The sequence below is a fragment of the Grampus griseus genome, assembly GCF_964374135.1.
Source record: "Grampus griseus genome assembly, chromosome: 3".
Classification (NCBI taxonomy): Eukaryota; Metazoa; Chordata; class Mammalia; order Artiodactyla; family Delphinidae; genus Grampus; species Grampus griseus.
The window spans coordinates 152,805,328-153,065,717 of record NC_139019.1 but is presented as its reverse complement, the minus strand read 5'-3'; the positions used below and the strand labels follow the sequence as shown (position 1 = coordinate 153,065,717).

At 44.6% G+C, this 260,390-nt stretch overlaps 6 protein-coding genes across 15 annotated transcripts; 3 read left to right on the top strand and 3 right to left on the bottom strand.

Moving 5' to 3' along the window:
- Window positions 1–5,194: 5,194 nt before the first annotated feature.
- On the bottom strand, window positions 5,195–18,770 carry RGS14 (regulator of G protein signaling 14; the record flags this gene model as incomplete). Of its 2 annotated transcripts, none has more annotated exons than XM_082650575.1 (15): window positions 5,195–5,819; window positions 6,101–6,215; window positions 6,294–6,340; window positions 6,443–6,524; window positions 6,602–6,728; window positions 6,976–7,052; window positions 8,983–9,186; window positions 9,647–9,759; window positions 10,087–10,198; window positions 10,315–10,458; window positions 10,818–10,961; window positions 11,047–11,139; window positions 11,500–11,678; window positions 11,867–11,888; window positions 18,726–18,770. In XM_082650575.1, the coding sequence occupies 15 exons, from the start codon at window positions 18,768–18,770 to the stop codon at window positions 5,617–5,619; spliced, it is 1,707 nt and encodes a 568-aa protein (XP_082506701.1). In that variant the 3' UTR covers window positions 5,195–5,616. The 2 variants fall into 2 exon arrangements, with proteins under 2 accessions (XP_082506701.1, XP_082506702.1); XM_082650576.1 differs by having other exon boundaries at window positions 6,976–7,049.
- Window positions 18,771–21,866: 3,096 nt separating this feature from the next.
- LMAN2 (lectin, mannose binding 2) lies at window positions 21,867–59,104 on the top strand. 2 transcript variants are annotated; one of them, XM_082652172.1, is made up of 8 exons: window positions 21,867–22,264; window positions 22,435–22,553; window positions 35,299–35,416; window positions 36,256–36,335; window positions 36,484–36,645; window positions 36,735–36,849; window positions 39,571–39,690; window positions 58,943–59,104. In XM_082652172.1, exons 1-8 carry the CDS (start codon window positions 22,054–22,056, stop codon window positions 58,948–58,950), a joined length of 933 nt encoding a protein of 310 aa, XP_082508298.1. In that variant the 5' UTR covers window positions 21,867–22,053; the 3' UTR covers window positions 58,951–59,104. The 2 variants fall into 2 exon arrangements, with proteins under 2 accessions (XP_082508298.1, XP_082508297.1); XM_082652171.1 differs by lacking the exon at window positions 58,943–59,104 and adding an exon at window positions 40,901–41,587 and having other exon boundaries at window positions 21,870–22,264.
- Window positions 59,105–86,880: 27,776 nt separating this feature from the next.
- On the top strand, window positions 86,881–91,005 carry MXD3 (MAX dimerization protein 3). 2 transcript variants are annotated; one of them, XM_082650966.1, is made up of 6 exons: window positions 86,881–87,002; window positions 87,267–87,372; window positions 88,018–88,047; window positions 88,179–88,293; window positions 90,619–90,802; window positions 90,877–91,005. In XM_082650966.1, exons 1-6 carry the CDS (start codon window positions 86,933–86,935, stop codon window positions 90,990–90,992), a joined length of 621 nt encoding a protein of 206 aa, XP_082507092.1. In that variant the 5' UTR covers window positions 86,881–86,932; the 3' UTR covers window positions 90,993–91,005. The 2 variants fall into 2 exon arrangements, with proteins under 2 accessions (XP_082507092.1, XP_082507093.1); XM_082650967.1 differs by lacking the exon at window positions 88,018–88,047.
- A 618-nt stretch (window positions 91,006–91,623) lies between these two features.
- Window positions 91,624–95,007, bottom strand: PRELID1 (PRELI domain containing 1). Its single transcript, XM_082652072.1, has 5 exons — window positions 94,739–95,007; window positions 93,941–94,166; window positions 92,562–92,675; window positions 92,370–92,448; window positions 91,624–92,159 (listed from the first exon to the last, which is right to left on the bottom strand). The coding sequence occupies exons 1-5, from the start codon at window positions 94,828–94,830 to the stop codon at window positions 92,011–92,013; spliced, it is 660 nt and encodes a 219-aa protein (XP_082508198.1). The 5' UTR covers window positions 94,831–95,007; the 3' UTR covers window positions 91,624–92,010.
- Window positions 95,008–95,085: 78 nt separating this feature from the next.
- RAB24 (RAB24, member RAS oncogene family) lies at window positions 95,086–97,334 on the top strand. The gene is made up of 8 exons (XM_082651931.1): window positions 95,086–95,607; window positions 95,691–95,759; window positions 95,967–96,045; window positions 96,155–96,222; window positions 96,311–96,410; window positions 96,638–96,688; window positions 96,827–96,889; window positions 97,009–97,334. Exons 1-8 carry the CDS (start codon window positions 95,491–95,493, stop codon window positions 97,071–97,073), a joined length of 612 nt encoding a protein of 203 aa, XP_082508057.1. The 5' UTR covers window positions 95,086–95,490; the 3' UTR covers window positions 97,074–97,334.
- A 1,256-nt stretch (window positions 97,335–98,590) lies between these two features.
- Window positions 98,591–235,443, bottom strand: NSD1 (nuclear receptor binding SET domain protein 1; the record flags this gene model as incomplete). Of its 7 annotated transcripts, none has more annotated exons than XM_082650803.1 (24): window positions 234,818–234,864; window positions 233,297–233,410; window positions 232,467–232,556; window positions 185,521–185,656; window positions 175,705–175,877; window positions 170,895–173,466; window positions 156,756–156,880; window positions 154,495–154,765; window positions 152,829–152,938; window positions 147,984–148,059; window positions 145,404–145,522; window positions 144,321–144,464; window positions 141,551–141,674; window positions 134,988–135,188; window positions 132,685–132,864; window positions 124,983–125,139; window positions 123,433–123,638; window positions 120,383–120,495; window positions 115,742–116,011; window positions 113,783–113,899; window positions 112,330–112,471; window positions 107,876–107,982; window positions 106,109–106,313; window positions 98,591–104,991 (listed from the first exon to the last, which is right to left on the bottom strand). In XM_082650803.1, the coding sequence occupies exons 2-24, from the start codon at window positions 233,324–233,326 to the stop codon at window positions 103,361–103,363; spliced, it is 7,299 nt and encodes a 2,432-aa protein (XP_082506929.1). In that variant the 5' UTR covers window positions 233,327–233,410; window positions 234,818–234,864. The 7 variants fall into 7 exon arrangements, with proteins under 7 accessions (XP_082506929.1, XP_082506927.1, XP_082506928.1 ...); XM_082650801.1 differs by lacking the exon at window positions 234,818–234,864 and adding an exon at window positions 234,537–234,579 and having other exon boundaries at window positions 98,591–104,778; window positions 104,908–104,991; window positions 232,467–233,410; XM_082650802.1 differs by lacking the exon at window positions 234,818–234,864 and adding an exon at window positions 234,537–234,579.
- Between the last annotated feature and the right edge of the window lie 24,947 nt (window positions 235,444–260,390).

Below are 260,390 nucleotides of genomic sequence, written 5' to 3'. Positions count from 1 at the left end.
CACTGAATTTCGTCACACCGACGACAAGGATTTCTCCAGGAGCGGCATGATTGCTGAACGGAGTAGAGAATGGTCCCAAGAGCAAGTGTGTGGTCCAGAAAGGGAGCAATCTGGACCACAATCTGGACCAGCAATCTGGGAGAACAACCAGCTCCAGTTATTCTCCTTTTCTACAATTCTCTGTTAAGATCCATTTGCTCCTTAAATACACACAATTTGCTGCACGTAAGTTTTCTGTGGGACCTAAAGTTTAACGACAATCAAAGGAGGAAAAATTGACATTCCAGACCATCTGTTCATGACCTGGATTTTTTGAGGGGATCTGGTTAATGACAACAGGGTTTCCCATCAGCACAGTTTGAGAAACTTGTGCCTCTTCTCATCAATATGTTTATTTAATATTCAACCAACATATAAGCCCCACGGAGGCGGCACGGTGCTGTACACCGGAAATATGGGCATCAACATTCCTGCCCGGCATGCAGCCAGCACAACTGCACACCAACACAGCATGAGTGTGCATTGCACACATGGGTGCATCCTCTCTGTGTCTGTGGTCAAAGCATCCACTCTCACCAGCAGGTTGAGTGACACAGTAGGGGTCACCTGTCACCTCCCTCTGGGAACAGAGCAGTCCCTCCCCTGGCCCTCTTGACTGTCCTCTCTTAGAGAGCCTGGATTTTGATCTGAGCTGCCTGGCACAGATCAGGCAGGGCCCTGAGACATTGTCCCATCTGAGCCCCACTTTCCAGAGGGGTAGCCCAAGGCTACATTAGATCCTCTGGGTCCAGGGCAGGGGCGGCTGACCTGAGGATGCCCTGTCCTTGTTTGGGGGATAAGTGCCCCATGTAATGATTAATCCTGGTGGCCCAAGTGCCGGTCACTCATTGACTGACAAGGCCAAAGTCTGTGGCCAAAAGAGCTGAGGCTGCTTTGGGCTTTTCTCAGAAATCACCTCTTCCCCCGCAGTTCCCTTCCTTACATGGTCCCAGCCCTATGCCCTTCCTGCTGGCCTCAGGGACCAGGCCTGAACGGGAGACTGTGGACTCCCAGTTGGTTGTCCCAGGCTCTGGCTTCTGAGTTCCAGACCTGAAGCTCGGAGGTTGGCTTCAGACTTCAGGTCCTGGCCTTCATGCTCTGGGCCTGGAGCTTGTCTCCAATTTCTGGGGTCCCCACTCTGGTTCTGGCCTCAAGTGGGCTCCAGTATCTGAGTTCCAGTCTCGGGCTTCAGTTTTAGACATCAGATGTCAAGCTCGGGGCTCTGGTTCTTGGCACTGGGCTCTGGGTTCTGAGCCCTAATCTTCAATTTCAGATTCCAGACACCAGGTTGGGCTTCTGACTCTTGCCTCCAGGTTCTGGGTCTGTGCTTCAGGCCCCAGATCCAGGCTTTGTGCTCCAGATTCCAAGCTCCAGTTCCACACTCCAAGCTTCAGGTTTTTGGTCTGGGTTCTGGGTTCCTTCAGTGCTTTGGCAATGGGGCAGGAAGATGGGGGCCTCCTCGGCTTGTATGGTTACCCCGGTCCACCAATCTTAGCTGGCCACTTCGTCCTAGCAGCTGGCACTCTGGGCTGGCCTGCAGGTAGGACGCTCATTCACCTCCTTGGCTTTCTGTCTCCGCTTTACCCCCAAGCCAGTTCTCTGGAGACAGGAGTTGAGATGGTCACAGAGCACCACTCACTCAGTCCCTCCCTGCAGGAGTCAGGACACATGCACATGTTCATGTCCCTAGCTCTTCTTGGACACCCCCAGGACCATGGTGGACATGAATGGCGACCCCTGTGGTTGTACAGTGGTACGGGCCTGTGCCCAGCTCTGGCTACATTTGACTCACTGTAACCAACCATATGTGTTCCTCCCCATCTGGGCCTTCATTTCCCTGTGGAAGCTGAATTCCAGCCTCTAATCCCCCAGAAGTCTGAGTCACCTGATCACCAGACCAGGCCCCCTACCGGGTGCACTCTGTGCTCGCCCTTGGGGGTGGGGTGGCTGTCCCCAGAGAACAGTGCATCAGCACTTGCAGCCCAGCTCCAGGTGAGCAGCCAATGCCCGTAACTGCCCCCACGCTGGCCCAGAGCCAAGGTCACTGTGTGCCCTGTTCTCGCCCTGTGCCCATCCCGTACCCCAAGGCTATTAAGGTGGGTGGGGGGACAAGAGACAGATTCTTAGAGGCTTGGAGCCACATGGGGTTGGGCCCCACGGGTGTCCTTGAGGAAGTCACGCCTCCTCTCTCAGCCTGTGAACTCTGTAGGATGGGGGTGTTGGAGGCTGCAGAGTGGTCAGCAGATGTGTGTTCGCTCCCTTCCTTCACACTGGGTGCTGGGTGAACAGGCCGACTCCTCTCCGGGCTTCCCACCTGGTGGGATGAGGGGAAGCAGCTCTGCTACCTTTCCCGACCACCCAGGAGTCCACCTCTGTGCAGTGACTTTGAAACATGGCCTCAGGGGTTAACCAGCTGGTGCTCCTGGCCCCCTTCCTTGTAGCTGGGGCCTGGCCAGGCTGGGACAGTGAGGGCTCAGGGCTGCTTCAGGGGGCATGATGGGGAGGAGATCACAAGGGGATTGTGGCAGAGGGACACACCCAGCCAGTCAAAATGGGCTGAGGGGGCAGTGGGCTGAAGCCCCTAATGGAAGAGTTGGGTACCACTTCTGGAGAAAGGGATGGCAGGCCAGCAGTGACAAAGAAGTGGCTTTGGGGAGTTCTTTGTGATATTATAATTATTTTTAATTGCATCCTTTAAAAAAAATTAAAGCAAAGGTGAAAGTCTCCTTTGGCCACTACCCCTTCTGCTTCCCACCTCCCTGTCAGTTTGGTATGTATCCTTGTAGAACATTCTCTCTCTTTTCTGTACATTTATAAGTGCCTGTGTGTTTGTGGTTTATATAAAGGTATCATGCCATGTTCATTGCTCTGCATTCTCTTACCAAACTGTCTTGGAGAACATTCCATGGCAGGACATGCTGTACCCAATTCTTTATCTGCTGTGTGGTATCGCAGAGCGTGTGTGTGTTACCCTACCCCCCGCCCCTATCCACTTTTGCCAGTTTTCAGGCAATAGACAACCCTGCAGCGATGGGCCTCCACGTGCCCAGAAGTGAGTGATTCTCTAGTGGCACTGCTGGAGTCACATGCCGTGTGTTTTTAATTTTTAGCAGAAATTCCCAAACTCCCCCCAACCCAGAGTAGCCACATCAATGTGCCCTCCTCTGAGAGGGCCCTGGCTCCCCAGTGGGGGTTTCTACAGCATCCAGGCCCTCCTTGGTGTGTGCCCCTGCGTCAGACAGCCTGAGTGCTGGTGACACCCCAGCGGCAATCCCCTGCATGATCCTGGACTAGTCACTTACCCCCCTGCAGCCTTGATTTCATCCCCACCAGGCTGTTTTGTTGTGAGGACAAAATGAGATAAAGGATGGAGGATGCCTAACTTCGGGACCTCGGGAGATGTGAATTCCTCCTCCTGTAGGGGCTGACCTCTACGGAGGCTCTTCTACCTAGGCTTCAGCCCTCTGCCCCCTTAGCCCATTTTGTTTGGCTGGCTTGGCCCAGCCCTCTGGCTGTTGAGGTCATCTCATGAGCCAGGCTTGGCTACTCAGTGTGGTTCAGGAATGACCCTCTGACCCCAGTCAGAATCCCAATCCTGGTCATTTTCTACCGTCCTTTGGGGATTTGCAGAAAGGACATGCAGGGAGAGAACACACGTGCAAATGAAGCCAACACAAGAAAGCAGGACTGAGATGGACAGAGATTCCTGACTAAAATGATCTAAACTCCTAAATTTACCCAGCCACTCCTAGACTTCTTCATTAGATAAGTCAATGCATTCTTTCAGTGTGTGTGTGCTTGTGACTCTGAGTGGGATTTCTAAGACTTACAAACACAGAAGTCCCGCTTCATTGAAGGTCTCAGCTTACACAGCTCAGGAGAGCTTTCCTGGTCACCTTGTGCTATGGTCTAAATATTTGTGTCCCTCTGAATTCATATGTTGAAATCCCAATGCCCAAGGTGATGGTATGTGGAGGTGGGCCTTTGGGAGGTGATTAGGTAATGAGGATGTAGTGAGATTAGTGCCCTTACAAAGAGACCCCAGAGAGCTCCCTGACCCCTTCCACCATGTGAGGACACAGAAGTTGGCTGTTACAACCTGGAACAAGGTCCTCACCAGAACCCCACCATGTTTGCACCTGATCTTGGAGTTCTGACCTCTAGAACTGTGAGAAATAAATTTTTCTTGTTTACAAGCCATGAAGGCCCCCTGAGGAAGGCTTGCGCTTGACTTCTAGAGAAAGGCCAGCAAACCGCACTGATCTCTCCCAGGAACTTCAAGGGTGAGGAGCCAGTTACAAGATAGGGGGCAGGTATGGGGAGCCCCTGGCAGAGGGGACAGAAAGTACAAAGAGCTAGAGTGGAGAAGAGAGCTCAACCTGTTGGAGGTGGTCAAGAGGGCCCCTCACTCCCCCAGTGCCTTCTCAAGGCTCCTGCGTCCCCTTGTTTCCTCTGTCACAGCAGCACCGGGACTGAGTCTAGCTTCTCTGCCCCCAGGCTGGGGCTCTCCTTCTGGGGTTCTCCCTGTTCCTCCTCCCTGTGTGGGCTGTGGGCTTCTCTGGCCACTGGGGGACAGAGAAGACCACCCAGCCAAAGCAGGCAGGGGGCAGAACCTGCCCCCACCACAAAAACCAGTGTCCTCCTCGAGGCCTTCGATGAATCCAAAGTAGCCCACTGCCATGTCTACAGAAACACTTTCAGTCCCCAGTAGAAACAGGACAGTGACCAGACACTGTACTCAGATTCAGAGAATAGCACAATGACACCAGCAGAGGCACAGCTGCCCAGAGGGGTCTACCCCTCCCTCCTCTTCCTCCCTCCCTCCCCTGCTTCCTCCTTCCCTCCCTCCTTCTCTCTGGCTGTCTCTGTCTGTCTCTCACACTCACACCCCATACTCTGTGCAGTCAGGAAGACAGGTTCTGACAACAGGAAGTCAGGGGGTACATCCTGAGGTCCCCAAGGGCTTCCTGGCGTTGACTCTGGTGACAGAGGCAACACAGTTTGGGGGTGGGGGCGGCACACAGGGTAGACTGGCACACAAGGAACACGCCCTATGGCAGAATAATAATTATTATTATAACAATATCATACATCCAGGACAAACCCAGCTGCCCCAAGCCAACTGTAAAATCCAAAAGTTCAGTAGCATCTCTGTGGGTAGAGGGAGGGGCTGCCTGCCTGCCTGCACCCCCAGGCCTTACTCATACCAGCTCCCCGAGGAAGAGCCGGCCCCTCTTCCTACTCATTGCTGAGGCCTGGCACATGGTGGGGAGGCTGGCACTGCCAACGCCGCCCCTCCGTGTTGGGCACACCTGCACTGGGGGCTAGGCCCACTTCCCCCTGGTGGCCTGGCAGCAAGGGATGGATGAGCAAGCCTGTAAGGGACCAAGTGGTGGCAGCTGTGGAGTGTCACTCCTCTGATTCGCCTCTCCATCCCCTCCCAGCTCTTCCTGCGGGCCTGCCCGTGGCAGGAAGGGGCCAGGGACACTCATGGCACAGACAGGGCATGCAGAGCGGGCCCATGGCATGCTTGGCCCGCCAGGTGCCATGCAGCCGGCCTGGACGGTTGGGCAGCTGTCAGAGGGCCGAGTGCGCAGTGGAGTCTGAGGGGCTCCCCTTGGGCTGGGCCGCTGATTCAGTCTGTGGTGGGGCTTCCTGGGAGTTGGCTCCTTGGGCAGGCAGCTGCAGAAATTCTGGAAGCACCAGGTCCTCTTTGCGCAGAAGGCCCCTCTGGTCATGGGCTCCACTGCTCTGCACCCGGTTCAGCAGCTCCACCAGGCCTGGGGATGGCCACAGAGTCAAGGGGACCATGGGTGCAGACCCACCTATGCTAGCCTACCACAGTCCTGCTGCCCTTACTATGGCCACAGCCTCCCTGACCCCAGCACCAATGCCCCCATCCCGCCCCCTGTCCCAGCCTTTCTGGTCCCTCAACCCCAGTGGACCCTGTTCCAGCCCCAGTGACATACAGGCCCCTGCCTCAGCTCAAGGCTCTCTAAGGCCATCCACCCTCAACGGTCCCCAACCTTCTGGTCCCTAGCCACCATCATCCCCAATATACCTTCAATGTCACAGGTCTGCCGCTTCCCAGTGATACTACTGGGTGCCTGGGCCAGCGAGTTCAGGGACAGTGGAGGGAGGTGGGCGGCCTTGTCCTGGATTGTAGGCGGGCCACCCTGTGAGAATGTGGGGTTAGAGCCACAACCGGAAGGGGAGGCTGGCGGGCAAAAGAGGGTGCCCAGTCCCTCGCTCACCTGGCTGAGGCAGGGCGATATGTCGCCAGCTTCAGTGATCTTCACACCTGTGGCAGAGAGGGCCACCGTTCCTGTCTGCCTCTCGCCTGGACCCCCTTCCTCTTGGGCCAGAGCTGTCCCTTACGAGCCCCTGGGCCAACGTCCCTTACCTGGGAGAGCGTCCAAAACCAATCTCTCGGCCGCCACCGAACTCACTAGCTTCCTCAGATCTAGTGGCTGCTTCTCGCCTGGCTGAGGGGACAGGTCAGCAGCCCGCGGGACAGGCAGTCCGCCCCGCTCCGCCCCTGCCCCTCGGCTACACGGCTCACCCGACGAAGCGACACCTGTTGCGGGCTCAGGCCGTGCTTCGCCAGGATGGGCTGCAGCGCCTCCTGCAGCCGCTTGGTGGGCTTGGCGGAGATCCGCACCACGCGCTCCAGCGGCGCCAACTCGAGCCTGCGCGGGACCCTGGCGCTGCGGAAGGTCGGAGAGCCCGCCGCGCCTCTCCCCCAACCCACCTGGGACCGGCCGGAGAGAGGGTGGAGCCTGAACTGGGGAGGTGGGACCTCTTGGGGGTGGGGCCTTAGCCTAAGGGGCGGGGTTAGCACCAGGGGCAGGACTTGGAGGGAGAACAGCAGCCAGAACTGGGACCCAAACGAGTGCTGGGACCCCCGGACCCTAGACTGGAGCGACAGACACTTACTCGAAAGTGATTCTGTTCTCCAGCCGCACTTCCTGGTCCGCCAGCACGGTGCAGTCCTGATCCAGGACCAGGGCCTTCTGCAGGAGCCAGGCAGGGTCTCAAAATTCCTTCTCCTTCCCTCGTCCCCCATCCCCGGGGTCTGAGGGAATAATCATCACTTCCTCCCAGGGCCTCCACTGAGGCTCCCTAAGGGCCAGAGGGAAGGGCCGGTGGTCGGGTAAGCCATAGAGATGCCGACAGAATACAAGACCGGGCTGGATCAGAGCCTAGTGGCAAGAACGCTGGACATGGGGCTTCCCTGGTGGCGCAGTGGTTGAGAGTCCGCCTGCCGATGCAGGGGACACGGGTTCGTGCCCTCGCCCGGGAAGATCCCACATGCCGCAGAGTGGCTAGGCCCGTGAGCCATGGCCGCTGAGCCTGCGCGTCCGGAGCCGGTGCTCCGTAACGGGAGAGGCCAGTGAGAGGCCCGCGTACCGCAAAAAAAAAAAGAATGCTGGACAGACTTGGAAAAGGAACAGAGTTATGAGAAACATGGAGGTGGGGTGGGCACGAAATGGTAATGGGGCTGCTTGGTTAAGGGGTAGGCTTAAGTCCTGGAACATGGGGGCCACCTCTTCCTGAGCCAGGTCAGGATCTGCCTCCTGGACAGCTGCCCCTTGTCCCTCAGGCATGGGAAAACCAACTGGACCAGCTGGACGCATTTCCTCCCTCACCACCTACCTTTGGTCAGCCACCCAGGCCTTGTCCCTTTTTTTTACACTTGTCCACTTCTCTCCATTCCCACCTACTAAGGACACTTCTTGTCTCCTCACTGCAAAAAGGGCTTTTCCCCGCAAGACAGCTGTGAGGCCAGAAGGATGCGAAGTATCTGGCACAGTGCCTGGCACACAGTAGGTACATAAAAGTAGCTGTAGTAATTACCACCCCTGGAGGCCCTGCTGCCTGCACCAGCCCGGGGCTGGGAGGCAGCCTCTTCCAGGCAATAGGCCTGTGCTGTGCTGCAGGGACAGGTGGAGTGTGGGTGGTGAAGTTATATTTAGCAGACATGAAAACCCATCAGGGCTGCAGAGGCTGCCTGGGTGGCCCAAGAAAGTGGGCAGAGCTTCTCTTACTGTGGCCCTCATACTCCCATGCTCCAGGCCCCTGAACCTGTACTGCACTTCTTCCCACCTGTGCCTGGAATGTCCTCTCCCCACAGCTCTGCCAGGCAAATTTGTCCTCATCCTCATCAACGGCCACCTCTCCCATGAAGCCTCCTGGGACCAACCAGAAATGCCTTCCTTGACCCAGAAACTCTCTGGAACTTCAACTCCTCCTCCTGATCACATCCTGCCTAGCTCACCTCCAGCCTTTGGACCTGGAGGACAGAACTCAGCCTGGCTCCCTCTGCCCCCACCTGGCAGGGGCTTAGGACTGTTACTGGGTGAATGAAATCCTGACGCGTCTCCCTGGGATACAGCATCCTTCCTTTAGATTTCCCCTTATTGGATGGTTTAGTTTAAGTGAATTTTGCCCTAGCCTCCTCTTTAAAGCTATGCTAGTTTGTACCTAAAGGAAAGTTTTTCATAGGTTGGGTGCAGTTGGGTGCCCCTGGTGGCAGAGGAAGTAAGGGATCCCCAAATGGCCATTTCAGGGATGGGCAGTCTGAACTCTGGGAGTGACAGGGAAAAACTCAGCTCCAGCAGTGGTTTTCCCCTACTCTTCCTCCCAGAGACTATCACAGTGAGGATGATGGCTGAAGCTAGAAACCAGGATGGGAATGGGGTGGGGACAGGATTTTCATGGGATGAGAGTGGATATCTGAGTTTGAGTGAGGAGTTGGTGCTGGGTTGATTTGGAGTTGGGCATGGGGCAGGGGGCTGGAGTTAGGAAGGGGGTGGGGATAGGGGATGGGGTTGGAATTAGAAGTGGAATTGGTGTTGGAGTCATGGCTGAGCAGAGACAGGAATGGGGGTGGGTTCAGGATCAGAAAGGGAGTTAGAGTTGGGGAACAGGCCAGGTTCGCACCTGCTCATTGCCCACCAGGTAGACCTTGATGTCAGGTAGAGAGAGGCCTCGTTTCTCACAGATGCCTTCCAGCATGTCACGGATGGTGAGGCCAGGTCGGGCTAGGGCCAAGGAGGCTGTGCCATCAGGCAGGTACACGCAGCAATACTTCCCTGGTCGGCTTTCACTCTCGCCTTCTGAGCTCCCAAGGCTCTTCCGGTGGCTCTGATTCAGAGCAGGTGTCAAGGGAGGTGATGTGTACACACGCAAGGACACAAAGACAGGTACACAGACAACGTAAGCTCACTGGGGCACACACAGGCATACACATGCCCAAGGGCACACTTGTAGGCAGGCAGGATACATCCTCCTACAGGAATACATGTATGCTCACCCAAACGTATGGGCACCCAGAGACAGGTCCACCCATTGACTGCTATACACGTGTTGTACACACCTGGGCACCCACATGTGCACACACATCAGCTGAAGAGGATGTGCACCCATAACATGCATGGGGCCCAATGTGGTGAGGACAGGAAGAAAGTGAGGAGGCTGAGTGGTTGGCCATGTGGATCAAGTGGAGGATGAAGTGGGGCCGGTGACTTGGAATGAGGGTGGTCACACAAAGGGGCCTGAGTAGTGGCCCGAGCCCACACCACGTCTCCCCCAGCAGTGGGCTCACCTCAGATTTGCTGCTGACAAAGGCAAGAAAGCCGAGGTCCAGACTGGCAGAGGAGTTGAGGGACCCCTGGGACTCTCGGCGCAAGGCTGAGTTTGACGCGCCGCCCCCTAGTTCTAGGGGAGAGGGAGAATGAGCAGGACAGCCCCTCCCCCAACCCCTCTGCCGGGGCCTCTCCCCAGCCAGGCGGACCCTGTTGGAGCCCTTTACAGGGGTCTAACGTGGTTTGGGTTCCTGGAAGCTTCGCTGCTGAGGGGGGCTTCCCAAACTTCTGGGGTCTAGCGTGGGAACCGAACCACCAGGGGAACATGGGGGGCACACGGACCTGCATTTCGATTTTCACAGTCTTAGAGACTGCGGGACCAGTAGGAGGAAGGGGGTGTTCTCCAGGCTTGCCCAGACTCCCGACCCCGCTCATCTCTGCGGCCCGCTCCTGCCCTCACCTCTGCGGAAGGACGAGCGGAGTGGGCGGCCCCCAGGGCCCTCAGCAGGAGGCAGCTGCCCCAACTCCTCCACGCCCAGCGGCAGCGACTTTCCGGGCTTCAGCTTCGGCTTCTGCAAGATACAAGGAAGCCACTGGCACTGGGCCGGGCCCCACCCGCAGGCAGACCGTGGGCACACCCTCGCAGATCTGCACCCGGTCGCCTGCCCCCACAGGCCGTCGTCCGCACCTTTCTCGTGGCGTCAGGGCTGCCAAGGCGCGAAGAGCCAGGTTCCCGCAGGGGGCGACCCTCGGCCTCCGCAAGGAGGCACTCGCGGTACAGCGGGGATTTGACGAAGCGTGCATAGCTGTCAAACTTCATCAAGTTGAAGATCTGCGGAACCGGCGCCGGGGCGGTGAGCTGGAGTGGGCGCTCTGCGAGCCGCCAGAGTCCCAGACCCGGCCCTGGGGCTTGGCGGCGTCCGCAACCTAGGGAGCGAGCCCCTAGCCCTTCCTTGCTCCAGGTCCCGCCCCTAGTCCCTCCTTCACTGTCTCCTCTAGTCTTACCTCTGACCCGCGCCCTGCCCAACGTTTAGCTGGGTCCCAGCATCCAGATTTGCACTCTTCCCCACCCCATCCCCACCATCTCTGCCGCTCAAGGTCCGCCGCTGGATCTGGCCCTGCCTCTGCTCCACCGAGCTCCCTTCCAAGGCGCTGCCCCTTATCTCAGGCCGCGCCTCCGGGACCGCTCACCTGAAGCTGCTGTGCCCGGAACATGTCTGGTCGGGGCTCTGCCAGCACCTCCTCGCTGAGCCAGGCCTGCCTGTCGATGTTCACAGGGCTCAGTGCCTGGCTGGACAGAAACTCCTGGTAGATGTTCCGGGCCTCCTGAGCTAACTGGGGCAGGACGGACAGGAGAAGGTCAGGGGCATGGCTCAGGCCCTGGTCTCATCTCGCCACCTCAGTTCCCCCTTCTCCCCACCTGCTGGGTGTCGCTGGCGGGGATCTGCTGGAAGCGCTCGCAGGCCTTCCAGAATGTCACGTTCTCAGCACTGAACTCCTTCTTCAGGAACTCCTGGGGGTGGGGAGAAGGGGGCACAGACACAGAGGCGAGACACAGAGACCCAGTCAGGGGATGTGGTCCAAGAGATTGGTATAGAGAGAGGGCCAAGAGGCCAAGCCAGACAGATAGGGTCAGACAGACAGATGGGATGAGATCTGGAGGCACAGAGAGAAAATAAGAGGCAGAGAGAAGGAAACATCCCAGCTGGGAGAAGAGTAAGAGAGTGCCAAAGAAAGGCCAGATGAGGCAGCTGACAGAGGAGTCCCACTCTGGCCAGCCTGAAACTCCATCCATGCCCTCTCCCATGCCCCCCACCCTTCCCCCCATGGTGGCCACTGCCATCTGCCCTCCCTATCCCACCCCAGGGCTTACAGTGAAGTAAGCCAGGCCCAGCGGGTCCTGCAGCAGCCGCTCGAAGGACAGGCCCCAGCTGGCCACAGGCTGCTCCTCGGTGGGGAAGGGGCTGCTGGGGCCACTGGGAAGGCTGTGGATGCTGAGGGAGCTGCCTCGGCCCTCTCCCTGGCCCTGGGGCCCCGCCGTGCTGCTCAGCTCTGCAGGGGGATGGACAAGTGCAGCTGAGCCTTGCAGCCTTCCCCAGCCCCTGGCCCAATCCCATCTCAGGTACTTTTCCTGGAAAGACAGCAAATGGCAGGGGTATCCCCACGCTGTTTCCACATACACCCCCCTCAGCCCCCACCCCCACCCCAGCCAGGCTTCCTCCACATACTCTGTCACTTACCTCCATCTGAGACAGCCACAACCTACAAGAAACCCGAGGTAGAAAGTCAGAGTAGAGCCCAGGGTGGATTCTCAAGGGATAGTTCTAGGCCCAGCCCCCAGGACTGGAGCTGTGTTCTCTGCCTGCAGGGCCACACTGGGCATTCTCAGCCAGGTCACTGCTTGCTCAGGGTTTTGCTCAGGCTGCCCCTGGCTCCCCTTCCATCATGTGCCAACCACTGTGTGCACTGGGACTTATACCAGGTACATCCCAGTCACCCCTGTTGACCCCCAGCACCCACTGGGTGAGCCTGGGTGTAGAGCATGGTGGGTAGGAACACAAACTTTTAATCTTGTCTCTGCCACTAACTAGTTGTATGACTTTGGGCAAGTAACTTGTTTGTCTCCATCTGTAAGTGAGGGATGATGATAATAATAGTTAACTTACTTCCTGGGCCTGCTGTGAGGATCAAATCAGTTTAATATATTTCCAGCGTCTAGAATAGTGGCCAGCATGTGGCAGGTGTTATAGCAATGTTTGCTGTTGTCTTTGAGGAAGGAGAGGTGTCTCTGTAACTGATGATCTCCTTATTGCAACTGCCTCCTCTTGGAAACACCCCACCATGGGCAGGGCATAGGATGCTATTTTATAGTAGAGAGCAGTGGTTCTCAAACTTTAGTGTGCATTAGAATGATGGCGGGGGGGAACCTCCAGAGATTCAGTTTCAGGAGAGCCTAAGACTCTCTGTTTCTGACAAGATTCCAAGCACTGATGCTGCTGGTTATGGACTACCCTGTGAGTAGCTGTAGAGGCCAATCCCTTCCTCTGCGCATCCCCCCTTCCCCCACATGCACAACTCTGGCTTCTCTGGGAATCCCAACCATTAGTGAAACAGAAAAACCCTCCTTTCAAAATGACTCTTGCAGTGGTTTCCCTCGGTCTTCCTACCTTCCTAGCAAATCCTCCAGCTTCCTCATACACACAAGGTGGTCTCTACCCCTCTCTGACTCTGTTCTGGGCCCTTTCTCCCTCCCACATCTCCCCAGCTTCAAACACACATAGCCAACTTCCTGCTGACATCTCCACCCAAATGCCCCACAAGCCCTTCCAACTCAGCCAGTCCCAATTGGAAACCACGTCTGCCACCACCAAAGCAGGGCACGGAACCAACTTCCCTGAATCTGGTTTTCCTCCCATCACCTGGGCTCCTAACACCAGGGCTTGACTGATCCCCAGTTCCTTCCTCCCTCTCACCTCCTACATTTTCACTAGGTCCTGTCACAGGAGCTTCTGCCACCTGTCCCTTCGTTCCATCCCTACTGGAAACAAGTCTGCAAACATCTCCTCCCCAGGAAGCTTCTCCCTGCCCTCCCAGCTGGAATCTCCCTCTCTGTTCCCCAACCTGGGAGCACCCGGGTCACACATCTGTGGGCCAGAGCTGGCCTGCAAATAAGTAGGACATTATTAATATCAGAATGTTTTTGGTTTTTTTAAACTTTAAAGGGGTTTCCCACATATGAAAGTCAGGAGTTTTACATGAAACCCCAGCTACCTTGAGCTTCTTCCCAGCATGGCAACCTTGGCTGGCCCTGAGTAGCAATCGCTTTCCCTAGAAGGGTTTCACACTCTCCTCAGAGGTCTCTGGGGCCAGTTTGATGCATTTATGTTATTTATGGAGGCAGACCCCACACTACCTGAGTTCACATTTGTGCTGTGTGACCTTGGGCAGAGTACTTTACCTCTCTGTGCCTTAGTTTCTCCCTCTATACAGATGGGGCAAATAATGGTCAGGACTTCAAAGGCTTGCTGTGATTAAATAAGTTAAATATACATAGAAAGAGAACTCATAACACTGTCTGGCATGTGGTAAATATTTAAGGAACATTACTATTATTGTTGTCGCATTAGTATTGGTGTCTGGCCCTGCTTCAGCGTTCAATTTTGCCAAGCCCTGTGGTAGAGGGAAGAACACAGGGATCGGGTCTGTCAGACACGGATTCAAATCCTAGCCCTGTCCTTTTCTAGTTTTATAACCTTGGGCCCCTCCCTGAGCCTGCCTCCAAGCTGGAGCACAGGGCTAAGACATTATGGAGGAGGAGGGAAAGCTTGTGCAGAGGGAGGCTGGACGTGGAACTACCCTGCACGTCCTCCCCTGGCTGCCCCAGCCTTCGCCTTCCTGCCTTTGCACTTGCCCATCTCACAGCTTCATAGGAATTCTCTCCCGGGGCTGCAGGACAAAGTCTCAACTCCTGGGGTGTGTGAAGGGGACAAGTTGAAGCCCAAGGTCCCTTCCAGCTGTTCTTTCCCTTTCCTGGCCGCTGCCCTCATGCCTGCACCTGCCTGTCCCACGTTCTTCCTCCCCAGGCTGCTCTGTGGCTGTTCCCAGCCTTGGTTACTGCCCTCCGTCCAGGTCTCCGGGAACCATCCTGACTTTCCCCTCCCACTCTGCGGTGGCCACCTGGCCCTCCCTCTTCCCCGCACCCAGCACACACCGGGCCTCTCGCTGGCCCACCCTCCAACCCAGGACTCAGCTTCTCCCTTGCTCAGGGCTCTCCACGGCACTTTTCGTGTGTCAGGGGGTGGGGCACGGGATGCTCTTGGGCAGCCCAGGACCCCAGGGAAGGCAGAGGGCTCTGGGCTTGGCTTCACTCCTATTTCGTTTTGTTCTTTACATCCTGTTGAATGGATTGTGTCTTTATGTGGGGCTGGCTCCCAGGCCCTCTTCCGGCCCCACTCCTCACTCTGGGAGGCAGAGCAGTTGCTGGGTTACCGCTGAAGCTCTGCCTGAGCCTGACTAATAAACCCCTTCAGCCTCCCCCATTGCCCTCCCCCTCACCTCCACCCTACACTTCATCAAACTTCTATTTTCCCCACACCCCTTCACACTCCTGCTTCCTGCTTTACTATTTCCTCTGCCTGGTATCTGCTCCTGCTTCCCCCACCTTACAGCTCTCCAGTCTCTGCCTGTTGACATCAGTCTTCCCTAAACTCCAGTTGCCCCGAATCCCCCTGCCCACCACACTGCTGCCCACCTATTTGTAGGCCTCTCCCCTACCAGCCTGTAGCTCCTGGAGGGCAGGCCTATACCGTAGGAGAGAATCAGCCTGAACTCCCTCCTCAAAGAGCACCCTCTTTGCCCAGGTGCTCCCAAGCAGCCACAAGGGCCCAAGTTGCCCTCCCCTGCCCTCACAGGAGGCGCTGGCACCCCCTTTGCCAGGGATGCTTTGACTCCGAATGCCCCATGCAGTTCTTCCTGGGCCCCTCTAGATATTAATAACCTGGTCTGAGACAGGACGGAGATCCAGAAGTGGCAGGGAGCGGGGATGGGGTCCAATTCCAGATTGACCATTCTGAGGCAAGTAACTTCCCTTCTCTGGGGCTCAATTTCCCCCTGGGTAGCATAGGGCTCAGCATTCCCAACCTCCTGGAGCTGCCAGGAAGGGTGAGTCAGCGAGGCCCCATTTGTGAATGTGGCAGGTGTGCAGCAGGGAGAGTGGCATGCTGCTGCTGCCGCTGCCTGGGGCTCTGATCTGCCCAGGCTCCTGGGTCTGGGGAAGTTGTGCTGAGCAGGGCTGGCCTTGCCCCACCCTGGCTTGCCTGAGGAGAAGTGGTGAGTGAATGGGAGAAAAGGGGAAGAAAGGAGGAGGAAGGGTGTGGTGGCCAAGTGGCAACCCCAACCCATGGTCTGGACTCAGTTTGCCAAACATTTTTCCTTGGAAATGGGCCCTGGGGGAGCCACTGGTATCTGAGAATACAAAGATGAGGGTGACCCGACATTTCCTGAGCTCTCCGACAGAGAGAGAACATGGACGGCACACATCCATGTCACACATCCAACCTCACATCCTTATCCTATGTGGCAGGTATTATTACGCCCATTTTACAGATATGGAAACCTTGGCCCAAAGAAATCACACAGCTGGGAAGTGCCTGAGCTGAAATTAGGGCCAAAGTGTGCCTGACTCTGGAAACCTAAGGTCTCCCCTCCACTGAGCTGCCTTCCTGGGTGAACAGCAGACGTACCGGGGACCTGGGAGCCCCAGGGCCTCAGCCCTTGTGGCATAGATGGGCAAGGTCGATTGGGGTAAAGGGCTCAGGGGCTCCTGGATGAATTCTGCCCCCTGGAGGGGTGACTTCAAAGGGAGGGCTGATTTACTGAGCGTCTTCTGGGCTTGGCCCTCTATATCATCATCTTATTTCATCCTGGCTTGGGGTGACTGAGGCCCAGAGATCCTCTCTGGGTAGACCCACTGAGAACCCTGGCTGCCTGGCTCTTCAGCCTGAGTCAGCTTTGTGGAGCTGGCCTATGGCCCTGAGCTAGACTCCAGGAATGTAGGCCAAGGTACAGTGGGCTCTGCTTTCCAGGTCTTCCTGTGCAGGGAGACTAACTGGGCACCCTGAGAGTGACAGGATGCAATAACTGCTCCTCTCCAGGCTTTAGGCTCGCCAGCCCTTGGGCCTTGTCCCTGTACACACATCATGTTTCCCTGCGTGTAGGCCTTTCCCCATGCTGTTCCCTCCTCCAGCTGGCACATCCTTTCAGGACATCTTCCACACCAACAATGCATGAAGTGAGTGGAGAAGTTTGTTCTCCCTCCCGGTCTTCCTCAAGCTTTCTCTATTCCTGACTTACTGCTCTTATCCAAACCTTAATTTTATTCTGGTATTTGCGCTCGTGCCTTTTGTGCCTTGCCAGACCAGGAGCTGTTTGAGGGCAGGGCCTAGGGCGATGGGCCTTGGTCTTGATGCCTGGGACAGGGCCAGCACTGAGCAGGCCCTAAGGAGGGATTGTTGAATGAATGCATGAGTGAACAAATGAAGTGGGAGTTGGGACTCTGTGAAGGCATCTCTGGGAGGGAGGCTGGGAGCCATCTGTAAGTGACAGGTTTCATTGCAACCCCCTGACAAGCTGAGTGGCAGAAAGACGAGGCTGACAAATGAAGTTGCCTCAGCAGGGAATGACGGTGGTGGTGGGTGGGGTTGGTGGCAGGAGGAGATGGGGGAGGACGAAGCCAGGCAGTTCTGGGAGGTGGAGGAGACCTGGCGTCGAGTCAGATTGGCCTGGTTCAAAAGCGGGTCCCTCTCTTGCCAGCTGCCCTTAGCATGTCATGTACTCCTTTGAACCTCCCTTAGGAGGTGACTCATGGAAGGAGGCTGACAGCTGGCCTACATCTATGCACATCTGATGCTGGTCTGTCCCTCCCTGTCTCAGCTGAGTGTGGCCTCAGAAGGCTGCCCGATGGCCAGCAAGTGGCCAATCTGTGACCCTCGGGATTCCAAGAGGTGGCACAGAGTTCAGAATGGGCCCGGAAAGGGCAAAGATAAACCTGTGTGTGAACGTCGCTGAGAAAAGCAAGTCCATGGGCTTGCAGGGCTGGGGGTAGAGCTTGGGGGCCTTCCCTGCTCTGAATGACTCTTGAGTAGAGAAGCTATAGGTTGATGTGGGATGGGCAGAGGCTGGGTCTGTCTCTGGGCCCCCTCAGCTGCCCTGCAGTTCTGGGCACTGCCCAGAAGCAGCAACCCAGTTGCCCTCTGGGGTGGGCGTGGGAGTGGGTGTGTTCCTCCTTGGCCTGGATGCTTTGGGAGGGGTGAGCCAAGCATCATGCCTCCAGGGAGTGCGAGGCCCATGGATGCTCGAACTTCCAAAGTCATTTTGATGGTAGAGATAGTGAGGTGGGGGACATGGCCAGCTTGGAGGGATTTGCCTCTCTCCTGCCCAATAAAGAGATGCTGGAGGAAGAGGTATGGAGACAGGTCTTGGGAATTAGGAGGAGGAGTAAGGGTGGGGAGTGGCTCAGCTTCTTGGTGAGGCAGGGGATCCTTGAAAAGGGGCTGAGAATGAAGGGGGGCATTGGGCTGACATTTATGGAACCCCCATGGTGGGTCAGGGGGCTCATATTCATTATTCCACTTAATCGTCTCAGCAAGCCTTTGAAATCCCTTTCAAACTCCTCCTTTTATAGATGAAGAAACTGAGGGTCAGAGAGGACCCTCTAGTAAAGGACAGCAGAGCTGAGATTAGAACCCAGGTCTCTCTGGACCCATTGGCTTTGTCCCACAGTACTAGGCTGGGGCTGGGTAGGCGACTAGGACACTGGACTTTCTGGAGTTTTTAGGAGGGGCTGGGACTCTGCCAAGTGGCCTGGTGTCCTAGGGAGAGAAGAGAAGACCGACACAGCCAGTTCCATCTGCTGAAGCAGGTCTCTTCAAGGGCAGCTCTCACCTGGATGCCAAGCAGCCAGGGAGAGGATTTAGCAGCAGCCAGGGGCACCCTAGTGCTCAGCTCCCCCCACCCGTCCTAGTAGCCCAGGAATAGAACAGACAGAAGCTGTGCCAACCGGGCCTGACCCTGCTGACCCATCCCAGGCTGCCCAAGGACGGCTAGTTCTGGCAGGAAGCCTCTGGAGTAGGTCTAGGTGGAGGTCAGTGACCCATTAAAGGCTGCCCCTTACCTGACCTTGGGCATCAGGACACTGGGTGAGGGAGGGGGCTGAGGTTAAGTGAGGTATGGGGGCTTGGGTCCCCGTAGGGGTATACAGGGGGCAAAGGGCATGCCGGGACTCCCTGCTACCCTAGGATGCAGTCAGCCCCAGATGGTGCCAAAGTAGTAGGTAAGAGAGCAGTGGGGACTGGGCCAGAAGCCTATGCCTGCTCTCCTCTGGCCTCATCACTGGAGTGGCCCCAGGTCCCCATCAGAACCATCTGGAAGGTCCTGGGATGAGGGTGCCAGGTTCTACCACCTGCTGCTGCCTCTCCCCAACTTCTCCCGCCCGATGGCAGCATGCAGGCTCTAGCCCAGCCCTGCCGGGTGTGCCTGTTGGGCTCCACCCTGGGTGTGCCCACCCCCTCCCTGTGGGCCTGGCCTGGAGCCCGCACTCACCATGCGTCCGTTGGGGACGCCCAGGTGCTTGGGCTTCCCTGGCATGCCGCTGCTGTTCACGGGTCCCCACTGCGGGGGGCGCCCACCATGGGGACTGTAGGCAGCTCTGGCCAGAGCCTGCACGGCGAAGGGCAGGTAGCAGAGAGAGAGCCCAGCTCCGCTCCTGCGGGCCCTCACATCCTGAAACACCAGCTCACTACCTCTTTTCTCTTCCACAGGAAGTGTCTCTATAGAAACCGAACCACAGAAAGAAGCAAGGTCTAAGAGAGCGAATGTTTCTTCCTACACACACACACACACACACACACGCGCGCGCGCGCGCGCGCGTGCGCACGCGCACACACACATTCACACGCACATACACATGCTGCCAATGCACCCTTGGCAGTGCCCCATGCAGGCACCAACACACAGCAGAGGCCTCTGTGTGCCCAACAAGGAGCCCAGCCTGGTCTGGCCCAGCCTGGGGAGTTCCAAGGGCACATCTGGGCACACAGAAGTACACATTCACACACCTAGGCAACTTCATACACCCTGCAGGGGCTACCATAGACACAGGGACATGTGTACTGTGATGTAAGTGTCCACTTACGTACTTTACTTAGCACATACCTATCCCACACCGGCTGTGTGCTTGGCATGTGCACACTCAGCACCCCTCCCCCGGCAGTTGTGCACGTGCAGTTACTACCTCTGTCCTGAGACATCTCCAGGCTGTCCTTTGCAGGCCTGTTCCTGGGTGTGGACAGATACATTGCATGCATGGTCATGCACACACAGACCCTTCAGGTGTACAGGTTAGAAACACACAGGTTCTCCCTCGTCAGGAACACCTGAGCGTTCGGTCATATGTATGCACAGCCCTTCGGACATGTGCATGTGACAGGCACATCTGCCTGTCACATATGAACACAGGCACATATGAACTCAGACACCCCAGTGACATGTGCAACCAAGTATGCACACGCTCGCCCACCTGGGCAGGGAACAAATAAGGTGCATCTGTGCCCAAAGACACGTGTGCGTTTATAGTCATTCACATAAAAGTCCTACCTTGGTGTAGTACTGTCGACTGAAGAGGGACACCCTGCTTCCTCAGCCTGGCCCAGTCCTCAGTTGGCCTCTTTCTTACATGTGCACGTACCCACTATGGGACTTGTATTTTACCTAAGTATGGGCTTACTTAGAGCCCTCAAGTCACCCACCACTCCAGTTTGGACCCCTCTTTCTACAAGGATAAGGTGACATCCCTCTTTCATATTCTACCCTCTACTCCACTGCCCCCTTCTAGGGCCATGACCCAAAACCTTCAGAGGTGGAAACTGAGTGATTCTTCACCACAAATTCATGTCCTAGTCCTCCTGGGCACACAGCTAAACTTTAATTTCCCAGGCTCTCTCACAGTCAGGTGTGGCCATGTGCTAACTAGTTCCCGCCAACTGAATGTGAGTGGAGTGATGTGTGCCAAGGCTTTTCAGCCCTTTGTGTCCTCCACATTCTCTCCTTCCCCTTTAGCTGACTGGATACAGAAGATGATGAAGCCCTAAGGGCTTGTGGAGCCACAAAAAGGAAGGAGCCTAGGTCTCCACATTAGTGTAAGAAGACAAGCCATCCATCAACCAGGAACACCAGCCTTGGACTGTTAAGGGAGAGAGAAATCAACTTCTTCTAGCTGTTTTACACATTAGAGTCTATTTGTTATAGCAGTTAGCATTATCCTAGTTAATATAGCTCCTCACCCAGTCCTAACTCACTTCTTTCCAGACACCTTGTTCCAGGTCAGACAGACAGAGAGATTCAATAAAGTCAGACTTGGTGTGTGTATTGGGAGTTGCATTTGGGCCTGGAGCATTGCCAATGGTGGTCTTAATAAGGTGCATGACGGTGTCAGTATACCTGTGATGGGGGGTGGCTGTGTCATGGATCCGGGCCTAGCCTCATAGGGGGTTTTAAAGTTTACAAGCTCTCCCCCCTAACATGACCTCTAGACCAAACATTCATTCTTTCACCAATTACTTATTAATCAACTTCTATGTGCCAAGCACTTTTCTAGATGCTGGGGATTAAGTAGTGACTATAGCTGATAAAAATCTAAGCCCTCATGGAGGTCTAGTGAAATGCACATGTCCTTGTTTGCATAGATACAGATAAATCTCTGAAATATACATACATATATATATATCGCTAATTTTAAAAAGATGTCTCAGCACTTAATCCTGAAGAAATTCATTCATTCAACAGGACAACTTCTTAAAGGAGCAGGAAACCAACTGTCCCACCCTGTGATCTATAACAGGGGTCATTAATTCAAGCGTCTAGAAGGGCCAGGCAGGTGCTGTAAATTAGTGGCCAGAGTGGAGACTAGCTTAGAAAAGTAAGGCATTTTTAGCAGGGCAGCCCCATGAGCCTAGTGTGGTTGGGTCTTCCAATTTTTCCTGAGAAGCTGGAAACTTGGATTTTTAATTTGAATTTGTCTCCTGATTTAAAATATCGGTAGTTAAGTCATTTACTGAAATAGCATCAGCAAGAGCTCTATTTGGCTGTGGGCCACCAGTTTTCCACCTTTGCTCCACGGCCAGCTTTCCCGGACCTTTCCTGGACGCTTCCTGCTGCGCCAGGCAGGCACTACAATCGTTTGGATACGAATGGGCCCCAGCTATCACTGGGACGGGATTCGGGTCTGCTCCTCCTGCTGAAACCCAACTGGGCCTGAGGAACTGGGAATGCTGGACGCCATCAAGTAAAGGAATTCTGTTTCCAAAGGCGTGGAGCCAGAAATGGCTAAAAAGTCTCGCCCTAGTGAGTTCTATGCGGCGCGGGAGTTGGAATTCTAGTCTCCGCCTTCAATTTAGAACTCACTTCTGCTTGGACTGGGAAAGGTTACTCCAGGGACGCCACCAGTGGCCAGAGGCCAAGAGAGTTCTAGGCTTCGTCTTCCCAGCCCGCGCGAGCGGCCCATGAAAACGACAAGTTCCAGCATGCCCCACTTCACAGACGACCCTCGCGCTGCCCGCCGACACAAATCATCCCTCTGCTCCCCGTTGGCCCACAAGCCGAAAGTGCTGTTCCATGATTGGTTGCTGCTCTTGTCGCTCATAAGAACCCACTGCTGAGGCTGGCTGACAGGTGCCTCGCAGCCGCCAAGGCACTCGACCAGGATGGGAGGCTGCTCAGCAAATACAGCCGCCGTCTCCACGGCAGCGAGGCTTTACTTTTGCTGGCAGTTCCCAGGTGACACTAGGGTTGGAGGGCTTCCGGCCGGAGGCTATTAGATGGAACACCCGGAAGGCGGAAGTCCTAAGACGGAAGTGGTCGAGAGGAACGGAGAATGGCGGCGGCGGCGGTGGCGGCGGCAGGCTGGGTTTGGCGCTGGGGCTGGGGCCGGCGATGCCCGGGGAGGCCTGGGCTTCCCGGCCCCGGCCCTGGCCCCACTATACTTCTACTTTTTCTCCTGTTTCTGGGGCCGGTGGCTGCCGATATAACTGACGGCAACAGTGAACACCTCAAACGGGAGCATTCGCTTATCAAGCCCTACCACGGTGAGGCCTGGGGCGGGAATGAGTTCAGGGTGAGGGCGAGGCTGGATGGGGTTGGGGAAGGGGTGCCCTTTATCCTGGTCAGAGCAGTTATGTGGGTTCTCTGCCTCTGGCAAAGCGAGTCCTGGCCTGGCCTTTTACGCACCTGTCTGTGCCCGTGTCTCTGCCCACAGGGGTCGGTTCCAGCTCCACGCTCCTCTGGGACTTCCAAGGCAGCACAATGCTCACGAGCCAGTACGTGCGTCTGACCCCTGACGAGCGCAGCAAAGAGGGCTCTATCTGGAACCACCTGGTGAGTGGTTCCCAAGAGGCTAGGCAGAGCATTAAGTAAGCCACTGCAGTCAGCAGCCTAGACCTGAGCTTAGTTTGAATGCCGCCCTTCCCTCCTCCGTCCCCTTTCCCATCTTGGTCACACCCGCCAGTAATAACAGGTAATGACAATTGAAGTAACTATGTGTAAGGAGCTGTGCTTGACATTTCGTACACTCTTCTTACTTCGTTCCTTCAAAAGCCATGTGAAGTAACTGATGTTATCTCTGTTTCACTGACTAAGAAGCTAAGACTCAGAGTTGAAAGTGCCTTCCCCAAAATCACATAGCCAGTAAGTAGTGGGGCTGTCATCTGCCTGAACTGAACCCTCTCATTAGTGGGATAAGTGGAACGAGTGGGGTCTTCATTGGGTATTTTTTGTGTGTTAGGCACTGACTTCAACGTGCCTTATCGCACTTAATTCTCAAACAGACTGATGTAGATGGCTATCCTGAGTTTTTGCAGAGCTAACAGACAGCGAATGGCATAAACAACGTTTAAACTCTGATCTGTCTCATTTCCAAGCCCAGCAATTCATTTGCTACACTTGACCCAGCCTGGACAGTGGAGGAACCCCTTAGAAATACTTGCAGACTCAGTCCCCTTCCTTAGTGCTTGATTGAGGGTCTAGTCATCAGTGGACTCATGGGCAGTTTAGTTTCTGTGACCTTTGCTGTAGAGGTTAGGGAGCCTCAGGTGTCACTGGTGTGTCATATATAAGCAGTGGCCAAGATCAGCTGCTGCACAGACTCCACACCAAGGAAGGTCAGGAAAGGGGTGAAAGGGGAATAATTGGGGGCAGAATGTACTCCTTCCTCAGCCTGCCTGATCCCAACCGTTCCCATGGCCTAAGCTGTTGGCGAGTGTCCTAGTTTTCTTTGTTACTCTGCTCTTTGGTCCCTTCTGGATGACGTCCCCATTTAGTTCTGAGAGCCCACACTGTCCTTGTGTTGCCTCATCTGCCTGTTACCTCAGCTCCACCTCTCCTTCCAGCTAGGGGCATCTGGGGATACTTTGTTTAGCTTTCACTCTGATCCTCAGAGCCTGGGGTCTCCTGTGAAGGGACAAACATGCATTATGTCTGCACAGTCCGGCCTCTAGTGCCTGACATTTCCAGTCATTCGCTCTGTTAATTTTGTTCCAGCCTCTCTGGCTGCCTTCTTGCCTCAGGACCTTTGCACTTGTTACCTCTGTCTGGGACACTGTCTCCAGTCTCTTCATGCTTGCTTGGTTTCTTCTTATCTGTTAAGTCTCAGCTGGAGTGCCACCCACTCAGAGAGTACTTCATTAACTATTTCCCCCGGAGTCACATTCTGTCACATTTTTCTGTCATATAAATTTTTAAAAAAATTTTATTTTATATTAGAATATAGTTGATTTACAATGTTGTGTTAGTTTTAGGTGTACAGCAAAGTGATTCATTTATACATATACATATATACATTCTTTTTTCAGATTCTTTTCCCATAGAGGTTATTACAGAATATTAAGTAGAGTCCCCTGTGCTATACAGTAGGTCCTTGTTGTTTATTTTATATACAGTAGTGTGTATTTGTTAATCCCAAACTCCTAATTTATCCCTCCCCCACGTTTCCCCTTTGGTAACCATAAGCTTGTTTTCAAAGTCTGTGAGTCTGTTTCTGTTTTGTAAATAAGTTCATTTGTATCTTTTTTTTTTTTTTTTTTTACATTTCACATAGAAGTGATATCATATGATGTTTGTCTTTCTCTGTCTGACTTACTTCACTTAGTGTGGTAATCTCTAGGTCTATCCATGTTGCTGCAAATGGCATTATTTCATTCTTTTTTATGGCTGAGTAATATTCCATTGTATATATGTACCACATTTTCTTTATCCATGTCAGTGGACATCTAGGTTGCTACCATGTCTTCACTATTTTAAATAGTGCTTCAGTGAACATTGGGGTGCATGTATCTTTTCAAATTAGAGTTTTGTCTGGGTATATGCCCAGTAGTGGGATTGCTGGATCATATGGTAGTTCTATTTTTAGTTTTTTAAGGAACCTGCATACTGTTCTCCATAGTGGTTGTACCAGTTTACATTCCCACCAACAGTGTAGGAGAGTTTCCTTTTCTCCACACCCTCTCCAGCATTTATTGTTTATAGACTTTTTTTTTTAATAGTTATTTATTTGGTTGCGCTGGGTCTTTTAGTTGTGGCATGAGAACTGTTAGTTGCGGCATGCATGTGGGATCTAGTTCCCCTGACCAGTGATTGAATCTGGGCCCCCTGCATTGGGATCATGGAGTCTTAACCACTGCGCCACCAGGGAAGTCCCTGTAGACTTTCTGATGATGGCCATTCTGACTGGTGTGAGGTGATACCTCATTGTAGTTTTTTTTGTTTTTTTTTTATCCTTAGGTAGCTTTTTATTATATCATCATTCAAAGGAGCATATGATAAGAGAGCAGTGGTATAAAGTGCCAAAGAAGATCAGGAGAGAGTTGACTTGTTGACTTCAGGCTGGGGTGAACATGGCTTCACAAAAGAGGTAGCCCATGAGCAGAAGTAGGTTTCTTCTTTCTCGAGAAACCAGAACCCCTTTTGCTTTCTCCAACAAAACATCCATTCAGAATACTATTCTTTGCCAAAAGATAAAATTTTGAAGTCATCTGAGGCCATCAAGGAATTACATAACAAAAATCATGATAGGTTTCCAACTTTCTTCAACATGCAGGGTTATCTGCTCCTTCATGGAAGCTAGAATAGTGGTGGCTGTGGTCTCGGGTTCCATGCCTGGGCCAGTGGAGGCAGCTTCCTGATGGGTCTGTGGTTGCCTCTCCTCCACCAATGAGGCCTGCTCAGGAGCTGGCATTCCTCTTTCCAGGTTAGGCAGCGGCCGTTGTCACCCTGGGGATCAGGAACATCAGCTCCAGGGGTCGCCTCTGCGGCACCCCAAAAAATTTAAAGAGTGCCGCAGCCGAGCGGCTGCCTGCCTTTCCTTCTCCCACCTGCTCCCTACCCGGAAGTGGCTCTCCTCCCCAACCCCCCCCCCCGGCAGCGGTGGTGGCCAACTTGCCCCTCTACCCTTGGCCGTGGTGCCACCCCAGAGCCCCCTCTACTGCCCAGAGGCTGCTGCCACCCACCTAGCCGCCTGCCTGCCTGCTCAGCCACCCCCTCATTCTAGTGTTGATGTGCACTTCTCTAATAATCAGTGATGTTGAGCAGCTTTTCATGTGCATCTTGGCCATCTGTATGTCTTCTTTGGAGAATCGTCTATTTAGATCTTCTGCCCATTTTTTGATTGTATTGTTTGTTTTTGATATTGAGCTGCGTGATCTATTTGTATACTTTGGAGATTAATCCCTTGTCCATTGCTTTGTTTGCAAATGTTTTCTCCCATTCTGTGGATTGTCTTTTTGTTTTGTTTATGGTTTCCTTTGCTGTGCAAAAGCTTTTAAGTTTAATTAGGTCCCATGTATTTTCAGATAACTTTTTCTTTTGGCCTCACTGTGCGGCATGCAGGATGTTAGTTCCCCAACCAGGGATCGAACCCGGGCCTCCTGCAGTGGAAGCGTGGTGTCCCAGCCACTAGACCGCCAGGGAAGTCCCCATGTTTTCTGGTAACTTTTAAAAATTATAATGTAGCCTTATATTTTTCAAGGAAGTGAGTTCAGCATAACATTACAAAAATTTTTTTTTTTAAATGAGGTACAAATAGTGCTGGAACTGCTAGAAATTGGTTCAGTCCCAAGTAACTTAATTATGGTTGGAGGTAGTTGGTGGTTGGCAGTGTCACAGGCTGAGAGAATTCTGTACTTGCCTTCATCAAGTTTTTCAGTCTGGAATATAATTGTGCTGTCTTTCTTCCCCCGCCTCCTGTTCAGTGGAATCTAAATATTGCAATTTGAGATCCACTCTTTTATTTATTTATTTATTTTTGGTATCTTTATTGGAGTATAATTGCTTTACAATGTTGTTAGTTGCTGCTGTATAAGAAAGTGAATCAGCTATATGTATACATATATCCCCATATCCCCTCCCTCTTGAGCCTCCCTCCCACCCTCCCTATCCCACCCCCTAGGTTGTCACAAAGCACCGAGCTGGTCTCCCTGTGCTGGGCAGCAGCTTTCCACTAGCCGTCCATTTTACATGGTAGTGTATATATGTCAAAGCTACTCTCTCACTTCCTCCCAGCTTCCCCTTCCCGCCCTGTGTCCTCAAGTCCATTCTCTACATCTGTGTCTTTATTCCTGCCCTGCCACTAGGTTCATCAGTACTGTTTTTTTAGATTCCGTATATATGTGTTAGCATACGGTATTTGTTTTTCTCTTTCTGACTTATTTCACTCTGTATGACAGACTCTAGGTCCATCCACCTCATTACAAATAACTCGATTTCGTTCCTTTTTATGGCTGAATAATATTCCATTGTATATATGTGCCACATCTTTATCCATTCATCTGTCAATGGACACTTAGATTGCTTCCGTGTCCTGACTATTGTAAATAGTGCTGCAATGAACATTGGGGTGCATATGTCTTTTTGAATTATGGTTTTCTCTGGGTATATGCCCAGTAGTGGGATTGCTGGGTCATATGGTAATTCTATTTTTAGTTTGTTAAAGAACCTCCATACTGTTCTCCATAGTGGCTGTATAATTTACATTCCCACCAACAGTGCAGGAGGGTTCCCTTTTGAGATCCACTTGAATAAGCCCAAATTGTACATCATTTTTAAAAGTTGAACTTGTATTTTCATTTCATTTCCCACACAGAATTTTAACTTAATGCAGTATATTTAATGCTTGAAAATTTTACTGATTAGCCTATCATGTACCTCTGCAAATAAAATAAGTGTAATAATTTAAGCTTTTAACCTTGTTGGGACCTTGAAATTAAGTTTTAATATTTTCTTTGGGATTATTATAATTATCATTGGTATACAATTGATCAAAAGAAATGCCTTACCCAATTACACAATTTTTGAATAATTATTACACAAAGTAAACATTTATTGAAATGCATCTCATCCAGCTGTCATCTCCCCACCCCTGTTTGGATGGATGTCATTGTCAGAATGAGAAGCTTTAGCGTGACTTCTGCTTTTTGTTCTTACCTGTGTGAATGCTGAGAACTTGTGTTTGCTTAAATAGTAGATGGAGATGCAAGGAGTTTTGTTATAGCAGGGTCACTCAGTGTTTTGAACTTCTTTGGTTTATAAACCCTAAATCATGTAGTGATCTTTCATCAAAAATTTTAACAATGTATCAGCTGACTGTTAGGTTAGCTCTGCCTTGATGTGGATAGACCTAGAGACTGTCATACAGAGTGAAGTAAGTCAGAAAGAGAAAAACAAATATCGTATAATATTGCTTATATGTGGAATCTAGAAAAATGGTACAGATGAACTTATTTGCAAAGCAGAAATAGAGTCACAGATGTAGAGAACAAACTTATGGGAGATTGGGATTGACATATGCACTACTATAGGTAATATAAAATAGATAACTAATGAGAACCTACTGTATAGCACAGGGAACTCTACTCCGTGGTCTATGGTGACCTAAATGGGAAGGAAATCCAAAAAAGAGTGGATATGTGTATACGTATAATTGATTCACTTTGCTATACAGCAGAAACTAACACAACATTGTAAAGCAACTATACTCCAATTAAAAAAAAAAGGATTAGGTCTGCCTTTCACTTTATTGCAAGCCAAGACACAGAAACTACCTAACTGTAAAATGGTCTGTGACCGCCAATGATTGATTCTGATTTAGTTGGCCTGGGGGAGGGCCAGGGCATTAAGATTTCTGAGCTCCCCATGTGGCTCAGCTGTGCGGCCAGGATGGAAAACCATGGCCATGTCATGTTCTGCCCTCAAAAGCAACTTCTACATCAGTTCTAGCCCGTACCTCATCTGCTTAAAATCCTTCTTTTTATTGTCTGTATCACAGTATTCTGTCTGATGTTCTGCAGTCTTACCTGCAGTACACAGAGACTTTTTAAGGCCGGGATAGTCTTGGAGGTCTAGGTCTAGGTCTAGGTCTTCTAGGTCCTCAACTTCCATGTGTACTCTTTCCTGAAACTGATCTCCCTGCAAACATGCCAGGGACAGGAGGGGAGGTTTTCCTTTCCCACCTTCCAGTGCATCGTTGCCCTTCTCAGAGGCACACCTCCCACCAGCTTGGAGTCTTATTCTCAGTGCATTGTTCCCAGGCATAGAAAACTCCTGGGCACCAAAGAGCCCATTTGAAATCTTAGTTTCTAGGCTGACTTTTGTGTATGTGAGATATGTTTTTAAGTTTTTTCAAATACATGAGGGCTTTTCTAGTTATCTTTATTTTTTAAGTTATTGATACCTAGTTTAATTTCATCGTGGTCAAGGAACAGGTTCTGTGATTTCAATCCTTGGAGGTCTGTTGAGACTTGCAAATGGTCCTTCGAATGATCAGGATTTTGGGGAAACATTCCATGTGTGTTTCTGAAGGATGTGGATTCTTTACTGCTTGAGTGAAATGTGCCATTTAGATCCTTAGGTCATGTTTGCTGATTGGGTTCAAATCTCTATATCTTTCTGACATTTTTGCTTGTTTTTATCAGTTATTAGGAGAGGTGTATTAAAATGCCTGTGTATGGATTTGTCTTTATCTTTGTAGTCTGTCAGTTTCTGCTTTATATATTTTGAGACCAAAATTTTCCTGAAAAATGGAGTCTTTTGTTCTTAAGAGTCCCCTTCTAAACTTTGTTATTGGCATAGCTGCACAAGCTTGCTTTTGCTTAGTTTTTGCATGCAATATCTTTTTCTATCCTTTTCTTTTTCCCACTTCTTTATGTTTTAGAGTTGTCTCCTGTAAACAGCATAAAATTAGGCTTTTGGACAGTTATTCATTTATTTTTATTGTGGTAAAATACAATAACATAAAATTTACCATTTAACCTTTTATTGTTTTTTACTTTTAAATACTTTAATATTTTAAACCATTGTCTTCAGTACGATACTCAATGGCATTGGGACAGTTTTTTTAAATGTAATGGTCACCACAAAGGATGCAAGAATATACAATGGGGAAAAGACAGTCTCTTCAGCAAGTGGTGTTGGGAAAGTTAGACAGCTGCAATACAGCTGCAATCAATGAAGTTAGAACACACCCTCACACCATGTACAAAAATAAACTCAAAATGGCTTAAAGACTTAAATATAAGACATGACACCATAAAATTCCTAGAAGAGAACATAGGCAAAACATTCTCTGACATAAATCCTACCAATATTTCCTTAGGTCAGTCTCCCAAGGCAATAGAAATAAAAGCAAAAATAAACAAATGGGACCTGGTCAAACTTACAAGCTTTTGCACAGCAAAGGAAACCATAAACAAAATGAAAAGAAACCTATGGACTGGGAGAAAGTATTTGCAAATGATGCGACCGACAAGGGCTTAATTTCCAAAATATACAAACAGCTCATACAATTCCATAACAAAAAAAAACCCCAACCCAATCAAAAAATGAGCAGAGGGCTTCCCTGGTGGCGCAGTGGTTGAGAGTCCACCTGCCAATGTAGGGGACGTGGGTTTGTGCCCCGGTCTGGGAAGATCCCACATGCCACGGAGTGGCTAGGCCCGTGAGCCGTGGCCGCTGAGCCTGCGCGTCCAGAGCCTGTGCTCCGCAACGGGAGAGGCCACAACAGTGAGAGGCCTGCGTACCGCGAAAAAAAAAAGAGCAGAAAACCTAAATAGACATTTCTCCAAAGAAGACATACAGATGGCCAATAGGCACATGAAAAGATGCTCATCATCTCTGATTATTAGAGAAATGCAAATCAAAACTGCAGTGAGGTACCACCTCACACCGGTCAGAATGGCCATCATTAAAAAGTCTACAAATAATAAATGCTGGAGAGGGTGTGGAGAAAAGGGAACCCTCTTACACTGTTGGTGGGAATGTAAATTGGTGCAGCCAGTATAGAGATTCCTCAAAAAACTAAAAATAGATTTTCCATATGATCTGGCAATCCCATTCCTGGGCATATATCCAGATAAAACTCTAATTTGAAAAGATACATGCACTCCAGTGTTCATTGCAGTACTATTTACAATAGCCAAGAGACGGAAACAACCTAAATGTCCATCGACAGATGAATGGATAAGGATGTGGATATAGAATGGAATATTACTCAGCTACAAAAAAGAAGGAAGTAATGCCATTTGCAGCAACATGGATGGACCTAGAGATGATCATACTAAGTGAAGCAAGTCAGACAGAGAAAAACAAATACATCAATTATATGTAGAATCTAAAATATGACACAAATGAACATATTTATGAAACAGAAAGAGACTCACCGATATAGAGAACAGACTTGTGGTTGCCAAGGGGGAAGAGGGTGGGGGAGGGAAGGATTGGGAGTTTGGGATTAGCAGATGCAAACTATTATATATAGGATGGATAAATGACAAAGTCCTACTGTACAGCACAGGGAACTATATTCAATATCCTATGATAACCCATAATGGAAAATAATATGAAAAAGAATATATATATCTGTATAACTGAGTCACTTTGCTGGACAGCAGAAATTAACATTGTAAATCAATCTTCAATATTTAAAAAAATGTAAATACTGTAAAAAATGTAAATACTTTGATTACTGTAAATATGTATCTGCATGAAAAAGAAAATAAAATTTCTCAAAATATTTTTATTGTAACATAGAATGACATAAAAGTTACCATCTTAACCACTTTTCTTTTTATAATTAAAAAAAATTTATTTATTTATTTTTGGCGGCATTGGGTCGTTGTTGCTGCGCAGGGCTTTCTCGGCGAGCAGGGGCTACTCTTCATTGTGGTGCGCAGGTTTCTCATTGCCGTGGCTTCTCTTGTTGCGGTGCACAGGCTCTAGGCATGTGGGCTTCAGTAGTTGTAGCGTGCAGACTTCAGTAGTTACAGCTCGCGGGCTTCAGTATTTGTGGCACGCAGCCTCAGTAGTTGTGGCTCACGGGCTCTAGAGCTCAGGCTCAGTAGTTGTGGTGCACGGGCTTAGTTGCTCCGCAGTATGTGGGATCTTCCCGGACCAGGGCTTGAACCTGTGTCCCCTGCATTGGCAGGCGGATTCTTAACCACTGCGCCACCAGGGAAGTCCCTTAACCGCTTTCAAGTGTACAGTTTAGTGGCATTAAGTACATTGACCTTGTTGTGCAACCATCACCACCATCTATCTCCAGAACTTTTTCATCATCCCAAACTGAAACTGTACTCATTAAACACTAACTCCCCGTTCCCTGCCTCCCCACAGCCCCTGGTAACCACTATTCTACTTTCTGTTTCTGAATTTGACTCTTCTAGGTATCTCACATAAATGGAATCATAATATATTTGTCTATATCTGGCTTATTTCACTTAGCATAATATCTGCAAGGTTCATCCATGTTGTAGCATGTGTTAGTACTTCATTCCTTTTTATGGCTAAATAACATTGTGTGTGTGTGTGTGTGTGTGTGTGTGCGCGTGTGCGCGCGCACACCACATTTTGTCTATCCATTCATCTGTTGGTGGACACTGGGTGGTTTCCACCTTTTGGCTATTGTGAACAGTGTTGCTACGTACATGGGTGGATGTAGATGGTTGTTTTCACTTTTTTTTTGGTAAATAACTAGGAAATGGAATTGCTGGGTCGTATGGTAACTCTTTGTTTAACTTTTTGAGGACCACCAAACTGTTTTCCATAGCAACCACACCATTTTACATTCTCACCAGCAGTGCATCAGGGTTCCAATTTCTCCACATCTTTACAATACTTACTTTCCTTTTTTAAAAAAAATTTATTTATTTATTTATTTTTGGCTGTGTTGGGTCTTCGTTTTTGTGCGAGGGCTTTCTCTAGTTGCGGCAAGCAGAGGCCACTCTTCATCGCGGTGCGCGGGCCTCTCACTGTCGCGGCCTCTCTTTTTGTGGAGCACAGGCTCCAGACGCACAGGCTCAGCAGTTGTGGCTCACGGGCCCATTTGCCCTGTGGCATGTGGGATCCTCCCAGACCAGGTCTCGAACCTGCGTCCCCTCCATTGGCAGGCAGACTCTCAACCACTGCGCCACCCCCTGATTTAGTGAATGGTCAGACTGAAGTCTCAGTCTGACCCTTTCCAGTTTTTTGATGATAGCCATCCGAATGGGTGTAGAGTGGTATCTTGTGGTTTTGATTTGCATTTCTCTAATGACTAATGATGTTGAGCGTCTTTTCATGTGCTTATTAGCCATTTGTATATATTCTTCTATGAAAAAATGTGTATCCAAGTCCTTTGCCCATTTTTGAATTGGGTTTTTTGTTGAGTTTCAGGAGTTTTCTATATATTCTGGACATTATATATGATTTGGAAATATATTCTCTCAGTCTGTGGATTGTCTTTTCATTCTCTTCATGTTCTTTGATGTGTAAAAGGTTTTAATTTTGATGAAGTCCAATTTGATTTTTTTGTTGTCTGTGCTTTGGTGTAATATCTAGAAAATTATTGCTAAATCTGGTGTTGTGAAGATTTTCCCCCATTGTTTTTTCTAAAGAGTTTTGTAGTTTTAGCTCTTAAGTTTAAGTCTTTGATCTGTTATTTATTTTTAAAATTAAACTTTTTATTTTGAGATAATTGTAGATTCACATGCAGTTGTAAGAAAAAATACAGAGATTAAGATAAGTCATGGGGATGTAATGTACAGCATAGGGAATGTGGTCAGTAATATTACAGTAACTTTCTATGGTGACAGATAGTTACTAGACTTATTGTGGTGGTCAATTCGTAATGTATATAAATATCAATCCCTGTGTGGTGCACCTGAAACTAATATTGTATATGAACTGTACTTCATTAAAAAAAAGAAGAAGGAAAAATAATACAGGAAGATCATGTGTACCCTTACCAGCATTTAGTCTATCTACATTTAGTAAGATTACTGATACGTTTATTTGGGTTTAATCTGCCATCTTACTATTCACTTTCTGTTTGTACTGACTGTTCTCTGTTCATTCTTCTCTCGGGTCTTGGCTTCTTTTGGGTTGGCTAATTTTTATTACACTTTTCCTCTTCTATTAGGTTGAAAGTTCTGTGCTTATTTCCCAATATTTTAATGGTTTCTCTGGAGTTTAAAGCACACATGTTTTACCAAAGTCTAATGATAACGCGTACTTCTAACTCCTTCCAGGACAATGCAAGGCTTTTAGAGCACTTTAACTCTTTTTACCCCGTTGTTATTAATCTTTCTGTTTTAAATCACACAAAGCATTATTGTTTTATGCAGTCAAATATTTATTTAGATTTTTAGTCTCATATCTGCTTTAGTCATTGTTCTTCATTCCTTCGTGAATCTCTGACTTTACGTCTGGATCCGGATCACTTTTCTTCTCCCTGAAGAATGAAAGATAACTTTTTTCTTTTTTTTAATGAATTTATTTATTTATTTTTGGCTGCATTGGGTCTTTGTTGCTGTGTGCGGGCTTTCTTTAGTTACGGGCGAGCGGGGGCTACTCTTTGTTGCAGTGCGCAGGCTTCTCATTGCGGTGGCTTCTCTTGTTGCGGAGCACGGGCTAGGTGCGTGGGCTTCAGTAGTTGTGGCTCACGGGCTCAGTGGTTGTGGCTTGTGGGCTCTAGAGCACAGGCTCAGTAGTTGTGGCGCACAGGCTTAGTTGCTCCGTGACACGTGGGATCTTCCCGGACCAGGGCTTGAACCCGTGTCCCCTGCATTGGCAGGCGGATTCTTAACCACTGCGCCACCAGGGAAGCCCCTGTGTTTGCAAGATTTTTTTTGCTGAAATGTGAGGCTTGGGTGCATCTGTTTAGTCTAATTTCAGGGATTGTGAGGACTCATAGCTGAGCTACAATCCCTGGGAGGCCTTTCTCATTCATTCTTACTTTTCAGTTGCAGCTTTTGTCGTCTCAGTCCAAAGCAAGACTGGTTCACCAGGCCTTCCATCCCCTCAGCAGGTCTTGGACTTAGATTCCGTGCCCATATGTCCTTGAGACCTGGTTCTTATCACCTCACAGTTGCCCCCTCCAGAATCTTCAGGGTCTCCCAGAGCCAATGAACTGTCAAGAACTGGGAGGGCTGACTTCACACTGTGTCAGGCTGTAGTGCAGGTGCCTGCAAACCCTTTGTTCTCAGGGGCCAGGTCTCCTCACCTGGGCTCCTGGTGCCCAGGCCCAGAACAGTGAATCTGGTAAATCAGTGATGTACAAGCCAGATCACCCACAATGGGACATAGGGTTTTTATTTTTCATTTGAGTTTTTTCTAATTACAGAAGTAATATGTTCAATACAGAAGATTCAGACATAGAAAGTAGACATTCCCCTCCCAGAGTTAGCTTTCATTAATGTTGGTTCATATTTCTTTCAGTTCCTTCTTTCTCTACACATATGCTAATTTCTTTTTCAAAAATGAGCACATAGTGCTGATACTGTTTTGCAACTTATCTTTCCTCTTTTAGTATCTTTAATATCTTGATCTTGAACTGTAAGTGCTTATGGAACTCCCTCATTCTGTTAAAAAGCTGCCTCAGCAGCCTTGGGATACTCTGTGGCCTCCCACTCCCGACCTGGGAGGCCCAGCAGCCCCTTTCTCCCTGCTGAGAATGCTGGGGGGTCTGTTGGTCAGTGACACTCATGACCCTGCTGCCTGGCCCTGTTCTGAGTGTCATCTCGGTGCAGGGTCTGTGCCCGGTCACCTCCATCTGGCAGACAAGCTGGGGAGCTCTGAACAGCCCTCTCTGCTCTCCCTCTAGCCTTGCTTCCTCAAGGACTGGGAGATGCACGTTCACTTCAAAGTCCATGGCGCAGGGAAGAAGAATCTCCATGGTGATGGCATTGCCTTGTGGTATACCCGGGACCGCCTGGTGCCAGGTAGGGTGGCGCTCGCACAGGTGGGACCTGTGCATCTGTGGCCAAGGATCCTCCACTCTGCACCCCTTGTTAGGGCGCTGCTGCTCCTCTTTGAGGAAACCTGGGACCTGGGGGCAACTGAAGGGAGCGTCCTTTTAGAAGATGACCCTGTGGCTCAACTCTGTGCCCCATTGTGGCCTGGTGTTCTACACCAGCTAATAATGGTTTTACCATTCTACCATTTTATTTTATTTTATTTTATTTTATTTTATTTATTTATTTAGGCTGTGCCAGGTCTTAGTTGCAGCACGGGGGATCTTTAGTTGCAGCATGTGGACTTCTTAGTTGTGGCATGCATGCAGGTTCTAGTTCCCCAACCAGGGATCGAACCTGGGCCCCCTGCATTGAGAGCACGGAGTCTTACCCACTGGACCACCAGGGAAGTCCCTCTACCATTTTAAAAAGGATAAAACAAGGAAGACTGTGTGACAGAGACCATCTGTGGCCCACAAAGCCTAAAATGTTTGCTGTCTGGCCTTGGACAGAAGGGTTAAGGGATGGTTCTTACTGTAATGGCCACCTGTTTTTCACAGGTTGGGTATCCCCTTGTCACCTGACACCTCAGAGCACATAGGCAGGTGCTGTTCCTTCACAGTTCAGGCTTCAAACTTGAGTCCTCTCTGCCACACCCCTGAGACCACCCTCCAGTCCCCCACCCCACCCCCACTTAAAGATCCCTTCTCTTTCCTGGGAGAATGACCACAGATTAACCCACCCATGCTGGCATTACTTTGTCCTTCAGGTATCCATGGGACAACTCCAGTTTCTCCCGTTACAGGAGCATCTCCTTCTAATTCCAGGGCCTGTGTTTGGAAGCAAAGACAACTTCCATGGCTTAGCCATCTTCCTGGACACGTATCCCAATGATGAGACCACAGAGGTAGGCCCCTGCTCTCCTGCAGAGCAGAACGGGACTTCTCCCTGGTCCCTGCATGAGAGGAGCCTCCAGGGATCAGGGTGGTGGGTGCCCTGCGGCCTCCCACGGGCTGGGCTGGGCTGGCCTCAGAGTAACCCGTGTCTTGTTTCAGCGTGTGTTTCCGTACATCTCCGTGATGGTGAACAATGGCTCCCTGTCCTACGACCACAGCAAGGATGGCCGCTGGACCGAGCTGGCAGGCTGCACGGCTGACTTCCGCAACCGCGATCACGACACCTTCCTGGCCGTGCGCTACTCCCGGGGTCGCCTGACGGTGAGCGGGCGGGAGGGGCGGCTCTGGGGGGGCTCGGGAAGGTGGGCAGGCCGGCCCCAGGCTGCCCTTGACCTGCTGGTCGGCCGCAGGTGATGACTGACCTGGAGGACAAGAACGAGTGGAAGAACTGCATTGACATCACGGGCGTGCGCCTGCCCACTGGCTACTACTTTGGAGCCTCAGCCGGCACCGGCGACCTGTCTGGTGAGTGTGTGGGCTGAGCGAGGTGTGAAGTCTCAGTCTGACCTTCCCTGGTACTTTGGGAGCTTGTGACACAGCCAGTCCCTTTCCTTCTGACCTTCCTTCATTTGATTCCACACTTGCCTGGTTTTCTTCCTCCTTTTCCCATATCCATGAGCAGTCCCTCACCGCCATCTCTCTCTGTCCTCTAGGGGCTGGGGTGCTTTGAATCTGGATGCAGTGGACCCCCAGATTTCCATCTCCAGACCTGTGTCACCAGCATCCTGCTCAGCATCTCCACCTGGTGCCAAGCAGGCCTCTCAGCCTTCACACACCCACAGCCAGAGATAGAAACGAACCTCTGTCCTTGTAGTTGCTCAGGTCAAAACACCTTGGTATCATTCTGGTCTCTGCATTTTCTCTCACACGTCACCTCTCATCCGTTGGCTGGTCCTGCTGGCTTTGTCTTCTCCCTGCCTCAGACCACTTTTCTCCCTTCCTCTACTGCTGGCACGTCCGGGCCACCATCCTCCCTCACTCGGACAACCACAGGAGCTTCCCGGGGGTCCCTCTTCCCACGCCAGCCCCAACAGTTTCTCCCAGCACAGCAGCAGAGCTGCTCCTCCCACCTCCCTCCCAGCGGCACACTGCCAAGCCTGTGTGCCGCCTTCCCACCCCCTTCCCTCTGGCTCATCCTCCCTGCTCCCTGGTGACACTGCCCCTAGCCGCTCTTCAGACCCACCCCTGCCCTCCTGCCTTGGGCCTTTGTGCTTGCATCTCTCCCTTGGCTTCTCCAGGTCTTGCCCAGATGTCACTTCCTCAGTGGGACTGTCCCTGATTCCCTCCTTTAAAGTCGCATACACACATCCCAGTCCCCTGCACACTTCCCATCACCTTTCCTAGCTTTATTTTTCTTCATAGCACTTAACCATCCTGGAATCTGCCATGTAATTTATTTCATTATCTGTGTCCCCCTCACTGAATTGTAAGCTCCACAGAGTCAGGGCTCTGTCTTGTTTGGCCCATGGTGCATGCTGTAAGCATTGGGATGCTGCCTGCCTACACAGGCCTCTTGGGGCCACCAGGCCTGGGTGGCACTTGATGGTGGCCTTTGGCCTTGGTCCTTAGTTCCTTCTCAAGGCCCTTGGGAGGCACCAAGCCTGGGGCTGGCTCCTGCCTACCAGAGCTAGGAAGCAGTGTGGAGAACTAGTCAGAGGCTTGTTTATTGTCAGGACAGATGTTTCCAGGGCCTGTGAGCCAGCACCGTTCAGGAGCCTGCCCTTCACCATGCAAATACCTGGGTCCACCCTGTCCCAGTGTCTATTTTGCGGGGCGGAGGGGGGGGTTTGTTTTAAAGTTTTTAATGTGGAAATTCCACTAAATACCCATAAGAGGGGAGGTGGTCTAATAAGCCCCTTGTTGCTGTTAACCAGCTTCAGTAATTACCAGCTCATGGCCCGTCTTGTTCCATCTGTGGATTCGCTACAGCCCTCCTCTGGGTTACTTGGAATTCCATCTGACAGTGTTTCAGCAGGTGTCATGAGAAGGTTCTGGGAACAGAGCCAGATCTGTGGCAGGTGGATATTCTCTAAGGTTGTTTAGAGAGGCCCCGGGAAGGGCAATGGAGGGAGCCATGCACACAGTAGTGTCCGACCATTAGTTGGAGGGTTGTGCACGCCAGCCTCCCGTCAGGCATCGCATGCATAAAGGCACGTGGTGTGTTCTTAGATAGGTAGCCGTCTCTTTCCCATTTTATACACCTGGGACCATTGGGCATTTGGGAGTTGAAGGGATCTTGTCAAGTTCATGCACCCAGGGAACGGCAGAGCTCAGATGGGACCTACCTGATGCCTGACTCCAGAGTCCATGCTTGTCCCTGGGCTTCCAGGGGCTGTGTCAGGTATGGCTGGTGTCAGGTATGGCTGGTGTCAGGTATGGCTGGGCTCTGCCCAATCCGGCCACGGGGGTCCTTGCTCTTTAGGCTCTCCCTTTTCTGGACCTTTCCTCAAATTCTAGTCAGTTAGCTGAGCTGATAGCTGGAGTCAGGTCCTTGACCGGGACCCTTGTCTTGGTTCGGAGCCTCAACCTCCCCATCTCAAAAATGGGTTGATCAGTTATTGTCAGTGTCATTTAGAGGTTCTCTCCTGCCCATACTAGTTGGACCCAGGCCTTTCTCAAGTCTCCTCAGGTACAGTCGCTTGACTGTGTGTCTGGCTGAGCTTTCAGCTGGCTGCCAAGTCGTTTGTCCGCATTCTGTATTTGGGTCTCTGTGACAGGAATGTCTGGGGGCTGCCTGCCCTTGGGAGGATCAGGCTTCTCAACCAGTCATAGAACAATGTGTGGGTCCTTATCTGGTTCTGTTTTCAAAGACGTACTATCTGCAAGCAATACGCCTGTGCCTTGTCTGTACTTTCTCATTTATATGCCTTGATAACCATGCAAGATGGAGATTACCACCTGCATTTACAAATGCAGGAAACTGAGCCTCAAAGAGGACAGCAGAGCCAGGATTAGACCCAATGATTTTGATTGTAAAACTCCTACTTTTTCCTGTCTGCTCTGCCTCCTTCCAGGTTTCTTGTTGCTGAGTTCTGGAGGTGTTCCAGCCCCTGGAATGCTGCCTGCTGGGGGCTACTGGGTTCTCCCCAGGGAACCTGGCCACTTTATGTGGTGGTGGGGGTGGTCGTTGGGCCACGTGCGCCGAAGCGTCTTCAGGCCCCTTAGAAGCTAACTCTCATCCTGCAGACAATCATGACATCATCTCCATGAAGCTGTTCCAGCTGATGGTGGAGCACACGCCTGACGAGGAGAACATTGACTGGACCAAGATCGAGCCCAGCGTCAACTTGCTCAAGTCGCCCAAAGGTATGCACTTGCAGCCCCTCCCGGTGGGGCCTGGGCCGGCTCGGGCAAGTGCCCGGGGTCCATCTGCCCTTCCCTGGTCCAGCCAGGCCCTTGGATCAGCAAATAGTGCTCATGAGCAGGTGTGTGGGCACCTGGTGTCTGCATCCTCCTGCACTCAGTGCTGGGATAACGGCCAGTGAAGCCAGAGGGGCTGTTTGTTGGTGTGGGTGATGCGTGGGGCACTCTGATACCTCAGTGCGCGGCCTCAGTGAACGGCGTGGAAGTAGGTCCTGTGACTGCTGGGAGAGCTGATCCTCAGGTTTCCTCAGCTAGAAAGAGGTAAAAAGGCAAGATGTGAACTTGAGTTTTGGCAAAACCCCAAGCCTGAGTTCTTGCCAGAGTACTAGTCAGCCACCACTTCGTCCTCATGGAGCAAGGGTTCTCGTGCGGGAAGTGAGGCCCCTGTGTGTGTGTGTGGCGAAATCTATCCCAGGGGCTCCAAAGTTGTGCATGTGGGCCCAGCGGGTGATAGAGCACCAGTGGAACCCAACATTTTATGTGACATCTCACTTTTCTAAGATTCAAGTTGCTTTTAAATGTTGTGGGGGCCAAACAAATCCTGCCATAGACCAGTTTTGCGACCTTTGGTTGAAGGCTTTCTGCTGCCGAGGGTTTTCGGACACATCATCTGCTCTAGCCCACCCAGCAACCCCATGCAGCTGGCCAAGCAGGGGTTAACTCGTTTTCAGTTGGGTGGACCCATTGGGGTAGAGGGTCAAAGCAGAAGGATGGGGGTTGGGGGTCGGGGCCCTGGGAGAAACCGAACGCATCCAGATGTGATTGAGGGCAGCCTGTGGCCAGGGCTGTGTTTCTTCAGATGGGGACCTCAGACCACTGCATTGGGCTGGGAGTGGGCTTGTGAAAGCAGGTCCTGGGCCCGTCTCAGGCAGACTCAGGCTGTCAAGGAGACCCCAGGAGTCCAGTGTTCACCAGTTTCTTGTAGCAGAAAGCACCTCAGCCTGGATCCCTGGGAGCCTTGATCCCTGGGAACCTTGGTCCCAGTGAGGTTGGACAATCTCTGTGCATGCCCCTGCCCCTCACTGGTGCGGTGTGAGCAGGCCACAGCTGACGCCTCTAGGGTGGGTGTGGGGGCCTAAACGGGCTGTCGCCCTGCTCCCCCATCTCCTGGGAGCCTGTCCGGCCTCTCATTCCCCGCTCTCTCCTCCCTCAGACAACGTGGACGACCCGACGGGGAACTTCCGCAGCGGGCCCCTGACGGGGTGGCGGGTGTTCCTGCTGCTGCTCTGCGCCCTCCTGGGCATCATCGTGTGTGCTGTGGTGGGGGCCGTGGTGTTTCAGAAGAGGCAGGAGCGGAACAAGCGTTTCTACTGAGCAGCGGGCGCTCGATTTGGGGAAGGGCCCTGGCGCTAATGTGAACTTTTTTTTTTAACTAGGATTATAAAAGAAAAATAAGATGACCTTATTTCTTAACCATTTCAAAGAAATAATTAAAGAAGTATTTTCGTACATTTTGCTTCTTGCCCAGTGGGGACAGGCTTCAGGGCTGGGGAAAAGGGTTTGACATCCCCACAGCTGGGTGCAGAGGCCCTTGCCCTATGCCAGCCTCTCAGGAGCAGGAGGTCTGTGCCTGGTGCTGGGTCGAGACACCCGCAGGTGGCTGTTGAACACTGGAGGCCCCCAGACCACACTGGGGTGGGCATCTGAGGACATGAGCAGTGATCTTGTTCTGTGCTGTGTGGTGTGTGTGACAGAAGAGGAGGCCAGCTGGGGAGCCTGGGCCTTCCTGTTCACCCTCTGAGCTTCTTTCCAAGGCAGACCCTTGTGGGAGGCTGGAGGAGCAGTTTGGTGGGGCCCATAGTGTGACGGTTTGCTAAATAAAGTGAAATAACCAACCTCAGCTGTGTGGCTGTCCTAAGAGACTTGCTTTTCTTTTCTTCAAATGACATCCAGCTGGCCACGCTTTACAGCTCCTAGCCTCGTCCCCTCAGGCCTGCGGCACAGCCCCAGGAGGCAGGTGCTGTGGTCCCCATTTCCCAGGTAGGGAATCACAGCTCTTGCAGGTCAAGCAAAACGTGCCCAGTGTCACACAGCTGGTGGCGTCATGGGCGTGGGACCTGCGCCATCTCCATGTTCCCTGGGCCTCTGTGTGAAAGGATCCGGTGAGGTGAAGATGTGGTTCCCATGTGGTGGGTGCGACCTCCACCCAAGGGAACTCTAGGGGCTCCGGATGATCTGGAAGGGATTGTGGGTGCAGGAGGGCAGGTTGGGGTCAGCAGTGGTGTTCCCACTGGTGCCATGAAGGGTCAAAGGCGGTTCAGGGAGTGAAGAAAGCCCACAGCGGAAAGTGCCATGTGTGGCAGCTTCTGAGGCTCTCCCCGCGGTGCAGCTGGCTGCTGCGTCCACTCCTCCCCTGACCCCCTGCCCACCATGGGACAGGGCCTCCATCCAGTCCAGCATCTTCCCACTCACAGTTAAGCAACATTTCAGCCATCACTAACTTCTTGATCACGTTCCTTCTCCACAAAAAGAGTCATGGGATGGCCAATAAATTGAGAGTTTCTTTTTTTTTTGGCTGTGCCCTGAGACATGTAGGCATGTAGGATCTTAGTTCCCTGACCAGGGATCGAACCTGTGCCCCCTACAGTGGACGTGTGAAGTCTTAACCACTGGACCACCAGGGAAGTCCCTGAGAGTGTTTCTTCATGATCTCCTTTATTCTTCTTTCCTCCAAGGACTTGGTTTGGTCTTCTTTCAGATACAGAATAATCTTTCTTCTACAGCCCATAGGTTTGCCTGTGTCAGTTCTAACCAGATGGTCCTTCTACAGAAGGCTCTAGGCATACTGCTCAATGTGTTTGGTGATAAAGACCACTTTCAGCAACCAAATAGGCAGAATAAAACTCGACACCAAACTGGTCAGTCACAGGGAGGCTTCGCACCAGCCTAAAAAGCCTCCATGAATGCTTTGGTCCCAGACTTGGTGATAGCACCAAGGGTATTGATCAAATCATCCTTGGTCATTCCTATTTTGGTACCCACAATAGTGAGGGTTTGATCTTACTTGTCTGGAGTGAGATTAATGTGCAGCTGTTTCCCAGAGTCTAGTTTACTGGGATCTGTCAAGCTTTCATATCATGATTTTGTCCAGAGCATCTGATGAATTTGAAATAAGCTCCCTCAGAAAGAGCTCTATTCGAGTAGAAAGTATTGATGCTCAGTAACATCAACTGGGCAATTTCTGCCTGAAAGGCAAACGTCTCAACCTCCTCCTCCGTCTTGGATCTGGGTTTTCTTAAGCGTCTTGGCTGAAGAACCACACGGGCTCTGCATCGACACAATGCCAGGACACAGAAGCAACTGAGCCTCTATCTTAAAGCAAGTGCAAACCCTTGCTCCCCGTTGCGGCCAGGCTTTTTGTAATTGACGTTATCAGTTAGATTTTCGTTGTGAAATAGATCGTGTGGAAGTAGATGAGGTGAAGGGTAAGAACTTATTTTCTCCTCGATCTTTCAGGCTCACTCCCAGAGCTCTTCTCTGATCTACACTTAACTGTCTCCTGTCCCTCTCGATGTTTCCTGCGCATACACAGGTTAGGTGTTGAGAGATTGTTCACAAGTTTGACCAGGAGGTCTGAGCTGCCTTTCCTTTCCCTCACATGGGTCTGGGAGCTTGCTAATGAAGCCATAAGAGTAAACATGATCCTCATTAAAATATTTTATTGAGCACTTTCCTCAAAACAGTTTACTTACTTGAAAAGTAGCTAACGTGGAGTGCTTACTATGTGCCAAGTGTGGTTCTAAGCGGTTGTTGTGGATTAACTCACTTCACTCCATGCCATTTACTCACGTGGAGGCAGAGAATCCTCTAGGGAGGGTGGCTCCGCCTCACCGAGCATCTCCCTCCTGGAGGGGAGCGCTGTGTCCACACTGATACACATGGCCGAGACCTGGAGCTTGGAACCCTCCGTGGCCTCAGCAGCCATGTCATCAGGACCACACTTGCCATACTTGATCTCCCCTGAATTTCTGAAATAGGCAAGTTGGCATCTGGTACTATATGGTTCTCACCCTTGACTGTGTGTTAAAGTCACCTGCAGAATGAAAGCGAGCCTGCCTCATTCTCCAGCTCTGGTTTAAGAAGTTGGTGGCCCGGGCAAAGGCAGTTTTACAGTTTTAAAAGCACCCCCACTCCCGCCCGAGGGTTCTCATGAGTATCCAGGCTTGAGAACCAGCAGGTGTTAAGGTACTGATTTGAAGGCAGAGGTTAAAGTGATGGTGCTGGTCTGTGCTTGGCTCAGGGGCTTGTTTGCATCCCTTTCAAAGTTCACACCCAGAGGTGCTTCCTCAGAAGATTAGTTGGTTAGATGTGTGTTCTTAATCTGTCTTTTCACACATATGGGATCATGATGCTGTAACCTACATTTTTCCCAAGTGTGTTTAAAAATTGAATTATTTGATCGTTTGAAAGTTACATATAAATTTATATCCCTGGAGCTGCTGTGCAGTATGGGAAAAAACATTGCCGACATGCTTGCATACCTCTTTGTCCCCTGCCTTAAACCTGTGTCCTTCCCCCCAGAGGTGACTGCCCCTGGTTCTGACTTTTTATGTGCTTCTGAAAAATTCTACCATGGAAGTATGTATACCTAAGTACATAGTATTATTTTGCATTTTTAAAAATTATAAATGGCACACAGATGTATTCCTCAAAGTTTATTTATTTATTTATTTTTGGCCACACAGCACGGTTTGTGGGATCTTAGTTCCCCAACTAGAGACTGAACCCTCGCCCTCAACAGTGAAAGCACAGGCTCCTAACCACTGGACCGCCAGGGAATTCCCTTCCTCAGCATTTAAAATTCAGCATTGTTTGTGAGCCTTTGGACCTCATGTAGCTCAAGATGTGGCCTGAGCAGACTCTAGTTCTCCATTCTGCACTGTTGGACATTTAGGCAGTTTCCAGGTTTTTCCCTTAGAGCGCTGCTCTAAACATTTGTGAGCAGTCTTTACGCACAAGTGTGCAGGAGCTACTGTTGTAACCCATGTGCGTTTCAGTTTTACTACAGGTCAGGGTGCTCTCCAAAGGGGGTTGCATCCATTCTGCACCCATCTTGGCTGCCAGCTACCTGCCACTTCTTAGCACTTGATGTCATCAGAGTGCTTAATTTTTGATAGTCTGCTGGGTGCAAAAGTTTTTTTGTTTTTTAACATCTTTATTGGAGTATAATTGCTTTACAGGGTGCAGAAGTTTTAATTTGGGTTTCTCTTCTAGTCAGTGGAGGATCTTTGTATCCTCAAAGAGGCATCAAGAGCTTGGAATGCCCTATGGTTGGTGCTCAGGCCTGTGAGAAGGTGGGAACTAGCAGATACTTGGACTCCAAAGGAGACACAGCCTGGGCGGGGAGGAAGTGCAGTACAGACACTGATGGACAGGGCAAGGTCTGTGCCGCTGAAGAGGCTGGAGCCAGCTGGCTACTGCTGCCGGCCTTGGAGAAAAGGAAATCAGCCCCTTCTGCCTTCTGCTTCCAATCTGCATCTAGTACTTTCCAACAGCAGAACCCAGCAGGAGGCTGGCTGGCTAAGGAGGCTGTGAAACGTAATTTACATAGTTCCAGACCCAGAATCACAAAACAGTATAGAAAAGTGGGCTTGTGGCTTAGAGGCGATGATGAATAACCCGCAGGCAGCAGGCTGCTGGCCGCGAGGCTGCCTGGAGGGTGGCACACCAGGGTCCCTGGACCTGCCACTGCTGAAGCGGGCATTCACAAGGAGAGAAATCAACTTCCATGCATGTGTTGTTTCCTTTTATTCATGGTTGAACCTAATTCTAACTCGTGCAAGTGTAATCAGAGGGAGAATCTAATATGTGGAAGGAGGAAATACATTAAATGGCTAAGTTGGTAAATTTAGGAGAGATTTCACCAGTCATTGAGAATGTGGGAGGGAGTGGATCTCATGGAGAGGGAAGGTTAGGAGGGAAAGGGGCAAACCCTGCACTGCCTTGCCGGAAGCCTTGCAGGGGAGATGATGATTCATAATAAACTGGGTGGCTTGGGGCAGACCCTCCCAGTCTCAGCTTTACCTGAACCGGGGTCCTCTAGGGATCCTGTGGTAATAATCTTGCCCTCACCGCCATCCTGGGAGGGGTGGAACAGAAAACCAACAGAAATTATTTGGGATTTTGGTTTTAAACTGCTACTTTAAAAATATGCACTGACTTGCCTTCCTTGTCTCTTTGCTCTCCAATTCTTGTGTCCCAGGTCCTCCTTTTGTGTTTTTGGGTTTTGTTTTGTGGCACATGCCCTTTAGAAACTCTCTTAGAGATGGTTCAGGGGAGGTTATCATTCTGAACTCCCCTCTGCCTGAAAATAGGTTTATTTTGATCTTATACTTGTGTTTAGTGTTGCCAACTAGAAGTCTGACGTCATCTTCTGATTCTTGTTCCTCTTGAGTAGGTTCTTCTTTCTGGAAGTTTTTAGGAGTAGTTATCTTTGGTGATTGGAAACATTGCCAGGATATGTCCAGATTTGAGTCTTTTTTTTTTTCTCCTACTTGGCACTGGGGAATCCTCTTTCGATTTGAAACTTGTGTCTTTTTTCAGCTCTGGGAAATTTTCTCCTGTTATCGTTTATTATTTACTCTTCTGATGACCTACTATGTTGGTTCTACAACACTGCCCCAAGTTCTTTGATGTTTCTCCCCTCAAGAGGTAGGGTCCATGTTCTCTTTCCCCCTCCTTGAGTCTGGCGGGTTTGTGATTGCTTCCATTAGTGGAGTATGGCAGAGGTGACACGCTGTGACTTCCAATGCCGGGCCATAAAGGCCAGGCAGCTTCACCTGCTTATCTGGGACACTGGCCCTTGGAGGCACCTTGGAAGCAGGCCTACCTTCTGAAGCCCCAGACCGGGGAGCCCTGGGCAGGCCTCCAGGTGACAGTCCCAGCTGGTCCCCTTCCTTAGCCATCGGAGCCCAGATGTGTGAGGGAAGAAGACATCTGGGCTCCCACATCAGCTGTTGAGGTCATCCCAGCAGAAGCCCCAGACGTTGTGGAGCAGATGAGGAGCAATCTGTGCTCTTTTCATATCCCTGACCCACAGAATCCATGAGCATAAAAAAGGATTGCTGGGAATTCCCTGGTGGTCCAGTGGTTAGGGCTCCGCGCTTTCACTGCATGGGGCACAGGTCTGATCACTGGTCAGGAAACTAAAATCCCATGTGCCATGCGACACAGCCAAAAAAAAAAAAAAAAAAAATTCCAAATGCCCATCAATAGGTGAATGAATTGAAAAATTGTTAGAAAAAAAGGGGGGGAGATTGCTGTCTTACACCACCAAGCTTTGGGTGGGCTTTTATGCAGTAGTAGATAATTGGAGCATACACACACCCCCACCCCTCCTCACCATCTCCTGATTCTCTCCTTCTAAGCTCCATTCGAGGGGAAAAAGTGTTGAAGTGGCCTTGGCCTTAATCATCCTGTGGTCTTGTGCTCTCGGTCATCTGATCGTTGGAAAACAGACATTTCCTACAGCAGATGTGAGCCTTTTGCCAATGCCTTATGTTGACTCTGCCGTTCAGATTGGTGATGTTTGGACTAATGTTGTACTGACCCTTGGAGACATGGCACCACCACTCTGGCCTCCTCCCACTTCTGGCAGGAAAGGGCAGTCCCTGCACATACAGGGCCACAGGGATGCATTATCAGGATAAGTGGCTGCTGACCTATCCCACCTACTTTAACATACCACAAGCATGCTGTGCAACTAGTAACCAGAGACGTTCTTCAGAGCATTGGGTGCCGAAGCCCAGGTCTTTGAGGACCGTGAGCGTTCCCCTTTCCAGTCTTGGGAAGGTTGGGTACAAAAATCCAAGCGATCAGCATAAGGTAGACTATGGCTCTCAGAGTGGGGTCCCAGAGGCACCAGGCCTACTGACCCAAACTGTTGGGGGCGGTGCCTGGGAATCTGCATTTTTAATAAGCATGTGAGGGGAGGCCTGTGCACACCACAGGTTGAGTCATGCTGTCCGAGTTAGCATTCTCTGGTGGCTTACACAAACCCACTACAAAACATTCTGAAAACCTATGATAATAGTAAAACAATCCAATAAAAGTAATGCTTTATCTGGTCTAGAATGAAACTGGGGAAATTTCAATATTCATCATCTTGGACACAAAATCCATTTGGTAATGGTATTCCCTACTCTCCCCCAGAAGGCAGACAAGCACAATATTGAAACTCTAAACCCCATCCATCTCCTTAGCCAATCTCCACTTAAGGGTGGGTGCAAGGAACAGGGTTGGGATAAGCCCCAGAAAGCGCCCCCTGGTGGCTCATTCCTGCTAACACTCCAGAGTCAAATATGGAATCACTTACTAAGAAAATTTGCAAACTGAGGACGGAATCCAGTTGGAATTTTAATCTCATATTTTCTATCTCAGAGACCCAATGTCAGAGTTCTCTCAGTTTCCGAGAGCACAGCCTCCCTTGAAGGGAACTTCATTCGAGGGAGAGACCCCAATTTTTCCTGGGCTGGTTTTTGAAGCCCCAGAGTTGTGGGTTGGAGCTACACTTTAAGCCAGCTCTGCAGCCTTGAGCGATCTGATTCAGGATTTTGATAAGGAGACTCTATAAAATCTACTTATAGAAATTTCAACCTGGAATGCAAAAATAAACGTTTTTAGGATGCAGTCTAATTCTTAACATCATTACTTGAATTGCTTATGTTTCTGTTCATCCCTGCACATGATTTGGAAACAAATTTAATATCACCCAGAGTGTGCACAGCAATACAATTTCCCTTAAATAAGCCAGCTCGCCATTTAAGTAAGAGGGTATCATCCCCCTGATGCGAGAGAGTCATGCCCCAGAAATGTTTATGACTGAAAAAGGATGAGACCCTCTCAAAGTAGAAACTTATCATATCATCAGGAACTGAAGTTTTCACCAAGGAAAGAAAAGACTGTGCTAAAAACAATCATGTGTGTTAATTGAAATAATTTATACGTAGTATCAATTCTGTTCTGTGTTTAAAAACAGAAATAATACATGCAGTTATTTAAAAATCAAATATACCGGGCTTCCCTGGTGGCACAGTGGTTGAGAGTCCGCCTGCCGATGCAGGGGACGTGGGTTCATGCCCCGGTCCGGGAAGATCCCACATGCCGTGGAGTGGCTGCGCCCGTGAGCCATGGCCGCTGAGCCTGCGCCTCCAGAGCCTGTGCTCCGCAACGGGAGAGGCCACAACAGTGAGAGGCCCGCGTACCGCAAAAAAAACCCCCAAAAAACCCAAAATCAAATATACCACGCACCGCAATGAAGAGTAGCCCCTGCTGGCCACAACTAGAGAAAGCCCGTGCGCAGCCAAAAATAAATAAATAAATAAATAATAAAATAAAAATCAAATATACCAAAGGCCATAGCAGCAGCAACAAAAATGACCACTCTCCCATGATCCCAGTTCCCTCCAGGGACAGTGATTTTCAACTCTTTTAGCTCTTTCTCCTGGCAGTTACTTTTGTATTTCTAAATGATATCCCTGTTTTGTCTTAATTTGTAAGTGTTCAGCATTATATATTCACTTCCTTGTGTGATGCTTGAGGTTTAGCTCTTTTACATCCGCCTTCTCTCCAACCTCCAAGTGTGATTATGTCCCTATTTTTAGCTAAATACATGATAATTATCAAGATGCAAATGTATTCTACTCTCAAGCCAGGTAGAGCGCCCCAGATACAGCACCCCGATTGTGCAGCTTTGAATTTTTTCTTGAGTTGACACTTGCCTCATTTTTAACTTGGAATATTTCCCATGTACAAATTCTCAGTTCTTCCTAAAGCTCCTTCACGTCATCTCCGCCTCCTTTCCCAGTCGTTCCCTCTCCGGCCCAGGGTGGCTGCCCGATGCCCAGGTCTTGGTTCTTTGCCCTCCTGAGTTGGAGCCACTTCTCCAGGGCCTCATTCTCTCTCTTCCCAGGCACAGCTTCCTAGTTTTGCTAGAATCCAAACTCTGACTCCTGGTGTGACCTTGGGTTCTCTTTCTACTCCCAACTCTAGAATAACCATAGACAGAACTCTAATCAAGCATCTACCTCAGGCTGTTACATGCACCCAACAGCTCCAGGCCCCTCCTTCCCAAACACACTGTAAAGAAAGTACTTTAACCTATACAACGTTATGTCAATTGTACCTCTGCAAAGCTGGGGGGAATTACATGAAATTTTAGATTGAAATAGTGACAAATGCGGTGGTTATAGACATATGGCTGTGCTTGAATCCTTCCTTCATCCTTTTCCAGATGTAGGAAAGGAGCAAGTCCAAATCCTGTGTGTCTCAGCGTAATCTTAAATAGGGGGTCATGTTACTGTCTGCCTCAGGACTGCTGGGAGTAATGCATGCATGAACCCATTACACGGAGTAATGTCTGTCTGCTACAGACGGAGCCCCCAGTAACTGTTGCCATTATTAAAAATTATTCTCATGCTAATTCTTTCTATTTTGTAACATAGACTCTCCGGTTGTGCAGATTAGTTTTGTGTCCCTCAGAAAAGTTGGTAGTTTTCTGTTTAAAAATTTCTATTTCTCATTACTTTCTTTTTCTTTTTTTGGCTGCGTTGGGTCTCCACCGCTGCGTGCGGACTTTCTCTAGTCGTGGCGAGCGAGGGCCACTCTTCGTTGCGGTGCCCAGGCTTCTCATTGCAGTGGCCTCTCTCATTGCAGAGCACAGGCTCTACGTGCGCGGGCCTCAGTAGCTGTGGCACGCGGGCTTCGGTAGCCGTAGCTCACGGACTCTAGAGCACAGGCTCAGCAATTGTGGCGCACGGGCTTAGCTGCTCTGCGGCACGTGGGATCTTCCTGGACCAGGGCTTGAACCCGTGTCCCCTGCATTGGCAGGCGGATTCCCAACCACTGCGCCACCAGGGAAGCCCTCTCATGACTTTTATTCTAATTATTTTATTGTATGTTGAACTCAATCTAGTTTATTAAATCTTTTCTGTTATATTTTCTCATCTCTCTTTTAAAAATAGGCGATTTTTGTTTTGAATTAATTGAAATCCAGTATCTTTTTTACTTTCTAGTCATATCACCCTCAAACAATAAAAGATTTTCTATCTAAAAAGTAAAAGAAAGAAAGGCTTCATACATTGCAGTTGGGAGACTGCTAGCTGTCTCCTGGATACGTACTGTCTCCTTCTTCCCTCCTGTCAAAACCTAGATTTAATCTGGGGTGACCTTTTCTATCTCTCTTCCTGATGGTGGTTAGAAGTTAGTGGGAGTCATCAGGTGGTGCTTCTAGAATGTTCTTTGAAGGGGCTGGCTCAGCTGGAAGATCAACCTTCTGCCCCTGCCCCTGCTCCTTCTTGGGATGCCCACCTAATGTTTGGAAGTGCAGTGGCCATCTAAGACCATGAGGTGAACTTCAGAATGGCATCCCATGCTAGGGATGGCCTAGCAGAAAGGCAGAAGGAGCTGCTGGCTGCAGCCGTTCAGCTCCGCACACCTGATGCTGAACACTTCCTCTACCTGAGAGAAAAACAATATATAACAAAACAGAAACAGACTGGGACTTCCCTGGTGGTCCGGTGGTGAAGACTTTGCACTTCCACTGCAGGGGGATGCGGGTTCCAGTCCCTGGTCAGGGATCTAAGATCCCGCATGCCACGCGGCAGCTCAAAAAAACAAAAAGAAAAACAAAAAAAGAAACAGACTCACAGATACAGAGAACAAACGTGGTTACCGCAGGGGAGGGGGAGGGGAGGGGCAAAATCGGTGAAGGGGATTACGAGATACAAATTACTATGTATAAAATAAATAAGATACAAGGATGTAATGTACAGCACAGGGGATATAATCACTATGTTATAATAACTTTGTATGGTATGCAATCTATAAAAATATCGAATCACTGTTGTACACCTGAAACTAATATAATTTTGTAAGTCAACCATACTTCAATTAAAAAAATTAAAAGCCCTATGTGATTAAACCACAGATTGGCCTCTGTCACCAGCAGCCTGACTCAGTTTCTAACGGATGCGTGAGAGACTTCAATTATTTAATGAAAAGACTGCTTTCCCTAAAGGATGATTCTGAAGAGTCCCAGTTAACTATGAAGTGATGTACATTTACCCAAAACTGTGTCTGGGAGCTAATTCTTAACTCAGAAAGGTTCAAGCCCTATTTGTTTTTTATTTATTTATTTTTATTGAAGTATAGTTGATTTACAATGTGGTGTTAATTTCTGCTGTACAACTAAGTGATTCAGTTATACATATATATGCATTCTTCTTTTAATGTTTATTTTCTTATTAGTCATCCATTTTATACACATCAGTGTATACATGTCAATCCCTATATGCATTCTTTTTTAAAATATTCTTTTCCATTATGGTTTATCATAGGATATTAAATATAGTTTTCTCGTGCTCTACAGTGGGATCAAGCTGTATTTGAAAGTAGAAAAGGAATCGCCGCATTTTCATGAAAAATGTTTACGATTCTGCAGTTATCTCTTGTATGCTCTGAGTCTCACCTAAGGGCTCGCGCATTTTACTCAGCTGTGATACCCCTCATCCTGTGTGCAGGGCGGTGTGGGGAGATGGCTCACCTGGCTCTCCCGCAAGCCCTTCCAGGTGTGCAGGGGCAGAACCCTGCTGGCATTTCTGCTTCTGTTTCCCATGCCTTTCCCATTTTCCTGAAGTTTTTCAGTGCTCTCCCCTCTACTCCCCCGAATGTTTGCGGCCCAACTTACTCTGGTCTGCCCCTGGATCTGTTCACTATTTGTAGAGCAAATTACACGCCCACCTCCCTAGACCACACAGATGGAAACCAGTGTCTTATTTTAGTTCTCTTTCCTTGAGTGCTATCTACTTCTGAACAGTCTTATCCTGTGGGTTTGGGGGTTTTGTTTTTTTCTGCTTTAGTTTTTCTGTTAGTCTGTACTCAACTTCCCGAAATTTCTCTCAACATTATGGGGTGTGTGTGTGTGTGTGTGTGTGTTTTCTAATTAATGGGGTTTTTGGAGAGAGGAGAATTAGACACACGTGCCTTCTGTTGGAATCTGGTCTGTATTATTCTTCTGGCAATCAGTTGAGCTTTTCTTTGTGATGTAAAATGTAGATAAGCTCTTGCATTGTGATTGTACAGTTGGTCTTCAGAGGTGGAGCTCGATCTGTTTGCGTTAGATCAACCTTACTCTATTGCTCAGATACTCTATATTTTTCCTTTTTGTGGTTTGTGTGATGAACAATGAGAAAAAACAAATGAGGTTGTTTGTTTTAGAGTACTGTTGGTATTTCTGATAACTTTTTTTTTTTTTTTTTGCGGTATGCGGGCCTCTCACTGCTGTGGCCTCTCCTGTTGCGGAGCACAGGCTCCGGACGCGCAGGCCCAGCGGCCACGGCTCACAGGCCCAGCCGCTCCGCGGTATGTGGGATCTTCCCGGACCGGGGCATGAAGCCGCGCCCCCTGCATCGGCAGGCGGACCCTCAACCACTGCGCCACCAGGAAGCCCTCTGATAACTTTTTATTCATGCATAACCATAGGTGGTATTTTTTTAATGTTTTTTTTTCTAAGAGGCGTATGAAGAAGCGCTTGACTTTCTTCTTGTCTGTCTCTAGTCTTTAGTTTACCAGGCTGTCCTTATACTAACTAGAATGAAGCAGTCTTTGAGTGATTATATTGTTCCAACTGAATGAAAACGATCAGTACTAAGGAAAAATATCCATTGGGAGATCATGTAGATTACAGGCTAATAATTAGGGGAGATCTTAATAAGATATTGATTCTTTGAAAATAGGACATATTGACTTGCCTTTATCTACAAAACCACCCAGATTTGTGGTCAAATGTTAAACAAACTGCCTGCGCTAAGTCACTTTACTTAAAAAAAAATGTTTAATAAAATGTATATAAACATTAAATTGACCATTTTAACCATTTTTCAGCATACAGCTCAGTGGCATTAAGTTTTGCATTCACAGTTTTGTGCAACCATCACCACCATCTGTCTCTAGAATTTTTTCTTCATCCCAAACTGAAACTCTGTACCCATTAAACAGTAACTCTTCTTTCCCCGCTGCCCCAGCCCCTGTGAACCTCTATTCTACTTACTTTCTCTTAATTTGCCTATTCTAGATTCCGCATTTAGTGGAATCATGTAATATTTATCCTTTCGGGTCTGGCTTATTTCATTTCACATGTTTTCAAGGTTAGGATTAGGGCTTCAATGTCACCAAGGTTAAAAAGTATCAGAATATGATGACCAAATAATATTCCATTATATGGATAGACCACATTTTGTTTATCTATTCATCTGCTGTTAGACACTTGGGTTGCTTCCACCTTTTGGCTATGGTGAATAAGGCTGCTGTGAATGTGGGTGGACAAGTGTCTGAGTCCCTACTTTCACATCTTTTAGGGATAAACCTAAGGGTAGAATTGCTGGGTCATATAGTAATTCTGTGTTTAACTTTTTGAGGAACCTTCAAACAGGTGACCTGACTTCGCATGGTGCTGTAACCACTGGCATAGGCCCAGTCAGTCGGCCCTCCTTCCTGCAGGGTATTGCTGGATAGACCGGACTTGTGACCATGCCGCGCCCAAGCCGTGTCCCACTCACTCAGGGCTGGCTGCCCTCCCTGGGAGCACACGTGGAAAAGATACCTGTAAAGTGTTTCAGGAAGCAGGCCTGCTGTTGGTTTGATGGTCCATGAATTCCCAGCCTATGGGCAGTAAGGAGGTCACTTCCTGGCAAGTCAGGCATGTTGGTGAACTTGGGATCTCAAGAAAGACGAGGAACTGATGAGGATCTTAGATAATACTTCCTGCTTGACGGAAGTTGTGAAAACTATGACCATGGGGGCTTTACCAAGCCCCAGCCTCAGTGCCAAGGTCAAGTTTTGTCAACTGCCTAGAGAGACTCTAAGTATTAAAGAACAACTTTTGTTCCACCTCTGTAGGGAAAACATGCCAAATAGTACTGCACAGCAAGGTAATTATACACATTGAAAAACATGGTGAAGGTTCTTACCTCACTGGTGGAATTATTGGTTCCCTGACATGGTCTCAGGATGAACGGGTTGGCTTTTCCAAGGAGCAGTGTTGTTGGTGATGGAGCTGTAATTGTCCGAGGTACTTGCATGTGCTTTTGGATCATAGTATCTCATTGAGCAAATTCTGTTCAGTCCAAGCCTCTACCTTGACAGGCACACGGTCCTAGGACAGACGGAAACCAAGCAACTCTTTGTACCGGATGCCCTAGGGCACCTCCTCCATCCTCTTGGCTATTTTGAACCTCAGTGGCCTACAGAGGTGACCAAGTCCATGACACCCCCTTGTATTTATTGACTTCCCTGCCTCTCACTCTCATTTCCTTGGCCTCCATTTCTGTTTCGTTGGATTGTTTCTCAAAATAACCCACTTGCACACAAGCCCTGGCTGCAGCCACCACTTTCAAGGGTGGGGAGGACCTGGCCTAGAAGCCCATCTAGTCCAGCCTAAACCCTGATACCTAATACTTGTTCCCATCCCTGCCAAATGCAGAATATGACCAAAAGGGGAAACTGAGGAAGGCCCTGACCACAGTAAGTGTTGGACTCCATCTTTGCTTGGTTTCCTGCTCTGGGTTGGTTTTGTCAACATCAGCAGAGAACAGACAGCCCAGCTTTCAGAAAAAACAAAGTGTAATAGACTGGATCAACCAACACAGTCCTTTGGAAAACCACAAGTTCACAGATCAGTAACCAGCCCAAGCTGTGCACTGCTGCACCCAACCAGTTCTGAATGGACCACCCACGGGCTTCACTAATGGACCATTCAATTTTGTGTGTGGATTTTGGTTTTTGATCTTTTGGCTTTTGTAAGCCTTGCCTTTGTGCTTTGTTCAGGAGAAAGTCTTAAGAGAGGCTGTTCTCTCTGGCATGAAAAACATCAGTCCTATGGTCCCCATGCTCCAGCCTCAGGGAACCACTTTTTAAACTCCTCTAGTTGTTTCTTCCAACCCAGGATAATAGTGGTGGGAGGACACAGGCCCACAGAGAGGCAGAGACCTAAGGAGCACCTGGCCCAGATGAGAGCAAAATGACACAGGACTCGGGTTTGGGGCTTGGGGTGGGTGTAGATCTTAGGCGCAGCATCATATCCTGGGGACAGAACATTTGAGAAGAGAAATGTGTTAGGTTAAGAAAAATGCACACAGAATATATTTGGCTTTAGGGTTTATTAAGGTGTATGTACGTCATGAGATGAGCTTAGAAATAGTCTATGATATATCTGGAGAAACAGAATTAATAGATTTGTGAGGACATAGCTTGGTCCATGTACTAGTTTTCTTTTCTTTTTTTCATGTACTTGTTTTCTGTTGCTGCTGTAACAAATGTCTGCAGACGTGGTGGCTTAAACAACACAAGTTTAGTTCTTGCAGTTGTGTTGGTCAGAAGCCCAACCAACTGAAATCAAGGTGTCACCGGGGCCACAATCCTTTCTGGAGGCTCTAGGGGAGAACGGTGTGCTTGCTTATCCAGGTTGTGCCAGGATTCACTTCCTTGCGGACATAGGGCTGAGTCCCTGCTTCCTTGCTGGCTGTCAGCTTAGGGCCATCTCCCGCTTCCAGAGGCCACCCGCATTCCTTGGGTCGTGACCTGCTTTCTCCATCTTCAAAGCCCGCAATAGTGGACAAGTCCTTCTTACACTTTGAACCTCTTCCATCGTCACATCTCTCCGACTTCTGCTGCTGCTTTTGAGAGCCCATGTCATTACATTGGGCCAACATGGATAATCCAGGATAATCACCCTATTTTAAGGTCAGGTGATTAGCCATCCTAATTCCCCTTTTGCGATGTAACATTAACATATTCACGTGTGTGATGCCAGGGATTAGGATGTGGGTATCTCTGGGGACCATCATTCTTATTACCATGGTCCATAAGCTGAGACCTGGGTAAAGGTCTCGCCTGGACTGCTGAGTATTTATATTCAACAACTGCTGGGAGGGCAGAAGCCAGGATCACAGAGTAGCTGCCCTGAGCAGAGGCTCCCCTGGGTCTGAACTGCACAGATATCAGGGCCTTTCCTACTGTTTGGATTTTTTTCCACCATAGTCTAGTCTTGCCCCCTTTAGAACTTCTTCTCAATGGAATCATACAGTATAATTTTTTGTGTAAGGCCATTTTCACTCAGAATAATGTTTTTGAGATCCATCTCTGCTGTTGTGTGTCTTAGCAACAACATGTAAAGACCAGCCACAGATTGGGAGATGGTTTTCACAGATACGTGTCAAAGAACTTGATCTAGAGCATATAAAGAGCTCTTAACACTCAATAATAATAGTGGTTTTTTTATATAAGTGGGGTGAATCTACATGCATTGTTCTATTGCTAGTTTTTATACTTAATAAATAGATTGTGGGTGTTGTAGGCTAAATAATGGCTTCCCCAAAGATGTCCACATCCTAATCCCCCAAAACCTGTGACTATGTTACTTTAGATGGCAAAGGAACTTTGCAGTTGTGATTAAGGATCTTGGGGATGGGAAAACTGTCCCAGGTTACCTGGTTGGGCCCAATGTAATCACAGTGACCTTAGAAAAGGGAGGCAGGAGGGTGAGAGTCAGAGGAAAACAGATTTGAAGACGTTACATTTTTGGCTTTGAAGATGGAGGAATGGGTTACAAGCCAAGGAACGCAGGTGGCTTTAGAAGATGGAAAAGGCAAGGAAATGAATGACCCTCTAGAGTGTGTAGAGGGAACCCAGCCCTGCTGTCTCCTTGATTTTAGCCTAGTGAGATTTCTGATCTACAGAACTATAAGATAATAAATTTGTGTTGTTTTAAGCCAATAAAATTCCACACAAAAGGCAGTAATAAGACAGTTGATCCAATGATACAAGTGCAAAAGATTTGAACATATGCTTAACAAAAGAAGACATACAGATGGCCAATAAGTACATGAAAAATACTCAACATCGTTGGCCCTGCCTGCTTCTCTGGGCCTTTCTCTCCAAGAAAAAATACTGAATCTTCTCAGTTTCCTTTCACTTTATTTATGATGTCCTTTGAAGAACAAAAGTGTTACATTTTTTAAAAATAAAATTTTAATTTCAGAACAGTTTTACAGAAAATTTGCAAAGATAGTACAAAGAATTCCCATATACGCTACACCCAGTTTCCTGTGTTATTAACATCTTACATTGGTATGGTACATTTGTTACAATTAATTAACCAATATTGATGCTTTATTCAGATTTCTTTAGTTTTTACCTAGTGTCCTGCTTCCGTGCCAGGATCCCATCCAGGGCACCACGTTACATTTAGTGATTGTGTCTCCTTAGGCTCCTCTGGGCTGTGACGATTTCTCAGACTTTCCTTGTTCTTGATGACCTTGACAATTTTGAGGAATACTGGTCAGGTATTTTTTAAAATGTCCCTTAGTTTGGGTTTATCTGATGTATTTCTCTTAATTAGACTGGAGTTAAGTGTTTTTCTGGAGCAAGACCATAGAGGCAAAGTGCCATTTTCGTTACATCGCATTAAGGGTACATACTCTCAACATGATTTATCAGTGTTGATGTTGAACTTGACCACTGGGCTGAGGTAGTGTTTGTCAGGTAAAGTTGCTCTCTCCCCCACCCCCTTTCCATACTGTCCTCTTTGGAAAAAAATCACTATGTGCAGCCAACATTTAAGGACTGTGGAGTTATGCCAACTCCTTGAGGGCAGAATAGCTACATAAATTATTTAGAATGCTTCTGCATGGGTGACTTGTCTCTTCTTCTCATTTATTTATTTATTCAATCATTTATTTATATCAGTATAGACACATCAATATTTATTTTTATACACCAATACAACTTTATTTATTTTGTTGCTCAGATTGTTCCAGCTCTGCTTTGAGTTGGTCCTGGGTTCCTTTGACATTATTCCCATCACTCTGTGTGTGTGTGTGTGTGTGTGTGTGTGTGTGTGTGTGTGTGTGTGTGTCACTTCTTTACTTTCTAGCACTATAAGATGTTTCAGTCTCATCTTGTATAAATTCTACCTGGTAGTACTAGAATCAGCCATTTCTCCAAGGAGCCCTGGTTCCTTTTACTGGAGAATGGTATTTGAAACCAAGATCTCAGTACTAGATGTACACTCAAAGTTTTAAATTTTTATGAAGTTCAATTTATTTGTTTTTTCTTTTGTGCTTTTGGTGTCATATCTAAAGAGGCTTCGCCTAACCTAACTTCATTCTAAGAATTTTATAGTGTTACTTTTTTCATCTAGGCCCATGATCCATTCTGAGTTCATTTTTATGCATGGTGTAAGGAAGAGCCTAGAGCCCGTGCTCCACAACAAGAGAAGCCACTGCAATGAGAGGCCCACATACCACAACAAAGAGTAGCCCTCGCTCGCCACAACTAGAGAAAGCCCGTGCGCAGCAATGAACACCCAATGCAGCCAAAAAATAAAATAAAATAAATAAATTTTTAAAAATCAATTGATATTTCTTCAATTCTTTTTTTTCTTCATAAATTTATTTATGTATTTATTTTTGGCTTAGAGCACGGGCTCTAAGCATGTGGGCTCAGTAGTTGTGGGTCATGGGCTCTAGAGCGCAGGCTCAGTAGTTGTGGCTTGTGGGCTCTAGAGCACAGGCTCAGTAGTTGTGACGCACGGGCGTAGTTGCTCCGTGGCATGTGGGATCTTCCCGGGCCAGGGCTCGAACCCCTTTCCCCGGCATTGGCAGGTGGATTCTTAACCACTGTGCCACCGGGGAAGCCCCTTCTTCAATTCTTGAATGTATAATTGGAAAAGACACAGCTGGCAACTGGAAGAATGTTGATGTTGGCTCCCTGACCCATGGAGTGAAAGCTGCCATGGTGGGGAACTAAGTGTAAGCACCAGAAACTTCCCCTCTGTACCAAAATAAGAACACAGAAACAATACTGCATCCCAGGGGTAATTGCAGAGGTTAATGCCACATCCCCATTTAACTCAACTGTTTGGATGGTGCAGAAGTCAGATGGAACTTGGAGAATGACTGGCCTGTCATAAACTTAATCCATTGGTGACTCGGATTGCATCTGCTGTCCCAGGTGTAGTATCTTCACTGGAGCAAGTCAGCACAGCTCCTGCCACTTGGTAGCTATTGATCTAGCTCATGCCTTTTTCTCTATACCAATTTGTAAGGACCTCCAGAGGCAGTTTTTTTCATCTGCTGCAACCAACAGCTCACCTTCAGTCTTGCCTCAGGGCTATGTCAGCTCTCCTGTTCTGCCATAATATGATCTATAGACCGCTTGACCACCTTGACATCCCATAAGACATCACAATGATCCTCTACGTTGGCATGCTGCTGATCGGTCTGATGAACAGGAAACAGCAAATACTTCAGATATCTTAATAAGATGTACACAAATCATATGCTGAGCAATAAACCTCATACAATTTCAGGGGTCCACCACTTCCTCACTTGGGGGCTTTGATGATCTGGAGCATGTCAAGATATCTCTTCTCAGATAAAAGACAAATGTACCTTACACAACCTACCACCAAAAAAAAAAAAAAGACACAATTCTTGGTGAGTCTTTTCAGACTGGGGAGACAACACACACCATGTTTGTGTGTGATCCTTTGCCCAACTGTGAGCCACCTGGAAAGCTCCCAGTTTTGAGAGGAGACCAGAGCAATGGCAGGCTGTGCAGCAGTAAAATCTGCTCCAACACTTGGGCCTCATGATCCAGCAGAACCAAATGACACTTTCAATGTCTGTGGCAAATAGGAATGCTGTGCGGAGCTTCTGGAAAGCACCAAGAGGACAATCATAGCACAGACCTCAGGATTTTAGAGCAAATTCACCCCCTCCTTTTCATATAACCATTCTCCTTTTGAGAAACAGCTTCTGGCTTTGGGTCAGAAAGGCCAAACCATGGGACATCAGGTGATGATGCAGCCTGAGTTTCCCATGACATACTTGGCATTGTTTTCCTTATGTGTAAAGTTGGGTGCACACAGCAGCAATAGAGCAGCAGTGGCAATGGCACATTAGAGAGTGAGCCTGGGCGTGTCCAAAGGTACATGTAGGGTACACAAGGAGGTGGCTTGGACTCCTCCACTGCCAACTCCTGCTGCGTTGCCTCCTGTCCCTCAGTCCAGGCCTGTGACTTTATGGGAATTCTTCATGGCCAGTTGACCAAGGGAGAAAGAACTTGGTTTACAGATGGTCTGCATGAGAAGCTTTTGGCATCCAGAAGTGGACAGCTCCAGTGCTACAGCCCTACTGTAGGTCAGAAATCTCACTGGCTAAATCAAGGGGACAGCAGGGCTGGGTTTCTCCTAGACACTCTAAGGGGTCATCCATTTCCTTGCCTTGTCCAGCTTCTAGAAGCCACCTGCATTACTTGGCTTATAACCTCTTCCTCCATCTTCAAAGCCAATAGTATAACATCTTCAAATCTGTTTTTCTCTTGACTCTGACCCTTCTGAATTGGGATCAGTGGTGAAGAGAAATCCTCTGGGCAGCACATCTGATTGTGCACTTTGTCTGGAGTGAGAAATGGCCAGAATAATGGGTGTAACCTGATGTACGGGCAGTGGCTAATGATTTGGCTGGATTCTCATGGTCTTAAGAGGATCAGAATGGGAAAATTAATAATGAGGATGTCTGGAGAAGAAGTACATGTATGGACATTTGGAAGGGAACAGACTGTGAAGGTTTTTGTGTTCTGTGTGGATGCCCACAAAAGGGCATCCATGCAGAGGAGGCCTTTCATAATCAGGTGGAAAAAATGAGACATTCTGTGGGTGTCCATCAACATTTTCCCAGCCACAGCAGGCTCAATGGACCCATGAGCAAAGTGGCTAGAGTGGCAGCAGTGGAGCCTGGGCAGGGTTCAGTACCATGGGCTTCCCCTGACCATACCTGACTGGGGTAATGCTGCCGCCGAGTGACCCATATGACAACTGCAGAGACCAGCCCTGAGTCCCTGATGAAGGAGGAGTAGCCATCCACCTGGTTTCTATTTGATTACAGTGTACGTCTTATCACAGAGGGGACAGAAATTCACCCTTACTGAAATAGACACAAACCCTCAATCTAGATCTGAGACTAGATGTGTCTTCCTTGCCCCTGATACTTCTTTCAGCTCCACTATTCTGGACTCACACAGTGATCTACCCACTGTCATGGTACTCTGCACAGCGTTGCTTCTGACCAAGGAATTAATTCCACAGCAAAGAAGCAGCATTGGGCCCACTACTGGTCTTGTTACCAAGTCCAAGCTCCTACAGCTCCAATAAGTCGAGAGATGAGGTGTTGGGGCAAGGAATAGCAACTTTATTCGGAAAGCCAGCAGACTGAGAAGATGACTAGTGTCCCAAAGGACCATTTTACCCGAGTTAGAATTCAGGCTTCTTTTATTCTAAAAGGGGAGGGGGTGTGTGACTGGTTGTTGTACACTTCTTGGTGCCATATTCCCTTAATCCTTTGTTCTTGCAGCTCTCAGCATAAGTCTGGTCACAATGTTCCTGTAAACCTCCAACAAGACAATTGTTATTTTCTGTTCTGCAACTTTTTATCTCTATATGAATGGAAAAGTGTTATACCTTTAAAGGTCAAGCCTGGAAGGCAGAGCATTGAGAAAGGCCTATTATGTATATTTCAGGCTCTAGGCAACACTCTTTCAACAGGCAACAGGGCACAAAGGTTAGAGCTAAAGGAATAGATCCAATATGCAGTCAGGTTTGTTCTTCTCTGTCACAGCCTTACCACATACTCTGTCACCCAGGAGTGGCTGACCCAGTGGAAATGTGGAATAGCTCTCTGAAGACTTAGCTATGGTACCTTCTGGGAGACAACACTGCAAAAGAATGGGGTTCTGTCATACAGAATTCTGAGGCCATTATATGGTGCTGTTACCCTCAGAGCTATGAGTCTGAAAATCAAGGTGTGGAAGGGGCATGATTGTACCAATAATTATGCCCAATAATGAGGACTATAGTGGCTTTGCAAGTCTTCTTTTTGATGTCTATATGTGAGTGTTTATTTGTATATGCTACTTTCTTTTTTTTTTTTAAGTTTTTTAGAAAGTTTTATTTATTTATTTATTTATTTATTTAGGCTGCGTTGGGTCTTCATTGCTGTGCGTGGGCTTTCTCTAGTTGTGGCAAGCAGGGGCTACTCTTCGTTGCGGTGCCCAGGCTTCTTACTGCAGTGGCTTCTCTTGTTGTGGAGCACGGGCTCTAAGCACGTGATCTTCAGTAGTTGTGGCTCGCAGGCTCCAGAGCGCAGGCTTAGTAGTTGTGACTCACGGGCTTAGCTGCTCCGCGGCATGTGGGATCTTCCCGGACCAGGGCTCGAGCCCGTGCCCCCTGCATTGGCAGACGGATTCTTAACCACTGCGCCACCAGGGAAGTCCCTCTTGTTTTTCTTTATTCCAATTATTATGTCCAAATGGTTGGAGATTAAGTTTACAATTTACTTTTTAGGTAACAATATTCAGTGGGGCTGTGACCTGAGTTTTAGGAGTAATTACTATAGCCAGTAATGGATATGGTGATTGTTGGGACAGTGCTTCTTCTTGTGCTGAGGAAAGAGTGATAATAACTTCTTCCCTTGTAGAAAGGACAGCTGTATGTTGGTGGAATGCAGAGTTGATTTGTTGTCATACAGAAGTTTAATCTATATAGAAGGCTGCCTGTGGAAGCTGAGTAGCCAGGAGGTAGACTGTGTCAGTTATCAATTTATTGCATCTTAGCTCCGAATCCAGCCTTCACTGCCTTGCTTGGAATATTGGAGCTGGACCCTGCAGACATTTTTCTTTGCCCTCTGCCATGATAATAAGCTCTGTCAGTAGAAGGAGCTGGACAGATACTATGGGAGGAAGGGGCTTCTCTTCATGGTCAAGATGTGTCTTTTTTCTTCTGCTCCAACAGTGCAGCAGTTTGTGTGCAAGACATTCAGGGGTGCTCATCTTCCAGAAAATTTTGTAGCAAGTTACAGCTCACAGTTCCCTGCCTACCGTCTGTGGCCCAACAGGACCTGAGCATGGGCTTCCAGCTTGCTAGTTCTGGCCAGTAGTTACCTGCCTACCACCCTCGGTCCAGCAGATGTGGACCAGCTGTGGCCTGAGACAGGTCAATAAAAATTCTTCACCATCGAGTGAGCTGCAGTCACACCCTCTCCAAGGATGTCTAAATCCCAGCCTTTGATAAAGGATCCCCCCAACTAAGTTTGTTCCATCCATAGGTATTCTCTCTCAGCCTAGGGTATTCTTTAGAATTCTCTTTTATTTTCTATTAGTAGTTAATTCCCTGTAAATAGCTAATAATTCTTTACATTAAACTTTCTCTGTTCACATTTCCCTGTTTGGTTTTGGTCTTCTGGCCAGACCCTGACTGATACAGGCAAGCAACTCTCTTGGGCTTATAATCCCAAGAGATAGCAGAGGTCTACTATCACTGGGGGAGGGGCAGGAAAATCCTCCAAATAACAACCACAATATTAAGCAGATTCTGAGTGCCACAGGGAGAAGGGCCAGGGATGCTTAGAAGGTGCATCCTTGGGCTTCCCTGGTGGTGCAGTGGTTAAGAAACCTCCTGCCAATGCACGGGTTTGATCCCTGGTCCAGGAAGATCCCACATGCTGCAGAGCAACTAAGCCCGTGTACCACAACTACTGAGCCTGCGCTCTAGGGCCCGCGAGCCACAACTACTGAGCCTGAGTGCCACAACTACTGAAGCCCGCACACCTAGAGCCCATGCTCCACAACAAGAGAAGCCACCACAATGAGAAGCCCGTGCACCGCAATGAAGAGTAGCCCCCACTCACCACAACTAGAGAAAGCCTGCACACAGCAATGAAGACCCAATGCAGACAAAAAAAAAAAAACTTAAAAAATAAAGAAGCTACATCCCCAAGGCCCAAGCAGATAGGACCTGCCTAAGTCTGCATGTGGACCAGGACAACAGTAGAGCTCCCTGCCCCACCACAAGCATAGCATCCAGTCAGAGAAATAGCAGCCTATCACTGAGGAAGGGGCAAGAGGATAAAGAGAGACCATCTCTGTGGCACAGGTGGGTAGGAAAAGATGAAAGCTCAGGGGGAATAAGGAATACTAAGAAAAACCTCTCTGGCATTTCAAACATTATCCTAAGCATTAGGCACCAGCAGCCCTCTGCTAGAAGAATTTGAAACCTGTGGTACACTTAAGGTAAAAAGAGCAACTGTAAAATGCAATCTCAGCCCAACTCCTGCCTAGCTGGACTTAAGTCACCATATTAACAGCCTGACTGAAGAAGAGGTGTGGCCATTTCCAGGTATAAAAACTATTTACTGCAGTTTCTTCTGTTTTACCCTTGATGTCTTATTATTCAATGAGAAAATTATTAGTAAACATAAAAAGTGAGAATAAAACGATCCATCGTTAAGAGATAAAGCTGTGAACAGACCAGACGTAGAGATGACAGGGACTCTAACTATGGTTAGTATGTTAAAGATATAGTGGAAATGTTATACAACGTGCAAGGACAGACGGGGAACTTCAGAAGAGACAGAACCAAAAGGATAAGTCAAATGGAAATACTAGAAGTAAAAACCATGAAATCAGAGATGAAGAATTCCTTCAGTGGATTCACTAGTCAGATTGACTCAGTGAACTTGAAAATCGGTCAATAGAAAGCATCCAAACAGAAATTCAAAGAGAAAAAAAGTAGGAAAAAAATCACAACAGAACAGAGTAACCATGAGTATGAGACAATATCAAGTGGTCTAACATTGTGTAACTGGAGTTCCAGAAGGAGAAGAGAGAAAAGTGGCAGAAGAAATATTTGAAGAGGTAATGACTGAGAATTTTCCAAAACTGATGAGGGCCATCAAGCCACATATCCATAAAATTCAGAGAACCCCAAGCAGGCTAAGGCTTCTCCTCTTCAGAATAAAAAACAAATACAGAGAAACAACATAGTAAATCTGCTGAAAACCAAAGATGGAGAAAATCTGGAAAGCAGTGGGTTGGGGAGAGACACATTACATACAGAGGAACAAAGATAAGAATTATAGCATATTTCTCATCAGAAACTATGTAGGCCAGAATAAATGGGCAACACGTTTGAAGTACTGAAAGATAAGCTGTCAACCCCAAATGCCGTACCCAGTATAAATATCTTTCAAAAGTGAAAGTAAAGAATTTTTCTGACAAGCAACAGCTGAGAGAATTCATTGCTAGCACATCTGCATTACAAGAAATATTAAAGGAAGTTCTTCAGGCAGAAGGAATATGATTATGATAACTGAAAGAAATATTGGTCAACCCAAAGAAATGAAGAGTACCAGAATGGTAAAAATAAATAAAGGTAGAAAATATATATTTCTCATTTTAATCATGTTAGAAAGTAAATAACTATCCAAAGCAAAAAGAGTAACACTATATTCTGGAGTTGATACCATATGTAAAAGTAAAATGTATGAAAACCATAGCACAAAGGATGGAAGGAAGGAACTGGAAGTATACTCTTGTAAGTTTCTTACACTGTATGTGAAGTGACACAATATTATCTGAAGGTAGACTGTGATAGGTCAAAATATATATATTGTAAACCCTAAGGCAACCAGTATTTTTTTAAGTATAATAGCAAGCCAATAATGAAACTAAATACAGTCATTTTAAAAACTCAGAAGTTAATTCAAAAAGTACAGATGGAACAAATAGAAAACAACTTTCACGATGTAGCTTTAAATCCAGCAATATTATTAATTACATTAAATGTGAATGGTCTAAACAACACAATTATTAGCCCCAAAACGTATCCAATTATTAGATTAGATAAAAAAGCAAACCCAACTAGTTGCTTTCTACAAGAAATGCACTTTTTTTTTCTTTTTCTTGGCCGCACCATGTGGCTTGCAGGATCTTAGTTCCCCTACCAGGGATCAAACCCTCACCCTGGCAGTGAAAGCACTGAGTCGTAACCAGTGGACCGCTAGGAAGTTCTCAAGAAATACACTTTAAATATATAGACACAGGTAGGTTAAAAGTAAGAGGATGGAAACATTAATCAAGGGAATATTGGGCTTATATGTGGAATCTAAAAATATGGTACAAATGAACTTATTTACAAAACAACAATAGAGTCACAGATGTAGAAAACAAACTTTTGGTTACCAGAGGGGAAAGGGTGGGGGGGGATAAATTGGGAGATTGGAATTGACATATACACACTACTATATATAAAATAGATAACTAATAATGACCTACTGCATAGCCCAGGGAACTGTACTCAATACTCTGTAATGACGTATATGGGGAAAGAATCTAAAAAAGAGTGGATATATGTATATGTATAACTGATTCATTTGGCTGTACACCTGAAACTAACACAACATTGTAAATCAACCATATTCCAGTTAAAAAAAATTGGATTGGATATATAAATATTAGACCAAGTAGATGTCATTCTAAGGATTATTACTGGGGATAATTAGGGTCAGTGATAAGATGATCAATTTATCAAGAAGTCATAACAATCCTATGTGTACATGAACCTTCAAAACACATGATGCAAAACTGATAGAATTCAAAGGAGAAATAGAGAAATTCATAATTATACTTGAAGACACTCTTTACAAATTAAACAGAAAAAAACCAGAGTAATAATAAAGAAGACCTGAACAACACTATCAACTTGGCCTAACATTTATAGGACACTTTCCTGAAAACAGCAGAATGCATATTCTGAAAACAGGTACATGTGGAACATTTACCAAGATAGACTGCTGGGCCGTGAAACAAAGAATTTAAATCATGAAAATATGGTCTATGGCCACAAAGGAACTGAATTAGAAATAATTCACAGAAAAATATCTGGAAAATTCCCCAATATTTGGAAATTTAAAAAAAACTTCTGAATAAACATGCAAGCTTCTAAATAACAAATACAGCAATGTATAAAAAGGATAATACATTATGACCAAAGGAAGGAGGCAGTTATCCCAAAAATGCAAGGTTGGTTCAACATTATAAAATCAGTTACTGTAATTTGCTATATCAACAGACCAAAGAATAAAAATCATAGGATCATGTCAAAAGCTGCAGAAAATGCATTTGACAAAATTCATTATCATTTATGATTAAAAAACTAAGCAAACTAGAAACAAGAGATTTTCTTCAACCTGATAAAGGAATCTATGAAATTTCTACAGCTACATCATTCTTAATGGTGAAAGACTGGATGCTTCTCTACTAAGTTCAGGGACAAAGCAAGGATGTCCAGTCTCATGACTTTTATTCAGCACTGTACTGGGAGTACTAGCTAATGTAATAAGGCAAGAAAAAATAAAGTCATATAGATCAGGGGTCCCCAACCCCCAGGCCGCGGACTGCTACCGGTCTGCAGGTTAGGAACCAGGCCGCACAGCAGGAGGTGAGCAGCTGGCCAACGAGTGAAGCTTCATCTGCCGCTCCCTATCACTCTCATTACCACCTGAACCAAACCATCCCCACCTTTCCCCCCTGCCCGCCCACCACATACATGGAAAAACTGTCTTCCGCGAAACTGGCCCCTGGCGCCTAAAAGGTTGGGGACCGCTGACATAGATTATAAAGATACAAAACACAGACTACATGATTGTAGTCCTACCTAGAAAACCCTAAAGACTACAAAAAATTACTAAAATCAATGTGAGTTTAGCAAAGTTACAGGTTACATGGTCAAAATACAAAAAAAATCAGTTGTATTTGTACACACTAGCAACAAACACTTGGAAATTGAATTTTAAAATAAAAACCAGTACTGTTTATAATAGTGCTGAAAATTGTAAGATATTTAGGAAAAAATCTATCAAAATATATGTAAGAATTGTATGCTGAAAACTACAAAATATCTGTGGGACTAATCAAAGAAATGCTCAATATATGAAGACATATATAGTATTCATGAATGAGAAAACTCAATATTGTTAAGATTTCAATTCTTTGTAAATTGATCTATAGATGCATACAATCTCACCAAAAAAATCAGCAATTTTATTTGTAGAAATTGAAAAGCTGCTTCTAAAATTGAAATGGAACAGTAAAGACCTAGAACAGCCCAAACAATTTTGAAAAAAGGAGAACAGGGCTTCCCTGGTGGCGCAGTGGTTGAGAGTCCACCTGCCGATGCAGGGGACACGGGTTCGTGCCCTGGTCCAGGAAGATCCCACATGCCGCAGAGCGGCTAGGCCCATAAGCCATGGCCGCTGAGCCAGCATGTCCGGAACCTGTGCTCCGCAACGAGAGAGGCCACGACAGTGAGAGGCCCACATAACGCAAAAAAAAAAAAAAAGAAAAGAAAAAGGAGAACAAATTTGGAGCACTCATTGCCCCTGATTTCAAGACTTATTCTAAAGCTATAGTAGTAGCCATAGTAGACACTGTGGTATCGGCTAAAGGATGGACACATAGTGGAAGACAATAGAATCTAGAAATAGATCCATACATATGTGATCAATTGATTTTTGACAAAGGTACAAGAGTAATTTAATGGAGAATGGATAGTCTTTTTAAAAATGGTGCTGGAACAACTGGACGTCCACACAGTTTTACATTTAGGTTGATGATCCATATATAAACATACTTTTGTATGTGGATTATCAACCTAAATGTAAAACCTAAAACTATAAAATGTCTAGAAGAAAATCTTTGTGATTTTGGGGTTAGACAAAGACTTCTTGGGAGTATCATACAAAGCAAGACAAATGGGAGCAACATTTTGTTTTGTTTTGTTTTGTTTTTTTGCGGTACGCGGGCCTCTCACTGTTGTGGCCTCTCCCGTCGCGGAGCACAGGCTCCAGACGCGCAGGCTCAGCGGCCATGGCTCACGGGCCCAGCCACTCCGCGGCATGTGGGATATTCCCGGATCGGGGCATGAACCCGTGTCCCCTGCATCGACAGGCGGACTCTCAACCACTGTGCCACCAGGGAAGCCTGAGCTGGAGACTTTTTAGTGCAGGGAGCAGGAGAAGGTGGGGAGAGCCTTCAGACCAAGTTGCAGGCCAGACACCTGTGCACAGAGAGAGGGAAGAATGAAGAGCCGGGTGGGAAAGTCTCAGACTGCAGCACGGTTCCAAGAAAGATTCAGTCAAGCATTAGAGGAGTTCTCAAGCCCAAAGGGAGACTCATCTTGCCTGAATGGGTCTGCCTTTCTACCCAAAGGTAGACTTGTGGTCAGGCTTTGGCTCGGGGACGTGGGGCTCTAGTGAAAGCTTGGCAGTGGGTCCAGAGAGCGAGAGGCAGGGACCATTTTCACACTCTCCAACCAGCATACACTCACAGCCACGACAGTCCACTTGTTGCACCACACAGATCTCCAGGCTCAGGAAGGACCTCCTCCATGGGTCCTGTTGGCCTCTTGTCTTGCAGGAGGATAACTTAGAAAAGGAAGGTTAGTGAGACAAACTACACTCACCGTTGCCTGCAGTTGGTGTCAGGGCTGCAGCTAGTTTCCATCCTCACCTTCTTCCAGTATCCACTGTAAGTTTTCCTCATCCTCAGCTATCACCTTAACAGGTCTTGGTGGCTTATCTGGTGATGTAACCCAAACCCTCATTTCTGAGAGATCTGGATTCCTGATAATCACACCTTTCTCAGGCCAGTCTTGCTGCCTGTGAACAGTAATTGGACTCCATTCTCAAGGGCTTGGGGAGAGCCAGACCCAGATGTTCCTGTTTCATTAAACGTTGAGCCACTGGTCTCCAGGGATGGCCCCTGACCTCCCACTGGGTCAGGGGACGAATGGTGACAGTAACAAGCAGACAACGGCAAAGAGGTTTGCCACCCGAAAAATGACGTTTGTAGGGTGCCATGGTCCCTTGAGGAGTATACTCTCACACTGACTCCACGAATGGCCCGTGACACACGAGAGAGCAGGTAGTGGAGTACTCTCCCACTACTCCACAGAACAGGCCAGAATTTTGACTCAGCAAAGCTCAAAGGGAAAAGGGGTGGTGGTTTATCAAGTGCCCCAGGAGCATATAACATCCCAGACACTAGGCACTTTCTATAAATGACTCAGTCAGCCCCACCAATGGTCTGCTGCCTGGTCAGTGGATCAGACTTATCTCATGGCACCAGGAGTGAAGTCACTCCTTGTCCTCTGTAGGGACTATTTGTAGGGACTATAGTTATACGTAACTATACAGTTACCTGTACACCCCCAGGCACTCTGTCCTGGACCCTGGGTGCTTTGCCTACATGGAGAAAGATGCCCCTCGGCACTCAGTCTCAGACACTTGACACTGTAGCCTATGCAGCAGCTCAGGGAGGACTCAGCTTTTCATGATCCACAATTTAGGTTGGAATTCCTTAGCAGCACCCCACAAAGACCAATATGGTGCAACAGCCAACAAGAGGCAGGCACAGCAACAACCAGCAGTGCCTTCCTGGCAATTGCTGCTGCCTGTTGGATCCAGTTAGTAAGCCAAGAGCAGTTTGTAACTATCCTGCTCCAATTGTTAGAGTTCCTGGGATTTGTTTTAATCAAGTATTGTAAGACACACAGACAGGAAATGACCGTCATGAAGGAATAAGTTAATACTCAGAGTCCCTAGAAACTGCAGGCATGCCAGGCCATGAAGGGCCACACGGGGTTAAACTTCAGGTGGTTTCAGTCTCCTAAAATGGATTGGGAAGCATTCCCTCCTTGGTCAGGAGGCAGAGGGGGAAATATGGGCAAAAGCCTGTATTGCGGTTTCTGCAGGAGGGAATGGGTGAGGTGGGGTAAGTAGGCTTAGAATTGGCTAATTTGAATAATTTCAGTGGGCTGTCCAGCGCTGTCTGTTAACTGGCTCTGGGGTGATCAGGGAAGGGGAGGGGGGTGATCAGGGAAGGGGGAGGGTGACCCAGAGTGTAAGGGGGGTGGTGTGGGCTCCAGATTGGTTGGTTTGAGTATGAAAGGTGTACTCGCAGATGAGTCGCTCACTGTCTCTAGGAATTGGGAGAGACGGTGGGGTATGATGAAGCTTTCATTCCTGGAGGGCCATGTGTTCACCATGGTACAGAACTGCAGCTATGCCGTGATCAGTTACTGGAGGCAAAAGTCAATAATGGGAGTTAGAAATGATAGAATCCACTCCCAAGGAGTTGGTTCACTGGATGCATAGGGAAATGCAAAGTAACAAGAAATAAGTGAAATACACTCTGCCTTGTGTTATCTGTAATAGCTACAATGAAAGCAAAAGAGAGTGTTGAGGCAGATCCTGAGACTGGACCAAGCTTGGATTACAGTTGGTCTGAGCTATAGACAGTAGTCTTAGGGCCACTATCGAAGGGAAAAATGATACTGAAACAACAAACAGTGAAGATGGTTGGAATGAGTCACGAGAGACTGGGGAAAAACAAAGGGAGGGTCATGGGACGCATCCTAGCAGCATGGAAATCTGTCAATGATTATTTAGTGATGGGATGAATAAGGCAGACCTTTATGGGGGTCAAAACAAAGGTCATAATCCAGCACTCTTGGAAGTTTTGTGGACTGATGAGAGCCCTGATATATATATATTTATTTATTTAAATATGGAATGCTTCACAAATTTGCATGTCATCCTTGTGCAGGGGCCATGCCAATCTTCTCTGTATCGTTCCAATTTTAGTATATGTGCTGCTGAAGCGAGCAGGAGCTCCAATAATGAAGGGCCGTAAATAAGTCTGCTTTATTTACCCTCGTATGGAGGAATTTTAAAAGCTGGAAGGCAAAGATGGCTAGAGACCTCCAATTACCTGGGGCAATGGTCCTGCAGTTTAATCAAGATAAAGACTGACCCCTGCTGGAGGCCCAAAGCCATATGAACTTGAGTGAGTAAAATTGTCAGAGGATGCTGAAGAGACTTTTCTGGGACTCCTTGTTATGGGACCCACCCCCATGCACTGTGATTCCAAAATCTGTATGTGAAGTCCTAACAGTGCTATAGCTAGATTGTGAGGATATAGGAATGCAGTGGTTGATGGGATAAAGGTGAAAGTTTGGATGAAAATTGAAGGTGTGAACAGACTATGTGAAGTGGTTGCATCTTCTTTACCTGAATGTATTATGGGGATGGATATTGTGTCTGACTGCGGAAAGCTTCCCCTACCAGCGTTGTAAATCAGAAGGCATGGAAATCTACCCTTCTTCCAGTATTGATTGAACACGCTAAGTGGGAACCAGTGAGATTGCCAGAGCCCAACAGGTTGTTAATTTGCTGTACCAAAGCCCGGTGTGGAGTGCAGACTGGAGTTTACAGCAAAAGCCTGTGAGTGCCACCTAGTGGCAACTTCTGGGATTTGGGACCAGAATATTTGCATTTGAGAGAAAATCAGTACTAACTAGCTTGCTTTTGGACTCTGAGATTTCCCCTGTGACTGAGGGACATAAAATAACCTTGAAACCTGAAACACCCACAATTCCTTGGGTGATGTTGGAGAGATGCTCTAATGGGGAGGGCAATGCCCAGGAGGGTCGCATCATACAATAGAAATGGTACAGGAACGTGCTACCAGAGAAGGGAAGGGTGTACTCACTCTTTTCCTCCAGTGCTGACTCTGGAACCACCTGAGGAACTGCTGGATCCTATGGTCACAGGGCTACTTGGCCAGTGCCCTATGAACAGCCCTCCACTGACCACCAAAGAGCTGCTTGGTTTGTGGATGGTAGTTCCATGGTGAGTGGACAGCTTCCTGTTTGGAAGGAAGATAGAAGAAAATCTTTGGTAGAAAATTTGACTTTCTTTGATAGAAGAAAATCAAAGCAAATCAACTCAGGGAGCCAGATTGCTTTTTCCCTAGCAGTGATGGAAGAATTGGATAATAGTAAAAAGCCCTTATATTTGGGTTTTTACTGACTCACAGACAGGGGCCAATGGCCTGACCATATGGTCAGGCAGAGGGCAATGCAAAACTGACCTATTAACAGGATGACCATATGGGGCACAGCCCTGTGGAAACCATTATGGGAATTTGAGGGGTGCATTAAAATAGTATGTGATGCCCATCAGAAGAACCCCTTCCAGGTTTGGAAGTTGATTTGAATTAACAAGTAGGTTTCCTGAGGTGCTCACTTGAGGTGGCCGCCTGGGTTCATGAAGTGGGTGGACAGAGATGTCATCCTCAGAGTAAGTTTTATGGAGAAGTGAACAGACAATTCAAACTTTTTTAAATTGAAGTATAGTTGATTTACAATGTTGTGTTAGTTTCAGGTGCACAGAAAAGTGATTCATTTATATATACATATATAAAACTAAAATAATCTGAAAAGGAATATATATATATATATATATTCCTTTTCAGGTTATTTTCCATTAGAGGTTATTACAAGATATTGCATACAATTCCCTGTGCTATACAGTAGGACCTTGTTGTTTACCTATTTTATATAAAGTAGTATGTATCTGTTAATCCCAAACTCTTAATTTATCCCTCCCCACCCCCTTTCTTCTTTGGTAACCATAAACTTGTTTTCTATGTCTGTGAGTCTGTGTTTCATAAATATGTTCATTTGTACCACTGTTTTAGATTCCACATGTAAGTGATATCATATGGTATTTGTCTTCCTCTGGCTTACTTCACTTAGTATGATAATCTCTAGGTCTAACCATGTTGCTGCAAATGGCGATATTTCATTCTTTTTATGGCTATATTCCACTGTATATATGTACCACATCTTCTTTATCCATTCATCTGTCAGTGGGCAGTTAGGTTGCTTCCATGTCTTGGCTATTGTACATAATGCTACTATGAACATTGGGGTGTGTGTATCTTTTCGAATTAGAGTTTTCTCTGGGTGTATGCCCAGGAGTGGGATTGCTGGATCATATGATAACTCTATTTTTAGTTTTTAAGGCCTCTATACTGTTCTCCATAGTGGCTGTATCAATTTATATTCCCACCAACAGTGTAGGAGGGCTCTCTTTTTTCCACACCCTCTCCAACATTTATTATTTGTGGACTTTTTGAGATGGACATTCTGACTGGTGTGAGGTGATACCTCACTGTAGTTTTGATTTCCATTTCTCTAATTAGCAATGTGAAACTTTTTTTTTTGGTCTAAAACGCGGAGAAATAAAGGCATGAAGGGCTGGTTTATACACCATTATGAGTGTGCACTCACAGTCAGCATGGGGGGGGCAAGGGATAGTCCCCACTAGATAGATCCTCTGCTTTTGGGGGAGTGGTACTTGGGGAAGAGGAGGTGGGAAGGGTGGTATAACTGGTATAACTATACTTTTTTTCTTTTTTCCTCACATCACCTCAACCTCTTTTGTCCTACCTGATGCAGTGGTCCCGGGGCAAGGGCTGCAACTGCAGGTGCTGGAAGCAGATATGATCCCTAAGAAACTGTCACTATACCTTTAAACCTTTATGTCAGATTCCTAAGGATCTGATGGTGTGGGTTGTGCCTTCACCCCATCTGGCAAAATTGGCACTGAGAGTGAATGCAGCTATATTGCTTAGTAATTGGGATGGCCCACCAGTTCTGTACCCTTTTAACCCTACCCCACAGGAGTGAGAGTGGCCTGTGGGAGGGCAAGTGCTAGACTAGACTTGTATTTTTTTTTAATTAATTAATTTATTTATTTTTGGCTGCATTGAGTCTTCGCTGCTGTGTGCGGGCTTTCTCCAATTGCAGCGAGTGGGGGCCACTATTCGTTACGGTGTGCGGGCTTCTCATTGCAATGGCTTCCCTTGCTGCAGAGCACGGGCTCCAGGTGCGTGGGCCCCAGTAGTTGCAGCGCGCAGGCTCAGTAGTTGTGGCATGCGGGCTCAGCAGTTGTGGCTCACGGGCTCCAGAACGCAGGCTCAGTAGTTGTGGCACACAGGCTTAGTTGCTCCACGGCATGTGGGGTCCTCACAGACCAGGGTTCGAACCCTTGTCCCCTGCATTGGCAGGCAGACTCCCAACCACTGTGCCACCAGGGAAGTCCCATAGACTTGTATTGCTGCTGACAATCTGGACCAGCACAGTGGCCACCCCTAACGTCCTCTCCCAAAGTGGGAAAGTTAGGGTATGAATGGAGAGGAGGAGGAGGAATGGTAGCTGAGCATAAAGTTTAATGGTTTTTGCAATGAGAGAAATCCAATATTACACTGGTGCCTTGGGAGAGGCTCAGAGTGAGACGTTATTGTCTCTTAGCTTGATTACACCAGAATGCCTGAAAGGATGATGACATGTTGCTGAGACCACTCCTGCGTTTGGAGCCTAAAATAATTGAATGGAAGTCTGCAAACCTGAATGACATCCATCACTCTGGGAGACATTTCTATAACTGGACTAATTGTTAATGGCCGAGTGGGACTCTGGTCATGTGCCAGAGCTTTTCAGGTCACGTCTGCTGCCACACTGAGGATAGGGTATAACACTGGCCTTGTTATGATACTGATATTCATAGTCAAATGTATTGGGAAATTGAGTTAAAGCCCCCTAAGGAAGTAAAACAGGTGGAAAATGACTGGCCTGAGGAAGGACTGGATTTACCTAATCATCAGCTAATTTCTATGCTAAATAGTTCTGCACACGTTTATCATAAGATACAAGGGGGAAATTAATAATTGAATTAGTACAAAAATATGAAAATGTATGTACTGGCTTTATAGGACGGATAGTTGTTTCCTTAAGTCTATCCCTATACCAACACTGGCCCCCCAACTCTTAGGCAATAGGATCATTTTGCTGTAAGAGTCTTGGCCAAAAGCAAGGGGTGGCCTGTGTCCTAAAGAATTTAACTTTGCCCCAGAAGAGGTCTGGATTTTGCCCTCAGGTTCTGGGTGATATCTTTGTTTCTCCTAAATTATGCCTTATTCTCTGGGGGCCTTGGGCTAGCCAGAGAACAAGGTATAATTTAGGGTGGGTGCTGACTACACCTTAGGGTGGGGACAGGTCACACCAGAAAGACCACACAGGTGATTTAGGGTTACATGGTATCAGTTGATCTGGAGACTGAGATTAACCAATCAATCAATCGCGCCTAAGTAATGGAGCCCCTAAAACTGAATACTGAGGCTCAGAATAGCCTCCCTAGTTCACAGTAGTCTGTGTATATTGTCACATGTTGATACTGGGAAAGTAATATGTCCTGACTACACAGAAAGCAGGAGCAGAAGTCCCACATTTCTTTTTTTTTTTATTTTTAACTTAAGTTAATTTTTATTTATTTATTTTTTGGTTGCATTGGGTCATCATTGATGCGTGCGGGCTCTCTCTAGTTATGGACAGTGGGGGCTACTCTTCATTGTGGTGCACAGGTTTCTCATTGCGGTGGCTTCTCTTGTTGCAGAGCATGGGCTCTAGGTGCACAGGCTTCAGTAGTTGTGGCACATGGGCTCAGTAGTTGTGGCTTATGGGCTCTAGAGCGCAGGCTCAGTAGTTGTGGTGCACTGGCTTAGTTGCTCCACGGCATGTGAGATCTTCCTGGACCAGGGCTCGAACCCGTGTCCCCTGCATTGGCAGGCGGATTCTTAACCACTGCGCCACCAGGGAAGTCCCAAGTCCCACATTTCATACTTCCCCAGACTCATGAGCTTCTTCCCTTGGCTAATCTTAATCTGTAACCCTTCCCTGTAAGAAACTGTATAATACAGTGTTTATAGTGAGTATAATAGCTTTGAGTGGGTTCTGTGAGTCCCAGAAAACTGTCATCCCCAACAGTGGTTTTGAGAAACCCCTGAACTTGCAGTTAGGGTCAGAAGTGATGGTGGTCTTGTGTGGAGTGTGTTCCTTCTAACTGTACAGTTTGCTAAACTTCTCACAAAGCTCAGCTCAAGAGGAATCTGAATGATGGGCCTCTCCCTCTGACTGCCAGATAGGTAAGGACTTGCACTCTTAAGAAAATAACCAAAACAAAGCAAAACAATATATACCTCAATATGGTTATACTCCATTACATTTTCCCTCACTTTTATATTCTAGAATCAGTAAAAAATTATAAGACATGAGAAGAAGCAAGAAAATGTGCTTTAATTTTAAAGAGAAAACAGAGTCAATAGAAGTCCCCTCCACATAAAAAAAAAAAAAAATGCCAAGTTATTGATATTAGCAGACAAGGACATACAACAACTATTATAAATATATAAAATACTTAATGGGAAAAGAACAATAATTGGGTTAGAGAAGGGGGAATAATGAGTTGAATAGTGTCCCTCAAAAATTCATGTTCACCCAGAACCTTTGAATGTGACCTAATTTGGAAATAGGGTCCTTACAGATATGGTTATAAAATGAGGTCAGCTTGGGCCCTAATCCAGTGACTGGTGTCCTTATAAGAAGAGGGAAGTTTGGGACTTCCCTGGTGGTCCAGTGGGTAAGAGTTCACGCTCCCACTGCAGGGGGCCTGGGTTTGATCCCTGCTCGGGGAACTAGATCCTGCATGCATGCCGCAACTGAGTTTGCATGCTGAAACTAAGAAGTCAGCATTGCCGCACTAAGAAGCCCACATGCCGCAACTAAAGATCCCATGTGCTGCAACTAAGACCCAGTGCAGCCAAAATAAATAAATAAATAAATATTAAAAAAAAAAAAAAAAGAAGAGGGAAGTTTGGACACAGAGAGACACAGGGGAGAATGCCTTGTGAAGATGGAGGCAGAGACTGAAGTGATGCATCTGCAAGCCAAGGAAAACCAAGAATTGCTGGCGGCCCCAGAGGTGAGGAGAGAGGCCTGAGACAGATGCTCCCTCAGGAGGGAACCAACCCTGCTGGCACCTGGAGTTTGGACTTCTCCAGAACTGTGAGAGAACAAATTGCTATTTTTGTAAGCCACTCAGTTATAATACTTTGTTATGGAAGCCCTAGGAAATTAACACGTGGGATAATGAGATATTCTGGGATATGGAGAGAAAAGTTTCAGAAAATGACTAAGTGGAAATTCTAGATCTGAAAAATATGATAGCTGAAATAAAAACCACAATGGATGGGCTAAACACCAAATTGGATGTTACAGAAGAAAGAATGAGCAAACTTGAAGACAAGTAAATAGAACTTATCCACATTGAAGCAGAGAGTAAAAAAACACATAAATACATTAACAGCATCAATTACCCTTGATATACTATGAAACTGGAAACATACATGAAATTGAGGTCAAAGAGATGAGAGACAGAATAGGGGAGGAAATAATATTTGACGAAATAAAGATTGAAAAACGTTCCAGAAGCTCAAAACACACCAAGCAAGACAAACACAAAGAAAACCACACGCAGGTGTATCATATCCAACAGCTGAAAATCAAAGATAAAGAGAAAATATTAAAACAAAATAGATCTTTACAGACTCGCTGGTCCCTGACAGCACATGACCCACAAGAGGCCCTAGTATGCAGATGAGGATGTGACAGTGAGTTTGGAGTGGCATTCAACTCTGGAGGTAACAGAAGCACCAAGCAGAAACTCTTAGAGAAGCTGAAAGAAGCTAAAGCATTTAAGAACATATTAAATGGTTATCACTTCTTATCTTGGGATGTTCTCAAATATCATAGTATGAGATGGTGGCAATGTGGATATAAGATCAAAGAAAGATGGCGGCAACAGGCCATGGTGCACCTCTGCAGTCTGCTGTCCATCTCCACAGGCACCTCCTGCCTCCACAGGTCCCACCCAAGGATTCTCAGAGCTGCAGGAATGATATTTTTTTCCAACTTCTTTCCTCATGTACCTTCTTTTTTTTTTTTTTTTTTTTTTTTTTGCGGTACGCGGTCCTCTCACTGCTGTGGCCTCTCCCGTTGCGGAGTACAGGCTCCGGAGACACAGGCTCAGTGGCCATGGCTCACGGGCTCAGCCGCCCCGCGGCATGTGGGATCCTCCCGGACCGGGGCACGAACCCATGTCCCCTGCATCGGCAGGCGGACTTTCAACAACTGCGCCACCAGGGAAGCCCCCATGTACCTTCTTGAGGGCTGTGGTAAACTATTTCTCTGTAGTAAAAAATATCCGTGATACTGCCTCTCTCTACTGCCTCTCTCACGTCTAAGATGGCAGTATTTAAATTGCTTATATTGGACTTTCCTGGTGGCGCAGTGGTTGAGAGTCCGCCTGCCGATGCAAGGGACACGGGTTCGTGCCCCAGTCCGGGAAGATCTCACATGCCTCGGAGCGGCTAGGCCCGTGAGCCATAGGTGCTGAGCCTGCGTGTCCGGAGCCTGTGCTCCACAATGAGAGAGGCCACAATAGTGAGAGGCCCGCGTACCGCAAAAAAAAAAAAAAAAAAAAAGCTTATATTTAATGTACTGTCATATTTCCAAAATTATTTACATGGTAAAATAAAAATATACTCTTTGAATCTGCAAAAAAAAAAAAGAAATAGAGGAAAAAGACACATTACATATGTGGGGGGAGAGCGATAAGAATTCCAGCTGACTTGGAAAAGAAATACTAGTCAGAAGGCAAATGAGTGACATAACTAAAGTGCTGAAAGGCAGTCAACCTAGAATCTTATATGTAGTGTAAATATGCTTCCAAAATGAAGATGAAATAATACATTTTCAGTCAACAAAAGCTGGTAGAATGTGTTGTTAAAAGTCCCACACTATAAGAAACGCCAAAGGCAGTTCCTTTGGTTGAAGGAAAATGGTACCAGGTTAAACCCAGCTCTACAGGACTGAATGAAGAATGCTGGAAATGGTAAAGTGTAATGAAATATAAAAGATTGCTTATTCTTAATTTTTAAAAAGTCAATTGACTGTTTAAAGCAGGATTATAGCAATGTTTTAGGAATTTTAACACATATAGAAATAAAATATATAACAACAGTAGTAAAAATGGTGGTAGAGAGTAAAAGGGAGCATAATGGTATGTTTCTTACATTATGTTTAAAATTGTATAATATTAATTCAAGGTAGACTGTGATAATTTAAAGACATATATTATTATAGTTCTTTTTTTAAAAATTAATTTATTTTGGCTGTGCCATGTCTTAGTTGCAGCACTCGGGATCTTCACTGTGGCGTGCAGGATCTTTAGTTGTGGCATGCATGTGGAATCTAGTTTCCTGACCAGGGATCGAACCCGGGTCCCCTGCATTGGGAGCACGGACTCTTACCCACTGGACCACCAGGGAAGTCCCAAGATATATATATATATATATATATATATATATATATATATATATATATATATATATATATATATATATATATATATATATATTTTTTTTTTTTTTTTTTTTTTTTTTTTTTTGCGGTATGCGGGCCTCTCTCACTGTTGTGGCCTCTCCCGTTGTGGAGCACAGGCTCCGGACGCGCAGGCTCAGCGGCCATGGCTCACGGGCCCAGCTGCTCCGCGGCATGTGGGATCTTCCCGGACCCGGGCACGAACCCATGTCCACTGCATCGGCAGACGGACTCTCAACCACTGTGCCACCAGGGAAGCCCAGATATATATTATTATAGTTGTTAAAGTGAACACTTGAAAGACCACTTGAAAGAGGTAATGATAAGAAGCCAATCGTAGATACACAATGGAAGTCTGATAAAGAGAAATAATCCAAAAGCAGTCAGAAAAGGAAGGAAAAGGGGAAAAGGACAGATGGGACAAATACAAAATAAAAATCAAAATGATAGACCTAAAATCAACTATGTCAAAATAATTTTATTAAACACAATTCAAAGGCAGAGATTATCAGACCACAGGGGGTGAACTCCCCAATCATATGCTATTTGCAAGATAAACATATTAAATACTGACACTGTTAGGTTAAGGGTAAAAAGATGGGAAAAAACACACTATGAGAACACTAATCAAAAGCTGTTGTGGGGCTTCCCTGGTGGCGCAGTGGTTGAGAATCTGCCTGCCAATGCAGGGGACACAGGTTCGAGCCCTGGTCTGGGAAGATCCCACATGCCGCGGAGCAGCTAGGTCCATGAGCCACAACTACTGAGCCTGCGCGTCTGGAGCCTGTGCTCCGCATCAAGGGAGGCCGCGACAGTGAGAGGCCTGCGCACCGCGATGAAGAGGGGCCCCCGCTCGCTACAACTAGAGAAAGCCCACGCACAGAAACGAAGACCCAACACGGCCAAAAATTAAAAAAAAAAAAAATTAAAAAAAAAAAAAAAGCTGTTGTGACTATATTAATATCAAAATAGTATTAAAGAAAAGCAGATTGCCAAAGATAAAGAGGGATTTTTCAGAATACAAAAATAATTAGGTCAACAAGAAGATATAACAATCATAAATGCATATGCACCTAGAGTTTCACAACATATAAAGTAAAATGTGACAGAACTAGAGAGATAAATAGACAATCCACAATTAAATTTGGAGATTTTTAAAACTTATCTCTTGGGCTTCCCTGATGGCGCAGTGGTTGAGAGTCCGCCTGCCGATGCAGGGGACGCGGGTTCGTGCCCCGGTCCGGGAAGATCCCACATGCCGCGGAGCGGCTGGGCCCGTGAGCCATGGCCGCTGAACCTGAGCGTCCGGAGCCTGTGCTCCGCAACGGGAGAGGCCACAACAGTGAGAGCCCCGCGCGTACCGCAAAACAAACGAAAAACCTTATCTCTCAGTACTTGATAGAACTAGTAGACAAAATCAGTAAGGATATAAACTTTTTTTCTTTTTTGCAACACAATGAACCAACTTAATTTTTTTTAATTAAATTAAATTTTTTGGTTTTGTTGGGTCTTTGTTGCTGCGCGTGGTCTTTCTCTAGTTGTGGCGAGCGGGGGCTACGCTTCATTGCGGTGCGCGGGCTTCTCATTGCGGTGGCTTCTTTTGCTGCGGAGCATGGGCTCTAGGGCGCACGGCCTTCAGTAGTTGCAGCACACGGGCTCAGTAGTTGTGGGGCGCAGGCTTTAGGGCGCGCAGGCTTCAGTAGTTGTGGTGCATGGGCTTAGTTGCTCTGCGGCAGGTGGGATCTTCCCAGACCAGGAATCGGACCCGTGTCCCCTGCACTGGCAGGTGGATTCTTAACCACTGTGCCACCAGGGAAGTCCAACCAACTTAATTTGACACTTTGAGAACACTACACATAACAACCGGAGGATGCACGTTATTTTTACATGCCTATGAACCTTCATCAAGATAGATCATGTACTGGACCATACAACCTTGATAAATTTCAAATGATCAAAATCATAAGAGTATATTCTCTAACCACCATAGAATTAAATTACAAACCAATAAAAAAAGACATCTAGAAAATTCCCAAATATTTGGACATTATGGAAAACACTTCAGATTACCCACAGGTCTCAGGTCAAAGAAAAATTCTGAAAATATCTCTATGTGGATGAAAAACAAAATAAAGCAAAACTATAACACATCAAAGTTTTTGGGATGCAGTGAAAGCAATGTGCAGAAAAGAAGAAAGGAATAAAGTGAATTATGTACATTTCCATCTTAAGAAACAAAGGAGCAAAAGAAATCCAAAGTTGATTCTTCAAACAAATTAACAAAATTGATAAACTCTCAGAAAGACGGACGGGGGAGAGAGAGAGAAACTACCTATATCAGGAATAAAAAAGTGGACATACTACAGGTCCTACAGAGGCCTTTTCCCGGTGACCTCATCCAGGGTAACTGGGACTGTAGTCTAGCCAGGCCTGGCCTCATGGCCTATTCCGCTGTACTTAAAGAGGGAGCAGCTAGCCTCCCTGACTCTGTCAATCACTGTGTTGTGCAGCTCCTGACAACATGCCTGGGGGGCGTGGCATTCCAACTGTGGCCTCCAAGTTGGGGGCCTGTTGACTGCTACAACACCAGCCTCTTATGCACATAGAGACCCAGGCCCACCAAGGCCCACAGCCCCCTGCTCCTCCACTATAGCTTGGCCAGGCCCCTTTCTTCTCACTGGCTTCCTCTATCACCGTGGTTATAGTCAGACAGAGGTGGCTGACCCTGAGGGACACAGGGCCACTGCTGCTTTCAGAAGGGTGCTCTGAAAACTGGAGGCCTGAGACCTTCCTGGAGGAAGTGACAGTTAAGCCAAGCTGGTAGAGGCAGGGAAATGGGCAGGGGCAGGGTGTGTGGCCTGACATGGCAGGAGGAGGGGCACAGCCCAGCTTGAACTTTGTCCTGAGGGCCGAGGGACTCCTGGTGGGCCTTTCAGCAGGGGTACAACCTGGTTAGCTCAGTGACTAAGGAATGCTACTCTCTGGGAAGAGGGGAGGATGAGTGAAGTGGGAGAGGCTGGGACAGGGAGCATAGGGAGGGGGCTGGGCAGGGTCGGGGGTCTGAGCCAGGCCCTAGCTCCAATACTGCCCCAACTCCCACCTCCCCTCCTGCTGTTACTCTCAGCTGCGGGGAAGGAAGTGAAAGGGTTCTAGGGGAACAGCAGGAGCCATCTCCTCAGGCATCCTGTCCTTAGGGTGGGAGAGGATGGTGAGCCTGGTGCCAAGGCCCTGCAAGCTGCCCTCTTCAAGGAGTCCTACTGGGGCAGGACAGCAGGGTAGGGGTCTCCTTCTCCTCTCCCACTCAGGGCACAGAGGCAGACACTGTCCCTTGGAGCCCAGAGGATACTGGTTTCTGACAGAACCTGCACTGAAGTGCAGGCAGCATAGCCACAATTACTGTAGGCAGGAAGGGCCAAGGGGTGGGGAGACAGCAGGGAGGCCACAGGCTGCAGTGTGCAGGCTGGACCATGCAGGACCTGGGGGTCTGGGGAAGAGGTTCTAAGACCAGTCACTGCTGAGGGGGCAAGAGCCTTGGAGGCCTCTGCCCAGCCCTGTGCAGATGGCACTAGCACTAGCATTTTCTCAGAGGGGCCCAGAAGGGCATCCAAGGGCTTGGGGCAGGAGCCCCATCCTCTCCACCTGCCTGCTCCCTGGGAAGGATTGCTTCCTGCTCCTCTGGCTAGTGGCCCTGGCCCAATTCATGGGAGCCCTGAGGCCATGTTGTTCCCTAGCTCGAATCCTACCCTCCTAGGACGAAGTCCAAACTCCTCAATGCGGTTACTTCAGCTCCCCTTGCAGCCCCTGCCTCACTTCCACAGCCTCCAGCTGGAGCAGCCCTAACTCTTTTTATAAGAGCTCCCTCCCTCTGCTGGGAGCTCTCCTCCTTCAGACACTCCCCCACAACCCTGCCCCAATCCTACCCCTGCTCCAAGGCTGGGCCACCTGGGTCCCAGATATCTGACTAGTGGGTTTGTGCCTACACTGTGTGGGTGCTGACTTTAGTGAAATGAAATTGGAAATTCATTCACAAGTCTTGTGACTCCTTTCTTCAGACGTAACTAATTGCAGGTGGGGGTTTGGGGAACACTTCAGCCTGTTCTGGGCCCTGCCAGCCTCTCCAGTGTCAGCCTGCTCCATGCTCTTTGATCTCTCTATGCTGGCCACATTGGCCTCTTTCCATCTGCATACATTCCTTTCAGCCTCAGGGACTTTGCACCTGCTGTTAGTGTGACTGGGATTCTACATTCCTCCTATACATAGATAAAACCTACTCATCCACCTCCCCAGAAAAACCTTCTTTGACCTCCCTGATTAGGTCAAATGCTCCTTAGGACGTGCCCTTACATTGTGTCTTTTCCTGTGAGGACCTGTCAGAGCATATCTCTACTGTGTGATTACTATGTCGGTCTCTCTGCCCCTCACCTGAGAGCTCTGCAGAGGCGAGAACCCTGTCTGGTTTTGCCCACGCTTGTATTCTCCAGCTCCCAGCACAGTGCCTAAGGTCCAGCAAGTGCTCAGCAAATATTTCATGAGTGAATGGATGGGTGTAGGGGTGGATAGTCCCAGGCAGCAGTTCTGGCTGGGCATGTCAGTGACTTCTCTGGAATTGACTCTTAGAGAAACTCAAAGGTTTTTTTCCAAGGAACTGAGGACAGACTGCCATGTGCCATGTGTTTACCCAGGACTGTCTCTTTATAGAGAATCTAGTTCCTCCTTCTCCCTCCTCTCCATTTCCAGGTCACAGATTCAGCCCCAGCCTGGCAGTAATGCTCCACCCCGTAACAGCTGCTTTTATCTTCCAGTCTCCACCCTTAGACTGTCACTGTCCCCGAAGGTGTGGCTACACCTACTGGTGCTGCCCCTAGAAATCACCGCATCATCTTCTTTGGGAGGCTAGAAAGTCACGTTAGAGAAGGGCTCATGGGGGCTTCCCTGGTGGTCCACTGGTTAAGACTCCACGCTCCCAATGCAAGGGGCCCGGGTTCCATCCCTGGTCAGGGAGCGAGATCCCGCACACTGCAACTAAGACCCGGCGCAGCTAAATAAACAAATAAATATTGAAAAAAAAAAAAAGAAGAGCTCATGGACTGAGTAAGGCATCCAGGGGCTCTGTGGGAGGAAGAAGCCTGCGTGAGGTTGCAACAGGCCTTGGAAATGCACGGCATAGGCGTGGTCTCTGATCTTTCAACGACGCTGTCTCAGGGCTTCCCGAGCTTACGGGAGGGAGGGCACTTCCCGAGTCACACAGCTGAGAAGTAGCGGTGACAGGACAGGAACTCAACTCTGTTGACTCCAGAACCCAGGACTCTGAAGCAAGCCAGTTCTCAAGTTGCTACCCTTCTGACGTTTTCGTAGCAACAATAGCTTCCCTGCAGATGAGGAGGAGGAGCCCAGCGGGGGCTACAGGGGCAGATGGCAAGCAGGCAAGGGCACAGACCCTGGAGCGCAGGAGCCAGGTCCGCGCCCCCTCCCCCGGCGCTTGCGCACTGGGCCCTGTTCCCCGCTCAACCCCGCCCCCATAGCCAGGGTTTTCAAATTTGAAACCTGCTCCTTTTCCCGCCCGAACGTGTTGACCAGCAGCGGGAGAGGGCGGAGCCGCACGCAGCCAATAGTGCCTGAGAGGCCCCCTGCCCCGCCCCCAAGGTGACGTCCGCGAGCCTCAAGAGGCAAAGAGCAAATGGGCGAGGGTGCCCGCCGGCCCCACCTCCGTGGCGCCCACGTGCAGCGGCGGAGCCAGGGGCCTCCCCGGGACCACTGGCCCCCAGAGCACCACTCAGTGTGCGGGCCTCTTGCCACCAGCACGGGGCTGGAGACTGAGGCCCAGAAAAGCCAAGTAACCGGCGCTGGGTCGCTGAGCGAAGCGGCAAGACGCAGCACAACCCCACACCCACCCCCAGCCCGGGAGTTCGCCCAAGGGCCGGGCCTGGATCCGGCGCCCATAGAAGCCCTACGGGAGTCCTAGGGGGCGGGCGGGCTCGCGGAGGGTGGGCTGCGGTTCCCGGGCGCGCTCCAGGGGCGGGGCCAAGAGCTGGGCTGTCCCGGGGCGGGGCGTTCCGGGGGCGGGCCGGGCGTCTGTGTTTGTTGCACCGTGTCAGTTACATTGTAACAAAAGTGGTGCAGCCGCTGCTCCGGCCAGCATCCTAGGCCCGCCCGCAGCCAGCTGTCGCCGACATGGAACCCGTGGCCAGCAACATCCAGGTCTTGCTGCAGGCGGCGGAGTTCCTGGAGCGCCGCGAGAGAGGTGAGGAAGAACCCTTGGTCGGACTCCAGGCGGCGACCTCGCTGACACTGGCCTGGGCTGGACTTGGCTCCCAACTTGGATGCATGGCCTTAGGGCAGTAGTCCTGGGGCACCCCCGCCCTCAATTTAGGGGTCCGCGGGCAGTGGGGCTGGAGGGGGTGGGGAAATGGCCCTGTAGCCAAAAGCCCCTCCCTGACCGTGCCGTGCCAGGGGATCCCGCTGGAACTAGCCCCAGCCTGACGTGGGCGGGGGCTGTCTCTCGCAGAGGCAGAGCATGGCTATGCGTCCCTGTGCCCACACCGAAGTCCGGGCCCAGTCCACAGGAGGAGGAAGCGGTCTCCCCAAGCTCCTGGCGCGCTGGACAGTGGGCGGTGAGGAGGGCCTGGGGCAGCGGGGAATGGGGGGGGGATGGACGCCATCCTTCATCGGACCCCTCCACTGCCACCTTCCTCCTTATTGCTCGCATCTTCTGGGCCAGGTACCCTGCTCTGAAGGCATTCAGACACCTCCTGCCGTTTCCCCATCCCCCAAACACACACTCTTCGTTCAAGGACTATTTCTCGAGGACCCCTGATGTGTTTGGAACGGTGAATAGTTCTGGGTCCTGCTTCCACTCACACTCCTAATACACCACATATCAAACCACTCGCTTTCCCCCACAGGCTTTCTCCTTTTCTCTCCTACTCTCAACCCTTTGCACACTGTTCCCCCCAATTTGAATGCCTCTCCCCCCACTACCCATTTTGGGCAACTTGTGTTGCTGGGCTCAGCTCACATGTCACCTGTTCAGGAAGCCCTTCCTGATTGCTGCTAAGGGGCCTCCTTTGGACCCCACAGTCACCTGGGCAGGCCTCCTGTCTCTGCCTCTGCCTGGGACTCAGGTGCCTGAGGCCAGCACAAGGTCCCCACAGTGGGCTAGTTTGGGATACACATCTGTAGTGAATTTTGAGGCCCTGGGACTGAAGGTGTGGGCAGTAGCTGACACCCCCTCACCCCATCCTCCCTGGCATTGGCAGGTCTGTGCACAACGAGCTGGAGAAGCGCAGGTGAGTCCCAACCCTGCCCTGATAGCACCAGGCCCCAGGAATTGCCTCCCTCTGGCCTTCCCTCCCCTGCCGTCCCTCATCTGGCCAGCAAGCCTGGGCTGGCACTGCCCTCTAGACCCCTTCCCCCACAGGAGGGCCCAGCTGAAGCGGTGCCTGGAGCAGCTGAAGCAGCAGATGCCCCTGGGGGCTGACTGTGCCCGATACACCACACTGAGCCTTCTGCGCAGGGCCAGGATGCACATCCAGGTAAGAAGCTACTCTGGCGCCCCAGGGCCAGCTTGCCAGGATGCTTGGAAAGGGGTAGTAGGGAGGGGCTGGGTGGAACTGGGGAGAGAGGTCTGAGGTGATAGCCCAACTGCCTGACATTGGACAGTTCTCTGTGCTTTTAGTTTCCAAATTTGTTAAGTAGGAAGAAAAGCAGAAAATAACTCAGGATTGTTCTGAGGCTTTAAGCAAGTTCCTCCAATAAAAGTTCACTTGTTATTACAGCAATTATTACTTGGATCCCAACTGTGAGACCCTGAGCGAGTTATGTAGTCTCTCTGGACTTCATTTCCTCCTCTGTATGGGGGGCATTCTGTGAGGGGTCATGTGTAAGGGTCCCTCGGACTGGAGAGGGCTGTTTCTTGCTCTTCCTCTCCCCCATCCTTGAAGGCCTCCTGTTCTCAGCGGTTGGGTGAGGGGCGGGGGGGTGTCCCAACGCTGCTTTGGGAGGCAGCTCCAGAGGCCAGGAGGGGGAAAGTACCAAGAGGACGCCAGTGAGCCACCCTCCCAGGGCTCTTGCTGCTGCCCGGGCTGAGCTCAGCGCCCCCTGATGGATGGGAGTGGGGTGTGCTGACTCAAGCACAAGGCAGCTCCACAGAGTGGGGATTAGAAGGGACTTGGAAACAATAGAGGCCTCTTCCTGCTCTCCTGGCCCTTTTGACAGAGGAAGAAATGGAGGCAGAGCCGGCTGATGAGAGGCAGATTCAGAACCGAGGCCTAGGTCTCCTGACTTGCATTCTTTTCTTCAACAAGTGAGCACCTGCTCTGCCAGGCCCTGTTGTGGGCACAGGGGGCAGTGGCAGAGACAGATGGAGGTGCCATGCAGCAAATAAATCGTGGTGTGGAAACTGTCAGCACTGTCCCAAAGGTGCCTGCATTCTCCTCATTGTGGCTGAATAACACCCTGGCCAGATAGGCGGCTCCAGTTTCTCACATGGAGTTGCTGATTTGGTTCCTGGAGGGATGATGTGTGACCTTGGGTGCTGGCTGGCCCGTGGGCAGGACCTAGGGATTGCTCCTTCCTTGAAGCCCCATCACCCCTCTCCTGGACTCCCTGCTTCCTGTTTTGCCTCCACCTGGCTGCCCTCCCCACCTTGCCCTAGAATGTTCTTTTTTTTTTTTTGCGGTACGCGGACCTCTCACTGCTGTGGCCTCTCCCGTTGAGGAGCACAGGCTCCGGACGTGCAGGCCCAGTGGCCATGGCTCAAGGGCCCAGCCGCTCCATGGCATGTGGGATCTTCCCGGACCGGGGCACGAACCCGTGTCCCCTGCATCGGCAGGCGGACTCTCAACCACTGCGCCACCAGGGAAGCCCCCTAGAATGTTCTTTGTACCACATAGATCTGTCCAGGTCTGCCTCCTGCTGAAAACCTTCCATGGCTCCTGACAAGGACAGTTTCAGTTTCTTTCTTCCTGTGATACTCAAGGCCCTTCACAACACAGGCCTTGCCACTGGTCTCATCTTTCCCCATTCCGCACCAAAAAAGCTGAACTCTCCATGCTTTTCCCATTTTCTCTCTGCCTGGATGCTTCTTCCTCCCCTATCTTTGCCTGGGCAGCTCTTATTCATTCATCTACTCCCAGTCCAAATGCCCCCTCACCCAATTCTCCCCTTCTTGCTGACTGAATGCAGGCTTCCGTCCATTGAGGACCCTGATGGGAGAACCCTTGGTCCTCCAGTCCCTGGAACTCAGGGCTGGCAGAGCTTGCGTGGGGGCAGCAGAAGGGGACTAATGCTGAAGACTTAGGACTCCTGGGAGGGTCTTGAGGAGTTACAAACTGGTAGCCTTTGTTTGGTCTGTAGTTTTCTAAAAATTTAAATTAGTTGGCAGCACTTAAAAGGACATTTGACATGAAAAAATGTGATCTCCCTGCTTCTCTTTAAAAAACTGGGCGATCTGGCAACACTGGGCCTGTTTCCATGTGGCAGTAATTGGCCTGGGCCACTGCCTTGAGCCTTAGTATGCACTCGCTGGTGTGCCCCAGTCCCCCACAGTCCCTGTTGCCTGACACCAGACACTCCACTCATTCACATCACTTGACTGGGCCCCGAGGGCCTTTGAGATTGTGGTGCCCTCCCTTCCCCACCCATCTGGACAGACTTCCTGGGCCATTTACATGGGACAGAAGGGCAGGAGGGCCTAGCTTCCTGTAGGATGTGGGAGCGACCCTCTGGGGCCCAGATCTAGTGAGCCCGTGTGGAGCAAGCAGTCACCACGTGGCCAAGGTTCGCCGTTAAGTGGTGTTGGGCTGAGGCCCGAGACCCCAGGTAGCTGACCCCAGCCCCTTGCTCCCTCGGATCTGCAGAAGCTGGAGGAGCAGGAGCAGCGGGCCCGGCGGCTCAAGGAGAAGCTGCGCAGCAAGCAGCAGAGCCTGCGGCAGCAGCTGGAGCAGCTCCGGGGGCTGGCCGGGGCGGGCGAGCGCGAGCGGCTGCGAGCAGACAGCCTGGACTCCTCAGGCCTCTCCTCTGAGCGCTCCGACTCAGACCAAGGTAAGTGCCCTCAAGCGGAGGGGTCGAGTGGGCTGAGTGGCCCAGGTCCCCTGACTGGCCTGCTCCCCGTGCAGAGGAGCTGGAGGTGGACGTGGAGAGCCTGGTGTTCGGGGGCGAGGCTGAGCTGCTGCGGGGCTTCAGCGCGGGCCAGGAGCACAGCTACTCACACAGCAGCAGCACCTGGCTATGACCCTCACCTCCTGGAGCGACCTCTGCCCTCAGCCCACCCTCTGCTCTGCCAGGCTGGAGCCCTCACCAAGCCTCCAGGGCTGCTCAGAGTACTGCTGGAATGGACTAAAAGGACCGTGTGGGAACAGGTGCTCCCCGTACCTTGCTGCTGGCTGCTGGCAGTCCCACCTAGGATGGGGCGCCGAGCCCCCCTGAGCCCTGCAGGGCAGGCAGCTTGGGCCCAGGCCACCCTTCCAGGCGTTTTTTGTAGCACTTGGCTCTGCTGTCCACAGGGGCAGGAAGCCTCTTGGGTCCTCATGTTCCTTCCTAAACAAGGGCCCCTGGCCTTTGCCCTCCACATACTATATTTTCATTAAAAGCCTCTTTCTTAACTTCCTGTCCATGGTCTTGCCTGGTGAGAATGGGGGAACTCCCAGCCACAAACTGGAAAAGAGGAAATGAGATCCATAGCCACCATAAACACTGCTGTCCACACCGGGCAGTGCCCCTTTACTCCTCACAACTCGGAGGCCTCAGTCCCTGTCTGTCACAGTGGGACTGAGGCTGAGTGACGTGACCCGCCTGAGGTCCAAAGCCAGGAAACAGTTGAGTCAAGATTTGAACCAAAGCTTTCTGACTCCAGAGCTGGGGCCAACTGAATTCAACAAGTATTTATTGAGTGCCTGTTATGTGCAAGATTTTGTTTCAGGTACTTGGGACACATCAGAAAATAAAACAAAGGTCCCTGCCCTCATGGAGCTTACAGTCTAGCGTTTATGACCACTTCACCTGGACGTGACCCTGCGCAAGTCACTGTACCTCTATCTTCAGCCACCTGATGCAGGAATAAGCAGGCCCAGCTCAGACATGGGTAACGGCCTGGTGTGCTGGAGAGGCCAAACAACACACCCACCCCCAGCCCACCACCCAGACAGCAGACAGGGCTGGAAGCTGACTTTTAATAATAAAGTACAAGGAGGAAAGAGCACAGGGACTGGAGCAAGTGGTCTGCTGTGCTGTGGCCCCAGGGCCTGGGCTGGCTACACAAACTGCTGCTGCTGCTGCTGCTTCTTGGTGGCTGCCTTGCTGGCAAGGTCCTTGGCCTTCTCTGTAGCTGCCAGTGCCGTTTCCTTGGCCTTCTCCTTGGCTTCCTTGGCTGTTTCAACAAGGGTTTTGGGAGGGGCCTCACCTGGAGCAAAGGGTGGGGACTGGTTTCAAAGAATGCCAAGACCCACCTAAATCACCTCCCAGGACATTCATCTCCTGTGCACCAGGCCCTGAAGGAAATACCCAGGGTACAGATGAGTTGCTCAGAGTAGGGTGGTGACAGCTCCAGGCTCCAGCCCAGGCAGGGCAGTTAGGACTTGACTCAGCCTCTGCCTGTGTGCAGAACCCTCACCTTGCAGCTTGGCCAAGATGTATTCAAAACCCTTCATAGTCTTGGTCACGTTGCTTTTGAACCGGGCGAGACCAAATTCCTGGCAAAAGATGAGAAGGGGAAGGATTCTGAGCTGCCCACTGAACCCCAGCCTGGACTCTCTGTTACATGCCCTGGGCCCCAGAGCCCCAGCACCACAACAACGCTGCTCACCTGGACAGCTCTGGAGACGCCGAACAAGCTAGAGGAGACCCAGGCTTCCCGGCAGATTTCGGTCCAGCCGCTGTTATCAGAGTTCACACGGTAAACACATCGTTCCTCTACCACCTGTGCAGGCAGTCAAGCCAACCACAATTGTGTGGGAGTCCTTCACTTTGCCAGCTTGCACATAAATTTGATTCCCTGCCTCTTTTCACTAGGGAAAGCAATAAAATGAAAACCGATTCCTTTCCCTTACTGTATTCCCAAGCTGCACTTTGGGAAGAGAGTAAGAAGATGAAAAAAAGTCATTTTGCTCTCTAAAAACCTCTCTTCTGACCCTTCAAACGAAAAGCTACATGGACTCTTGAGATCAGCAGAGGGCCTTCCAGCTCCATCCTGGATGTTTTGTACCTTTACATCTAGACATGTGTGGTGTTTTCAACCTGGCTTCCACCCACTTTGGCCCTTGAGCTCCTGACAATCCAAAAAAAAAAGAAAAATCCGGCAACCACCACAGCTCATTATCAGAGAGGAGAAAGTGGACCTGCACTTCCAAGAGAAACACTTAAGACACCTGTCACAGCTGGACTGAAAGACATTTCTTAGAGCTGGATCTTTTCTTTGTAATTTACAAAACACAGTTGTAGCGCCCTCAGGGCAGTCAGCTGTGAGGCCCTCAGATAACTCAGGGGCAGAGCATTAAGCTGCCTACTCACTCTGTGACTTCCCCTCTCTGGACTTCACTTTCCTCTTTGCACAATAGAGAGTAATACCCACCTCCCTGTGTTATTGTGAAGATTAACTGAGAAAGAAAATAACAGTTCTCTGGAAGCTTTTAGGGTACTCACAGGTGAGAAGATACTGTAGGATGTTCCTTAAACCAAACCACAGGTTTTCAAGCCTTTTTTATTTTTTTTAAAGCAAAGGTATATGCAACCCTTGTCCCCTGAAATCTCAGGCAGAAATCCACTACATAAGACAGATAAAAGACTCTAGTCAAACTGGTGCAAGGGGCCCAGATCCTCCCCCTCTAAGGTACATGCAAGGTACCCTTTATGGCTTGACAGATTCCTGTTTGAAAACCACTGCCTCCCTCCGTCCCTCAGCATCATGCCTGTGGCCCAACCTGCACACATGCCAGGCACAGTGTGAGTGCTCTGCATTTAGTACTTACAATGACTCTGTAAAACAGATAACCCCCTCCACCACTGTATGAATGAGTCAAAACACAGGTCCAGAGAAGATGACCAGCTGAAGAGATCATCTGAGTTTGTACTCTAGCGCCAACACTCCTCAGATCTGCTTGGATCATAGAAGCTCCCTCATGGCTCCCTAGCCACATGTACCTGGAGCTCTCTAGTTCTGGGGGAACCAAGAGGGAGGGGTCTCACCATCAGCCGCGCATGGTTGATGTTCCAGGTGAAGGTGGTCATGGTCTGGTTCTGTGGGTCCACAATAGAATCCTCCAGGATGTACACTGAGTGAGCAACATTGGCAGGAAATAGTCGCTCAGCCCAGCGGGGCATCCTGTTCGTCTTGGTCAGGAGTCGCCGGGACAGGAGCTTCTGGTCAGGGGTCACCTCCCGGTGCACTATGTCTTCCGTCAAGACATGTTTGCTGCAGGTGTCAGGGTGAAGGTGACCCTCAGAAGCCTGGCCCTAAGAGACTGCCTGTTGGGGTTCCCATCTGGAGCCTCCAGGTCCAGAATGGCCATGACTTTCCCCAAACTTGCAGAGTGATCTGTGTTGTGGCTCAGACCTGAACTAGAGTCCCTTGAGCCTAACCCAGGGCAAATTCCAACTCCCGCCTCCTCGCTGACCTGGATTCCTAGGCCTTCCAGCAGGGCTGGACCTCATGATTTATTGCACCACTGGAGAGCGTCATGGCAGAGAAGTAGACAAGCGCCCGGATTTCCAACCCCAAGATCCCTCCCCAGCTCCGGTGCCGCCGCCTCTTCCTGTCTCACCACCCTGAGATGAGAGAACCTTTCACTAGGGCCTCAAGTAAACTACTGCCCAGACCCAGCCTCCTTCCAGTACTAGCCTGGCCGCTTCCCCGATAGGTCCTCTCGTCCTAAACGTGGCCACGGCTCCGGCGATCCCCCCACTCGAGGTCGAGTCTTTCCCGGCCCCCACACTCCGATCTCCAAACAGCGAGGTGGGAGGGTTGCTCTTTCCAGGGCCACGTACCTATAGGGATTCGGGTACCGCTGCCAGAAGGCAGCGAACACTTGGTCCCAGGAACTCCGGAGCACGCTCTGGCCCAGGAAATACTTCACCATTGTCCAGGCCGGGCGGGCTCAGTGCCCGCGCAACATCAGGGGTGCGGAGCCCGGGGGGCACGCGGAGACCGGGCTGGAGCTCGACGCTCGGCCGCCAAGCTAGCAGCTCAGTCACTCCAGCGCCGCACCCAAAGAGGCGCCACCGCCGCCATGAGGATTTGTCTGGCCGCGCGCCACTTCCGGCGCAGCCGCGCACTGCCCACCTCTTCCGGCGCCTGCCCACGTGACCGGGCGGCCCCGCCTCCCCAGCCTCTACCTCCTCCCCCGACGCGGGAGTCGCGGTGCTCCGGGCCGGAGCCAGGTTGGAGGGACCCTTCCCAGGCTCTGTGGGGAAACCGTGCCGGAGCGGCCCCTAAGCCGGGCGGGCAAGCGAGTAGCGTAGCGAGCTAGCGACCCGGACGCCGGCGTTGAGTGCGCTTCCCCGCACGCTCCCAGGCCGCCCCGGGTCCTGGGCTCTCAGAAGGAGGATCAGCACCCGGGGCCGAAGAGCGGGGGCGGACGGAGGCGTTGCTGTAGCTCAATATCGTCGCGGCGTCTGGAGCCTTAGATTGGCGGCTGGGGTCGGGGACTGAGGCTCGGGCGCTGCCTTTCGTAGTGGAGATCCGGTTTGCCTCCCGCCCCCGCTCAGGACCCTGAAGCGGGTGAGGCAGCCCCGGGAGCATGAGCGGGCAGCGTGTGGACGTCAAGGTGGTGATGCTGGGCAAGGAGTACGTGGGCAAGACAAGCCTGGTGGAGCGATACGTGCACGATCGCTTCCTGGTGGGGCCCTATCAGAACGTGAGTGCGCCCGACGCGGCCCAGCACGGGTGGGAGGGGGCTAACCCGCATCCGAGGCCCTGATTGCTTCCCCTTGGTTGCAGACCATTGGGGCCGCCTTCGTGGCCAAGGTGATGTCCGTCGGAGACCGGACGGTGACTTTGGGTATTTGGGTAAGTTCTCTGGGCAAGTCCTGGGAAAACCCATTCCTGAGGAGGCGTAGGTCCTGCCTATTACTGGCTGACTTGTGGCCTCACAGGCCATTTCTGTTCTCTAGACCACAGTTTAAAAACGGGGTCTGGAGAACGTGGCATTAGTTTGCAGTTTTGGGGAGTAGCTCAGCAACTCAGGCCAGGGCTGAGCCTCCCCCTGCCCTTCAGGACACAGCAGGCTCTGAGCGCTATGAGGCCATGAGCCGAATCTACTATCGGGGCGCCAAGGCTGCCATCGTTTGCTATGGTAAGGATGGTTTTGGCCTGTTTCTCAAACAAGAAGGGGAGGGTGCCAGGCTGGCATTACAGAACAGCTTCTGACCCTTGGTTGTGTTTCCTGCGTGTCCCACACCAAGACCTGACGGACAGCAGCAGCTTTGAACGGGCAAAGTTCTGGGTGAAGGAACTGCGCAACCTAGAGGAGGTAGGTGGCCCGACCTCACCATAAGACGAGACGGGCTGGGGATCTGGTGGTCCGAGGGGGGTGACCCTCACCTTGTCTTCTGCTCCAGGGCTGTAAGATCTACTTGTGTGGCACCAAGAGTGACCTGCTGGAGGAGGACAGGCGGCGCCGACGTGTGGACTTCCACGACGTCCAGGACTATGCAGACAGTAGCTGCTCCTTAGCTCCCTAGGGCTGGGGGAGGGAAGTGGCTACTTGGGTGGGTCACAGAAAATAGGGACTGCCTTGGCTACCATGGCAAGATCCTCCATGGGAAGACTTTCTCTGGCCTCCCTGAATCTGTGGGGTTCAGAAGATTCCCTGTACTGCTAGCCTTCCCCTTTGTCTGTGTCCACCTAATTCTCAGGTATGAGGCTTTAGACACTTCTCTTTACAGATATCAAAGCTCAGCTCTTTGAAACATCCAGCAAGACAGGCCAGAGTGTGGGTGAGTGCTGTCCTGGGCCTCACAGCAGAACACGCAAGGGCAACAAGGGAGACAGAGAAAAGCCTAGAGGGCTGGTTACTTGGGTGATCCCAGGGCCACTGGCATTTGATCCTCACCTATCACCCTTTTTCCTGCCAGATGAGCTGTTCCAGAAAGTAGCAGAGGATTACGTCAGTGTGGCCGCCTTCCAGGTGATGACAGGTGTGTCCTTCCCTAGCTCCTGTGGAGACTTCCTCTAGGCCCACAGCATCTGGCCCCCTTCATGAGTTACCTGATCCCCCAATAGAATGATGCTGAGCTGCCACCTCTCTCTCTGACAGAGGACAAGGGCGTGGACCTGGGCCAGAAGGCAAACCCCTACTTCTACAGCTGTTGTCATCACTGAGTCACCACTCACCTGGCCTGGGGGAATTAAAGGAATTCCCCCAGAGAGGCTGGACCTAGCTTTTGTCTGGGCTTGGGTGATCACACGTCTGAGCTACCCTGGGTCCCCATGGCGGCAGAGGTGGCACCTGCCTGTGCTGGCCCATGGAACGGAGGCAGCATTTGGGCTGACTGATGGGCACAAGGAGGGTAAGGGCTGATTTGGACCCCAGGCTTCTGCCCTGGACAGCACTTGTGTCTACAAATTATTTAAGTGGCTTCTGATTTGTAAATAAAATCAATGCACTGTGAATCACACTCAACCCCTTTCCCTGCTGTGTGGATTGGGTGTCAAGATACCTAGTACTTTCTGGGGCCACCTGGCGGCCCTCGCTTCCTATATCAAGGCTCCTCTTAGCTCTTACTTTCCTTTGGAAACCAACTGGCTTCACCCCAGGGTTGCAGTGAGATAATGGAGAAGCAGAAGGGCCCTTTCCTATTCCTTAGTGGGGGAAAAGGTAGGGCGAGAAGCTGGGGTTGGGGCAGTGCAAAGCTCACACTTCCTTCTTGGTGCTAAGAGCAAGGAAGGCACTGAAGTAGTATCCAGAGATCAAAGGATCAAGCACTTCTACCTCAGACTGGTTGGCTCTACTGCACCTCTGTCATGTCTAAGTCCATGAGTCATGCCTGTGGCTCAGATCCTAAGCTTCCTAGCAACACCCTATAATGTGGCTTAACAGAAAAATCATAGGTTCTGCAAGACTTAGAAAGGTTTTATGGATCCAGATTGGGATCCAACTCAGCTACTCAGAAAAGGGACTTAAACTTGGCCTGTGTTTCTCATCCGTAAAATGAAGTGACCACTACCCAGTTCAGGACTTGAAGATCATGAGTGAAAAGTAACTGTAGGACTAAATGCTTGTCTTCCCACACTCTTCCCTGGGGTAGAAAGTTCAGGACTAAGTCAGAAGGGAAGCAGATTCCCAGGGGTTCCTGAAAGTGTATTTTTGGGCCTTGGACGTCCAGATATTTCTGAAGAATCAGATGTTACTGTAGACAGGACCAACCCTTCAACCAAAAGGAAGCATATGGCAGCCTTTTCTGTTATGGGATGCTCAGCCCCTTTGCCTCACTTTACCATTTTAGGCCTAGGCTGAGTCCTCTGCAGTGCCCAGCACCTGCTCTAAAAAACTAAAAACTTGGCCAAAATGTCTAGACTCACACTCAGAAAGTGCTTTGGTTCCACTTCCTTTTTAAAAACCTCAAAATACCCTTCCTTCGTGGGTGATGGAGGCTTCCTGTGTAGGGACTGAAACTGATGCCAGCCACTCACAAAAGCAGCAGAAAGACATTCTGACAGCTGTGGCTACTGGGAGGAAACCCACACCACTCCCATGAGGTGCTTGGAGGAAGGGCTCAGTTCCGTGTCCCTGGGAACTACCTCAGGGGCTGGCTTCTGCTCTCACCCCAAACCCATCCTCCCTCCTGTTAGGCTACATCTCCCCACGGACAACAAAACAAAACACAGGGCAAGGGCCATAAGAGTAAAGTTAAACTTTACTTTACAGTAATTTTTTTCTATATACAAAGAATTACAGTACATGTTTATGGGGACTCCTAGCACAGGGCTCCCCTCTTTTTCACTAAGAGTTCCACTTATCACTGACAATCTATTGGGGTGAAGGGGGGGCAAAAAAAGTGATGGACCTCAGCTGACACCCCCTCTGCCCCTTTCTTAAAAATATAAAGATAGATCTCTATTGTCAGCTTGTTTTTTTGCCAAGACTTAGCTGCTCTTCCATGAGCTCCTGTGTGCTGCACTCGCCCGTCTTCAACACTCTCACCTACATGCACACACAGGCAGCACCCACCTCAGACCTAGAGACCACCTGTTCTCTGCCCCTACCCTGGAAGTCTAAAGCACCAGAACCACTCATTTCTGCTCCTAACTCCCTAGGCTCACCTCCTGTCCAAAAAGCTTTGCTCGATTTCCAGGGTGTTACACCTGAAGCCCTCAACAGCCTGATGTTTTGAGAGTCATGGGAAAGTAGCTCTAGAAAAGGGACCATATGAGTTTAACATGTGCTATTTTTGCTTATGTTGATAGGAAACATTTCTCCCCAGGCTGTGGATTTCTAATTAAAATAAACTCTTTCCACTTCCTTAAGAAATATTACCCTTAATCTTCATAAGCAATAGAGGTGCTCCCATGAGAGTGGAAGAGGTAGAGAGGGGCAGAAGGTAGCTGAGGGAGACCCCACACTTGGAGCTCTCTACCAACCTGTTCAGGCAGTGTGGACAGAGGCTATGGACAAGGTGACACCAGCCCTGAGAAACTCAATGGCCACCCTCATCTGGAAACAGCATCTCTTCCACCTCTGGACTGCACTGGACTATTTCAGGGTCAGATGCAAGATTCACCAAGGCTCTACCTTCCCCTCCTCTAATAAAGCCTCAAGGAAACTACATAAGATCTCTTCTTCCCAAACAGGAATCTGGGTTTCTCAAGTCACCAGTCCCTCAACCCTTGGCAGTGCTTATTTATACCAGGAAATTAGCACCATCATTGCATTTTTTTGTGTGTGTACAAAGCAATTACCTATTCTTTTTTTCAATTTATACTACAGCAACCTCTGGCCCTGCTGCACTAACTCTAGGAAGCTCAGCTGAGAGCTAACTGTCCACAGCCAAGGAAAGTCTCGTGCAGCAGCTACCCAGCTCTAAATGATCTGGAATGTCTAACACATGGAACAGCCCAAACATTATTCAGCAGGAAAAGGGGCTTGTGGCAGCTCCTTTCCTGCCATGATCTCAGAGAAGTAAGGACACTGGGCTACTCTGACCTCCTGACAGACCCCAAGAGGATGACAGTGTCCCCCAAAAAAGCCTTAGGAGAAAACCTGCTTTATAGGAGCTGATGGGGGGGGAAAAATCCATCCACATTTAGTGCTCTCCTGATTCTTCTCCACAGGGGAAGCTGCCAGGACCAGCCTTCCTTCCTGCCACTCTGTTCTCACGAGGCAACCTGGGAGTCCAGCTCCTGTGAGTAGACGCTACCAAGCCTGGAAAAGGATCGCTGATGCACTTCATGCCCTGACTGTAGTGTGGGGTGGAGGATGTAAAGAATAGAATAATTATTTTCATCAATGCTAAAGATGTAGATTTGGTAGTTGTTCAGAAGAGGATCAACACAGTGATTTAAATCACTTCAAACTCAGTAACTTCAGGGGGAAGCAGACATTTAAAAACTTGGATGCTTTTGTAGCAGTGACAACTATTTTGCTATTAGAATGGGTTTGCTCCAGTAGAGAAGCAAATGAGGCTTTGAATTCAAATTTCAACAGTTTCCATAATTTTTTCTGACTTAACAGGGCCAGGACAGGTATTAGTTCTCTAACTACCTATGGAAGCTATGGCTTCCCCCTCAGAAAGGCTTCCTGGGGAACTGGCTTAAAGGCAGCCGCTCTAGTGAGATCCTGATTTACAAGCACTTGGCCAAATGCCAAAATAGCATCCTACACAAAGATCAGGAGTTTCTAAGAGTAAAGATTTCCTTTTAACTGCCAAGTCACACCCCCTGGAGAAAAGGTCTCAGTATAGGTTCCAGGAGAATCCCCTAAGGATGGCAAGGTCACCCCCCGCAAAGGGTCATGCAAGAGTCTCACTTCCCAAAAGTCCTTCCGACTCTGCTTCTAATTGTATAGTGACTGCTTTCATGATGTTAACAATCTAGTATCAAATGCTATCAGTGGGCCTGAGAGTTGAACATCTAATTTCCAATCAACCTAAGAGAGTCTTACAATGGCCCTCATGAAAGCCAGGCTGGCTGTCCATCCATTTAAATAAACAGCTTCAGAAGTTGTTTCCTACGCAGGTCTGGAAGGAAGCTTTCCAGTGAATGGGAGAATGGAAAAAACTGAAACAAAACCACAAAGTGGCCCACCTTTCCCTCACTCCTTCCTGTCCTGTGAGACATATCTAGAGTGGCTGTCAAGTCAATTACCTACCAAAGCCTACGTAAGAGAAGCTCCTTCAGGATCAAACTTCTCCACTTAAAAATTTTACATAGCCTGCACACCCCACCCCCCAACAAAATTCACAGTTTATTTCATGAAACAAAGAGCTACGGTAATTTAACACACAACACAGTGGAAAGAGATTCTGACAGCGCAGTGCGGGTATCTTTTTCTGATCACAACTACAGATGACAGGAGAAAAAAAGGGCACAGGACTGGCACCAAGCAAATCCTACTCATACAACCTAAGAGAATAGGGAAAGGGACCTACTAGCTGCAGTTATATACTTATTATTCTCACACATGATAAATACTTAATATAATGAACTTTAATGTTCTGGGTGGATTTCTTTAAAAATATCTTTTCCATGGTTTAAAATTTTTTTAAAAGAAAATAAGATGCTTTGTTTTCTCTTCCTCTAAAACAAAGAGCTTTTCCTCTCTGATGATGTGGGAAGAGAGACAGGATGAAAGGGGAGAACTAGGCAGGTGGAATTTACAGAGGAGAGTCCGAGGTCTAAGTGAGATGCAAGAATAGGCCCCTAAACTCAGGGCAGCCCTGCCCAGCCTCATGCCTCTGCCTGAGTTCAAATGTCTCAACCCCAGAGACAGACTTTGGGAAATAAAAGCAAATTCTTTTTTAAATCTTTATATAAAGCGCAAATGCTTCTATAACAACAGTTGTTCCCTCCTTAGAAGTATGGGAGTAACCTCAATAGAAACTCAGGAGGAGGAAATTGGGACAAAATACAGAATCCTGTTGAGGGTGTAAAAGCCATAACTGAGACAGAAATGGCCAGGAGACCTTGGGGCCAGGAGATGGCCTGTTGACTAAAGCTGCTGGCTAAGTTGGCAAAGCAGAGAGGTAAACATGTTTGGTCTAGGGACAAAGAGGGGGTGGGTGAATGGGAAGGAACTGGCCAAACAGCAATTCCTGTTGGCAGTCAGTGAGCTGGGTGAATGGTAGGGCAGGGTAGCACCAACAGATTTCCCAGCCCTTGGGCCCCAGCTCAGGGCAGCAGTAACAGATAATCAGCAGTTATGAGGAGTCATTTCTTGGACTGGACATTGCTCTAAACGCCACATCTTGCCAGTCATGGGGAAGGGTTCTGGCTTGCCTTTGAGCTAAGTCAGCAGGCAGGTGTTCTCAATACAGAGCACAGCATTTCTCAGGAAGAGGGTGGTAGAATCCACTAGTGAAGAAGACTCCCTCCATTCAGGTAGGAGGGCAAAGGATCAGGAGAGAAGTAATTTCTTGCCAGGATCTGGCACTCTCCCTGAGCTGGTGGTGGATCTAGCCCAGAGCTTGCCAGAGATTCCCTAGGTCTACTGCCCGAGACTCTGAAATCTGAAAGCACCTGAGTGTTTGGGGGACAGGCATGGGGTGGGTTGATGTAAAAGGAGGAAAATCTGTAGAAAAGAAAGGTAAGCTTGCCAATTGCCTTCTTACACTGAGGGAAAGCTGTGTCCTCACAGAGCCCAGCCCCCCAACCAACTGCTCCACCAAGGACAGATCTTTAGACTCTCCAGAGCCCAGACAGAAGCAGCAGAGGCTGCCCAGCCAACAGGCCCTACCTGCCTATAGAGGAGACCTCCGCATGAATGTACACGCATGCACATACACACAGGCACACCTGACCAGGAGACACTCAAAACAACCACTTCTGGGGCCACAAAGGGCATGACAAAATGAGCCCAGAGCCCCAAGGCCCCTCAAACTTCCTGTTATTTCCTGGTCAAAGGTTCTTTAAAAATAACCTGGGAACCCAGGCAAGCATGTTAGGCTCACAGGGATCAGGTCTTATTTATCTCTGTATCTCCTGCCAGTGACTAGCACCAGGCCTAGCACACATGAATGTTCAAGAAATCACCACCGATTTGAATGGGTATCAGTTCCTCCCAAGGGTTCATCAGGTACCCTCAGTGGGGCTTGGTAGGGCTAGAGAAATAGCTTTGAGAGCCCCGCTACCTTCAACCTGACCAGTGGAATCGAATCCCATGCTTGACTCCAGAGTGGACTTTTTATTTCAAGTTCACCATGAGTAACGGTTGGGGGAAAGAGACCCGAGTCTGTCTGTCTCCTTGGCTGGGGCCCACTTGGATTTCCATACATGGTTCACACAACCACAAGCCCCCACTGGCTAATGTCGCAAGAGTTCTGAATGTTGGGATATAAGGAGAGAATATCAGTGGAAAAGTGTTGGGGTCTGTTTTTTAAGAGGGAAAAATAAGATTTTTCCCTTCCCCAAGAACCCTGGGGGCAGCTGGTCTGGTCATGTGGCATTTACTGGTATTATTTCTGTTCTGACTCTGCACACTTGTGACTGGAAGGAGCCTGGTTAAGAGCTGGAAGGGTATTTTGCTCTGATTTAGGGTCTTGCCCTCTTCCAAGAGACCAGCAAGTCTGTGCCAATGTCTGTGTGTTCCCAGAGGACCAGCAAGACTGTGCCAGTGTCTGTCCAGCCACCATGGGCCAGAGCCCTGGCCCTGGTGAGGCCTTGCCCAAGGCCCAGGGACTCTGCTCTGTGGTTGCCAACTTCTTCTCTTCAGTGGAGAGGGAGGATGGGGCCTTCCCAAGAGGCCTGAAGGACTGCCCACTCTTGGCAGCAAGTCCAGGTAGTTGCTGGCCTCCGGCCATCTGCTTCACCTGCTTCACCAGGCCTGGTGCTTGGCTGGGAGGCCCTGGGGTCTGCTCAGCCCCTGCAGGTGCTCTTCCTGAGGCCTGAGTTGCTGGCTCATACAAAAAAGCCTTGGCAGGGGGCTGAGAAAGAAGTCTGGCCTGGGTGAGTGATTTAACAGCTTGCCAGGAGTGCTCTGAAGGGGCCGCTGCTTTGCCCGGTGGCTGAAGGACAGGATCTGACACAATGCCTCTCTCAATGGCTCGTGACATCTGTCCCAGACCTTTGCTGGCAGGCCACGAGCTCGACTCCAACACTGGCATCTTCTCATCAACCTGTGGTGTGATCTCATGGGGAGAAGCTCCCCGTTCCTTCTGGCGAGGAGTTAGGTCTATGAGATCCATCACCAAAGCAGCTCTATTTTTTGACTGAGTATTCTGGTCCACAGGCCTCAGTGCTTTTTCTTTAGCTACCAGGGTCTGGACCACAGCTGATAGTACTTTGTCAGGAGGTGGGAGTCTCTGGGACAAAGAGGCATGGGATTTTTCAGAGGGCCTGTCTGAAGTCTGGGGTTTGGGACCGCTGGTGACTAGCAGTTTGTCTGGCTGCGGAAGTCTCAGGCCAGTAGGGACAGGGGTTTTCTCCAGTGACTGGGGCCTTGGGCTGGCAGCACCTATGGATTTATCCAGCCTTGGGTCAGCTGTCCCCAGAGGTCTTTCCAGTGGTTGTGACCTGACTGAGGGTGAGGAGCTTGGGCCGGTCACTGGAGAGGGTTTGTCAGATAGTTGGGGTCTTGGTCCTGCCATTGCAGGTGGCCTGTCCAATGGCTTCTGGCTGGATACCAAAGATTGGGGTTTGGTCCCTGACCCAGCAAGGTCCCTGACCCTATCTACAGGCTGGGGCCTGGAGTCAGTTCTATCAGGAGGCCTTTCAGGCAGCGGTGGCCTCTGACAAGTCCCTGCCAGAGCTTTTCTGGACAGCGACAGCGTCTGGTTGGTGTCAGCAGATGGCTTGTCCGACATCTTGGGCCCCTGAGCAGCTACTCCTGATGATTGCTCTGCCAGGTGAGTGCCTGGGCCTGGAGGCAGCGGTACTGTAGGAGGTACATACTCACGGATCTCCCCAGGTTCCAGAGGGTTGGGCCCACAGGGATCATGCTCAGTACAAGACAGACGCCCATCCAGTTTGGAGATGAAGAGCATCCCTTCCCGATGCTGCTTACAAAAGGAGCTGGGACACATCTCACAGAAGGAGGCTGCTTCCTTTCCGCAGATGTCACACTGATGCCAAGGACACTCCCATTTCCCTGAAAACACAGGTGTGAAACAAAGGCTTAGGAAAACAAGACATGCATATGAGATGGGTCATGGCTCTGGAACTAAGTCAAAGGAGTGATTTCAAACTGCTGCCTTCTGCAGAGAGCTCATGCCACTTGCCCACCTCCCCTCCCCCAGGATCTCAGCTTTACTTTCTGCAAAATGCATAAAAATAACAGCCAACTATCAAGTAGCAACTGAGCATCAGTTAAAACCCAAGCAGGAGTAAAAAACAACAAAAAGAACCCAAGCAGGAGTAAACCCTGATTTCTACAACTATTTCCAACAAGGAGAAAAGCAACACAATAAAACAAAACCCAAAGCTCCCCTTAGATGGAATGTGAAGATATTACTTTCATATTTTTACAAACTCCATTTGTCCTGTACAACCTTTAAATATTCAACCCTATGGGGAAAATCTCAGCCAATTAAACTGCTTATTTGGTTATTACTAGGAACAGGGAGCAGATACACAAAGGTGAAAAATGGAAGCAGATTTACCTTTGCTCAATGTTAAGTCTGGAAACTAGCACAAACTTTACCTGTGTTGTCCACACAGAATCAGCAGGAAAGACCCAAAGCCAACCCAAGCTGCTCTCTTTTACCCTCATTTCATGATACCCGAATCTCTGCCATGGATAGTGTTCCATCCCAGCTCCTTCCAAGTAAACTATGCTAGAGCTCACTCCTGGCTCATTGGCAAGATCAGTTCTATCACAACCTGTGCCAGCTACGGCCCTGAGTAATTGCTTCTGAAACAATTCCCCATTTCCATTTCCTGGCACTGAGGTCAGTGTTATGGCCTTGCCCCTACACTACCTTAGTTTCTATTATTTCATTACCCTGGCAACCACATATTGAAGGAAACCTAATTTGGGGACAAACTCCTGTCATTCCCACCTCTCTCTACGGGTTGCTGGGAGGATAAAATAACATAAAATGCTTGACAGAGTGAGTGAGTTTCTGTTCCCTTCTCTATAACCTAGGATTCTAAGCCTTTGTTGTCATTTATTTTGACACCTCTCAACACTATGCATGGGAAGACCAAAGGGCTCTGAGAATTCTGGCAGAGAACAAGGAGAACTCTAAATGGATTTTGGCACCAACCTGCTGGTCGCTTGGTTAGATTGAGACAGTCTGCATGGTAAACTTTGGGGCAGCCTGGCTTCTTACAGGAGACGAGCTGGCCAGCATCCCCACAGCTGAAACACTCATCCTCTCGCTCCTTTGTGATTTCACCCTGGGTCCTGCGCTTCCCCTGTTGCTTCTTCTTGAATTTCTTTGACTTTTCCTCTGTGGCAATGGGTTGATTCTAGAGGTCAAATATTGTCGACACATTAGTTGTATGATCTTGACCAGGTTAACTATCCTCTCTGAGCTTCAGACTCTCCTCTGGGAAGACACAGTCCTCATAGACTACTGTGAAGTTAAGAGAAAATGCAGGAAAAGCACTGGGCATATCATAGGTACCCAATGAATGGTAGCATGAATTTTATCTGGTATCAACTACTCCTACCACTTGAGCGAATTAAGAGAGAAATGTGCTGCTTTCTGTTGATACATAAGACTGGTATTAAAGATCATCCTTTAACAGTAAGTTTTATTTTTATTCTTATGTTTGTCTAATTTCAAAAACTAAGGAAGACTTCTCTGGGTGTATGTGTCACACACATTTCTTAACTTATTCAACAAACCTTCACTGAGCACTTAGTATGAGCCATGTGCTAGGAAGACACAGAAAACTAATTTGTGGCCCTTGCTCTTGACAAGCTATGCATCTTTACCTAAGTCAGTTTAGGTTCATGTCCACCACTCCCCAAGATAGATCCTGGTGCAGCCCACAGGTCTACTCTGTGCTCCCTGCAGACCACACTTGGTCATCAAAATGCATGGTTTTCATCACATTATTTATCTCAGCCTAGGAACATCCAGGACCAATCCAATTTATTGCCAGCCCACAGTGATCTCCTCCCATTTCTAAACTTCTGCTCCCGAATTTCCCTTTCACTGATTCATGTGTGAAATGCTACACAGACCCTAAAGATATAGAAACTGACATCCCTAGTGCACCTAACACCATTAAACTCTGTTACTATTTTAATTTATAGGGACTAAGTCAACCACACATCTTAAGGAACAAGACCATTTAACCAACTAACTAAACAAAATACAAAATCCAATATAAATTTTCTTATTTAATAAATAAAAGAATAATCACTGGGTGTTCTTCATTTATTATAGCTCAAAATGATTACCCTCTTTAGCTAGTGGTTTCCATGCTAATTTGCATTTTTCAGTTCTTAATGTTGACTTCACAATCAAACAAGCATAATGGGAAATACCCAATTGGAGTCACGGTGTAGTCTACTTTGCATCAAAATTAAATTTCAATTTTCAGCATGCTGTTACTTACGATAGAGAAATCTGGAAGCATCCAGATGTTCATCTATTATGGTTCATCCATTATATAAAAATTTAAACAGTCACTAAAAATGATGGTTATGAAAATTATGTAACAGCAAGGAAAAATGTATAATATTTAAGAATTATAAACAATTCTTAACAGTTATAGAATTATAATTCAGTTAAAGTACACATAAAAAACCAGGAAGTAAGATACAACAAAGTTTATACTGGTACATGGTTAAGATTAAGGGTCCTTAAAAAAAAAAAAAGTCCTATGTTTATCTACAGTCTTATAGTACATTTAGAATCTTAAATTCAATATCAGATTCTTTGATATCTTTAAAAAGGCAAAAAGAGACACAGAGACTGAGAATCTTTCTTAGGAAAGGTAAGATCAACTAAGACCAATAAAAGACATGGGAAGTAATCTACAGGTTCCTATTTTACAGCTTTATGTTTAAAAGGTACCTTTGGCCTTACACCCAAAAAGCCACTGCAGTTCGGAGCTCCACATTTGCAAACAGTCTTTCCATTCCCAAGACATTCTAGGTTGTAGTTGAAGGTAAGTTCAGTGCCTGCATAAAAGACCATGAAAATATTAATATCTATGGCTTTAATTACATTATTTCTCTATTAATCACAAAAGGCAGACTTCCAAGAGAACAGATGAATTTTTAAAAGAGGATTAAAAGGATTAACTCTAATCACACTGTATTATTAACATACTAATAAATCCTAATCATATAACATTATTAATGAGCTAATATAACTTAATAACAGAAAAACTTACATGACTTAACAAGTAATTTTTTTTTAAGATTTTTTTGATGTGGACCATTTTTAAAGTCTTTATTGAATTTGTTACAATATTGCTTCCGTTTTACCTTTTGGTTTCCTGGCTGCGAGGCATGTGGGATCTTAGCTCCCCGACCAGGGATCAAACATGCACCCCCTGCACTGGAAGGCAAGTCTTAACCACTGGACCTCCAGGGAAGTCCCAACAAGTAATATTTAAAATAACTTTTACTATAGATGTGTTAATCCCAAATTGTTTTTTATTTTTTTCTAACCATTCAGATTCAAAATATATTATTTCATTACCAAAAACAGACAAACAGCAATTTATTGTGCACTGATGTGCCAGGCACTGGGAAAGCAAGTATGAAGGAAACCTGTCATCTGTGCCAAGGTGAGTACATCTTACCAGGCAGCACTTAAGGGAGAGAGACATGTCAATACAGAATAATACCAGAGAACTCTAGACCACAAGACCTAAGCCCTGGCTATACATCCCAGTTACACCACAATCTAGCTGGCTGATTTGAGCCGAAGAGTACATTTATTAAATGCAGATAACAATCTCACAAGCTTACTGAGAATGACATAATGTACATAGCAGAAATTTGTAAACTTTAATAGGAGATGTACAAATTTAAGGTAAAAAAGTCCCCTTTCTGTCACAAGTGCATTTCATCAAAACTGAGAGCAAATAAATCACACATTCAAACTCAAAGCATGTTAGGGAAAGCCTAACAAATAGAAGAATTTTATACAGACATACAAAGAGGTTATCTCTGGGTGGGGGTCATGGCTTACCGTTAATGTACAAAGTGATAATTGTTCAGTCAAAATTGTCAAAACTTAGGAAGATTTCCCTTTGCAGAATGACAAATCTTCTACCAGTGAGACTAATTAATATATACAGTTTTTCATCTAATATTGGAAACAATTATTTTTTAATTTGGTTGAGCAAATTATAAAGCAGCTGGCTTATATTTAGGAGTTCATATGGTACAAATGCTAGAATCATTTGTGGCCTGGTAAGAGGCTCACATTGTGAGGAGCCTGTAGGAACCAAGACTGACCAAGGTAACAGCAGGGTCACATCTCCCCTCCCCACTGTGAACTTATTGTACTGAATGATGGGTAATTCTATTCACACTAATCTTATTTAAAAATTTATGAGCATATAGCTGAATTTTCATATATTTAATGTGCTTACAGTGCAACTCAACCACAAGATAGCAAGATACTTGGCATAACTTGCTGCTCACTCAGCATCCACTGTGTAAACAAAACCACACAAGGAGATAAATCAGAAGGTATCATCAGTGTGCATACAGGAAAGCCATTCTAGAAAACAGTCCAAAATACAATAATCTGCAATCTGGGGGATGGCAAATGGCACTGGAGAAGAGATAAACAAGGAGTGAGTATGACACACTGAAGACAGAAAGTAACAGGTATGTGAAGAGCCCATGAGGTTGGATGTGTAAGGAGGAGAGCAAGCTTAAAGTTCTGATTCCATTCGCAAGGCTGAAGCTCCTATGGGCACTCTGCATGGCAATGAGCACATTCTGTCTCAATTCCCCCACCCACCCTTGCAGACTGGGAGGACAAAAATAAGGTCTGTCAATTCCCACACCATTCTACCTGAGCTGAATGAATATGGGAGAAGAGAAATTTGTGGCTAGACATGGTAGAAGAGGCCATCCCCATGGACACAGACTAAAGTTCAAAGTAGAAGTGTGGTACTAAAAGCAGTCAGGACAGAGATAAGAACTGAAGTCACATGGCTAACATTTAAGTAATTAATACAGAGGTAACACTGCCCCTCCCTCCCCCAGTGTGGTTACAGAGAAAAATGGAGAAAAGAATGAGAGATATATCAGATCCAAGAATCCAAGTAACATAGATAATGCTACCAAATACTTTACAGTACTTTTGTAAGGATTAAATGAGACAATATGCTTGGAACAGTGTCTGGCATTGGATAAATGGTAGCTCTTACACACTCACTTGATAATTCCTGTTACAAAGCAGAAATCTACCCAATTTACTCTGAAGCCATCCATTCCAAAAATTTGATACAACTTACTGATTTTAAAAATCACTATCATTTAGTCCAATAGAGCACAGTGCACAGTGATGCTCAAGCATTGTTACTTTCATCATTAAATACTTTTATGTGAAGCAATGCAAAACAGTGGCTCAATTTTTAAAATATGAAAACTGTCAGAGCCTTTAAAATTCTAAAGAGCCTAAAAGACTCCTGGGCAGCAGTATATTTAAATTATAGAGAAATAGATATATCGGGGGGGGGGCGGGGGGTGTTGGGTGTTATCCACAGATTGAAAAAAAGAAAAGGCAACAGACAAAAAGCTGACAAAATTGCTCTTTAATTACTTTATCTTGATTAGTGTTTGCTGAGGTAAACGACACTGACTGGGCAAAGCAGAATGCTCATATGGGATTTCTGCTTTGAAAGTCATTGGACTACGCTACTGTCAATTACAAACTACCCAGGCCAGTCTGATCTCATTTTGAGTTAGGAGAGTGATCCTGAAAATGCTTTGCTAGTATTCCTGCAAAACTTATTTTGAAAAATTATATACATCCTTATACATTCAAACTTATACAAGTCTAAATATTTTAAAAAATCATGCAATTTAGAGGGTGTCATATGTATATATATATATGATATGCTTACAACTTTTTCATCAAAACCTTGACACTAAATTTTAAGCTCCTTTAATTGATGGAAAATATCCATCATATAACTTTACTTTCAAACCTCTTAGCCCTATCAGGTTTACTTTCAATTCAAATAAACATCTTAATATTGTGCTGATTACAACTACCTCACTTCTACACTCTGAATTCTCAGAGACGTAATAGGCATCTAGGCAGGCCACAACATAGCTGTGCATTCTCCAAATGTCCAGTTCTTTGAGACCCAAGAGGTGAGGGTTTTTGTTTTTCTTAGCCTTGGGCTCATAAACCATAAAATTCAGATGGGTAAGAGGTGGATATTTGGTTTATAAAGTGGATGAAGGGCAACTGTAAAAGGAGACCTGGACTGCTGACACTTTCTAAGGCAGACCAATTTTTTTAAAAAATAAATTTATTTATTTCTGGCTGCGTGGGGTCTTCATTGCTGCGCACAGGCTTCCTCTAGTTGCGGCGAGCGGGGGCTACTCTTCGTTGCAGTGCACGGGCTTCTCATTGTGGTGGCTTCTCTTGTTGCGGAGCACAGGCTGTAGGCGCGCGGGCTTCAGTAGTTGTGGCACGCGGGTTCAGTAGTTGTGACACACGGGCTTAGTTGCTCTGCGGCATGTGGGATCTTCCCGGACCAGGGATCGAACCCGTGTTCCCTGCATTGGCAGGCGAATTCTTAACCACTGTGCCACCAGGGAAAGTCCTAAGGCAGACCAATTTTTAAGGAGTTCATATAAAGGCTATGGAAAAGGTCTGGAAATTTATTCCTTTAAAACCATCCAGGAAATTCCCTGGTGGTCCAGTGGTTAGGACTTGGTGCTTTCACTGTGGTGGCCCCTGGTTCAATCCCTGGTCGGGGAACTAAGATCCCACAAGCCATGTGGCACGGCCAGAAAAAAACAAACAAACAAAAAAAACCCAAACATCCATGCCCAAACCTTGAAGACATCATGCTAAGTAAAAATGAGCTAGCCACAACAAAACAAATATTGTATGACTGCACTTACATGAGATTCCCAGAGTAGCTAAAAAAATCACAGAGACAGAAGATAAAATGGTGGTTGCCCGGGGCTCGGGGAGGGGGGAAATGAGGGAGTTATTGGTTAATGGGTATCTTCAGTTGGAGAAGATAAAAAGTTCTGGAGATAGATGGTGGTGATGGTTGCACAACAATGTGAATGGACTTAATGCCACTGAACCGTACACTTAAAAATGGCTGAAATGGTAAATTTTATGTAACGTGTATTTTACCATACCACCACCAACAAAAAAAATACCTGGTACATGCTAAGTACCACCTGGAAAGTCTTTTATGTATCCTTGGGAATTTGCAACCTCATTTTGGATTATAGAACATATGGGATTTTTAGATAATAAAAACTGAAATCCCATTCCTAGCTCCAGAATCCTTAAATAATTCTTACCTGCTTTAATGTCACTCAAGGCAAAAAGGCCAACACGGGTATCTCCATTCACAGACCACTTCTGTGTTTCACAGTTGGGCTGGCAGCAATGATTCATGAATCGAGCATAGTTTCCTTTGGGACCAGCATCAATAATACGATCCTAGAATTCCAAGAGATGCTGTTCAGCAGACCTCTACTATTATTGATTAAAATTAGAGTGATAATAAATAAGCTGGAGTTTCTATTTGTAAAGTTTGATTCTTCCAGAGGGGTGGTCTCAGAGTGTAGTCCCTTGACCAGCACTAGTATCACCACCTCGGAATCCGTTAGAAATGCAAATTCTTGGGTTGCACTCCAGATATACTAAAGCAGAAACTCTGAGGCCCAGCAATCTGTGTTAAGCCCACTAGGTGATTATGATATATACTAAAGTTTGAGGACCACCATCCTAGAAATAGTAGCTTGTTCCATTCTCTAAATTAGGTAGTCCTAAACCCTGGCTACACATCAGAAATCACCTAATATTTTAATAATGACATCAAGACCCCATCCCGAATGAAGATCAAGAGTATCTTGAGGTGAGAATCTCACAATCCATAAAAGTACAACTCGGTAAATACAAAGTTTCACACCAAGAAAGGTCTATTATAAAAGTTAAAGGAGGGTGGGGGAGAGGAACCTAGCAGAACATAATACTCAGGTACAAAGAGGAATCTCAGTATACACAGAAACAAAACACATTAGGATGCTGGAATTAGAAATAAATCCCATAAACAACAAGGTCCAACTGTATAGCACAGGGAACTATATTCAATATCTGGTGATAAATCATAATGCAAAAGAATATGAAAAAGAATATATATGTATAACTGAATCACTTTGCTATACAGCAGAAATTAATACAACATTGTAAACGAAATATACTTCTATAAAATATTAAAAAATAAATATAAAATAAATAAATAAAACATGTTGGAAACACACACATACAAAAAAAGAAATCCCAAATATAATTCTAGACACCAGTGAAATGTAACTCATCAGAAATTCCAATAATTGGAGAGCTGACTTGGGTTTGTAAGCTGAGTTCTATAGTCAATTTATATGACCTTCTCAATGCACTAATTAAATACGAACAAATCAGTGTCTCAATCTGTAAAATAAAAAGTAAAAGAATTATTATTTTTCTGGCTTCAAGTTTTAATCTTATAGGAAAAACACTAAAAGACATAATCACTTACATTGGACACTGAAAAATAATGCTAAAAGCAGCTGTATTGCCTTTTGCCATGGATGTACAGCTAGAAATGAGCAACCTTACCTAACTCCAGGACCCTGATCAAGCAATCCCTATGAATATGGGGGAAAGACACTGTTTTGGACAGTGTATGACATGCCTATGAACACTATAGCTGGGACAACACTAATTCACAATCTTATAACAGTGGAAATAACACTTTTCATTACTTACTTTGTCTAAAGTGAGCATATAGAAATTAGTGATATCGTGTTCTTGGGCATAACGGATTCGAGCTCTGCACTCTTCTTCATCTATTAGCTCACCCACATATTCATTGACAAATTCACCCTGGAACAAGAAATAGCTCTTCACTTAAGTGACAAAAAGCATAACTGTGTTCACAGGTATACCTTATTTTAAAAAATTAATGAAAACAACAGATTCTCCAAAGCAATTCATGCACATTTAACTAGTCACTTTAACAAAGGTTTATTCAAGAAACCACATAATATAAATATGATACTTCAACTATTTGAAAATATGAACCATCTCCCCATTCCTACCACAGCCAACAGCAGAAAACTTGGGATACACCTTAAGATCAACCAAAATAAAAGTAAGTAAACTAAAGCTCCACTATAATGGTGATATGGATAGTTGATCCCTTTACCTGTCCAAGAACCTAAAAGTCAATTTCGCTAAACTATCCTCTTTTTCCTTGGAGCATGCCCTGCCTACTGCCCTTCCACCACATTTCACATCACTGTCCTCCTGACTCACTATACAATAGTCATACTGGCTTTCTCTCATGCTGTCCCCTCTACCTGAAATGCTTGAACACTCAACCAGCCTAAGCCAACAATTACTTATGTTTCAAGCCTCAATTTAAAACATTCTCAGGGGGCTTCCCTGGTGGCGCAGTGGTTGAGAGTCCACTTGCTGATGCCGGGGACACGGGTTCGTACCCCGGTCCGGGAAGATCCCACGTGCCATGGAGCGGCTGGGCCCGTGAGCCATGGCCACTGAGCCTGCGCGTCCGGAGCCTGTGCTCCACAGCGGGAGAGGCCACAATAGTGAGAGGCCCACGTACCGCTAAAAAAAAAAAAAAAAAAAAAAAACATTCTCAGGGACTTCCCTGGTGGTGCAGTGGTTAAGACTCCACACTCCCAATGCAGGGGGCCCGGGTTCGATCCCTGGTCAGGGAACTAGATCCCACATGCATGCCGCAACTAAGAGTTCACATGCCACAACTAAGAAGCCCATGTGACACAACTAAGGAGCCCTTGAGCTGCAACTAAGGAGCCTGCCTGCTGCAACTAAGCGCAACAACAACAAAAAAAAAAAAATTTAAAATTCTCAGAGACAAGCTAGTTTCAGGCCCTTTGCCACATGCCTCCAGAACCCTTTGTGTTTCCACATTGGGTGATTACTTGTTCAATGTCTCTCCGCATCTAGAATGTAAACTGTATGAAAGCATGGACCATGTCTCTCTTACTGAGCACTGCATCACACAGCAACATGCCTGACACACAGACAATATATAATGGTTACTTAGCAAATGACTAAAATAGACCACCCCATATTCACTTCCTTTCCTAGAAACAAACTTCAATAAAATTCTTCAGAAGGTATAACCAGAGTAAGGTTTATTCTATTAAAATGTCAAATATAATTTATTCTACTCAAAGACTGTACAATACCATCTATTTATTAGAAACCTGCAGGTCCTTCCAAGTTTCAAGTTGAAGATGTTACTGCATTTTCATTAGAGAAGACCTAATCCTCTTCTCCTGCATGTTCCATGAACCCAAACCTATTTTTCTCTCAGTAAAAATAGATTTTATTTTATTAGTTGGTGATTAACACCACTGTATCATGCTCTCACTATCCTAACTACAGGTTCCAGGATTTCCGCAAACGAGCAAACAAGTATCTCTATGAATTTCCCTCATTTTTATCATTCTCATGCACAGTGAACATGATCAATACTTGAACTTTAGAAATAAAGGAGACCATCTATTTTCAAGCCTCTAATTTCTGGAAGGATTGGCAAGATATAAAAATAAGGATAATCCTCACACAATATTATTTTCCTTCATGATCAATTTTCTCATATTCATCAAGAACAATTACTCATATTAAGCAACTGCAAAGAAAAAAAATCTGAAAATTAAGAATAGGTTTCTTCACCTTTTTGATATCTGTTTTTGTCCGGAGACCCCAGCCCCTCTGTAATGTGCGAAAAATTTCAACCTCTGGATACTGGCGCTTAGTAAAGCACTGGTTTTGGCAGCGCCCTCCAGCAGGACATACTGTGGGGTGACACTCATAGAGCAGCATGCGGTTGATGCACTCGGAGTCTATCCCACAGGGGTTCTCATCAGTAGCTTTACAGTTGCAACGGGGAATTTCAGACAAGTCTGCAGTGAAGATCTGTACCCTGCCAATAGGACGGTTCACCTGGAGTAGAAACACATACTATAGTATAGCAGGCAAGTCAACACAAGACAATTTAGGACCTATGAAAGGCAGATTTCTTTCCTTTAAAGTCACATGCCACATTTTACATGATTTTGAATTATCAAGATTTAGCAGAATTATTCACAATAACTTAAATGTGGCAACAACACAAGTGTCCACCGACGAATGAATAAGCAAAATGTGGTAAAAATAATATAATCTCATTCAGCCTAAAAAGGAAGGAAATTTTGACACACGATATACAACATGGATGAACCCGGAGGATATTATGTTAAATGAAATAAGCCAGTCAAAACAGACAAATACTGATTCTACTTAGATACAAAGAGACAGAAAGTAGAATAATAGTTGCCAGGGGCTGAGAGGAGGGGAAAATGGGAAGCTACTGTTTACTGGGGTATAGATTTCAGTTTTACAAAATGTAGAGTTCTAGAGATGGATGGTGGCAACGGTTGCAAAACATTACAAATGCATTTAATACCACTGAACTGTATACTTAAATATGGTTAAGATCAAAAATTTTATGTTATCTGTATTTTACCACAATTAAAAAACTGGAGGAGGGCTTCCCTGGTGGCGCAGTGGTTGAAAGTTCGCCTGCTGATGCAGGGGACACGGCTTCGTGCCCTGGTCTGGGAAGATCTCACATGCCGTGGAGCAGCTAGGCCCATGAGCCAGGGCCGCTGAGCCTGTGTGTCCGGGGCCTGTGCTCCGCAACAGGAGAGGCCACAACAGTGAGAGGCCCGCGTAGAGCAAAAAAACAAAAACCAAAAAAAAAAAAACCTGGAGGAAATAAAGATTTAGGCAATTTGACATAAAAATAAAGCCTCACTTGATACGCAAAATGTAAATACCACAAATTTAAAAAATTCATCTCTTAAAAAAAATCATAATTTCAAGGCTGGTAAGCCAAGTAAATTGTAAAATGAGTTTCTGCTATTGCCACATGGTGGCGCCACTTTAGCTGCTACATTAAAAAAAAAAAATCACCATTCTCAACTGATATTTAACATGAAAAGGTCTCTGAGCAATCAGAGTCCTGTTTGTGAAGATGTATTTTAATATTGACTATTATAACTTGAAATCTTTTTAATAGACTATAGCAATGTCACCCAGGCATTCATTTTTTAGTGGTGCTAGTACTGAAAACCACCGTGAAAATCCAGTGTGGTAAAACATAGAGACCAAACAATTTCTGTGATTCTGAAGCCATTAGAATTTTCACAAATACTAACAACAATGTGGAGAAAAAAAAAAAAGGATGTTCCACAACAGAGATGGATTTGTGCACTATAAGAATGGTCTCCCCTAATTGGGGAGGGAGGGAGAGGGGGAGAGAGAGAGGGAGAGAGGAGGGAGGGAGGGAGGGAGGGAGGGGGGGGAGGGAGAGAGAGAGAGAGAGAGGGAGGGAGGGAGGGAGGGAGGGAGGGAGGGAGGGTGTATGTGGGGGGCACTGGGGAGTGGGAGTTTGGGGTTAGCAGATGCAAACTATTATGTATAGAGCAGATAATAACAAGGTCCTACTGTATAGCACAGGGAACTGTATTCAATATCCTGAGATAAAACCATAATTAAAAAGAATATATATATATGTGTATAACTGACTCATTTTGCTGTATGGCAGAAATTAACACAACATTGTAAATCAACTATACTTCAATAAAATAAAATAAAAACGAGTCTCCCCTACTTGATATTATTTCAGTGGGAACAGTCAAACCACGAGTCTTCAAAAACCCATCCTATACATAAAATTTGACTCCTCAGGAACTGCATGATTTTGACAAGTCACTTTTACTTGCAAGACTGTTGTGGGGAATAATCTGTTTGTAGAAGTATACTGCCCTCAAACGTTCTCCAGAACAACTTAAAATGACGTAAGTCTCACTGCCAGATCTCTTCCCAGCTTCTTTAAAATACTGATAAACAGTATTAACTTGTTAATGGAGGAACACCCTCACCATATGCAACTGGAAGTCACAAACCTACTGAGTAAGGCAAATTCTAAGGCATAAACAAGGGCTGAGCTCAATCACCTGAGACTACAGGTCCTACATAAGGCATCTGAATATTCACCTCTGATTCAAGGTGAATACCTTTACCTGACTGACACACTGCCATCCAAAAAAAGTTTCATCCTACTCCTTTTCTCTCTATAAAGGTATGTTTCAATCATTCCTCCCTGACATATGATCTAACCTGTTATTAATCCCAAATAAGTTTCTTGCCTAACACAACATAAAGCAAAAACAAAACCCCACACATGGTTAAGTTAAGAACAACACAGATATGTAATTGTAGTATTTACACTTGCTCTAGATCAGGGATTGACAAACTTTTTCTGTAAAGGGCCAGACAGTAAATATTTTATCTTTTGCAAGCCATAGATCTCTGGTGCATGTTGCTCAACTCTGCCACTATAGCTCGAAAGCAACAATAGACAATATGTAAATGAATAAGCATAGCTGTGTGTCAATAAAGCTTTAATTATGGACACTAATATTTAAATTTTATAAAATCTTCATGTGTCAGGAAATAGTCTGTAAAAAACAAATTTTCCCAACCATACATAGTAGGCCAGATTTGGCCCATGGACCATAGTTTGCCAACCCCTATTCTAAATCTTTTTCCTGGAAATACGTTTTTGTTTTAAAGGTGGAGGAAAGAAGTTGGTGTCTAAATTCTGTGATTAGATCATGTATGGGACGTTAGTTGGTTTCTCAATATACAGGTTCAATACGGTTGACGGGCTACTCTGAAGGGCCTAACTTCTGCTATATGTGACATCTACGACTGTGGAAACAAATTACTTTCCCTTTTTCTGAGGATGAACTACACCTCAGTGTTATGTCTCCATGCACAGTAACTCCACTTAACTCTCAGTTTTACCATCAGGGTCCATTTAGACCCAATTTTAGGTTTTGTTTTGTTTTGTTTTTTTCCCAACAGTTTTAACTATTCGTAAGGATTGATATTTTATATTTTATGACACTTTCTCAGAGGTCTTTCAAAAAATCAAGAAGAAACTTTACTTATTAAAAAAACTCATTCTATATTGCAACTACTAGGCAGGTCCATTAGACTTTTATAAATCTAATCTTTATTATGGAGTTTTAGTGTTCTTACTTTTCCTATATCTCATAATTCTTTACTAATTCATCATCACTCTTTGTTACTCATCAATGATTGCCAACTATGCTAAAAAAGACAAAAATAATAAGTGGAATGACAGAATCATAAAAACATGATGCAACAGTGAAACAGTCACAGTTTAGTTTCTGCACTGCATTACCCAAAGTACTACATCTTCTCTCCAGAAAGTATAAAAGACTGGAGATAACATCTTTCAGTCTACTTTTAGTAGGGTTGCTAGATTTAGCAAGTAAAAATCCAGGATACCCAACTGAATTTGAATTTCAGATAAAAAACAAATTGATTTTTAGTTTAAGTACGTCCCATGGAATACTTGGGACATACTTAACACACTAGACTCTAAAAATTGATCTCTAAGTGAAAATCTCAGACTTCAGAAACTCGAAAAAAAAAATCAATGAGTACACAAATAATGCTTCTCTAATGACAAAAAATATATATATATATGGTCTTCCCATCCAGGAATGACATCATCACAAATATCTTGCAACAAGAACTTGGGCAATCTCATTTTGTTAATAGAGCTTATAGTATTCTTTCATGTGGTCTGATATTTGAGCACCAAAACTAACTTGATTAAAAGGTTTTTAAAAACGAGGTTTCAGTAAATACTTACTAAAATTCCTAATAAGTTTTTTCCTCACTATTCCTTTATTTTTACTTCTGTAAAGTATTTATAAAAATGACTTAACAATATAAAGGGTCTACTGGACCCAGATGAGAAATGATGATGACTGTTTTACCAGGTACACTAGCATCAGGTACACTTAACATGTATTCTTGTGACCTTGGGAATCCTAGTCACACTGGCCACCTAAAATATCTTTACTATTAGCCATTACGAGAAGACTTACCATGTGTATTATTCACACTATCTCAGGGCCATTTATCATTTTTTATCAAGGCTCTTTTTTCCCTTTCAAACCACAAGGTTCGTTGACTGTGAACAGAATCTATTCCAATCCACTTTATGAAAAGACTTTCGAAAGCAACAGGAACAACACTGTATCAACACACAACTAATTTTATAAAGTGCACACAATGTGCTAGAAATGGTGCTCTGGCACTTTTTTCTTATCTTCTTTCAAGCTCATACCTCTACCTAAAAGCAACTGTGCTTGCGCTTCCAGTTCTCCTCATGAACAGAGCGGGAAGCAGGCAAGCTATTACAGGGTCTCTCCTGAGGTCTCTTCTCACCTTTATATGTTTATAAGGCGGTGGCTTCTTGTCATTCTTTCGATCTTCCTGCAGCTGTCTTAGCTCTTTTTGGGCCTTTAACTCCTCAAACCTTGCTGCAGCTTCCTGAAGAGCTAAGAAAACATATAGCACAGTCACTTAATCTCTGGGTAGTGTTACTTATTTCGCTTTTTCCCCCTTTTAAATTGGAGAAAATTCACGTTTTAGACAAAAATCTAAGACATATATATGATTTCTATTTTCTAGTAAGTTACAGTCCCCAGAGTGTTCATATATGGCATTAAAATAAAACATAATCCATCATTAAATGGCACTATACAGACTACCAGTGTCAGAGGAAAACTTAAAACAAAAAACAAAGCTAAATAATTTGAAAAAGCCCACATATAACATCTCCTAACAACAACTAGACTGAATCTGCTCAGCAAAGTCACTGCCTTTAAGCCTTTTTCCTCAGTTTTGAGTTTTCTGCTTCCACAAATAATGTGCCTCCTAGGTGTCCAGGTAACATGCTGTGTTCCTTTGGAAGAAATTAAAATTAGAAGTTTTCCTTTCCTTCTTCCCTATTGTCTGGAGCACCTATCCTACTCTTCTCCTAAAGCTCATTCTGTAAATATCAGTTATTAGCCTAATACAAAGATAGATCTTTGCAGCTAATCTGCATACAAGTCCTGAACTTTCATATGTTTAAAAGATTGTAGTGTCTGAAAAGTCTGAAAAAAATCTTAATCTCATTCTTCTCCGCTTAAAACAAAATTTTAATTCATTATTCTTGACTCAGGTTAAAAACTCTTTAAAGAATTCCAAATTTTCCCACTTTCCTCTCTGTAGTTTTCCCCAAGCTCTGCCAGTTCTTTAAAGAAAATCTCCCCTCTAATCCACACCCCTTTCTCCATTTCCTTGTCACCATCTAGCAGACTTGATGTTGCCTGGAGTTGTTCCCTCCTTCATTCATCCTATTATTCAGCACGTCCTACCTAGTTTATCTACTTAATGTCTATCTAGTACCCATCATCCTCTCGACTCCATGCGCTATTCTCTGTGACAGTCTCATTATCTCTGCCTGAAATTACTAAAAACAGCCATCTCGCTGACATTCCTGGCTACAACCTCTCACTTTCTACGGTCCTGACATTCTAGTCAGACTGAGATTTCTAAAATCTGCTCTGACCATGTAACTTAGCCACCTTTTCAGTAAAGCAGTCCAGTGTTCCCCCAACCCCGTGCTTAAACCACAGCAAATACTTGGAGGTCACTAACTCATCACGTTCGACTCAGTGTGTGCTTTCACATAGGCTGTCTTTTTGTTACAACATTTAAGTTGTTAACTTCCTCACAGTCAGTGTAGGGGTTAAGAGTTTGGATTCTGGAGCCCAACTATACTAGAGTTTGAAACCTTTCTCTATGACTTACTGGCACTGGAACCTTGTGCAACAAATTTAACCTTTTTTTTTTTTTGGCCACGCCACGCAGCTTTCGGGATCTTAGTTTCCTGACTAGGGACTGAACCCGGGTCCTGGCAGTGAAAGCACGGAGTCCTAACCACTGGACCACCAGGGAATTCCCCAAATTTAATTTTTATGTGCCTCAATTTCCTCACCTATGAGATAAAGATAATGGCATCTAACTTATAGGGTTGCTGCAAAGACTTAAAGCAGAAAACACACTTTGAACGGGGCCTGGCAATCAACAACTGGTAACCGTTATTATAGTTCTTCTTCAAAGTATCACTTAAGAAAGAAGCCATCCATGACTTCCAAACCTTGATCCCCAGCACTGTTTTGCTTCCTCTTGGTCTGCTCCCACAGCATACCATGCACACTTCTGCCACAGCACTCTCGAAGAATGGCATTTTGACTACCTGTATCTGTGTCCAATTCCCCCACAAAACTGTGTGTTCCTTGAAGGCAGAGGCCAGCCTAAGGTCAAGGTACAGAAAGAGCAGAATTGCAGAGCTTCAGCAGGCTCAGACTTGCGATATTGCCTACACTCCACTTTCGTCCCCAGCCTTGACGGTGGCCAGCTCTGTGCAAAGATGTTGGTCATTTGGTCCCTGACCATCTGAGACTATAAGACTCAAGACCCAAACTCCTGTAGTATTAGTACTGATAGTGCCTATCTGCACAGAAAGCACACTGTCAACAGGTAAGTGAGGACCCCTGAAATAACATGAGGGCAACAAAACCTCTGTTGAACTTTTTCCTTATGGACATCATTCTCATTCCCCATCCAGGAAGTTTCACCTGCTTAGAATTTTATGGCACCTCACCAGGAAGTTTCACTTGCTTAAAATCCCCTCTTCACCTCACCATGCAAACAAAATCTTATACTTCAATGTCCAAATATATTCAAATAACAAGAGATACCTGTATTGCCTTTCAAAGAACAGCTAAAGGAAGAAGCTAATTATCATTGATGGGATACCAACTATATGCCCTTCAGGATGATTTTTGTATTATCTCATTGAATTCTCAAAGCAACCCTTACTCGTTATATTGGCAGAGAGAATGCTGTCAACCCCTCCTGGCCTCAAATACCCCCTCTCTCCTTCACTGTTAGGCCAGCTTACAAAAACCTCTTTGATTAGAACATTTATGCGCCCTTACCATCTTACGTTGCTCTATAATTTTGGGTGAATTTTATTTCTTCTCAACAAACTAAACAAACAAACAAACACCTCCTTGGAACAAATGTGGCTCTGCTAGATATTCTTGCCCTTGCCTTGCAAACTGTAGTGTTTATTCTACAAAACAGTTTCAAAGTTCTGGTACCTACCTGATGAGACACTGACAAAACAGAATTGGTAAGATAAGGAACTTCCCTTAAGGAAATTCTAGTTAAGTAAAGGTTAGGTTCAAAACTAATGAACTACATGGGTCAACTTCTCTGTAAAATCCTGTAGCCACAGCCACATACTGCCCCGGAAGGCAGAACATAGCTGCTAACAGAGCATATATGAATTCTAAAACATACAATTCTAACAGAGAGCAGATACGTGGGCAACAGAGGTCTGTGTTGGCCTGAGAAACAAAAAGGATAGATAAAGTTACCTTTTTTATATGTACCGTCCACTCCTTTGCCCATCTTATCCTTGCTGCTCACATCCCCCTCCATGTAGGGAAAGACTCGGGCCTGGTGAGTCCACAGATAGTCATTAGACCCAAAGAAGAGCACAGGGAACTCGCCCACATCATGTCTCATCTTGTCAATATTGGAAGGTACAGCTCGAGGATGGCAGATCTCAGCTGGCCACCACCTGGGAAAGGTGAAAAGAAGGAAGGAAACCTCTAGAAGGCTGCAAGGAATGAAAAAGAATCCTACTTTTGGGACAGGAATAAGGAAAAGCAATGTCTCTCTAACCCACATTAATGTCCGACCCAGAGCATTCTTACAATCTAACTAGAGAAGAAACAAGCAGTATGTGCCAAAAGGCTGAAGATGCCCACCCTCACGCACATGCTCAAATATACACACACACACCCCCTTAGACCGTTGTTCTACTTCAAGGAATCTATAAAAGGAAATAATTAGAGATATGAACAAAACTTTATGACTATAATGTCCATTGAAGTATTATCTGTAAGAATGAAAACCTGGAAAAATTTTAAATGTTCAACAGTTAAGGGAACGATAGATGCTATACAATGAGATACAAATTGGCCTTTGAGAAGGAAACTACTACACCGACTTTTAGGAAGACAATTTGGCATTAGCTATTAAACCTGGAAACCCTGACCCTGCTATTCTATCCTGAGAATGGCCTAGAGAAGCTCCCATGCATGTACACAATGAAACATTGATAAAATATTGATAGTCCAAACGTGAATGTGAGAATGGATAAATAACTACACCACACTGTATGACTATATAAAGGAACACTGTAGAACAGTGAAGTACGAATGAGCTAGAGCACTGCACTAACCATAATATATCTCAGGAGTGTAACAGTGAATGAAAAAAGCAAGCTGCAGGAAAATACAGCAACAATTCCTTTATATAAAGATCTAAAACATACAGAACAAAACACACATGTGGTAAACCTATATAACCAGGCAAAGAAATAAAAAACATAAAATGCAGTACAAGGTGCCAGTAAAGTACTATTTTTTTTAACTGGGAGGTACATACACAAGTGTTTCTTTAAAATCAAGCACGTTATAATATTTTTTGTACATTCCATATCCAATAAAAATAATTTTAAAAAGAAAAAGCAAGAAACAAAACTGGGTACAAAGAACGATAAGGCTAATTAATTATGTTGAAGGTGCATGTATTGGTGTGTCTGCAAGTAAATATGCCAAAATGTTAGCGATGTCTCTTCCTTGTTTGTGAGATTATGGGTTTGTTTTAATTTATAAAGTTCCTACAGAGGATATATATTATTCCTATAATTGCAAAGCATAAAACAAAGTCTTTTTCTTCTATAATGGATATTCCTATAATTGTAAAACATAAAGCAAAGTTTTTTTCTTCTATAATGGAAAATTAATGGGGGAAGGGGTGAACCTTGTTTAATCAGACCATTTTTTAAAAAAAGTTAAGCACAAGAAACAGAGGCTGGTAAAAGAACTAAGTGCCAGTCTCCTTCATGCTTACTTACCTGTATCGTCCAACTTTTACCCAGACAATTTCCCTGTAATGTGGCTTTTTGCCTGCCTTACAGTCATTGCAATACCAGTTTCCTTCAGGGATATCAATGTTCAGGCATTCACGATGAAAAGCAGCAGGGCAAGAATCACAGCACAGAAGGCTGCCTCCTGTGGGAATCAAAAAATCTGGCACTAGCATCACAAGGCTGCATATAACGACCCAGCTGAAACAGCTCTTGCTCAGCTCCTAACCAATTATTTATCTCCCAGCCAAGGACTTAGTAATTTAATTATTCAGAAAGACTTTTCTGCAAGAGTATTCCTTCTCCAATGTACTTGAACCACACCCCTGGGGGTCTGTCAGATTTTACCCTTATTGGCAAAATTAGGTTAGGGCAATGAGGGCAGAAGTAAACCTCTAAAAGTCATATATGTACACACACACACACCCCACACACACTTCTTCCTCTTCATTAAGAGACAACACACTATAAAGAGAATATCAATGATACACAATGCCAGAGTATAAAGAGCACAAGCTTTAACTGATGTCAGACTGGAGCTCTAAGATCATATGACTTTGGGGAATTCTCTTTCTTTGCTGAGTTTTAATTTCTTCAGTGGTAAGGTATTTTCTACAATGAACAATAAATAATCACACCTGTTTGAGAACTAAATAAGTTAAATAAATTGCCTAGTAGTGTCTGACACGTAAGTAGTCTCCACAAGGCCAGTTTCTTCCCTCTTTTTAAATTACATTTTAATCTTTTTTGTTTGGCACTCTCACAACACCTAAAGGCCCTCTGCAGAATAACATTTATAAATGCATAAACATAATACACAAAAGAACATAGATTATATTAAAATGATCAGAATGTTAGAACGAGAGATTAGAGTTATATATGTTTCCTTGTAATGCACAAATAAGAAGACGTAGCAGTAGTAATGACTGGAAACAAGACTTCAAGATATGTACAACAAAATTCACTGGTGACAAAAATCACAGGTACTAATGTTCTTTGTAGCCTAAACTTCAGTTAGGTATAAGATCTACCCTCTCCATCCAAGTTTTCGGATACCAGATTAATTACATATATTGCAGTGATGATGAATTTCCACTTCTTAAAAGATTTTTACCCAAAGTGCCTCACTTTACATATCTGAATCTGAAATCCTCATGGTTGCAGATAATAAAGAATTTCAGGTAAAGAGGTTTCACATTTAAGGAATACAATAAATGCCTTATTTATCTTATGCCAGAAATGAGCATGCTTCAAACATGCTAGACTCAAGCACGTAATTCCAAGTTTCATCCTGAAGAGACAGTGAGGGATAAAGTCATAAGCAAGGTATATACTCATGTCTATCTTCTTGGTTTCACTGTGCTTCTCTTTCCTCATAAAAACCTATGAAAAACTTAATTTTCTGACACCCCATCCTTAAACGATTTCTACCGTGCCTTTTCTTTTTCTCAATAATCGAGAGCAGGCTCTTAAAACAAGCTTTGCGGTGTTTGTTTTGTTGGGGACAGGGATGTGCTTTTGAGACCCAACTCCTGCTTCAACTAGAGAAGCTCTCCTTTTACCTGTGTTGTACGCTGGAGATTGTACACCTCAGATTCAGAGTGAGGTTTCATTTGGGAAGAAGGTCTGTTGCTACAAGTTCCAAGAACTTGTTTACTCAACACATACAGCCTGTACTCTATGCTTTCAAAGTCATATTTTGCTATTCTTGTGCATTTTGTGGATGAGGTAAACAATCTTTGCATGGGACACAGAGTGACACACAGTCACATAAGTGACTGCCCCAGTAATGGGATACCTTCTACAACATTCCTCTCTATGCTTAGTTATCTGCTGAGTTCAAAATTTGATTAATAACAATTTGCCAACTACATGGCCTTGGTAGAAAAATCTTCCTTTTACTAAGCTGACATTCATGACAACTAGAAATATGTCATGTACAATAAGGCATTTGAATTAGGCCTTCAAAGAAGGCATGAAAAGAAATCTGGACAGAAGAATAACCAGTGAAGAACAGTCAATGGTGGCAAGCACAACAATTTTGCAGGGAAGGACATAATGGGATGAGCTAAGGGAGAATATGAAGAAAGAAATTGACAGGATTAGTCTGGGTGATGAGTGGGAGGCAGGCAGGAGGGTCTGTCTGGTAGGAGTAAAGGAAACATATAGGAGAAAGACAGGAAGACGAAAAGAGGGAAAACCACATGAACCATCATAAGAAACCAAAAGATGAAAAGGTGATATTTGGTAGAAGACAGTAAGAGAAAATAGAGTTTAAACATATTGTTGAATTCTAGGAAATGATTATTTCCAATTTAGCGATTTACCATACTATTACCATAACACTCTGATAACCACCTTCGGTTTTCTCCTATACATGAACAAACAAAATGTCCCAAGACTCTACTCTTTCCTTGTCTTCTAACAGCAAGATAATCCTAGATAGTGGGATCAACAGTTCTTAGGCTTTTTGGCCTCACGAACACTTTATAGTTTTGAAAAATAAGGAGATTCCCAGAGAGCTTTTGGTTTTTTTTGTTTTGTTTTGCGGTACGCGGGCCTCTCACTGCCGTGGCCTCTCCCGCTGCAGAGCACAGGCTCCGGACGCACAGGCTCAGCGGCCACGGCTCACGGGCCCAGCCGCTCCGCGGCACGTGGGATCCTCCCGGACCGGGGCACGAACCCTTGTCCCCTGCATCGGCAGGCGGACTCTCAATCACTGTGCCACCAGGTAAGCCCCGAGCTTTTGTGTTTATGGGCTAAAAATATTGATTAATTCATTTAAAAGTAACAATAAATCTATTATGTTAACATAAATCACATTTTTATGAATAACTATATTTTCCAAAATGAACATTTTTAATAAGCTCAGTGTTCTACATTTTATTTTATTTTTGTTCTTCTTTTAAATTGAAGTGTAGTTGATTTAGAGTATTTCAGGTATACAGCAAAGTGATTCACTTATACATACACACACACACACACACACACACATGTATTCTTTTTCAGATTCTTTTCCATTACAGGTTATTACAAAATACTGAATATAGTTCCCTGTGATATACAGTAGGAGCCTGTTGTTTATCTATTTCATATATGTGTACGTGTTAATCCAAAATTCCCAATTTATCCCTTCCCTCCCTTTTCCCTTTGGTAACCATAAGATTGTTTTCTATGTCTGTGAGTCTATTTCTGTTTTGTAAATAGGCTCATTTGTATCATTTTTTTAGACTCTCCATATTAGTGATATCATATGATATTTGTCTTTCTCTGACTGACTTCACTTAGTATGATAATCTATCTCTAGGTCTATCCATGTTGCTGCAAATGACATTATTCATTCTTTTTTATGGCTGAGTAATATTCCACTGTGTGTGTGCGTGCGCATGTGTGTGTGTGTGTGTGTGTGTATATATATACACACACACCACATCTTCCTTCTCCATTCATCTGTCGATGGACACTTAAGTTGCTCCCATATCTTGGCTATTGTAAATGGTGCTATGAACACTGGGGTGCATGTATCTTTTTGAATTAGAATTTTCATCTTTTTTAGACATGTGCCCAAGAGTGGGATTGCTGGATCATATGGTAACTTTATTTTTAGTTTTTTTTTTTTTTGCGGTACACAGGCCTCTCACTGCTGTGGCCTCTGCCGTTGTGGAGCACAGGCCCTGGATGCACAGGCTCGGCGGCCATGGCTCACGGGCCCAGCCGCTCCACGGCATGTGGGATCCTCCCGGACCGGGGCACGAACCCACTTCCCCAGCATCGGCAGGCAGACTCTCAACCACTCTGCCACCAGGGAAGCCCTATTTTTAGTTTTTTTAAGGAACCTCCATACTGTTCTCCATAGTGGCTGCACCAATTTACATTCTACCAACAGTGTAGGAGGGTTCCCTTTTCTCCACACCCTCTCTTCAGCACTTGTTATTTGCAGACTTTTTGATGATGGCCATTCTGACCAGTGTCAGTGACGATCATATTTTTTTGCAGATATTTTTACTTAAATCTGTTGTAAAATGTTGTCTGGTTGATGTATATGAAGAAAATCTGGTCTCTCACAGATAAACAGGTGGAAAATGGCGTATTTTAATAACCTGTTCAATAACTACATATTCTTTGATACTATACACTAAAACTTCACAGGGTAAACCTTAGTTGCAGTGTCTAATCTGAAACTGTATCAATATACTATTGATATGTTACTAATAGCTACTAATGTAACTATTACATTAAAATTCTTTTAACTATCTTGCACTTTGAATGGATCTTTTACATACGCATGGTTTTTAACATCATGCATTGTTCATGTGGAAAATATTGGTTTGCTGAGTCTGGTAATCTTCCAAATGTTGATCTATTTCGTTATGTAATACTAAAATGTCACATTTATTAATATCCCCATGATTTCATCAGTAAATACTAGGAAGCAGTTAAGCTCAGGGTGGGTAGATGACAGTTTTCCAAAATTCTAATTTTCACTTAAGAACTCAAATTTTATCATTGGCAACAATTTGCCAGTTGTTTTTCCTTGAATTGACAGGCTCCTTTTTATCCATTTTCAAGAAATGTCTGACAAATATCCAAGTATGAAGAGCCATAGTTTTTTAGTAATTTTTAAAATTAATTTATTTTTATTGGAGTATAGTTGATTTACATTTTTAGTAATGTTTAAGACTAAAAATGGTGTTCCATGAACAAGGCAGCCAGTTCAGATTGCAACTCAATTGCATGAGTGCTTTAACTTAAGATAACCACCAGTATGTAACAGAACTGCTTTATGTATACTTCCCATTTTACCACACCGAATATTAAAACAATGTTCACATGACAGTTGAGATTTAATACATTTTACTTACTTTTTAAAATCGAGGACATAGTTATGTGAAATGTCCAAGTTTTTACTGCAAGTGTGTGGTGACACAGAATTCAATGACTGCTATTACTTGTGCAGTTTAGAGCCATCACCCTGATTTGCACTAAGGTGCTAGCAGTTTTACTCACTATTGGCTTTGCACCATCTGTGCAAATGTCAACAAAGAAAAAAGGCAAGTAACATCTTGGTATTATTATGAAAAGAATTATGATCTCATGGAGGCTCCTGAAAGGGTCTCTGGATCTTCTCCACTTCCCAAAGATCAAGATCTGAGAGCCACTGCTGCAGCTACTAAGTTTTCTTGGGGACTAAGTTTTCATTATGAGTATCCATTATTATGCCACAAGTTAGGACTGCCAACACAAAGGAACCTCTACTCTGAAAACATTTCATTCCACTATGGAATGAAAAACAGTCTAATGCTGAAACTGTTTCATCTCCTCATCTTCACAAAACATGTAAAATTTTTAGAGCCTACATTTCAGCCTCCCAGACATCTATTTTCATTCTAAGAGCAGAATTATAGAATGTTGTATCTAAATGCTATTAAATATCAAAATTGTCTTTAACTTTCTTCTAAACAAAAGACAGGTGGTATAATGATAAACAGGCAGCAGTGTTCACCACAGTTTTATAAGGAACAGATATTATAAAAGCAAAAAGGAATGTATGATACAGGAGAATCACAAAGCTAACATATCTAAAACCAAAAACAGTATAGTACTTTGTGCACTAAAACATCCCTAACTATATCAAAATTCCACCCACATGATTGCACTTAATACTCTATTTTATTTATTCTATATTAGAACTAGTTTGAGGATTACAACTATGTCCTGATGCAAACTCTAGTCATGTTACATAAATCTTAAGAGCAACAACAGCAACAACAAAAAAGTCCCTATTGACCATTTTCAATCATATAAAGGAGTCATAAAATTTCTTTTATGGCTTTAGCACTATTTAGTATATCCCAATTTCTCAAAAGGGATGCTAATTCAATTACACATGTTGACTCTTTTTAAAATTAGTCCTTCAGAATGTTCATAACCAGCCAAATTTTTGTGAAATTGTATCACCAATAAGTAGATCTTAAAAAACAGAAAAATCAAGGAAATTGTTTCCCCCAAATTACTAATCAACAAAATTTAGTCAATTTGAAAAGGAAATGAAAAAACTGTATAAGACAACTGGTGCCACCCTCAACACTAGAAAACAGGGGAGCAATGTCCACGAAAGTTTTGGAAAAAGAACAAGCAGTGTAAGATCTTATAGTAACCCAATGTGTGCTTCTAGAACAGAGGCAAATGAAGAACCGTCTCAAGCAGAGAAATGTAGGACCTGTGGGTGTTTCTCAGAAGTTCAGCCAACCAAGAGAAAAATTTAAATAAGGAATTCAGAACTACAAGCACCCCAGTAAATAGACTGGTGGAGTACTAAATCCTCCACTTAACAAAATAGCAAAAATCAGGCTGTGAGGAATGGAAAGGAAAGAAAATGTTTAAGAAGGATAATATTGACGTTGCTCTAAATTAGGAGAAGTATGCTTTAAGTAGGGGTTGGAGAGGGGGGAGATACAGATAAAGATATAAAATTTATTTGTCCTCCACTGAAGACCTTGTAGGAACTATTATCCCTTACAGTGAGAAAATATTTAACAGAAGTTCATAAATTCTTTTACTTTCACCTTGTTTATTCCCTTTAAACTAATATAAAATTGATTTTAGAAAAACCACACACAATTACCTGATAACAGCATCTTCTAGACTTGTCCCTATCCAGATATCTACCCCTTCTATCTGCTTATATGCACATATGTCTGGAGTATTATCACTTAATATTAAGCAATGGTTTTTTCTGATGTAGGACTTGGGGTTATCTAAGGTTTTTAAAATTTCTTTCTTATTTTATTTTACCACCTCCAGTTTATTTTTTTTTTTTTTGTGGTACGCAGGCCTCTCACTGTTGTGGCCTCTCCCGTTGCGGAGCACAGGCTCCGGACGCACAGGCTCAGCGGCCATGGCTCACGGGCCCAGCCACTCCGCGGCATGTGGGATCTTCCTGGACCGGGGCACGAACCCGTGTCCCCTCCATCAGCAGGCGGACTCTCAACCACTGCGCCACCAGGGAAGCCCTACCTCCAGTTTATTTTTTTACTTTTTTCCCCAGCTTTATTGAGATATCATTAACATATAATATTGTGTAGACTTAAAGTGTACAATATATATGTACTTGATATGTGCATATACCGTGAAGTGATCACCACAATAAGATTAGGTAACATATTCAACAACTCACATAGTTAAAATTTTAAGCGGTGTGTGTGTGTGTGTGTGTGTGTGTGAGACAGAGAGAGAGGGAGAGGGAGGGAGGGAGGGAGAGAGAGAGAGAGGGAACTTAGAAGATCTACTCTCACAGCAACTTTCAAATATACAATACAGTATTGTTAACTATAGTCACCATGCTGTGTATTACATCCCCCAAATTTATTCATCTTATAACTGGAAGTTTGTACCTTCTGACCACATTCCCCCATTTTCTAAAAACAATTTTGTTTCCTTTCTCTTTTCTTTAAGTTGCTTCAATTGTTTATCATTTTGTTAAAATTAAGTCATTATTCAAAATAACAAAAATAAAACCCTCTCTATTGGGGAACAAAACCACTGTACTGTTATGTTATCAATAATTAAGGACATCACTTCCCAGTATTTCTTCTAATGGCAATGTGAAGAAAACTATACTTTTGTTTCAATTAAAATACTGCATTCATCTCTTTTTAGACTATTCATACATCAGGAAGTCATGTCTTACCTTCTGAGCATACAAAACACCAGCTAACATTAACATGCTCATGATTTCGGCAGCCACGTCTGGGGGTAAAGTGATTGGGGCAGATGATGCTATTGGATGCAAGGATCTTTGATCCAGCAGCCAGGCAAAAATCATTGGCATGGTATGCCACTGGGCAGCGGACACAGCGCATCAGTCGACCTAAAAATAAGAGAAAAACCAGGGAGAGACAAAAGAAAAAGGGATTAAACATAAAAACGATGTGAGTTATTCAAGTTTATTTGCTAGCACTGGGAAAATGCCACAAACAAATGGAAGCACTACTAGATCAAGAGACCTTAAACACCCAATTCCCTAAGAAAAGCTCAGATGGGAACTATATGATAAATGGCCTTAAGGAGTCCAATCTCACAACAGTAAGTGAGTCTACCTCAACAAGAATAAGCCCTACTCAAACCACTGTCCTGACTGGAAAACAGAATCAGCTGCAGACGAAACGGTGGGGGTTGGTGTGTGTGTACAATCAGATTAAAAGACCAGATGGGAGAAACACTAATGCTTGCTTTCCTTGGCTGGTACTCTGTGATTCTTAAAGCCTTTTAGGTGAATGAATGAACCTCTCTACCTCCACCCCCCCATGAGATATATCCTCTAACATACTTTACAAACCAAAAACCACTACCCAAACCACCCCAATGCTACCTACAATAGCAGCTGAAAAGGAGAAGGTAGCTGATGGTTAAGCTGCAATTTTGATCAAGCATGTTACTGTACTTAGGACTGACAAGATCTATAGTGCCAGGAAATCATCTTACAGAAGATATCGCCAGTCTGATTAAAAGAAAAGTCAACACTGCCACATTTTTCCTGCCAAATCCCCTTTGGGAGAAGTGGGCTCTTTGGGCCTACAAGCATTTAATAGTAGAGATACAATATTTGGCTTTCAGAGAAATCAGTAAGAGACCCACTAGTACTGAGCAGAAAGAAATGATTGGGGCTTCCCTAGTGGCACAGTGGTTAAGAATCCGCCTGCCAATGCAGGGGACACGAGGTCAAGCCTTGGTCTGGGAAGACCCCTCTTGCCGCAGAGCAACTAAGCCTGTGAGCCACAACTACTGAGCCTGCTCTCTAGAGCCCACGTGCCACAACTACTGAGCCTGCGTGCCACAACTACTGAAGCCTGCATGCGCCTAGAGCCTTTGCTCCACAGTAAGAGAAGTCACCGCAATGAGAAGCGCCCTTGCACCACAATGAAGAGCAGCACCCGCTCGCCACAATTAGAGAAAGCCCACACGCAGCAACAAAGACCCAACGCAGAAATAGATAGATAGAATCCGCCTGCCAATGCAGGGGACACGGGTTCGAACCCTGGTCCGGGAAGATCCCACATGCTGCGGAGCAACTAAGCCCCTGCACACAACTACTGAGCCTGCACTCGAGAGCCCGTGAGCCACAACTACTTAGCCCACGCGCCTACACCCCATGCTCCACAAGAGAAGCCACTGCAATGAGAAGCCTGCGCACCGCAAGGAAGAGTAGCCCCCGCTCGCAGCAACTAGAGAAAGCCTGCACGCAGCAACAAAGACCCAATGCATCCAGGGGGGGAAAAAAAAAATCAATAAATTTATTTAAAAAAAAAAAGAAAGAAATGATTGTTTTCCCACTGGGAATGGATTTAGAAACTTGAGTTTATCTGCACCCACATAATAGTTTTGGAAACCTCAGCTCTCAAGCTAACCATGAAGCAGGAAAAAATTTTCTGGATAGGAATTTCCATTTAAAAAAATAAAACAAATCAGCACAAAACAAAAACCTCAATTCTACCCTATATGCATGTCTGAATGATATCACATCTGATAACCATACACATAAGGGCCCACAGAAGAAGAATACACTTTATTCTGATGAAGGAAGACATCCAGCAGAGGAAAGTCCCTGGTGGTCCAGTGGTTAGGATGCTGTGCTTTCACTGCAGAGGGCGCGGGTTCAATCCCTGTTTGGAGAACTAAGATCACACAAGCCACATGGCGCAGCGCAGAACAGAACAAAACAAAACAAGATGTCCAGCAGAACACCTTTTCAAACTAAATGTCACATGAATTCCAAATATTTAAAACTACCACATAATGCCGGAGGTTCCATAAAGCACATGTAAAAATGTGGTGACTGCTAAATTTGTCCATTACTCTCTTATCTCTCACATAAAATGCTGGTACTCTGACAAAAGCTAGAGGCTATGAAGAGATATGCCAGATAGCATCTGAAACATCCATTGCCAATGAGACTGAGGTTCTATAATTAGATTGGTCTACACAAACCCATACCTTTAGATGCAGAAACACTGGCTGGATTAGCAGCATGGCAGGTTATACATATGTGGAGGGAACACCGGAAGCCCTTGTTCTGCAAGACAGTGGGTGGATATTTCTGGACACACTCTTCATGGTAAAACTTTCCACATAAGGGCAGAAGGCACCTTTTAACATCTTCCCCACTCTGCTTGCATACAAAACAGGTATGTATTCCTAGGAAACAGGAAGAAACAAATTAATACTAACTCAAGAATTCACTCAATGCTAAACCATTAGATGAAAAGTTAGTGAGTACACAATTCTGCACCAAATTCCAACATGGGGTGGGGGTGGAGGGTGCCCACACCACAAAGCAATTCTCTGATACCATCTGGTATCCTACAATTCAACTCAATTCTGACACCATCTACTTGGAGATAATATCAGATCCCACAGATTAAGTAAGGGTTCAGTCCTACAAGACTGCCTCCCACCCCAACCCTTACCAGTTCTAAGTCAAGGCTGTCATCTGTACTTCTGACCAACTGGCTATAAATCAGAGGTTGGGTTCAATTAACTTGCAAGAGTGGGTCACAGAACTCAGAGAAACACTTTACTTACTAGATCATCAGTTTACTAAAAAATGATGTAGTTCAGGAACAGCTAGTTAAAAGAAATGCATAGAGTAAGGTATGGGGAAAGGGCTCAGAGCTTCCAGGGCCTCTCCAAGCACGCCACTCTCCCCTAATCTCCATGTGTTCACCAACCCAGAAGCTCTCCAAACCCCATCCTTTTGGGTTTTAATGGAGGCCACATTACATAGGCACGACTGAATAAATCACTGGCAATTGAGGACTAATCCAACCTCCAGCACTCTCCCCTCCAAAAAGGTCAGGGGGAGATGGAACCCTCTAATCACATGGTTGGTTCTCCTGGCAACCAGCTCCCATCCTTAGCTAGTTCCAAAAGTCATCTCTCATTAACATAAAAAAAGATACATCTTTATAGCCCTCATCACTTAGGAAATTTCAAGGGTTTCAGGAGCTCTGTGCCAGAAACTGGACAAAGACCAAATATGTATTTATTAAAAATCACAATATCATAGTGAAGAACATTATAATAGACTGATCAGGATGACAACACAAACCTACTGAACAATCTTAATACCACTATTAAGGGGGAAAATTTAATACATGTTTGCTGCTATAGGAAGTACACATCCCCCACAAAGGATTCTTGCCAAAGGAAAATTGATTTGACCTGATCCAGCCTCTAGATCTAACTACAAGTTTCCATAAAATACGGAGGACAGAGGAACAAGTAAAAGGGACACCTCAAGGATGCAATCAGCCAAATTTAGAATGTAGAAAACTTGGCAGACAAATGACCATTGTCTCAAGAAATAAAGAACATTAAAAAATTGGGTGAGGGGTCCCTCAAATATGTGCAGTTATTGGGATCCAGCAATGAGGTTTGTCATGTAGGGGTGACAAGTAAGGTTTGATTTAGCACAGGCCCAGTAGGGAAACCACATTTGGATACTGAGCACTTAAAATGGCACTAGTCTAAATTGAGATGTGTAGTCAGTGTCAATACACGTTGGAGTTTGAAGACCTAGCACATAAAAAAGAATGTAAAAAATTTCAGTCATTTTCACATTAATTATATGCTGACATATTTTGAATATATTGGGTTAAATAAAACATATTTTTGTTGTAAAAAACAAAAATAATTGGGTGAGGGGAATAGTACTGTTGTAGATTAAGAGAAGTTTAAGAGATGAATTTTTTAATTAAAAAATACAATACAGGGACATTATTTGGATCTTGATTCAAAACACTATAAAACAATATATTTTGAGACAAAGTGGGAAAATTTGAAAGTGGGACTGGGTAGTTGATGACACATAGGAGTCATTGTATACAATGGATATATATTTTTAAAATGTTAAAAAAAATATGCTAGTTACATATATTTTGAACTATATGAGTAAAATGAGGCAAGAAGTTGATAACTACTGAAGCTAAGTGATGAATATGTTGAGATTCTTTATACTGTTCTCTCTACTTCTGTATATGTCTGAGGATTTCTGTAATAAAAAGTTTAAGAGAAAAAAAAAAATTCTACCTCTCGCTGGGAAGCAAAACAATGTAAGGGAAAGAGCCCAGGCTTGAGGGACAGACAGACCTGAACACGAATCCTGCCTTTGGCAGCTGCTGGAAATAGGAACACAGTAAAATAATCCACCTCATCTTTATAAACAGTGAGATCACCAACTAATAATAATTTTAGAAAAAAATTTTAAATAAGTATTTGAAAAGAAGCAATCTACTGCCTGATACTGAATAACTGGCAGCCAATACTTAACTGGAGTAGCCTAAATTATGGTGTGGTCATCCTACTATAGGAAAACAGGGTGACCCAGAAGAAATAGTAAATGACTCCTTTATTCTTACTCTACACATCTTTACTAAAACTAGGGTAAAATTTTCTACCCTCAAAAATAATAACCTCTCTTTACCTCACATAACATATAAAACTTAATTCAATATAGATCACAGACCTAAATGTGAAACTAAAATTAAAAAATTTTCAGCAGAAAACAAAATCTTTGTGACATTGGGTTAAGCAAGATTTCTTAACCAAAGTCCATTAAAAAAATTTGATAAACTAGACTTCTTCAAAATTAAAAACTTCTGCTCTTCAAAGGATACCATTGAGAAAATTAGAAAACAAGCCACAGATTGGAAGAATAATTTGGAACGTATATATCTGATAAAGGACTTGTAGCCAGAATACATATAAAGAACTCTTAAAACTCAACAGTAAGAGAACAACCCAGGACTTCCCTAGTGGTGCAGTGGTTAAGAAGGCGCCTGCCACTGCAGGGGACATGGGTTCGAGCGCTGGTCCGGGAAGATCCCACATGCCGCGGAGCAACTAAGCCCATGCACCAAAACTACTGAGCCTACACTCTAGAGCCCGCGAGCCACAACTACTGAAGCCCGCGCGCCTAGAGCTTGCGCTCCGCAACAAGAGAAAACACCACAATGAGAAGCCCGCACACTGCAATGAAGAGTGAGTAGCCCCCGCTCGTCAACTAGAGAAAGCCCACGCACAGCAACGAAGACCCAACACAGCCGTAAATAAATAAATTTATAGGGAGAAAAAAACCCCAAATTAAAAAAAAATTTTGAACACTCTTCCTCAAAGAAGACAGAAAAATAAGCACATAAAAAGATGTGTAACATCATTCATCATTAGTGAAATACACATTAAAACCACAATAAAATACCACTACACATCTGTCAGAATGGCTAAAATTAAAAAGACTGACAATACCAAATGTTGATGAAGATGTGGCAGAATTAAAACTCTCACAGACTACCGATGGGAATATAAAATGGTACAAACACTTTGGATGTTCCTTGAAAAGTTAAGCCTACCATATGCAGCCATTCTGCTGTTAGATATTTACACAACAGAAAAGAAAGTGTATCCATACAAAGGATACACAGTGCTTTATTTATAATAGCCAAACCTGAGAACTATCCAAATGTACATCAATAGATGAGTGGATAAACAAACTCTTATATCCATACAATGGAATACCACTTGGCAATAAAAAGAATGAATTCTCAATACCTGCAACAATGTTGTTTAATCTCAAAGTAACTAGGCTGAGTGATGGTTTCAAAGGTGTATGTACACAAACACACACCAAAACGTCACAGTGTACACTTTGTGTAGTTTACTGTACATCAATTACACCTCAATAAAGCTGTTTTAAGAAAGAAAATGAATTACTGATACACACATCAACACAGATGAGTCTCAAAAACATGCTGAGCCAGACACAAACTCTAAAAAAAAGGCAAATCTAATGTGCTCTGAACAGAAAGCAGGTCACTGTTTAACCTGAAATTGGTGATGGGGGTGAAGGGGTGAGGTGCAAAAAAGACTGACTGGGTCTGATCACAAAGGAACTTTCTGGTGTGGGTGTATACATTTTATCGAAACCTATCAAAACATACATTAAAAGGGGTACATTTATAGTAGGCAAATTACTCTTCAATTAAGTTGATTTTTTAAAAAAGTAGTTCTGCCTTAGATTAGCCTGGTTCAGAGAATATCACATCATAATAAAGATGAGACTAGCAAAACTGGATCACTGGTACAAAAGGCAGGAAGATCTCTCTAAATGGTTATCATCAAAAAATCCACAAACAATAAATACTGGAGAGGGTGTGGAGAGAAGGGAACCCTCCTACACTGTTGGTGGGAATGTAAATTGGTACAGCCAGTATGGAGAACAGTACGAAGGTTCCTTAAAAACTAAAACTAGAACCACCATATCATCCTGCAATCCCACTCCTGGGCATTTGTCTGGAGAAAACATGGTCTGAAAGTATACATGCACCCCAATCTTCACTGCAGCACTAGCAGTGATAGCCAAGACATGGAAGCATCCTAAATGTCCATCAACAGAAGAATGGATAAAGAAGATGTGGTACATATATACAATGGAATATTACTCAGCCATTAAAAAGAATGAAATAATGCCATTTGCAGCAACATGGATGGACCTAGAAATTGTCATACTGAGTGAAGTAAGTCAGAGAAAGACAAATATCATATGATATCGCTTATATGCGGAATCTAAAAAAAATGATACAAATGAACTTATTTACAAAACAGAAACAGACTTAGAGAAGGAACTTATGGTTACCAGGAGGGAAGAGTTGCGGGGAGGGATAGTTAGGGAGCTTGGGATTGACACTGTACTCACTGCTATATTTAAAATTTGAAAAAGAATAGATATATGTATAACTGAATCACTTTGCTGTACAACTGATATAACACAACATTGTTAATCAACTATACTCAAATATAAAATAAGAAGTTAAAAAAATTTAAAAAAAAAAGAAGAAGAAGATCTTTCTAAGAGAATTAGGGCAATAGAGATATGCACGTATCTAAAATTTGTTTCTAAATTTTAATTACAGGGCCGGGACACCGTATGGCACATAATGATCAAAAGCCCAACGTGTGTAGAAGGCAAAATAACCCCACAACTATCTTGTCTTCCAGCTTTTGTACCTACACTGCTGAAAGTGGTAGCAGAAAGATGAAATAACTCAATCTGACATGGCCATCTATTTACAGACACAAGTTAATTTCACCTCTTATTTCCCACAGGGGCTAGTCTAAGCCTACACTCTTCCCTTCAGGTTATAAACAATTTTTTTCCACCATTCTCACCAAGCCAAGGAAAAACCTCAGTGTTCATCTCCCTCACAATTACATGGTACATTCCCTTTTAATCTTTTTATCTCTTCAAGATTATCCTCTCCTGTCTCTGTGACTGTACTCCAATTATTCCCCCTCCTGTTACGGAAATTTATTTCCCTACACAATTCTTAACCTTCATCCTACTCAAGATGTTCTTCCTCCTGACCCTCTAATATCCTCCCTTCAGCTACTGCTCCCTTTTCCACTGAAGTCAAGCTTCTGTAAGAAATAGTGTATACTGCTACCCATTCATCTTTCAGTTTGGATTAGTAAGGCACTCTCTCACTGCCAAATACAATAGATCCCCTTTTCACTCTAGAACCTCCTTGGTCTGTTTGCCCCATCTGCCTCTGCTGATGACACCCCATCCCCATGGCTTCACAGACATTCCTTCTTGAGTAGCTCCTCCTCACCCTCCAGTAGCCCCTTTTAAGTGGATATCCCCCAGTAGTGTCATTAGCCCTCTTCTCACTCTACAGACGCTTTCTCTTTGGGCAGCATCATGCTATGGTTTTTAATGCCTTACGAGCATAAAATCTTTACCGTCAACCCTAATTTCTTTACTACTTTCATACTGTAACATCCATTCATAACGCTGAAAAAAGAGCAATCTCCTTGAGAGAGCACAGCTGTGAGGTGCTTTACAGGCTGGTCTCATCTGACCATTCCTAGTTTCTGACCCAATCCGTATATTGTAACTCTCACAAAATAGCTCTCTTCTTTTTGCTAAGCAGTTTTACTGATGTATAATATACACAGAAAAGTGCACACATTATAAGTTCACAAATAATCATGAAGTGAACATATTTCTTGATCACCACTCAGATCAAGAAACATAAAATATCATCAGTAACCCAGAAGTCTTCCTCGTCACTACCTATGCCTCACCTCTTCCCTAAAATATCTTAAAATATCTTAAACTCCAAACATACTGACCTATATGCTTCCTGTTCCCCAAATATTTCATACTTACTTTATTAGACCTTCTATCCTTCCCCTCCACACACCGATTTCTATTTCTCTCTTAAAACCAAACTCAGATATCTTCCTCTGTAGCACTGGTGCATCTTCATTCACACAGCACTTTAACATTCACAACAACACGTTTTGCACTGTATTATACTATACATTCATTATTCACTTGAGTTTTTTTGAAGGCAAAGACCACAGAGCACCTATCTCTATGTCTGTAGGAATTAGCCCAGTATTGCCACAAAAAAAAGTGTCTCCAATAAATGATTTTTTCCTAAAAAACTTGAAACTCAAACCTTCCTTGGAAGAAGACCTTTCTCTAACTACTTTACCTGTGCGACATTCATTGCAGATAAATTTTCCTCTGGGCATTTCAGTTAATCCAAGGCACTCCAGGTGGAAAGCCCCACAGCACTGAGCCTCACATAATAGCAGCTCACCCAGTTTCTCACAGTTCTGTTAAGAGAAAGAAAACAGATCTGTCTATAGAAAAAGATTTTTAAAAATCCCAAGCAGAAGGTCTTCATTAAAGCAAAAGTTAAGAAGCAGCTTTGCCAGAAACAAAAAATCCCACCATTCATTCAGCTAGTATTTAATGATTACCTCCTCTATGCCAGGTACCACAGGTCCCTGGCTCCCATCATTCTTATACTCTAAGGATACAAAGGTATAAGTAAACAATTAAACAAACAAAAGATATCAGAAGATGTAAGTATTTGGGTAGAGCCCTCAAACAACAACTTTGGATTGGGTGATTAGGAATGACTTCTTAGACTGGGCTCTGAATGACAAGTCAGCCACATGATCTGAAGAAGGGACCAAGAAGGCAGAAAGTACAGAAAGCCCACAGACAGGAAAAATCATGGCATTCCTATGAATCACAATGAAAGCCAGTGTCACTGGACAAAAGTGAACAAAAGTTAGAAGTGGTAGAAATGAAGTAAGAAAAAGGCAAGCAAGGGCCTGACTGTGTGGCCTTACAGATTACGGTACAGAGTTTCAGATTTTATTCTAATTGCAAAGGTGTGCCATTATAATGAGCGCTGTACCAAGGGAAGGCTGAAATCAGGTATTCATCTAAAAACAGATCCCTATGACTGCTACATGAAAAATTTCAAGAGTAAAAAGGTGAGAGGAAAAGCAGAGATAATCGAACAGGTTACTGCAATGGTTCAAGCAAGAAATACTGGCCAGCTGGGACTTGGGTCGTAACAGTCCAGAAGGGCCCTGATTAAGATTTGAACAATCCCTGAGATACACCTAGAACCATATTAAAATCAGAGAGATCACCTTTCTGAGACAATCTCACTAAAACAGGGTGTCAATGATGATACAGCCTTAGGAAATAAAGATCGGGATCTGTTGCTTTTGAAAACGTTGTATGATTTATGAAAATTCTGCACATTCCCAACATTTGTTACTTTTCACCCCTCTAATATCCTGACTTGTTTCCCCATAGTGATTAGCAGAAAAATGATAAAAATGAAAAAACTCTTATACTTATTCTGTAAGACAAGAAAGGGGGAAAGATGGCCAGGCAAGTCTAATATCCTCAAGAACCCAAAGAAACCGAACAGGTCTTGGCCACTTAACATCAAAGCTTAAATAAGCAAACGAGTAGGAGAGCTTTGGGAATAAAAGGCCAGAGGCAGCCAGGGATTAAGAGGGGACCCCAAGGGATTCTGAGCTAGTCTTTCATGTTTGGCTCTCCCATGATCTACTATTCATGACCAAAAATTGACAAATGCCATAAATGTTACATGTTTTGTTTTGTATATTCAGACTGCCAGCAACATCAGCTTTCCTGCACGATAAACAAATTCGCCTTCATCACTTAAACAGGAAAACTTCAATTACAGTATGTACTGAGGAATAAATTTTTCAAATTAACCAAATGTTACAGACTAACCCTTTAATTGGGATGAGCATGTAATTCATCCTTCAAACTAGGACACTTGAGCATGAAAGGAGGTGCTATTAATAAATTATACAAGCACAACAGATTTAAACAAAGACTGATCCAAACAAACCAGGACCATGGGTTACAATACCTTCTTATATGACAATCTTTGTGGGCTTAACAGTCTCTGAGGAGTAACACTGTTTGGGAGCAGGTCTGAATATAATCAACCTTTATATAGCAGTGAAATGAACAGACAAAGAAACTGAGTTGAAATTATACTGACCATAATAATATTCTAGGCCTGGGGAAATTTTATTTTTTAGCAGTTTCAATTAGAAAAAAAAAACACTAATATTTTCAACTTTTTATATGCCAGTTTTTAAGTATTTACAAGGTTAAATCAAGACCATGAAAAGAGAATATAACCAATGCATCCATTTAACTGACTCTACTCCCAAGTAAGATAAAGGCATTTGACATTAAAGTGGAGGCACATTTCACAGAGAAGCAAGACAACACAGTGGTTAAGACTCAAAACCCAGATTGCCTGGGTTTGAATACTGGCTTCACTGAGTGACTACAAGCAAGCTATTTAACCTCCCTGTACCTCAATTTTCTTATCTATAAAACAAGGATAATAATGATCCTCTACCTTATGAGATTGTTATGATAACTAAATGATGTAATATTTACAAAGTGAATGGAAAAACACTTGACACAGTAAAAAAACACTGTATAAATGTTTATTAAATAAATAGAAAAATACAGGTGGTAGGTTCTCTAAAGTCAGTACTTTAAAGCAGAAAAACCAAAAACAACAACAAAAACAAAACACACACACACACACACACACACAAACCCAACAATCTATGTGAAAATTCTCCTTGAAAAATTCCTTAGAAACCCAAACATTCTCACACCATGAGAGGTGCAGGAAAATTATCTTTGGCTGAGCAACCACAGATTCACCCCTTCCATCTCAGACCTACTTCAGGGCATCTACCCAGGGGCAACACTAACTATTTCTCTTCTTTTTTTGTGGGAAGAGAGAAGAGTTAAATCCTTAAAGTAAGTGATTCCACTGGAATCATCCAAGAGAATTTTTACTCTAACCATGACTAGGTCATCAAGAGACTGGAGAGGACTTCTCTTAAAAGATAAGCATGCAATTCAAATGCAAGTGGGCAAACATTCTCTACCTGACAAACATTCTCCTTGAGTGCAGCTCCTCCTCCTCGTTCACCCTGCAGTTTTTTAGATACAGGCATTCCGTGGTCATTTTCTACACCCTCCTCAATGGTTTCCTTGGGGCTTGCAGCTGTCCTGTGTGTCATCAGTTCTCCCTTGCAGAGAAAAAATAACGCCCCACATCTATATTATTGATGTCTCCTCCATCTGACCCCCTCCCTCTGGGCTGCTATTTGTCTAGCCATTAAGCACTTACAGATGTTCAGCCAATCACGTGGGCGGACTGCATGCAATGTTAGTTCTAACCCTGCTGTGATTGGGCGGGTAGTGGGCGCCTCATGCCCTGCCACTAACTGCTCTGAGGCTGTTCCACTGGAACTTTTTGAGCTGTTCCATTTTAAGGTTTCACTAAGGGAGAGAAAACATTCTTAAGTTTATTTGATTACTTATTTGTCCTTCCAAGATCAGTGTTTCCTAAATAATGCCCCCCTTGGGCATTCTATTCAAATTGTCCTGGAAAGAAACACTCTGCATCAAAATATGTGATGCTGACCTGACTTGTTCTAATTCTCTTTTAACCTGAGTTGGAAAGCTAGGGATAGCATCAATGGCTGCACTGATGCTCTTCAAGAAAATGGCTTTAAACCTCTGTTTCCTAGAAGTCGCTGTTTACAAACATTACTCTAAAATTAAGCAGTTGGTGGTCTCAATAAATAAGCAAATGAGTTTTTCCCCTAACTGCAGTCTCAACTTTTAAAGGGCAATACCAAGTTCATCTGGATTATACAGTTACTTGATATTGTGCTCTCTGGTTTTAGAACAAGTTTACTTCATGATGAAACAGTTATGTATTTCATCTGACACCTAGAGCATGGGGTGTGATCTTTTAAAAAGGTCACACCTACAGCTGCCATAGTGCTTTGACTTATTTCTACTAGAATCAGATTCATCTTTTTCTCCAAGATTCCTTATCACTACTAGCTGTTTCAACAGAATACTATTTTTAGGTAAACTCAAAGGGAAAAGGGATGTGGCCTCTACTGTGAAAAGCAGCTTCGCTTTGGAAGGTCAAAAGATGAAGAACTGCATAATACCTCGGAGCTTGGAGTTTCTTTTGATGAGTTGTCATTTTTCACTTTTTTACAATGCACCTTGGCTGTAGCATGTCTCTGTCGTTTTCGCTTCCTTGGTTTATCAAACAGCTTGGTGGTGCCTAGGACAGGAAAACAGGTGTTACCTGCTGGCTGATTACATGCATGTCCAAGAACTCCTATCCTCAACTAAAGGGACCTCACAAAATTATGGAATGTTAGAGTAAACACCAACCTTAATTTTAATTCTCCAACTTTGTAGATGAGGAAAACAAGGGCAGAGGAAAAAAAAAAGACTTACCCATTAGTATATAACTAGTTGGGGAAATGGCTACATATATAAAAATTCTGCCTCATATGGATTAAATAGTAAACATACAGGTTATTAAAGCAATTTCATTTTATATGATTGAAATGAAAGACTTTCTAGTTCCACAAAGGACTTTAATATCCTACAGATGGAGAGGAAATGCATTTAGTAGTCAGGAAAAGATACTAAAACCTGGCCTCCAAGATTAAAGACAATAAATTATATCACTCTATGATTTAAGGATTAAGACAAAAACATGAAATACAAAAGATCTGACTTATACGAGGAGAGAAAAATACCTCCCTCCTCCAACCAATACATTTTTGGCCAAAAGGATATTCATGCAGGGACTTCCCTGGTGGGGCAGTGTTTTAAGAATCTGTCTGCAAATGCAGGGGACATGGGCTTGAGCCCTGGTCCGGGAAGATCCCACATGCCGCGGAGCAACTAAGCCCGTGCGCCACAACTACTGAGCCTGTGCTGTAGAGCCCATGAGCCACAACTACTGAGCCTGTGAGCCACAACTACTGAGCCTGTGTGCCACAACTACTGAACCCATGCACCTAGAGCCCATGCTCCGCAACAAGAGAAGCCACCGCGATGAGAACAGCCCCCGCTTACCACAACTAGAGAAAGCCCGCGCGCAGCAACGAAGACCCAACACAGCCAAAAATAAATAAACAAATAAACGGGGTTTTTTTAATTAAAAAAAAGGATATTCATGCAGCGGTACTATAATCCTGAATATGAATGCCTAATCTTGACATACTTAGAAAATGGAATTTAGTCTCTCACTCATTTTTTATTATACGTATTTCAACTCTTTGTTATAGAAACATTAAGAGGAATCTTTAAAGAGATATTTTGTAAAATGTTCTAGGATATTTAAGCTAGGTATCAAATACTTTGGAAGACTGCTTTAGGGCTCTCTTCTTGATCTGCCTGATCGAGATGGAGAAGCTCTGCTATCAAAGCTGCTGACAGCCTAAGACTAAAAGGGAAGAGTTAATATGATGGCAGAATAAAGCTTCAAAATTCTCACAAGTTGAAACATTTAGATGAAATTTACAGAGGATAAAGTGCAGGTTGTAGGTTTTACAGAAAACTAAAGTACAAATGTATAGGGAAAGAGCTGATATTATTTTGAAAGCAGTTTTTTTTTTTTTTTAATCAAGCAAACAAGTTGACCAACCTATATTATAATTGCATACAGGGTTAAAATAAGTTAACATATCGTTTAATTTACTTGCTAAAAAACTTAATAATCACAGATCACATTCAAAGAAGTGTACATTTAAGACCACATAAAATATAATCTCCCCTAATATCCTTTGCTGATAGATCATATCTGATGCAGCGTGCTCAAATCTAAGCTAATATTTCAGGAATGACACCAATCAATAAATGGCATAGGCAGACAAAATGATCAAAGGGATAGAAAGAATTGGTATGGAGAAACACAGGGTGGATAATGAGACAGTAGTGTGGCAATAAATTTGGTCATGTCTGGATATAGTTCCCCAACCCTTCCAACCTCTTTCATCTTCGTGCTTATTCTACAAGACAGGGATAATATGAGTAATATCCTAATTCGTTGTAGTGCTTTAGATTCATCAGAGGTAACAGTCCTTACACAAAGAAACTGGTAGAGTAGATACTTAAACTATGATTATTTTATCTGTTATTGAATGAAGGGCTGCCCATTCCTGCTGTGGGCAGAAATAAGATGACCAAGCAGAGGTTCCAGGAAACAGATTCCAATTTAATCTAGAAGATTCCCAAGGCCTTTGAAAGCAGCCATAATAGACTAGGCTCAAATGTAAGCTCTCTTTTTCAAGCATATGTTCATTGACCAAAGGTCACAGGTGTGATATAAGAAAGTAAGACTATGAAAGACTTGTTTAAGACGATTTGCAATTGCCCCCTCAACTCAAATTCTGTTATTTTCTGTCCTATAGGAATCAAAGCCAAGAAAGTAATGATGCAGTATGGAGAATTATCTAATAAGAAAATTAAGGAGCTGATTTTTCTTTATTGTTCCCAACATTTCCTTAACACTAATTCTAATTCCATTTAACTAACTTCAGGATAAAGTTGGAAATGAATCAATACAATTTTCTAGTGTCATATGCAGTTTTAGGAAGCATATATTGGGCAAACAAGTCTTAGAACTTGCAACCTTACTAGTCCTGCTTAGTAACTTTTCTCGTTAACTGACAGGGTACTTCACACTTATTTTTGCAATACAGTTCTTAAATCTCAAAAACACTCACCTCCACCAAACTCTTTAGAACGAGATGCAGCACATGATTCAGTAATGTCATTCTCCAAGTGACCAGCTTCATAACACTACAAATAAGTAAAATGCATCATGTTTTACAAAGGAATAGAAAACAAACCCTTTATACTATGTGCCAAAAGCTGAACTGTCTATTGCCAAAGATACAGAATCTTGGCTGTTTTTAACAATTAAAGGAACAATATAATAGTAAAGGGTTGAACAGAAACTTTGTGGGGAAAAGCATGAGATTTGGGTTTTTTTCATGCTCTAAAACTCAAAACCACCAACCACATACTCCAGTGGGGGGACTACAGACAACGACTGGCTTACTCAGAGACTCCCAATATATAAAGCAGATATAGAACACTGCTCTGATTAAAGTGGGAGAGAAAGAGAAAAAGTATGTGCTTATAGACCCACCAGCTCAATTCTGTTCCACACCACGGTGTATTTAAAATCTTCCTTCTTAATGTTATACTTACAGCCACTGGATTTTACACAGACTTATTTACTTGATGAATTCTAAATATTAAAAAGCTCTGAATCATGGAAAGTCTTTCTAATTTAAGTTGCTGCAGATTAATATAAATTAAAGCAACACTGAAACTAAAAACAAAACACTTAACATTGGGGATTCCCTGGTGGTCCAGCGGTTGGGACTCCACGCTTTCACTGCCAAGGGCCCCTGGTCAGGGAACTAACTAGGATTCCACAAGCCACGTGGCATGGCCAAAAACAAAAACAAAAAAACAACAAGAAAAACCTTAAACGTCAAGAGTAACTCACTACACATTTTATTCCCTTACTACTAATGCTTGTATGAATTAGTTCTATTCCAAGAAAATGTCTTCTCCTACAAGAATAATATTCTTCATCATGACTGTAAAACAAAATTTAGTGGTCACAGAAGTCAATATAATGGATGCTATTCTTGCTATGAAGTTCCCAAGTCTGAGGTTAAAACAAGATAAAATGCAGCTGTGAATTTCTGAACACTTATTATATACATTAATAAATCATAAGAATGTTCCTCATGTTCAGTGTAGATCAGAGTCTTATGAAGTAAAATAAAATGAAGGAGCAAATGTTAGGTACCTAGTTAAATGGAACAAAACACTAGTAGACAAACCCACAAAATAGACTGCATAATTTAAAGAAAACTACCATCTACATTACTTAGATAAGCAATTTATACTTCACTGTTTAACATTCACCCAAAAGCTGTGATGCAAAAACAATCAGAATGTTCCCAAAACTACAGAGAGTGATACAGAAAAAATTTTCATTTCTGATGTCAACAATTTTATAAGTTAAAATAGAAATAACAGCATGCAAAAAAAAAAAAAAAAAAAGAAATAACAGCATGCACACGCACGCACGCACACACCCCCCCCACACTACACTACATGAATAAAATTCCATCTGCTCTGCTTAAAATAAAAAAAGGGACCTCCCTGGTGGTCCAGTGATTAAGACTCTGTGCTTTTATTAAGATCCCGTGTGCCGCGAGGCACGGCTGAAAAATAATGATAATAATAATAATAAAATATATTTTTAAAAAAACCCACAGAACTCTGTAAGTGCCTTGGAGGACATGTCAAAGATGCCAGTAACTTACTTTATGCATAATCTGGTAGGATATGCATTAAGTCTGTGCATTTTTTTTTAACATCTTTATTGGGGTATAATTGCTTTACAATGGTGTGTTAGTTTCTGCTTTATAACAAAGGTCTGTGCACTCTTAAGTTACCACTACCTCAACAGACAATCCCTCTTTCTCTAATCCACTGATTGATCCATCCAAAGACAAGGTGTGGCCTGCCTGGTAACCCATGGTGTAGTCCCAAGATGGAGCTGAATCATGGTTTCAACCTGATGGCAAAATATACCTCACAGTAAGCAGGACCTTAACTGTGAAGCTGACTAGGTCAGATAGCAGAACTCACTTCTAAAACAGAAAAGAGGTCACTTTTCCCCAGGGTCCAGGTCTAGCCATCACCAATAACTCTGGTTTTCTCTTGTTCTAGCACCAAATATGATGCCTATCTCCCTACCAAGAAAAGCTGAAATTCAACAGTGACAGTTATTAATTATATCTAATGCTTAAAGAGACCAAAAATATGAGAGACAGAGAACTGGATGGCTAACAGAGATTTTTAACTAATGGTGCTAAAACAATTGGACATCCACTTCAAAACTCCATCTCAAAAAATGAAGAACTGTATATAAATCAAAACCATAAAACTCCTAAAACAAAACACAGAAAGTATATCTCTGTGTTGATGTGGTAGGCAAAGATTTCTTGAAATAGACACAAAATATAAATAAAAGAAAAAACAAACTTTTAAAAATTCTTTCTCATGAAAGACTAAGGAAATGAATACACAAGCATCAGACTGGGAAAAAATATTTAAAGCACATATATCTGACAAAAGACTTGTATCCCAAATATAAAGGCACTCCTAAAAAAGCAACCATAAAAACAATGAAGAGCCCAATCAAAAATATAAGTGTGCTTGAACAGTCGTTTGATAAGATATAGGAATGGCCAGTAAGCACATACTAAGGGGCTCAAAATCAATAATCATTAGGAAATACAAATTAAAAACATGATTAGATATCATTTCATATCCACTAGAATGGCTAAACTTAAAATGACTGACAATCCAAATGCTATTAAAGATGTGGAGCAACTGAACTCTGATATACCACTGGCGGGAACGTGAAGTTGTACAACCACTTTGGAGAAGTGTTTGGCAATTTCTTTAAAAGGGATATATTCATGAGCCAGCAATCCCACCCCTAAGTATTTACACCACCAAGAAAAATGAAAATATATGTACACAAACAGACTCAGAATATTCATACCAGCCTTATGATTAATAGCCCTCAAATGAAAAAATGCAAATGTGCATCAACAGGAGAAAGGACAAGCAAATTGTACTTGAACTACTACTGAAATAGCATCCTTGTGGATGTATCTCAAATACATGTGTTGAATAAAAGAAGCCAGTTAACAAAAACAAAACAACATATACGACATTCATGAACAAGCAAAACTTATCTATAGTAATGGAAGTTAGAAAATTTTGCCTCTTGAAGAGATGAGAATGGGGAGTTGAGTGAAAAGGGGAACAAGAAAACTTCCAGGGGTGATAGATATAGAGCATACTTAGTTTGGGTGGTACTTAACATGGTATATACAACTGTCTAGAGCCATGAAACAGAACAATTAAGATCTGTGCATTTTATTGGTGTAAATTAAATCTCAAAGAGTTCTGGGACACTTTCGCCTATATAAATTAAAATTATCAACTAAATCATGCTTTTTATCCCCTTAGGGAAAAAATTAACTCACAAACACGACAAGTTAAATTTCAGATTAGAAAACTGCACTTGGCAGAGCAAGGTCATACAAATTATACAATTTTAAAGGTTATACTCCATTTACAGTTACTAAAAAACAAATTAACACTATTTTTTAAGTAATCCAGTCTCAAAAACATTGAGGATTCAAAATTCATCTTATTCCTTCAAATCATTAACTTATATATGCCAATTATAGCTCCATAAAGGCGGGGGGGGGGGTCATTCACTTAACTCGCCTGAATTCTTACTTTCAATGACATTTGCAGCACCTCACCTCTAGCAGTAAGACAACAGCCTCCCATGACTCACCCTGTAAAATACCATTAAATTTATCACCTGATTGCAAACGTCACTTCCACACTCAAAACGTGCAACTGAATCCCAGTTTCCCTGGCCCTTCCCATCTACCTCTGCCAACAATCTTGTGCAGTGGCTAAGATTTGAATAATATAAATCCAGGAGAGAAAGCACTGCAGAAGATGACCACAGCCTTACTAGAGTGTGGGGTACAATGAGAGGATAGTGAGTTAGAGACACATTGTCACTGAAGGTTGCACAAACTGCAGAGAGAGTTCGGAGGGCAGGAGATGAGTCTAAGAACCACCAAAAAGTCCATGTCATAAAACTGCTTTGAGAAGAACAAAGGAACTAAAGTACATAATGTGACTCTTTAAATAAGGTATAAAAACACAAATAAATTAAATTTTACATTTACAGATGTGTGACTAACAAAAACTAGGAGCCTTAATATAGGATTAAAGGATAGAAGTTTGCTACAGCTAAGGAAAGAATTCCAAAAACTCTATTTATGATTTGATTACAATCTGCATTTTTTCTTTAAAGAAAAAGAATTTTTTAAAATAGGAAATCTGTGCAACTTACAGCTGAATTTATAACATATACACTGAGTTACTCCTCAAATACAAAGAGAGCAGGATGTATCCTAAGGAATCAATATCCAGTTATCATCCATTATAGAATTAGAAAATCATATTTCCAACTACAATTTAATGATGCCTTCTTGGCTAATGGAAACCAAGTTTGCAAAACTGAAGATCAAGTGTTTCTGCCTGGATTATAGCTGAGCTAGGTCTTTTCTGAGGTATTATGCAGACACGGCAATGGCATAAGAGTAGGTTAGTGGCTTGTAGAGACAGAAGTGAAGTAGAAATCAGGTAAGAGGTTTCGAGCCCAGAAAAGAAATTACAACAAACACAAACTTTACTCAACTTTAAAGCTTTTTTCATTTTCACTTGAAAAGAAAATCTAAAATCAAGTGATACACATTTTCCGTACAAATGCAAAACAGCCTCTTAATGTAGGATCTCTCAGATCACCAAGTGTACTGACACTCTATAATTTCTATGTATATGTGCACTGATGTCATAAGTATTACTAAAAGATTTGTTTTTAAAATCCCCTATTTCCTGGATTAAACCCTATTTTAGAATTGACTAAAATAACATACCTTTTTAGTAAGGCCAAGTTCCCCTTTCTTGGGCATAAATCCAGGGTCTAAATCATTGGATTCAAGAAGTTTCTTAGTTGGTTTTCTCTGACGCTTACTTTCATAATTTCCTGAAATGCATGTATCTTTTCATTAGATGATTTAGAAACTGGGCACAAGCTAATTTTTTAAAAACCTATATATATATATATAAAATTAGTCATTTTTTTATATTTTTCTCAAAATATAAAAAATTAGTCATTTTAAAATATTTTTCTCATCATCTTGTGGGGAGGGACAAGGTAAACATTATTCTAAAATACTAGTTAACATAAAACCAGAAAATATTTCTCAATACAGACACAAACTAATGTGAGGATGTTCTTATGTCAGAGTGTGTGTGTGTGTATGTATACACACTTACTAAAAACCATATATGTTGATACATTTTTTAAAAATCACAAATGAACTAAGGAGAAATCAAAAGGGCAAAACTCCCTTTAGAGCAATCAACTGGTGGTAAGAACAAAAGGAGAAGTGAGGTAAAGTAGAGCCTGAATTCTGGGCATAAATAGACCAGGATTAGAATTCTTGTTCTGTTCCTAAATAAGTAAAAGACACTTGTTTACTTTGTAGGACTGCTCTTAGCAATTATATAAAAGAGCCTAATAACACAGTTTGGCACATAATGGGCAATGAGGTGGTAACTATCTTTATTATTCTTTTTGATTCCACCTTACTTGATTATGCACAATTGGGATCCCTTTTTAAAGAATAACATCACAAGCTACTGTTGGGAATGTAAAAAAGTTACATCCAGGGCTTCCCTGGTGGCACAGTGGTTGAGAGTTTGCCTGCCAATGCAGGGGACACGGGTTTGTGCCCCGGTCTGGGAAGATCCCACATGCCGCGGAGCGGCTGGGCCAGTGAGCCATGTCCGCTGAGCCTGCGCGTCCGGAGCCTGTGCTCCGCAACAGGAGAGGCCACAACAGTGAGAGGCCCACATACCACACACACAAAAAAAAGTTACATCCAAAATTTTCCTTGGCTGACTACAATACTCAAGTCAGAAGGTTACTCCAATTAAAAAAAAAAAAAAAAAGTCAGAAGGTGAATTACAGACAGTATGTTGTTTAGATTCAATTCTCACCAGGTGACATGTTTATACAGAATGATAAAGTGAAAAGAAATTGGTAATTAACTTCAAGGGAGTATTCACACTCAGCTGCTTGCTATGTGTCAGGTAAATTTCTTTATACATTGCATCACAGTCTCCATTTTATACATCGAGGAAACAAGTTCAGAGGTTAAACAACTTCCCAAATAACACAAAGATTGGTAAAGTCAGTATCTGAAGTATAATTTTTATGTGTTTACTCCACTAGTATGCAGTGCCCCTCCCCCAAACCCTGTTACCCTGGGTGTTGATTCACACTGTGGTTGATCAATAATCATGAAGAGCAATAACACTGAAAGAAAGTAGTTTGTAAAAAATATGTCTTCCTGACAGTACACCAATTAATGGTCATTAACTATATCCAATTAGCCAGTATTAGGGATTTCCCAGAATCAAGGTGGGTAGTTTGCTGTACAGAAATACACTACTGGCTTTCCATCAAAACATACTAAAATCTCCTGCTTCCTCTAATTATATCCACTTATATACTGAGACCCATCCCCATCTTACCTGGTGTTTTAACTAGCAATTCCTCAGACTCAAGGGCAGGCCGTGGAGAGACTTCCGGAGCCACAGGCACAGACAAGGTCAGCTGTGGCAACTCAGCATGTCCACCTCCAAGTTCTGACTGAGCCAAGGGCCCTTCCAAAAACGGAGCCTCCCTTTCAAGAACTGGAGGCTCTTCTTTGGTTGATATCAAAGAATTCTCATCCACCTGTTTGTTCTGAGCACTAGATCGACACCGGGCTAAAAGGCTTTCCTCTTCACGGCGGGAACTTACCTATGGGCAAAAGATAAACGTGGAATCCATAGGCCAAAGTCATTATAATTTAAGTGTCAAAAAGAATAATGTACTTATAAAGGAATGAAATTCTGACACGTGCTACAAATGGATGAAACTTGAAGACAACATTACACTAACTGAAATAAGCCAGACAAAAAAGGACAAATATTGTATGATTCCACTTATATGAGGTACCTAGAATGGTAAAATTCATAGAGACAGAAAACAGACTGGTGGTTGTCAGGGGCTAAAGGTATGGGGAAGTGGGAAGTTATTTTTTAATAGACACAGAGTTTCAGTGTGGGGCCATGAAAAATTTCTGAAGATAATGGGTAGTGGTGATAATGGTAGTGGTTGCATAATGATGTGGGTGTACTGAATGCCACAGAACTGTACACTAAAAAATGGCTAAAGTTGTAAATTTTATGTTATATATATTTTACTATAATTTTTTTAAAGGGTAAAAATGTCATTGGATTGAGATACACTGAAGCTATAAAAATTCATTAAAGCCATAGTGATAATCTTAAAAAAAAGAAAAAGGGCTTCCCTGGTGGCGCAGTGGTTGGGGGTCCGCCTGCCGATGCAGGGGATGCAGGTTCGTGCCTCAGTCCGGGAAGATCCCACATGCCGCGGAGCGGCTGGGCCCGTGAGCCATGGCCGCTGAGCCTGCGCATCCGGAGCCTGTGCTCCACAATGGGAGAGGCCACAACAGTGAGAGGCCCACGTACCGCAAAAAATATAAATAAATAAAAGAAAAAAAAAAGATTCCCTAATATATCATCGATAAAAGCAGCTAATAATAAACTTCCAAAGTTGAGTTGGTAAATTAACGGGAAAGCAATACATGCCTTTCATGTATTTCAGTACTATAAAATGACAGACTGACAGATAATATAAGTAGAAGAAATAATAAAATCTGAAAATCTTCATTTTGTAACCCCAAATGAAATTATTCATATAGAAAAGGATGTACAATTGATATTTTTTAAAAAACATCAGGGAAATGGCTGATGGGGAACAAGACATTCTCTTGGAGCCGAAGTAATTATACATATACTGCTGCTTGATCAAAAGAGGTAAAACATAACTGAAAAGAGAAATCAGTTAGTCACCGTGGTGAACTACTGAAGGTTAAATACCTTCCAATGTCATACAACATATGAAACCTACCATGTAATCTAGCCAAAAATGTTTAACTTGAATGTATCAAATTGTTACTTATTAACTACTACCTAAAAGGGAACATAGACGCAATCACACAAATCAAGAAGGCAGATACTCTAAATGTGTTGCTCTCATTGCTTACATACGGTCATGAAAAGGGGGGACTGTCCTGGATTTAAGGTGATTTAAGAAATGTAACAACCAGATATAATGTGTAGTCCTAGACTGGATCTTGGTTTGGATAAATTAAATGTAAAGGTTATGAAATAATTGGGGAAATCTGAACATGGATTTGTTATTAGATAAACTGACCTTAATAGATATGACCATGATAAATTGGTTGTGAAGAAAAATGTTGTTTCTTAGAGGTGCATGTTATTTAGGGACGTGGAGTCAAAATATCTCTAACTTACTCTAAAATACTTTGAGTTTAAAGAAATTGAATTTAAAAATAAAGCATATAAGGTATTGTAACATTTGTTTGTAGAATTAGGATCATACTATTCTTTTTAATACCCTATATTTTTTACTAAACATTTTATCATAACAATATTCCTAAATCAAATACATTTTGAAAGCAAAGGGGGAAAATATACTATATATACACACACTATACACACATAGTACATAAACTCATTTATACATTTCCTGTATAACTAGTACAGGCTAAGTACTGTGCCAGAAGCTGGAAAAAAACCCCTGAAAAACAAGATCCCAGTTAAGGAAATTATTGTCCCATGAAGATAAAATATGATATTGAAGGGAAAATTGCAGTATCCTAAAAGAACTGATGAAAGGTTGTTGAAATGGTGGAATGTACCTTGTGCACCTGTTCCTGTACCTTCTTTTGTTTTTTCTTAGGAGCAAATATCTGATCATATTCTTCTGTATATTCCAGAAGCCACTTGCTTGGCTTCCTAAGGCGTTTCTTCTCTGACCGCACAGCTAAAAGAGGAGAAACAAGTTCAGTATTAACCAAAAAGTTTGAGGGAAACCCAACGTTTTCATGCAACTATCTCTGTGCTTCCAAAGGTACAGAAATAGGAAACTCACAAAAACACTATGGCTATTTGCTATGGTTTATCCTATGCAAAATTTGGGAGAAAGGAGACTTTTGTTGCTCTATCCACACACACACAGCCTATCCAATGTTAACGAAATTAAACTGAAACTAGTGTCCTACAGTTACAAAGCTAACATTAAAATATGGATTCTAAATCAGGTAAATTCATAAAAAACACAATGAATTAACATTTTAAATAACATCTCTGGACTATGCAGAATGTTGGATGAATAGATGATAGAATATTTACCTAATCAGCACTACCACATGAATTTCAAAAGCATTTTACATATACTTTATATCATGGTTATAGTGAGTTTCACATTAGAAACATCAAAAATATATAATTAATAATATGTATACCATTATCTCAATAACATTAAAAAAATGTATGCCATGTATGCCAAAGACAGAAAAGATAAAAGAGTATAGAATTTTGGATACTTTCTTAAAACAACAAAAAAACAACTCTTGTCATGTTTTATGATCAAAGTATCATGCCATTTTTCCTTGAATTAATGGTGAAACAAATATCTATTATTAATTTCCCTATAAAACTTCATCCCAGTTTTAATATACTTAACATGCTATAATCATTTTACTATACTGTAAACTCTTTGGGAACAGAGCCTAATGCCTATAGAACACAGGATACAATCTACTCAAGAGGGCAGTATTTCATCATACGATGACCTCAGAGAAAGGTATTCCTGCCTCATTTGAATGTGGCAACACTGGTGTTCTCTCAATAAAAGAAACACAAAAGTAGAGACCAAAAAGGAAAGGTAACAGGCTCAGCAAGCTTGGCAAAGGATCTTACTCCCTAGCACATATGGAAACAAGCCATAAAGCCTTCATTAGGACAAGATGTGGAAAAGAATTTTTTACTAATTCTAACTGCTGTAATTTCACATTAGTAAACAGTAGTAACACATCATTTAGTTTATTTCAAGTTAATGTAAAAGGTGAAAACTTAGAACCACATAAAAACCTGAACATGGATTTTTATAGCAGCTTTATTCAAAACTGTCAAAACTTGGAAGCAACCAAGATGTAGGTGAATGGATAAATACATTCTGGTACATTCAGACAATAGATTATTATTCAGCACTGAAAAGAAATGAGCTATCAAGTCATGAAAAGACATGAAGGAAACTTAAATGCATATAACCAAGTGTAAAAAGCCAATCTAGGGCTTCCCTGGTGGTGCAGTGGTTGGGGGTCCGCCTGCCGATGCAGCAGACGCAGGTTCGTGCCCCGGTCCGGGAGGATCCCACATGCTGCGGAGCGGCTGGGCCCGTGAGCCATGGCCGCTGAGCCTGCGCGTCCGGAGCCTGTGCTCCGCAATGGGAGAGGCCACAACAGTGAGAGGTCCGTGTACCGCAAAAAAAAAAAAAAAAAGCCAATCTAAAAGTTTACATACTGTAGGATTCCAACTATATGACATTCTGGAAAAGGCAAAACTATGGAGACTACATAAAGTGGTTGCCAAGCTAAGGTAAGGAATATCAGAAACAAAAGAAGAATATGGCCTTTTTGTTACTGGAAGGGAATATTAAAAGCTAGAAAATTGCAAAAGCCAATGGAACGAGGAGCAGATCATTCAAACCTCAATACATGGTACGCAGCAAACATGAAACCGAACAGGAGCTAAAATACACCACCACTAACTTTCTTGGCAAATACACATCAATTCCAAGCACAGAACCAGGACCTACTGTGCAGAATGGAGATGAATTGTTCATATAGGACAAGTCTAGCAATAGCTTTAGACTAGAGTGGACACATACCAGTTAAAATAATAAAATATCCAAAAAGCTGAATCAACCCCAAATGTTCACCAACTGATAAGTGGATAAGTAACATGTGGTATATCCACACACTGGAATACTATTCAACAATAAAAACTCCCTCTCTCTCTCCCTCTCCCTACCTCTACACACACACACACACACACACACACACACACACACACACACACACACACACACACACACACACACACACACACACACACGTGTGTATATATATATAAAAATAAAATTCCCCACCCCTAGTTCTTGCCTTACCTCATGTATGTTACAGGGTCTGGCCCAGCACACAGGAACTAAACAGCCTGACACAGGATACCCAGGACCAAGGGCACTAGGCCTGAGGTAAAGGACTCAGAGCATTGGGGACAGTTAAGGGTGGAGGAGTGCACACCCAGGGTAGTCAAAGCGTGGGAGCCCAAGACATTGGGCGCAACTAAAGGCAGGCAAGGGTTGGGGAGCAGGGGACAGGTAAGCAGAGCCATCCATGTCTGAGGCCAGGGTGCCCAAGGTGTTAGGTGCAGAAAATATAGGGTCCCGAAGACAAAGGGAGCCAGAAAGTGGGGTGTTCTAGGCATGTGGCACCCTGGATGTGGGATTTTCTGGCACAGGGTGCAGAGAAAGGGGGGGTACCCAGGCACAGGATGCACAGGACATGGGGTATCGAAGGCACAAGGCATGCGAGTCCCAAAATACAAGGTAGGATGTGCAAAGTGAGGAGCACCCTGGGAATAAGAAGTATGACATCTGGGACATGGGTACCAAACCATACGGTGCTGGCCACATGGTCATAAAGAACAAGATACAGCCACGTGCCATGATATAAATAAACCACAGACATATTATGCTAACTGAAAAGACCAAGACACAAAAGATCACACATTGTATGGTTACATTAATATGAAACACCCAGAAAAAGCAAAACTACAGAGATAGAGAGTAGACTAGTGGTTGCCTGGGACTAACTATAAATGAGATAGCGTAATCTTATGGGAGTGGTGTAATATTCTAAAACTGATTTATGGGGGTGGATGCAGAACTCAGTAAATATACTGAAAACCATTTGTTGAACACTTAAAGTGTGTGAATTTTGTGGTATGTAAATTATACCTTGAGTGAGTTTTCTTCTTTTTTTCAAAACAGTGATGTTTCCCAGAAAACGAGAGTACTAACAGCAACATCACTCTGCCCATACATCTTATTAGCCCCTGTCATACCTCTACTCCCCTAGTTCTGGGACCTCAGAGGCAAAAGAACTTAAGGGGGGGAAAAAAGGCAAAAACCCAAACAAATCTTCATAATAATGGCAAGTTACTCAGCCCAAATTTCCTGTTGAAAGCAAATAAAAATGCTGTATAAAGTCTTCAAAAAACCACCTTAGGGACTTCCTCGTGGTGCAGTGGTTAAGAATCTGCCTGCCAATGCAGGGAACACGGGTTCGAGCCCTGGTCCAGGAAGATCTCACATGCCGTGGATCAACTAAGCCCGTGCACCACAACTACTGAGCCTGCGCTCTAGAGCCCGTGAGCCACAACTAATGAGCCCATGTGCCACAACTACTGAAGCCCATGTACCTAGACCCCGTGCTCCACAACAAGAGAAGCCACTGCAATGAGAAGCCAGCACACCACAACGAATATTAGCCCCTGCTCACCACAACTAGAGAAAGCCCGCGCACAGCAACGAAGACCCAATGCAGCCATAAATAAATAAATAAATTTATTTAAAAAAAATTAAAAACCACCTTAAAAGAAGCAAAAAACTGACAAAATTGTAAAGAACTACAAACCAAAAACTAATGGAGGGCTCCCCTGGTGGCGCAGTGGTTGAGAGTCCGCCTGCCGATGCAGGGGACGCAGGTTCGTGCCCCGGTCCGGGAAGATCCCACATGCCGCAGAGCAGCTGGGCCCACGAGCCATGGCCGCTGAGCCTGCGCGCCCGGAGCCTGTGCTCCACAACGGGAGAGGCCACAACGGTGAGAGGCCCGCGAACCGCAAAAAAAAAAAAACTAATGGAAAGTAATAACCCAGGGAAACAAGTAGAGAGCCCTGAAACTGACTTTGTCCTGAGGGCTTTTTGGCCATCCTGTTAGGAGGCAGAAGAGTTATGGTGAAACAGAAGTAAACCATGTCGCAACCCCCAGGAGACCACAAGGAAAGGTGCCTCAGCACAAAGTAAAAGGGGAGCAGGAGTGAGAACAAGTCCTTGAGAAATTGTGACTGGTCCTCCTGTGGATTTGCAGTCTGATAGGCCAGGAAAATTCAAGCCCCCAAAAGAAAACTGTAAATTAATATATTCATGTTAACAGAACAAACAGGAATAATCATCTCAATAGGCATAGAAAAAACATCTGAAAAACTAAACAAACTAGGTACAGAAGGGAACTTTCTCAACCTGAAAGGCCACCTATCAAAATCACAGTTAATATCATAGTTAAATGGTTAAAAACCAGCTGCTTTCCCCCTAAGATCAGGAGCAACACAAGGATGTCTGTTCACTCTACTTACCCTCAACAATGCACTGAAGGATCTAGCTAGGACAATCAGGCAAGAAAAAGAAATAAAAGGCATCCAGATTAGAAAGGATGAAGTAAAACTATCTCTTTTGGCTGATGGCGTGATCATGCACATAGAAAATCCTAAGGAATTCACAATAAAATGATTAAAGCTAAAATATGAGTTCAGCAAGGTTGCAACACCTAAGATCAATATATAAAAATCAACTGTATTTCCATATACTAGCAATGGGAAAGCCAAAAATGAAATTAAGAGACCAATTTTATTTATAATAGCGTTGAAAAAGGTTAAAATACTTAGGAATAAAATGAACAAAAGAAGTGCAAGACTTCTACACTGAAAAGTACAAAACATTGTTGAAAGAGAACAAAGACAGCCTAAATTAATGAAGAGCCATCCCTTGTTCATAGTTTGGAAAATTTAACATTGTTACAGTGCCAACACTGCCCAAACTGACCTACAGATTCAGCACAACCCCTATCTAAATTCCAGCTGGCTTTTTGGCAGAAAAGATAAGAAACTCCTAAAATAAATACAGAAATGCAAAGCCGAAACAATCTTGAGCCGAAACAATCTTGAAAAAAGATAAAGTTGGAGGACTTGCACTTTCTGATTTCAAAGCTACAATAATTAATTACTACAAAGATTAAGACTTTGTGGTACTGGCATAAAGACACACATACATATCAATAAAAAATAACTGAGAGCCCAGAAATAAACCATCACATTTATGGTCAAAAGATTTTCAAATAGGGTGCCATGACCATTCAATGGTGAAAGAATACCCTTTTCTACAAATGGTGCTTAGACAACTGGATTAGGCAATGGGTACTTAGGTATGACACCAAAAGCACAAGGAATCAAAGAAAAAACAGACAAACCAGACTTCATCAAAATTAAGAACTTTTGTGCTTCAAAATATATAATCAAGAATATAAAAGGTAAACCCACAGGAGAAAGTATATGCAAATCATATCTAATAATGGACTTATATCTAGACCATGTAAAGAATTCTTACAATTCAATAATAAAAAGACAAATAGCCCAATTAAAAAACAAGCAGGGCTTCCCTGGTGGCACAGTGGTTGAGAGTCCGCCTGCCAATGCAGGGGGCACGGGTTTGATCCCTGGTCTGGGAAGACCACATGCCATGGAGCAACTAAGCACGAGCACCACAACTACTGAGCCCACGTGCCACAACTACTGAACATTCTGGCAGTTCCTCAAAACTTATACATATAATTACCAAATGACCCAGGAATTCCACTCCTAGGTATACAGTAAAAATAAAAACACTTCCACACAAAACACTGCACACGAATGTTCATAACAGCATTATTCATAAAGGCCAAAAAGTAAAAGCAATCCAAATGTTGATCAGTTGATGAAACAATAAATAAAACATGGTTTATTTGTACACTGGAATATTATTTGGCATTAAAAAGGCATGAAGCAAGAGCAGACAACAGCAAGCTGGCAGAATAGGAAGTCCCCACATTATTTCCCTCACAGAGATACCAAACTAACAATATATGCATCAAAATACCTTTATGAGTACTCTAGAAATCAGTTAAGAAGTTACAATACCCCAGGGCAAGTGCAAAGCCAAGAACAATAGCACTGAAATGGATTACAAGAGCCAATTCACTTTATCTGAGATTGCCACTCAGAAAGCAAGCACAGCTGAGCTCCCCCTCAAAGCTGGGGAATGGAGGTGGGGATGTTCAAAATTCCAGCTTTTCATAGGGCTTCCCAAGGGGCCAGTTTCTGTCTAACCTGACTGGGAGCACAAACAGAAGCCACACAGTTTGGACTCCTTGGGGCACTGAAAACAAATGAAAGACTGGGCAGCATGTTGTGGAACCAGAGGGCCTGTAGTGACACAGATGGAGGCCAGCAGGGCTTGGTAAGATTGGGAGAAGGCACTCAACTCTTGGCTTCTCTCTACAAAGGGAGAAGAAGGGAGCATTTGGCAATCCAGATTTTTAGAAAACTGCCCAAGGGACTAGTATCTGTTTTGCCTGCTTCTGGGAGCTGACAGAGAGCCAACATGCTTCAGATACCTAGGCACCACTGAGAATTAAAGAGAGTGAGAAAGCTTGTTGCAGTAGCAATGGCTAACCTTCAGTACTGCAGAAAAACACTAGAAGAAGCAAGAGATTAGGAGCTCCTGAAAAAGAAATGGACAAACCTCTCTAATTAGGAAATTACACACACAGGCCCAGAGAAGCCCATCCTCCAAAAAAGGTTCCAGAGGTCCCCAGAATCTCTAGCCAAGCTGATTGGTGAGTCTTCCCCTGTATGAAGCCAGTGTCAAACTCACAAAACTCAGGGGAAGGGGACTTCCCTGGTGGTCCAGTGGTTGAGACTGCAAGCTTCTACTACGGGGGCACGAGTTCAATCCCTGGTTGAACTAAGATTCCTACATGCTGCGTGGCACAGCCAAAAACAAAGACAAAACCCAAAAAACTCAGGGGAAAAAACTCATGAAGTACATGAAGAAACTAGGAAACATGGCCCAAAGGATCAAAATAAATCTCCAGAAACTAACAGAGATCTATGAATTATGGGAAAGAATTCAAAATAATTGTATTAAGGAAGCTCAATGATCTACAAGAAAACACGGAAAACTAAAAGAAACCATGAAAACAGTAACATGAACAACTGAGAGTATCAACAAGACAGAAACTATAAAAAGGAACCAAACAGAAATTCTGGAGTTAAGGACATAATAACTGAATTGAAAAATTCAATAGAGAGATTAAACAACAGACTTAAGCATAGGACAGAATCAGCAAACTCAAACACAAGTCATTTGAAATTATCAAGTCAGAGAAGAAAAAAGAAAAAAAATTGAAGCAAACCAATACACACATTAAGAGAGTTCCAAAAGGAGGAGAGAATTTGAATAAATTATGGTCAAAATTTTCCCAAATCTGAAAAAGGAAATGGGCCATCCCATATCAGAAGCTGAAGATCTCCAGCCAGAATGAACTCAAAGAGGCCCACAGTGAGACACATTATAATCAAACTATCAAAAGACCAAGACAAAGAGAGAATCTTGAAAGAAGTGAGAAAAGCAACTAGTCAAGGACAAGGGAACTCACATTAGATTATCAGTGGAAACCTTACAGGCCAGAAGAGAGTGGCATGATATATTCAAAGTGCTAAAATTTAAAAACTTCCAACCAAGATTACTATAATCTGGAAAACTGTCCTTCAAAAATGAAGATGAAATGAATTTTCTAAAACAAAAGCCGGGACTTCCCTGGTGGTCCAGTGGTAAAGAATCCGCCTTCCAATGCAAGGGACACAGGTTCAATCCCTGGTCAGGGAACTAGGATCCCACATACTGCAGGGCAAATAAGCCCACACATAAGAACTGCTGAGCTCGAGCACCTCAACAAGAGAGCCCGTGTACCGCAACTACAGAGCCCACACACAACTAGAGAGAGAAAACCCACACACCACAACTAGAGAGAAGTCCGGTGCCACAACGAAGAGCCTGCGTGCCACAACTAAAGATCTCACACGCCTCAACGAAGACCCTGCATGGCACAACTAAGACCTGACATGAACTTCCCTGGTGGCGCAGTGGTTAAGAATCCACCTGCCAATGCAGGACATGGGTTCGAGCCCTGGTGTGGGAAGATCTCACATGCCATGGAGCAACTAAGTCCGCGAGCCACAACTACTGAGCCCAAGTGTCACAACTACTGAGCCCACATGCCACAACTACTGAAGCCCGCATACCTAGAGCCCATGCTCTGCAACAAGAAGCCACTACAATAAGTCTGCGCACCGCAACAAAGAGTAGCCCCCGCTCGCCGCAACTAGAGAAAGCCCGCGCGCAGCAACAAAGACCCAGAGCAGCCAAAAAATAAAATAAATAAATTTATTTTTTTAAAAAAAGGACTTGACACAGCCAAAACTATAAATTAAATAAATTTTTTTAAAATGTAAAACAAAAGCTGAGTTCATAACCACTAGATCTGCTTTACAAAAAAATGCTAAAGGGAGTCCTAAAAGTTGAAACAAAAGGCCATTAGGGGGGCGGCTTCCCTGGTGGCGCAGTGGTTGAGGGTCCGCCTGCCGATGCAGGGGACGCCGGTTCGTGCCCTGGTCCGGGAGGATCCCACATGGCGCGGAGTGGCTGGGCCCATGGGCCATAGCCGCTGAGCCTGCATGTCCGGAGCCTGTGCTCCGCAATGGCAGAGGCCACAGCAGTGAGAGGCCCACAAACCACGTGGACACACACAAAAAAAGGCCATTAGGCAGCAACACCAAGCCATATAAAATAAAAATAGCTGATAAAGGTAAATATATAGACCAATACAATACTTTAATACTATAATGGTGGCATATAAAGCACTTTTAAGTCTGGTATTGAATTTAAAAGACAAAAACATAAGTAATAACTATAATTATAAAACTATGTTAATGAATACATGTAATTTGTGACATCAATAACAAAGTGGGAATGGGAAGATGTAAAAGAGTTTTTTGTTTTTTTGCGGTACACGGGCCTCTCACTGTTCTGGCCTCTCCCGTTGTGGAGCACAAGCTCTGGACACGCAGGCTCAGCAGCCATGGATCACGGGCCCAGCCGCTCCACGGCATGTGGGATCTTCCCAGACAGGGACATGAACCCGCGTCCCCTGCATCAGCAGGCGGACTCTCAACCACTGCACCACCAGGGAAGCCCCAAGAGTAGAGTTTTTGTACACAATTGAAGTTACATTGTTACCAGCTCCAAACAGTTTGCTATAACTATAAAATGTTTTATGTAAGCCCCATGGTAACCACAAAGAAAATGCCTACAGAAGATAAAATCAGAAAGAAATCAAAGTATATCAATATAAAAAAATCAAAGAAATACAAAGGAGGGCTGCAAGAGAGATAGAGGGACAGATTAGCTGCAAAACAGAAAACAATTAAAATGGCAATAAGTCCTTCCCTGTCAATAATTTATTTGAATGTAAATGGGTTAAAATGCTCAATCAAAAGACATAGCATGGCTAAATGGACTGAAAAAAACAAGATGCAACTATATTCTTTCTACAAGATAACATCACCTTAGATGTAAAGACATATAGACTGAAACCAAAAGGATGAAGGATATTACATGTAAACGAGAACAGAGGTAGCCATAAATGGAAAAAATAGACTTGAGCCAATACTATCTCTAGAGGCAAATAAGGACATTATATAATGATAAAAGAATCAATTTACCTGGAAAATAAACAATTATAAACATATTTTAAAAGATAACAATCATAAACAATCAAAAATAAATATGTATGTAACATCAGAACACACAAATATATGAAGCAAACAGTAACAGAAATGAAAGAAGAAACAGACAGTAAAACAATAACAGTAGAATTTAGGGACTTCTCTGGTGAAACAGTGGCTAAGACTCCACGCTCCCAACACAGGGGGCCCAGGTTCGATCCCTGGTCAGGGAACTAGATCCCATATGCATGCTGCAAATAAGAGTTCCCATGCCACACTTAAGAGTTCCCATGCCACAACTAAGGAGCCCGTGAGCCACAACTAAGACCTGGCATAACCAAAATAAATAAATATTTTTTAAAAGAGTTTAATATTCTGCTTTCAATAATGAAGAGAACAACCAGACAGAAGATCAATATGAAAAACAGAGAACTTGAGCATCACTGTAGACCAACCTGACCTAACAGGCAAATACAGAACACTCAACCTTATAGCAGCAGAATACACATTCTTCTCAAACACACAGGGAACATTTTCCAAGATAGATCACATAATAGATCACAAAACAAGTCTTAACAAATTTAAAAATACTGAAATCATACCAAGTATCTTTTCCAATCACAATGGAATGAAATTAAAAATGAAGAGCAGTTGGGAAATAAAAAATTCACAAATATGTGGAAATTAACACTCTTGAACGACAAATTGGTCAGAGAAGAAATCTCCTCCCTCAAATTAGAACATACTCTGAGACAAATGGAAACAATAACACAATATACTAAAACTTATGGGATGTAGCAAAAAGAAGTACTAAAAGGGAAGTTTACAGCACGAAGTGCATACATAAAGAAAAAAGACCTCAAATCAACAACCTAACTTTACACTCAAGGAATAAGAAAAAGAATAAGCACGAAGTTTATTTGCAAAGGGAAAGAAGTAATAAATATTACAGCAGAAATAACCAAAATAGAGAATTTTTAAAAAATACAAACAAAACTAAGAGTTTGTTTTTTAAAAATCAACAAAATTGACAAGCCTTTAGCTAGATGGAGAGAGCGAGGGAGACACAAATAATGAAAACCAGAAATTAGAGAAGACATTTCAATGGAAGCCACAGAAACAGAATTTTAAGAGACTACTATGAACAATTATATGCTAACAAATTGGATAACCTACAAGAGTTGGATAAATTTCTAGAAACATGCAATCCACCCAGACTCAATCATGAAGAAATAGAAAACCTATAGTAAGGAGATTAAATCAGTCATCAAAAACTTCCCAAGAAAGAAGAGCCCCAGGATCAGATGCCTCCACTAGAGAATTCTACCAAGCATTTAAATAAGAATTAATGCCGAGCCTTCTCAAACTCTTCCAAAAAATGGAAGACGGGGGAGCCAGACAAATACACGTTAATAAAAAAAATTTTTTTAAAAAGACATACCAATATCCCTTATGAACACTTACACAAAAATTCTCACCAAATTAGCAAACTGAATTCAACAGCAGCACTTTAAAAGGATTATACACCATGACCAAGTGGGACTCATTCCTGGGATGGAAGGATGGTTCAACATACAAAAATCAATAAATGTAATACAACACATTAAAAGAAGGAAGAAAATCACATGACCATCTCAATTGATGCAGAAAGGCTTGACTAAATTCAACACATTTTCCTGATAAAAAACACTCAACTAGAAACAGAAGGAAATAATCTAAAATAAAGGTCATTTATGAAAATCCCACAGCTAACACGACAGTCCATGGTGAAAGACTGAAAGCTTTTTCTCTAAGAATGCCCATTCTTGACACTTCTATTTAACACAATACTAGAAGTCCAATTAGGCAAGAATTAGAAATAAAAGGCATCCAAATTGGAAAGGGAAAAGTAAAATGATCTCTGTTCATAGATGGCATGACCTAATGTAAAGAAAACCCTAAAGATTCCACAAAAAAGCTGTAAGAATAATAAATGGATTCAGTAAAAAAATCAACATTCAAACATCACTTGTGGGACTTCCACAGTGGTTAAAAATCTGCCTGCCAATGCAGGGGACACAGGTTTGAGCCCTGGTCTGGAAAGATTCCACATGCCGCGGAGCAACTAAGCTCATCCTCCCCAACTACTGAGCATGTACTCTAGAACCCATGAGCCACAACTACTGAGCCCACATGTCACAACTACTGAAGCCCACGCACCTAGAGCCCATGCTCCGCAACAAGAGAAACCAGCGCAATGAGAAGCCCGCGTACCTCAATGAAGAGTGGCCCCTGCTCACCGCAACTAGAGACGGCCCACACACAGCAACGGAGACCCAATGCAGCCATAAATAAATAAATAAATAAATAAATTTATTTATTTTAAAAATCAATCAATAAATTTATTTATTTATTTATTTTAAAAATCAGTTGTTTCTACACACTAATAATGAACAATTCAAAAAGGAAATTAAGAAAACAATCCCACTTATAATAGCATAAAAAAGAATAAAAACGCTTAGGAATAAACTTAACCAAGGAAGTGAAAGAGTTGGGCACTTAAACTATAAAACATTGCTGAAAGAAATTAAAAACACAAATAAATGGAAAGACATCCTGTGTTCATGGATTCAAAGACTTAACATTAACAAAATGTCCATACTACTCAAGCGATCTTCAGATTCACTGCTCTATCAAAATCCCAATGGCATTTTTTGCAGAAATAGAAAAAAGACATCCTAAAATTCACAGGAAATCTCAAAGGACCCCAAATAGTCAAAATAATCTTGACAAAGAACAAAGATGGAGGACTCACACACTGTGTTTTCAAAACATGTTACAAAGCTACAGTAATCAAAACAATATGATAGGACTTCCCTGGTGGCGCAGTGGTTAAGAATCCACCTGCCAATGCAGGGGACACGGGTTCGAGCCCTGGTCTGGGAAGATCCCACATGCCGTGGAGCAACTAAGCCCGTGTGCCACAACTACTGAGCCTGCGCTCTAGAGTCTGTGAGCCACAACTACTGAGCCCAAGTGCCACAACTACTGAAGCCTATGTGCCTAGAGCCCGTGCTCTGCAACAAGAGAAGCCACCCAATGAGAAGCCCATGCACCACAACGAAGAGTAGCCCCTGCTCGCCGCAACTAGAGAAAAGCCTGCGCGCAGCAACAGAGACCCAACGCAGCCAAAAATATTAAATAAATAAGTGTAATTAAAAACAAAAAAAAAAACGATATTACCATGAAGACAAACATATAGATAATGAAACAAAATAGAGGGCCCAGAAACAAGCCCTTACATGTATGGTCAAATTATCTTTGACAAGGGTGCTAAGACTTTACAATGCGGAAAAGATAGTCTCTTCAATAAATGGTGTTATATACAACAATGTGCATACAGTTAATACTGTAATATACACTTTAAACTTGTTCAGAGGGTGAATTCATGTGTTTTTTACCACAATAAAAATAAAGCGTTGATACACATGCTAAGTAAAAAAAACAAAGTACCACATATTGTATGATTCCATTTACATGAAATGTACAGAACAGGCAAATCTATAGATTGGGGAGAAATGAAGGGAGATTGAGAAAGGGTACAAGGTTTCTTTTTGGGGTGATCCAAATGTTCCAAAATTAATCATGTTTATAGATGCACAAGTCTCTGAGTATACTAAAAAACCACTGAAGTATATAAACTTTCAACAGGTGAATTTTATGGTCAGTGAATTATGTTTCAATAAAGCTGTTAGAATCTACTATGGTAAACAACATTGAAAACTTATGTTTAAGGAAAGGCAGTTTTATCCTCAATAACAATATTGTATAATATTGTATTTTGAAAGACTCCTGCTGTTTTCCCTCTGCTGCTAAGGAAGGATACCCTGGTACTTCATATTTTTAAAAATTTATTCTCAAACCTCATTCCAGAAGGGATGCAAGACATCTAAGGCCTTCAAATAAGTACTACAGAACACTTACACTTTTTCAAAAGCACGTCCCCTTTGTCTACATAACAGGAGGACCTTCCTTAATACTTACAATACCAAATTGAGTCCCCCAAAGTTCACAGATTGAAAAAGGTAGGAAATGGGGAGCAGGAACAAAATGTTCTTGAGACTCAATAAAAGCAAAAGAAAAAAGAGCTTCTTGGTAAAACAATTTCTGAAAGTATATGGAAACCTGGTCCTCAAAATTCAGATCCTTCTACATAAAGTCCTTTCTTCACTTCAAGTGATAATCCTTCCCTCCCAACTTACACTTAGGCCTTCCATGAAAACAGACCAACTTCAGAAGGGTATCAGTATCATCACTTCCTCTAGTCCCTTTCTTTCACAGTCAGGAGTCCTTACCTGGTTCAGGGAGCTCAGGCTGAGGGGTCAAACTGGGAATTCCTGGCTCCTTTTCCACCTCTTCATTGCTGGCACTGGATTTATCACAAACTTTCAACCGTGGCCCAGCTGAATCTAAGCAGTCGGCATGATTTGGATCTGTCAGTGCATCCTCTAGTATGTTCGTCGAAGGAGGAGGTCTCTGTTCTGGGAACTCATCTCCCTTCTTTACAGGGTCAGCGGGAAGCAAGACCCCAAAGGCACCCTCAGAGTTTTCTTTCTCCCTAAATCTGTTAGTGCGCTTACGAGGTTTAGTGCGCCTTTGGTTTAAACGCTGCCACCGCTTTTTAGGCACCACTTGATTTACACTAGTGGGTTCATCATTCTCACTAATGATTTCAGACTCCAGCTCTGTCCCTTTTCTGTTTTCAAAAGAGGGGTCTTTTTCAGGAACTTTATCAGGGTCAGACTGGTTGACTTTATTATCAAAATTAACACTGGAAAAATGGGTACCATCTTCACTTGTTAAATGGCCCATTAATTGAAGGGGTTCTTCGTTACCAGGGTCTTCTGCCTCACCTCTGGAGGAGCTATTCTCTGAACCCCTACTCTCTCTGTCTCCCTGCAGTGCAGCCTCAAGAGTCACAGCTGGAAGCTGGTTCAGTTTTCTTTTGCGCTCTGTCTTTAAGGCTTTACGGTTCACTGTGTTCTTTCCCATCTGGGTTGAAAAACCATCTCTTAATTTGGATGGCTTTGATCGACCACAGTTGCGCCTAGTAATACAGTTTGAACGATTTTTGCCAGAAGCAGGGAGGTCTCTTTTATCGGACACCAAGCCAGGTAGGGAGGTAGATAGCTCCCCAGACAGTGCAGAGTCACCCCCACTAGGGCTAGAACGGACTGGATCCTGAGTGCCATCTCCATTTTTTTCTGAATTGTGAGTGGAACCTCCTGAAACCAAGACCTTAGAAGCCCCCACAGGACTACTGGTAGAACAGTCCCCAAGACCAGGACTCCGATAAGAGACCAAGTTCTGAGCAGTCATTAACCGTTGCTCCTTGGTCTTACTATCATGCATATCTTTCAACATCATTAGTAATGTACTGAATTTGTAGTCTGGTTCAATAGGTATATGATTCTGACCAGAGGCAGAAGAAAAAAGTAATGGTTTTGATGGCTTTGACATTCCGGAGTCACTGACATCTTCACTTAAGGATCTATAAGAGAGTTCTTTCAACTCTGACAGAACGTGTTTCACCACTGCTGTTTCTATGTCACTCGAATCCCTGGTTTTCTCATGCATGTTGCTCAGTAGTTTTAGCCCATCCACTTTCCCACTTTTGGAAATGCTGGCCAAAGGAGAGCCTTTGGTATCAGAAGAGCAGCATTTCAAACTGCAGTCCTCATCTGCAACAGGCGGTTCTACTACAACTGGGTTTTCTTTATGTTTGCACTTGATACTTCGGATCTTGGGCTGTTTGCTTTTCGAATGTAACAGAGCTTGATTTGTAGCCCCACCTTTTATTATTGAGTTCTCACTGGAAATGCTTGATGGTGTGTTAAATTTTGGAGAAAGACCATCATTTCTAAAATCTGATTGGGGTTTTCGGACAAGAGTTGATACTTTAAGATCAGAGAGATTAACCTGAGACGTCTCAGTTCCAGGCTCTACTGTCTTGGTACAATCCATCAAGTGGTCTGTGTGTGAGTTAGTAATGAGGGTCTTCTGCTTTGCTTTTACCTTAGTGTTCGTGGCAGGATACCTAGAATACTTTACCTTTTCATTTTTCTGCACAGGTAACATGTTCTCTGTTCTATCGAAAGCATCTGCAATTTCAAGGACACTATTATCAGACTCTGAACTATGATCTATGGGATCCAGATCACTGCTTCCATCATCATCAGAAGTGGTACAGATACTAATGGAATCACTTCGCTTTTCTTCATCACCTGCTCCAATATAGCAGAGCTGCACTTTTGAACTACACACCAGACCTCGCTGGAGTTTCTTCTTCTCCCCAGAACGTTTAGAGAGCAAGGCACCCTCAGACAAGCCCAGTAAAGAGTCACAATTTGAAGTCTCAAATTCTTTCTTTGCAGTGTTTTTTGTACAAGAAGAAAATAGGAAACTTCCTGGGGCAGAGCTGGGCCCTGTGAGGCTGTTTGCTATCCGGGAAAGTTCATTAGAGGCCTGCTTATCAGATACATCCCCAGAAATAAAGTTTAGGCCAAGGTTCTCTGGAATCTTTCCCCTCCGTTCTTCCTTATGTGCTTCAAATTGCATGTGGCCCTTTTTCACACTAGTCCTTTTTGGATTATCAGAGCTCTTTCTGGCTAGAGACTTAGCACAAGGTTTTTCCTTCTCATCTGCAGAATGTTCAGAGTCAAAAGCCAGAGATTTCAAGCAGCCATTAAGCAACAGGTCATGTTCTGATTCAGGGTCATTTGTACAGTCCTCAAACGGCATATCCTCCTCACTGTCCAACTTGAGTGAACTGGTGACACATTTTCGGTTCTTCGACCCTTTGGGAACATCATACTGCTCAGCAAGACCAACACTGGCTTCCCATTTACTCAAAATTTTCTGAGGAACCTTAAATTTAAAGAGAAAAAGATTATCACTAGTCTAAGAAATAGAAGGGGAAACAGGCAGATGATCAGTGAACACCTCTCAAATCAGAAGCTTTTCCAAGCCTTGTGCTTCTTCAAGCCTCTTTTATGGGACTGCCAGGTGGTTATCACCCACAGTTCACCCAGAACTTAGCTAATGGGGATTCCTCAACACTAGTTCTACCACTAAGATCTATCACTGGAGAAAGATTGATCCCATAAACCCTCCACTCCCCTTACCATTAAAAGCACAAAAGAGTGCACCATAAATTAGACTACAACATTACATTACTAATCAACATTATATTACTAAATCAAGGAATAACCAGACCACTCCTACTTACCCCTCCAACCTTAGAATAAAGATTTCCCTCCTGACTTATGAAGGCCAAGCACTTGCTCAGTTACATAAAAGAGAAAGCAAAAGGTTAAAGAAAGGAGATGCATGTGGAAAAACTAGGACTGGAGAAATGAGTAAGGCAGACCTGCCCTAGAAGAAATGAAATTTGGAACTCTGGTTATCACCAGGCCCTTGGCTAATCAAGATTCTTCTATACGTGTTACATACAATCTGGATTATAAGGACTTCCCTGGTGGTGCAGTGGTTAAGAATCCGCCTGCCAATGCAGGGGATAGGAGTTCAATCCCTGGTCCTGGAAGATCCCCCATGCCGCGGAGCAACTAAGCCCATGCGCCACAACTACTAAGCCCGCACGCCACAACTACTGAAGCCCGTGGACCTAGAGCCTGTGCTCTGCAACAAAAGAAGCCACCACAATGAGAAGCCCGCACACCGCAACGAAGAGGAGTCCCCACTCGCCGCAACTAGAGAAAGCCCACGCACAGCAACAAAGACCCAACACAGCAAAAAAATTAATTAATTAATTTTCTTTTAAATCTGGATTATAACCAAGCAGTGTCCTGGGCTTAAACATGTAGTCCAGAGACATCAATACACCCTGGATGTATGACAAGTTACATATGCTCTTTTCTTGATTCCTCATAGCATAAGGACATTGAGGCTCTGTGAAATATACCTAATTTTCAAGACACTTATTTCCCTCCCTGGCTTCATACAATAAATGTCAGTCAAGGTTCTATCAGTTAGTGTTCACAAACACTTTAATACTTGTGAAAGGTCATGTTCTGCTGACCATGTAAAAATTAAGGCCACTAGACAGGAAGCCTCCTCTTATAAAGCAATAAACTGATCATCTGGTTTACTTTACACACAAACACACACCCATTGACTTTCTAACTATGACCATAGTAAATCAATTTTCCAGAACCTGAAAGCCCTAGAGAACTCCTCTGAAAAGGGGGTTGGTTAATCTACATAGTTAAAGGCTTGACACAAAAACTCTGACACCTCCCCACCACCAACCACCCGAAGTATTAGAAAGGATAAAGTTATCCTCTTCTATTCTATCCTAACAATAGCACACACTAGTTGTTTCAGAGCATCAGATGTATGACATATAAAATATTTATTTCTAATCCTCACAACAGTTTGACAAGGTACATATTATTACATTAGCTTTACAGAGGAAGGAACTCCAGTTGTAAATAGCAGGGACTGCATACTGACTAAAAATTATCCTAACTGTGATTCTTATAAAATAGTCTAAAAGTCTGAAACACAAATCTAAGAGGAACTATTTCCTCTTCTAGAATAGACTATAAAGGAGTATCAAAAGAAACAGCCAAAACTTTAACACATCAAGCAAATGAAACAAAAACATCACGTTCTTTATTAAAACATAACCAGGTTTGAAACTGCTTAAGCCTTAACAACCACACACAAAAACCAAAACAACAAACAAAACAAAAATGTTTAAAGTCTTATCTTTCTCATTTTTAAGAGAAATAATTAATCCAGAGAGTGAAAAGTAGAATATTTCATTTTGATGATCATTTTCTTCTTACATCAGATATAACCAAAGATGACTGATCATGCCTTTTTTTACTATCACATCTAAGTGACATGGCAGAAGTTAACTGAAATCATTTCTCAAAAAATTGAGTATATTTGGAAGGCTAGCCCCATCTCATCCCTGCAAAAAAACTTGCTTTCTGCCAATTTTTCTCACCAACATCCTACTACCAAAGGAAATAACTTATATTCCAAAAATATAATACTTCTTCCTTTGATTGATCCTGTAAACCCTCCCTACCTACACCCAAGAAGATAATTTGAGAGGCTTTTTTTTTTTTTAAATACCTTATGCCTATATCCTTTTTCTTTCTGCTTCCCTCTTCTCCTAAGGACAGGTAGCTCTTCAAATTGATGTCTGCCTTCAAACATGACGATTGCTTTTCCAGCCACCCAGGCTCTCTCAGAAGGATCTCCAAAAGCCTCCACGTAGTACTGTCGATAGGGCCTCCGGTTAGAAACTAGATAAAAATAAAAACCACAGTGTCATTGCTTTAAAAAACTGATATTCATCATCAAGAGAACAGCCACATAGCAGTGGCCAAAGAAGCCTCTTTTCACTTAAAACTAAAATAAAATAAAAACTCAACAAGCTAAAAAACCTACAGAACAAGAAACTCTGAAGTAGGTCAGATAGAAGGTAAATTTTCAATTTTCAATTTATGTGACAAGAAAATGGTTAAGAGTGTAATGAACGAATTTAATGGTTTGGTCTGATGATATGCTATATATTCCAAACCAGTTGGAGGATGATTAGCTAATCATATAACAAATTAATATAACAACTAAGTTTTTTCTACCATCAATCTATAAAATTTTATACCCTCATTACCAGAAATCACAAAAGGCATATGATAAGCCACAGCATCACAAATATAATAATCAACAAGAACTAACCACCAAATAAACTCTTAAAACATTATGCTAAAATACAAGGAGGAAGAAATGTTTCAACACCATGCCACGTATGATGTGCTAACATTTATGACATAGCTACTCTGGGCAAGGTACTATACTAGGTGCTTTGCATGTATTCTTCACAACAATGAACTCTAAAATATAAGTAGTATAATCTCCATTTTATAGACAGAATAATAAATCCAACGACTTCAGACAGGGAAAATTCAGAGTGAAACATTGGTTTTGCAGAGAAAGTGAAACTTGATATTTCAAACTACAGAATTTTTTTTTAAAAAAGGAAATCTCAACAGCCCCCTCCCCACCAAAAATCCACTTATTCTATAGTTTCTTGGCTGTCCAAAGTTCTATGCATACAATTACCAAAAATAAAAATACAAATCTCATCCAGAAAAGATTATAATCAAATTTACCTAGTATGTGTTATCTTCTACACACTTACCATCTTTGCATTTTTCATACCAGTAAAAAATGTCACAAAAGAAATATAGTCAGGGCTACACAGGTGTAATGATTTGTCTCTATTTAGAAAAGGAAATCATTTTATATAAAAATTCACTTTAACTCACACTGAATTACAACCTGGTAAAATTTTGTTTTATTGTACATTTTAAAAACAAGTTCTGTAAAAATAGCAAACAAAAAAACCTGAACTCCTTAGTCTCTACCTACTAAATTAAACACATCAATAGAAACCACCTATAAAGGGGGATTAAATGTGTGTATGTGTATATATACACATACATACACACACACACACAGGTTCTTAAAGTCAGTCTGAAAAGTACATCATTCTCCCATAAATAAGTAAATTCAACTAACACAGACTGAACATTCATGACGTCCCAGCACTATACAGAGGACTGAAAAGAACTCATTGCCTGGTGGGTAAGAGATACACAGTATAAAGAGATTATGGTAAAACAGCATGCTAATTGCAATAACATGAACATTCATTTTTTTTTTAATTTTTCAAGTATGTCTTGAGTACACTACATTTTACTATTCGATAGTATCTATTGGTGATGGCATTTTTTAAAATTGAGATATAACTGACGAATAACATTAGTTTCAGGTATACAACATAATGATTCGATATTTATATATATTGCAAAATGACCCCCACAATGTCTAGTCAACATCCGTCACCACACGTAGTTATAAAAAGATTTTTTCTTGTGATGAAATCTTTTAAGATCTACTCTCTTAGCAACTTTCAAATATACAATACAGTATTAACTATAGTTGCCATGCTATACATTACATCCATGTGACTTATTTCTTTTATAAATGGAAGTTTATAACTTTTGACCCCCTTCACCCATTTTGCTCCTCCAGTCTGTTCTCAGTATCCATGAACTTGGTTTTGTTTTTTCAATTTTGGTTTTTTTAGATTGCACATATAAGTAAGATCATACAGTATTTATATTTTCTCTCTCTGATTTATTTCACTTAGTAAAATGCCCACCAGGTACATCCACGTTGTCACAAATAGCAAGGTTTCGTTCTTTTGTATGGCTGAATAATATTCAATTATGTATATATACCACATTTTCATTACCTATTCATCTATCGATGGACACTTAGTTGTTAACATTCACTTTTTTCAAAGTGAAAAATCATTAACTGGAGGACAAATGGGACACCTGAGCAGAAAATTTAAAGGTAAACAGTTTGTTGAGGGGAGAATTCCTATATAAGGGCTCAGAACCCTCAAAGACATGAATGAATAAAACGAATGAAATAGCTAGGAACTGCAAGTAGTTCAGAACACTAAATCATAAAGTGGAAGGAAAGGGAAACTAAGCAGGTAAGCAGTGGCCAGACCTGAACAGCTTGGATACCATGTTAAGAGTTTGACCACTGGGACTTCCCTGGTGGTCAGTGGTTAAGACTGCGCTTCTAGACACAAGAGGGAAGAGATATGGGAACATATGTATAACTGATTCACTTTGTTATAAAGCAGAAACTAGCACACCATTGTAAAGCAATTATACTCTAATAAAGATGTAAAAAAAAAAAAAAAAGACTCTGCGCTTCCAACACAGGGGGCACAGGTTCAATCCCTGGTCAGGGAACTGAGATCCCATGTGCCACACTAAGACCCTCCATGTTAAGAGTTTGACCATTATCCTGTTGGCCCTGAACCTCATTTAAACTGTGGAACCACAGGCTCAGTTTTCCATCTTAAAAAGATAAATCTCCTTGACCTCTGAATAACACATTTAACAGGAAACAGGAAACTCAGGAGACCAGAGATTACCAAAATAGTATATACTCAAGATGACTAAAACCTAAACTAAGGTGGTAGCAATGGGAATTAAAAGAACAAAATATGAAAGATTTTTTTTAAGAAGACAAATCAAAAGGACTAGATATTAATTAAAAGTCAGATAGAATGTGACCACCTAGAGGGGTGGGATAGGGAGGGTGGGTGAACCAAGAGGGAAGAGATATGGAAACATATGTATATGTGTAGCTGATTCACTTTGTGATAAAACAGAAACCAGCACACCCTTGTAGAGCAATTATATTCCAATAAAGATGTTAAAAATAATAATAATTAAATTAAATTAAATTAAATGTAAAAAAAAAAAAGTCAGATAGAAAAGATACTTGAACACCAATGTTTATAGCAGCATTATTCACAATAGCCAAAAGGTGAAAGCAACCCAAATGTCCACTGAAGGATGAAAGCATGAACAAAATGGAACATTATTGAACATTATACATCAATGGAATTATTGAGCCTTGCAAATGAATGATACATGTAATACAACATTTACCAGGGACTGAAGGTTATTGTTAAATTGTTAACAGAGTTTCAGTTTAGGAATATGAAAAAGTTCTGGAGATGGCTAGTGGTAATAATTGCACAAAAATGTTAATTTACTTAATGCCACTAAACTATAAACTTAAAAATAGATAAAATGATAAAATTATGTTACATATATTTTTTACCACCAAAAAAATCAGATAACAATTGGTAGTAAGGATATAGAGAGATTAAAACCCTCATCCAGTGCTGATGAGCATGTAAAATGGTACAGTAGCTTTTCAAAACAGTCTGGCAGACCTAGCTCTTCCACTCCCAGGTATTTATCTGAAGAACACAAAAACTCTAATTCAAAAAGATAATATGTCAGCTTCCCTGGTGGTGCAGTGGTTAAGAATCCACCTGCCAATGCAGGGGACACAGGTTCAAGCCCTGGTCCAGGAAGATCCCACATGCCATGGAACAAGTAAGCCCATGCACCACAACTACTGAGCCTACGCTCTAGAGCCCACATGCCACAACTACTGAGCCCATGCGCCACAACTACTGAAGCCCATGTGCCTAGAGCCCATGCTCTGCAACAAAAGAAGCCACTGCAATGAGAAGCCCGTGCACCACAACTAGAGAAAGCCCATGTGCAGCAACGAAGACCCAACACAGCCCAAAATTAATTAATTAATTAATTTAAAAAATATATATATATGCACCCCTATGTTCACTGAAGCGTTATTTATAACAGCCAAGATATGGAAACAACCTAAGTATCCATTGACGGATGAACGGATAAAGAAGATATGGTATATATACACAATGGAGTATTACTCAGCCACAAAAGAATGAAATCCTGCCATTTGCGATACTGATGGACCTTGAAGGAATTTTGCCAAGTGAAATAAATCAGACAGAGAAAAGATAAATACTATAGGTTTTCACTCATATGTAGTATCCAAAAAACGTAACAAGTGAACAAACAAAATAAAACAAAAACTCATATATACAGAGATCAGATTAATGATTACCAGAGGGGAAGGGGGATGGGCAAAATGGGTGAACGGGGGAGACTGTATGGTGATGGATGGTAATTAGACTTGTGGTGCTGTACACCTGAATTTATATAAAAAATTTAAATTAAAAAAAAGTCAGGGGGCTTCCCTGGTGTCGCAGTGGTTAAGAATCCACCTGCCAATGCAGGGGACACAGGTTTGAGCCCTGGTCCAGGAAGATCCTACATGCCGTGGAGCAACTAAGGCCGTGCACCACAACTACTGAGCCTGCACTCTAGAGCCCGTGAGCCACAACTATTGTGCCTGCGTGACTACTGATCCTGCGCTCTAGAGCCTGTGCGCCTAGAGCTCGTGCTCTGCAACAAGAGAAACCATGGCAATGAGAAACCTGTGCACCGCAAGGAAGAGTAGCCCCCACTCATCACAACTAGAGAAAGCCTACGTGCAGCAACGAAGACCCAACACAGCCAAAAATAAATAAATAAAAATTAAAAAAAAAAGAAGTCAGGGAATTCCCTAGTGGCCCAGTGGTTAGGACTCGGCACTCTCACTGCCAGGGTCCGGATTCCACCCCTGGTTGGGGAACTAAGTAAGATCCCACAAGCTGGTGCAGCCAAGGCGGAGAGTGTGAGTGTATGTGTGTGTGTGTGTCTGTGTGTCTGTGCGTGTACCTCAAAAAGTCAAACAGAGTTACCATTAGAGCCAGCAAGTCCACTCCTGGGTATAAACCCAAAAGATAGGAAATATATGTCCACATAAACACTTATACATGAATACTCACAGCAGCACTGTTCGTAATAGCTAAAACGTGGAAACAGTCCAAATGCCCATCAAATGATAAATTTATAAATAAAACATGTATAATATTTCATACAATGGAGAGCCCACGTGCTCTGTACCCTGCGCACCACAGCTACGGAGCTCATGCACCCTGGAGCCCACACACCACAACTAGAGAGAGAAAAACCCGCAGGCCACAACTAGAGAGAAGCCCTCACGCTGCTGCAACAACAGATCCCGTGTGCCTCAAGGAAGATCCCATGTGCCGAAACTAAGACCCAATGCAGCCAAAAAAAAAAGGAATGCAGCACTGATACATGGATAGATCTTAAAAACATTATGTTGAGTAAAAAAAGTAGTCACAAAGGACATATTATATGATTCCATTTATATTAAATATCCAAAATAGGCAAATCTATAGAGACAGAAAGTCGACTACTGGTCGCTTAGGGCAAAGGGGTACGGGAGGTAAAAAAGATTAGGGGGAAGGTAGGTAAAGGACATGGGTTTTCTTTTCCTTCTCCTCTTTTTTTTTTTTATTTTAAATATTTATTTATTTATCTGGCTGCGCCGGGTCTTAGTTGCGGCACTCAGGATCTTTATTGTGGTATGCACCTCATAATTGTGGCACGCGGACTTCTTAGTTGTGGCATGCATGCGGGATCTAGTTCCCCCACCAGGGATCGATCCCAGCCCCCTGCATTGGGAGTGTGGAGTCTTACCCACTGGACCACCAGGGAAGTCCCCATGGGGTTCTTTTTGGGGTGGTGAAAATGTTCTAAAATTTACTGGTTACACAACTCTGTGACTTACCAAAACCACTTAATTGTATACTTTAAAGGGGTGAATTGTATGCTATATGAATTACATCTCAATAAAGCTGTTTTAAAAAAAGGAAAAAGACTTAATGGTATAGGACACAAGAAGGAAGAAAGGGTAACTACTTGGTATTTGGTTTAAGTGACTAAGTGGCAGTAATTTATTCACTAAGGCAGGAAATGAAACAGAAAGTACTGGTTTGAGGAGGAAAATAATTAGGTCAGTTTTAAACAAGCTGACCTTAACTGCCTAAAGGACCTCCTGGTGAAAGCTTCAAGTATAGAGTTGGGATGCAGATTTGAAGCCTGGGGAAACACTAGCACTGTGGATATGAATTCAGTTTACTGATGACAGTTAAAACTCAAGAGTTAATAAGGATGGAAAGAAGGAGAAGGAGAAGGAGAAGGAGGAGAAGAGAACATGAAAGTCAAGAACAAGATAGATAGTTACTACGAGGAAGAATTTTCCTGCACCTGACAACCAAAAAATTAAAAACTAGTATCCACTGTACTACCAGGTCACTAATGACTCTGCTTAGAACAAGGTTAGTGGAATAAAAGGAGAGAATGAGAAATTTCAGTGCGTTCAGAAACGAGTGGCCATCTGGAAGTGGAGAAAGTTGATGATTCCTCCAAGAGTGGTTATGAAGGGAAGGTGTCAGGAAGACAGAGTCATGGGTAGGAATTTTAGGACAATAGGTTTATTCAAGTATTAGTTCCCTTCAGTACTATAAAGAGCCACACTAATTCTATGCTCTAATAAACCAAGTTAAGAAACATCTTTTTAAAAACTATTATTAGGGAATTCCCTGGTTGTCCAGTGGTTAAAACTCCACACTGCCACTGCAGGGGGCGTGGGCTCCATCCCTGGTCAGGGAACTAAGATCCCACATGCCTCATGCAGCGGCAAACAACAACAACAGCAGCAACGCTCTAGTCACCATCAATACCACATTCTCCTGGTATTTCTCTTCCATTCCTGATTTTCCCCCATCTCTTTTGCACACTGAAGTCTCCTCCTTACAGACCTCAAACGTTGGCTTCCTCAGAGCCACCTTTTATCCCACCGTATATTTTATCCCAAGGCCATCTCATCCATGCCCTACCCATGGCTTTGACTAATATCAACAAGCAGATGTCACCTCTAAGTTATAGATGTTCCAGTGCTCTCAGTAAATGAGGACACTATGTATGTACTGGTAAAGCTAAAAACTTGGGAACCTGCCTGAGGTATAGAAACCTTAGGCTTCATTCTCCCTCACTCCCCATTATCTGTCCATTAGCAAATCATATAGATTTTATCTCCTAAATAGTTCTTCATTCCCTATTCACAACTATAATCTCACCATAATCCCTGCAATGACCCTTTTGATTATCTCCTCTGATTTGTGTCCCTCTCCAAATCATTTTCCACACTGCACTCAGAGTGAACTTTAAAAAACACAAATCAGATCACATCTCCCTCTGCTCATAGCTCTTTAATGGTATCCTATTGTTCTTAGGAAAAAATACAAAATTGTTAATGAAGTCTACAAAATGCTGCATGATTTGACCCATATCTATTTCTCCAGCCTCATACTGTACCACCTTCCATCAGTCTATGGGCGGCAGCCCTTTCAGGGATTGAACATATACTACTTTCTGTGCTTGGAACCATCTTTTTTCCCTGGTTAATTCCTACTTGTCCTATCAGGTCTCAGATCAAAGATAATTTTACTAACAAAATTGGCCCTGACTACCCCTAACCTGGACCAAAAGTCCAGGTTAGGTACCCCCACTAATATCAGTGACTGTACATCAATATTTTGCCTTGAACACACCTCTCAGTTAACTATCTATTTGTCTGATTACTTGCTGGTGCCTTCACCCTTTAACTGGACTCTAATTATACACAAAGGGAAGCAAAATGTTTTGCCAATTACTGGATCCCAATACCTAGCTAGCATAGTACCTATAGAATGTACTTATTACTTGTTGAACAAATGGCATAGACCCAACTAGTGCATATAAAGAATATCACAATGAGTAAGAAACCATCAGTCTCACAGGCATAGGAAGGGTAGAGGGGGAGGACTAAAAGAATTTTCTACAGTAGAATTTAAATGTCCAAACAGGTCACAAAGTTTGATATCATTTTCTTTAAACAGTGAGCTATAAAGGTCTTTGGGAACTTCACTATTAATATTCAAAATATAAAATAAAATCCAACATACTACTTTAGGCAAGTTATCCTACAGATAAACAGACATGAATACATGAAACACAGTTATTATTTATAGCACTGTTTTGTATGCACACAAACACACATGTGTATGTGTATACGTATGTATTTTATGTGTAATCTTTCTAACACAAGATTAGAAACAACCTAAATATCCATCAACAGGGGAATGGTTATATAAAGTACACCATAAGAGGAAAATTATAGAGCTGTTTAAAAAAAAAAAAAGTTTTCAATGGAAAAATCTCCAAGAAGTGAAAAAACTGTAGAACAGGGGCTTCCCTGGTGGCACAGTGGTTAAGAATCCGCCTGCCAATGCAAGGGACACGGGTTCGAGCCCTGGTCCGGGAAGATCCTATATGCCGCGGAGCAACTAAGCCCGCGTGCCACAACTACTGAGCCTGTGCTCTAGAGCCCGTCAGCCACCACTACTTAAGCCCACGCACCTAGAGCCCGTGCTCCGCAACAATAGAAGCCACCGCAATGAGAAGCCCGCACACCGCAACAAAGAATAGCCCCCATCCACCACAACTAGAGAAAGCCCGTGCACAGCAACAGAGCCAACACAGCCAAAAATAAAAATTAATTAAATAAATAAAATTTTCAACCCCCCCCAAAAAACCCTGTAGAACATACATACAATATGCTATGTTTACGTTAAACTAAATCAAAGGGGGTAGGGAGATGAAACTATATAGTTGGATTTACATAAAGAAAGTCTAGAAAGAAACATTAATAACAGCTGGTTACTTTTTGAAAGGAGAGGTAAAGAGTGGGGCAGACCAGAGATTTTTTTAATCTTGTGTGTATATAACCAATTTAAAACCTAAAACACATATATTAAAACTACAGTAAAATCACAAACTATCTTAACAGGAAAGAGGGAGCTCAAAATGAAGTTTGAGCCCTTATCTTACACCACTTTTTTTTTTGGCGGTATGCGGGTCTCTCACTGCTGCGGCCTCTCCCGTTGTGGAGCACAGGCTCCGGACGCGCAGGCTCAGCGGCCATGGCTCACGGGCCCAGCCGCTCCGCGGCGTGTGGGATCTTGCCGGACTGGGGTACGAACCCGCATCCCCTGCATCGGCAGGCGGACTCTCAACCACCGCGCCACCAGGGAAGCCCCTTATACCATTTTAAAGTTAAGACATGTAAGATTCATACAGAACAACCAAATAAGTAACAAACTTTAGTAACTATAGAGAATAGTCTAAATCAAGACTTTAAAATTCAAAATGACTTATAAGCAATCTTTATAACTGTTTCAGCTTTAAAACTAACAAAAATGATACAAACCTGAAGACTGAAGTAGAAAAACATAAATATACTGAAAAGTGATTCTGGACAATGTAGACTTTAGCTAATAAGCCTAACATTTTCTGGCATCTACAGATAGAATAATTGAGAATTTTTAAATCATAGAGTAAAATAAAACAAACCTTAAAAAAAAATCCAGAAAAGACAAAATACATAATAACAATTCATTAACAAAATGCTCAAAGGTAAGAATGAATTATTACTAACGGAAACTGCAAGTTGACAATTCCATACCGTATTTTATCATGTATAATCAACTGCAAGTATTACCTTTCATTTTTGAGTGTGTGTTAATCAACGGATCAGAACAAATCCTGCAGGGCCACCAAGGGCGTCTCTTGAATTTTGCCCAGATGAGATCTCCAACTTCATACTTCAGTGGCGTAGCCTTTTTCTTGGGCTGACACTTGAAACAGACAAAACATGGGGCATCAATAAAAATCAGAACCTTTTGAAACAACATATCATCTTTCCACTAGCCTTCTGAGAAAGCATTACCAATGAATACTAGATGAAAACACTCCAGCTTAACCACAATTACAAAATAAGTACAATTAAAAATTACTGTGTTAACTATTTATAACACAGCGCTTTATAAAGTCAGTAGTAGCTCTCAATTTACATTTGCTTTACGTAAGTAAACTACCTACATTCTAGGAAAATAAATAAGCTATTTCAAATTTTTAAAGAGCTAAAAACTGAAATAATAGATAAACAGAATCATCCCAAGGAAAAGATATCTTTGCCCAAGTCCTTGGATCACAACACAACAGGGGTGGGGGGTGGGGGGTGGAAGAAATTTAACAATGTCAAGAGACTCTGATACCACTACATATGCCAACTTTATCTCAGTAAACTGGGGGAAGGGGAGACTGTGGTCCCTTCTGCAGGTGATACTCTACATCCTTCTCAAACACAGACATTCTTATTAATTAATTTACAATAATGGCCTACTGAAATAATCCTGAAAGCTACAGGCTAGATTCTGGCAATGTCAGCACAACTGACATATTTTTCCCAGGACGTGCAAGAGAGGCTGCATCCAGAACAGTACACTGCCCAACTCCAAGGGATACCATTGAAGCACAACACAATATGAATCAAGCTCCCTGGACATATCCAATGCAGAGACCCTGGCTGCATCTTTTCTCCAAAAATAATACCTAATTAATCTGCAATCCAAATGCTTCCATCTCAGCTCTAAACCTATACCCATGCCTTTAACACCGCATCAACAGTACGGAGGTCTCCTGCCCTCGGAGAGGAAGATGGCTTTGTGTTTAGTAGGACTGAGCTCCCCCCGCAGCCATAAACCACACAAAGGAGTTCACATGTGCTGAGCTGTTTCTGGGTAGCTAAAAGCAGCACCTAAGGTACTTGGACAAAGGACAACCTACTCCATTTACTCCAAGGGGGCATACAAATATTATGATTTTCTATAAATGCTATGTCCTAAAAAAGGCTTGGTGAGTTCCTCCCTCAGACTCAGTCGTCCCTCCTTAATGCCTAAAACAGTACCCACCTAGTACATATTAAGTGTCCAATAAAGAATATGCTGCATGAATTGACTGAAATCATTCAAATAAAAATGATGAGTAATACCTGGGGCTCAAGGATATCAAAGTATTGGGCTCAATTCAATGATTTGTAAGTTACCAGTCAACTTTAAGACTGTGCATTCAGAGAGAAGTAAATCTCACAGAATACCCTTATTGAAAATAGTGTCATTAGTTCTTCATGTATATAGAGTTACTCGGAAATGAGACAGAAACTACAACTTTTAAAACATTTTTTTTTGAAAAGCAAGCCCCAAGGGCCATTTTTGCCTGTTATCATTCTGTAAGTTGTCAGAAAAAAAAATTACTTCAGAGCTAGTTGGCTTTGAAACTTTAAAACCATGATACCAAGATGGAATAGAAAACTCTTTTACATGCCCCTGTACTGAAAACTACAATTTAAGTAGGTTCCCATAAATTTCGGATATAATCTGGTTTGTAATCATTTATTTGGCAATCATTGATAAATATGGACTTGCTTATTTATCTGAGTCCTAAACGACTTTAAATATACTACCATTTACTTGATGTCTGCTATATACCAGGCACTGTTCCTCCTTTAATCCTCTTAAGGTAGATACTATATTATTACTCCTATGTTACTATATGCCTATAGTCATATAGTTATGTAGTAGGTAGCAGAGACAGGATTCAAACCTGGGCAGTCCAACTCAGGATCCCAAACTCTCAACTACTATCCCAATAACAATAAAACCCCATGATTATTACATGCTTTATGACAAATTCAGCCATAATCAATCTATAACATGATACTGGTTCTGTCTTTGCCATATATTACTACTACAAAGTGACTGTAGTAGTAATATATCAGGAATATATCAGTGATCAGGAAGTAAAGCCATAAAACACAAGGCTTCAATAACAGATGGATAAGAAAGACCATGAGTGGTACTGCTTAAAGCCAGAAGCCAGAATCACACAAAGCAGTAATGAGCTGTCTTCTGACTCTATCACAAATTGTGTCACCTTAAACAAGTCAGTTAATTCAGCATCAGCACCCTAAGACATAATAAAACCAGGAAAGAAACACTTGCTCTACCACGAACCATGAAAATGAAAATAACTATTAATTCTACTCCCAATATTTTAACCCAAAGGAAATAATCCAAAAAAGTAAAAGAACTGTAAAAAGATATCTAAAGCAGTTATTTATGACAACAAAAAGTTAACATCCTAGACAACCTATGGAATGAGAGAGAATATTTGCAAACAATGTGACTCTATATTACAAAATATACAAACAGCTCCTACAACTCAATGACAAAAAACAAACAACCCAATCAAAAAATGGGCAGAAGATCTAAACAGACATTTCTCCAAAGACATACAGATGGCCAACAGGCACATGAAAAAATGCTGAACATCACTAATTATTAGAGAAATGCAAATCAAAACTACAATGACGTACCATCTCACACCAGTCAGAATGGCCATCATTAAAAAGTCTACAGGGACTTCCCTGGTGGCGCAATGGTTAACAATCCGCCTGCCAATGCAGGGGACAAGGGTTCGATCCCTGGTCCGGGAAGATCCCACATGCCGCAGAGCAACTAAGCCCGTGCGCCACAACTACTGAGCCTGCACTCTAGAACCCGCGACCCACAACCACTGAGCTCGCGTGCCACAACTACTGAAGCTCACATGCCTAGGGCCCATGCTCTGCACCTCCACAACAAGAATAGCCACCACAACGAGAAGCCTGCGTACCACAAGGAAGAGCAGCCCCCGCTTGCCACAAGTAGAGAAAGCCCACACACAGCAATGAAGACCCAATGCAACCAAAAATAAATAAATAAAAATAAAAATTGGAAGAAAAAAAGAATGGATCAGATTCTACATAAAAAATAATAATAATAATAATAATCCGCCTGCCAATGCAGGGGACACAGGTTCAAGCCCTGGTCCGGGAAGATCCCACATGCCACGGAGCAACTAAGCCCATGTGCCACAACTACTGAGCCTGCGCTATAGAGCCCGGGAGCCACAACTACTAAAGCTCACGCACCTAGAGCCTGTGCTCCACAACAAAGAGAAGCCACCACAATGAGAAGCCCATGCACTGCAACAAAGAGTAGCCACCACTCATTGCAACTAGAGAAAGCCTGCACGCAGCAACAAAGACCCAATGTAGCCATAAATAAATAAATAAATAAATAGTCTACAAATAATGAATGCTGGAGAGGTGTGGAGAAAAGGGAACAACCCTCCTACACTGTTGGTGGGAATGTAAATTGGTACAGCCACTATGGAAAACACAATGAAGGTTTCTCAAAAAACTAAAAATAGAGTTGCCATATGATCCAGCAATCCCACTCCTGGGCAAATATCCAGAAAAAACTCCAATTTCAAAAGATATATGCACCTCAGTGTTCACTGCAGCACTATTTACAATAGCCAAGACACGGAAGCAACCTAAATGTCCGTCGACAGATGAACGGATAAAGATGCGGTATACATATAAAATGGAATTCCATGCAGCCATAAAAAAGAATGAAGTAATGCCATTTGCAGCAACCTGGATGGACCTAGAGAAAGACAAGTATCATATGATATCACTTATATGTGGAATCTAAAAAATGATACAAATGAACTTATTTACAAAACAGAAACAGACTCACAGACATAGAAAACAAACTTACAGTTACCAGAGGGGAAAGAGGGGGTGGATAAATTAGGAGTTTGTGATTAACAGATACAAACTACTGTATATAACATAGATAAACAAGGTCATACTGTATAGCACAGGGAACTATATTCAATACCTTGTAATAAACTAAATTAGAAAAGAATCAGAAAAAGAATGTGTTTGTGTATAATTGTATCACTTCGCTGTACACCAGAAACACAACGTTGTAAATCACCTATACTTCAATTTTTTTTAAAAAAGTTAACATCCAACAAGGGACCTGTTAAACAAATTATGCTGAAAACTCCATGAAATATGCAAAGTGCAGATGAAGTTAAGGAATACTGAAAATGTAATACACAGCCACACATATGATATACCAACTATTTAGAAACTATGCCAAAACTATGATTAAAAAAAGTCACTGAGAAACACAAATAAAAGTTTCATTAAATTAAAGGTATCATGGGTAAAGATTTTCATAAACCTGAGACATTAATTTCCTCCTTACTATTTAATTCATTTACCAGGATGACCAAATAAAACAATATATACAAACTTATTGGGGGAAAATGTCTATACAAATACATATTATTAATGAACAGCAACATCCATTTATATACTAATTTTTTAGTATATAAAAAATTAGAAACAGGCAAGAAGTCCAGACCAAAGTGAGGCTTCCAAACATGAAAATAGAGAAAATAACAAGGGAAAATTAAAGGTGGAAAAAAAAGGAATATGACTCTTCTCTTCAGAAGAGCTTAAAAATCTCACATGGGAAAGAAAGACTCCAAAATAACTCCTTGTAAAGCCCATAATTCAACTAAACACCTGCATACAAAGCTCAACAAGAAACACAAAGATGAATTCCTGTTTTAAGGCACTTGGAGAATATCAGGGAAGACTAGAGTGAACAAATGTCAATGTGAGCTTAGACTGGCCGGATAGGCGCATTTCAGAACAGCTTTCCCTAATATCTCTGTATGTCCAGTTGGATGAAACATATTGGTGCTAATTCCCTGGTCAGGGAACTAAGATCCCGTATGTCTGCGGGGCGTAGCCAAAAACCAAATTTTTAAAAAATACAAAATTTAAAAAAAAATGTTACACTAGAAAATGTTTAACACCAAAGAAGGCAGTAACAAAGGATTAGAGGAACAAAAATACAAGACATAAAAAACAAAGAGGAAAATGACAGATATCAATCCTACCTTATCACTATTTACATAAAATGTATATGGATTTAAAATTCAAAGGCAGAAACTGACAGAAGAGATTAAAAAATATTATACAACTACACTGTCTAGAAGACACACTTCAGATCAAATTCAAAAAAGGGACTGAAAGAGGATGAAAAAGAAACAACATGCCAACAGTAACACACGGAAGGAAGTAACAAAAGTGGGGACATAAGTACTGATCCTATAGAAATAAAAAGGATTATGAGAGCAGTAGCAACAGTTGTACACCAACAAATAGGATAACTCGGATGAAACAGATGAAGTCCTAAAAACACAAAACCTACCAAGACTAAATGACATAGAAACAGAATATGTGAATAGACCTATAGCTAGTAAGGAGACTGAATCAGTTGTGAGTAATCAAAAAATCTCCCCACAAAGAAAAGCCCTGTAGGGACTTCCCTGGCGGTCCAGTGGTTAAGGTTCTGCACTTTTAATGCAGGGGGCACGGGGTTAAATCCCTGGTCTGGAAACTATGGTCCCGCATGCCGTGAGGCGTGGCAAAAAAAAAAAAAAAAAGCCCTGGACCCAGTGGCTTCCCTGGTAAATTGTACCAAACATTTAAAGAACTAACACCACTCCTTCTCAAACTTTTCGAAAAAAACTAAAGAGGAATAAACTCTAACTTACTGTTTGAGGACAGCATTACTGATACCAAAGTCAGACAAAGAAAAAGCTACAGACCAATATCCTTTTTTATAAGTTATTTTTATTTATTTATTTATTTTTGGCTATGCTGGGTCTTCATTGCTGCGCGCAGGCTTTCTCTAGTTGCAGTGAGTGGGGGCTACTGCTCGTTGCAGTGCGCAGGCTTCTCATTGCGGTGGCCTTTGCTGCAGAGCACAGGCTCCAGGCATTCAGGCTTCAGTAGTTGCAGCTTGCGGGCTCCGGAGTGCAGGCTCAGTAGTTGAGGCACACTGGCTTAGCTGTTCCGCGGCATGTGGGATCTTCCCAGACCAGGGCTCGAGCCCATGTCCCCTGCACTGGCAGGCAGATTCTTAACCACTGAGCCACCAAGGAAGTCCTAGACCAATATCCTTTATAAAGACTGATGCAAAAATCCTCAACAAAATTCAGCAAAACAAGTTGAACATCATATTAAAAAACCATAATATAAGTATCAATCATTGTTCTGAACAGCTGAAACTAATATAATGCTATTATGTCATTATATCTCAATTAATAAAAAACAACCAAAACAAAACAAAACACCATGACCAAGTGGGATTTATTACTGTAACACAGGACTGTTCAACATATGAAAATAGATAAATTTAATACACCACATTCACAGAATGAAGGATAAAAATCACATGATCATCACCACTGATGCAGAAAAGGCATTTAATAAAATTCAATGCTCATTCATGATTAAAAAAATACTCAACAAACTAGGATTAGAAGAAAACTACCTGGGACTTCTCTGGTGGCGCAGTGGTTAAGAATCTGCCTGCCAACGCAGGGGACACGGGTTTGAGCCCCGGTCCAGGAAGATCCCATGTGCCTCGGAGCAATTAAGCCCGTGTGCCACAACTACTGAGCCTGCGCTCTAGAGCCCGCGAGCCGCAACTACTGAGCCCGCCTGCCCCAACTACTGATACCTGCGTGCCTGGAGCCCATGCTCCGCAACGAGAAGCCTGTGCAGCACAACAAAGAGTAGCAGCCGCTCGCCGCAGCTAGAGAAAACCCGTGCACAGCAACGAAGACCCAATGCAGCCAAAAATAAATAAATAAATATTTTAAAAAAGGAAAAAAGAAGAAGAAAACAACCTAAACATAATAAAAGCCATATATGAAAAATCCATAGAGCATACTGCTGAATGGTGAAAGACTGAAAGTTTTCCCTCTAAGATCAGGAACACAGCAAGGACGCCAGCTTTCTCCACTTCTATTCAACATAATACTGGATGTTCTAGCCAGAGCAACTACACAAGAAATAAGAGGCAACAAAATTGGAAAGGAAAAAGTAAAAATATCTCTATTCACAGGTCTTATATGTAGAAAATCCTAAAAATTACACACACACACACACACACACACACACACACACACACAACCTTATAGAACTAATGTATGAATTCAGCAAAGTATGAAGATACAAAGTCAACACACAAAAATCAGTTGAATTTCTATAAATCAATAATGAAGACTCGGGCTTCCCTGGCGGCGCAGTGGTTAAGAATCCACCTGTCAATGCAGGGTACACGGGTTCGAGCCCTGGTCCAGAAGACCCCACATGCCGCGGAGCGACTATGCCTGTGCATCACAACAACTGAGCCTGCACTCTAGAGCCCGCGAGCCACAACTACAGAAGCCCACACGCCTAGAGCCCGTGTTCTGCAACGAGAAGCCACTGCAATGAGAAGCCCGTGCACCGCAACGAAGAGTAGCCCCCACTCGCCGCAACAAGAGAAAGCCCACACCCAGCAACAAAGATCCAACTCAGCCAATAATTAATTAATTAATTAATAAAAAAAAAAGAAAGTCAATGTGACCTACAAAATAGGAAGAAATAAAGTCAAAAAAATGATTCAGGGAGAGGAAGACATGTCTTTTTTTTTTTTAATAGTAATCTTTTATTTACTTATTTATTTATATTTTTATTTTTGGCTGTGTTGGGTCTTCATTTCTGTGCGAGGGCTTTCTCTAGTTGCGGCAAGCGGGGGCCACTCTTCATCGCGGTGCGCGGGCCTCTTCACTATCGCAGCCTCTCTGGTTGTGGAGCACAGGCTCCAGACACGCAGGCTCAGTAGTTGTGGCTCACGGGCCTAGTTGCTGCGTGGCATGTGGGATCTTCCCAGACCAGGGCTCGAACCCATGTCCCCTGCATTAGCAGGCAGATTCTCAACCACTGCGCCAGGGAAGCCCAAGACATATCCTATTATGCCCTTTTACTGTGAGTGAGATAGAAGTCTTTGAAGGGCTGATATTTTAAAAGGATCACTCTGACTGCCATGGTAAAAACAGCCTTAGGGTGCTAGGGTGAAAAGCAGAGCGACCACTCCAGATGAGATGTAATAGTTATGTGAACCTAGCTGGGATTGGGGGAGGGGGGGCACGAAGCAGGAAGAGCCAGTGAAATTTGCTGATGGATTGGATGTGTATGCTACAGAAACAGAGAAATCAAGGATCATTCCTTTATAACTTAAATACTGCAATGATGGAGTTCCCATTTATTAAAATAGAGAAGACTACAGGAAAAGCAGGTTTGGGGAAGTACATCCGGAATCTGGTTTTGAACAAGTATAACACTTCAATTTCACAACCTAATGAAAAAGTCAAGAAAGCCAATGTATATATGATTCTGGAGTTCTGAAGATCCAGACTAGAGAGAACTTTGCGGAGTCTTGATGACAAAAGATCATCAAGAAAGTGAGTACAGGGACTTCCCTGGTGGCGCAGTGGTTAAGAATCCACCTGCCAGTGCAGGGGACACAGGTTCGATCCCTGGTCTGTGAAGATCCCACATGCCGCGGAGCAACTAAGCCCGTGCACCACAACTACTCAGCCCGCGCTCCACAACTACTGAAGCCTGTGTGCCTAGAGCCCGTGCTCCAGAACAAGGGAAGCCACTGCAACGAGAAGCCTGTGCGCTGCAACAAAGAGGAGCCCCGGCTCGCCACAACTAGAGAAAGCCTGTGCACAGCAATAAAGACCTAACGCAGCCAAAAATATAAATTAATTAATTAATTTTTTTTTAAGTGAGTATAGTAGAGAAAGGTGCCTGAGGACTAAGTCCTGAGGGGTAGAAACAGGTAAGGATTCTTTTTAAGCTCTGCTAGAATTGCTTGGCCAACATATTCCCCAAAACTCCCTGGCTTGGGAACGGGCACTAAATTTGGGACAAGGATAGCATATCAGAATTTAGTCACAGAGTATTATATTTCAAAGCTATAGTTCTTAAAAAAAAAAAAAAGCTATAGTTCTCTAAGCAACTTTCAGATTACCAGTTAATCTCCCACATATCCAGATTTTGGAAAGGGGGCACACTTTGGCTATTCAAAACAAATATTCTGGTACAATGGAAGTGTCTCTTTCTCCAACATTTATCCGTCATGGTGTCATGAACTGCTGTTAGTCTATTCAGAAACTGGGTACGCTAACAAATTTGGTTTCATGAAAGCTATGGAGTTAACCCTAGGTTCTAGGGAAGGGTCACAGACCAACCTTCCTCTCTGCCTCCCTTGGCTCTGCCTTCAACCTTTCTAAGCACAAGTGAAAATGGAACCCACTTTTAATGTTTTATTACTGTGTGTTAGAAACATCCCCAGCCATTTTCGTTTTATTTTTTTTAATTTTTGTTTGTTTGTTTGTTTTTATTTTTGGCTGTGTTGGGTCTTCGTTGCTGTGCGCGGGCTTTCTCTAGTTGTGGTGAGCCCGGGCTACTCTTCATTGCAGTGCACGGGCTTCTCATTGTTGTGGCTTCTCCTGTTGCGGAGCACAGGCTCTAGGCACACAGGCTTCAGTAGTTGTGGCACATGGGCTCAGTAGTTGTGACTTGCAGGCTCTTGAACACAGGCTCAGTAGTTGTGGTACACAGGCTTAGTTGCTCCGCGGCATGTGGGACCTTCCCGGGCCAGGGCTTGAACCTGTGTCCCTTGCATTGGCAGGCAGATTCTTAACCACTGCACCACCAGGGAAGCCCCCCCAGCTATTTTCAATTATTTTCGATTGAAGCATTCATAGTCATGTGTGAGTGCTCAAAATCATTCTAGGGTCCCCAGCCCTCTTCAAAGATAGTTTTAAAAAAAAACAAAACAGGGGCTTCCCTGGTGGCGCAGTGGTTGAGAGTCCGCCTGCCGATGCAGGGGACACGGGTTCGTGCCCCGGTCCGGGAAGATCCCACATGCCGCGGAGCGGCTGGGCCCGTGAACCATGGCCGCTGTGCCTGCGCGTCCGGAACCTGTGCTCCGCAACGGGAGAGGCCACACAGTGAGAGGCCTGCGTACCGCAAAAAAAAAAAAAACAAAAAAACAAAAAACAAAAAACAAAACAAAATAACTCTCCAACCCAGTCTCACAACAGTATTTCATTCAAGTCAGAATTGAAGAGGGTTAAAAGTGCATCTCAACCACATCACACACTGAGTAACTGCTAAGTAAAATTACTAAGTATAGTGATCTAGCCAGCTACATTTGGTTACAATAAAACTCAGGCACTCTGCTGAACACTTAATACTGAATTATCTCTGATGTCACAGTAGCTTCTAAGAATAGAGTAGGAGTGTGTTTTTCTCCATATCATGCATGCAAAAACTGAGGCAGAAATTAAGTCATTTGCCCAGGTTCACAAAACTAGTACTAAAATATCAATGCAGGGATTCAAACCTGACTCCAATAAAAATGCTTTTAGGGCTTCCCTGGTGGCGCAGTGGTTGAGAATCTGCCTGCCAATGCACGGGACACGGGTTCAAGCCCTGGTCTGGGAAGATCCCACGTGCCACGGAGCAACTAGGCCCGTGAGCCACAACTACTGAGCCTGCGCATCTGGAGCCTGTGCTCCACAACAAGAGAGGCCGCGATAGTGAGAGGCCCACGCACCGCGATGAAGAGTGGACCCCACTTGCTGCAACTAGAGAAAGCCCTCGCACAGAAACGGAGACCCAACACAGCCAAAAATAAAATAAATAAATAAAACTTAAAATTAAAAAAAAAATGCTTTTAACATTGCACCAGTCTATTCTCAGAAGATAAACCAGAATTTTCTTTACACAGGATTCTACACTTTACATATGAATTTCCAAAATATTTAAATATAACTCACATCCCCCCAAATATCTTGGAAATTCAATATTCCCCTATCAAGAACAACTAACTTAAGAGAATTCCCCGGCGGTCCAGTGGTTAGGACTCGGGGCTGTCACTGCCAGGGCCCGGGTTCAATCCCTAGTCGGGGAACTAGTAAGATTCCACAAGCTGCACAGCGAGGCCAAGAAAAAAAACACACACACACACACATTAACTAACTTTAAAAAGTCTATTCACACAAGCAAAGTCACTGTAGCTGTTCTGCAGCTGTCAACACATTTTCTGGTTTGCCAAGAGCCTTTTCTTCAGCCACGGAGGGCAGTGACTAAAATCTCAGAAACAAGCAACTATACTTGAATTTAAAAAAAAGAAAAGAAAAAATACCTCAGAAATGATTTGAGAGAACATGGCATACTTTAGAAAAACTGTACTTTAAATGTAACTTAATCTCTTCACTTTTTAAATGATGGAAGAAACGAAAATAATCTAGATGTTGGACACAGACTTGGCTAATTACAGAACACCTATACATTTGAATGCTATACAGAAATTTTATACATATATACTAAGGGAAAAGGCATGTAATACAATGATCTCAAATCTTACAGAGATACATTTTCATACACAAACATACACAAAAAATGTCTGGAAGGATAGAGGTCAGAATGATAAATGGATCTGTGGATACTGTCAAGTGATTTTTGGCTTATCTACATTTTCTAATTTTTGTACACTGAACATGTATTATGTGCATAGTTTTTTTAAAATGAGATAAAACTCACATAACACAAAACCACCTTTTTAACCACTTTAAAGTATCCAATTTCATGGTTTTTAGTATATCTTGCATACTATTTTAAAGTAAATTTTAACACACATTTCCTTTGAAGGGAAAAATAAAAATGTATAGAAATGCAGCAAGACAGAATTTCCTACCACAGTGAGAAAAGTGCACCAAAGAAATAAGCTTTTTTTTTTTTTTTTTTTTTGCGGTACACGGGCCTCTCACTGTTGTAGCCTCTCCCGTTGCGGAGCACAGGCTCTGGACGCGCAGGCTCAGCGGCCATGGCTCACAGGTCCAGATGCTCCGCGGCATGTGGGATCTTCCCGGACCGGGGCACAAATCCGTGTCCCCTGCATCGGCAGGCGGACTCTCAACCACTGCGCCACCAGGGAAGCCCAAGAAATAAGCATTATAATCCTCTGAACTGCCTGCCTTGATAAATATCTGAAAGTGCTTTTGTCTCTGTGCCTCATTTGTATCATCTGTAAAATGGGGACAATTAATAATGCCTACTTCACAGGGCTACCGGAAGTATTGAATAAGCTAATATGTAAACATTATTTTATTTATTTATTTATTTTTGGCTGCGTTGCGTCTTCGTTGTTGCGCGTGGGCTTTCTCTAGTTGCGGCGAGCGGGGGCCATTCCTCACTGTGCCGCAAGAGCCTCTCATTGCAGTGGCTTCTGTTGCTGCAGAGCACAGGCTCTAGGCGCATGGGCTTCAGCAGTTGTTGCACACGGGCTTAGTTGCTCCGCGGCATGTGGGATCCTCCCCGACCAGGGCTCGAACCCATGTCCCCTGCATTGGCAGGCAGACTCTCAACCGCTGTGCCACCAGGGAAGCCTCCTATGTAAACATTATTAATATGTTAAGTACCAGTAGCTGGTAATGTGTTAGCACTATAGGTGTTAACTTACATTACTTCAAAACCCTGATATCAGAAACTTGTTCTTCCTCCTCTATTCAAACCTGATTCTACCCTAAGTTGCAACATTTAAGGGCTCTATTTATTTTTTATGTTAATTAGTATAAAGGTATCATTTTAAGAGCACAGTGTAATGGTTAAAAACCTAGGCTCTCTGAAATCATACTTCATAAAGTTATAAAGCGCCTAACACATAGTTACAACTCAAAAAGCAGCTGCTGTAACATTATTCACTGTATTTCTTTGAAAAGGTACATTTAAACTACTTTAAGGATTAATATGGCAGTATAGGCACTTAACCTCCATTTAACACTATGTTTACAAAAATATTTCAATTTCCAAATAACTGACCTAAAAATATTTAAGTAGTAACACAATTCCAATGCTGTTACATGATCTATATGGTATTATAACATTAAAAATGAACGTCCTCTCTGAGGGATAAACTATTCCCAAACAGAATATGAAAGACAGAGGGACCAAATGACTTGTCTAAGACTATGAGATAAAGCAGGGTAAGAAGATAAATATCTGGGCTTCCCTGGTGGCGCAGTGGTTGAGTCTGCCTGCCGATGCAGGGGACGTGGGTTTGTGCCCCGGTCCGGGAAGATCCCACATGCCGCGGAGCGGCTGGGCCCGTGAGCCATGGCTGCTGAGCCTGCGCGTCCGGAGCCTGTGCTCCGCAACAGCAGAGGCCATAGCAGTGAGAGGCCCGTGTACCGTAAAAAAAAAAGAAGATAAATATCTATACTATTCTGTGCATTTGTAATTCACTAAATCTTTAAAGTCTTAATCCCTTATATACATTACATTTGCTTACAATTAAATGAGGAATTATACACACTGCCAGAATAGAGAAATGCATGGGCTTAATTTCTGCTATGCTCTTAAACCACCTGTGAGACTCTGGACAGTTACTTTACCTCTCTGAGCTTGTTTCTTTGCTTGTGAAAGTAGTATAATAATGCCTCCAATTTTGTAGCAGGCTGTTTCAACTGAACAACTCTATTTTTAATTGAGTACAAGTTACCAAAAATAAATGATAGCTATGGTGGTCCAGTGGCTAAGAATCTGCCTTCCAATGCAGGGGACACGGGTTCAACCCCTGGTTGGGGAACTAAGACCCCACATGCCACAGGGCAACCAAGCTCACATGCCACAGCTACATAGCCCGTGTACCTCAACTAGAGAGAAGCCTGCGTGCCACAACAAAAGATCCCGAGTGCCGCAACTAAGACCTGACACAGCCATAAATAAATAAATAAATATTTTAAGTAAATAAATGATAGCTATTTTTAGTCAGTGATTACAATTCTTCTACCTTACAAGAATTGTGATTTCCTTTCCCAGTCTCAAACCAAAACTGCAAAGGAAATATTCAACTCCAGAATAGTATAAAAAGTAAAATACTATGTTAAGCATTTGCATTACTCCCACCTCACTCACAGCCACATAGCCTAATAAATACATGTGTGTATTCTAGTTGTCAACGATCTTTTAACATCCATTATATCATATGAATCTCAAAAACAACCAAGTAAGGTAGGCAGCACAGATTTTATTATCCCATATTTATGGCAGACAAGGAAACAGAGGCTCAGAGTGACCCTGTCAGAAGTCTAGAAGCCTTCAAGAAAAGGCAGGGATTAGAGGCCAGCATCTTCTGATCCCTACTCCACCACACCAACCACAGAACAAAAGAGTGAACTAGAGTACTTGAAGTCTCCTCCCACCAATCCTCTCTACCTGGTAGATGGGAGTCAGAGCTAGGTCTATTAACTTGCACTGAGAAGAAAGGGGGATCTGAGACTCATGTAAGAAAATCTAGCAACAAGTAGTTAGATAAATGGTTTCTGGCAGCATTACAATTTTAGCCTGCAGCAGGCTAAGGCAAAAGACTAAAGACTATTGTGTAAAACTTAATTGTTACTGAGTAAGAAATGACCCTTGCTTATTGGCTAGATTCAGGAACAATATATCAAAGAGAAAGCATGGACAATAGATCAAAGGGAATCACTGAAGTCTTGGAAAAGGACAGCGTAAAAGCAGGGAACTGGTCCAATGAAAGCTGGAAAGCAGAGCAGCTGCTAGGTTAGTCATGGAAACTGGTGTACTGAGGACCACACGGTAAGGTTGAGGCTAAGGAGACTATTAGTGAAAGCCCAGCCTGTATGTAGCATGAAGCTGCTCACAGAGGGCAGCCTGCTCAAGAGGTAGAACAGAAACATGCAGGCCAAGGCTTTCCTGCTAGCCCAGGCCTTTGGCTTTATGCCATAAGAATTTTCAGACCCACAATAAAACAGGGTTGGTGACAGTGCAGAACACAGGCCTGAAAGGGTGCAGCCCTCTACAACCCTAGAAGGCTTAAATTAAAGCAGGGAGGAGAGCTATACTCTCCAGCCTGACACAACAAAAGAAACTGTTGTATGCAGCTATGCCTGTATGTATGATTTAAACATTAGTTTGGGGCTATCCTTGGGCTCTTAATCTGGAGAATTTCAAAACAATGACCATAGGCATTTTCCCTACAATAGAAAATCTAGTGCCAAATCACTCCAACAAAAATCAATTTTACTCTGCATAGTCTTTCTGGCCATAAATTTTTCTTTCAATGTTTGAGAATCTACTATGCACCCAGCAATTCTCATTTATCATTACATCATATCACTGTTGGGTATGACCTGGGGCTTATTTTTCCTCTGACTTCTGCTTTAGTCTGAGCCTTTCAGGGATTTGTTTCTGAGTGCTAGAGGAAGCAGATCAATGGTTCTCAACCCCGGCTGTACATCAGAATCACCTGAGGAGTTATAAAATACAGAACCTCCTACCCACCCACAGGCCTGGAGATTCTGATTCAGTATGTATGGGGGGAGGCTCTTGGCATCCAATTTTTTTAAAAAGCTCCACAGGTGATTCTGATGAACAGCCAGGGTTGCAAACAAATGCATCATATAGTTAGTTAGTATTTTATTGTAATTACAGGTCTGAGTGAGTTTGTTTTTGGGGGGAGAAGAGGTAAGACAGGATAACAAAAAAAGAGGTATCCTGACACAAGCAAGAGGTAACTGACTAATTTCAACAGTCACACAGGAAAAAGGAAGCATTTATCTGATACCCCAAGTACCAGAAACTGCTAAGAATATTTATATATTTTGTTTTTCTTTTAAACCTCATACTGACAATGAGGCAGGTATTAATTACTATCTCCTTGTTATAGCTGTAGAATCTGAGGCTCAGAAATGGGAAGTGAGCTGGCCAAATGCCAAACAGAGCCATGTCTGTGTTCTGTTCAATCGCCTGTGCTCTTTACACTAGGTCACAACACAGAAAAATAAATAAAAACATCAGCCTTTAGTATTGGTAACTGTACTTAACCTCAACACAATTAGTGACCTTACACTCTTCATTCAATAAGGGAATTCTGCTCATAAACTCTCATGAGGCAAATGTTCCTCACAACACCTTTACCGCATAATTCAATTAACAGAAGATGCCTGTCTCTTCAAAAAAAACCGACACATCACATACATCTATGCTCCTTACTGTACTTCTTTACCTGGGTCAAAACTAATCAATGCTGTTAAAAGGCAAGTCACCAACGGATAATATTAAACTTAAGTCTAGAGTTAGCTCATGTGGAAAACACAGATACTTTCAGAAAACACAGTAAAACAATTTGTATATAGTCTTTTGCAATTAAAAAAAGAACAATTTTTACTCTAAACTTTACATGTACCTTACAAAAAAAAAAAACAACAGCTCTTTGCCACACCTAAGTGATTTTCTCAAGAGAACAAAAAGACTAGAACATCTGGCCTTCTATTCTAGTGTCTTTTCCCTAAAGCCATGCTGTCTTTCCAGTCTTAGTATCATACAACCCCATCCCTCATACAATGGAGAGGCCCAGGATGCAAGAATTTTGGTACAGGCTGTGGTGACCTACAGACTTCATACCTGGATTATTTTGAAGCAAATCCCCAGATACCATTCATAATATTTCAGTATGTATCTCCAAAGAAACTTTTAATTAACATTATCTACTACTAGACTATTCTAAAGAACAGAAATAATTTCATGACAGCCCAAACACAGGTAAGTGCCTTCCTTCCCCCTTGCCTCCTCCACATGTGACACCAACTTTTCTCCCCCTCTAACAATGTATTTTACATTTATTGGTTTAGGTGATCTCTCCCTCTGGACTTCTGAAAATCCTTCTCTTCAAACTCCATCCCAGGGACTTCCCTGGTGGTCGAGGGGTTAAGAATCTGCCTTCCAATGCAGGGGACGCAGGTTCGATCCATGGTATGGGAACTAAGATCGCACATGCCGCGGGGGCAACTAAGCCCTTACACCACATCTAGAGAGCCCTCGTGCCGCAACTACTGAGCCCATGCACTCTGCCACAACTAGAGAGAAGCCTGCACGCTGCAACGAAGACCCCATGTGCTGCAACTAAGTCTGGACACCGCCAAATAAATAAATAAATAAATATTTTAAAAAGAAGAAGAAAGAAACTCCATGCCAAAGGTAGTTTCCATTGTGTTCCTCAGAAAGTGTCCTGGAGAGTCCCCTCAGGTGCTGCCCAAGAGAGTGAGAAGAAAACCTGCCTGCTCTCTATCCCAAATTAAAGCAGCTCCATCTTTTTTCTGTTCTATACTGGTGTTCTGTATGAGATTCCATTTGAAGCTTAAAAGTAAAAAACCAAGTACAAGGGACTTCCTTGGTGGTCCAGTGGTAAAGAATCTGCCTTCCGGGCTTCCCTGGTGGTGCAGTGGTTGCGAGTCCGCCTGCCGATGCAGGGGACACGGGTTCGTGCCCCAGTCCGGGAAGATCCCACATGCCGCGGAGCGGCTGGGCCTGTGAGCCATGGCCGCTGACCCTGCGCTCTGCAACGGGAGAGGCCACAACAGTGAGAGGCCCGCGTACCACAAAAAAAAAAAAAAAAAGAATCTGCCTTCCAATGCAGGGGACGTGGGTTCGAGCCCTGGTCAGGGAACTAAGATCCCACATGCCACGGGGCAACTAAGCCTGAGTGCTGCAACTACTGAGCCCAACTACTGAGCTCAACGAGAGAGCCCGCATGCCGCAACTAAGACCCGGTGCAACCAAATAAATATTTTTTAAAAAATAAAATAAAATAGATAGGGAATTCCCTGGCAGTCCAGTGGTTAGAACTCTGATCTCACTGCTGAGGGTCCAGGTTCAATCCCTGGTCTGGGATCTAAGATACCCTAAGCCATGCAGTGCAGCAAAAAAAAAAAAGAAAGAAAGAAGAAAAAAAAAGAAATAGATTACCAACAAGGACCTACTATATAGCACAGGGAACTCTGCTCAGTGCTCTGTAATAACCTAAATGGGAAAAGAATTTGAAAAGAATAGATACATGTATATGTATAACTGACTCACAACATCGTTTATCAACTCCACTCCAATATAAAATAAAAATTTTTTAAATCCAGTTATTAAGATCTTTTTATATTAAAAAACAGCAGGGGGACAAGCCTCTTAAGATAGCCTCATCCACCAGAGGGCAAACAGCAGAAGAAAGAAGAACTACAGTCCTGCAACCTGTGGAACAAAAACCACATTCACAGAAAGACAGACAAGATGAAAAGGCAGAGGGCTATGTACCAGATGAAGGAACAAGATAAAACCCCAGAAAACAACTAGATGAAGGGGAGATAGGAAACCTTTCACTAAAAGAATTCAGAATGATAGTGAAGATGATCCAGGACCTGGGAAAAAGAATGGAGGCAAAGACCAAGAAGATGCAAGAAATGTTTAACAAAGACCTAGAAGAATTAAAGAACAAACAAACAGATGAACAATACAATAACTGAAATGAAAAATACACTAGAAGGAATCAATAGCAGAATATCTGAGGCAGAAGAAAGGATAAGTGACCTGGAAGACATAATGGTGGAATTCTCTGCCATGGAACAGAATAAAGAAAAAAGAATGAAAAGAAATGAAGACAGCCTAAACGCAACAACATTCACATTATAGGGGTCCCAGAAGGAGAAGAGAGAGAGAAAGGACCAGAGAAAATATTTGAACAGATTATAGTCGAAAACTTCCCTAACATGGGAAAGGAAAGCACAGAGAGTCCGAGGCAGGATAAATACAAGGAGAAACACGCCAAGACACATAGCAATCAAATTGACAAAAATCAAAGACAAAGAAAAATTACTGAAAGAAACAATGGAAAAACGACAAATAACATACAAGGAAACTCCCATAAGGTTAACACCTGATTTCTCAGCAGAAACTCTACAAGCCAGAAGGTAGTGGCATGATTTATTTAAAGTGATGAAAGGGAAGAACCTACAACCAAGATTACTCTACCCAGCAAGGATCTCATTCAAATTTGACGGAGAAATCAAAAGCTTTACAGACAAGCAAAAGCTAAGAGAATTCAGCACCACCAAACCAGCTCTACAACAAATGCTAAAGGAACTTCTCTAAGTGGGAAACACAAGAGAAGAAAAGGACCTACAAAAAACAAACCCATAACAAGAAAGAAAATGGTAATAGGAACATACATATTGATAATTATCTTTTTTTTTTTTTTTTTTTTTTTGCGGTATGTGGGCCTCTCACTGTTGTGGCCTCTCCCGTTGCGGACGCGCAGGCTCAGCAGCCATGGCTCACGGGCCCAGCCGCTCCGCGGCACGTGGGATCTTCCTGGACTGGGGCACGAACCCGCGTCCCCTGCATCGGCAGGCGGACTCTCAACCACTGCGCCACCAGGGAAGCCCATTGATAATTATCTTAAATGTGAAAGGATTAAATGCTCCAACCAAAATACACAGGCTTAAAAAAAAAAGACACAGGCTTGCTATAATGGATACAAAAACAAGACCCATATATATGCTGTCTACAAGAGACCCACTTCAGATGTAGGGACACACAGACTGAAAGTGAGAGGATGGAAAAAGATATTCCATGCAAATGGAAATCAAAAGAAAGCTTGAGTAGCAATATTCATATCAGATAAAATAGAGTTTAAAATAAAGAATGCTACAAGAGACAAGGAAGGACACTACGTAATGATCAAGGGATCAATCCAAGAAGAAGATATAACAATTACAAATATACATGCACCCAACATAGGAGCACCACAATACATAAGGCTAACAGCTATAAAACAGGAAATCGACAGTAACATAATAATAGTGGGGGACTTTAACTCCTCACTTACACCAATGGACAGATCACCCAAACAGAAAATTAATAAGGAAACACAAGCTTTAAATGACACAATAGATCAGATAGATTTAATTGATATTTATAGGACATTCCACCCAAAAACAGCAGACTACACTTTCTTCTCAAGTGCACATGGAACATTCTCCAGGATACATCATATCTTGGGTCACAAATCAAGCCTCAGTAAATTTAAGAAAATTGAAATCATATCAAGCATATTTTCAGACCACAACACTATGAGATTAGATGTCAATTAAAAGGAAAAAAAAACACAAACACATGGAGACTAAACAATACGTTACTAAATAACCAAGAGATCACTGAAGAAATCAAAGAGGAAATCAAAAAATACCTACAGACAAATGACAACGAAGACACGATGATCCAAAACCTATGGGATGCAGCAAAAGCAGTTCTAAGAGGGAAGAAGTTTATAGCAATACAAGCTTACCTCAAGAAACAAGAAAAATCTGAAATAAACAATCTAACATTACACCTAAAGGAACTAGAGGAAGAAGAACAAACAAAACCCAAAGTTAGCAGAAGGAAAGAAATCATAAAGATCAGAGCAGAAATAAATGAAATAGAAACAAAGAAAACAAGAGCAAAAATCAATAAAAAGAAATGCTGGCTCTTTGAGAAGATAAACAAAATCGATAAACCATTAGCCAGAATCATCAAGAAAAAGAGGGAGAGGACTCAAATCAGTAAAATTAGAAATGAAAAAGGAGAAGTTACAGGATTCCCTGGTGGCACAGTGGTTAAGAATCTGCCTGCCAATGAAAGGGACACAGGTTCAAGCTCTGGTCCGGGAAGATCCCACATGCCATGGAGCAACTAAGCCTGTGCGCCACAACTACTGAGCCTGTGCTCTAGAACCCGCGAGCCACAACTACTGAAGCCCACGCACTTAGAGCCCATGCTCCACAACAAGAGAAGCTACCACAACGAGAAGCCCCCACTCGCCACAACCAGAGAAAAGCCTGCACACGGCAATGAAGACCCGATGCAGTCAGAAACAATAAATTAATAAATTAATAAAATAATAAAATAAATAAATTTTAAAAAAAAGAAGTTACAACAGACACTGCAGAAATACAAAGCATCCTAAGAGACTACTACAAGCAACTCTATGCCAATAAAATGGACAACCTGGAAGAAATGGACAAGTTCTTAGAAAGGTATAACTTTCCAGACTGAACCACGAAGAAATAGAAAATATGAACAGACCAATCACAAGTACTGAAATTGGAACTGTGATTAAAGATCTTCCAACAAACAAAAGTCCAGGACCAGATGGCTTCACAGGTGAATTCTATCAAACATTTAGAGAAGAGCTAACACCCATCCTTCTCAAACTCTTCCAAACAATTGCAGAGGAAGGAACACTCCCAAACTCATTCTATGAGACCACCATCACCTTGATACCAAAACCAAAGATACTACAAAAAAAGAAAATTACAGACCAATATCACTGATGAATATAGATGCAAAAATCCTCAACAAAATACTAGCAAACAGAATCCAACAGCACATTAAAAGGATCATAACACCATGATAAAGTGGGATTTATCCCAGGGATGCAAGGATTCTTCAATATATGCAAATAAATCAATGTGATACACCATATTAACAAATTGAAGGATAAAACCCGTATGATCATCTAAATAGATGCAGAAAAAGCTTTTGACAGAATTCAACACCCATTTATGATAAAAACTCTCCAGAAACTGAGCAAAGAGGGAACCTACCTCAACATAATAAAGGCCATATACGACAAACCCACGGCAAACATGATTCTCAATGGTGAAAAACTGAAAGCATTTCCTGTAAGATCAGGAACAAGACAAGGATGTCCACTCTCGTCACTATTATTCAACATAGTTTTGGAAGTCCTAGCCACGGCACTCAGAGAAGAAAAGGAAATAAAAGGAATACAAATTGGAAAAGAAGAAGTAAAACTGTCACTGTTTCCAGATGACATGATACCATACATAGAGAATCCTGAAGATGCCACCAGAAAACTTCTAGAGCTAATCTATGAATTTGGTAAAGTTGCAGGATACAAAATTAATGCTCAGAAATCTCTTGCATTCCTATACACTAATGATGAAAAATCTGAAAGAGAAATTAAGGAAACACTCCCATTTACCACTGCAACAAAAAGAATAAAATACCTAGGAATAAACCTACCTAGAGAGACAAAAGACCTGTATGCAGAAAACTATAAGACACTGATGACGGCTTCCCTGGTGGCGCGGTGGTTAAGAATCCGCCTGCCAATGCAGGGGACATGGGTTCGAGCCCTGCTCTGGGAAGATCCCACATGCCGTGGAGCAACTAAGCCCATGCGCCACAACTACTGAGCCTGCGAGCCACAACTACTGAGCCCAAGTGCCACAACTACTGAAGCCCACACACCTCAACTACTGAAGCCCACGCGCCTAGAGCCCATGCTCCACAACAAGAAAGCCACCGCAATGAGAAGCCCGCGCACTGCAACGAAGAGTGGCCCCTGCTCACCGCAACTAGAGAAAGCCCGCGTGCAGCAACAAAAGACCCAAGTCAGCCAAAAATAAAAATAAATAAATAAATAAAATTAAAAAAAAAAAAAGACACTGATGAAAGAAATGAAAGATGATACCAACAGATGGAGAGATATACCATGTTCTTGGATTGGAAGAATCAATATTGTGAAAATGACTGTACTATCCAAAGCAATCTACAGATTCAATGCAATTCCTATCAAATTACCAATGGCATTTTATACACAAGTAGAACAAAAAAGCTTAAAATTTGTAGGAGACACAAAAGACCCCGAATAGCCAAAGCAGTCTTGAGGGAAAAAAAACAGAGCTGGAGGAATCAGACTCCCTGACTTCAGAGTATAACTACAAAGCTACAGTAGTCAAAACAATATGGTACTGGCAAAAAAACAGAAATATAAATCAATGGAACAGGATAGAAAGCCTAGAGATAAACCCATGCACCTATGGTCAACTAATCTATGACAAAGGAGGCAAGGATATACAATGGAGAAATGACAGTCTCTTCAATAAGTGGTGCTGGGAAAACTGGACAGCTAGCTACATGGAAAAGAATGTAATTAGAACACTCCCTAACACCATACACAAAAATAAACTCAAAATGGATTAGAGACCTAAATGTAAGACCAGACACCATAAAACTGTTAGAGGAAAACATAGAAAAACTCTCTGACGGAAATCACAGCAAGATCTTTTTTGATCCACCTCCTAGAGTAACGGAAATAAAAACAAAAATGAACAAATGGGACCTAATGAAACTTAAAAGCTTTTGCAAAGCAAAGGAAACTACAAACAAGAAGAAATGACAACCCTCAGAATGGGAGAAAATATTTGCAAATGAATCAACAGACAAAGGATTAATCTCCAAAATATAAAATCAGCTCATGCAGCTCAATATTAAAAAAACAAACAACCCAATCCAAAAATGGGCAGAAGACCTAAATAGACATTTATCCAAAGACATACAGATGGCCAAGAAGCACATGAAAAGCTGCTCAACATCACTAATTATTAGAGAAATGCAAATCAAAACTACAATGAGGTATCACCTCACACCAGTTAGAATGGGCATCATCAGAAAATCTACAAACAACAAATGCTGGAGAGGGTGTGGAGAAAAGGGAACTCTCTTGCAGTACTGGTGGGAATGTAAACTGATACAGCCAACTAAGGAGAACAGTACGGAGGTCCCTTAAAAAACTAAAAATAGAATTACCATATGACCCAGCAATCCCACTACTGGGCATATACCCAGAGAAAACCATAATTCAAAATGACACATGGAGAAAAAAAAAAAGACACATGCACCCAAATGTTCATTGCAGCACTATTTACAACAGCCACTACATGGAAGCAACCTAAACGCCCAACAACAGACAAATGGATAAAGAAGCCTGCACACCGCAACGAAGAGTAGCCCCCACTCGCCGCAGCTAGAGAAAGCCTGCGTGCAGCAACAAAGACTCAATGCAGCCAAAAATAAATATATAAAAATAAATTTATAGGGCTTCCCTGGTGGCGCAGTGGTTGAGAGTCCGCCTGACGATGCAGGGGACACGGGTTAGTGCCCCGGTCCGGGAAGATCCCACATGCCGCAGAGCAGCTGGGCCTGTGAGCCATGGCCGCTGAGCCTGCGCATCCAGAGCCTGTGCTCCTCAACGGGAGAGGCCACAACAGTGAGAGGCCCGCGTACCGCAAATAAATAAATAAATTTATAAAAATGGTCCACATCAAAAAAAAAAAATCTTTAGGGACTTCCCTGGTGGTCCAGGGCTAAAACTCCGCACTCCCAATGCAGGGGGCCTGAGTTCGACCCCTGGTCAGGGAACTAGATCCCACATGCCGCAACTAAGAGTTCACATGTTGCAACTAAAGATCCCACGTGCCGCCACGAAGACCCAGAGCAGACAAAATAAATAAATAAATAAAAATTTTAAAATCTTTTAAAATAAAACATGTAAGTGTTACAAATGTAATAAGTAATACCATTTTCAAGCAGGAAACAAAAAAGAATGACTCTAAAATCTTAACTGAAATAAATATTTCTTTGGAAGACATCTTGAGAGAGTATAATTAGAGCAGAGAGGAAAATCTGGGCATTCGTATAAAGAGTTTCCTCTCACCCTAGTCAGTGTGAATGCACAATCTAATACTGAATTTAAATAAAGAAGAAGAAGAAAAAAAGAAAGGAAACCTGAATGGCAGACCCTCAGGATGTCCAGGATTCGATCATAAGCTCACAGACTTCGCACAATTACTGAAACTACTGTAGCCTTTACTCAAGCTGGTTCCTCTGCCTAACATGCTCTTTCAATTCCTTTCTCCCCTATAAAAAAGAATGAGATAATGCCATTTGCAGCAACATGGATGGACCTAGAGATTATTATACTAATGAAGTCAGGCAGAGAAAGACAATCATATGATGTCCTGTATATGTGGAATCTTAAAAAAAAAAAAAAAGGATATAAATGAACTTATTTACAAAACAGACTCAGACACAGAAAACAAACTTATGGTTACTAAAGGGGAAAGGGAGGTGGGGATAAATTAGGAGTTTGGAATTAAAATACATACACTACTACATATAAAATAGATAACCAACAAGCACAGGGAACTATCTTGTAATAATCTATAATGGAAAAGAATACATGTATAACTGAATCACTTTGCTGTGCATCTGAAGCACATTATAAATCAACTATATTTCGATAAAAATTAAAAAAATAAAAAGATATTAGCACATGCCAAGAAAAAAAATTCCTCTCTCCTACTCTCATCACCACACTCCCAGCCCCTTTTATGTCCCAGTTAACTTTGGATTCCCAGTCTCCACATCACTTTCTTAAGGAAGACTCCCTGAGCACCAAACTAGATCAAGTCTCCCCAGGATGCATGCTACGAGTTCCCTACACTTCTCCTCTTCCTCTCCCCCGCCCCTGTGGTGCGGCTTGAGGGATCTTAGCTCCCCAACCAGGGATCGAACCAGGGCCCCTGGGAGTGAAAACTCGGAGTCCTAACCACTGGAGCACCAGGGAATTCCCTACTTCTCTTCTTCCTAATCCTCAGTTTAACTGCTGTTACATAAGTATTGTGGAATATCTTATTAATTGTTTGTCTTCCCCACAGGACTCGGAAGATCCATGAGGGTCACTTTATTCCCAGTGCTTAAAATACTGTCTGGCACACTGTTAATGCTCAATATTTGTTGAATAATGAACGAATAAATGAAAGATTTAAAAAATAATGAGATACTGTAAAAGTTTTTATCTTCCACTTCAGTCCTTGCAACATAAAGCAACTTTAAGTTGTAATTATATGTAGGTGGGAAAACAGAGCATGCAATGCAAAGGGAAAGTCTGAATGCACAAAGGTGCAAAGCATCTGCTGAAGTGTCACACATATTTAAAAATCATAGCCAGTGTGCACTTTCTCCTCCAGTTGCCAGTAGTCTACTAGGAATATTCCAGAAATTTAACTAATCTCCTTCAGTGGTGTATGGTTTGACTCCCACAAAGAAATAGGAATAACAAAATACAAAGAGCAGTTGAGAAAAGAAAAGCCATAGCATCTGCTAAGAGGCTCCTGATACAAATATGAAGGGAACAGAAAACAAGTCTCACACTTTATGCACATTTCTTAGATTCTCAAAGCTAAACCTGCTGGATTTATGGAAATTGTGTATCCAAAGTTTCTGGTGAACAAACAGGCTCAAACACCAATTTGAATGATGAAGGAAGAGCTCAAAGGTCTTAGGTCTACTGAGTCAAGTAAGTATGTTGAGCTAATAGGTAACATTCATAACTTGAAAACCCAATGTTTGTGGGCCAGTATTTGAATTTTTAAAGAAAAATCTTGACATTTTAAAAATTGGGACCAAGTTGAATCTCAGGTTTACAGGAAAAAAACATTTCTGAGAACCTTCAACCATGTGCCAAGCCTTTTTACATATAATATAAATGGAATTACAATAAATGCTAATAGGTGGGTATTACCTCCATTTACTACTGAGAAACCCAAAACCAAATTTCCAATGTGACACCATTAATTGTCAAGCTCAATTCTGACTAATCCCCAAAGTTTGGGTACCCATCATCTTGCTCTATGCAAAAAGTTGGGCCTGGGCTCTGGACTAAGTTCTAGAGTTAAAGAATCCTGAGCTCATCACCAGAGGATTTTTTGCAAAATAAACATTTAAAAAAAATTTTAAGTTGTTATAAGCTCTTCCAAGACAATCCTTTTAGATTTATACTGTACTAATCAGGAAAAGTAATGACAAAACCTATTTTAAACATTTCAGGTAAATGCAGACAGTGTTCTGGATTTGCAATGATAAAAACTGAAAGAATAGTTTTTAACAGTTCAATTTCAAAACACTGAGTTTGAAGACAGTGAAATGAAGAAAAAGTAGAATTTTCTAATTTGAATGTTCACATCGCAAGTAAGCTTTACTGTAAAATGCAGACAGGATATATCACTTGCCATTCTGGAGATTAATTTTTTAAAACTTTACCCTGCCTATTATTTTAAATGACATACAAAATATCCTTTTCCACGTGGTTTAAATGATATACTACATATTACTGTCAAAGCTTTAAGATTATTTGCCCTTGCAAGAATTACCCCGAATGAGACTTTTTAAATGCTATTACTTTCTATAACATACATGCATTCAAATTATCTTTCTACTCACCACAGAAAACTAATCTTAATCTTTTGTGACCATATAGTTGATGACACAGCCCAAAAACAAAATCAATAAAATAATAAATATGTACAAGCTATACACTGATAAGTTAAAAACCAAATAACCATTTTGGCTATTGGTGCCTTGAATGTATAATAATTTCCTACAACTGACTCAGTCTCTGGAAAGTCCCTACTTATTTTAATTTATATCTCTAAAGTATAAATCTAGCTTTCCTCTCTGCAGGAGGATCAAGATGAGAAATGACCTAGATATTTCTCTAACAATACTTATTCTTTCCTCCTAAAAATATCTGCTGCTTACCTACTTATGAGAAACTGTAGTAGGACTCAAGGATACAAAATAAAGACAACACAATCCCAAGCTTGAAGTTGTAAGTTTACTCGGGGATACAGGACAGAACAATAATCAAAACATATTATGAAAAATGCTGTAACAGTATTATGGGAACACAGAACTTTTTATCCACGTTTCTGAAAACCAAGGAAAAGTATTAAGAGAGTAAGAAGAAATGCTAACCAAATGACAATATGAATATCAGACTACCTATAAACATCCTTCCGATTAACCAGAAAAGTTGTATTTGTAGTTAATTTAACTAATGAATTACTGTTTTCATTCATTAAAACTTAAAATATGAGATGTGCTTATGAACAAAATAATATTTTGACATACACACCAGAACTTGTAAACAAGTATTGTCCTTACAAGACCATTTAATAACTCTTAGGATAATATACACAGTAGAGCGATAAACTTTTTCTGTTAAGGGCCAAACAGTAAATATTTCATAGTCTTTTTCCCAACTATTCCAACAGACCTTCATACATGGTCACTGAGATTTGAATTTCATATTAGTTTAACATGTTATAAAATATCTTCCTTTTGATTTTGTCTCATCCATTCAAAAACATAAAAACTGTTCTTGGCTCAAGGGCTGTTACAAACACAGGTGGTGGCCAGATTTATCTGCAGTTTGTCAAAAACTACCATTAACAAGTCAATTCTACATATTACATGATAAAAACCTTTCATGTTAATTCCAAACCACATGTAGAACCTAAACTGCGATCTATTAGTTTAACTTCTTCACCAGATTCAATCCTTACTTGATTTTCCCTAATAAAAACAAGGTCTGAAGACTATTACAAAAAATAAACTCCAAAAATATTTTGAAGAAAGGTTCTAACAGTCAAACGTGTCTCGAGTGACAACAGAAGAAATGAGGGAGTAGGGAACTTCAAGGGCCAGTACCTCCACAAAAATAGCAGATGAACAAGGGAAAAACTATCACAAAGAACGACACAAAAAACTATGAGAACTGGGGAAACTACTAAAAAGGTCTGGAACAACCAAGCAAATGCTTAATCAAGAAAAGGGCAAAGAGGGGCTTCCTTGGTGGCGCAGTCGTTAAGAATCCGCCTGCCAACGCAGGGGACACGGGTTCGAGCCCTGGTCCGGGAAGATCCCACATGCCACAGAGCTACTAAGCCTGTGCGCCACAACTACTGAGGTGCTCTAGAGCCCGTGAGCCACAACTACTGAGCCTATGTGCCACAACTACTGAGCCCGCATGCCGTAACTACTTAAGCCCACACGCCTAGAGCCCGCGCTCTGCAACGAGAAGCCACCACAATGAGAAGCCCATGCACTACGACAAAGAGTAGCCCCTGCTCACCACAAATAGAGAAAGCCCGCATGCAGCAACAAAGACCCAATGCAGCCAAAAATAAATAAATAAATAAATTTATTTTTAAAAAAGAAAGAAAGAAAAGGGCAAGGATAGCTAGCTAGTGGGAAGCAGCCACATAGCACAGGGAGATCATAGCGGTGCTTTGTGACCACCTAGAGGGGTGGGATAGGGAGGATGGGAGGGAGACGCAAGAGGGAGGAGATATGGGGATATATGTATATGTATAGTTGATTCACTTTGTTATAAAGCAGAAACTAACACACCATTGTAAAGCAATTATACCCCAATAAAGATGTTAAAAAAAAAAAGAAAAGGGCAAGGCTGCTGGCTTTGTAAACTCGGACTGTGGGACATGAGTAGACAACGGGTGCCCCTGAGGCTGGGACAGGTCTGGCCTTAGCAGCTGTGGGCTGTGCGGGAGTATGCACGCGGAGGCTGGGCCGGGGTCCAGGCTGCTTCCATAGCTCACATGGCGCGACTACTCCAGCCCTGGTACCTGACTTCACTGGATCTGAGCTGGTGGATCTGTGCTGGTGGCTTTGTAAACACAGCACCTGAGGGTCACCAGGGTCTATTGCCAGCATTCCTAAGGTTGAGCAGGGAACAAGGACAGTGCCAACAACAGTGTACTTTGTGAGCCCACACAATGGGTTTCAGGTGACACCACAGAGCGCGCTCCCTGGTGGACAGCTCCAGTGGAGGAATACTCAGTAGCTCCTCTCCCAGTGGAAGCGCTCCAATCCTGCCGACCTCACACAGCAGCTTAGAAACGGATCTGGGACCTTCTACTCCAAAAACTAAGGAGCGGATTCTGCCCCTAACAGGGCTGTGACAACCACAGAGCAAAGAGGAGGCCCCGCTCAACTTCCAGTGTGGGCTCTGGTCACCACAACACCAGTTACACCCCCTATCAAGGGGATATCGGCCAGCACACATTGAGGAAAGAGGTGGCAGGCATCCATACTAAAAACAGCCCTCACACCAAAAAATACTAAACCTATGCAGGCTACACAGGGACACTCCCACATAAAAATACCCCTCTAAGACCACGGCAGACAACTGTTTTCCTAAACTCATAGAGTAAGAGAAATATAAGTAAAATGGAGAAGCAAAAGAACCACTACCAATTAAAAGATCAAGAGCATTCTCCTGAAAGAAGGAACAATGAAACACATCTCTTCAGTCTAATAGACACTGAGTTCAAAAAAGAGGTAATGAGGGCTTCCCTGGTGGCACAGTGGTTTGAGAGTCCGCTTGCCAATGCAGGGAACACGGGTTCGTGCCCCGGTCCGGGAAGATCCCACATGCCGCAGAGCGGCTGGGCCCGTGAGCCATGGCCGCTGAGCCTGCGCGTCCGGAGCCTGTGCTCCACAACGGGAGAGGCCACAACAGTGAGAGGCCTGCGTACCGCAGAAAAAAAAAAAAAAAGAAAGGCTATCAATAGAAATGTAGATTACCGTAAAAAAAGAAAGGCTATCAATAGAAATGTAGATTACTGTAAAAAGGAACTAGAAACTATAAAGAGGAGCCAAGAAAAATTAGAAAACTCACTTGCTGGATAAAACCTGAGCTAAAGACAATAAACTGCAGACTGAATAATGCAGAAGACGGAATAATGGAAATCACCCAATCAGAACAGCAGACAGAAAGTCAGATAAAAAAACTGAAAGCAATATAAGAAACCTATGATAATATAAAGCGTGCTAATCTAAACATAACAGAGATTCCAGAAAGAGAAGAGAAAAGGGGAACAAAAGTATATCTGAAGACATTATGGCTGAACACTTCCCAAACCTCACGAAGTAAACAGATATCCAGGTACAAGAAACACAGAGGGTCCCAAACAAGATGAACCCAAACAAATCTATACCAAGACATATTATAATTAAAATGACAGGGACTTCCCTGATCGCACAGTGGTTATGAATCCGCCTGCCAGGGTTTCCCTGGTGGCGCAGTGGTTAAGAATCCACCTGCCAATGCAGGGGACATGGGTTCAAGCCCTGGTCCGGGAAGATCCCACATGCCATGGAGCAACTAAGGCCGTGCACCCCAACTACTGAGCCTGCGCTCTAGAGCCTGCAAGCCACAACTACTGAGTCCACGTGCCACAACTACTGAAACCCGCATGCCTAGAGCCCGTGCTCAACAAGAGAAGCCACCGCTCGCCACAACTAGAGAAAGACTGCACGCAGCAACGAAGACCCAACACAGCCAACAATAAACAAATAAATAAATATTTATTTTAAAAAAAAGATTCTGCACGCAACAATAAAGATCTCACGTGCCACAACTAAGACTCGATGTAGCGAAATAAATAAATAAATCTTAAAAAAAAAAAAAGGACATATAAATCGACAGAACAGAACTAAGAGCCCAGAGATGAATCTATATCTGTTCTCAACAAGGGTGCCAAGACCATTCAATAGGGAAAGAATAGTCTTTTCAACAAATGGTGCTGGAACAACTGGGTACCCACATGCAAAAGATGTTTGGCCCCTACCTCACATCATGTACAAAAATTCAAAATGCATCAAAGACCTAAGTGTAAGACGTAAGAACATAACTTTTAGCAGAAAACACAGGAGTAAATCTTCTTCATCTTGAATTAGGCAATGGTTTCTTAGATATGACACCACAAGGCAAAGAAAAAAAATAGATATATTGGACTTCATCAAGATTAAAAACCTTTGGAATGTCCCTGGTGGTCCAGTGGACTCTGTGCTTTCACTGCTGATGGCCAGGGTTCGATCCCTGAACAGGGTACTAGGATCCCACAAGCTGCACGGCATGGCCAAATACAAAAACATTTAAAAAACAAGAGAACAAAAAAATTTTGTGCTTCAAGGATACCATCAAGAAAATGAAAAAACCCACAGAATGGAAGAAAATATTTGCAAATCATATCTGATAAGGGACTTAATCCAGAATATATAAGGAACTACAACTCAACAATAAAAATAGCCCAATTTTTTAAAAATATGCAAAGGATTTACAACACAGACTCCAAAGTAGCTATACAAATGTCCAAAAAGCACATAAATGGATGCTCAACATCATCAGGGAAATATAAATCAAAACCACAATGAGATAACATGTAACACTCACCAGGATGGCTTAAAAAAAAAAAAAAAAGCAAATGTTGGCAAGAATATGAAGAAATTACAACTGTAAAATGGTACAGCCACTGTGCAAAAACAGTCTGGCCATTCCTCAAAATGTTAAAACAGTCCCGTGGGGTTGGGACTCCACACTTTCACTGCTGAGGGCACAGACTCAATCCCTGGGTGGGAAACGAAGATCCCACAAGCTGCATGATGCGCCCCCCAAAAAAAGAAGAATCCCCACTGAATCCAGAAGAGGTATTTGTACACCTATGTTCATATCAGCATTATTCACAATAGCCAAAAGGTGGCCATCGACTGATAAATGGATAAAGAAAATGTGGTATACAGCAGAAAATCTTTAAAAAGGAAGAAAATTCTGACACGGACTACAACATGGGTGAACTCTTAAGGACATCACATTAAGTAAAATAAGGCAATCACAAAAAAGATAAATACTGTATAATTCTACATGAGGTATTCAGAGCAGTCAAATTCAGATACAGAAAGCAGAATGGTGGTTACCAGGGGCTGGGAGGAAGGGGAAAGTGGCAAGTTGTTCAATTGGTAAGTTTTCTAAGATGGAAAGAGTTCTGGAGAATGGCTGCACGAAATGTGAACACACTTAATGTTATTTGACTGTACACATCAAAATAGTTAGGATGGAGAGTTCCCTGGTGGCCTAGTGGTCAGGATGCCGGACTTTCACTGCCACGGCCCTGGGTTCAATCCCTGGTCGGGGATCTGAGATCCCGCAAGCCACATCGCACAGCCAAAAAAAAAAAAAACAGTTAGAATGGTAAATTTTATGCTATGTATATTTTATCAAAATTAAATATAGAGGCTTCCCTGGTGGCGCAGTGGTTGAGAGTCCGCCTGCCGATACAGGGGACATGGGTTCGTGCCCCGGTCCGGGAGGATCCCACATGCTGCGGAGCGGCTGGGCCCGTGAGCCATGGCCGCTGAGCCTGCGCATCCGGAGCCTGCGCTCCGCAACAGGAGAGGCCACTACAGTGAGAGGCCCGCGTACCGCAAAAAAAAAAAAAAAAAAATTAAAACTAGGACTTCCCTGGTGGCGCAGTGGTTAAGAATCTGCCTGCCAATGCAGGGGATGGAAGATTCTACATGCCGCGGAGCAACTAAGCCTGTGCACCACAACTACTGAGCCCGCGTGCCACAACTACTGAAGTCCAGGCACCTAGAGCACATGCTCCGCAACAAAAGAAGCCACCGTAACGAGAAGCCCGCACACTGCATGAAGAGCTGCCACTGATCACCACAACTAGAGAAAGCCCACGCACAATAACAAAGACCCAACGCAGCCAAAAAATAATAATTAATTAATTAATTTTTTAAAAAGTTAATGGGGGGACTTCCCTGGTGGCACAGTGATTAAGAATCCACCTGCCAATGCAGGGGACACAGGTTCGAGCCCTGGTCCAGGAAGATCCCACATGCCGCGGAGCAACTAGGCCCATGAGCCACAACTACTGAGCCTGAGCTCTAGAGCCTGTGAGCCACAACTACTGAAGCCCACACGCCTAGAGCCTGTGCTCCACAACAGGAGAAGCCACTGCAATGAGAAGCCTGTGCACCGCAACAAAGAGTAGCCCCCACTCACTGCAACTAGAGAAAGCCCGCAGACAACAACGAAGACCCAATGCAGCCAAAAAATAAATAAATAAATTTATTAAAAAAATAAAATAAAAATAAAAAGTTAATGGGGCGGGCTTCCCTGGTGGCACAGTGGTTGAGAGTCCGCCTGCCAATGCAGGGGACACGGGTTCATGCCCCGGTCCGGGAAGATCCCACATGCCGCGAAGCGGCTAGGCCCGTGAGCCATGGCCGCTGAGCCTGCGCATCCGGAGCCTGTGCTCCACAATGGGAGAGGCCACAACAGTGAGAGGCCCGCGAACCGCAAAAAAAAAAAAAGTTAATGGGGCTTCTCTGGTGGTCCAGTGGGTAAGATTCCATGCTCCCAATGCAAGGGGCCCAGGTTCAATCCCTGGTCAGGGAACTAGATCCCACATGCATTCCACGACTAAGAGTTCGAATGCCGCAAGTAAGAGTCCTCATGCCACAACTAAAGTTCCTGCATGCCACAACGAAGATCATGTATGCCGCAACTAAGACCCAGAGCAGCCAAAAATAAATAAATAAATAAATACGTTTTTTAAAGTGTCACTACTTTGTATACTTAAGCTTTCTCCTTTAATTAAAACTACTTATTTCTTATTGGGTGGGCGTGGTAACCAGTTGCCCTAGATGGCCCCCAGTGATCCACACTTCAGGGTATTCCCCTACCACATTGTATCTCCTTGGATCTCCTTGCTAGGTCTCTCCTCTCTTGGACAACTCACTCTGGGGGAAGCCAGCTACATACTGTGAGCAGCCCTATGGAGAGGCACACATAGCAAGGAACTGAGGCCTCCTTCAGCCAACAGCCATATGAGTGAGCCATACTGGACAAGGATCCTACAGCCTTCAGATGACTGCAGCAGTGATGGACATCTTGCTTGTAATCTCGTGAGAGACTGAGCCAGAACCATCCAGCTAAACCACTCCCTGATTCCTAACCCTGTGTGAGAGAAATGTTTATTGTTTTAGACTGCTCAGTTTGAGGGTAATTTGTTAGGCAGAATAGATAACTAATACAGGATTTCCCTGGTGGTCCAGTGGTTAAGACTCTGCACTCCCAATGCAGGGGGCCTGGGTTCGATCCCTGGTCAGGGAACTAGATCTCACATGCCGCAACTAAGAGCCTGCATGCCACAACTAGAAAAATCCTGCGTGCCGCAACTAAGACCCAGCTCCGCCAAATAAATAAATATTTTTTTTAAAAGATAACTAATACAAAGGGAAACATTCCTTGCACAGCTATATGAATTTGTTTTCAAAAAGAAAATTAAAGACTATAAAAATTATCATCAGCACAGTGCTGGATATTAAAATAAAATCCCTATTAGATCAATTTAAGGCTGTAGCAGACAGAATTTCTTCAAATTTTTACAAGTGTGTAAAGTTGGTTTATCCAACATATAGAAGCTTCGAATCGATAAAAGAAACTACTCCAAACAGATCTGGATACATGAAAAATGAAACTTCGAGTCTACAACTATAGAAAATTAACTAAAATGAAAAACAGACTGAGAAGAAATATTTATGTCTGTAAGATAAAAGGATAATGGCTATAAAACACTACAATCCAGACAGATAAGTCAGCAAAGGATATGGACAGCAAAGGCCACAGGAGAAACACAAACAAGAAACAAAGAAATAATTTTCAACAATAAAGTTGTATTAATAAAATCAAACTTGCAGTAGAAGTATACACCTACTTAATGAAGTAAAAAACTTAAAACATCAATGCTATCAAAGTTGGCATGCTATCAAAGGGAGGAAAATGCTGTACTCGTATATACACTATTTAGAACTGTGTGAAATGGTACACTCCTTTTGGAAAGCCATAAAGAAGTAGGTACATCTGAGACAAAACATTTAACCCATTGCCCTGATAATTCCCCTACCAGCAGTTTATCCTTAGGAAATAATTCCACAGACATTACTATGAAATTAATAAGGTACCTACCAAGACTTTACTTAAAACTCTAATATCTGCTCCACCAAAGAACTAATTTCAGTGGTTTAATTACCTGCACTATAACACTTCTGCCTCAAAGCTCTACTATGTTTAAAAAAAAAAAAGGAAGCACTTCAAATGTAGAACTGTATTACCTCTCAACAACTGCTCTGCAATTCTTTACAGATCATGGCATGGTGGAAGTGTTTTTTCTTCATATGCTGATTAGATTCAATACATTGTCCATTGAACCAACTGAAATGTTAAAAAAATGCCTTTGGATATAATAATCCAATAACTATTAGCATGGCATTGATGTCTATTATTTTTACTGGCTATAGATAAAACTTGAACATTGCCGACTTTCACCAGGGATCCCCAACAGCTCCAATTACCGCATCAAGAGAAATTAGAGATGCCAAGAGGAATATACCCTCAGTAATTTACAAAGAAAGACTACCTTCAGATTCTGCCTGGTATACGGGGAGACATCATATAACCAGTAATTATTTTTAATTTAATCTAATGTGTAAATATAATTGTTCATCCTCCAAAATGGATTTTATCCTTCCAACAATCTTTAACACAGTACTATGGTATTGATATTTTATGTAAGGTCACTGGACATGTAAAAAGAACTTTAGAGGCCTTAATAAAGTAATTTCACCTAAGAACAGTAACGAACACTAAAATCTGTTCCAATTTATTAAGGGGAACCCACAAGTCTGTATGATTTTATTGTTTCTTTAATAAGTTATCTAAAAGTAGAAACAATACTTAAAAATTATGACTTGTGTACAGGTATTATAAAGAATGTAGATCATCTAGAATACATAAAGAACTCTCAAAACTCAACAATTAAAATCAAACAATCCAATTAGAAAATGGGCAAAAGACATGAATATATTTCACCAAAGAGGATATACAGATGGGAAATAAACACACAAAAAGATGTTCAGGGTTTCCCTGGTGGCGCAGTGGTTGAGAGTCCGCCTGCCAATGCAGGGGACACGGCGGTCCGTGCCCTGGTCCGGGAAGATCTCACATGCCACGGAGCGGCTGGGCCTGTGAGCCATGTCCGCTGAGCCTGCGCTTCCGGAGCCTGTGCTCCGCAATGGGAGAGGCCACAACAGTGAGAGGCCCGTGTACAGCAAAAACAAAAACAAACAAACAAACAAAAGATGTTCAACATCATTAGCTATCAGGGAAATGCAAATAAAAACCATAATGAGGGCTTCCCTGGTGGCACAGTGGTTAAGAATCTGCCTGCCAATGCAGGGGACATGGGTTCGAGCCCTGGTCCGGGAAGATCCCACATGCCGCAGAGCAGTTAAGCCTGTGCACCACAACTACTGAGCCTGTGCTCTAGAGCCCGCAAGCCACAACTACTGAAGCCCGCATGCCTAGAGCCTGTGTTCCGCAGTAAGAGTAGCCCCCGCTCACTACAACTAAAGAAAGCCTGTGTGCAGCAACGAAGACCCAACACAGCCAAAAAAGAAAGTAAAATAAATAAATTAAAAACAAAAACCATAATGAGATATCATTACATAACTATCAAAATGGTTAAAACAGGGCTTCTCTGGTGGCGCAGTGGTTGAGAGTCCGCCTGCCGATGCAGGGGACACGGACTCGTGCCCCGGTCCGGGAAGATCCCACATGCCGCGGAGCGGCTGGGCCCGTGAGCCATGGCCGCTGAGCCTGCGCGTCCGGAGCCTGTGCTCCGCAATGGGAGAGGCCATAGCAGTGAGAGGCCCGCGTACCGCAAAGAAAAAAAAAAAAAAAAAAAGGTTAAAACAAATAGTGAAAACACTAAATGATGGTGAGGAGGAAGAGAAACTGGATCACTCATACACTACTGGTGAGAATGTAAATAGTACAGTTACTCTGGAAATCAGCTTGGCAGTTTCTTATAAAAGTAAACATGCAGTACCATATGATTCAGCAATGGTACTCTTGGGCATTTATCCCAGAGAAATGAAAATTTATGTTCACACAAAACCTGTATATGAATGTTCACAGCACTTTTACTTCTAATAGCCAAAAGCTAGAATAAACCCAGATGTCCTTCAACAGGTGAATGGTTAAACAAACTGTGGTAGATACGTATCACGGAATACTACTTAGTAATAAAAAGGTATAAAATATTGATATACTCAATAACTTGGATGACTCTCCAGGGAATTTTAAATGAAAAAAACCCAATCCCAAAAGGCTATATATATACTGCATGATTCCACTTACGGACATTTTTGAAATGACAAAATTTTAGAAACAAAGGACAGGTTAGTAGTTCGCAAAAGTTGGAGGAGGAACTGCCAGGAAGAAGATGGGTGTGATATAAAAGGACCACAGAAGATATCCTTGTGGCATTAAAAGTGTTCAACATCTTGAGTGTGGTAGTGCACATACAAACCCACGCAGGCAATAAAAATGCAGAGAACTTAACATAGTACATACACACAAACAAGTACAAGTAAAACCAGGGACATCTGGAATATGTCCTTATAGAACTATAGAATTTTCTTTAAAAAAAAATATGAAAAACATAAACTGGGACACCTGAATAAGATTGGTAGATTATACCAATGTCAATATCCTGGTTGTGATATTAGGTGTTTTTGCAAAACATTATCATTGCAAAATCAAGCAAAACATACATGGGATCTCTCTGTATTATTTCTAACAACTAACAACAGCATGTGAACTTAGTGATTTCAATAAAAATTTCAATAATAAAAAAATGGAGATCTACCTACATGCTCATATGAATGGATATCCTCAACGCATTAGGTATTCAAAAATATGTTTATCAGGCCATTCGTGTTACCAAAAGATAAAAAAGGTACATAAACACAAAGAAAATTCTAATAAAATATAAAGAATGAACATGAGTGACAACTGGGAATTCCCCGGTGGTCCAGTGGTTAGGACTCTGTGCTTTCACTGCAGAGGGCTGGGGTTCAATCCCTGGTCAGGGAACTGGGATCCCACAAACTGCACAGTGTGGGCCCCCCCGCCCAAAAAAAAAAAAAGAGGGAGCATATGAAGGGTGACAGAAATAAAGTTCCTTTTTGTTTTAATGTTCCATTTTTCACTTTTACCATGAATTTATATTACTTTTCTAACTAAAACTATTCATAGCAATTTCTTCAAAAGGCTACATTTTGAGATCATTAAAAAAGTTTCAGAAATGATCATTCAGTGAAAATCAAACCCACCACCAGAAAAGAGGTGGTCTCTCCTGAAAACCAGGGGGTGGAAATGAAACATTTATATCCATGACAAAAGAAAACCGGCAAAAAGCAACAAGTAATAAAGTTAAACTACTTAATAGCTGGAGTGCAGAGAGATACTGATCCTATGGCCCAAATCAAATTCTCCTGATTACCAAACAAAAAAATGGATCAAATTCTCCTGATTATTAAACAAAAACAGAAAAAATACTTAATGCCTTTATCTTACCGATTAAGGAAGAACAGTTTACAAGAATAGAGAAAAAAGCAAAAGTGCAAAGATACGTTTCTCAAAATTCACAACTAACTCTTCCAAATGTCCATTTGGCTCTTGGCATATAATAATAATAGGCATCACTTACTGAGCACCTACTTCAGAACTAGCACTGTGCTAGCTGCTTCAGATAAATTATCTTGTTGCATCCTTTCAAACGTGTAGGCTACACAGTATTCGCCCAATTTAGAGATGAGGAACTGGGCCTCAGAGAGATTAAAGGGACTTCTACTAAACAGGTAGCACAGTACATTCTCAAGGGATCTATCCAAGTTAAAACTATTATGATTTAATATCCTTAATTAAGAGACTAAATGTGAGAATGGAGAGAAAAATGAATGCTTGAGATACAGGGAGCACAAATTCAAAGCCCTTAGAAATTAAATGCATGAGGAGATAAAGTCAAAAAAATCACTGAAGTTTTGAAATTTGGTACATTGAGGATGAGCATTCACAGTCTACTCATCACCTTCCTACCTAAAATTTACTCCCATTCCCAACTTGTATCTCTGGAATAGCACCATTCATTCTTTTTTTTTTTTTTTTTTGCGGTACGCGGGCCTCTCACTGCTGTGGCCTCTCCAGTTGCGGAGCACAGGCTCCGGACGTGCAGGCTCAGCAGCCATGGCTCACCGGCCCAGCCGCTTCGCGGCATGTGGGATCCTCCCGGACCAGGGCACAAACCCATGTCCCCTGCATCGGCAGGCGGGCCCCCAACCATTGCGCCACCAGGCAAGCCCCACCATTCATTCTTTTACTCCATAAATATATGTGTCTACTACAAAGAAGGCACCATGCTACACATTGTTAAGATGCAAAAAGATGAATCACATCAGGGAGACAAAGGCTAACGCTTCAGCCTGGCTGAACCCTGCCAGGATTCCCTGGGTGTAGCATATGAGATTTGGGAAAGTCGGGATGAGGTCCTATCAAAGAGGACACTGAATTTTGGCTTATTTGTTAGGCAAATGGGGAGAGGAGTGAGGCACTGAAGATAAAGCTTTAACCAGAGACCTAGTTTTCTCATTTTGGAGGTCAGAGGTAATTTTGTCTGTCTCTCCAGACAGACTGGAGAGAAAAACTATATGAAGACCAGTAATAAAGACATCATAGTAGAATGGAAATAGCATAAAAATTCAACCCTACAGCATGGAATACAAGGCCTATATTTACACTTTATCTCCTGACAACCCCACTCCTCTCAGATTCCTATCAAAGAATTTCCTGCCACTTGCATATGCTATTCCTTCTTACTTACTGGCATGTCTCTGCTCAAATTATATATAACCCTCTATGAAGTTCTTCCAGATTACTCCAGGCATGCCTTCCTCCACACTCCCATAGTACCTATAACACCTATCAGACCACGTGGCATTCTGTTATTGTCATTGTTTACACTTGTTTTCCACAGTAAAGTTCCTTAAAAGCAAGTCTACGTCTTTCCCTTTTTTAATACTAGCAGTGCATAGCACAGAGGAGGCACTCAAATGTATTATGAATCATATAAACAAATAAGTGACTCCAAGGTTTCCAGCCTCGAGAAGAAATGGAAGATGATGCCATCATTAAGACAGAAGGAAAAGCATGTTTGGCAATAAAAGAGATAGGGTCAAAAGTAAGTAAGTATGGGGACTTCCCTGGTGGCGCAGTGGTTAAGAATCCGTCTGCCAATGCAGGGCACATGGGTTCGAGCCCTGGTCCAGGAAGATCCCACGTGCCGCGAAGCAACTAAGCCCCTGCGCCACAACTACTCATCCTGCACTCTAGAGCCCGCATGCCACAACTACTGAAGCCCCCACACCCAGAGCCCGTGCTCCACAACAAGAGAAGCCACCGCAACGAGAAGCCCACGCACCGCAACAAAGAGGAGCCCCTGATCGCCACAACTGGAGAAAGCCCACGCGCAGCAAAGAAGCCCCAACGCAGCCAAATAAATAGATAAACAAATAAAAATAAAAAAGCAATGTCAATAATTTTTTTAAAAGCTTTAAAAAAAAAGTGAGTATGATACAGATGGAAGAGAAACTCAGGTGGCAGTTTGAGTTTCTTGGTCTGAAGCTCAGAAGTCAGATTGAGAGTTTTCACACAGTAGAGAAGCAGTAAAGTGAATCAATGAAAGCAGATGAGGCTGCAGAGAATGAAGGAAAGAGGAAGAAAAGAGAACAAGCAGTCATAAAAGGAGTCGTGGTCAAAATGCTGCACATCTAGTAGGATAAGTATGGAGGTGTCATTTGTGACTCTGAAAAGAACAGTTTCAACAGAGTACAGAAGCCAATTCAGGGCTTCCCTCGTGGCGCAGTGGTTGAGAGTCCGCCTGCCGATGCAGGGGACACGGGTTCGTGCCCCGGTCCGGGAAGATCCCACGTGCCGCGGAGCAGCTGGGCCCGTGAGCCATGGCCGCTGAGCCTGCGCGTCCGGAGCCTGTGCTCCGCAACGGGAGAGGGCCACAACAGTGAGAGGCCTACGTACAGCAAAAAAAAAAAAAAAAAAAAAAAAAAAGAAGCCAATTCACAGAGCTTAAGGAGACGTAAACAAAGTAGACAACTTTTTCAAGAAATTCACCAGTAAAGAGGAAAGATAATCGGAGAGGTTACAGGATAAAGGAAGATTCCTTTAGAATAGGAAGATGTCATTCTGTTTTTAGGCAGAAAAAGTGATGCAGTGAAGGTTGAGAATAAAGATCCCAGAGGGAAAGAGGAAAGAGTAATGAATAAAACCAGGGCCTCCAGCAAGGACAGAGTCAGATAAGGAGCAGAAACTGAGACGTGTGGAGACAGAAAAGCAGGGAGTAGAGAACTGCTGGGATGATGAGAAGGGAAGAGGAGAAAACCCCTGAGGAATCATTTTTGTCTCAGGCACCAACATGACAAGCCGTGGACATCGTCTGCACTTATCTCTTTCCTTCATTCCTTAAATCCAGGCTCCAATTTTGCCTCCAATCCAGGCAACCCTAAAAGGGCTGCCAATTTTCCCTTCTCTGAAATAATCTTTTGGACTTACCCCCTTTCTTTCTACTACTGACTCTGATCAATTCTAATTTTTAATTACTACTGCAACAGACTCCTACATCCTAACATTGCCTCTACTCTCTACTAGCCAAAGTTTTCCAAACACAGATTTCATTGAATCACTTCTCAGCTGAAATTGCTCACTGGATCCCAGTTCCTATCACATCAATACCAAATGCCACAGTCTGGATTTCTAGGCCTTATTACCTGAGGACACCCATCCTACCCAACCTTCTGAAAATACTATGTTCAATTTAGTTCTCTTTATCCAAAGTACCCTTCTAAACCTAACCAAACCTAACCCAGTCAAGACTAATTCAAGTCCCACTTCTTCCTTGAAGCTCTAAGTTTCATTCATCTCTCCATTGATCTCCTTAACCATGTAAACATCCATAGCACAGAACTTAGTACACGGAGTGGTTTCTGAGTATTTTCTGGATCTCCAAGATTGTACCGGGTGGATATTGTTACAACACCAAGATACCTTTTTTTTTTTTTGGCCGCACCACGCAGCATGCGGGATCTCAGTTCCCCAACCAGGGATCAAACCCATGCCCCCTACAGTGGAAGCTCGGATTCTTAACCACTGGACCGCCAGGGAAGTCCCAAGATATCTATTTTTAAGTGGCCAAGAAAAAGTCTCTATACAAACATCCATCCCATGTACGATACAGTGTCTGTCACTACCTAATGAAGCACTAACTAGTATTACATTGCAAGTCAATTACAAGGTAAAATTGCAAACAAATCTGGCAAAAAGATGCTGTGTTCCTTAAAGTCAATGTAAATAATAAAGAAGAATCACCCCAATTACAGGCAAGGAAAAGTTGATCTAGGTCAACCAGTAAACAAGTGACAACTGATAAGGATACAGGACAGGAGCTTCAAAGAGTGATATGAACATCAAAGGGTTAAGAAATGTTAGTGAATGACACAGTGGAGAGAGGATAGAACAAGACTGGCAAAATATCAGTGATTCTTTTTTATTGCAGGGGGAGGGGAGTAGCTGCACCTCGCGGGATGTGTAACTTCCTCAACCAGGGATCGAACCTGTACCCCCTGCAGCGGAAGCGCGGAGTCTTAACCACTGATCCACCAGGGAAGTCCCAATATCAGTAATTCTTGAAGCTAAGTGAGGAGCACATGGAAATTCAACTATTTTCTCTTTTTCGGTATACACCTGAAATTTTCCATAATGGATACTCTTAAAACAAAAACCTCAGTAAAACTGATTAAGTCCTTAAATATTTTTAAAAATTTATCCTCCTTATGATCATAATGAGAAAATGAAGCAAAATAAAGTATGCCATCTCCTATGGTACAATTTTGCTGGACAAAATTTTTAAAAATCTATTTGATTCTTGCCTTATTATAACAAATAGTTGCCATCATAATAAAAAAAATTTTTTTTTAGTATTTATTTATTTGGCTGCACCAGGTCTTAAGTTGCGGCATGTGGGATCTTCGTTGCCGTGTGCGGGCTCTTAGTTGCAGCATGTGGGATCTAGTCAGGGATCAAACCCAGGCTCCCTGCATTGGGAGCACGGAGTCTTAGCCACTGGACCACCTGGGAAGTCCCATAATCAAAATTTTGATAAAGGTTTAAAACTTACTTTTAAGGACTTCCCTGGTGGCGCAGTGGTTGGGAATCTGCCTACCAATGCAGGGGACACGGGTTCCAGCCCTGGTCCACGAAGATATCACATGCTGCGGAGAAACTAAGCCCATGCGCCACAACTGAGCCTGCGCTCTAGAGCCCACGAGCCACAACTACTCAGTCCATGTGCCACAACTACTGAAGCTCACGTGCCTAGAGCCTGTGCTCCGCAACGAGAAGCCACCGCAAAAAGCCCACACACCGCAAGAATAGTCCCCACTCACAGCAACTAGAGAAAGCCCGCGCGCAGCAACAAAGACCCAAGGCAGCCAAAAATAAATAAATAAAAAATAATATTTAAAAGATATATATATGTGTCTTTTCAAAAATAAATAAATAAAACTTACTTTTATAATTCTTAATTTTACTTTTTAATATAAAATCCTAAATAAACCTTTTTCTCCTTATTTACTTATGAAATTTTAGTCCTCATTTTGAGTGTATTCATTTTTAGCAGTCTTTAGATAAAGAGGATCACTAATATAAAATGTATGTCAGACCATCCTGGAGGCTGGCTACATCCTAAGAACTTTGAGGATCCCCAAATTCATGAATACCACCATAGCATAAATTAACTCTATTCATATTTATCTCCATAAAATATCTAAGTGAGGAAGAGTAGCAAACAAACAACTGCTGCAATAAGCCTAGTGAGAAAACCATGAGTCACTTCAGGCCCAGGCAAGAGTGTCAGAGACCTTCAAAAGTCACTAAAGAAAACCAAGAGTACTCAGATAATTCTATGGTTTCAAGGGTTTCAGTCTTGTCTCCAATAACATCAAGTGCCTTGAAGGTTGATCTATGTCTTCTATGACATCTGTTTTTACTACAAGGCTATGAAGACCCAATAAGATAATACAGACCAAAGCACTTAATAAACTGTAAGTTATTGACTGCTTTAACTTGGAGCTCTGGGGACCAACCTTCCTTGAAGATTTTTTCCAAGTATCTACAATGTACAAAGCACTGTACATTGTATATGTACATAGGCAGAAATTAGACAGTATCAACACAATTAAATATAAAAGCACCAGGTCAGGATTATTAACTGTAATGACAACCATTTCACATCACTGTATACAGAAAAAACTGAAGGACATGAAGGTAAACTGAAGAGGCTGCTCGTTTATGACAGGAGGCGAAAAGTCTGCTGATAGCTAGTTGTACAAAACAACTGGCAATATGATGCTGAACTATGTGTCTTTCCCTAATTCCAGACAGAGGGCTTAAAACCCTAATAACTACTCTTAATCTCGCCAGGAGAATCTCATTCTATCACAATATTACAGACAGAAAAAAAGACAAATAGCATTTGCAAAAGATTTTCTAATTTCTAGCCCTGAACACAGGATCTAATACAGAGTAAGCACTCTGTACCTGCCACATCAACCAATCAACTGTGAATAGTCTCAAAACATCAAGTGTGTGGTTTATTGTTCAACTACATTTGCATTTTGAGATTGATTTCGCTTTAAATCCTCAGTTAAAAAATATCAACGGCAAAAAATATATATATACACGCATCATAAGCGAAAATCAAAGCAATAGATTTCATCTACAACCGGAATGAAAGAATAAAGATGGGAATTCCCTGGCAGTCCAGTGGTTAGGACTTGGCGCTTTCACTGCCGTGGCCCGGGTTCAGTCCCCAGTCCGGGAACTAAGCTCTCGCAAGCCACGAGCAGCAGAGCTGGGTGGGGGGGGCAAAAAAAAGAATAAAGATACTTGCTTCTTCAAGTCCATAATCTTTAAGCAATTTAGATTTTCTACCTGAAAAAAGTTTTTCTACATTTATATAAGTTTGTTAACTCTCATTTTAGATGCATAACATACTTTCTATAGGCTCCAGTATTTTCAACTGTTTTTAATAGAACCTATACTCCACTGACATTTCTTTGATAGATTTATATTTGTATGCTTCTAGAGAAATATGTATCTCCACCTTCAGATCTAAGTTTTTTTATGTAGTTCAAAAGACAAAACTATATACATGTAAAATAAATTTCAACATGAACCCACGAAGAAGGATTTGTCTGAGCTGCCAATAGGCTGCCAATACAGCCTATCTACCCTGAAAAATACCTCGGACAATACAGACTCTAGATTACTACCAAAACAAATTTTTTAAATCTGCAACTGCAAGCTAAGAAATCAAGGAGTACTAAAGCATATTTAAGATATGAATCAACAGAAACAAAAGTGACACACCCACATTCTCACTCTAACTTTAAAGAACAGCAGGGCTATACAGTAAGATGAATGTTTAATGCACTCATAACTATCATCACACACCATAAAATTTTCTCTGATTAAATCTTTACATAGTATTTCAGCAGTATGTTGGGAGGAAATGGGACCCTCTTTGGTGACATTACAGGTGACCATGACAATGTGTCTGGACAGAAACAAAATCAGAATCAAATATTTAAAGCTGAAAGGAATCTTTTAACAATCAAGTTAAAACAATCAGATTTTAAAGGTGATTAAACTGAAGCTAAGAGAAGTCAACTGATCATTTAGCTAACTAGGAATAGTCAAAAAATTCTGCGTAAGATCAAACTTTTAAAAAAACTTTATCATTTACCACTATCTAACAATAGTATGTAGCACTAATGAGTAACTCGAATTACATTTTTTTCCATTTCTATACACATACACCCATACCGCACATTTTTATACACTTCAAAATTTAAAACTTGGAAAGGTTTTAATGGTGGCAGGTACCTGAAGCATAGGATGCTGCACAACAGGTAGTTCAGGAAAATCAGCCCAATTTAAATTCTGACTGATGTCCAAGAAGGCCTTCTCATCTTAGCTACTCTGAATGTTTACCCCAAATGCACTTCGACCTGCAGCAAAAGTCACCCCATCAACTAAAAATATAAGCCATGCCTTACGCAGAAACAGGACTCCAGGTAATTAACTGGTTCACCTGTACTCATGATACCAGCAAGCCAAAGCCAGGCTCACTTAAAAAAGAAAAAGCTAAACAAATGTATACCTCCACCTTGAACATTTAAATCTGAACTCAATCAAATGCCCTTAAAGTTTAACTCTTAGCCAGTCTTCAATGGAGAGTTAATTGGGAAAAATCAAAAAAGAACCAAACTCATATAATAGAAGATGATTTTTTAAATCAAAGTAAAATTTCCCCAAAGAGCTTATCGTTAGCAATAGGCTTTCATCTGTGAACTGATAAACAACAAAAAACCAATTAGTTATAACTGGTTTTTATAGTTTCCCTTTAAGTTGCCTGTATATATACATTTATGTATATATTTAAGTTGTACCAAAAACTGCTTACAAATGGCAATTCCTGTGAAGTAGATGATGATGAAGTTCCAGGTAATTCTAGCATGTTTCCTAATGTACTGGTACTGGAGTCTGGATCATCCTGAAAAGATAAATTTATCGAGTTTAATTGCTCTTCTATGGTAATGGTTGTATCTCCTAGTGAAAGGGGGGCTGGGAGAAGGGCTGCTTTTTCATTGCTGCCGTCCACTTCATTTCTTTGCTTATTTTTCTGTGTTTCAGTTTGAGGAGCTAATGGCAAGAATGGCGATTTGACTGCACCGTGTCTACTGTCTGGTGTGCTGTCTTGTTCATTTCCCATGGCCACGTCTACACCATTCTCTGATTTAGGCTCATAATTGCAGGTGGCATTGGTCTGAGTTTCCTCAAAGATCTCCTCTATACTCTCATCCTCTGTGACTGGCTGTTCTGGGTCCATTTCAGAATCTACATCTGCATCGTCCACACAAGTAAAATTCTCAAAGTGCAGAAAGCCATTCTTGATAGTCTTTGTTACTTTTACCTGGAGTTCAGGGGAGTTATTACAAGAGGGTTCCTGTTTCATAGCAAGTGCTGTTGGACCACCAGGACTCAAGGAAGTGCAAACAACTGGCGACTGAGCTCTTGAATCACTTTTTTCAGGGTCTTGAAAGGATTCTGATCCATCAGCAGACCCATTTAAATACTCTACATTGATCATGGAGGCCAAATCCTGTAGTCTCCGCAGTGGAATGTAACAAGATGGAGAATCTTGTCCATAAGCATTTTGGGATGTTCCACTGGCAGTCGATAACTGCATAGTACACCCATTAAGTGGCTCAGAAAAATTGGATTGACCATTACCGAAAGGGCTGTCCTTGTCTTCAGGGGCATCTAAATTCACTGGATTGGAAAAGGGCAGCAGACAATTTCTTCTAGGTAGTTCACAGGTCTGATCCATCCTGGGTCAGCATCAACCTGGAATCCAAAAACACAGCAATTAATCTGAGTTAATAGGCCATTTGGCTCTTATCTTCAAAATGGCAGCCACTTCAAGAGGCCTAGTGGCCTCGAAGCCTAGTTCTACTGCACTTCCATGGGCGGAAAAAGTTCCCCAGCTGACGATGGAAAAATGGCCTCGGAGAGACTCCGCAAACTCCATCTTCCCGGAGATAGGCAGATCTTGCCACATGGAAACAGCCGTCCCTTTTTTCTGCACTGCAGACTGGTGGACAGTTGGGCTGATCTAAAATTAAAATCCCTTTGGCAGTAGAAATTTCCAAATCTCAAACAGCAATAGTCCTTCCATTCCCCCGCTGGGGGTCCTGTGGCCGGATCTCCCGAAGGAGGGGGCTGTAGGGTTCGAGGGGGGCTCCGGGACGCTGCACAAAAAGGTTATCCCCCCCATCCTTTCTGGCTCGCTCGGGCGCAGCGGTCACAATAGCGCTGCACCCTGCGCCCCAGCCGGCGCCGGAGCCTTTGCAGCGGCCGTGCTCTGGCCGCAGGCGAGTCGGCCGAAGCGGGTGCACCCCGAAGCTCGCCTTTCTGACTGCAGGCCTGCTCGGTCCACGGCTGCAGGGCCCAGAGGCTGGAACGCGGCAGGGGGAGAAACGGAGGCAGCCAGTGAAGCCGAGTCAGGGCAGCAGCAGCTGCTACAGCTTGACAAACATGGCTGCTGCCGACGCCGCCGCCGCCTGCCCGGGCCGCGCTCCTTCCCGCAGCGCCGGCAGCACCTCCTGGCCGAGCCGATCTCACTCATCAATATTCAGCAACAAGCAAAGTTTGCTGCAGAAGGGCAGCCGGCCCCGTGCCCCCCAGCCGGCTACCTGAAAGGAGGCGGAGGCCGAGGTGCGCGCGGGAGGCCGGCGGGGCACTGGCCGCGCGGGGAGGAAGTTCGCGGCGTCCCGGCCGGCTAGGCCTGAGCCCGGCTGGTAGTGATGGAGGGGGAGGGGGCCTGCGGCTGCAACGCCGCCGGCCACCAACCCTGTGCCGCGCCCGGCCCTCCCCCGCGCCCCTCACCTCACGGCCACCACCATCTTCCCCGCCCGCCCGCCTCCCCCCTCCGCTCGCTCCTGCCCGCCGCCCACCCCAGCGCACTAGTTACCGTGCCCCGTGCCCCCTCCCGGGCCGGCTGGGGGGAGGGGGTGACCCTCATTACACTGGGGCGCGAGCGGAGCGGTGGGGAGAGCGCGGAGCCGCTCACCGCACCCCCCTCCCCCCGCGTCTCTCTTCAGGGTAGAAGGCAGCGAATGCGACCTGCCCCGGCCTATTCCGCCGCCGCCTCCTCCTCCTCACACCCCCACCGCGCGCGCCCCCGCGGCGGCGCGAGCGACCGAGCGCCTCGCGCCGGCCCGCGTGCGGCTAGGGCCCCGAGTGCGCGCGCACCCCTTCCCCCAAGGCGCGCGCTCCTTTGCCTCACTCTTCGGGGTTCAGGGCGGGTGAAGTCGGGCTCGCGAGCGCGCCGCCCAATCAGCGGAGCCGCCGCTGCCGCCCCCTCTCCTCCCCCTGCGCGCCAGCTCGCGGCCCGGGCCTACGGGCCGGCCCGGCTGCCCGGGCGGGGCCTGAGGCGGGCTCCCCAGGGGCCTCGCGCGCCTCACCGGAGTGTCGGGGCCTGCGGGCGTCGTGGGTGGCACTCCGATCCCCTCACCTACCTCAGGGAGCTGCGCCGGCCCCGGGCTGCACACGGTTCCAGCACCCTACCGGTCTCGAGCCCCAGCCCCGGCGGCACCTGGCCGGGCTGAGGCCTGTCCGACCGCCCCGCCAGCCCCGCTCGGGCCCGCGTCAGTCCCGGCCTCCATCTTAGGTTACAGCCCTGGTTCCCCATCCACTGGGCACCTGCCCTCAGCCCGCTCCGCTCGGCCCGAGGCCAAGGCAACCCCCCTCCTACCGCGGGGCTCACCTGGGGGCTGGGGCTGGGGTCTTCGAGGCCTCAAACCCCGAGCAGGCGCGGCCGCAGGTGAACCCCCTGCCCGGCCGCACCCCAAGCCCACACCACCACCACTACAGACCAAGCTGAGCAGGAAACAAAATGGAGGCAGCAGCTCGGGTCTGCCTCCCCGAGCCAAGCCTGTACAGCCCCAGGGCTCCCTTCTGCCGCAGGCCCGACGCCCGCGAGGCAGGGGGCTGGCTCGTCCAGGCACCAAAGGCAGCCACCCTAGAGCAGCGCAGACAGGCCGGGGACTCGGCCCTGCGGTCCCCACAGCCCCTCACCCACCACCCCTTCCCTTCCCCCTCCCCCCCATTCCTCTCCCTCCCCCTGCCCGGCCGTGCGGGGTGAGCGGCTCCCGGGAGCTGGGTCGGGTCGGGTTACCGGCCCGGGCACTGCCCGCCCAGCCGTGGCCTCGGCAGGGGGGATGAGGCCGGGCGACCCCCGCGCTGAGCCCACCGCCCCCCCCCCCGCACCCGAGCCGGGCAGCAGTCTGACAGCACGCCCGCACCTCGGCCTGCCGCGGTGCGGCCCCCGCCCAGTGAGATCGAGTCCCCAGCCCGGGCACCGCGGGGACGAAGCTCCCTCACCACCCCCGGGCCCAGGGGTCCTCGCAGCCTCGGGCGGGGCGAGGGGAGTGCTGGGGGAGGGGTCCACTAATCAATCCCTGCACCGCCTCCCGCGCCTAGTCCGGGTCTGGGCCTGGCACTGGGACTTGGGCCGGGGGCGCGGGCGGGCGTCAGTAGATGAGTGCGCGCGGGGCAGTGGACGGCGAGCTGGGGGCCCGGAGGGGTCGCGCTTCGCACCGCGGACGCTGCAGTTCTCTGCACCCAGGCAGATGGCCCTCTCGTGCCACCTCCGCCCGGCGCAGGCCGCCTGCTCAGCAACCCTGCTCCCCGGGGAGCGCGCGCCTCACCCCCGCGGGCTGAGCATCGGGACCCCGGCGGAACAGCGCTGGGAGGGCGGACCGCCGGGCTGGCCCCGCCAAGCCTGCTGGCCTAATCCCTGGCCTGGGGCGCTCTGCTCTCGGGCGCCAGGCACCTCGAGGCCTGCACCCAGTGCCCGGGGCCCCGTAGCACCGGCCTAGCGCGGCTGCAGCGCGTCCAATCACAAAAGACAACGTGAAGGCAAGCGGGGGAACGCAAACAACCTGACCCCGCGACGCCGACCCCCCCAGGTCCTTCCCCTAACCCGATACAACTCCGACCCCCGCCCCAGGCTTGCTCCCCGACAAAAAGCTCACCTCGGGACCTATCTGGTCCCTAGAGTGCTAAACTCATCCTCGCTATTCAGAGAAAACCACAATCGACCGCCATAAAAATTCCGCCTCCTCCAGAAAGCCTTCTGTGATTAGAGTTAACTCCATCTCAAAGCTGAGGGCGGCGCCCTCGAGAGCCACGTGACTACCATTCCTCCCAGGGCTTAGTAAATGTGCATAATTATTGCCCCAGTGGAGTGTTTACCCGCCATCCTTCTATCTATTAACCGTGAGACCACCTGGGAGAAAGGCCACTTTTGGCGTTGCTCTGCGCGGTTTTGGCTTTGGCGCGGAGCTCTCTAAATTTCATCCTTCGGCCTACTCCAACCTTCACCCCAAAACTGGCCCCAGTTGGCTTGGAGCTCAGGATACCCTTAGCCTCCTGTCCTCCAAGGCCCACAGACCAGCCAAGGAGATACACAACAGGTCCTTACCACACCTAAGTGCTGGGATGCAGTTCCTGCCAAGAGAGCAGCAGGCTGTCTTGAAGGAAGGCGCCCCCTGGAACCAGAGTGATGAGGGGAGCACTGTGACCCCAGAGGGCCTCCTTCTGTTGAAGAGATGAGGTACCCTGACTGTTCCCAGGTGCGAAATCAAGTTGACAGTGTTCTGTGTGCTAGGATCAGCCAGAGAAGAGCTGGGTCTACAACCCAGGGTACTGCCCTACAGGGACCTGCCCTTTGTTCTACTAAGGAGTGACTCCTGCTAATCCCTTCTAGGCAGTTCAGTGGGGGAGCTCTGACTGGTTCCTTCTTCACACCTAATAATTTGAGCCAATCATTTCTGACTGACAGTTACCCCCTGCCAGTTGCCCCAATTCATTAAGGTTACTCTCAACACTTTACTTTCCCACGACCATCCTGAGGGCCTGTGAGCTGCCACTGTATGGCCTTGAGCCAGTCGATTAACAGCCCCAGGCCTCAGTTTCCTCACCTATGGCTTCCAATGCACAGGGTGGCTGTGAGGATCCTGCAAGGTGAAAGTAAGTGTTAGGGGCCTATACAGACTAAGCACTTGATGAATGCTGAAATGTGTTTCACCGCTTCATTCAGTAACCATTTCCTGCATTCCAGGCAGTATTGCTGGGTGCTGGGTAAACAAAGGATGAGATGCCTGCCTTAGGAAGCCCCAGGCCTTAGGAAGAAACAGTTAAATAAAGGTGCTAAGGTGTGAAGAGGGGCCGGGACAGTGGTTCCCCCCAGGGCTGACCTCTACACATCCCTGCCATATATAGGAACCCTGCTCTCCAACCTCCCAGGCCCCACGGAATAGGAGTAGGGGCTAAAGGGGGACAGGCAGCTGGGGATGAACAGCTTACTGATGGTCTCGGGGAAAAGACTGGAATCCCAGAGAAAATCTCTTGGACTTTCCTGGAATGACTCAAGTGTCCCTTCCTGCCTCTTAGAGTGGAATACGGCTGCAGAGGTCTCATTCACAGCAGCCCCTACTGGAGCCTCCCCAATCCAGCAGGCACTGGCCAAGCACCTCATGTGTGCCAGATCTGGGCTGAGGGAACCCACAGGACCTAATATTCTCACAAGGACACTGGCTTCTGAAGTGGGGGAAGAAGGGATAGGGCTGGCTGTGGCTGGCCTTCCTTGTCTCAGCACAGGGAAATTTTCTGGGCCTGCGCCTCCCATCCTTAAGACAGAGATTAGCATCAATAATACTCTCTGAGTCTATGCTGTGTACTGGACACCATGCTGGGCACTTGCACTTGACACACATGACTTCCTTTAACCCTTTAGCAGCCCTGTGAAGAAATGAGGTCCAAAAGATTAAGCCCTTCTGCAAGGTCTCAGCATCCTGTCATCTGGTGTGATCAGCCTCAAATCCCTTGCTCTTAGCCAGCACACCTTCCAGATACTGTCTGTGAGAAGGCCCAGCACAGTGTCTTGCCCACAGGTGCTCAGGAATTTGAGTGGCAGGCAAAGTGAGATTACCTTAGCCTCAGTTTCTTCATCTGTAAATTACTGTTACTCCTAACCTGCTGAAAGAGATACCTGTCGAGACATTCCACCAGTGTACTTCTTTTTTCTTACAACTGCCCCCCCTTTCATTCATTAATTCAGCAGATAATTATTGAGCTCCCCCTCAGAGCCTTGTGGGAAAGGCAGAGAATAAGTAACAAGGTAGAGAGCTGAGTACTGAGAGAGAAACCAGAGAGCTGCTGGGGGAGCTGGGGTGGCCTCAGGGACAGTCAGGGAAGGGCTTCCACAGAAGTGACATCCAGAGGGAGTCCAGAAGGACTCACAGGAATAGTTTGGAAAGAAGGGGATGAGCTAGAGATTCCAGCAGAAGAGCCCAGAGAAATACCTTGCTTTGGAGGAATTGACCACAGTTCAGTATGACCAGAGCGTAGTGCGTGGCGGGAGCAGTAGAGGTGATGAGTGCGATAAGAGGCCTCAGATGAAGATGGGGAAAGCCACAGGGGCCTGACAGTGGAGGGCTTTCTTGGTCAAGTTAAAGAATTCAGGCTTTATCTGGAAGGCAGCAGGGAGCCATGGAAGGTTAAGAAGCAGGTTAAGAATCTCACTTGTGCAGTTGAAAGCTCACTCTGCCAGCAGTGTCCAGAAGAGATTGATACCTCCTCTAGAAACACAAGGGCCTTACCTTAGGATATGCTAGGACTGTTAGGTTATAATAACAGTGTGACTTCTCTTCTGTGCCAGCTACTCTGTAAGACACTCTCTCATTTAATCCTGAAATGGGCACTCTTGTTAGCCCCATATTCCAGATAGGAAGCGTGACCTATTCAAAGTCAAACTCCCAACCCCAACTCCCAGTGCAAGCTCTTCATCCTCACTGGACAGGAGCAGCATCTGCTTTCTGATGAAACAGCCAGGTTTGGAGGCCTTTGGTGATTAGTCCCAAACTAATCTGGTGAACACCACAACCATCCCTGTGATGGGTCCAAGAATTGTTTTCTTTCTCTCTCACCGAGTGGTTTCCCCAGAACTGGATCAGGAACTTAAGATCGAGGAAGGTTTGGCCACATTTGAAGCCATGCAGCCCTCCAGTAGTTTCCTTCCTACCCAAAATGTCAGCTAATCTGACCCTCTAGCCCCGGCCCTAGCCCCCACCCCAGGGACTCAAATTTTCACCTTCAACTGTTCTGTCTCTCAGACATTCTTTTTTGAAAGCCCTGTGTGTAGTGGCCACTAATCCCTGCCCCCCTGCCCTCATCACTTCCCCAGCTGCCCAGTATACTCACTGTGCCAGGACAGGCCACATCCCATCCAGCCTGCACTCATGCTGGTCACTCTGCCTTTTCCCCTGTCATGCAAACTCCTACTCATCCTTCAGGGCCCAGTTTAGAAGATTCCTCCTCCTGGCAGTCTCCCCTGCTTCCACCCTTACAGGCAGTCATTTTTTCCTGAATGAGCCCCTGCAGTAACTATTGGCTTTACATTTCTGGTCCCAGCCAGTTGGTGAGCCCCTTATACAAGACAGAGCGCATATGCTTCTCTGACCTCCAGTGACCAAGCCCAGGACTGTGAGGATCAGGGTAAGTGCTGGAGAAACATTTCCTAATGCTTCATCTATCCCCTCCCCTCTTCTCTAAGTCTGTGTCTCCAAAAGACAGAAGAATTATAGCTCAAATTGTGGACTAAATGATTGTGTAAAACCATCCCTAAAAGGATTCAGGGATGTTTGAGGAACACACAAGTCTCTGTGCCAGACAACAGTTTCAGAAAGTGTAAGAGAGCCTATAGGACCTGGAGTTAGATAGATGTCGGTTCAAATTGCAGCCGGGGCCGCTTACCAGCAAGTCCCATCCTCTCCCTGAGCCTCACAAATGGGGTGGTTGTGCAGATTAAATATGTGAATGTAGGCAGGGCCTACACAGAGCAGCTGCTCACAAGACACCTCCTTCAGATGCCACCAGACTTCCCAGCCCGACAGGTCAGTCTTCCCTCCCCAACCCCAAACCTCTCCTTCTCTGGGCACTTGATTTTTCAGATGTACCCTTAGCCTCCAGAGGAGCACTTCTGAACATACTGATTCCCAGGGGAAGAAGGGGAAGTTGAAGAATGCTGGGTTCTGGGGGGATGCAGTCAGAGGAAGGGGGAGGTCTGTAGCCTGTGGCCAGGAGAGTGGCTCTACCTTCTGCCTGCCTAAGGGTTACCATTTTACACCCAACCACCCATCTTCTCCCTGCAAAAAGAGGATATTATCCTATTTTACAGATGAAAACAGAGGTTGAGAAAGAAGCAGTGGCTTATAAAAGGTCCTGCTCTGGCAAGTGATGGGGTGGCTCAGAGTTTATACCCGGTAGTCATTCAATAAATACTAAAAGGAGCTCAGGTAATATAAAGGCAGGGATGAGACTCTGGGGTAAGGGTTTAGTAAAGTGGATGGTCTTCCAATTTTTTTCTTTTTTTCTTTTTTTTTTGGCCATGTGGAGCAGCATGAAGGATCTTAGTTCCCCAACCAGGGATCAAACCTGGGTCCCCTGCAGCGGAAGTGCGGAGTCTTAACCACTGGACTGCCCAGTCTTCCAAATTTTTTGATCAAGTACCCCTTTAAAGAATTTCAAGAGGGGCTTCCCTGGTGGCACAGTGGTTGAGAATCTGCCTGCCAATGCAGGGGACACGGGTTCGAGCCCTGGTCGGGGAAGATCCCACATGCCACGGAGCAACTAACCTGTGCGCCACAACTACTGAACCCATGTGCCACAACCACTGAAGCCTACATGCTTAGAGCCCGTGCTCCACAACAAGAGAAGACACTGCAACGAGAAGCCCACAGAAGAGTAGCCCCCGCTCGCTGCAACTAGAGAAAGCCTGCACGCAGCAACAGAGACCAAATGCAGCCAAAAATAAATAAGTAAATAAACTTATAAGAAAATAATTTTAAGAGAATATGTATATACCCACTCATCTTTGAAAGTCGATATCTAATTTTAAGTCATATATTGCAAATAATATAATTTTTGGTGTACTACATGTGTGCTTTAAATATATCTTAATCAAAACCTTGGGGCTGTAGATTCAACTCTATCAATTTATAGAAAACGTCTCTCATGTGTCTGAAATGCCAAAACCAGGCCCCATCATCAAATCCCTCAGCCAACTGACTGACTTTTTTTTTAATATAATAATATGGAATGCTTTATGAATTTGCATATCATCCTTGCACAAAGGCCGTGCTAATCTTCTCTGTGGTGTTCCAATTTTAGTATATGTGTTGCTGAAGCAGCACTCAGACTGACTTTCAATCGGAAAAGATTTGACTCCACTTCTCAATTAAAACCAGCATGTTAATATGTCTCCCCATGACAACCATCCCCCTGCTGGGTTCTAATTCTAGGACTGACAGACAAGGCCAAAGCCTTGCCCTGAGTTTACTGGGTGAAGTAAGTCCTTGGGAAGCTCTGAGGGCTCTCCAGCACCTTCCTCTCCAGAGGTGCCCATTCAGGGAGATTCATCTGGGTGAGATGTGGCTTTTCTCTCATGAGTGGGAAGCCATCTGAAAGAACTAGAGAGAGGTGTTTTCTCAGGCAGATCAAGGAGTTCAGATGGAAGTTAAAGGTCTGGGAATTTGTACCCTTAACTCCAACTATGCTCGGAACAATCTGGAAAGTCTTCACATCCCCCAGGTGAAGACCTTAGGCAAAAACCATGACTGGAAAACATGTATCTGTGTAGAACAGGAGGCAGCAACTGTTGGAGAGGGGCTAGGAGGGAGGGCTTTTTTTAAAGGCAGAAGGGACTTGGTCTTGTGTAAACCATTCCACCTCAGGGCCTGTGTTCCTATGTCTGGAAGATTCCGCTCCCAGCTCTGCCAGGGCTCTTTCCATCTATCAGTTCAAGAGTCCCTCTTCAGACAGGCTCACTTGGCTTCTCTCTCACCTTGAGGACCCCTAATTGACCCAAGGTCACTCTATTACATCTTCCTGTTGAGGTAACTTATAGCAATTACCATTCTCTGAAATGATCTGATTTTTCCCCACTTATTTCTTTATTTTCTTTTTATTGAGATACAATTCATATACCATGAACTTCACCCTTCTAAAGTGTACAATCTGGGAATTCCCTGGCGATTCAGTGGTTAGGACTCTGAGCTTCCACTGCAGGGGGCCGGGGTTCAATCCCTGGTCAGGGAACTAAGATCCCACAAGCCATGTGGCGCAGCCAAAAAATAAAATTTAAAAAATAAAATTAAATGTACAATCCAGTGGTTTCTTTCTTTTTTTTTTACTTAACTAAAAAAAAAATTTTTTTTGGCCACACCTTGCATTTGTGGGATCTTAGTTCCCAGACCAGGGAGTAAATCCCAGCCCCTTAGCAGTGAGAGGGCAGAGTCCTAACCATTGGACCGCCAGGGAATTCCCCAGTGGTTTCTAATATACTCACAAAGTTGTGCAGCCATCACCACTATCTAATTCCAGAGCATTTGCATCACTTAAAGAAAAACCTTGTACCCATTAGCAGTTGGTCATTCCCCATTCCCTCCCTCCCCCCAGGCCCTGACAACCACTCATCTACTCTCTGTCTCTACAGATCTGCCTGTTTTGGATATGTCATATACATGGAATCATACAGTATGTGGTCTTTTATGTCTGGTTTCTTTCACTGAGCATGATGTTTTCCAGACTCATCCATGTTGTGGCATGTAGCAGTGCTGCATTCCTTTTTATCGCTGAATAATACTGTATTCTATGGATATACATTTCACTTATCAGTTGATGTTTCGTTTATCAGTGATGGTTTCACTTTGGGGCTACTATGAACAATGTTGCTATGAACATTTGTGTACAAATTTTTTCATGGACAGAGTCCTAACCACTGGACTGCCAGAGAATTCCCCAGTGGTTTCTAATATACTCACAAAGTTGTGCAGCCATCACCACTATCTAATTCCAGAGCATTTTCATCATTTAAAGAGAACCCTTGTACCCATTAGCAGTCAGTGTGCATTTCCCTAACAACTAGTGATGTTGAGCACATTTTCTTGTGTTTATTGGCCATTTGTATATCTTCTTTTAAGACATGTCTATCCAGGGACTTCCTTGGTGGCACAGTGGTTAAGAATTTGCTTGCCCATGCAGGGGACACAGGATCAAGACCCGGTCCAGGAATATCCCACATGCCGCTGAGCAACTAAGCCGGTGCGCCACAACTACTGAGCCCACGCATCACAACTACTGAAGCCCGCGCACCTAGAGCCAGAGCTCCACAACAAGAGAAGCTGCCACAATGAGAAGCATGTGCACCGCAATGAAGAGTAGCCCCTGCTTGCTGCAACTAGAGAAAGCCCGCGTGCAGCAGTAAAGACCCAACCGCAGCCAAAAAATATAAATTATTTTTTAAAAAGACATGTCTATCCAGATTCTTTGCACATTTTTTGATCTTTTATTATTATTTTTTAAAGAGAACCCATTTAAAAAAATTTTTGGTTGTGTTGGGTCTTGGTTGCGGCATGCGGGATCTTTTTTGCGGCTTGTGGGATCCTCCACTGCGGAGCGCAGGCTCCTCATTGCGGTGCGCAGTCTTCTCTCTAGTTGTGGCCTGTGTGCTCAGTAGTTGCGGCACGTGGGATCTTAGTTCCCTGACTAGGGATCAAACCCGCATCCCTCGCACTGGAAGGCGGATTCTTAACCACTGGATCACCAGGGAAGTCCTCTCTTTGCACATTTTTTTAAATTGGGTAATGTCTTTTTTAGTTGTTGAGTTATAAGGATGCTTTACGTATTCTGGATACAAGTCCTTTTTGGATATAAGATTTACAAATATTTTTTCCCATTCTGTAGGTTGTGTTTTCACTTTCTTTTCTTTTCTTTTTTTTTGCGGTACGCGGGCCTCTCACAGTTTGTGGCCTCTCCTGTTGCGGAGCACAGGCTCCGGACGCGCAGGCGCAGCGGCCATGGCTCACCAGCCCAGCCGCTCCGCGGCATGTGGGATCCCCCCGGACCAGGGCACGAACCCGTGTCCCCTGCATCGGCAGGTGGACCCCCAACCACTGCGCCACCAGGGAAGCCCCGTTTTCACTTTCTTGATAGTATCCTTTGAAATACAAAGGCTTTTAATTTTGAAGAAGTCCAATTTATCTATTTTTTTCTTTTGTTGCTGTGCTTTTGGTAATATCTTAGAAAGCATTGCTTAACCCAGGTCATGAAAATTTATCCCTATGCTTTCTCCTTAAACTTTTATAGTTTTAGCCCTTATATTTAGGACTTTGGTCTATTTTGAGTTACTTTACTATAGTGTGAGATAGGGATCAAACTTCACATTCTTTTGCATGTGGATATCCAGTTGTTCCAGCACCATTTTTTTAAGAGACCATCTTTTCCTCTTGAATAATGGTCTTGGCACCCTTGTCAAAAAATCAATTGACCATAGAAGCATGGGTTTCTTTTTCATTTCTCAATATATTCCATTGATCAATAGATCTATCTTTATGCCAGTACTACAAAGTCTTCTTTTTTTTATGGAGAGGCATTTTATTTTAAATATAGCAGTGTGTACATGTCAATCCCAAACCCCCAATATATCCCTCCCCCCAACTTACAAAGTCTTAATTGCCTAATTTTTTTTTTTGGTCCACACCTCCATCTTTCTCACTGTCTAGAATGGAAGTACCAAGAAGTTAGGACTTGTTCACTGCTCTGTTCCCAATGCCCAGAACAAGGACTGGTGCAGAGTAGATGCTTGATAAATATTTGTGGATTGAATGAATAAATCCTCGAATAAGTACAATGCTTTTGGGAAGAAGCCAGTTGAGAGGGGAAAGTTGAGGGTACAATAATGAGAAGTCACTGAGGTCAAGGAGGTGCAGGGTGTATGAATGGGGTCATAGGTGGATGGATGGACCACAGAGCAGAGGACATGTAGGGAAAGGCAAGGGGCCTCAGCTATGTTTTAAGTGGGAAGGGAAGGAAATTGAGAGAGGTCCCACCCAGTACCTCTGTTTTCTCCAGAGATAGGAAGTGAAGGGGAAGGGAGGGGCTGCAGGCTCAAGGAAGCTGAGGACAGCTGAGTGACCTTGGGGCTGGAGCCCAGTCTTGGGCCTAACCAGTGGGCACCCTCCACTCATGATTGGATCCCCTCCAGGGTTCTAGGGTGAAAAGGTTATCAGATGAAAGGTCAAGGGGGGAAGTGCTAGAGAGGGTGCATGTGAAGTTGGCCTTGGGCCCCAGGCTGGCAGAGGCAGGAGGGAAGCCATAGCCCAGGGCCCCTGACCACAGGCAACATTTCCTGAGGAGAATGCCAGGGAGTTTCCAGAGGAGTCAGTGATAAGACAGAACCAATGAGATGAACAACTAAGGCATGACAGTCAACAAAAGCGCTTCCCTGCTCCCACAAATCCTGGGCCCCTTGCCTGGAGAGTCAGTTGATGTGTCTAGAGTTCATAATAAGCCCCAGGGATACTTGCAGAGGCCTTAAATAATAGGGCATCTCAGGGTTTGTATAGTAGCCAATGGGAGGATGCAGGTGATTTCAGAAGGCCTATCTAATTAGTCATATTAATGAGCCTAAGGCAATTAAGAGACCAGAGAGGAGGAGTTGAGGGGGCCTCAAGGTGGTGGCATCTCTAGCCCTGCCCAGGGAGGGGACCCTGGAGGACAGCCAGGTGACTTAGGGATATGATAGGCCCTGGATCTCCAGGCTGGGCAGGGACTGAAGCTAACAGTAAGAGAGAGGCCCTTGCTGCCTTCTGCATCTCAGGTCTGTGGCAACAAGGGGTGTGAAATGCCCTCGGAACACCTAGTCACCTGCTTCCACTGTGCTGACACCAGCTCCTCACTGTGGCCTAGAACACCGTGCAAGATGTGAACCTGCCTGCAAGTCCAGGCTCATTGTCTACCCTGTTCCCCTGCCTCTACACCCTTCAGCCATACTGGCCTCCTTTGGTTCCTGGATGCAGAAGACTTTGCCCTGTTAGCCCTAGCCCTCTCCATAGTTCTGTGTAGTGGGTCTTCAGTGTGCCAGCTGCCTGTGCTGGTGCCTGAGAGGTAGCACACAGTGAAGTTATGGGTACAGCCTCTGGCCCAGAAGCCTCGCTTGAACCGCTGCTCTACCGCTTAATAGCTGTGTGAACTTAAGGAAGTAATAGAACCTCTCTGTGCTTGTGTGTCCTCTGTCAAGTGATGTTGTTGAAATGTTAATATGAGCTTCAAATAGTGTCTAGCACATGGCGAGTCCTGCAGTTGTTACAGTCATGATTATTGTTCTCACGAGGCTCAGAGAGGTCAAGATCTGCCTGAGCTCACAGAGCTGGTACTTGGCAGTTTTCTAAGATGTTTTTTTCCAGTACATCACTGTTGCATTATGAATATCCCCAGCTAACTGCTGAGATTTTCCGTGCTATATATTCCATGATTTTGTATACTTTGTCCCGCTACTGTTTCTGTAGGTTAAATTTACCCTTGTCAGACCAAGTGAAGGAATAATGGAGTTGGAAGACTAAAAAGGCATACAGGCACATTCCCATGGACAAGCAGTTTACATTCTAATAAGAGAAGAGGAATAAAAAATAATGAGGATTGTGAATTCCTGAAAGGTAGGCATATCAACAATCATAAAAAATATAACCTATGTTTTTGGGAGCTCACGGTGTACAGGCACTGGGCTTTACAATCCTCACAAAAACACCTCAGTAGGCATTAAGAATCCCATTCTACAGATGAGCGTCAGCAATGTTAAACACCTGTCGTAGGTCACACGATGACTGGAACTTGGGTCTGTCTTCCGCCAAATCACCACTTTGGACCAGTCAAGGCAGTGGTACAGGGATGACCATACCGCGGCTTAGCCGCAGTAGCTGGCAGGAGAGAAGGAGATTCAGCAAAAAGGACTTGGGGTCGTAGCAGTCGGATAGGCAGGAACCGGGCGGAGTTGGGGGAGGCCGGGCCTCAACTTCTGAGTTCCGCAGGGGCTGAGAATGGCTGTACCCACGCCACCCGCACAGCCCCGGGGTGCCACAACAGCTCATCTTCCGCTCTGCCCGACACGTGGGACCTCATTCCTGGGAGAGCGCCTCTGATTGGCCGGCTCGGTCAGGTGTCTCCCGCGGGCCAATCACCAGAGGCCAGGAGGTGGGCTGGGCGATCTGCTCTGCCTGCGTGGAGCCTCAGAAAAGGTTGTGTTATGCGTGGGGCCGCGCTGGGAAAAGGCTTTCAATGTCTGGCATAACCCAGTTCCAGCCGGCGGTTGCCTTTTACGCCTATTTATCAGAATTTGCCCCTAGCCCTGCCCCATCGCTCAGAGGTAGAAAAGAGGACTGGACCAGCCTTCCTCTTGGGCTTTGGGTCCCGCCCTAATGCTTCCTCCCGCTTTTGTGCATCTTTCTCCTTTTGCTCCCCTGGAGCTCCAAGCCTTCCTGTCTTTTTACTCCTTCCTGGCAGCCCACAAACCGTGTAGTCTCTTCCCCTGTTAAGAGAAAGATTTCAACGCCTCTACAGCCAGACTCTGCCTTTTTTTTTTTGCCTCCACTGACCCTGGCCTCCCTTTCTCATCTCCCTCCTCATCCCACTTAAGTCTGGCTTCAGATCACCAGCAGTCCCACTCTGGCCAAAACCGGTGGTATTTCATAATCTTTGTTGCTCCACTTTGCAGCATTTGACTCTGTTGACCCTTTTGGAACCGACAAGGTTTCCTGGAGCTCCCACTCTTGTCTGGTCCCTTCCTACCTCTTTCCCAAGCCCTTCTCTGTGCCGCCCCATCATGGGCATGCCTCCTCTTTTTCCTGTCTTTGCTGATTGTTTACCCAGACTCCCTGAGGGATCCCATCTGGTCACTGGCATCTCCTAAATGCCAGTAATTTCTGAGCCTCAGTCTCTAGCTTGGATTTGTCCTTCAGCTCCAAACTTGCTACCTGAATGTCTCACTGGTGCCTAAGGCTGAAGGCAGGTGTTTCATTCAATAAATATTTGTTAAACTGAGGGCTCATTTACAGTATAAATATTTAAAAACATATCTTTACATATAAAATAAATATGTAAGTATTTACTGCTGTGTGCCAAAAGCTTGGGAGTACTGTGTCACCTGTGACAAGCACACAGTGGGTTCTTCATTACTGTGTGCTGAATTCATGTAGGAATGAATGTCGGCATAGTGCCTGGCACAGAGGAGGTGCTCAGTGTTAGTTGCCTCGTCCCTCAGCCTAGCTCCTCTCTATGCCAGGGATGGGAACTGTCCCATCACCTCACCTTCAATGCAGAAGCTACGTAAGTGAGGTAAACAAGGTAAACAAGAAATAGCTGAAATGAAAGTCCTCCTTGTCCTGTCTAATATTCTACTCCCAGGGCAGTCTACTCCACAAAGGCAGCACTGCTCAGTGATGGGGCAGGAGAGAGAACCAGGAGCTGCCATCCTAGGACAGGCAACGGCTGCAGGCAGACTGGGAGACATACAGACCAGAGTTCAAATCCTGGTCGGGTGATCATATGGGTCCTACTGGACTTCTGTGAGCCTACATTTCCACCTGTAAGTTGGAGATATGAATAGACTCTACCTCATAGAGATTTGTAGGGATTTTCCCAGAGCTCTTAGAGGCATCTAGCAGGCATTGGTACTTAGCTATTGTTTTGGCCCAGAGACAGCAGGTAAAGATGATTTTCCCAGTGGTGCACTATCGCCACCGTGTGACGAGATGGGAAATTACATAAGGGAGATTCTTTGGCCTGAAAAGGGCTACTTAGACTTGGGCTTTCTGAAACCTGAGAATTTGCTCCCTGCTGCCAGTGCTCTGCTGTCTAGGCTCCGTCAGGCCTCCAGTGTCAGTGCTATCACCTGTGGAGGAGAAATCATCCCACCCAGGTTTAGGACACTGGCTGTGCCTTTTCTAACTGTAGAACTTTTGGTGGTTCTGCGCTGTGTCATTCAAGCCTTTTCAGAGCTGGTACCCTTGACACCTGCTCTGTGCTTGGAAATCAGGGCCATCTAGCTCCAGACCTGACTCGAGATGATCCCTCTGTTTTCTCCTCCCTTCCCATCTCTCCTGAGCTCCCTTTGTCCTCCCCCTGATTCGGGACCCTGAAGTACATTTCCCCAGTAAGCATGTTAAGTTCCTGGGACTGTATTCACGTGAACAGCAACCATGTATTGATCACCTACTGTGTGTCTGGTGCTGGACCCCTTATGGGCATTTTTTCCATATACTCTTCACAAATCCTGTTGGGAAGTTTGCTATGATTGCCCCTATTTTATAGAAGAGGACACCAAAGCAGAGGAAGGTAAAGTGATCCACCCAAAGTCGCACAGCCATCAGGTGACAAAGCCCTGCCTATAACTGCTAGGACACCTAGTATGGTGGAGAAGGCAGACAGACCTCACTTCAAATCCCACCTCTGTTGCTCACTACTGACTCCCCAACTTCGAGCTCAAGCATCCTGTCTTCCTCTAAATGAGATGGCAGCCCCCACAAGGCACAAGTGCTGGCTCCAGGGGACAGGCAGTGTTTGGGGACATAACACCAGGGATGAGAAGTGGGGAGGGTATCACAGCTGGCAGTCAGAGCTGGTATGGAACACAACTGGGGTAAGTCGGGGTCCCATTAGGGAGGCTGGAATCAATGACTGGGAGGCCCAGCTCAGGACCCGGCCAGCAAAAAGTAGGGGCTCAGGGGACCAAGCTCCCATCAGCTATCACCTATGTAGCCCCTACCTGTTCTCCTAACACCCACTCTAGCCTTTTCCAGTGCCTTTCTCACTGGGCAACCTCGTGTTGACCTTTCCAAACACACATCTGATCATGTCCTTTGCTGCTGAAGATCTTGTCCTCCCACTGCTCGCTGGGGACTCAGCCCCTCACCACTGCCCGTGAGCCATGTGTGGTCAGTTGCTATAGCCCTACCAGCTCTGTCACCTTCTCTGGTCTCTGGCCCTTCCCATCTCCTTGAAGCCACCTTAGACCTTTGCAAATGCTGTTCCCATAGACTGAAACACTCTTCCCTCCTCTCTTTGCGTAGTTAATGTGGAGGTGCTGGAAGTTCTAGTGGGTGGGGAGAGGAATGGAGAGTTTGAGACCTGAAAGAGGAGTAGAGTTTGGAAAACCGGTAGGGAAGAGAGAACAAACCTGTGTAAAGGGATGGAGCTGCATGTGTTGGGGGAGGGGAACAGGTAGGGATTGAAGCTAATAGGAACAAGGCATGCCTAAGGCCAGGGTCAAATCCTTACCCCAGTTCCGAGGGCAGTGGGAGGGTTTTGAGCAGGGGCGGTTACAGCGGTTCCCCTGGGTAGGGTAGAGAGGGCATATCAGCACCGCTCTGAAAAATGGAGCACCCAGAACTGAACAGTCCTCCAGGAATGACGTGATCACCAGCAAGGAAAGTCATCTCTTCACAGGATTCCCACCTGAAACCTCTATGGGTACAGCCCAAGGTCCCAGCCACACCGAACACGAGACTGAAGTGGGATGCTACACTTCTTGTGGCCTCCAGGAGGTGGCACCATCACCACAGCGTGTCCTCTCCACCCTGTTCCCTGCTCTGGAGACCCCTCCCAGGGTGCAGAGACCAAAGAGGAAAGAAGAGGTGAGTGAGGAAAGGAGAGGAGGAGGCCAAGGGCCCAAGGGGTGGTTGGGATGCAAGTCACAGGACGGGAGAGTTGGGGTGGTACTGGCTCCCGTTTGATTTTTTTCAGGGTCAAGCAGGTTATATTAGTCTGACTTAGATTTTCACCATTGTGTGCCTCACCCTCCTCCATGCAGCCCATTGTCAGGCCCCTGAAACACTCACAGGGACCCAGCCTGTTCACCCAGCTCCTGGCCATTGCCCAAGAACCTCCAAGTTCTTGACCACCTTCCTCTCCCCCCCGCCACCGTTAGCAAGCCCTCTTATTCTAAAGACATCCTTCAATTTCCACTTCTTTCCATCGCCTGGCCACCATGGGGGCCTGCAATGTGGCTGTGCAGGATGGTGCTGGTCCCAGGCCAGAGGATGGGAGGGGAAATGGACAGTCCCTCTGTGGATGCTCTGGGACTCATTACTTCCGTCACCTTGGGAGACCACGTGTGTCCTTTGGGGGTGCTGTCCCAGTTTCCAGCTCTAACCAGGAACTAAAAAAGTCCACTCGCCCATCTCCCCACATCTGCGCTAGCAGCCCCCCACTCTCTGGTCTCTACACTCCTCTGGGAGTGAAATCCGAAGCCTGCAAGGCACTCTGTGGTGTGGCCTCATCCGGCAGCATGTCCTCCCTCACTCTGTCTGTGCTCTGTCCCCTGGCTGAACTGGAGTGGCTCAGATTCTCCCCACTCCTGCCTGCCTCCAAACCTCTGTGCAGACAGTTCCCTCTGCCTGGAATGCTTTTCCGTACAGTCATCACAAGGCCAAATGCTCCCCTCCCTCAACTCACATATCACTTCCTAATGGAGCCCTTCCCTGGGTCGGACCAGGATCAGTCCCCATGGTAGACATTCACAGCTGCAGCCAATCGATCTTCAGAGTCTGTGTTAATTATAGTCAACGCTTTCCTGGGTGTTTTTTTTTTGTTTTTTTCGGTACGCGGGCCTCTCACTGTTGTGGCCTCTTCCGTTGCAGAGCACAGGCTCCGGACACACAGGCTCAGCCGCCATGGCTCACGGGCCTAGCCACTCCGCGGCATGTGGGATCTTCCCGGACCGGGGCACGAACCCGTGTCCCTTGCATCGGCAGGCGGACTCTCAACCACTGTGCCACCAGGGAAGCCCATGGGTGTTTATTTAATGTCTGTCCCCACCTCTAGATTTCCAGCTCCTCAGGGCAGGGGCTTGTCTTCATCACAGGGTATAACCACTGACTAGAATGGCACCTGGTATATAGTAGGTGCTCAATAAATGTTTGTTGATTTACTGTGCCTCCCAGCCCTCTTCTGTGGTTTCTTCTTCAGCTTGGTCACCCACGTCACCTCCTCTGGAAAGCATCACTGACCCCTGCCCTGGGTGTACATTGCTCCTGGGCTTCATTTCGGGGCTTCATTCCTTTGTTTGCTTTTCAATTCCCTTTGGGCCTCATTCCCCATTCTTATCTCCCTGCGCCCCAGGCAGCCTTGCTAATGGTTTTGTGTGTGTTCTTGTAACATGTGTGTTCTCTGTGTCATCATTTCTTTTGTGCAAATGGCTTTATGCTTTTGAGCTCACTACATTTCTTACCCTTTCCACTCAGCACTAGGCTTCTGAGGTCCCTTCACATGGCTGCACATCCACTGGGTCTTCTGCACATGTAGTCCATCCATCTCCCAGTGATGGACTCCAGATTGCCTCCAACCCCTCCTCCAAACTTCCCCATGTGGTCCCGTGTGAGGATTTGGGAAAGGGGGTGGTATATATTCAGGGAAAAATTGCTAGATCATAGAACATTCGTTTATATAATTAGCTGAAAGCTCCCAGGTGGCTCTGGGATAGCTGCACCCACAGTCCAGGTGGGCCCCCCATATCCCTGTCAACACCTGGCATTCTCTAGCTTGCTAACTTTTACCAGTCTGATAAGTGAAAAAGGAGAGCATCTCTTGCATAATTCTTGAGTTTCAGGGTCTCTTCATAAGCTTGCTAACCTCTGATTTCCTTGTCATTCAATCACCTCATCATACCCTCACCATAAAATTTTTTTTTTAATTTTTGGCCACACCGTGCAGCTGCTGGGATCTTAGTTCTCTGACCAGGGATCGAACCCGGTCAGTGGAAGCACAGAGTCTTAACCTCTGGACCACCTGGGAAGTCCCTGTAGTATTTTGAGGTGTCTTTTCCTTGTGGATTTGTAGGCCCTTCTTAGGTGCCCCATGCTGTCCTGACACAGTGTGGGAGAATGCTGGCTTATAGGCAGACACCCTGTAGGCGCCTAGGTGCTGTAAGGGCAGTGATGGTCCTGAGCCCTCTTGGGGTTCCCAGCCCCACATCAGAGGGTGAGAGGAGGGTCGACCATCCCTCGGTGGACACTGTAGGGCTCATCACTGTGGTCCAAGACTATGTGTGTATTTTGGGGGGCACTGTCTTAGCTCCTAAAGGGGCTGGGAAGCCTCTTTGAGATCAGCTCACCAGCCTGGAATTTAAATTTTGAATCTGAGAAATTCATTCAACACGTATTCATTCTGTGAACATTTAGGGAGCACTTACCATGCGCCAGGCCCCGTTGTCGACATTCAGGTACAACTGTGAATGGGACAGTCCCTCGGCTTCTCAGAGCCCGCCTTCTAGTGAGGTGGCAACCAGTAAAGAGTGAGCAAATAAGATAATTACAGAAGAAGACAAACAAGGGGCTAAAATATGGAATAACGGGGGGGGGGGTACTTTGGCCAGAGCGGTCAGGAGAGTCCACTCTTAGGAGATGACTTTCATTCTTTTTTTCTTTAATAATTTATATCACTTTTAAAAATATTTATTTTTATTTTATTTATTTTTGGCTACATTGGGTCTTTGTTGCTGCACGTGGGCTTCCTCTGGTTGAGGCGAGCCGGGCTACTCTTCGTTGCAGTGTACGGGCTTCTCACTGCGGTGGCTTCTCTTGTTGTGAAGCACGAGCTCTAGGCACGCAAGCTTCAGTAGCTGCGGCACGCGGGCTCAGTAGTTGTGGCTCTCAGGCTCTAGAGCGCAGGCTCCGTAGTTGTGGTGCACGGGCTTAGTTGCTCTGCAGCATGTGGGATCTTCCCGGACCGGGGCTCGAACCCGTGTCCCCTGCATTGGCAGGCGGATTCTCAACCACTGCGCCACCAGGGAAGCCCTATATCACTTTTTTGTGTTTGACTTTTTTAAAAAAAATTATTTATTATTTATTTATTTTTGGCTGTGTCGGGTCTTAGTTGCGGCACGCAGGATCTTCGATGAGGCATGTGGAATATTTCATTGTGGTGTGCAAGCTCTTCGTTGAGGCATGCAGGCTACTCTCTAGTTGTGGCATGCAGGTTTTCTCTTCTTTAGCTGTAGTGCACAGGCTCCAGGGCATGTGGGCTCTGTAGCTGTGGCACACAGGCTCTCCAGTTGAGGCTCAAGAGCTCAGTAGTTGTGGTGAGCAGGCTTAGTTGCCCCATGGCATGTGAGATCTTAGTTTCCTGACTAGGGATCAAACCCACGTCCCCTGCATTGGAAGGCGGATTCTTTACCACTGGACCACCAGGGAAGTCCTGATGACCTTTGTTCTGACAGCTAGCCAGAAACACCAGTGGACTAGCATTCCAAGCAGAGACCTGCAAGTAAAAGGCCCGGAGATTCTCATGAACTTGGGGTGGTGGAAAAACAGAAAGAAGGTCACTGGAGGTGGAGAATCAATGGGGGAGGGGTATGCGAGGAGTTTGGGGAGTGGGCAGGGGTCAGTTCAGGCTTCGTCCCGTGGGCCTGGGTTCAGCCTGGGCTGGTGTGTGAAGTGGCAGGAGGAGAGTGTGGCTGTGTAGGAGGGTGCTGGGCCCTGGAAACTCTGAAACTGGCTCTGGGGCAGCCTGAGGTTTGGGCCAGGCAGCCTTGGAAACTGGTGTGTACTCAGAGGGGATACTTTTCTTCTCTGGTATTTTTTCTTTTCTTTTATTTTAATTAATTTATTTTTTTGGCTACGCCGTGCAACTTGCAGGATCTTAGTTCCCCAACCAGGGATCGAAACTGGGCCCACAGCAGTGAAAGCACAGAATCCTAACCACAGGACTGCCAGGGAATTACCTCTTTTTTTTTTCAAAAAAATTTCAAATTTCAATTTTTGTAGATAAATAGTACACGTATCAGGTACAAAAATCAAAAGAAACAAAGGTCTCCTCCCTCCTTGACCCCAGCCACCTAGTTCCCCTCCCCAGAAGCAGCCATGGTGACCACCTGCCCACCCTTCCCAAGCGATTGCATCCCTACAACTGCAGGTACATGTTTCACAGGGACACGCATGTGCTGCTTCATCTTGAATTTTCCCCTCAGTAGTGTAACGCAGAGCAAATTCCCCATCAGAACACTTAGAGCCCCTTTGTGAAGGCTCTAGAGCTGTCCTGTCAATACACAGCTCCTTAAACTTATATTTAAATTAATTACAATAATGGCTTGTGTCCCTCAGTCACACAAGCCACATTTCAAGTGCTCAATAGCCATGCATGGCCAGTGGCTACCATATTGGACAGCACAGATAGAGGATATTTCCATCACTGCAGACGGTTCTCCTGAACAGTGCTGCTCTAGAGAATTCCATGTTATCCATCATTTATTTCTAGCCTGTCTGCCTTCAGGGGGTGGCTTGGAAGGGGCCACACCATAGAGGCAGAAGCTCAGCTATGTGAGGTGAAGCCTTCCTCAGCACATGCAGTGGGTCCCCCAGCAATTACAATAATCTCAGTCCCCCAGGATCCAAGGGCTACCCCTTTTACAAGGTTGTAGAGCTGTGCTGTCCAATATGGGTCTGGCCATCTCAGCCTTTTGAGCCAACCCTCCTCTCCTGGGACCTGATTTCCTAGGGGTCTCAGCTGTTAAAGGAAAGGACCTCCCTGACCAGGAGCCTTATCATCGCCCTTACCAGGTCATTCAGTCATTTGAGAAAACTTTGTGGGCCTGCCCTGCACTGGACCTGACTTAAAGGGGGAGCCCATGAGGCCCCTGCCCTGAGTGAGACAGAGAGAGCCATAAATGGGTCATTCCAGTTGTGCATAGAGGCAGAATGCCTAGGCAGTGCTGTGAGATTAGCGTGGGCTTCCTGGAGGAGGTGATAGCTGAGCCAAGCCCTGAGGGGAACAAGGATGGTCTGGAGGTTCAAAAGCTGCGAGAAGCCCACAGCCATATGCCGCAGGGTCAGCGGGTGCGATCAGTAGGGCCAGGTCAGGCTGGGCCCCAAGTACCAGCACAAGAACATGAGGTTGGCACTAGGGGCCCTGGAAGGGGCTGGTGCTGTGGCATGTGAGCTGCGACTGGGTAGGAGAGGAAGCAGGGAGAGGCAGGGTGAGTTCAGCTGTTGGCAATTTCACGCCATCTCCTTAGCCACTTCTTGCGGACAGGCCCCAGCCTTGGGGCCCAGGTGCCGATGAAGGTCAGATTTCGGTAGCAAGAGAATAAAAGGAGATTTCCTCTGGAGGGGGGCCCTCTCCCCCCAGAGAGAGCTGCAGCTGCCTCACACACATACTCTGGGATTAGGCTAAATCCAACAGCAGGTGGCAGGGTAGGAGGGGGGCTCCCAGTTAGGGTTCCGGAGTGTGGGAAGGGGCGGGCAGTGGCAGCGCACACCTGAGTGTGTCTGTACCTGAGAGTGGGTCTCCTCCATCCCTCCCTTTGTTCAACTCTTTACTTTGCCTCACTTCTGCCTGGTGCTGCCCTGAGTGGGAGTTGGGAGGGCAAGGACAGTAACCGCTAACCTGGATCAAGGGCTACATGAACATGGGCAGGGGAAGGGGGGCAATGCAAGACGACTTGGAAAATGGGGGCAGTTTTCCCTGGGGAGCAGAGAGAGAGAGAGAGAGTAGGTACAAGGGGGTAGTTTTTCACTGAAAACTTTTTGTGCCATTGAGGTTTTTGTTTCAATTATTTAAACCATGAACACGGAATGCCTCTTTAAAAAGTGGTTCTCAGGGCTTCCCTGGTGGCGCAGTGGTTGAGAGTCCGCCTGCCGATGCAGGGGACACGGGTTCGTGCCCTGGTCTGGGAGGATCCCACATGCCGCGGAGCGGCTGGGCCCATGAGCCATGGCCGCTGAGCCTGCGCGTCCGGAGCCTGTGCTCCGCAATGGGAGAGGCCACAACAGTGAGAGGCCCGTGTACCGAAAAAAAAAAAAAAAAAGTGGTTCTCAAAGTGTGGCCCCAGCCCAGCATCTGCATCCCCTGGGAACTTGCTAGAAATGCAGATTTCCAGGCTTTACCTCAAACCTACCAAATACAAAATTCTGGGGTGGGACCCAGCAATCCAACCCCTACAGGTAATTCTGATACATGCTAAAATTTTAGAACTACTGATTAAAAAACTACCAAAGCGGGCTTCCCTGGTGGTTCAGTGGTTAAGAATCGCCTGTCAATGCAGGGGACACAGGTTCGAGGCCTGGTCCGGGCAGATCCGACATGCTGCGGAGCAACTAAGTCTGTGCACCACTACTGAGCCTGCGTACCACAACTACTGAAGCCCGCGCGCCTAGAGCCCGTGCTCCCAACAAGAGAAGCCACTGCAATGGGAATCCTGGGCACCGCAACAAAGAGTAGCCCCCGCTTGCCACAACTAGAGAAAGCCCGTGCACAGCAACGAAGACCCAACGTGGGCAAAAATAAATAAAGTAAATAAATTTATTTTAAAAACACAAAAACAAAAAAAACTACCAAAACAGTGGTTGCTTCCTGGGGATCACACTTTGTGGGGAGGAGACTCTTGTGGGCATCCTTCTCTATAGCAATGAGAGCCTCTGAATAGGAGGGCTCAGCATGAAGGGGGCGCCCAACTTGGAAGGGGCCCTTGGGAGGCTGACCCCAGAAATGAGGTTTAAGTGAGATCTAAAGGGCACGTGGGGCTTAGCCAGGTGAGGGGGTGAAGAGGAGTGTCCCCCAGAAGGAACAGCCCATGTGAGGCCCCTGAGGTGGCAGGGATGGAGGCCATAGGGCTGGAGCGTAAAGTGCTGGACCAAGCAACTCTGTGCTTGGGTGTCACGAATGACCATCCACCAGTGTGCATGAATATTCCATCAACAGGTATCCTCTTCTTCATGGAAATCCAGAGCTTCTCCTGGTCCTCAGAATGGCTGGGCCACCAGGGCTCTGGGAATGATCCTCGCAGTGGGATAGGCACCTGGTCCCAAGCACAACTCTCCCATTTGCCCCCATGTAACCTTGGGCCAGTCACTTCCTCCTGAGCCTCAGTGTCCTCATCTGGGCAATGGGGACAAGAATGCTTTCCTGGGAAGTGCTACCATGAAAAGGGCATGAGATCATGGCAACCCAGGCCTGGGGGCCATTCCCTCCTAATCCCCATGCAACAGCTATTTTTGACTGAACATTTACAACCACTCCTCAAGGCATGTTGTCATTCCTGTGTTTCAGGCTCAGAGAGGGTAACTTCAGTCACAGCAACACACACACACTGTGGCCAGCTTGCCCCTCCCTCCCAGGCGCTGATTCCCTCCCAGCAGCCTCTTGCCCCTTGGCTCTGGCTTCTGACATCTGAGTGGCTGTCTATCTGTTGCTCCCACCAGAGCCTTGAGTGACACAAGCAGCCAGCAAGTGGTAGAGTCCGGAGGTGACCCAGTGCTTTTTGGAAAGGCTCCTGAGGCGGGTGACACTAGCTAGGAAGCTGCTCAGAACCCAGGCAGACCAAGGGGGTCAGGCTCCACATGCTGCCATGATGCCCAGAGCAGGCCTGGGGGAGGGGAGATGGAGCAGCAAAGCTTGCACAGGGGAATTAGTAGCATCTGTCTCATTCTGACATGGGCTGTGAGGAATGTGGAAAGGCCCCAGTAAGCACGTGCCTGCCAGGGATGCTAGCAGGGAGGGGGCACAGGGTGGGCAGCTGAGCCCCTCTTGGACCCCAGGATCTACCAGGCGGCAGCTGCTCCTGTCACTCTGATGAATCTCCCATGTATACAGGACCTGCCGGGAACCTGGGGTTGGGAGATCAACTCATCTCCTTCCTTAGACCCTAACCCTTGTGACCCTGTGCCCATCACATCCTGTTTCTCTACCATTAAATTGGGGATACAAATCTTTATCTGGCGAGGCTGTGGTGAGGGAGAGTGGTGGGTGGCTGAGCCTGGCACAGCAGTGGGCTCACAGTGGGAAAGTGGAAAGTGGGGGTTCTCATTTGTCACCCTCTTGTCCTTACACACTGCTCTAGCCTCCCAACCCTTTTCCTCCCCAGGCAGGCTGTGAGGGATCTGCCTCTCCTGTGATGGGCTAGGCTGGTGAAGAACACAGTCACTGGCCAGTGACCCCAGTGGGGACTGGGGCTCAGTCAGAAAGTTTGGGGGACTCCAGGGAGCCAGAGGGGGTTCTTGAGTGCAGGGGGAGCATAAGCCAAGAGCTGCTTTTGGAAGCTGCCTGTAGAGCCACCCGCAAGGGAATGGGAGGGAAGGGGATGGAGGAGACCTTGGGCGGGGAGGGGGACATTCAGGGCCGCCGCAAAGGCCAAGCACCTGTTTGGTTTTTTCAAATTAATTAATTAATTAATTAATTAAATTATTTTTGGCTGTGTTGGGTCTCCGTTGCGGTGCACAGGCTTCTCATTGCGGTGGCTTCTCTTGTTGCAGAGCATGGGCTTTAGGCACACGGTCTTCAGTAGTTGTGGCGCACGGGCTTAGCTGCTCCGCGGCATGTGGGATCTTCCCGGGCCAGGGCTCAGACCCGTGTCCCCTGCATTGGCAGGCGGATTCTTAACCACTGCATCACCAGGGAAGCCCCAAGCACCTGTTCTTAGCGAAACACTTGGCATGACCCATGTGAACTCTTCAGGGCGTCCTTCCCTAAACATGTGCTCATCCAAGACCTATTTCATCCTAAACCCTAAGCCCTGGGAGGTAGGCAAGGCAGGAGCACCCCATTCATATAGGCAAAGAAAGTGACAATCAAAGAAGTGAGAGCACTGGCCTTGGGACACTGGAAGTGGCAGGCTTTGAACTTCCTGGCTCCAAGTCCAGTGTTCTCTCCATCCATTAGGGAACAGGGCTCTTAAAGGAAAGGAAGTGGTCAGGGATGACTCCCTGGGTTTAGGCCTGGTGCTTCCTCTGAGATGGAGCGTCCTGGAGGAGGTACAGTTTTGGGGGGAAAATGAGTAGTTCAATTTGGGACACGGTGAAGCAAAGAGGGCACAATGGGTGTGTCAGGAGACCTGGAGTAGGAAGAGAAGCATGGCCATGAGCTGCTGCTCAGTCTTCCAGGATGGCCCCAGTCCCAAATCCTTATATCCAGTCCCTTCTGACTCTGTATGTATTTTCAG

What these genes read in the sequence shown, in the direction of transcription:
- MXD3 (XM_082650966.1), top strand. Translation starts at nt 86,933, where the DNA reads ATGGAACCCGTGGCCAGCAACATCCAGGTCTTGCTGCAGGCGGCGGAG. An exon ending in CCTGGAGCGCCGCGAGAGAG is followed by an intron (nt 87,003 to 87,266) that starts GTGAGGAAGAAC and finishes TGTCTCTCGCAG; the next exon opens with AGGCAGAGCATGGCTATGCG. An exon ending in AACGAGCTGGAGAAGCGCAG is followed by an intron (nt 88,048 to 88,178) that starts GTGAGTCCCAAC and finishes CTTCCCCCACAG; the next exon opens with GAGGGCCCAGCTGAAGCGGT.
- LMAN2 (XM_082652171.1), top strand. Translation starts at nt 22,054, where the DNA reads ATGGCGGCGGCGGCGGTGGCGGCGGCAGGCTGGGTTTGGCGCTGGGGC. An exon ending in ACTCCCGGGGTCGCCTGACG is followed by an intron (nt 36,646 to 36,734) that starts GTGAGCGGGCGG and finishes GGTCGGCCGCAG; the next exon opens with GTGATGACTGACCTGGAGGA. An exon ending in CGGCACCGGCGACCTGTCTG is followed by an intron (nt 36,850 to 39,570) that starts GTGAGTGTGTGG and finishes CTCATCCTGCAG; the next exon opens with ACAATCATGACATCATCTCC.
- PRELID1 (XM_082652072.1), bottom strand. Translation starts at nt 94,830, where the DNA reads ATGGTGAAGTATTTCCTGGGCCAGAGCGTGCTCCGGAGTTCCTGGGAC. An exon ending in CGGTACCCGAATCCCTATAG is followed by an intron (nt 94,167 to 94,738) that starts GTACGTGGCCCT and finishes TGACACCTGCAG; the next exon opens with CAAACATGTCTTGACGGAAG. An exon ending in GCGTCTCCAGAGCTGTCCAG is followed by an intron (nt 92,449 to 92,561) that starts GTGAGCAGCGTT and finishes ATCTTTTGCCAG; the next exon opens with GAATTTGGTCTCGCCCGGTT.
- RAB24 (XM_082651931.1), top strand. Translation starts at nt 95,491, where the DNA reads ATGAGCGGGCAGCGTGTGGACGTCAAGGTGGTGATGCTGGGCAAGGAG. An exon ending in CGGTGACTTTGGGTATTTGG is followed by an intron (nt 95,760 to 95,966) that starts GTAAGTTCTCTG and finishes CCTGCCCTTCAG; the next exon opens with GACACAGCAGGCTCTGAGCG. An exon ending in CGCCTTCCAGGTGATGACAG is followed by an intron (nt 96,890 to 97,008) that starts GTGTGTCCTTCC and finishes TCTCTCTGACAG; the next exon opens with AGGACAAGGGCGTGGACCTG.